Source organism: Saccopteryx bilineata, chromosome 6 (assembly GCF_036850765.1).
Source record: "Saccopteryx bilineata isolate mSacBil1 chromosome 6, mSacBil1_pri_phased_curated, whole genome shotgun sequence".
NCBI classification, from domain to species: domain Eukaryota; kingdom Metazoa; phylum Chordata; class Mammalia; order Chiroptera; family Emballonuridae; genus Saccopteryx; species Saccopteryx bilineata.
The window spans coordinates 208,132,121-208,410,511 of NC_089495.1; the positions used below are offsets into that span (position 1 = coordinate 208,132,121).

The following is a 278,391-nucleotide window of genomic DNA, read 5'->3' on the forward strand; positions in this document are numbered from 1 at the left end:
TCCCTCGGGGCAGAGCCAGACTGCGGGAGTAGAGAGGTCTGGAGGGAAAGGTGGAAAGCTCCCTGCGAAGAGAAAGCCAGAGAAGGCAGTCGCTGAAGTGGTTTGGGATCCAGGGGCTTTTTTTTCCTTCTTCTAATTTTAAAATCAAACGTGGTAGAAACCTGAGTGTGTTGATATGCGGAGGGAAGGCACCCATAGTCAGATTGGAGATCTAGGCGAGGGTGTGGGGGGGGCACCAGAGGTCAGGGTGTGGGCAGGAGCCAACCTCAGAAGTGATCATGTTCATCAAGGGAGTGATCGAGGATAACGTTCGCAAAGCTGATTTGTAAACTCAAAGGTGCAATGCCGGCATGCACTACTCCTACCTCCTGTGAAATCCAGGGAAGAAGAATCAGGTGGTTGGGGGCAAGGGAGGGTCTGGGCTGGGGCAACAGGGTGGGTGTGACACATTTAACACGACATGGGGGGAGAGTGTTTGGGGGCGGAACAGGTGCTTTGGGGAAGACCAGAGAAAGAGGTCTGGTGCATACTGGATAGGAGACAGGCATCATCAGCATTCCAGGGTAGTGTGTGTGGGTGGGGCCCAGACCATCATTCGGGGCTGGTCATTTACCACCCTGCTCCACTGTTTCCCTAGAGTGTGTGTGGTCCCCAGTCCGACGTGGATACCCAGAGTCCTGGATGGAAACGAGGTCCCAGGACTGTCTCCTAAGCCTCTTATATTTGTGCTTTACCTGGGAATCCTTTACTGCCAGCCCCAAGCAGCTCTCCCTCAAGCCTCACTCCCCCAAAAGCTTCTTGCCATAATTCTAATCTATCGTGGCTAATCCCACGCAAGCCTTCCCTGAGTCTTGCCTACTCCCAGCTTGTCTCCTCAAAACCCCAGCAGGGCAAGGAGGAGCATATGTTTCCCTGGCTAGGCAGAAAGTGAGTTGAGCTTGGTCTGTGGGTCAGGATCCTGAACTGGCCCAGGTAGCTGAGTGTGTGGCCTGCAAGGAGCAGCCTCGTGGCATCAGCTCGACAACCTGGACGACAGCCTGATGTCTGACTCTACCTCTGTCTCTGTCCCATCAACCCTCAGTGTCTGGGACACAACTTACAGCATTAGCAGTCACAGAGAGGCTAAATGGATTCTGCCTGTAGGTTACATGGGCAGGTCCCTCCAACCCATGGGCAGGTGACCGCCTGGCCCCTCCCTCCCGGTGTTCCTCCCAAAGCTTGGAATGCCCCACTTTCTCTTGGGGACTTAGAGGTCTCAAACCCAGCCTCTTCACCTCCTAAAGATTTCTTGCTGGGGGTTCCTCACTGACCTTTCTCCCCCTGCAACCCTTTCCCCTGCGAAACTGCCAGGGGACTCTTTCTTAAAGGGCAAAGCTGATCTTGTCCCTGCTCTGTCCAGATTCCTCCATGAGTGCAGTCGCCTCGTCGGAGTTCGGGAGGCCTAGGCCCCAAGGATAAACTAGGGGTGGGCTGTCTGCAGGCTCTTTCACCTCAGGTCCTTACACCTGCCTCACAGGAGAAACCTTAAGGAGCACATGTATTCTGGGTAAAATGCCCGGCATTCCTCTCAGCCCCCAGAACCAGAGCAGAGCTGGCAGCAGGGCCCCCAGAGCCTCTGGCACTGCCCATCCTGCCGCCCCTGACCGGAGCCCCTCTCCACTCCCACACACAACCTCTTCCCAGATCTCTACCCATCCTGCATCCTTCAAGGCCCAATCCAAATGCTGCCTCTCTGGACAGCAGCCCCCACAGCCCATAGCGAAGGAGGGTCTCGGAGCACTTGGCTCAGGCTCCTTCAGGGAGATTTCACCCTGAGGCTTCCCTGGCGCTGACCTGTGGGTGCCCAGGGGGCACAGATGGCAAAGTCCTGGGGATCTCTGGGCTCTGGCACTGAGGGAATGCAGAGAGTATGTAAGGGATGGCTAGTAATGGGCAATGCAAACAGGCAATGGATCCAGACAGGAAAACCAGGAAGGTCTTCCGGGAAGAAGGACTAAAAAAACCAGAGATCAGGGGGCACTGTAAATCTTTCGGGGGTGCAGAGGTCTCCAGAACTTCTTGGTTGGGATGCGTGAGGGAAGAGCCATCTTCCTTTGGCGACAGCGGGGGAAGAGGGCCCATTCCCGAGAACCTGGTTCTGATGAAGCCCATGTTTCAGGACTGTGGGGGCTGACAGCGCCCCCACCCCCCCGCCACCCGGCGCACACACGCGCGCACACACGAGTCTCTGCACGGAGGGGTGGGGGTGTTCGCCATTCACCAACAGCCCACAGCCCGCAGCGCCACAGATAGAGACCCCCCCCCCCCCGGCCACACGCCGTCCCAAGAAGGTGCCCGGGGGTCTCTGCGGCGGGGGAAATCCCGCCCTCACCTCCCCGTGCTCCCCAACGCGGGTGGCCCCGGGGGGCGGGGCGCAGAGGGAAGAGGTGACATAATCCGGGCCGCACCCCCTCCGGCCTCCATCGCTCCCCAGGCCCCACGAAGCATACATGACATCATCGGCCTCATCTCCACTCCTCTCCCCCCGACCCCGGGACCCCGGCCGCGGGACGCGCCCCCTCCCCAGCTCGGGGTCCCGCCGGACGGCTGAGCCTCGCGGTGCAGAGGGCACAGCGATAGGTCGGAGCCGGGAGGGGCGCCGCGGGGGGCCTGCCTCACTTACTCGCTGCCTCAGGGTCTGGCGGGGGGGGTGTCTTCGGAACCGACGCCACCGGCCCGGCTCACTGGCGCAGCCCGAAGCCCGCCCGGCGGGGCGCGCGGCGCGGGCCCGGCTCGGCTCCGCGCCCCTCCCGCTCCCCGCCCGGGCCCCGCCCACCCGCAGCTGCGGCAAACGCGGGCCCGCCCCGGCCACGCCCCCCGGAGCCGCCAATCCCCGGGCCGGGGCGGGGCCCCCCGTGCTTTAACACTTTGCTCGCTGCGTCCCGACCTGCGCCGGGGACCCCTCCGTGCACCTCTCCAGGGCGCCACGAGTCTTTCCTGCGCCCCCCTGTCCATCGCCTGTTACTCCCAAGACCCTTGGGCTAAGCCCCCCGTCTCTCCAACAACCCCAACGTGGCCACGCGTTCCTGAACCCCACATCGTTGGCGACTAGAAGCGGCCCTTCTGGTTTGGGGAAGGGGCTCCCGACGCCGAGCCCAGAGCCCCATTCCTCTTCGGCGCCTGCTCTTCCGCCGCGGTCTCCCAGTGGACACCACGAGACCCTCTGAAAGTCTGCAAGTGGGGGCGGGGCGAGCCGTCACGGGTGGATCCGACACCGCCGTGGGAAGGCCCGCCCCCGCGCGGGGACCGCAGGAGGGTGTGTGTGGGGAGGCTTCCAGGGGCCTTGACTGCATCTGTCAGCAAACCGAGCCCATTGGAAACTTGCTGCTCGGGAATGCTCACCGTCTGGGTGGAAAGGCGGGCGACCAGAGGAAAAAGACACCCATTACAGTCCAGCAGGGTTGCAGCACTTTCACCTTGTGCCCTGCACGTGGGAGGAGGCCCGACCCCGTCCCGCAGGCCTCATCCTGGGGTGAGAGAAGGAGGTGGGGACTTCCTCCCCAACCCGGAACAGCAGCTTCGAACGCACGTGCTGTGCTGTGTTCTATGCAGGGAGTGCTCATCCCGCCTGGGGTGGCCCTGGAGGACTGCCTGGAGGAAGAGGTCTGCCGTGGAACTAGGATCTTAGCCTTAAATAAGGCGGGAAAGCAAGTCAGGCCTCTAAGGTTCAGCATTAGCAAAAGCTTGGAGGTACAAGGGGTCTGCCCTAAGCCCCCGCGGTGCCTCCACTCTGGCTGAGATTTAACCCTTGTATCTCTGCTGTTGTAGCCGACTTGTTTGGTTCTCTGTCAGCCTATTTTTTCTTTAAAGTATTTACTTTACTATTTTCTGTTTTCTGAATTTTTTTCATATTTGCTTTTCTCTTCTATAGGGTTTGCAAGGCAGAAAGCCAGTTTTTCAATTCTCCTGATGCTTGCCTGTAAGTTTACTAAATAAAAACACAGTTTATAGTTCACAAGTTAATAGTCAATGACAAATAATTTATTTTTATATTTCTCTTGACACAATTTCAATGTGCCTTTCCACCTCCTGGCCTGCCACTCTCACACCTACTTATATTTAAGTAATCCAGGATGACAGACCCAGCTTTTGTTTACACTTTATTTTTTATTTTTTATTTTTTACAGAGACATAGAGTGAGTCAGAGAGAGGGATAGAGAGGGACAGACAGACAGGAATGGAGAGAGATGAGAAGCATCAATCATTAGTTTTTCATTGCACGCTGCAACACCTTAGTTGTTCATTGATTGCTTTCTCATATGTGCCTTGACCGTGGGCCTTCAGCAGACCGAGTAACCCCTTGCTGGAGCCAGTGATCTTGGGTTCAAGCTGGTGGGCTTTTTGCTCAAACCAGATGAGCCCGCGCTCAAGCTGGCGACCTCGGGGTCTCGAACTTGGGTTCTTCGCATCCCAGTCCGACGCTCTATCCACTGTGCCACCGCCTGGTTAGGCTACACTTTTTTATTTAATAAATAAACTTTTATTAATTTTAATAAGGTGACATCAATAAATCAGGGTACATATATTCAAAGAAAACATGTCCAGGTTATCTTGTCATTCAATTCTGTTGCATACCCATCACCCAAAGTCAGATTGTCCTCTGTCACCTTCTTTCTAGTTTTCTTTGTGTCCCTCCCCTTCCCCCCCCAACCAACACTCTCTTGTCCATGTCTCTTAGTCCCCTTTTTTATTTCCCACCAATGTATGGAATCCTGCAGTTCTTGTTTTTTTTCTGATTTACTTATTTCATTCCATATAATGTTATCAAGATCCCACCATTTTGTTGTAAGTGATCCGATGTCATCAAACTTTTTTTTTTTTAAGCCACTAAATCCTCTTTTCAGTCATTGTTTTTGGCGTTTGCCAGCCCTCTGTTATCAATGTCATTGCCGGGTTTTTTTTCATGCTCTAAGTTTTTTTTTCTTTCCTCAGACCCATGTCTCACTCCCCTGGTGATTTCAGGGAGGGCTCCTGAATAGCATGTTTTGTCTAAGCCTTGGTCTTGGGTGAGAATGTTCTCTCCTGTGCAGAAAAAAAAATGGTACCGAAATGGTGGCTTGACTTTGAGTCTCAGATTCTTCCCCTCAAGAGTCTCTTGTCCTTATCCTATTGTCTTCTGGCTTTTTAAAATGGTAGCAAGTACACCTGAAACTATACATAGTTGACCCTTGAACAACCTGGGTTTGAACTGCAGAGGTTCACTTCTATGGGAATTTATTTTCCAATTTAATATATTGGAAACAAAATTTTTGGAGAGTTGTGACAATTTGAAAAAAAACTCGCAGGTGAACCTCGTGGTCTAGAAATCTTAAAAAAAATTTTTTTAAAAGTCAGGTATGTCATAAATGCATAAAATATATGTAGATGCCAGTCTATTTTATTATTTACTACTATAAGCTCGTCACTATAGACTATAAGGTCTATTCTAGAGTTCAAGTTTATCCAAACAGGGGCACACAAACACAGACTGTACATGGTGCCATTCACAGCTGAGAGAAATATACACAGATGTAAAGATGTGGCATGTATGTATATCGTACCGAATATATACTAATCAACTGTTTATCAGGAAGGCTTCTGCTCAGCTGAAGGCTACCAGTAATTAAATTTGGGGGGGACTCAAAAGTGATATAAAGATTCCCAAAGGCACTGGCGCTGATGTCCCTAACCGAAAGTTGCCCTAGCCAAACAATCTTTTTTTTTTTTTGTATTTTTCTGAAGCTGGAGACGGGGAGAGACAGTCAGACAGACTCCCGCATGCGCCCGACCGGGATCCACCCGGCACGCCCACCAGGGGGCGATGCTCTGCCCCTCCGGGGCGTCGCTCTGTTGCGACCAGAGCCACTCCAGTGCCTGGGGCAGAGGCCAAGGAGCCATCCCCAGCACCCGGGCCATCTTTTGCTCCAACGGAGCCTTGGCTGCGGGAGGGGAGGAGAGAGACAGAGAGGAAGGAGAGGGGGAGGGGTGGAGAAGCAGATGGGCGCCTCTCCTGTGTGCCGTGGCCGGGAATCGAACCCGGGACTTCTGCACGCCAGGCCGACGCTCTACCACTGAGCCAACCGGCCAGGGCCCTAGCCAAACAATCTTGATCGAATGGACCCGGTGGCGCTCCTGCTCTGCCAGTCTATGGAGTTGTTCAAACAAGCCGATCGCAACCCTGCAGGAACCAAGGTCACCTCATCCTCTTACTGACACAAAGCCCGCCCCCCCATAGCCTCTGGCTGTTCACTCTGGTCCAAAGTGAGACACCTGTGTGGCCTCGTGTGGTTTGCGGTGTCCTCCTCCCCTCAGCTGTGGGGATATGTAACTAATGGCACTGCTGTCAAGCTCACCTGCCCAGTATCAGGTCTTGTGTCCGGCCATCCCTCTCACCCTCGGGTGGGAATCCCTCCCTCCCTCTCTCCCTCTCTCCCTCCCTCCCTCACCAGTGCGGCGGAGGGGGCGGCCGTTAGAACAAGAATCTATCCTCACAACAAAGCTAGGGAAATAAAAAAACTGAGAAGAGTCTGTTAAACTGAGAAAAATAAAAAAGTCCGGTGATCTCCCGTGTTAGTGAGGGTGCAGGGAAACAGGAACTCAAGTGTTTTTGAGCGAATCTATTGGTACCTTTGGGGAGGACAATTGGGTAAGATATGAAAATGTGAAATGTGTATGTTCTCAGACCCAGCAATTCTGTTTCTGGGAATAAATGCCATCCGAAGTCACATGACAGATACACAAAGTCGATGCATTGATTACCATAGCAAAAACAACAACAAAAAATACATCAGTCTATTAATGAAATTAATAGAAAAAAACCGACAACCATTATTTCAATTACAATTTTAATAACATCAATAACCACAAAAATAACTGGAGATCTACCCTTTTAAGTGGTATTAGCCCTAGATCGTCTTGTGGCTGAGTTCTATAAATAAATCATTCCAAATCATAGGAAAAAGATGAAAATCTCCCAGATTCACTTTTCAAAGGCAGAATAATTTTAATGCCTAAATCTGAAAAATGATATCAAAGAAGAAAGGTGTGATTGATTAATCATCTGTCTTCCTCCCTAGCTTGCAGCATCCATGTAGACAGGATCCTTATTAAAAATGTCACATCTCTGCCTGACCTGTGGTGGCGCAGTGGATAAAGCGTCCACCTGGAAATGCTGAGGTCGCCGGTTCGAAACCCTGGGCTTGCCTGGTGAAGACACATATGGGAGTTGATGCTTCCAGCTCCTCCCCCCTTCTCCCTCTCTGTCTTTCTCCTCTCTAAAAATGAATAAATAAAATTAAAAAAAAAATCACATCCCCATCTTAACTACTCTGTTAGGCAGAATAATGACCCCCCAAAGACGTCCCGGTTCTAATCCCCAGAACCCGTACCTACGTTAGGTTCCGTGGCAAAGGCGAATTAAGGTTGTCGATAGAATAAAGTTTCTAACCAGATAACCTTAAAATAGGGAGATTATCCTAGGCAAGCCCAAGGTAATCACAGGTGTAGCGGAATAACCCATTGCATGGCCTTGGATGGGAACACAGCCAACAAGAAAAGAATGTTTTGCTAAGAGAATTGTTTTGTGACTCGAAGGCGGGTCACTGAAACAGGTCTATGTGACTGAAGGTGGTTGCTGGGCTTTTTTCTCAGTAAAACATTCTCATAAGATTTCTGTTCCTTTCGGCCTGACCTGTGGTGGCGCAGTGGATAAAGCGTTGACCTGGAAACGCTGAGGTCCCCGGTTAGAAACCCTGGGCTTGCCTGGTCAAGGCACATATGGGAGCTGATACTTCCAGCTCCTCCCCTCCCTCTGTCTCTCTCTCCTCTCTAAAAAAAAAAAAAAAAAAAAAAAAAAAAAAAAAAAAAAAAAAAAAAAAAGGTATCTGTTCCTTTCAAGGCTATTTCTTGAGATAAATAGGAATGTTGTGGGAACCATAGAAGCAATAGCAATTAATGCCTTTTGATATTATATTGTTATTAAGCTATCATACAGGTGTACTCCATGTGTCTTTAAGTAAAAGTTATGCTTGATGCTATGCCAATTAAGTAAACAAGCTTTTCTTCTTCTTCTTTTTTTTTTTTTGTATTTTTCTGAAGCTGGAAACGGGGAGAGACAGTCAGACTCCCGCATGCGCCCGACCAGGATCCACCTGGCACGCCCACCAGGGGGTGATGCTCTGCCACGACCAGAGCCACTGTAGCACCTGGGGCAGAGGCCAAGGAGCCATCCCCAGCGCCTGGGCCATCTTTGCTCCAATGGAGCTTTGGCTGCGGGAGGGGAAGAGAGAGACAGAGAGGAAGGAGGGGTGGGGTGGAGAAGCAAATGGGCGCTTCTCCTATGTCCCTGGCCGGGAATCAAACCTGGGTCCCCCACACGCCAGGCCGATGTTCTACCGCTGAGCCAACCGGCCAGGGCCTAAACAAGCTTTTTGAAGTCTTGTGAATAAAAGTAGGACACAGCACAAACTCAGTGCCATTTGCCTGAGTGAGTGGTGGTCCTTTGCTAGTCCACGATGATTTTGTCTGCTGATCTCTCTCTCTGCGCCCCCGACTCCCAACAACACACAGGGTCCTTGAGAGTAGGAGAGGAAGGCAGAAGAGAGAGAGGAGGAGCTCTGACGATGGAAGACTGGTTAGAGTGAGGCAACGTCGCTGGCTTTAGAGAGGGAGGAAGGGGGCCGTGAGCCAAGGGATACGGTGGCCCCCTGAAGATGGAAAATAGCTTCCAAAAGGAACACAGCCCCACCTTGATCTTAGCCTGGGAAGCCCCATGTTGAACTTCTAACCTACAGAACTAGAAGGCAATACGTTTGTGTTGGTTTATGCCTTTGAGTTGGCGGGGCGTTGTTACAGCCGCGGTAGAAAACCAAGGTGAGCACAAACTAGACACTCTACGTTCGTTTGCCGAAGGAAACGGCAAAGTCCCCAGGCCTGCAGGTACTTGGTAAAAGAGAGAAACAGAGCATTTCTCAGAACACAAATGGCCAACAAGCTGTTAGAAACACCGTCAGCCCCGCCGATAGGGAGGAGATGCAAACCAAAATGGAGTCAGCAGGTCCTGGCTGGGCGGCTCCGTGGCTAGAGCGTCCTTCTCGTTCAATTCCCAGTCAGGGCCCATCTGAGAAGCAGCCAACAATTAAGTGGAGCAATGAGTCGATGCTTCTTCCTCTCCCTCTCCCCAGCCCTCTCAATGGAAAAATTAAAAAAAAAAATCATCAAAAAAAAAAAAAAATCAAATCAGCAGACTAGTGTGATCGCTGGGAATCGTACCCACCAAGTTATTCAGAAGGGGACTTGTGGCTTCTTTTCTGGGATGACAAGGCAATTCCAGGGACCCCCCCCCAAACACCCAGTTAGGGGGCAGACTAGGCACGCGAATCCACGCTAAAGCATTCTACAGCCGTGCTTGCTGTATACGAGGAAATAAAAACCTCCGGGATTATTAAGAAACCTTCCTGGGAATAGTCGGTCAAGGTCTTGGAGGTTATCTAAACCAATATAAAACCCTAACGGAAACATTTATGACCCAAGTATGTATGCTGGAGTCTTTCCCAGGCTGTCTTCTAAGCCAGTTAGCTGATGTTCACACACACACACACACACACACACACACACACACACACACACTCAGGGCTCACAAAACAAGCTCAAGGGAAAACACCAACAATGACTTCTCCTTCTCACCACTGTTCTTCATAACGGCACATTTAACCTGAGATAGAGGGTTTATGCTCTTATGTTCCCCAGGGTCCCTCTGTTAACATTTCATTTTTCTTTCCTGTTCTCACTTAATTGATGCTTTGTGGAAATATGAACAAAGAGGCTTATCTGGACCTACACAGCGCACACCTCATTTCAAGATATGAAGAAACAAAGTGAGAAGGAATAGAAGCCCTCACCCCACCCCTCACCCCCCATGAGCTTTCCGTAGACGCATCTCTTTGTGAAGCAATGCCGGTCCTTCCTAAAGCCCCCAGCGGAATGATAACAAAATGATGATTGCATCATGAGAATTACGGCCGTGCCCAAATCTTCAACCCATTTTATGGAAACAGCAAGCTCCAAACAGGTCACCAGATTTCATTTTTGTAAAAGCTGGGTTGAACGTGCCGGGCAGAAGGCCTCCTTGGCAAACCTTTTTACATAGTCGTTGCAGACACAGTGATGATGGCTAAGTGGACCTTCTATTACCTGCTGCCAGGGCCCAAACTTCCTGGGTGTCCTTCATGGCCCGTTTGCTCACATCTCCTCCTCTGAGTTGCTGTCACCCAGCAGGGACAGTAGCTGAGATGTGGAAAAATGAAAATTTCCCAGGGATGATGGACTGTTTGGTCAATAGTTTCTCATCCATTCGTATTTATTACGACGGAAGGAATACACACAAACTAAAAAGGCATTAAGACAACTGCCCAACAAGACATCAAGCGTATGTCTCTACAACTAACCTGGTGTGTGGACTGTGGGGTTTTAGCGCCACCACAGACTGATGTGTCTTACTTACCCTGTTGATCAGACGTAGAGTAAAACGAGAGATGTTAGATCTCCGTTCCCCACTCGGCATAGAGCTGGAGCAGTATTAGTTTTAACCCTTTGGGCAGTGAGTTTTTTTTTCATGCTTGCTGACCCCCAGGAGTGAGTTGTGTTTTTTTCAAAAAATGAAGTTAGTTCCAGTTACAGTTTTATTAACTTAAAATCATGTTTGTTTGATAACCAATTTATGGAAATAAGAACATAATTTGCCTTTTTTAAATGTTGCCATCGCACATGTACGATTGCGCTTTGGATGGTCAGGAGGCACGAGGACGTCCATGAACGTCTGTCTGCACTTCTCAGAGGATTGATTCTGGTATCGCTATTATGATGAATGTGCCCTTTGGTATCACGTCGCAAGTGGAAGGCAAATCGTAAAATCGTGTAAGAAAGTGAAAGTGGACTAAAACCGGTCAGTGAATCTAGCATATTACACGCAAAAGGTTACATTTGAGTAAGTTGGACATGCGAGTATTGGGATTTTGTACATTCTCTTATAAGGTTCCCTTAGATGTTCTGCTGTAATGAGTAATCAAATCATGTATAAACCAGCCAAAAATTACAGTATGTATGGTATCGGGATAAACCAAGTAAAACTATTTTTCAGTGTGACTACTGTCATCTCGATGGGTGCAGCTCTGTGACTACCAAGTTAGATTTGATACACAACTCTTCACCCAGACACTGACCCCTCGGCCTTGTCCTCAACAGAAAAGGAGCGGGCCCCTTAGAACCCCGTTTTTCAAACGGCAGGCTGAGCTCTGTTGGGGGGTTATAAAGTCCGTGTAGCCCCCATCCGCAGATGACAGAACAGAGAAGCAAGTGTCGACAGGCGTTTGATGACAGGAAGCGGACTGCTGTCAAGTTCTGTCCCTGCCACCTGTAGGTAGGCACACGTCTGTACCGAGTCCTTCACGTACAATGGGTTTCTTACTGAGACGCTGCCAAAAACAGTTTGAGAAACACATTGTTACCAGAACGGTTTTCGGTCTTGGGGCGGGACTTGGGACTGGAGGTGTCTGTCTGGACCGTGCACTTGTGAAGGCTGGCGGTGAGATCCACCAACAGGACTCGGGGGTGGGGGGACAAAGGGGGAAGCCGAGGGGAGTAACGCCTACTGATGGGACTCGATGATTGCAAAGGTTTGAGAAATGAGTTACTGATTCAGAGCAATCAACAGATGCCGCGCCCGTAGGTAACAGCCCAAACCTCCGGGCTCAGCACTCACCCCCTTCCCAGCCCATCTCTCTTTGGCCTGGCTTTTTAAAATTTTTTTGTGGCAGAGAAGGAGAGAGTCAGAGAACAGACAGGAAGGGAGAGATGAGAAATATCAATTCTTCATTGCGGCTCCCTTAGTTGTTCATTGATTGATTTCTCATGTGCCTTGACTGGGGGGCTCCAGCAGATCGAGTGACCCCTTGCTCCAGCCAGCGACCTTGGGTCCAAGCTGGTGAGCTCTGCTCAAACCAATGAGCCTGCGCTCAAGCTGGCGACCTCAGGGTCTCGAACCTGGGTCCTCCGCATCCCAGTCCGACGCTCTATCCACTGCACCGTCCAGCCAGGCCCCTAGGCCTAGCTCTTCCCTTCCCTCCACCCACTGCACCGTGCCGTGCCTCTCAATGAATGTCCTTTCCACTCTCTGCGCCCGCCCGTCCTCTCCTCAACCTGGAAGGCCTCGCCGCGTGATGACTACATACCGTCTTTGGCCAGGCACCTGCCGCCTGGGTGACGACTGGCGGGCTCCCCGTTAGATGACCACCACCACCCCATTCCCCCTTACGGATGGGGCTGTGTGTCACTGTGGCCACGGAGGCGGAGCCACTCAATTGGGTGAACGGAGTGATGACTGGTGGCCTCACGGAGCCAGCTTCTATGGCCCCTTTTCTGAGGCTCAGCTTGAGTCAAGGGTACGGGAGGCCGTCTGGGCTCACAGTGTTTCACGTTAGTTTCTGCTATGGGACTTGTTTGACATCTATTGGAACAGATGGCACTAACCTTCAGGTACTGTTGTTTGGCTTTCGTAAGTTTCAACTCCTGGCTGATCTAATAAATAACTATTTTTGAAAAGATGAGTAACACTATTTGGCCCTCCAACCACAGGCTGGTCGAGAGCAGGCTTCGAAGGTGCGAGATGAAGAGAAGTTCTCACAGGACCAAACCGAACAGGACGGGCCTCCCCTGGGGGCAAGCGGTGTCAGAAGAGCTTGGTTGGGCCGAGTCGTGCAGATGAGGTGCCCAGAACATGCAGAACGAGCATTGATAACGGGGGAGTTACAAACATCGAAACGGATCTGACTGGCTGGAGTCAACAACAGTCTAGACTAAGTTCCTGAGGCAGGGGGCGAATCTGACGGCCAAAGAGGGGCCACACAGCGGGCCTGGGGGTCCGACGGGATCACAGCGAAGCCGAGTCCCTGGCTCTGAGTCACCATCCTTCCGGCACCTGAGACAGTCACCCTGGTGCTCCAGGACAAGTGAAAACCGTACGTATTCTCAGGAAGAAATGAAAATAAAGCTCGTGAAGAAGCAAATATTATATAAACTCATGGCACCGAAGTGTTTACCATCAGTTTTAGCATTATACACGCACAGGTCAGCAGCGCGATCGTTTTAACACTTTGCAGGTCTGATCTTCTTTTTAAGGTATAAAAGGCATTTAAAATAACTTCAGCCTGACCTGTGGTGGCGCAATGGATAAAGCCTCGACCTGGAGTGCTGAGGTCGCTAGTTCAAAACCCTGGGTCAAGGCACTTGTGAGAAGCAACTGCCCACTATGAGCTGATGCTTCCTGCTCCTCCCTTGCTCTCCCCTCTCCTCTCTAAAAACCAATAAACGAAGATCTTTAAAATAAACAATTTCATATATTGAATTTGGGGACTTTAAATGTTTACAAGTATTTAAGTAATAATTAATGTTTAAATGCTTTAAACACTTTAAGGGGTTGAACCTGAAAGTTCCCATTATTTAGTTATGAGAGCAGTTTGTACATGTTTAGAAAAATGTTAACTTATTAGTATTTGAATCATTGCTCACTTGATAATTTTATTCATCAGTAGATCCATCACTAAATAATGCACAGAGGGTCACAGGTGTTTCCCTCCATGCCAAACCTTGGGACCTAGACTCTTCAGGGATGTGAGGAATCAATGTTCCCTGTCCCCACTCCTGGCCTGTGGACAGTGACCTGAAGCTGTGTGTGGGGCCAGGGGCTGTCGTGACCACCTTGCTACTGGCACAGCTGGCCAAGGACTGAGGATGGGTGAAGGAAGGGTGGGAGGGACCCGGAGCCGCTGCCTCGGGCTGCAGGAAGCCCCTTGCATTGGGGGTTATAATTCCTGGCAGCCCTGTGGACTACCTCTGTGCCCCACCCCGCCTGCTCCATGGCGCTGCTGGCACTCCCCGGGGGTGCCACAGAGTACTGAGCACCTGGGCAGCGAGGTGCCGCTCTAGCCACCAGCCAGCCCTCCCTCCCCCTTGGGAAGCAGGCGTCTCTATCCCAGGCTGCAGGTCCCGATGCCTGTCCCTCCGCTCTGCTGCTAGACTGCGGGCTCCCAGATGGCCCTCTGAACAGTGCCCGGCCCGTGGCTCTTCCCGGGTCCGGGTGACTCCAAGTGCCCACTGCTGATGGCAGGAGTGAGTTGCACCTGCTGCTCAGGACACCAGATGAGGCAAAATCACCCTCGACGACCCCTCAGGTGGGCTCCGCCTCGGAGCTGAGGTCCTGTCTCGCTGTCCCCACCCTCAGAGACTTTCTTCCTGGGCCAGAACAGAAAGCCGCCTCCTCCACCACCAGGCCTCACAGGAAGTAGGAGGCTTGTGTGGAGGGGCCACCTGGCAAAAGAAATACACGTTTGAAAGCACGCCTCGCCCTCGGCAGTGGGAGGCGTGTGCCACGAACAGCCCGCAGGAACCAGAGCGGCTGACCCTCTCGAGATGCACCCTCTCCCATCTCACACCCACTCCCCAGCATATGGTCCTCACATCCACTGGTGGGAGGCAGCACCCACACCGTTCAGACGTCTGTCAGAAATGTGGGGCGGGAGGCACGTGATGGGCTGCAGGCGGCCACGCCCCTTCCTGGCCCGGTTCCGTCCGCCTCAGGCAGGAACCTTCCTCCGGCCTGCCCCACCAGCAGCCGGCCAGCCTCTGGCCCTCCCTGACCTCTCTCCTCCCTCTCAAAGGCTGACCGTCCCTGGGACTCCTTCCTGGGCAGGCTCGTTACCTCTCTCCCTTGGGCTCGCAGCCTTCCTTAGGGCTCCTGAGCCCAGGGCAGACGTGGGGAGACCGCCTCCCCCCCAGTCAGCGGACACGTGGCCCACGGGGAAGGGGGAAGGCTGGAGAGAAAGATCTCCTCCAAGGGGAAGGGGGAAGGATGGAGAGAAAGATCTCTTCCAGGCCCTGGAAGCTGGGCTTGCAGGAAGGAAGGCACACAGTAAACAGTAAATTGTTATTTTCTTGTTTGCATAAACAAACACTCCATAAGAAGGGAACTTCTGTCTGCTTCGGTGAGACCCCTCCCCCCCCCATACATTCTGAGGCTTAGAGTTCACCTGGTCCTCTGGGCTCGCAAGCCAGGCCTCTGCCACAGCATGCTCAGCGGAGCTCACGGGCCTTCCGCACGCCACCACTGGCCCAGGAGGCGGACAGGGATAACGCCGTGTGGTCAGGGAGGCCGTGCCAGCTCGCAGTCCGAGAGGGCCGAGAGGGGAGGGCCGGGTCAGGCCGGGGCCTGGGCGGGGGGCTCCTGGCCCCAGGCGATGAGGGAGTTGCTGGCCTGGGCCAGCTCAGCGATGGACACCCGGCCCCGCTGCCGGATGAAGGTGGCCACGGCCGCCATCTCCTCCGGGGTGATGTAGATGAACTTGCCCCGGTCGTCAATCACTCCTGCGGGGACACACAGGTTGTGAGGCGGAGCCTTCTGGGCCCTCCCACCCCTCCACGCTGGCTCTGAGCCCTCCGGGCCTGCCCAGCCTTCCCCAGCTGCATCCAGTCCTGGGCAGATGTTGAATCAGGCCGCCCTGCCTGGCCTGGTCAGCCCGCGCCAACCCCAGGCCTCGGCATGTCCTGGTACCTGTGTCCCCCTGCCCGGTGTCCCTCCTGCACACCGCTCTCCTGACCCTCGGTCATCACCCTGCCTCTGCAACGAGTCCTCGGACCCCAGTGGCCAGGCAGCACCCAAGGCCAAGGCCTGCTGTGACGGACTCTCATCCTCTCACCTGTCAGAGTCCCGTCAGCCAGCAGGTCCTGAATGCGGTTTATGGTGTCCTGTGAGGAGAAGAAGTCTCAGAGCAGAGACGGGCGCCGCCCTCCCGAGAAAAGGCCCCTGCACCCTCCCTACCACCAGAGCCAACCTGCTCCCCCACTGATGGCTGCTCCCCCCCCCCCACCAACGTGACTCTGTGCCTCTGCTGGGGTGGGAGGGGGAAGGGCTCTGGTCCCGGGGCCTGTCCCCCCCTCAGAGAAGTGCTTTTCCACCCAGGAGAGGAGCAGCGGTGACATGTGGTCACGAGGGCTGCCACAGCCTGTCTGTGAGAGTTGTCAAGGTAACTGGCTTGCGCTGCTTCGGTTACAGGGGCTGCCGGAGTGACGGGACCTCTTTCCTGCCTTCCCTGCCTGCTCCTCCCTCGAGTGGAAAGGCAGGATTCTGGCCATGCCCAGAGAGTCCTACTCTCTACCCCTCCCGGCTGGAGGCAGAGTGGACGGGGCATTAGGACTGTCCATCATTAGGGCAGGCCCCCTCTGACGGCCACACAGGTCCCACGGCAACACTCCAGGCAGCAGGCACCTGCCAGGGCTTACCTGAGTCCGCAGGCCCACCTGGGAGGCCAGTTCTTCCAGGAGCACAACCTTGGACTGCTGCAAAGAGAGGGAGCGGTGCGGGGTCAACCCTCTCAGCACAGACGGGGGCTTGCTTTCTGCCCGCTCTGCTCTGCTCTGGGTGGCCGGGTCACACGGCAGAGATTCCCACCGGAGAGCCTCGGTCCCCTCGCACACTCACACTCACACTCTCCAGGCACCCATACACAGACGTACCCTCGGTCCCCTCACACACTCACACTCACTCACACTCTCCGGGCACCCATACACAGATGTACCCTTGGTACCCTCGTACACTCACTCACACTCTCCAGGCACCCATACACAGACGCACCCTCGGTCCCCTCACACACTCACACTCACTCACACTCTCCGGGCACCCATACACAGATGCACCCTCGGTCCCCTCGCACACTCACACTCACACTCACACTCTCCAGGCACCCATACACAGATGCACCCTGGTCACTCGCACACTCACACTCACCAGACACCCATACACAGATGCACCCTCGGTCTCCTTGCACACTCACTCTCCAGGCACCCATACACAGACGCACCCCCAGTCCCCTCGCACACTCACACTCACTCTCTGGGCACCCATATAGACGCACCCTCGGTCCCCTCGCACACTCACACTCACACTCTCCAGGCACCCATAAACAGACGCACCCCCGGTCCCCTCGCACACTCACACACTCTCTGGGCACCCATACACAGACGCACCCTCGGTCCCCTCGCATACACACTCACTCTCCAGGCACCCATACACAGACGCACCCCCGGTCCCCTCGCACACTCACACACTCTCCGGGCACCCATACACAGACGCACCCTCGGTCCCCTCGCACACTCACACTCACACTCTCCAGGCACCCATAAACAGACGCACCCCCGGTCCCCTCGCACACTCACACACTCTCCGGGCACCCATACACAGACGCACCCTCGGTCCCCTCGCACACTCACACACTCTCCGGGCACCCATACACAGACGCACCCCCGGTCCCCTCGCACACTCACACACTCTCCGGGCACCCATACACAGATGCACCCTCGGTCCCCTCGCACACTCACACACTCTCCGGGCACCCATACACAGACGCACCCTCGGTCCCCTCGCACACTCACACTCTCTGGGCACCCATACACAGACGCACCCTTGGTCCCCTTGCACACTCACACTCACACTCTCCGGGCACCCATACACAGACGCACCCTCGGTCCCCTCGCACACTCACACTCTCCGGGCACCCATACACAGACGCACCCTCGGTCCCCTCGCACATTCACACTCACACTCTCCGGGCACCCATACACAGACGCACCCTCGGTCCCCTCGCACATTCACACTCACACTCTCCGGGCACCCATACACAGATGCACCCTCGGTCCCCTCGCACACTCACACTCACACTCTCCAGGCACCCATACAGACGCACCCTCGGTCCCCTCGCACACTCACACTCTCCGGGAACCCATACACAGACGCACCCTCGGTCCCCTCGCACACTCACACTCACACTCTCCAGGCACCCATACAGACGCACCCTCGGTCCCCTCGCACACTCACACTCACACTCTCCAGGCACCCATACAGATGCACCCCCGGTCCCCTCGCACTCACACTCACACTCTCCGGGAACCCATACACAGATGCACCCTCGGTCCCCTCACACACTCACACTCTCTGGGCACCCATACACAGACGCACCCTCGGTCCCCTCGCACATTCACACTCACACTCTCCGGGAACCCATACACAGATGCACCCTCGGTCCCCTCACTCACACTCTCTGGGCACCCATACACAGACGCACCCTCAGTCCCCTCGCACACTCACTCACTCTCCAGGCACCCATACACAGACGCACCCTCTCATGAACTCTCTCCTTCCCCTGCTGGTGGGCAGGTGTCTGCCTGAGACCACCACCTGGCCCACAGGCCGCATCCTGGACTGGGGACCACGCTGAGAGAGAGAGACACACACACACACACATATACACACACGCACACGGAGATCCGAACCTTCTCCTCTGTAGTCAGGTGTGTCTTTTTAACGTCACGGACAGGTTGGAAGGGGAAGCACTCTAAGATGAAGGGAGGGGACTTCCCAAAAGCTATTTTAAAAAACTGTCACCAGGACAACGTCCTGAGAAGGCACGGAGGATGCAACGGTGACGAGAACATAGCTCCGCCCTTGAGCTCACAGCCGGACAAGGAGAGAGCAGCTTCAAGGGCCCAGCGAGCAGGGGTCTCAGGAAGGCAGCACGGCTCTTCCCACCTCGCCTCTGCCTCGTGCCCCGGCCCGGAGAACCCCCCACCCCGTTTCCACCCCGTCACCCTTAAAACAGCTGTCGCTAACACTCAGTGCTCTCCGCATGCAGTCACATTCCACGTGCTTCCCTCAAACCCCAGCAGGAGCTTGGCTTCGGCGGGCGCTGCAGGTCCGCTGCCTGGCCCTCCACACGCCCGGGCCCTCCACATGCCCCGGGCGCTGCAGGTCCGCTGCCTGGCCCTCCACACGCCCCGGCCCGCCTCCCACAGCCAGACAGCCTGTGCCTCGAGGGAAGGCGGTCTGGGGTGTGTCCGTGACTCTTTCACAGGCACGAGCTGGGGGAGGACTGACAGTGACACCTCCTGGGCTGAGATGGCATGTGACTGTTCTAAATGCCAAACCCAGCGTGTGGGCAGGGAGGTGGGTGTGCCAGCGGCAGCTGGACAAGGGAACGGGCAGGCACGGGGCGACCAGGCCAGCTGGCCTCTAGCTATGGAGCAGGGTGCAGGGGCCGGGTGCTCAGGGACCGCTCGGGGTGGGAACGTGAAGTCACTCCGGGCGGGTCCTGTGAGACCCTGTCTGAGGGGTGCCGGGCCCGGAAGTGTGCTCAGAAAAACAAACAAACCCAGCCCTGATCAGACAGGAGACTGAACTGACTGACGGGCACAAGCCCGAGCTACGCCCCCACGCTGAGCTGGGCACAGAGCTGTGCCACCAGTGCCGAACCTTCGATGAAAGGGCCGGCCCCTCGGAGGCAGGGAGGTGGGGGAATGACATTTTAAAGTCCCCCTTCTCGCCTGACCAAGTGGATAGAGCATCGGACTGGGATGCAGAAGACCCAGGTTCAAGACCCTGAGGTTGTCAGGTTGAGCGCGGGCTCATCTGGTTTGTGCAAAGCTCACCAGCTTGGACCCAAGGTCGCTGGCTTGAGCAAGGGGTCACTCGGTCTGCTGAAGGCCCGCAGTCAAGGCACATATGAGAAAGCAATCAATGACCTACTAAGGTGTCACAATGAAAAACTGGTGATTGATGCTTCTCATCTCTCTCCGTTCCTGTCTGTCCCTATCTATCCCTCTCTCTGACTCTCTGTGTCTGTTAAAAAAAAGTCCCCTTCTCCCTGCATACAGGAGCCCTGGGGAATCAGACAGGAGACAGCACAGGCTGCAAAGACCACTGAGGCCCAGAGTCTGGAGAACCACCAGACCACGGCTCTCCCAGAGCCACAGAGAGAGATGGTGGGCGCAGCTCTGGGGGCGGGCCTTTTCTCAGGCCTCTGGAGAGGACATGGGGTGCTCAAGCTGATGCCGGAGGGCTTCCTGGAGGAGACACAGGACCATGTAGCTGCCCAATGGGTGGATGGGAACAGTTGCAAACAGCCGCGGGGCAGCGTGAGAGATGCCCTGCCCAGGCTGCAGCCCTCACTCACGTGTGCCAGCGTGCAGAAGGCCCCATGGGGGGGACCGGGCATGGGTGGAGGGAGCCTTCTTCCTTTTGGGAAACCCCAGCCCCCAGGGGGTGAGCCCAGCCCCTCACTGCCCGGAGGCATCCAAACCCTGCTCTCTCTCAGGAGCTGGGGGAGGGTTATGCACACCCTGGCTGCTCAGCCCCCCAGCCCACCCCCGCCCCACTGCCTCTGCCCTGCTTCCCTCAGCCGCCTCCGCGCCCACTGCACCCACTCGGAGCTGCACTCGCATCCTCGCCTCCTCGGTGGGAGAGGGGGAGTTGCTTAGCAGCACAGCAGAGCAGGACGCAGGTGTGGTTACGCAACCCCACCCCAGTCAGCAGCCCCAGGGCGGGCGGGCTGCAGACAGGAGGGCCACCCTGCCACCACCCGAGATTCCAAAGGAAACAGCATTGTCCCCCCACCCCACCCCACCAGACCCGAGTTCCAGGTCAGGAACACGTGGCAGGGAGGCTCGTTTCAAGTGGGACAGAAGTGACGAAACACACGTGTGCAGGAACCTGAACCCACGGTGAGTCACTGCGCGTGGGGTCTGAAGAGCAGGGTGGGGGGCTGTCACACGTGTGCAGGAACCTGAACCCACGTGAGTCACTGCGCGTGGGGTCTGAAGAGCAGGGTGGGGGGCTGTCACACGTGTGCAGGAACCTGAACCCACGTGAGTCACTGCGCGTGGGGTCTGAAGAGCAGGGTGGGGGGCTGGCACGCCCCGAGGGAAAGGATCAAAGGCTCACGCCACCCACAGGCCCAGGTCCTTCTCCACCTTGGGGGTCGGAGGGGAAGAGCCTCCCCTGCCAAGACCCAGGCAGCTCGCCGCCCGCGGGCCTGCTGCACCGTCCACACCGTCCTGCGGCTGCACGCCCACCAGCGCCATCCTGCTGTGCCACGCTCGAGTGACACTCCTCCAGCCCCCACTCCCTCCAGGCCTTGATGACACACACGTGACACACACACACACACACACACACACACACACGGCAGGAAGTGGATCCCAGGCTCCACTCTCTGGCTTCTTACCTTAATGTAGTTGATGAACTCTGTCAGGAAGTTGTGGGACTGGGGGTGGGGGAGACAGAGAAACCAGAATGAGTGCCCCCCTGGCAGAGCCTGCGGGGGGGTCTGCACCTACCCTTCTGCCCACCGGAGTGCCGCCGGCGTGTGCCACCTGTCTCTGCGAGCAGCATGGCCCCCCGTGGTGAGGGTTCTGGAGGCGCCACCTCCCCTGGGGACAAGGCCCCCGTGCCACCAGAGCCTGCTAGTCTCTGTGCCCACCCTCCCCCCACCCCCCGCTGCCCGACAGGGTGTCTGGGGGTCAGGGATGCGCCGGCCAGCCTGGGCTCTGCCACAGGCCCATCTGGGGGTGCAGGGAGGGTGTCTGGGGGTCAGGGATAGGGGTGCGCTGGCCAGCCTGGGCTCTGCCACAGGCCCGCCTGGGGGTGCAGGGGGGGTGTCTGGGGGTCAGGGATGCGCGGGCCAGCCTGGGCTCTGCCACAGGCCTGCCTGGGGGTGCAGGGATAGGGATGCGCCGGCCAGCCTGGGCTCTGCCACAGGCCCGCCTGGGGGTGCAGGGATAGGGATGCGCCGGCCAGCCTGGGCTCTGCCACAGGCACCTCTGGGGGGTGCAGGGGGGGTGTCTGGGGGTCAGGGATGTGCCGGCCTGGGCTCTGCCACAGGCCCGCCTGGGGGTGCAGGGAGGGTGTCTGGGGGTCAGGGATGCGCCGGCCAGCCTGGGCTCTGCCACAGGCCCGCCTGGGGGTGCAGGGAGGGTGTCGCAGGAACGGCGGGCCCCACCTGCTCCTCAGTCATGGTCTCGCCCACGCCCTCCTCCTCCACCACGAAGGCCTCCTTCAGCTTCAGGTACTCCTCATGCTCCCGCTGGGCCTGCTCCTCCTGGGCCTTCCTCTCCTCCTCCTCCTGCGGACACCAGGGGGCGAGGGTCGGCATGTGGGCACCACCCCATCCCTGTTCTGGAGCCTGGAACCCCCGCAGGGCACCAGGTCGCACGGGCCAGCCCCTTCTCCAGGACAGAGCTCCTTCCAGTCCCCCATCCCTCTGGCTGCCACTCCGAAGAGGACGCAGGGCCCCGGCCCCCTCCCCCTCTTGTCCTCAGCTCAGCCTCCTATCCTTGAAGCTCTGCCGTGAGCCCACCCACGATGCCCTCAGTGCCCCCTCTCCCCTCCCGTTCACACACACACACTCCGGCTCCTTTTCCTCGCCCCTCTGGCCCACTCGAATCCGGCCTCTGCACACCCAGCCAGCCCCTCTGAAACCACTCTGGCTCCAGTCTCAGCCACACCCTCATCCCACCAGATCCAAGGGACAGCCATCAGACCGCACCTCCCTGTCCACCCAGTGCCACTGGGCCAAGCTGACCGTTCCCCTTCCCCAGGAGTTTCCAGACCCTGCCCCCTCTCCTGAACGTCCTCCTGCTCCTTGGAACATTCTTCCCGCCTCCTCCATCGCACAGCCCTGACCCCTCCTGGCTCCATTCTCTCTCCACGTCCACGGCATCGATGACCATTTTCCTGCCGGTGACTGCCACAGTCACAGCCCTGCCCAAATCTCCACACCCAGGCACACGGCTGCTCACACGGCACCGCCGCTGGGCCGTCACAGGGGCATCTCAGACCCAGTTCTGGTCCACAAGAACCCTGGGATCCTCTCCGCCCATGTCTGGTCCTCCCCCCGACTCCCTGAGTCACACAGCCACCTGGCCAGCTGCCCCAGTCGGAAAGGAGGTCCCATCTACCACCTCTTTCTTTAACTTCCAGAAAGCTCTCAGTCCACCCACATTACTCCATCACCATCACCACCTACTACAACCACCTCCCCTCAGCCTTGTCTAGGAGCTCTCAGAAAGGTCTCTTCATAACATGAGGCTCAGCCCGGCCAGATAGCTCGGTTGGTGAGCATATCGTCCCGACAGGCAGAGGTTGTGGCTTCAATCCCCGGTCAGGGCACGGACAGGGACAGATCAATGTTTTTCTCTCTCTCTAAAATCAGCAAGGAAAAAATAATAAAAATAGAAATAAAAAATAAAACACAAAGCTCACGCTGGGACAGGGAATGTCCCGGAAGAGCCTGGTCTAGTCTCTTGCAGTGTCGATAGTAAGAGACAGTGAGAGTGTGTCCAAGGCACGCAGGCACCAGCCGAGAGTAAGAGACAGTGAGAGTGTCCCAGGCACGCAGGCACCAGCCGAGAGTAAGAGACAGTGAGAGTGTCCCAGGCACGCAGGCACCAGCCGAGAGTAAGAGACAGTGAGAGTGTCCCAGGCACGCAGGCACCAGCCGAGAGTAAGAGACAGTGAGAGTGTGTCCGAGGCACGCAGGCACCAGCCGAGAGTAAGAGACAGTGAGAGTGTCCGAGGCACGCAGGCACCAGCCGAGAGTAAGAGACAGTGAGAGTGTCCAGGCACGCAGGCACCAGCCGAGAGTAAGAGACAGTGAGAGTGTGTCCGAGGCACGCAGGCACCAGCCGAGAGTAAGAGACAGTGAGTGTGTCCGAGGCACGCAGGCACCAGCCGAGAGTAAGAGACAGTGAGAGTGTCCAGGCACACAGGCACCAGCCGAGAGTAAGAGACAGTGAGAGTGTCCCAGGCACGCAGGCACCAGCCGAGAGTAAGAGACAGTGAGAGTGTCCGAGGCACACAGGCACCAGCCGAGAGTAAGAGACAGTGAGAGTGTCCCAGGCACGCAGGCACCAGCCGAGTAAGAGACAGTGAGAGTGTCCGAGGCACACAGGCACCAGCCGAGTAAGAGACAGTGAGAGTGTCCGAGGCACACAGGCACCAGCCGAGAGTAAGAGACAGTGAGAGTGTCCAGGCACGCAGGCACCAGCCGAGAGTAAGAGACAGTGAGAGTGTCCAGGCACGCAGGCACCAGCCGAGAGTAAGAGACAGTGAGAGTGTCCAGGCACGCAGGCACCAGCCGAGAGTAAGAGACAGTGAGAGTGTCCAGGCACGCAGGCACCAGCCGAGAGTAAGAGACAGTGAGAGTGTCCGAGGCACGCAGGCACCAGCCGAGAGTAAGTAGACAGTGAGAGTGTCCAGGCACGCAGGCACCAGCCGAGAGTAAGAGACAGTGAGAGTGTCCGAGGCACGCAGGCCACCAGACCGAGTAAGCAGACAGTGAAGAGTGTCCGCAGTCACGCAGGCACCAGCCTGAGAGTAAGAGACAGTGAGAGTGTCCCAGGCACGCAGGCACCAGCCGAGAGTAAGAGGAAGACAGTGGAGGTGTCCGAGGCACGCAGGCACCAGCCGAGAGTAAGAGACAGTTGAGAGTGTCCCAGGCACGCAGGCACCAAGCCGACAGTAAGAGACAGTGAGAGTGTCCCAGCACGCAGGCACCAGCCGAGAGTAAGAGACAGTGATGTGTCGAGGCACGCAGGCACCAGCCGAGAGTAAGAGACAGTGAGCAGTGTCTGAGGCACGCAGGCACCAGCTGAGGTAAGAGACAGTGAGAGTGTCCCAGGCACGCAGGCACCAGCCGAGAGTAAGAGACAGTGAGAGTGTCCCAGGCACGCAGGCACCAGCCGAGAGTAAGAGACAGTGAGAGTGTCCAGGCACGCAGGCACCAGCCGAGAGTAAGAGACAGTGAGAGTGTCCAGGCACGCAGGCACCAGCCGAGAGTAAGAGACAGTGAGAGTGTCCGCAGGCACGCAGGCCACCAGCCGAGAGTAAGAGACAGTGAGAGTGTGTCCGAGGCACGCAGGCACCAGCCGAGAGTAAGAGACAGTGAGAGTGTCCGAGGCACGCAGGCACCAGCCGAGAGTAAGAGACAGTGAGAGTGTCCAGGCACGCAGGCACCAGCCGAGAGTAAGAGACAGTGAGAGTGTCCAGGCACGCAGGCACCAGCCGAGAGTAAGAGACAGTGAGAGTGTCCGAGGCACGCAGGCACCAGCCGAGAGTAAGAGACAGTGAGAGTGTCCGAAGGCACGCAGGGCACCAGCCGAGAGTAAGAGACAGTGAGAGTGTCCCAGGCACGCAGGCACCAGCCGACAGTAAGAGACAGTGAGAGTGTCCCAGGCACGCAGGCACCAGCCGAGAGTAAGAGACAGTGAGAGTGTCCGAGGCACGCAGGCACCAGCCGAGAGTAAGAGACAGTGAGAGTGTCTGAGGCACGCAGGCACCAGCTGAGAGTAAGAGACAGTGAGAGTGTCCCAGGCACGCAGGCACCAGCCGAGAGTAAGAGACAGTGAGAGTGTCTGAGGCACGCAGGCACCCGCCGACAGTTAGAGACAGTGAGAGTGTCTGAGGCACGCAGGCACCAGCCGAGAGTAAGAGACAGTGAGAGTGTCCCAGGCACGCAGGCACCAGCCGAGAGTAAGAGACAGTGAGAGTGTCCGAGGCACGCAGGCACCAGCCGAGAGTAAGAGACAGTGAGAGTGTCTGAGGCACGCAGGCACCAGCCGAGTAAGAGACAGTGAGAGTGTCCAGGCACGCAGGCACCAGCCGAGAGTAAGAGACAGTGAGAGTGTCCCAGGCACGCAGGCACCAGCCGAGAGTAAGAGACAGTGAGAGAGTGTCCCAGGCACGCAGGCACCAGCCGACAGTAAGAGACAGTGAGAGTGTCCAGGTACGCAGGCACCAGCCAAGAGTAAGAGACAGTGAGAGTGTCCCAGGCACGCAGGCACCAGCCGAGAGTAAGAGACAGTGAGAGTGTCCCAGGCACGCAGGCACCAGCCGAGAGTAAGAGACAGTGAGAGTGTCTGAGGCACGCAGGCACCAGCCGAGAGTAAGAGACAGTGAGAGTGTCCGAGGCACACAGGCACCAGCCGAGAGTAAGAGACAGTGAGAGTGTCCGAGGCACGCAGGCACCAGCCGACAGTAAGAGACAGTGAGAGTGTCCCAGGCACGCAGGCACCAGCCGAGAGTAAGAGACAGTGAGAGTGTCTGAGGCACGCAGGCACCAGCCGAGAGTAAGAGACAGTGAGAGTGTCTGAGGCACGCAGGCACCAGCTGAGAGTAAGAGACAGTGAGAGTGTCCCAGGCACGCAGGCACCAGCCGAGAGTAAGAGACAGTGAGAGTGTCCCAGGCACGCAGGCACCAGCCGAGAGTAAGAGACAGTGAGAGAGTGTCCCAGGCACGCAGGCACCAGCCGAGAGTAAGAGACAGTGAGAGTGTCCAGGCACGCAGGCACCAGCCGAGAGTAAGAGACAGTGAGAGTGTCCGAGGCACGCAGGCACCAGCCGAGAGTAAGAGACAGTGAGAGTGTCCCAGGCACGCAGGCACCAGCCGAGAGTAAGAGACAGTGAGAGTGTCCCAGGCACGCAGGCACCAGCCGAGAGTAAGAGACAGTGAGAGTGTCCCAGGCACGCAGGCACCAGCCGAAAGGGCTCCCAGGGGCCAGAAGTGGAGCCGTCTCAGCAACAAAGTATGTAAGACAGGACTGGGTTAGAAGACAAAGCACAGGATAAGCAGTGGTAAGTCCATGTAGGTAAACACAAACAACTGACGGTGTAGAGAAGAAAAGTAACCCCCCTGCACAGAAGGTTCCAAACACGTTTTGCCTCGAGGAGGGGGACCACAACTCCCCATTCCCTAAGTGTGGGCGGGGCACAGCGACTTGTTTCCCAAGAAGTATGAGCAGGGGGCAGTTAACATGACCATGGAGAAGTCTGACAGACACCCTAGCCAGGTGACAGGTTCACATCACCAGGCACAGGCGAGGCCGATAACATGTCCCATCGATATGCTGTGTTGAAGACGCCACTTCACGTGGGGTCCTCCTCCCGGAAATCCATCACCCCAGTCTGACCCCGAGAAAAAAGCATCAGCCAGACACAAACTGTGTGGGCCTTCTACAAAACCGCTTCCCGGTCTTCCTCCAGACAATCAAGAGCATGGTCAAAAGCAAGGAGGGCCAGACCAGGCGGTGGCGCAGTGGATAGAGCGTCGGACTGGGACGCAGAGGACCCAGGTTCGAGACGCCGAGGTCACCAGCTTGAGCCCGGGCTCATCTGGTTTGAGCAAAGCTCACCAGCTTGGACTTAAGGTCGCTGGCTTGAGCAAGGGGTTACTCAGTCTGCTGTAGCCCCCCGGTCAAGGCACATATGAGAAAGCAGTCAATGAACTAAGAAGCCACAATGAATTGATGCTTCTCAACCTCCTTCCTGTCTGTCTGTCCCTATCTGTCCCTCTCTCTGACTCTCTTTGTCTCTGTCTCACACACACACACACACACACACACACACACACACACACAATTTTAAAAAAAAGCAAGGTGGGCCTGAGGAACTGTCACCCGGAGTGGCCTAGGAGGACGGGACAGCCAAGGGTGCTGTGGTCTCCCGGACGACGGGACCCTGGAAAAGGGAGGGGGACTCTGGGGAGAAACTAACGAGACCTGAATAACGTGTGGGTTTAGTTCATCGCACCGCATCCACACCGGTTGTGAGAAACAGCACAACAGGCTAAGACGTGAGTAACAGGAAACTGGGGAGAAGGGCCCCAGGGTCCTGGTGGTTCTTTTTTTTGTTGTTGTTTTTTTGTTTTGTATTTTTCTGAAGCTGGAAACGGGGAGAGACAGTCAGACAGACTCCCGCATGCACCCGACCAGTATCCACCTGGCACGCCCACCAGGGGCAACGCTCTGCCCACCAGGGGCGATGCTCTGCCCCTCCGGGGCATCGCTCTGCCGCGACTAGAGCCACTCCAGCACCTGGGGCAGAGGCCAAGGAGCCATCCCCAGCGCCCGGGCCATCTTTGCTCCAATGGAGCCTTGGCTGCGGGAGGGGAAGAGAGAGAGAGGAAGGGGGGGGGTGGAGAAGCAAATGGGTGCTTTACCTATGTGCCCTGGCCGGGAATTGAACCCGGGTGCCCCGCACGCCAGGCCGACGCTCTACTGCTGAGCCAACCGGCCAGGGCGGGTCCTGGTGGTTCTTTAGCAGAGTCGATATTCATAAAGGTGAATGCCCCCTCTGCCGATGCCTGCCCTCTGCTGTGTTCTGGTCCGATCGCTACAGGACCCATTCCCAGGCTTTCTGCCGTCCAAGGCCCCTGGGCAACAGGCCAGTCAGAGCCCAAAGGCTTCATCCGAACTACGGGGCCTCCCCACCTGGCTCTCGCCCTACACCCTATCACATCTTTGGGATCCTCCCTTTCTTGGGCAGCAGGTTCTCGGGAGGAAGGAAGCACCCATTAACCACGTCTTTACTGCAGTGGCCCCGTACCGGAGCACCTCCTCCATGCAAGGCCGCAGAAAGGCCCTGGTCAGGCAGGGTCCCCCATCGCTCACAATGACTGGAACAGCCCCAAGGCCTTCAGGACCCAGAGCCCCCCCACTCCTTACCCCTCCGACCCCTCTCCTGGCCTCCCTGGCTCTAGCCACCCTCGCCAGCTCCATGTTCTCCAATGCGCTCCAGGCATGCTCAACGCATCACAGGCTATAGAAGTTCCCGTCTCAGGCTCTGCTCTGCGGCAGCGGCTTTACCCAGACTGCATGGCCAGCCAGGGACCAGGTAACCCAGAGCCCATCCTCCTGGTTGGCGGGGGGTGGGGAGCTGCCTGAGAAATGCTGCCGGGTCAGGGGTCAGGGGTCAGAGGTCAGGCTCTGGGGGCGGCCTCACCTTCTTTTCCTCTTCCAGCCGCAGCCGTTCCTCCTCCTTCCTCCACTCTGCCTCCCGCTGGGACTCCAGGCGTTTCCGCTCCTCACGCTCAGCCTCCTCGGCCTGGAGAGAGGCCGTCATGGGGGCCGGTCCCCGCCCCGCAGCGTGAGCTTGTCCACCCCCCAGACAGGCCAGGCCACCCACACACCCAGGCTGCAGGAGACAGAGCCAGGCGGGTCCCCCGCACCAGCCCTGCACGGGCAGAGCCGCAAGGGGAGGGAGGGTCCGGCACAGGGCACAGGGGACAGGGGACAGGGGAGGCCAGGCCACACCACACACCCAGGCTGCAGGAGACAGAGCCGGGCGGGTCCCCCGCACCAGCCCTGCATGGGAAGAGCCGCAAGGGGCGGGAGGGTCCGGCACAGGGGACAGGGGACAGGGGAGGCCAGGTCACACCACACACCCAGGCTGCAGGAGACAGAGCCGGGCGGGTCCCCCGCACCAGCCCTGCACAGGAAGAGCCGCAAGGGGAGGGAGGGTCCGGCACAGGGCACAGGGGACAGGGGACAGGGGAGGCCCGGCGCCTTCCTGCTTCCCGGGGCTGCACCCCACCCTCCTGCTTGCCTCGCGCTGGGCTTTTCGTGCTTGTTTCTCCTCCAGCTTCCGTAGTTTCTTGGCTCCAATTTTCCCCGACGGGTGAGTTTCCGCTGGTTTCTCACAGTCTTCTTCCTCACGGGCTGAGTGTGGTCAGAGAGACACTTCAGGTCCTGAGATGTCTACCTCTACCTAACTTCTCGTTAGACCAACAGACCCACAGAGAGGACCAGTGATGATGGACCCACCGGTGCGTACCCCTTGTCTCTGTCCTCCTGGGCGGGTGGCCCCCCTTCCGCCCACCTGCAGATGTCAACAGCCCGGCTCTGGCCTTCACAGACATTCAAACTCCGGGTGTGCTTGTGTTAGAGGTGGTGGTAAGGTGAGGGGCCACGGACCAAGGGCAGCAGAGATAAGAACTTTAGAGGCTGCAGAGCCATGGAGGGAGGTGCCCGGCTCCCATATCTGCATGTCTGTGGGTCACAGGCAGGACGGTCTGGGTTCGCCCCCTGAGTTCTCTGCTTTGTGTCTCTAAGCCACATAGACTCAGGGGAGATGTGGTCAGGAACTGCTGAGGGTTCTGGGTTCAGCCCCTGGCCAGGGTGATCCCTTTGACCTACCAGATCCAAGGCAAAAAACCAGCCCAAATCCCAGGATGATTACCCCACGGTCAACAAAGCCTCTGAAAGTTAAAGCCCCGCCGATTTCTGAGCAGTAAGGATGTTCGACTCCGAGTCCGAGACAGGAGGAATGGTGTGGCCCAGAGCCTTGTTTTTTGAGCCAAAGGGGCTAATTTCCAACAGTACGAGGACAAAAGCTTCCTCCAGGCTCAAGCTAGCTGTGGAGAGGGGAGACTCCTCCCCACAATTCCAAGGGCTCTGTCCGTCTCCCGGCACCTGGGAGAGAGAGGCCCCCACTCCAGAAACTGCGGGAGCTCTTGGCCAGGACCTCTGGCCCTGGGGTAAGGCCCTCAAGGGATGAGTATCCTGGGATACAAGGAGTGGACTGAGGAATCTCGTGGTCAATCTAAAGACCCCTGCCCTCCAGCTTGGACACTGAGAACTGAGATGAAGGAAGAGGGCGTTGGCCCCGTGGAGCTGGGGCCAGGTTCCAGAACTTCTCATCCCTAGGACCCAGGGCTGGCACCCGTGTGGCTACGCGCCCTCCCACGCTCCCAGACATCCTCCCACTCTGTGGAGTCGCGTCCTCCTCTTCCACCGAGCTTCCGGCGTCCTCTCACTCCCTGACGCAGTCCCTTCCCCTCCAGGTGCTGGCGCTGCTCACCCAGGAGCTGCTCACCCAGGATGACGGCCTCCTCCTCGTTCTCATCCACTTCCAACCGGGCCGCCCGCTGGGCTTGGCGCTGGGCCTGCAGGCGGCTGCCCAGGTCCCTGCGGCGCCGCGGTCTGGCCCCAGCCCTCAGCTCCTCGGGCTCCGGGGGTGGAGGCTGGGCCACTCGGCCTGCTGTCACTGGCTCTTCCTCATTGTAGAGTGCCTCTTGACCCGCTGTAGGAAGGAGAGGAAACATTGTGCTGCCCGTCAGCCCAATCCAGCAGGTGGCAGAGGATCAACTTCCTCCCGGCTCCCGATGTCCAGAGCACCAACCCCGACTTCTCAGGCCGCTGAGGACCTGACAATGCAGACCCATTCCTTGGTCCTATGTAGCAAGATCAGCGTTACATTTCCTCTCAAGAGCCCCCCTTTCCTGCTGGCCGGTCAGGAGATGATCACCCTGGTGGAGCAAGATGGAGCTGAAGCTCCACCTCCTCCAGGAAGCCCACTCTGACCTCTCCAGACCTCACCTGAACGCCCACAGCAGGACCGCACTTATTTCTTGCCTAACACCATCTGCCATGCGTTGATCTGGCATTGCAACCAGAGAGCCCACCTGGGGGGCCGTCTCGCCTCCCAGGAAGATGTGTTGGCTACCTGCCTTGGTACAGCTTCTCTCTCCCACCCTTGGGGCATGCAGGTGCTCTGGAGTGGAGCTTGCGGGCCCAGAGACAGGGAGAGACATTATGCACCAAGCCACGCGCTGACCAGAAAAGCAGGGTGAGGGTGGGGAATGACGGGTGTTAGGTGTTCTACGCCCTGGCAGGTGGACCTCACAGTCTTCCCACCAGGGTGCAGAACAGGGAGGAGGGTGCACGGGAGTCTCCCTAAGCCGGAAGGAGAGAGCGTCAGGCAGTTCCCTGGAGTTCCAGCTCGTGGGTCGGGACGGAACCCTCAGGTGGCCCCTCCATGGCACCGGCTCTGGAGCCAGGCTGGGAGGGATGAGAAACACCTGGGCGATCGCCCCCAATGAGAGCGACGGCGGTGTGTGTTCCCCAGGGCCCGGCGCCTCTGGGTCTGGAGCGCCAGGGAGCGAGGGCAGGGCTGGGGCGAGGCTGTCTTCTGGGTGGGGGGCAGGGAGAAAGCGCAGGGGCTGTCATTCCATCCGAGGGTGCCAGGCCGGTGCCCCGTCCCGCAGGCCTGCGCACGCGCACAGGAGCTGCTGGCGCCGAGATCTTCGTCAGCCCGCCCGGCCGGGCATCCGGCGCATGCGCAGGAGCGGCGGCGCGACGGCCTACCAAAGCTCAGGGGGTCAGAGAACGCGGCCCGCGGCCCCGGCGCCGCGGCATCTCCTACCTGCTGCCGCTCGGCCCCTTCTGCGAGTCAGGAAGAGAATAAGGCCGACGAGCAGAGCCGCCGCCACTAGGTAGACCGCGGGGGCCACCATGACGACGGCTTCCAGGCGGGATCTGCGCGTCCACCCAGAGCCCCGGGATCTCGTAGGCCCCGCCCAACGCCCCCTATGGCCCCTCCCTTTCCTTTTAGGCCCCGCCCATCACGCTGGACTCCGCCCAGGCCGCGCGTTTCACAGACAGACCTTTTTTCATTTTAAAATGAATTAGGGAGTCATAAAAAACCTGGTAAGTGGAAATTATTGCAAACGGTAATGTGCAGTGTGACAACAGTAATATATATATATATATTTAAAGCACAAAATACAATATAATTCTGTAAACACACATACTGTGTGGAAACAAGTACAAAAAAAAAAGATACTTGGGAAGAATCCACCCCACCTTCAGCACAACGATTACCTTTTGGGGAAGGAAGAAGATGGATGAGATGAAGGGCAGAACTTTGCCTGTCTCTGTGACATTTGATTCCGTTAAAAGGGAAAGTGGGAGACCAACGTCGTTTAAAATGACAGACTTAGGCCCTGGCCGGTTGGCTCAGCAGTAGAGCGTCGGCCTGGCGTGCGGTGGGACCCGGGTTCGATTCCCGGCCAGGGCGCATAGGAGAGGCGCCCATTTGCTTCTCCACCCCCCCCCTTCTTCCTCTCTGTCTCTCTCTTCCCCTCCCGCAGACAAGGCTCCATTGGAGCAAAGATGGCCCAGGCGCTGGGGATGGCTCCTTGGCCTCTGCCCCAGGCGCTAGAGTGGCTCTGGTCTCGGCAGAGCGACGCCCCGGAGGGGCAGAGCATCGCCCCCTGGTGGGCAGAGCGTCGCCCCTGGTGGGCGTGCCGGGTGGATCCCGGTCGGGCGCATGCGGGAGTCTGTCTGACTGTCTCTCCCCGTTTCCAGCTTCAGAAAAATACAAAAAATAAATAAAATAATAAAATGACACTTAAAAATCTTAAAAAATAAAAAGACTAAAAGCACTAACAATATCGCATTGTTAGATTGGAATAGTAGAAACTTGAGTATCTATTTTTATTAGATTCTGTAAGTTTGGAATATCTCATAATTTACATTAAATTTTTTTTTTTTTAATCTTTCTGAAGCTGGAAACGGGGAGAGACAGACAGACTCCCGCATGCGCCCGACCGGGATCCACCCGGCACGCCCACCAGAGGCGACGCTCTGCCCACCAGGGGGCGTCGCTCTGCCGAGACCAGAGCCACTCTAGCGCCTGGGGCAGAGGCCGAGGAGCCATCCCCAGTGCCCGGGCCATCCTTGCTCCAATGGAGCCTCGCTGCAGGAGGGGAAGAGAGAGACAGAGAGGAAGGAGAGGGGGAGGGGTGGAGAAGCAGATGGGCGCTTCTCCTGTGTGTCTTGGCCGGGAATCGAACCTGGGACCCCTGCACGCCAGGCCGACGCTCTACCACTGAGCCAACCGGCCAGGGCCTACATTAATTAAAAAATAAATAAATAAAACTTATTATTGCTCGGCCCTGTGGTGGCACAGTGGGTAGGGTATTGTTGACCTGGAACGTTGTTCCAGGACATTGTTGCTGGTTCGAATCCCTGGACTTGCCCATCCGCTGCATATGAGAGGGTAAGCAGTGAACAACTAAAGTGAAGCATCTATGAGTTGATACTTATCGCTCCCTTCACCTCTCTGTAAAATTATGAAATAAAAATCTTTAAAAATGTTTTCTTTTAATTTATTGATTGATTTTAGAAGAAGGGAAAGAGAAACACTGATTTGTTGTTCCACTTATTTATGCATTCATTAGTTGATTGTTGTATATGCCTTGACCCGGGAATCCCCCCACAAAACTCTAACCAACTGAGCTAACTGGGCAAAGCAAAAATTCACACATTTTAATTCTAGCGTAGTCCGCTGCATGATGAATGAATGATGCAATCTCCTTCCTTGGGAGCCCTTGCTCAGAAAAAGGCAGTTCTCAGCAACAGGCTTGGACGTGCCCGCTCATCAACGGCCTCGGGTGGAAACGAGGGGGTTCTTTGCTTCCCTCGGCGCCCAAATCCCAGAGAGGGGCGAAAATGGCGCTGGGGCGGGCAGCTGGAACGGTCTCTTCTTCCCCGAAGCGACGCCCCTTGGTGGGAGCGACTGGTCTGGGGCGCAGGCAGCCTCCCCTCGGTAAGACCGCCGCCTTGGGACGCAGGGCCGGGCATTTCCCTCCTTTTCCCAGCGCTCGGCGTTCTAGGCTGCTCCTCTGGAAAAACGGCACTGTGCTTTCCAGGGGTCTGAGCGAGGACTCCGGGCGCCCTGCACAGCCTTGTCCCGGAAGATAGTTATCTGTCGCCGCCGTCCGATGAGCACAGCCGGGCCCGATGCGCACCTTGGAGCCCGATGCGTAGAGCGAGGTCCGATGTGCACCGCGGAGCCCGATGCGCAGAGCGAGGCCCAATGCGCACAGCCGGGCCGATGCGCACCGCGGAGCCGGATTCGCACCGCGGAGCGGGATGCGCACAGACAGCTTCCCCCGCGTTCCCGGCTGCACGCCCAGCTGCCCGGTTCCGCCGCCGGCCGGAAGTGCTCGCAGGTCGAGCACAGGGGCTTCCGGTGGGGCTACTGGGACCCGAATGTCGCCATGGCGGCCTCCTTGGCCGGGAAGAAGATCGTATTCGTCACGGGGAATGCCAAGAAGCTGGAGGAGGTGCTGGGCGGGTGTGGGAGGCCGGCCGGGAGGCGGCTTGGCGGGGGGTGGGGTGCGCGTGGCCGGGTCGGCGGGGGAGTGGGCGGAGAGGGGGCTTCCGCGCGGCGGGAGCACGTGGGGGAAGGCGCGGGGCGAGGGTGGCAAGTGGGATCGCGGGGATGGGTGGATCGCAGGGATGGGTCGGACCCGGGCGTATGGGAGGGGTTGGACCGGTGGGAGGGGCCACCGTGGGGTGGCCGGCGACACGGGACTTGTGCGCTCAGAGGTTGTGGGAGCCGATGGAGTGGCGGGGTCCTGAGCACCCGTCACGAAGGTCGCTTACTGAGCAACACCTCCAACCGGGATCCCGACCCCCTTTCTGGAGCTGATGCAGACCGCGCTGCTGGCTCCGGGGTGACAGGGGCCCGACAGGGGCCAGAGAATCCCGACTGAGCTGTCCACGTCCCACCACGGTCCGGAACTTACTCTTTAGCCTCTCCCAGCCTCATTGCGCATCTGTGACATGGGGACGTTGGGAGGAGGAGTGAAGGAAGCAGTGGATCCCAAGTTCCTGGCTACAGGCACTTTGTAGCTGGTTGTGAGGATTCTAGGGTTGATGAAACATCTTCGGATGCAAATAATAAGAGATCCCAGGGAGCTCATTTAAACCGTCTTACTCAAGTGGAAGTAAATGTCACGGTGTCCCATAGGCTCCTGAGGGGCTGTCCTGTCCTCTGTATGATCATCCGTTTTCCTGTTTGAATCTTTCTGCTTCCCCCTTTCCCAGTGGAGGAGGCAGTGGGACTTTTCTGCCAGTCACTAGCTCTGATTGGCCTTGCCAGTGGTCAAGGGTTTGCCCCTGCTGGGTCAGCCATGGCCAAAGCAGGTGGGGAATAAGGATGACCCCCACTAGGTATATCTGAGGCAGACCAGTGGAGGTGGGGGGGCTGCCGTCTTTAGGGGACTCTTCATTTGTCTACTTCTGTGCCAGGACAGAGTGGCCTTCTCAGGAGCCTGAGCCCTGTGTTGATAGAAAAGGTTTGAGGTCCTGAGGCCAGACCAGTCAAGCAGACAGATAGTGCCACCCTGAACAGAGCCCAAAGCAAGATGGTGGGTGCCGGAGTCCAAGCCCGGCTCCACCTCTAGCTGAAGAGATGGCCGTCCCACATTTAAAAGAAGGGGCTGGCGTGGCCAGATGAGGCTCACTGAAGAAGACGGACTCATCGTCCCGTGGTACCCCACTGGTGACTGATAAACCTTCTAGACCCTTTCTCAGGAAGACATATATATTTTAAAGATTTTATGCATTGACTTTGGAGAGGAGCGAGGGAGAGAAAGGGGGGAGAAACAGGAAGCATCAACTCCTCGTTGCTGGTTGCTTTGCAGTTGTTTTTCATATGTGCCTTGACCCGGCAAGCCCAGGGTTTCAAACCCGCGACCTCAGCGTGCCAGGTGGGCGCTTTACCCACTGCGCCACCGTAGGTCAGGCAAGAAAATATTTTTAAATATCAGAAATGAAATACATAGAATTACGAAGGAGATCTATTGAACTACAATTCTCAAAATATTAAAAGCATTTGTGATGGGTTACGTATGCTTTATTAATGTATTAAAGGATTCAATCTAGTAGTGTATGGATTACCGTAATTTTAGTTTTTAAAAAAGTATTTATTGATTTTTTAAATTTTTATTTTTTTACAGAGACAGAGAGAGTCAGAGAGAGGGATAGATAGGGACAGACAGACAGGAACGCAGAGAGATGAGAGGCATCAATCATCGGTTTTTCGTTGCGACACCTTAGTTCAGGGGTCCCCAAACCTTTTACACAGGGGGCCAGTTCACTGTCCCTCAGACTGTTGGAGGGCCGGACATTAAAAAAAAAACTATGAACAAATCCCTATGCACACTGCATATATCTCATTTTAAAGTAAAAAAACCAAAACAGGAACAAATACAATATTTAAAATAAAGAACAAGTAAATTTAAATCAATAAACTGACCAGTATTTCAATGGGAACTATGCTCCTCTCACTGACCACCAATGAAAGAGGTGCCCCTTCCGAAAGTGCGGCGGGGGCCAGATTAATGGCCTCAGGGGGCCGCATGCGGCCCGCGGGCCTTAGTTTGGGGACCCCTGCCTTAGTTGTTCATTGATTGCTTTCTCATAATGCCTTGACCGTGGGCCTTCAGCAGACCGAGTGACCCCTTGCTCGAGCAGCGACCTTGGGTCCAAGCTGGTGAGCTTTTGCTCAATCCAGATGAGCCTGCGCTCAAGCCGGCAACCTCAGGGTCTCCAACCTGGGTCCTCTGCATCCCAGTCCGATGCTCTATCCACTGCGCCACCACCTGGTCAGGCTTATTTATTGATTTGAGAGAGAGAGAGGTAGAGAGAGAGAGAGAGAGAAAGAGAGAAAAACATCAATCTGTTTCTATATGTGTCCTGACCAGGGACTGAATCCACAACCTCTGTGTATCAGGAGGATGCTCTAACCAATCATGCTATCCAGTCAGGACTAATTTTAAAATGAGCGTAAATGATATTTCGAGATATCTGCTATAAGTGTAAGGGGATATGGCAACATCTGTGTTTTTTTTGTTTGTTTGTTTGTTTTTTTTCTGAAGTTGGAAACGAGGAGGCAGTCAGACAGACTCCCGCATGCGCCCGACCGGGATCCACCCGGCACGCCCACCAGGGGGTGATGCTCTGCCCATCTGGGGCATCGCTTTGTCACGACCAGAGCCACTCTAGCGCCAGAGTCACTCTAGCGCCTGGGGCAGAGGCCAAGGAGCCATCCCCAGCGCCCGGGCCATCTTTTGCTCCAATGGAGCCTCGGCTGCGGGAGGGGAAGAGAGAGACAGAGAGGAAGGAGAGGGGGAGGGGTGGAGAAGCAGATGGGTGCTTCTCCTGTGTGCCCTGGTCGGGAATCGAACCCGGGACTTCTGCACGCCAGGCCGACGTTCTACCACTGAGCCAACCGGCCAGGGCCAACATCTGTGATTTTAATAGGTTTAATGGTCATAGGAATCACCAATGCCACCTTGATTTTCTATATTTACAATTGAAGGAGATTCTAAATTTCAGAGAATAAGGAGGTTTTTTTTTTTTTTTTGCTTTTTGTCGTTTTGTTTTGAGGGAGAGATGAGCAGCATCAGCTCATAGTTGCGTCACGTTAGTTGTCCACCGATTGCTGCTCATATGTGCCTTGACCCAGTGGGGCTGCAACTGAGCCAATGACCCCTTGCTCAAGCCATTGATCTTGGTACCATGTTGATGATTCCACACTGAAGCGCGTGAGCCCGTGCTCACGCTGGCGGCCTCGCAGTTTCAAACCTGGAGCCTCAGCATCCCAGGTTGACGCTCTTATCCACTGCACCACCATCGGTCAGGCAGTAAAGAGATTATTTTTAACCAATGTCACCACAGTAAATTTAATTTAAAAATCAATTAATTTTTAAAAATGGTAGTTTTTTCCCCCCTCCAAGTTCTGAGGTGTCCTGGATTCTGGGTAATGGCTGATAGAGAATTCCTAGGAAAATGGGTGGGGTTCCCGGAGCATTGGGGGGGGGGGCGTTCTGAATGGGTGGTTAGCAGGAACCGAGACCGGAAGTCGGAGAACGAGGACAGGAGGGAGCTGACTTGCGGGAGTGGACCCCCGAAGGCTGGGGGGAGGCTCATGGGCCCGACTTGGTAAGCTTGAGGGGACTGGCCGGACAGTTTGTGACCCGATGAGAAGGGTGGTTGACAGCTTGTGTAGTAATAGGGAAGTCATTAACAAATGCTGATACAATGTTCTTTTCGTTTCGGAACAGGTCATTCAGATTTTAGGAGACAAGTTTCCATGTACTTTGGTGGCACAGAAAATTGATCGTAAGTCTGTTTCGTTTTATCTTTAAAAGACGGTTTGATTTCTCTGCCGGTGACCTGACTGTGTGTCTTTTCCACCCTGAAAGTGCCCGAGTACCAGGGAGAGCCCGATGAGATTTCCATACAGAAGTGTCGGGAGGCAGCTCGCCAGGTGCCTGCTCCGCGTGGGTGCTCTGCTCCCTTCTCTTGTTGTGGGGGCTCCTGGGGCCTGTGCCCTCTGGGGAGGAGTGGAGGACCATCGGGTGGGCAGCATTTGTTAGGACCTCAGGGGCCTGCCCAGGGCGAGCTGTCCTGTGGTCAGTCTGTGTTGGCCCTGGAGTGTGTGCCTTTCTCAACCTTGACTGCACGGTGTCTCCCCAGACCGTCACACGCACACAGACTTCTCTCTCCCCGATTCTCCAATGCTTACGTGCCAGCCCCTACCGTCTGCCCGCACACATTCTCTCCTGTTCTCACCTGTCTCTGCGGAACCGCGAGAGAGCGCTTCCTGAGGGGTCAGGCTGCCGGAGTAGGAGCCCCATCTTTTCTGCTATGTGCCTGGAGCGGGCTGTACACCCTACCAAGGCTCCGGTGTCCCTGTCTCTAAAATGGATATCAGAGATTAGCCGAGGGCTAATCCCGGTAGCAGATGGACCTCTATCTGCTGCTGCTGCTGCCGATCCCAGCCGGCTGTGGGCCCGGTTGCCACAGGGCATCCAGGGTGGCAGCAGGGGGCGCTGCTGTGGCAGGTCTCAGGGCTGCGTTTCCGTCTGCTGCAGGTGCAGGGACCTGTGCTGGTGGAGGACACCTGCCTCTGCTTCAATGCCCTCGGGGGCCTGCCCGGCCCTTACATGTGAGTACGCCCCCGCCCCCTGGCAGGGCCGTGCCCACCGAGCCACCCGAACTTGGAAATGATTGGTTATACCCGATACCGCGGTCCACTCACTGCCTTGGCATCGATACCAATATTTCAGGTTGTCCTGAGGAAGGATTAGGGGTGGGGCTGGGGGGGGGGGAGGCATGCCTTTCTTTTGTAAAGTGTGGGAATGTCACTGAGTAAACGGAGATGGGCAAGGGGAATCCTCCCTCCGGAAGAGGTCCATTCTTGAGCCGATCGGTTTCGGGAAAGAGAAAATAAGGACGTCAGGATCTGAAAATGGATTTCCTTAAAAGCACCCAGCGCCCTGGTATCTCTATAAGGGTACATACACATAGCCCCTCTCTGGGGCTGGAGGGCCCAGGCCTAGCAGAGCTGTCACCGGGTCTTGGACGTGTATATCTTGAACATTCGGATTGCCAAAGTGTTTGCCAAGGGCGTAGCACCCCTACAGGCTTACAGCAGGCCTTGCTCGCATCTTGCAATGTGGGAGTGCGAAGTGTCACGTGCTGTTTGAGTTTGCTTCTCCCTGATTACCAGCCGGGTGGAGCCCTTCAGTGAATCAGTGATGCTCTTCGGCATGGTCTCTTTGTCTCTATTTCCTTCTTCCTGTTGGGGGATTTCTCTTCGTCTTGAGTTGAGACGGTCTTGGTCATGTCAGCCCCTTAGCTGTCCTGGGGCTCTAGTCCCCCAGCGGGGGAGGGGGCGCAACCCAGAGGAGAAGGCGGTCAGAAGATCCTTCCTCTGGCGTCTGACTCGCCTTTGCCTTGCAGAAAATGGTTCCTGGAGAAGCTGAAGCCCGAAGGTACTTTATTTCCCCCTTTAGGTCTGTCGGGAATCGAGAGTCCGGAGGGGGTGGGGGAGGGTGGGAGGGGGTGGGGGAGGGAGGGAGGGAGGGCCCCAAACCCAGTGGGGAATCCCAGGTTCCAGCCCTACCCTAGAGCCCTGTTCACCTCCGTCTCCCCATCCGTAAAGGGAGGCTCACACGTTCCCTGCACACCTGGCTGCCAGGGGGCACTGAGACCTGGGAGGGGTGGATGGGGAAGGGGTGGAGGGAGCTGTGAATTTGAGGGGTAGAGGGACTGCAGCTGATTTTGGCCGAGAGGACTGGCCGACTGACCACCGGCGTGGCCTGGGGTTCGCGGTCTTCCCCGCCTGGGCCCCAACCATGCACACCCTGTCACCAACAGCAGGCCAGAATGGTCCCTCTTTAGTGCTTCTAAAATCACTTTGTATCACTGAGCATTTAAACGTGTACAGTAGTAGAACAGAATAACGAACCCCACGTCCCCATGACCCAGCTCCCAGGGTGATCAGCACGAAGCCTATCTGATGACATGTACAAACCCCCCGTTTGGCGGGTGCCTCCCAATCCCGGGCCGGTGCGGGGGCCGCTGGGGGCGTGGCCGAGCCCTCGTTGCACCTACCCTCCCCGCAGGTCTCTACCAGCTCCTGGCCGGGTTCGAGGACAAGTCGGCTTACGCGCTCTGCACATTCGCCTTCAGCTCCGGGGACGCCAGGGAGCCCGTGCGCCTGTTCAGAGGCCGAACCTCGGTGGGTGCCCATGCTGGTTCCTCCGCGTGCCGCCAGGGGGCGCTGCGACTCCAGCCTGGGGTCCAGGGCGTTAGTTATGCGGGGAGGGTGCCCGGCCGGAGCTGGTTCCCTCCTTAGGGCCGGACGGTGCCTTCCAGCACTCACTCTTTCCTTTCTTCCCGCCTGCTCAGGATACTATCCAGAGCCCCACTGTAGCCCACAAGCCCTAACCCAGAGACTGCACCGGGGGCTGACCTCACGGGTGTCGTGTTGCCCTACCTGGTTAGGTGTGTGTGTGTGTGTGTGTGTGTGTGTGTGTTTGTGTGTGTGTGGTAAAAAAAAAACATAAAAATTACCAGTATCATTACATTTTTTTAAAAATCTATTGATTTTAGAGAAATTCACATGGATTTTGTTGGTCCACTTACTTATGCATTCGTTGGTTGATTCTTGTACTGGCCCCCTGATGGGTGAGCGAACCCACAATGTGGCCGTATTGGGGTGATGCTCTAACCAGCTGGGCTACCCGGCCAGGGTCATGGGTTTTCAAGGCTGCATAAGCCTTTGTACGCATACACCACATTTTCTTTATCCATTAATCAGTCGATGGATGTTGATTGCCTCCGCATTTTGACCACTGTGAATAATGCTGCTGTGAATGTGGGAATGTCCTCTCAAAGGATCAGAGGTGTGAACTGCCCCCCCCCCCCCCCCGGGCTGCTGACAGGGCCTGGTCCCTGCCGTCCCCATCGTTCCCTACCGTCTCCTCAGCCCTGGTGACTTCCCAGCCCCCACGTGACTCGAGGCGGCCCTGTTCCTTCACCCTCTGTTCTCACCTGAGCTCTCTGAACCCGATCACACCGTCCCTTGAGCAACACATCTGCCACGCCCTCCCCTGTCTCTGGGCCTTGGCCTCAGCGTCGTACCCTGCGCTGGCTGGCGCTGATGTGTTCTCGCTCCGGCCCCAGGGCCTTCCCAAGTCACTGCATCCTGGAGCCCCAGTTCCTTGTTTGTTCCCCGGAAGGTACTTTGCATTTGGTAATTTGTGGACTGGTTTGATGCCTGCTTTTGTTTAGGCTCCGTTCTGTGGGGGGCAAGGGGAAGCCCGCTGTAACCCCAGTGCCAACAGCACTTCGTCCCTGTCCCACTGCAGGTGCTCAGAAAACGTGTGTGCTGTGTGGGTGTCGTTCAGAGTAGTTCAGTGACTGGCCCGGCCACACAGCTCCCTACGAGCAGAAACCGACTTCGCCTTCGGTCGGAATGACCAGGCACGGATGTGGTTGATCCCCACCTTCTGCCACCTCTCTTCTATTTTTCAAGTTAGGTTTTTTTTGTTTGTTAGTTTTTGTGTTTGTTTTTTGTATTTTTCCAAGAAGCGGGGAGGCAGTCAGACAGACTCCCGCATGCGCCTGACCGGGATCCACCCGGCATGCCCACCAGGGGGTGATGCTCTGCCCATCTGGGGCATCACTCTGTTGAGACCAGAGCCATTCTAGTGCCTGAGGCAGAGGCCACAGAGCCATCCTCAGCGACCGGGCCAACTTTGCTCCAATGGAGCCTTGGCTGCAGGAGGGGAAGAGAGAGACAGAGAGGAAGGAGAGGGGGAGGGGTGGAGAAGCAGATGGGCGCTTCTCCTGTGTGCCCTGGCTGGGAATCGAACCCCGGACTTACACACTCCCGGCCCACGCTCTACTGCTGAGCCAACCGGCCAGGGCTGTTCATAAGTTTTTTTACTGCTTTCATGGCAACACGACATTGCATGACACTGGACTACAGTCAGTTCTCTTTGTAACGTGTTCCTGTTGGAATTCACCTGTTACAGCTCGTCTTTATTGAGCTCATTTGTATATTGAACATTGTGCTGAGTAATTTCTGTGATGTTATTTCACTGCATTGTGAGAGGCTCCCTTGCATTTTGAGGAATGCCGTCATAGGAGCAGGCATAGAGCTTGGCATAGAGCTTGTCCACAAAATTTGGGGCCCTTAACTTCCTATTAGTAGGGAATGTTTTCTGTCAGTTTTTCGCAGTTGACCCTTACTCAGGAGGTTGCAGTTTGTCAAAGCTGTAGGGGGCGGGGGGGCTGCAGGGATATCAGACACACGGCCCCTCCCTGTATGTGAGGGGGGAGCTCCCCGCTGTGCATTTCAGACGTGTGTGCAGCCAACGTTTGCAGACACCACGGGCCCCTTGAAACCGTGTTTTCAGTGACTAGGGTTTAACCCCATCAACACACTGAGCTCAGACTGGCCACTGCTTTCGTCCCAGTGTGTGTCCCACACCCCAGCGACACACCTGCCCCTGTTCCTCCGGCAGGGTCGGATCGTGGCGCCCCGAGGCAGCTGGGACTTCGGCTGGGACCCCTGCTTTCAGCCGGATGGATGCGAGCAGACGTAAGGAGCCCGGTTTCTTCTCGGGGTCAGGCTAGCTGTGGCCATCAGGTCAGCGCCCGGCCTGGCGCGCAGGCCCGCGGATGTGGGTGGATGCAGGCTCCGAGGGTGCTGTTCCGGCTGTGGGCAGCTCTGCTGGGGTGGACGCCAGGAATCCGGGCGGCCTGGTCCAGGGTCCGCAGGGGGGGAGGCAGCCAGGCGTAGCCGGGAGACCTGGGCTTGGGCTCCAGCTCCACAGAGCAGCTGTGTGGCTTCGGAGTGGCTTCCCCTCGCTGACCTTGGCTTGTCTTCTGTACCCCTGACGGATTTTTGGGGGGGTCTTCTGACTCTCCCCACCTAGTTTGGGAAACTGTGAGCACTGGTAGCTCCTGATGGACATGGAACCCCCGCTATGCTGAGGGTTCCCAGTATTGACTACTGATTCCCCTGTTTACATGGGACACGCTGGCCCTTATGGGAGTCAGGTTTTCCGGGCTGGACAGGCCCTTCAGGAGTCCGAGGCCTCATGATAGCCGGACAGGGCTGAGGGCAGCTCGAAGGAGCACTACCCAGGAATGCTCTCTGGGGACAAATGTTCTACAGCTGCGCTGTCCAATCCAGTAGCAGCCAGGCACCAGTGGCCGTGGAGTGTTTGTGGTTAGGGCGATCGGGAAACTGAGAGTCTTTTTATTCAACTGTCACTGATTTAAATGTAAGTGGCCCCACACTGGTCAGCACAGATCTGAAGCCCACCACTGGGGTGTGGGAGACTCCGCCTGCTCACCGGGGCCCTGGCCCGGAGGCCCGGCTGGCTGGCTGGCTGGCCCCCCGCTGCCCCCCGCGGTGTTCAGGAGGAGACTGCTGTGTTTGCTCTGTCAGGCACCGCTGCCTCCTGTCAACAGATGACAAAGCTGGTCAAACACGCAGCCCGTCCCTGTCCCCAGCCTCCCTTCATGGCTTCTGGACACACTGGAGCGGGTGTATAAAGGCCTGCCACACACACTCATGTGGGTTTCCTCCGATGGGGTCATTTAAAACGTCACCATTTTTGAGAAATGAACCGGCCGCCAGGAGCTGGTGGCCCCACTACCCTTTTCCTGGGGACTCGTGCTTTGGGCTCTGGAATGGGGTTGGGGGGGTAGGGGAAGTACACCCCCCCCCGATCTGGGCTCCCTCCTCGCTGAGCTGCTGCTGTCGCCCCTCAGGTTCGCGGAGATGCCCAAAGCCGAGAAGAACGCCATCTCCCATCGCTTCCGGGCCCTGCGTGAGCTGCAGGAGTACTTTGGCGGCCGGACTTGTCCTGGGGCCGGCGAGGAGCATGCTCACCGGGGATCTGGGGAGGGCTAGTCTGAACCCGCCCCCCCCCCCGCCAGGGACGCCCCCCCCAGGGAGGCACCCCTCCAATGCGTCCTTCAGGGTTACCACTCCCTGGGGGTGTTGAGACCTGACAGCCTCACCAGTCCGAGGAGCAGGTGGCTGTTTGGAGGACTTTGGGCAACGGACACCATTCTCTTGCTCTCGGGGATTCACTGGTCTCTCCTACAGCCTCCAGGCCTGGGGTCCCGAAGGGGCCTCAGGTGTTAGACTGACCTTGGCAGGATTGAGGAAGAACCACACACAGTCCTAGTGTTTTTAAAATGTGGCAAATAAACATTGTGGAAGGCACTGGATGTATCTGCTTTGAAACCTGCCCCGGGCAGGTGTCTGTTTCTTGAGTCCCCTTTGGCAGAAGCAGGAACCCTCTCAGGATGGGGGTGAGGGGTGGGGGGTGCTGGTGGGACAAGGCCAGCGCTGTACTGCACGCGCTTGCTAGCTGGAGTGTTCCATTTCCCCTCATTTGTCAAGTCTCGGACGCAGGGCTGACCTTTTCCATGCCAGATCCGTGCTGCCCGCCCACCCATCGAAGGATGCCACTGCCCAGCTGGTCCCCACGGTGTCTGCTGGGTTGGGGACGGACCACGTGGGACATCTAGTGCCTTTGCTTCGTGGGGTTGTACATCGGAGCAGCTCAAATGTTGGCTTGCGATTATGATGTCAAGTTCACTTTTCCGGCAGAGGCAGGGATAGTCCTCGACCCCAGTTGGGTTGACATGCTGTATTCAGCCAGGGTCAGCCGCCCCAGACCCTCACTGTGCCCTGGTGGAGCCATTCTCTGGGAGGGGCTCCGGGGGCCTGGGAGGGCCTCTGGGAGGGGCTCTGGGGGCCTGGGATGGCTCCCTCGCCTTTCCTGCAGGTGTTTGGGGAGGGGACGGTCCCCACCCCTGAGGACATTCAGAAAAGCCTGTCCCGTGCAGCAGGCCCGGGAGGGGGTGGCAGTGTCCTCAGTGCTGCTGGGGCACCCAGGCTTGTTTTCATGCTCACAGGCAGCTCTGGAGAGTGTCCCCGCCGGCCCGCATCCTGTAGTCCTGGCCGCATGGCCCTGGCGCGGCTTTAGCCCTGTGTCTTCCTGCCGTGCGCGTGGCCGCAGCCAAACACCCTTCTTTTGGCCCCTCTGAGTTGTCTCCTTGGTGGCAGGTGATGTCTGGCTGGGGCTGATGTCGCAGCCTCCCTGGTCCGTGGCTGGCGATCCCGGATGTGACCCCACCCTCAGGGGAGACCCAAGCTACTGGGGAGGGGTCCCAAAGGCTCACATGCCACATGAGTGGGGCAGATGCCCACAGCTTGGGGCAAGACATCCCTCTTTGTCCCTCGCTCCTTCCCCGGAGCTCTGTGCTGTGCAGGGTACACTGTCCCTCTTTCCTTAGCTTTAAGCTCCTCTCACCCCCACAAATGGCACTGCTCGGTTGCAGGGTGAGGTACCTGGCGGGTAGCCCAGCCTCCACCCGTCAGTGCACAGGAGGCCCCCATGCCCGCCTGGATCATCCAGCCAGCCTTCTGATTTTTGCCAGCCCACCAAGCGGAAGGCACCACCTCACTGTTGGGTTTCCTATTTCAGATTTCCGGGGCATTTGCACCATCTCTTGCTTCCCTGCCACCACTCAGAGCCTCTCCTGTTCACAGCCTCTGCCCCTTTTCCGCCACAGGCACTGTCTCTGTGCTGGTTTCTAAGTTGGCGTATGCAGGTCTCAGTCCTTTTGTGGTCCTCGGTCTACGGTGTATTTGTCCAGCTGGAGCCCTAAAAAGTGACGTGATGGGGCGTCTGTGAGCCCCGTGTTCTGCCTACCCCTGCTGCTGCGCCCAGGTACCGACAGGGGGCGCTCCCCTGAGCCTCAGATCTGGAGTCCTTGCTGCCTGCTGCCACTGTCATAGACCCTACCCTGTCAGCCACCAAGTGGCCGAGCCAGAAACACGGCACCTTCTCCCTTCCGTCAAACCAAACCCCACGGTCTGGCCTCTTCCACTTGGTTCACCCCACCAGCGCTGCACTGGTGCAGGGTGCAGCCCCTGTCCCAGCCCACACTGCCTACCTACAAATTCTAGACTCTCCCAATAGACTAAATAGTTCGGAACTGCCCATCTGACCCCCACACACCCGTCCTCTCTCGGGTCAGGCTGCTGAGAGTCAGGGCCCTTGGCAGTCAGCCCTGCTGACCTCTCCTCCCCAGCTATGCTCCTCAGGGTCCTCGCACATGCTGTTCCCAGACACTTCCCCTGGAGGTTCCTGGCAGCACCAAGCCCTCCCGGGTCTTCCACATTTCCCCCTTGAGCCAACATCCACTGTGTGGAGTTGGACGAGAACACAGAGGACACTCGACACACACACAAGTCCCTTTCATTCCCCTTCCCCCAGGGGCCCTTCAGAGGCTGGGGCAAGGCTACAGGGAGGGAGACGGCAGGTAGAAGCTTAGAAACAGGAGCTTTATTCTCTAAGGGGCATACAGCGAATTCCTTACACAATCAAGGAAATGGTTTCTCTTTCAGGCATCTGACTCTTTTATCAAAAGAAAATCTGTCCTGCTTAGTCGCACCCTGGGCAGTGTTTTGACCCAAAGCAAAAAGGCAGTGGGGAAGTGCAGGCACACACCCCTGAACTCCCACCCACGCCCCTATGGCCCCACGCCCCCGCGCCCGAGGCCTGCTGGGACAGCTGCGAGGCGGCCACAGCACAGAGCAGCACTCCAAGACACCCGCAACCAAGTCCCCGTGGTGGCGGCTGGCGGGGGCGGGACGTGGCCAGGGCCTGCCGGTCAGGCTTAGTGCTCGTCGTCCATGGCGTCCAAGTATTTGGCTTCAATGATTCGGGGCAGCAGCTTGTAGCTGGACAAGGTGGGGTGGGGGTTGGATGGGTGGGGACAGGCAGGAAGATGAAGACAGACACTGAATCTGGGCGAAGGCAAGGGCACCCCCTCCCCGCCCGCCCACTCTTCCACCCATCCCGCCGTACCGGATGGGGATCATGGCGATCATGATGAGGGGGAAGATCATCTTCATGTAGGGCAGGGGGCACATGCCGAAGGCACAGAGCAGCAGCAGCTGCAGGACCTGCAGGCCAGTGAAGTAGTGTATCTTCCTCTGGGGCACCCTCCGGATATAGTGGGTGGGCGGGTACGAGGCCTATGGGTGGGAGGAGCCACGTGTGGTTGGGAGGAGCCGGGGGTGGGCAGGTCCGGCGCCCACGTGTCTCCCCCGCCCCATACCTTGCCCCTTGCTCAGGGCCAGACCCCTCACCTGGTCCTTGAGCAGCAGGGCCAAACGCTCAAAGAGCTGGTTGGCGTCGATGGAGGTGAAGGCGATGTAGAGGAAGAGGCCGTAGAGCACCGGCTTGGGGATCCACTGCAGCGGGACCGGCAGCAGCAGGAGGGAGATGCCCACCAGGATGCTGGCGCCCAGGGTGGTCAGCCGCGTCTCCTTCACGTGCACGATCCTGCGTGGTCCCAGAGCACGGGGGTCACTCCAACCCCGGTCCGTGGGGGCCGTGCCCCACCTCGGGTCACGTGTGGGTTCCCAGGCTAGGGTGGCTTCAGGGCCACATCCCTTCCTCCCTAGGTCACCTGTGGCCCAGGGCTGTCCCACCTTAGGGCCTATGGGATTCCTGCCTCAGGCCTAAAGGCGTGAATCTCACACTCACGTCTCGTAAATGTGTCCGTACTCCACCCGCTCCTCCACCAGAGCCAGCGCCCGCACGTGCAGCGGGGAGTGGGGGTAGGCGGCGTGGATCCAGGGCATCCCAAACAGAGACAGCCCCGTGTTGATGATGGCGACGAGCAGGAGGTCCCAGTGGTAGGCCGTGCCCTTCACCAGCCTGCGGTGGACAGGCAGAGACACGTGGCTAGAGCCCCCTCTGCCGGCCCCTTGGAGGGCCAGGCGCCCCCCCAGCCCTCCCACTCCGCCCCCGCGCACCTGTTTTCCGGCGCGTTAGCCAAGGCGGCCACCAGGTTCTGCTCGATGAAGAAGAGCATGGACAGCAGGAAGCCGAGGCCCATGGCGCTGCCGACGGCGGCCAGGGACAGCGAATCCATCTTTGCTATCTTAAACAGGTTCTGGCTGGGGCTGTAGGGGAACTTGCTCACTGCAACGAGGTACAGACCCCTCTGCTCCAGCCTGCAGCTCCACTGCAGCACTCCAGCCCGCCCCCCATCCCCACTCCCGTCCAGTCCCAACTCACTCTTAATCTCCTGAAAGCCATAGGAGCAAATGAGGGAGAAGGTGAGCACCGAGATGGGCAGGGCACAGTCAGACAGGATCTCCCGCATGCAGGGGTGCAGGTAGGGGCTGGGGGCACAGGCGGGTGGATCAGCATGGTCCAGCAGCTGTGGCCCTTGCCCCTCCCCTCCCCTCCCCTCCCCTCCCCGCCCCTCCAGGCTGCCCTCACCTCTTCTTGAACTGGTAGAGGGTGTAGCCCAGCCAGAGCGTGCCCAGCATGATGAGGAGGCTGAGCACGGCAGTGTCCCGGCCCGGGTGCTCAGCGGGAGGGCTGCTCACGGAGATCGGCTCCGGCAGGTTGGCCAGGAGGCTGGAGTTGAGGGCAGCGTGGAAGCTGGTGTTGAGGCTGGGGCCCAGACCCAGCAGCTTCCCAGCGAAACTGTGATCTGCGTCGTGTTTCCCGTGGCCGTAGTAGTACTTCTGGAAGACTGTGGGTACAGGCCAACGGGCCTCAGCCGTCTGGGTTTCGGGAGACGGGGGGGGGGGGCCCTGGGTAGGGGGGCCCTGAAGGGAGAAGGGGCATCTTGGAGGAGTGGGGGAGGGAAGCTAGCCCTTCTCCATCACCCAGGACCCCATCGACTCGCCACCCCCCACCAGTCCTACTCCCTGCTGCTGTCCCTCTGCCCTGTCTGGGAGTGTGCATCGTGCCTGGCCCAGTGCCCTGATCCTGCCCGGGACAGCCCTGGCCCCCTCCAGCACACGAGGCTGCTGCTCCCCAGATCACCCTGGAGCACCCTGGAAACAACCTTAGCTTGCATGCTGCTCGACTGGCCCCGGCCACAGCCAGGAACATACCTACCCCCATCTTAACTCTGACCCCTCTGCAGCAAGTGGCCACTGGAGAGAGACTCACTTTTGACCGTGCCCTTGACCGCATCCAGCACGAACGTCATGGAGATGAACAAGGCAATGATCTCTTCTGTTGACCTGCCAGGGGGTGACATGCCTCGTAAGATTGGGATGAGTTATTATGGGGGGTGGGGGTAGCTGTATGCGCCCCCCTCCTACTGAAAATGAACAGTCCCAGGCTCTCCATTTGGGGTGCCCCATCCCCTCTTAGGGTGACAGGACCTCAGAGGCTGGCATGGAGGACGACCCAGATCCCGGGCGCTGGTCTCTTTCCCGCTCAGAGCCCCAGCCGTTCAGGGAAGGACCCCATCACCTCTTGAAGAGACTCATGATCAGGCTGAGGTTGAAAAGGGCGTAGACTGCGAGGAAGAAGCTGTTCCACAGGCCTGTCCACGCGTAGAAGGTGTCAAAGTCCAGCTGGTAGTCATCACAGATGCCACGGATCACTGCGGGCAGCAGGACAGAGGCTGGCGCTCAGGGCCCGGCCGGGGCCTGGGGACCGCGGGCACCATCTCCCCGCTGCCGCCGCCCGTGCCGCACCGTGGATGTACAGGGCCAGGGGTGCGGTCGTCAGCAGGACCACCAGCGGCTGCCCAGAGAAGAGGGCGTACAAGAGGCCTCCAATGCTCTGCCCGGCCATGGTCTTCTGGACACCTGAGCAAGTGGGGCGGTCAGGTGGGCGTCGCCGTCCTGGGGCCCGCCCCCTCCAGCACTCCCCGCTGACCTCCGCGGCCCCTCACCGATGGCCCCGGCAGTGTTCTCATCGTTGAGGGACCCAAAAGCAATCGTGGGCAGGAGGCAAGCGAAGTAGAGGAACAGGGTGGTGGTGATGTACTTGCCCACAGCCTTGTTCTTCCCGATGATGCCTAGGAACGGGGGCAGGATGGGGCACACGGTGTCGTTCTGTGTGGTCTGAGCCACACACAGGCTGAGCTCTCAGGGGACCGCAGGGCCACCTACCATCTGTGAAGTCCAGTGTGTACACTGGGAACCGGCGGGCGAAGTCCTCCCGGATGCCCTTTCCCACGGCGAGAAAATCTCGGGGCTGCAGGGACTGGGACTGAAGCAGGGGGCCTGTTAGCTCTGCGGCCCCGCCCCCTGGACCTTGCTCCGCCCCCTGGACCCCGGCCCGGCCCCCTCGATCTGCCCAGGTCCGCCCCGCCCCTGTACCTTTGGGGTTATCTGGCTGTAGATGGAGTTTTTGCTGTATTTCTTTCTCTTGGACGTCGGAGCCTTGCTCTCCGAGGACAGCAGGTGGCTCTGGTGCAGCAGGGCCTCCTTGAACTGCTCCTCCGTGTGGGTCCTCAGCAGTTTCTGGCGGAAGGCGATGTCCAAGAACATGGTGGCGAAGGTGCGCCCCACTTCCGTCGCCGTCTTGGTGCTTTTCTGGGGGTGGGGTGTGGGGTGGGGGGGAAGAGTCACACCTGCACATGGCTGTCAGCCAACTAGATAGAAAAGTTAGGTCGGGGCAGGCCAACGGAGAGCCCCCGTGGTTGAATGAATAATGTTTGACAAGTATCTCTTCCATCAGGCAGGACAAATGGTCTTTCGGGCGGTCCCTGTGGAAGCTAGGGCTCCAGGAAGACCTAGCAAGGGCGTGTCAGGGAAACCCCGGTGGGCCCCCAGGAAGCGACAGGGTGGGAACGAGCCACTCCCCCCTCCCTGGCTCTGGAGGCCGGGACTGTGAAATGCTCCAGCACGAGGAAGAGAGCCCCACTCCCTCCCAGGGACAGCAAGGAAGCCTGGACCCCTCGCCCAGGGGCAGGAGCCGCCCCAGACCAGCCCTTACCATCTTGGGTGGGGCCAGCACCAGGATGACAAAGCGAACCTCGCAGGAGTTCTCTCCCCAGTTCTGGGGGCGGTCCAGGCGGCTGATGCACACGTGCCGCTTCTGCAGGCACTTGGAAGTGCAGCTGGCAGGGGCAGGGGGCGCACATGGCACACAGCTGCCACTCTTGGTTGGGGGGTAACCCCACCCAGGGTACCCAACTTTGACTCTCCCCCCACCCCAGTGACTTCTGTTAGGAACAAAAGAGGATGACCGCCCTGGCCGCTTGGCTCAGCAGTAGAGCGTCGGCCTGGCGTGCAGGAGTCCCGGGTTCGATTCCCGGCCAAGGTACACAGGAGAAGCGCCCATCTGCTTCTTGACCCCTCCCCCTCTCCTTCCTCTGTGTCTCTCTCTTCCCCTCCCGCAGCCAAGGCTCCATTGGAGCAAAGTTGGCCCGGGTGCTGAGGATGGCTCTGTGGCTTCTACCTCAGGCGCTAGAGTGGCTCTGGTTGTGACAGAGCGACGCCCCAGATGGGCAGAGCATCGCCCCCTGGTGGGCGTGCTGGGTGGATCCCGGTTGGGCGCATGCGGGAGTCTGTCTGCCTGCCTCCCTGTTTCCAACTTCAGAAAAATGCAAAGAAAAAAAAAAAAAAAAAAAAAGAAGATGACCAAATGGAATGGGAATCCCCTCACCCCCTCTCTCCCTAAACTGGGTGGACAGCTTCTGCGGGGACATGGGATACCCGGCTCCGAGGTGACCTGTAGGAAGGCCACACAGTGGCCTGGCAACTCACATGATGCAGAGCCATGACTGCTGGTATTGCACCCCCGTGACAGTGGCAGTGACTCCTTGGATGGTATCCGACAGCAGATGGACTTAGGACAGGGTGGCGGAGGAGAGGAGGGTCAGCTGGCTCCCCTCTCTGGCCGGCTCAGGGGCACCAGGCCTACCTCCCCCCTCCCAGGAGGGGCGGCGGGCCTTACCTGTACCCTCCATGGGGGCCCCGGCGTCAGTGAAGAGCATGGCCATCAGCAGGTCCAGGTTGCAGCTAAGCTCCACGCAGAGGGGGTCGTGGGCGACGCGGAGCAGCATGGACCGCAGCACGTCGTCCAGCGAGGTGGCCGCCTCGTCCAGGATGATGCTGGCCCGAGCCAGGAAGCCGTCCAGGTCCCGGTGTGCGCGGATCTCTTCCTTGAAGTCTTTTAACTTCATGAACTGTGGGGGACACGACACAGGCCGGTGAGTGAGCGGGACCGTCACCACCCGGGCCTCTCCTCCTCCGCGGTGGCCCCTGGCGGCCCCTTCCCACCAGGCCCAACATCCCCTTCCGGGAGGGACGGCCCTAGCCTTGGGCTAGTGTGAGATCCCTGTGTCATGAGAGAGGGCAGCAGCGCGAGCTCTTGCAGGGGACCGGCCACCCCCACCCCTGACTAGCGGCCCAGGATCAAATGCCTCCTGTCCCACAGATGGGCCACTCACCTTGCGGGAGGTGTGGAGGAGGCCGCAGCCATCAGGCAGTTCACACTCAGCTAGAAGAAAGGCAGGAGGTTCCGGGTACCACCCCAGCTCTTCAGGTCTCTCTAGGAGAACCGGGGCCACACCTGCCCAAGCCTCAGCCCGCCCCCCACAGTCTCTCCCTGCTACAACCAGCCGCCGTACCAGTGTGGCTGGGCTGCACCTCCAGGTTGACGTTGACAAACAAGCGGATGCTCTCGCCCGACACAATGGAGGAGTTGACCGTTTCGAAGGCCTCTTCCCCCAGGCTCTCCTCGTGGGTTTCGGAAGTATCGTCTGTGTCGCTCCTGAGGTAGCCTGGTGATCCAACTACCACCAAGAGAGAGACCCCCCCAAAGAGGGCCTGGCTGTCAGCGCTGGGCCCGAGGAAGGACTTCAAGACCGAAGAGCAGGGACCCTGGGCTGTCCCACTCGGTGCCCTCTCCGTGAGTGGTCAGGGCGGCAGCCTCAGGCCCACCCAGGTAGACAACAGAGTATACAGTCTCACCGGCCCTCCCCTGCCCCCTTCAGAGTATGGCAGCCAGCTGGAGGCCCCCACCCAACAACGTTCTCCCACATTCTCCAGCTGCAGGAGTCAGCTTTGTCCTCTTCTGACCCCCACACACAGCCTTCAGCTAGAAAAACATACGTCCATTCTACAGACTCTGAGCCAGGAACACGGTGTCGGGACGCAGGACTGCCTCACCCCTGCCCAGACCTGCCTGGCTGCCCAGATGGGATCCGAGGGAAGCTGGTGCTGTGGCAGCATCCACACCCCTCCCTCCCCACCTTGCTGGCACAGGGTCTCATCCCGAGGGGGGCCTGTGGACAGAGCATCAAGGCTGAGACATGGTCCAGACAGCAGACAAGGCAAAGAAGGACAGCCAGACAGATAGAGCCAGAGACTGACAAGAGACGGGATCGGCAGAAGGAGGCCTCACCTCAACACCCCCACCCCCACCCCCAGGAGGGGCGGGGCATGCGGCAGCCCCTTGGGGCTCCCAGAGAACAGAGCCCCTGTCGGTTCTGCCCCTGCCCCACAGCCCCACAGCCCCACAGCCCCACAGTGCAGCCTCCCTCCTGTCAGAAGGCTTTCCAGGTGGGGTACAGGTGTCCCAATCATCCTCAAGCCCTGTTGGGGCTCCCGCCACTTCTGGGGGAAGCACAGTCTGAGTCATCCTTGCTACCGCGGTCCTGACTCCTGGCCCCTCAGACCCAGTCCCACTTGCCACTCGACCTCTCCCATCTCCGGCCAGTTGGCCGGCACCCCAGCCGGGCCAGCTCCTGTCCTCCGAGGGCAAAGCCCACTTCCCCTCTGGCAAGACCTCCCGCCTCCCTCTCGGCCTCGTTGACTCCTCTTCCTGACCATGGGTCCCTAATGGTGCACCACATGTGGGCGATCCCAGGAAAGGGACTCCTGCAGCCCCGACCCCTGTGCCTACCGCCTGTGCAGGGAGAGGGAAGGGTCAGTCACGCGGACACCTGCCAGGCAGGGACTCGCCCCGACTCACGTCCCCTCCCTCCGCCGGCTTCCTCTGCACATCCAAGGCCCCGTTTCCCCCGTGTCCTCCATCCTGTGCTCAGCCTGGGCCCTTTCTGGGCAGGAGACCCTAGGCCTCCGCTGTCAAGACCCCCATGGACAGGTGAACCCTCGCCCTCGGTCTGCACTGCACCCAGAGTCCAGAGCAGAGCTCCTCAGTCACAGGGTGTCCTCCTGACTTTTGTCACGGAGCTCATGTCCACCGAAAACTCCTCCTCCCTGCCCAAGCCCAGGCCAGCTTTGCTTTGACAATCTGGTTCTCTGGCCCCAGCCTGCTGCAGCCTCCCTGTCACCCAAAGCACGCAGCATCTCCCCACGCTGCTCCCTTCTCCCCAGGACTTGCCCGGGTGGCACTACCAGGTCCCTGCAAGGCTCCTGGGATGCCACGTCCCCATCTCCGTCCTAACAGCCCAGCCACATGCCTAACTCCCATGCCAGCAGCCCGGCACACGCAGTCGTTGTGCCGCAGGGACCCCGGGCAAGAGGACCACTCTGTCCAAGCCCTCTCCCACGATGACACCCGTCTGACAGTCGTGTCGGCTCCTGGGTCCGGGCACAGGAGAGGCAGCACAGAGCCAGCCCGGAGATGTGGGGAAGGGAGAGTTAGTTAAACCCTTTCCTAGCAGGGGACAGAGAAGCAGAGTCACATTTCTTCAGGGGAACAGTGGCAGCCAGCCCGTCCTTCACCGGGCTGGGCAGGGACTGAGGGATGTGAGCCTCCAAATGCCTGGCCCAAGTAAGGCTGTCCAGATAACAGAGCATTGTGAAAGTGACCATGGGAGATCACCAGAGGGTCTACACAGACCAGGAGAGGAGGCAAGCTGCCCTCCTGGGACCCTGGGACCACAGACCTGCCCGTGTCCAGGGCAGTTTCAGCCGCCTCTCTGACCACACACAACTGCCTGAGGCGTAGACTCCGAAGGCATCCCAGCACCAGCAGCGGACTGCAGACAGGCGGCCAAGGCCATGGGCACCCCGGTGGACGGCCTAGCTCCCCTGGAGAATTCTGACCAAGGATCTCTATTCACCGAGTGTGCTCACCTGCATCCTCATCGCGTCCAGGCTGTGACATGATGGAAGAACTCTCTGCAAGGGAAGCCAGAGAACCTTTAGCCCGGGCACTCCGAGGACCAGCTCTGGACAGTGTCGGGTGTCTGCCCTCCACCCCCGCACAACAACCCCGCTGATTTCTTCTTACCCGTCCCAGGGACCCCACTCAGGCCGACCTGGGAGGACAAGGAGCAGGGGATGGTATTAGGGAGGGCTCTCTTGAGCCAGAGGAAGTCAAGCCTGTTATTCGTTACTTTGCCCATCTGCTAGGGGCTACCCAGGTGAGGAGGCAGGGAGATGTTCTCAGCACCGTTTTCTCCAAGAGTAATCAACAGTACCCCCTGAGGTCAAGGTGAGTTCCCTGGTTGCCAGACTCCAACGTGGCTGGGATGGGTGGGAGGTGGCCACCTCCACCCTCCCTGGAATAGCCGGCCCCATTCTCCGCCTGTCCTGTCGTCGCCAAGCCCAGCGCTCCTGCGGGAGCGCTCCTCTCGGCACGTTTTTCTTCTCCCTCTCACGCTGGGTCCTGGCAGACATCAACACCCTTCGCACGCGCAGCCAACTTCACAAGCCCGCGGAGCCGTGCGACACGGGGCGAAGGGGCAACGGCCTCCTCCTCTCGTTGCCTTTCTCCCTCGGGCGCCACCAGCCAAGTCCAAGGCCTCCTGGGAGGCGGAGCCGTTGGTCCCCAAGGGGGGATGGGAAAGTGTGGAGCCGTGCGCGCTCCCCACGCCGGGCCCCGAATGGTCGCGGCTGTTTGTGCCGCGCTGTGCGAGGAAGGAAGCCACAGGAGGGGCCGCGCGCACAAGAGGAAAGCGGCTCTAGACTCGGAGAACCTGGGGGTCGTGGGGCAGGATGCCGACCTACGGGCGGGGCGGGAACCCGGGCTGCACCCAGAGAGGAGGAGCGGTGGGGGGGGCAGTACAGCTAGAAGACAAGGGTGGCCAGGCTCTGGAAGGGTGGCTATGGTGCACACCCTACTCCCATCCCGGGCGCCCCCACGTGCAAGTAAATGTCATACAAAGCCCGGGCTGGCCCTCCCTCGGTGGTCCAAGCCCCGTTGGAGACTGCTACAGCCGTGCAGGGGACACTCGGAGGCCCGGGGACCACTATCGGTGGGCACACTTCTGCGCAGAACGTCCAACGAGGCTTTCAGAGGCAGCAGCGTGCCGGGTTCTGAAAAGCCCGGCGCCTCACAACTGCGCCCCGCCCACTCCCAAGCCCCCCAGCCCTCCACCGGCTACCTCATTGGTTCAAAAGTTTAAGACGCTCAAGACGTCGATGCAGAACATGAAGCCAGCGCGCAGTGTCCGCGATATCGTCCCTGAGGGTCTCCCTGCACCACCCGTCCACTCACTCCCTGGAGACTGAACTCACCCCCAGACTCTCGCCCAGGCTGGGAAGCAGCCCCCCACGACCCTCTCACCCACGCGGCCCTGGTGCCCTTAAAGGGGGTGGCAGCCGCGACCCCCTAGCGCCCCAACGGCTCCGCGTCCCCGCCCAGCACGCCCCCGCTGCGCGCCCGCCGGATGGGGCATCCACCGCAAGGCTGGGAATGGAACGCGCGCCTGGTGATCGCGGTCACGGCCCTGGCGGTCGGCTGTCGGACGGCGGCACTCGCGCGCGCACCGGGATCCTCACCTCGTTCTCCCGCACCCAAAACTCGGCGTCCGGGGCGCGCCAGCGGAGGGAGCTGGCGACACCCCCCCGCGCCGCGCCTGGGTCCTAATGCCGCCCAGACGCCCAGCCCCAGCGCGGGAACCGTGCAGCCTTGGACTGAGTCCCGTCCGCCAGCCCGACCTGCTCCCTCACCGGTACTCCTTGTCAGCTCGGGGCGGCCTCCTCCCGGAAGCCCGTGGAGACTGAGCCAGAAAGTGTAGGCTTCTCCGGGCCAGCGCGCCCGCCCAGGCGTCGCCGGGTTAGGGGCTGGGCGGGGTTGGTAAGTTTCTGGGAAGAAACTCGTTGGGCTCAGGGACTCACGGAATCAAGCCACCGCGGCGGGTCGAGGAAGGGCTTCCTGAGCCTGGGCTTTAAGGGCACTGCGGGCCTCCACCCCCTCTTCTCGGCAGGGGGCCTCGGGTGGGCCTGGCCCGCCGCCGGGCTGCTCCGCCCCCTCCATTCATCCCGGTTGCTCGGGCGGCAAACCTTCCTACTCCTCCTCCAGGAAGCGCGCCTGGACTAACTAGAAGGGCTGGCGCGCCTTCCCTGGGTTACGCCCTGGCCCGCGGAGCCAGCCGCCCTCCCGACTCGGCGGCGTCGAGTGAGCTCGCTGCGCGCCTCGCGATTTCTGCCCATGGCCTCGTCACGCCCTCGGCTTTCTCTTGTGTCCGGATCTTGGGTCGCGGCTTCTTTCCTTCTCAAGATGGCCCGGCCGCTCGGTTTTCCTTTTAAGACAGGCAGGATCTCGGCCCGGGTCGCGCCTTCTCTGGCTCTTCGTCTTCTGCTAGTAAAGTGAGTGTGTGCGTGTGTGTGTGTGTACGCGCGCGTGCATGTGAGCGTGCCCGCGTCTGTGGGGGGGGCGTGCGCGCGGGCAGTGGGCACGCGCTGCGATGGGATCCGACCAATCTGACCCATGGGATGAACCCTTTACCTGCCTCCGGTGGCCTCTCAGTAAATGACTCCACAACCGTCGGGCCCTGGGTTGACCCAGCATCTCCCCCACTCCCAAGTGTTAACTCCTCCCCTCCACACTGGCTGCCGGCCCGAGGACTAGCGGTGATCCCTGCCTTCCCCTCCTGCCGCCATGGGGTCCTGAGCCCCTGCTCTCCAGGCGTGGGAGATGGCTGGCTCCGACAACGGAGGGGGAGCCCACCTCTGCGGAGTGTCTGCCCTGCGAGGCCCTAAGGGGTCCCGGAGCGTTGCGGGAGCCCTGGGCACAGACAGGGTGAGCAAGCCTGACGGGGCATAGGAGCACATTAGGAGAGAAGCCATGGAGAGCCCCGCCTGGCACATGCACAGCCTGGGGGTCGGGATGGCCTTCAGCACCCTGCTCCCTGCTACTACTGCAGTGGACGCTCAGGTTGACAGCGATTTGCCTGGGTGGACTGACTCGGGACTGGCCGCCCGCTTCTTTCCCTGTGGTGAGCAGGGCCTGGGAAGAGAAACGGGGTCATCCAGGCTAACTCCCCAGCTCACAGCACAGACTCCCGGAGTCACGGGGGTGAGGGGTGGAGGTTGAGGGGACACGGAAGAACAGACAAGCTGGCTGCCCAGGCAACAAGGCTGGTTTGGGGATGTGTGTGTGTGCAGGGGCTGGACCCTTGAAAAGCCACCCGTTTTGTCCCCAGCCCTTCCCGTGACAATGCCTAGGTTCTCCACCAGTCTTCCTGTGTCACCAGGGGCTCTCGGGAAGCTTCAACACCTGGACCTTCTGACTCAGCTGTTCTGGGAAGCCAGTCTGGGTTGGAGGGGCAGCCTCCCAACCTTACTGCAGCCTCCCCCCCCCCTCCCCCAGGAAACAGAGCCCAGGGCCCAGGCCCCTCCCAGGGGTTTTATGGTCCTGGCTCTCGGAGGGGCTGACACTGACCCTGCAGCCCCTGCAGCCCCTGCAGCCCCTGCAGCCCCCGCAGCCCCCGCTGCCGTGTGGGAGCTGCTCCCTTTCGTCCTCCCGTCCGCTGTCTGCCCTCCGTCTGTGAGTCTGAGGCCAAGGTCCCCCACCTGTGTCCCACAGGGTCCTTCCCACAGACAGGTGCTTTTAAGACTCAGACGCAAGCCCACGCATTCCTCTCATTCCCTCCCGGGGCGGCGGGGGTGGTGGTGTCTCAGAGGACACTGAGCCGTGCGTTCCAGAAGCCAGGGAGTGGGGTTCCGACTCCCTTTTCCCGGGTGCCACTGATGCCTGCAGATGTTAGAGGCCGGGGCGAGAAGGGATTCTATGGCATCTCAGTGACACACACACACACACACACACACTCCCTTTGATTCCTTGCTCCTGATACCACCCGATGCCCCAGTCATGCTTCCGAGCACATTTCTCCAGTTATCTCTGCTCTTCTGCCTCCACGTCCCTGCTGTTCTTCCCTTTGACCCAAGCACACTCATCTTTTGTCCTCACCAGGCCACTGAATCTCCTCTTGTCAAGGTCACCCTGCCTCCGCAGCTTTCAGGCCAGCCCCTCCCCCACCCCAGCAGCCCCCAGCACCACGGGGGACCTTCCTGCAACAGGTTCTTCCCTCCCTCCTCCCTCCTTCCTCCTCCCTCCGACCCGGCCCTCGGCCTTGGCTTATGCCAACCTTGCCCTGAATCCAGGCCACCGCTGACGGCCACTGAGGTCCTGACCTCAACATGCTACAGCCTGCTCCCCCCACCCCCACCCATGGCTACCAGGCTATTCAAACAAAACTCAGGCAGAAAGAGCTCTCGTGTCCACCGTCCACCCAGCCGGCTAGCTGCTCTGGTCCCCTTCCTCCGCGTCTGGTTCATGAGCAGCTTTTGTTGGGCTTTCCTTCCACATTAAGTCCGGTTCTGTACACTTGCACCTCCGGCCTGCATCATCTGGCCTTCCGACTGGCCCTTCCACCCTCCACCCCAACTCCATCATCCATTCTTCACCTCCAGTGGCTTATGGGGGCGCTCAGAGGAACCACCTCGACTCCCTGCTGGGGCCTAGGGGGTGCGGGCGAGGCTGCTGCACAGCCTGTCTCCCACCTCGTCCTGAACTTCCTGCTCCCCCGGGGTGGGCTGGGGGTGCTGCTCCGGCCGCAGCGGCTGCTGGCCGGCTCTTCCTCCCGTACAACCAGCCCACCTGTCTGGAAGGCGGGGGCACGGGTCTTACCGAGGCTCGCTCCATGCTTTGGTTCTCAGGGAGGCTCCCCTGGTCACACCATCTAGCGGGGGTGCTGCCCGTGCCCTCCGTCGCAGACCCTGGGGGCCCCTGTGAGTGGGCTGAGGCTATGAGTGCCTCGGCCTTCTTATTCTTACCCTCCTGCCTGCCTGGGCCCCCATGCCCCGGGCTGGACCGGAGCTGAGCTCCCTGAGAGTGGGGCTGTCTGTCTTTCACGAGCAGTGCAGCGCCTAGGGTCGTAGGCGCTCGATAAACCCGTGACATGTGGGCCACGCGATCGATGTCTCTGCGACGTCCCGGAGGCTTGAGAGCCGATGGATGAAGCCCCCTAGATGACCTCTGTGTCCTCCTTTCCACTGGGGTTTTCCTGGCTCCCTCCTCCTTCCTCTCACCTGGCCCCCAGGGCCGTGAGCAAGTCCTTTGATTTCCGCTTCCTGTCTGCTCCCTTTTCCCCTTTCCTCCTCTGGGTCCGTGGCAAGTGTGACTTCCTGCCTCTTGCAGCCATCAGTTTTCCCCGGAGTCACTCTGGGGCCCCCAATGCCCTGGGCAGGCAGCTCTGACCATCACCTTGGAGGAGGGATGCTCTTTCCACACTCACTGTCCCTCTGGTGGTGTTGGTGGGGGCTGGAGGGAGGGGATATATATGGCCTCCCCTCTCTCCGGGGAACACCCGCAGGCCATATGGGTGGGTGTGGGGCAGACCCTTTGGTACCCAACTGACCCAGCATTAGACTCTGTCCCAGACGCTCTCTACTCCAGTGAGCGAAAGATCCAGACTCCTATCCGAGCAGCCGGGAGGCTGAGGAGCCTTGTGGACGCCACCGCGGACCTGCTCCCCTCGGGGCCACACCCTTCTGCGGCCCCACGCCCCACCCCCGTCCGGACTCAGAGTCAGAATCCAGCACTGGACGGCCCGACCTGTGGTGGCGCATCGGATGAAGCGTCAACCTGGAATGCTGAGGTCGCCGGTTCGAAACCCCAGGCTTGCCTGGTTGAGGCTTATACAAGAAGCAACTACTATGAGTTGATGCTTCTAACTGTTTCTCCACCCAGCCCTCTCTCCCCTCTCTCTCTAAAAAAATAAATAAATAAAATAAAAATATCTAGCACTGGACAGAGGTTTAGTGGCTCTTTGCTCAATGATTCCATGTGGCCAGATTGTTGGGCAGGAAGGTTCCAGACCCCTTGACCTGGGTTCCAGTTCCACAGCCCGGCCGTCTCACCCGAGAACCTCCCAGAGTCCGAAGCCACGCAGCCCGACCTGTCCCGCCCACCCTTCTCCAGAGGCCCCCCGCTGTGTGTGTTGATGGCTTTCCCCCCAGCAGGACCCTCTGGAATCCCGCCAACCAAGAGCGTGCTGAAATCCAGATGCCCAGGCTGGACCCGGGGTGCTCACTGACAGGTCCCCTGAAGAGACCAGGGATCCGCATTACAATGAGCTCCCCAGGGCAGCAGGCTGAGGGGTGCAGAGAGCCCCCGGACAAAAGCCACCGGTTGGACTGACTCCGAGTCTCCCCACTCTCACCGACCCCCCCAGGCCTTCCTCCACTGGCACCCCATCTCCCACCACCGGAACCCTCCTGAGACTACGGCTGCTCCTCTCTGTACCTTGTCCTGTCCTGTCCTGCCCAGCCGTGGCACTCACTCTCGCTGGTGCCCGGTGTCAAGGGGTGACCTCAGCTGCTGCCTCCAGCCCGCTGTCCAGGGCGGACACTGCCTTCAGCCCCACACTCAACCACCCTTGGGGGGGGAGCCCCCCTGCAGCTCCTGGCAGGACGCTGGGGACACCGGGGTGGCAGAGCGAGCAGGAAGGTGCAGGGTAACACCCCCGGGGCCTTTCTGAGTCTCTGATCATTTTTATCTATAAAACACAAGAGGTTGAAAATGGAGTCTTTTTGGCTAGAAAATTCCATGAATTTTTGGTTATCTAACCATCTTTCCTTTTCCTGTTGTCCTTACTTTGCTATGATTTGTACATTCACCCAGGCATGAAATTTCAGAGTAAGCATGTAGTTTCTTAAGTATTTGAGGCTGTCGGAGGAAAAAAACAAAAGAAAAGAAATGTAAACGTCTGTATCGGCGTGGGAAAGGCAGGAACAACAGCCGGGTAGAACGGAAACCGGCTCACGCTTCATGCGATGCGAAGTCGTGGGTTAGTTAGTTTAACACAAGACTTTTTGACCCTGATGCTGTAAAAAAAATTTTTTTTTAAACTAAGTTATTTTGGCCGGTCGGTTTAGCCATAGAGAGGCCTGAGGGGAAAAAAACAGTAATAATGATGATAACTGAATAAACATTTATTTTTCTTCAAATTTTTGGAGGATGAAACAAAAAAGTTTCTGGAGCCGTTTCGATGTGGGGTTTTTTTCCACTCCGGCTTTTTCCACTTCCTACCTTGAGGTCATCCCCCCTGCCCTCTTGTCTTATTAGTCACTGTGTCTCGTCAATTGTTCCTTCAGAAATCTCTCTGCTGGTTCGCATCTGACCCTCACCAGTGGGGACCAGCAGTTCACACCCTCCCACCGCCGCCATCATGTGACAGTTTTTCTTTTTTCTTTTTTTTTTTTTTGGGGGGGGGAAGGATTCTTAACCAGGCTCCTGTGGCACGCTGGCGTCCCTGGGTGTGTGGAGGCACGAGAGCGCCAAGTAATGGTGGCCTCCCTCTTCTTGGTCTGCAGGAGGAAGTGATCTTAGCGGGGAGAGCATGTTTCCAATTAAAATTTTTTTTTCTTCCCTTGGTTAAAAGTCACCGCCGCCACAGTGGAATGACTGTGCTTGCTATCACTTGGGCTAGGAAGGACTAGTGGAAAGCAGTATTTTAAACAATCAAGTAGGGCTCTGATTCTAACAGAAAAGCTCAGAGGTGGGCTGCGGGGGTGTGTGCAATGCTGGTTTGGGGAACAAGCCCTCCATTGGAGGGGGGGTCTCAGCTCCCCAGGGGGCCTGGGGTTGGGGGTCCTTAGAAAGACACAGTGACCCTTGGTCAGGCCAAGCAGAATGTTTCTGACCATTGTGACTGGCTCAGGGACGGGAACGGGACCCCAGGCTCCGGGACTGGCTCTGGAGAGGGAGATGGGGGTCTTGCTTTGGAGTGCTGGGGCTGCTAGTGGCCTAGAGAGAGTTTCGGGCCAGAGAATATTGTGGCTGGAGAGGGCTCTGATGAAATCTGAGTGCCTGGGCCCGGCAGAACTGGAAGCTGGTACTTACCACCCCGGATGCCTCTTACAGGGGCCAAGCCCTTCCCTGTGGCCGGCAGGCCGGACATGGGGTCTACGGTCCTTTTCTCTGGGCGTGAGTGTGCCCTAGATTGCCCGTCAGAAACCAATACGTCGGTGTTTCTCCAAGCTCCTCGGAGAGCCCTGTGATTTTTCAGCAGCTTCCCCGGCAGCCCTCTGCTCTGAGTTACACTTTCCACAGGTCGGCCCCACCTGTGTTCCTCGATCCCGGGGCTCCTGCGGCCAGCATGCCCCCGCAATCCCCCGTGGGCTCTGGGTTGGGGACGGGCCCCCTTCCAGGTTCTTAAGCTTCTTGGCCTCTACATCATCTGGCCTTCAAGGGTCATCCAGCTCAGGGGCCCTTCCTCATTTAGGGCCAAGAACTGCAGGGGACCCCCTAGCCCTGGCGGTTTCTGAGCAGGGCAAGCACAGAAGCTCCATCAAGGTTGGGGCTTCTTCTCTTCTGAAAAACCTGGCCCTGAGGGGGTGGCGGTGGCTGGGGGAAGGGGGTTGTGGGGCGCATTTTACTGCTGCCAACCCCTCCCCCAATTCACTCGGCTCTTCTCAGGCTCATTTGCATTGGGTTGTACACAAATAATTCGCATACAAACTCCAAACCCGACACCCCCCCCCCCATCCAGGAGAGGATGTGCCTTGTCCCAAGGGCCAGCTTCCAAACATTCCCAGGGGGCCTCTTCCCTTCTCCGGAGGCTCCTGCGTGGAGGGTGGGACAGGAAGCAGGGCCTCGGGGACACCGTGGGCGTGCCGCTGCCTGCAGTGGGGCCCCTCAGGCTGGCCCTCTTCTAGAAAGGGCAGAAGCCCGCCTGGAGGGAGTGCTACCCCCACCCCCACTGGCAGCCCCACCAGATCCCCTGTGGTGGGAAGTACCCATCCTGGTGGCCTCACGCAGGGAGCCACCGGGCAGGTGAGGTCAGCACCTGCAAGGGGGAAGTTGGGCTTCTGAGTTTTGCCCCTCGAGAGCAGCAATTTCAACCTTTTTCACCTCATGGCACAGATGCACTAATGACCAAAGTTCTGCAGCACAGCAAAAAAACCTTTTTATGCCCATCTGACAAAACCAAACCCCCAAAAGGTGTAATTTTGATTCATTCATATCGATGGCTATTGTGTTGGCTGTGCTCATTTTTATTTTATTTTGCATTTTTCCGAAGCTGGAAACGGGGAGGCAGTCAGACAGACTCCCTCCCGCATGCACCCGACGGGGATCCACCCGGCATGCCCGCCAGGGGGCGATGCTCTGCCCATCTGGGACTTTGCTCTGTTACAACCAGAGCCATCCTAGCGCCTGAGGCAGAAGCCACAGAGCCATCCTCAGCGCCCGGGCCAACTTTGCTCCAATGGAGCCTTGGCTGTGGGAGGGGAAAAGAGAGACAGAGAGGAAGGAGAGGGGGAAGGGTGGAGAAGCAGATGGGCGCTTCTCCTGTGTGCCCTGGCCGGGAATCGAACCCAGGACTCCTGCACGCCAGGCCGACGCTCTACCACTGAGCCAACTGGCCAGGGCTGTGCTCATTTTTAAATGGGACACTCCAAGGGAAGAGAGGGCAGTGCCCCTGACGAAATGGTCAGGCACTGCATTTTTTATCCTTCCAGCTGTGCACCGGTTGAAAACCGCTGCTCAAGTCCCCAAGCTTCGGCACCCTCTGCCTTAAAACGTGGCCTCCAAGGCCCACTCCACCAGGAGCCCAGGGAGGGCATCTCGGATCCAAGGTGGGCCAGGACAGCGGCTCTGCCACCTGGGACAGTTCCTGTGCCCTTTGTGAGCTGGTTGCCCCCTCTCCCCACTAGAAAGTCCAGAGTGGCCAGGTTGCCTGTGTTGTGAAGATCTGACCAGGCTGAGCGAGTGGACTCGCCTGGGAAGCAAGGGCCCCTGCTGCAGCCCGAAACCCGCAGAACCCACAGGACCCACCGCCCTGCCTGCTGTCGGGGATGAGGGCGGGGCGCCGCGGATGTGGCTGCTCACGGGGACCCGTGAGGATGGAACGGCTTCTCTCTGGGGGCTCGGGAGTGCCCACACCCAGGTCAGGGTGGTCTCCGCATAGAATCTTACTCTCCGAGGGCCACTCCGGGGCCTGGGAGGGGAGCGGGAGCCCGAGCAGAGAGGTGACAAGTCCCCTAGGCCCAGACTGTGCCCGTTGTCCTCAACCCCACCCGGGGACCCCTGGGGACTGAGTCTACAGGGACAGGCAGGTCAGGGAAGCCCTGCTTGTTCAGTGATAATTTATTGGTCCTTAGCGTTAACATCTCGGTTACCAAGGTAAATTCAAATACACAGCTGCAGGTAAAAACGGGTAAAATAATATAAAAATAAATTGAAGGCTACTTTTAAATATTTACTGAATTAGGTTGTGTAATAAATACTATCATAAGCAAAAAAAAGCTTCAATCACACAATTCAGTTTCACTGAAGTTACAGTAGTGTTTGTGAGCTTTAAAATTTAAGTTACAAGTATTAAAGCACTGAAAAACGAGTACGAAAGTGAATTTTGGCACGTAAGTGAGCTCTTCTTCAGTCATTAGTATCTGACAACCTAAGACCATGAGGAAGCCGGCTCTCACCTACTTGTTGAGGTACGACTGACTGTCCACTGGGTCAGTGGCCGGAATGAATACTTAACAGTTTACAATCTTTTGAGTTCACTTTTCCCTTTTGAAAAGCCTGAAGAGCAACTCAGAGCTTATTTACTGTGCAAAAATTCTCCAAAATCCTAGCTGAATTGAGGAGGGGACCTGTGTTCTTGTGACCTGCAGGGCCCAGGGTCCAGGCCTCAGGTCCTAGAGCCCCCGCCTGGGGCCCTCGGGGACCCAACCTGACTCCTCATCAGGGTCCGCTTCTTGGGGGGAGGGGTCATCCCTTTTCTCCAATTTCTGCCTCCCTCCTTCAAATTAAAAAGAAAGAAGAAAACAAAATTCCACATCAAAACGTAAAATGACCCATAACTTCAGCGATTTCAACAGTATCACACTCACTCCGGGTGATCAAGACGGAAGCCGCTAACAGGAAAGATGGCGGAAAAACGCCGTGCGCCCCTGAAGGACGCGCGCCCGTCCCTGGGAACCCACGCCCCCATGTCTCGGCTGGGTCCTCAGCGTCCGCTGCTAATTAGGTCAAAATACAAAGCACGGCGCTGTGGCCCTTCTTCTGGGGACAGCGGAGCCGCCGCCTCCGCCTGGAGGGAACCAAGTGGACCCTGACCGTCCCAGTCAGAACCCAGAGGCCCGCGGGTTCCGGGGGAAGGGCAGTCCTTCAGGAGCGCACGCCGCGCGCGGCCGGCCAGTGCGCCCCTCCGCCCCGGCCGCAGAACGAAATGCCCTTTCACCTGTGCGCCCCTTCGCCGCCGAGGAGGCCTAAGCCAGTTGTGCCTTTTTTTTTTTTTGGCTTTTAAAACTTAACGTTTTGACTTTTTTCAATCACAGTTTCGTATTCAAGTTGAGGTAATCAGTTTTCCCCTCCTAGAAGGGAGGGATTGGGGCAGCAGGGCGTGTGTCGGTGAGAGAGCATTTCTACGGACAATGATAATGGCCAGCAGTCAAGGCCACCGCGTGAGTACAGCCCCACGCGCGTGGCGGGTCTGACCCCCCTTTAAAAACTCTTCTGTGCAGCAGCCGGGAAATGGCTCGCGCTCCGAGGAGGTCTGGAGCCTTCATTTAAAACGTCTAGCAGCCACCCACCTGGAGGAAATGGCCTGTGCCCAACCCTCCCTCCCCGCCCACCCTACCCCCCCCCTTTTCTAAGGCTGCTCAAGGTCAGAGTTTTTAAAAAGAGCTCGGTAGAGCTAAAGGAAGCTACAGTAACTCATCGCTTATTTAATCAATTGCACTTGAGATCTAGGCTACTGATTCTGGAGCAGAGGCAGGCCCATCGTGAACCCCAAGCTCTGGCCAGCCAGAGACGGTCAGGGGCGCCCGGACATGGCCTCCACACCTGCGGCCTTGGCACCAGCCGCTCCAGGAGCCGGGACCGGAGCACACGGGCCTTTGCAGAAGCTTCTTCTCACGCAAGGTACTGTGTTTTGTTTGTTAGGCTTCAAATACAAATTGTTCTTTTCTAATACAAGTACGCAAACCCGTAACGGGGGCTTTTGTTTCTTGTGTGAGGCCTCCGTGTGACCAGGCACGCCCAGCAACCTGTGCTCTGCCCTTTCTCCGACTCTCCTCTGCACCTTTCTCTAAACACCCCCACTCCGTTACTGGGAGCTTCGCTGGTTTCGCCTATGTGCTTGTTCCTAAGGCATGCAAAAACAGAAACAAATACGTGAAATTCAGAAAGCATTTACAATCCAGGCGGCCAAGGCGCTGGAGTCTTAAGTGACATCACCTAGACATCAGGGCTCGTGACCTCTGCTTCCGCACAAATTCTGGAGGTCAGGCCTGGGACACACCTGTTAAGACCTCTCTGCTTTTATGGTCCAGCTGAAAACAAAGCCACTGGGAGCTGTCCTGCTATGGATATTTTGGAATTCTTTGAAATTCCTGGTCCTCAGGAACCCTGAGTCCAAGGGCCAGGAACAATGCTTGGGGGCATGAGTTTCCTTAAGTTTGTGGCTGAAAACCAGGCCTTCCCAGGAAAGGCTGCGGGGGGTGGGGTGGGGGGAGGCTGGGTGCTGGAGAACGAACCCCCTGCGAGGACACCCCATAAGCGATCAGGGCCTAAGACTGAGCTGAGCAGTGGCTGGACGCTCCTCTCCGCAGCATCGCCTCGCCTTCCAGAGCAGGGCTGCTCTGGTCCCTGAATTCAGCCAACGGGAGTGATGCTACCATGGGTGTGGGGAGGGGGGACTCAAAACCAATCCCAACGGGGGCTGCTGGTGTCATGACCTGCCTGTTTAGCCCCTAAGGAAAACCCCCTCATTTTAGAACTACTGGTCTCAGCCCAAGCTGCCGATGCCGGGCTGGACTGGGCCGATGCCGGGCTGGACTGGACTGGGCTGGGCTGGGCCGGGCAGGCACAGGGCTTGTGCCCTCCCACCCCACCCGACTGGACCCAGCAGGGCCAGCTCCTTCAATGGACCTGGCCCGGCCAGGGAGGCGGCCACTGGGGTCAGGGCTCTTTTGGGGCAGTGTCTCGAGGTCTGAGCTCTGTGGTGGCCTGGCTGTCCCCAAGGGTGACCCCAGTTGGGGCAGCTGGGGTTCCTTCTGCATCCCAGCAGCTCCCCCACCCTCGCACGTGCCCCAACAGCCCTGAGGAGACACCGTCACCTGACCCAGGGGTCCTGGACTGCCGGCCACACGCAGTGCAGGCCCCATGGGCTCACCCCCCCCTCCCCAGTGGCCCCCCCCCCCCAGGTCAGTGGCGCGGGTGACACCCTTCAGCGCAGCAGAGAATGGAGACAACATGCACTCGAGCCAGCACACACAGGCAAGGAGAACAAAGATGGCCTCTGCAGAAGGGGCGCCCGGGGACAGGACGGAGGCTGAGACGCCCCGCCCCGCCCGTCTTGGGAGCGGACGTTCCGCAGCCCCCTCTACGGCTTCTGCTCGAAGAGGTCGTGATACTCCTGCTGGTCCAGCTCACGGTTGTACTTCTCAATTTCCCGGTTGGCCTCTTCCACGTAGTCGCTCATGAACTGGTCCATGACTGGCGTCTCGTCAAGGAAGAGAGCCCTGAGCCCGGAGGACAAGACAGCGGCCCCGGCCCAGGGGGCCCTGCGGGCAGGTGACGCGGGGGACTAAGGAACTGGGGGCCTGGCCCACCCAGAGGGGGCCTGATGGGCTTTCATTTACTGGCAGCGCCACGGCTGCAGAGACGGTGGCAGCGGCTGGCACCAGGCCCTTCACGACGTCCTGGACCTGAGCCCCCCGCACCCGTCCGCACTCAACAGCTCCCTGCCACCTTCTCAGAGTAACCCTGGCAGTCGGGCCCAGTCCTCAGCATCTAAGTGAGGACCCCGATGACCACAGAACTGAGGTGTCACCACCGCCGAGTGGAAGTACAACCCATGGTGTTACATTGGTGAACTTGCCACGAAGGAGCGGTGACTCTGAGTGGCCAGAAGGAAGCCCACCCCCGGGGTCTGCTGTGTGTCCCCAGGGCCCAGCGCCAGGGTGGGCTGCCGTGTGTCCCCAGGGCCCAGCTCCGAGTCCCCAGCAGACTCTCCCCAGACAGCCTTGCTGCCCCAGGCTCCAAGGATACGTGGGTGGAAGTCGGTCTTGTCACCAAAGAAGTTGACGAACTGGGTGCCGTTATAGAAGTAGCCGGCAGGTAGGGGGTCCAGGTGGCGTTTGACCTGTAGGAGAGAGTCCTGTTGGAAATGAGCTAACCGCTGTCTATCATTCCCTCACTCGTTAAAAACAAACCGATTACCCTCGCAAGACGGCCCGCTCAGCCCCGGAAGGCTGTGTGCCAGGGAATGAACACCCCTCTCCCCCGCATCCCTCCAGCAACGACGGGCGCAGGGTCCCCCAGCTCTGAGCGAGGAAGGCTGGGAGTCCCTGATGGAACGACGGGCACAGAGCCCCCCAGCTCTGAGCGAGGGAGGCTGGGAGTCCCTGATGGAACGACGGGCGCAGGGTCCCCCAGCTCTGAGCGAGGAAGGCTGGGAGTCCCTGATGGAACGACGGGCACAGGGCCCCCCAGCTCTGAGCGAGGAAGGCTGGGAGTCCCTGATGGAACGACTGGCGCAGGGCCCCCCAGCTCTGAGCGAGGAAGGCTGGGAGTCCCTGATGGAACGACGGGCACAGGGCCCCCCAGCTCTGAGCGAGGGAGGCTGGGAGTCCCTGATGGAACGACGGGCGCAGGGTCCCCCAGCTCTGAGCGAGGAAGGCTGGGAGTCCCTGATGGAACGACTGGCGCAGGGCCCCCCAGCTCTGAGCGAGGGAGGCTGGGAGTCCCTGATGGAACGACGGGCGCAGGGCCCCCCAGCTCTGAGCGAGGGAGGCTGGGAGTCCCTGATGGAACGACTGGCGCAGGGCCCCCCAGCTCTGAGCGAGGGAGGCTGGGAGTTCCTGATGAGTGTGAGCTCCGGCTGTCCACAGCAGCGCTGGTTTGATCACCCGCCTCTGGTGGCTGTCGCCCCTTTCTCCTCTCTCTTAACCTTCCCATATTCCATGACCAGTGTCTCCTAGAATGACTTCCAAAATAAACTTCCTGCACTCAGATCCTCGTTCAAGGTCATGCTACACGGACTGCCCTCCGAGTTGCCTGTGCTGTCTGCCCCAGGTGCACCCAGGGCCGCCCAGGTCCTAGAAGGCCTGGAATATGAAGGGGCACCCCTCAAGTTCAAAGCGGGGACTCCTGGCGTCCCTGAGTGCCCCCACCCCCACCCCCACCAGCTCATTACTGGAACTGGTGACACAGCCCATGCTGGGACTACACTGTGTTCCTTTTAGCCTTTGTCCCCAAACCTGTTGGGACAGGGCCTCTGTGGGGGGAGGGAATGGGGCGGAGGCTGGGAGTCAGCCTGGAGGTTGGGGGGCTCATCAAGGAGCCGCCCCTCTTGGCCTTAGGGTCCTGCACCCTGCCCATGAGCAGCTTCAGGGTCTAGCCCAGGGGCAGTCAACCTTTTTATACCTACCGCCCACTTCTGTATCTCTGTTAGTAGTAACATTTTCTAACCGCCCACCGGTTCCACAGTCGTGGTGATTTATAAAGTAGGTAAGTAACTTTACTTCATAAAATTTATAAAGCAGAGTTACAGCAAGTTAAAGCATATAATAATAATAATTACTTACCAAGTACTTTATATCAGATTTTCACTAAGTTTGGCAGAATAAATCTTTATAAAACAACTTACTTAACAGCAGTTAGTCAATTAGTATGTAACTGCGGCGCAGTGTGGTTGCTCCGCTGCCGCCCACCATGAATGCTGGACCGCCCACTAGTGGGCGGCAGGGACCAGGTTGACCACCACTGGTCTAGACGGTTTATGTGCGGGGAGAAAATGTCCCTTCCGTGGGCACTGTTCTCCCCGATTCTGTGCCCAGGTAACACCAGAAAACCCTGCAGGGTGGAGCCACGCCAGCCTTGGAGGCTGAGGGGGCCGAGGCCCCGAGGGCAGGGCAGGGCAGGGCACTCACGTGGATGCTCCTAATCTCCTGCTGGGTCAGCATCCCCCGGGTCTTCAGGGCTTTCCTCTGAGGCTTCTGTGTGGAGACGGAGGGAGGGTCAGATCCCGACAGAGTTGACTCAGCACCGGGCAGGTGAGGACTCAGGGGGCCCCGTTACAGGACCAGGGTCCCCGCGACGGGAAAGCAAGCGCTGTCGTGGCCAGAACACAACATCCTTCCTTCCTGCCTGCCTGCCTGTCCGTCCACCCCTCGGGAAGGCCCCTCCCCAACCACGTAAGTTTTTGTGTGTCTGGGGGACAGTGGTGGAGGAGAGGCACGTCTCTGCCCGTGCGGAGTCTCCACCCTTCGCCCACCAGTGACAGGCATGCTGAGAAAGGGACGAGGTCCCGCAGCCCAGCACCATTGAGTGGATCCAGGCACAGCTGAGCAGGACAGAGCCTACAGGCAGCCATTTCTCTGTGCACAAGACAGGTCCCCACTGGGCATCTGCAAAGGCCCCAGGCCCCTCCACCCCAGCTCCAGGGGGGGCTGACCCTCGAGGCTGTGCTGGGGGCTGAGCGCCCAAAGCTTGCAGTGCACTAAAGGATTTTAACTCCAGTCCGGTTTTCCTCTCTCTCTTTTTTTGGTGCTATTAGGCTAAAGATGCTTGTGTGCATCTCCAGGCAAACCTTCTCTCCCCCGGCACGGGTCTCCGGGGCCATGGGCTCAGTGCCGTTCACGCCCAGAGTCCTTGGTTTACAAAAGGCTCTGAGCGCATCTTTGCTGTGAATTCCTTTCCAGAGAGAAAGCTGGCGAGTAGGAGAGTCTGGGCTCAGGACCCGAGACAGCCTCGGAATTAGGTGTGGCTAAGCAAGGACATTTTGAGTTTGAAACACCAGTAGGACCCGGGGACAACATGGAGCAGCGAGGCGTCACCCTAGTAACTCGAGTCTGCCTTCGGAAGCAGAATTGGAAACAGCTTCGAGAACAAGTCTGCTTTAATTAAGTGTGCCCTGCACGGCGGCCTCCCACCCCCCGACTGTCCCTGAAAGTGCGGGCTGAGCCTGAGGGGTGTGCCAGCGGGATGGGGGTCCCCCGGGAGACCATGGAGGGGCTTCTGCCACCCTGAGGTGCGCTAGCCGCAACTGGGCCCGCTGTCCGGGCTTCGGAAACCACCTGCTTGGCAGACTGCCGCAGCCAGTCCTTGACGCTCTCTTCCTTCAGGGAGCAGCCGATGAACACCAGGTAGCTCTCCTGCTGTCCGGGGCTGTCCGGGGAGGCGCCCCTGGAGCCGGGCGGCGGCGTGGGTCCCTCCAGAACCGGCACGATGCTCAGGGAATTGGCCAGCGTGTTGTGGCAGACCTCCATGGTCTTGTCGGAGTCTGCAGAGAGAGCGCACGACCGAGCCTGAGATGGCACAGCACGGGGCGACGGCCGGAGACAGGTCCATGAGACAGGTGCAGGGGGTGGGGGGGCTGGCATGATTGCGGACGAGAAAGAAAGCAAGACCCCAGAGAGGCAGGGCGACAGACAGAATTCTAGAACGGCTGCCTCAGCCAGCAGGTGGGCACAGGGAACCAGAGGGACTCTAAGAGAAAAGCCCCCTCGACAGAGAGGGAGGGGTGGGTCTCAGCAGAGGCCTGAGAGGCCGGGGAAGAGGGGTGTCAACAGTACAAGTGCTCCCGGAGGGTCGCCTGGACGGAACGAGGAAAGATATGTCCGGGTTTACAGGCTGAGGACCTGGGCCACGCCCGACTGGAGATGTGAGAAGGTCAGCGTACCCCCTCCGCCTCCCCCCCCATAAAAGGTAGGATGAGAGAAGGACCCAGAATAGAGAGAAGTTAACCTTGAACAGGAAAGGGGCCAAAAGAAGGTGCAGAGGAAGACGAGCCAGAGCTGAAGAGGCGAGAGGGAGATGGAGGCGCTGGGCCCTCCCCTTCCGAGCGGGGTGGGGGCGGCCCGCGGGCCCTGGGGCCACGTGGGCGGGCGAGCTTGGGGGGCGATGTGGGCGGGCGAGCTTGGGGGGGGGCACGTGGGCGGGCGAGCTTGGGGGGGCGACGTGGGCGGGCGAGCTTGGGGGGGCGACGTGGGCGGGCGAGCTTGGGGGGCGACGTGGGCGGGCGAGCTTGGGGGGGGCGACGTGGGCGGGCGAGCTTGGGGGGGGCGACGTGGGCGGGAGAGCTTGCGTGGGGGGGCAGGGGCGGGCGAGCTTGGGGGGGGTGAACGAGCTTGCGTGGGGGGGGGGTGAGGAGCAGGGAGCGTTTCAGATTCAGGGCCGCCGGCGAGGCCAGTGGCACGGGTCTCGGACCTCGCGAGATGCCCTTGTCACAGGGTACTATCTGATTCTTCCGTTGGAAGGCCCAGCGGGTGCCCTGCTGGCAGCCCACGGTGGCTCCCCCAGTGGCAGACACTATGGCTGCCTGCCCAGCATCCCCCTTCCTCCAACACCAGCTCCCAAGGGGTCACAGGTCCTCGAAGACCCTGGCAACTCAATCCCGGCCAGTGAGCGGAGACCTGGCGGGAGGCACTCCGCGGTGGTCAAGAGACCCGGTGGGATCTGTGTATCTATGTCTGGATTGGACACCAAGACCCACAGCGCTACCTGGCAACCATGGGGTGGGCGGGGACACACCTGAGGACGAGCCAGCGGCAAGAACAGAAGAACACAGACACACACAGCTGAGTCCTCACGGGCCTCGCCATGCAGCCAACACCTGCTGGCTGAGCTGACCACCTTCCGGACACCACCCCGTCCCCCTGGGCCTCAGCCCCAGGAAACCCTGTACCTACCGGACACCACCCCTGTCCCCCTGGACCTCAGCCCCAGGAAACCCTGTACCTACCGGACACCACCCCTGTCCCCCTGGACCTCAGTCCCAGGAAACCCTGTACCTACCGACACCACCCCGTCCCCCTGGGCCTCACCCCCAGGAAACCCTGTCTGTTGCCGGAAGTGTGCCTTGGGTGCCTCGGGCCCCAGCACGAGCTGCGCCTTTTCTCTGGGACAGTCTCCCCCTCCTCAGTGCTGAGCTGAGCAACTCCTTCTAATCTTGAGGCCTTCCCTGCGCCTCCAGCCCCGGTTGGACAGCCCTCAGGAGGTCTAAGGCTGATCGATAGGCCTGCTGGACAGAGGGGAGGAGAAGCCATGCCACTTGGACAGAAGCAGCACATCAGGAGCCGGGGTGGCTCCTGGGGACGGGTCTGCAAAGAAGCCGGGGATGACGGTTTTAGTCTCTGGACCTGGGAGGTCAGGGAGCTGCGAGGAGAGGCCTGGGCAGGCCACCCGGGGATGAGCCGGGTCCTCCACCGTGGAGGCCCCGAAGGCAGGCGGGCCCCTGGTGGAGAGGGGTGATGGGAGAGCCTGGCGCTGTGAGGCCCATGGGGGAGGGTCTGAGAGTCTAGGGGTGTCAGTGGTCTGCAGAGCACGAGGGGAGGCTGTGAGTTCCAGCGTGCGGGGCTCCCGACTCCAATCCCCCCATTACCTGAGAACTTCACTTTGCCCAGGATGTGGTAGATGTTCCCAGAGAAGGGACTGGACTTGATGGAGGACTGGATTGCTGGTGGAGCAAGAGGACAGGATTGTCACCTGCCTGGGGGCAGAGTTGCCAAGTTCAGGGTGGCACAGCGGGGAGGGGGAGGGGCCGGGAAGGATCTGACTCCAGGGTCCAGGGTTCAAGGATTCGCACCCCCTCCGCCCCCCGTTCCTCCCCAGGGGCTCTGCCACTGTTCCCAGGGGTGGGGGGGTTCCTGCACCCTCAAACCGTCTGCCTGTCTCCGGGCCCAGATGGAGAGGGGAAGAGACAGCGCAGAGAACATGGAGACAACTAAAACGGCGCCAGGGAGCAGGGGCAGCTCTGGCCCTTTTTCGACAGGGGTGGGGACCTGTGCCGGCCAGGACTCACCTTTACATCTGGCCACGAAGCGCGTCTTCTCCAGGGGACGACAGAACCACACGCAGATCTGGACCATCAGCGGAAAGACCGAACCCGCATCAAATTTACCTTCGTACCTTCAAAGGGTTAAGAAAACTGTTACGTACAAGTCGTCGGGGCTTTGAGCCTTGCACGCTACTTCGGAACGAACTACCCATCGCTTGTCCTGTAACACGCTACTCACAAAAACGAGGGGGTCAGGGGCGTGCACACACTCGTCCTTCCAGCCTCTGGTCGGGTGTGTGCTCACCAATGAAGTAAGAGTTGGGTTTTGCATGTCATTTGCGTAACCAAACAACTTTCTCTGACTTGTCGTTTGCTTTTCTGATGTTCTTGTTTAATAGTAATTAACTAGCGTGCGGAGGACCTGGGTTCGATTCCCGGCCAGGGCACACAGGAGAACCGCCCATTTGCTTCTCCACCCCTCTGCCACACTTTCCTCTCTGTCTCTCTCTTCCCCTCCCGCAGCCAAGGCTCCATTGGAGCAAAGATGGCCCGGGCGCTGGGGATGGCTCTGTGGCCTCTGCCCCAGGCGCTAGAGTGGCTCTGGTCGCAACATGGCGACGCCCAGGATGGGCAGAGCATCGCCCCCTGGTGGGCAGAGCATCGCCCCTGGTGGGCGTGCCCGGTGGATCCCGGTCGGGCGCATGCGGGTGTCTGTCTGACTGTCTCTCCCCGTTTCCAGCTTCAGAAAAATGAAAAAAAAAAAAAAAATAGTAATTAAAAAAAAAATCAAATGCTTTTTTTTTTTTCTATCACTTCATATTCATTTTGAAATCTCCACTAGTGTTTGTGAGCAGTCTGGTTGAACTCCCTCTTCCTTGTACACAACTTTGTGGATAAGACCTTTCTGGTAAGACCTTAAATGAATATCTATGTCTCTTTCATCTTGAGATGGGAAAGAAAGGCTGGCTCACTGGAGCAGGGAGATGTCACCCCCTTTACACGGGCGGTTTCCTAAGGTCCAAGGCCCCTTCTACCTTTGGAGCCTGCCAGTGTCCCCAGCTGAGACCCGGGGTCCCCCTGGAGGCCTCCTCCTCAGGACCCTGTTCCCACACTCCTTCCAGGGCTCCAGGCCGCCCCACCATCGCAGAGGGAGCCTGACGGCCTGTGTTCTCCTTGGCTGGGTGCACTCTCTCCGCAGGGAACACGAGGGCCGGGGCCTCTGCACCATCAGCTTTGAGTTCAGCAGACGACGTGTCATGCTGGCCACAGACTCATTAAGAACATGGCCATCTTTAGAGCATTTGAAAAACTTAACTTTTAAAATTTATTTATTTATTTTTATTTTATTTCTTCATTTTAGAGTAGAGAGGGAATGAGAGAGAGAGAGAGAGAGAGAGAGAAAGGGGGGAGGAGCAGGAAGCATCAACTCCCATATGCGCCTTGACTAGACAAGTGCATGGTTTCGAACCAGCGACCTCAGCATTTCCAGGTCGACGCTTTATCCACTGTGCCACCACAGGTCAGGCAAAAAACTTAACTTCTAATGTGGGAAACTTCAAATGCACACACCAAGACAGAGGGTGGTCTAATAACCCCCCACCCCCAGGCTTCTGAAGGGATGGAGCTCTCCTTTCTTCTTTCTGGATTATTTTTTTCAGATGAACCCCATCACTGAAGTCAGCCCAGGAGAGGGGGTAACCTTCCCGTGGGTAAAAGTTTGTACCTCCCCAGCAGCAGATGAGTATCCCGGTCTCACAACGATTCTCCCAGCCATGGTTACTATTCCATATTTTTGGTTAAATGTAATAGTATCAGTCAAAGCAGTAACGAGGCATCATTGTACTTTCTGATTATTACTGACGGGGAACTGGATGCCCAGGCGAACGGTTTCCTCCAGACTAGAAACAAGCCCTTCTGCCAGGGAGGGGGCGGGGCCCGTGAGGCCCGCGGCACCGAAGAGCACGCGGCCAGCAGCTAAAGCCCACTCCCCGCGAGGTGGCGGCCCTGACCCGCGGAGGGAAGAGGGGGCTGCGGAGGGAGGCGCAGGGTCTGGTGGACGCTGACACCCTGTTAACCGACTCAACGGCCCGGATGCAGGGAAGGAACCCCTACGGGAGGGCCCGGGGGGATCTCGAGTCCCCTCAGTCTGGGCGTCCCCACAGGAACGGCCTCCTGGTATGGGGAAGGGAGCCGTCCAGTGGACCACACGCCCAGCTCTGTCCTAGGCCAGCCCGCCTCCAGGGAAGTCCACACTCTGAGCTCGGTCCACGCAGCAGCACGGACTGCAGGAGGGGGTCGCCCGGGGCACCCACCAGTGCGGACAGCGCACCTCTCAGGCCCGGGCCCACAGGTCTGGGCAGCCAAAGGGGCAGGACCTGCAGCTACCAGACAGGCGGGCTTCACCCCAAACTCCACCTGTCTTCTTGGCGAAGCTGCAGCTGCCTTGTTCAGGCGAAAGGGGCGAGTCACACCCTCACTGTTTAAGGAAGTGTGATGTGACTCAAATCGAAAGACTAAATCCTGTATTCTAATTTTTGTTCATGTATATTTACTTCTTATTTTTAGATTTTACTTATTCATTTTAGAGGGGCGGAAGAGAGAGAGAGAGAAAGAGAGAGAGAAGGGGGAGGAGCAGGAAGCATCAACTCCCATATGTACCCTGACCAGGCAAGTACAGGGTTTCGAACCAGTGACCTCAGCGTTCTAGGTCGACGTTTTATCCACTGCGCTCCCACAGGCCTGGCCAGTTCACGTACATTATTTTAAGTGGCCAGCTGTGGGCAGTGGTGACAGTAAGTGGTGACAGTACTAGGGGGCGCAGCCTCAGACCCCGGCGTGTGAGCGCCCGTCAGCTGTGGTGTTGGTGCCGGTGTGACTACGGTGCACCCAGCAGTCTCCTCTCTCCTCCCCTCTGCAGGAGAGAGGGTCAAGGCCGGGAGGCCACCAGCGGAGGAAGGACATCTCCTGGGTCCCACTGGCGGCCTCCTGGCACCACACCTGGGTTCTGTGCCAGCCACCTCCCCCTCCCTGGAGGGCGGAGGAGACATAGGACACAGCACGCCAGGTGCCCACAGCTGTCTCGCTGAGTCTCAACCACCAGCCAGGCTCCCACTCTGGAGCCCAAGGTGGGGGCCCGGGGGTCTTAGAACAGCTGGGGCTGTCGGGACACGCAGACCGTTCCGGCTGCCAGGGTCACCCTCCCACGGCACACCTGGGGTTTCCTCTTTGTCTCTCTCTCTCTTTTTTTTTTTCGGTTTGTTTCCTGTAAACAACAGTAGCTACTTCTCAAGGATGGTACTTGCCAGCCGGGGTACATGAGATATCGAGATCGGAGCATCTGAGGGCTTGAAAAACTGCTCTCTGACAGGATCAGCTCAACGTCTTCATTCCTTTGAGAACACACAGAAAAAGGAAAGATGAACTAGGACACGTTTTGCTTTCTTTCTCCACCGTCCCCCCCATAGACCTGTAAGCACTACACATCCAGGTTTCCGTTACCTCATCACCCTGAAACACTGCAGTCCCCGTCCCCTGAGAACAAGGACATTCCCTCACAGCACCGGACACTGGGGTCACACCCAGGGAACTGCATCCTGTGGACCAGCAGCACTGGGGTCACCCGGGGGCTCATCGGAAATGCGGAATCTCAGGCCCCGTTCCAGACCCACTGGCTCAGAACCCTTCTTTTAATAACACCCCTCCCCCCACTACCACCACCACCGGTCAATTTCATTTCATTTACGACTGTAAACTATATGCATTGCTCAAAAGTCTAAACTATCTATATAAAACATATACACCTTTTAGTATTCAACCAAAATTGCTATACAACCAGCTGTGTTCTCTCTCTCTCTCTCTCTCACACACACACACACACACACAGCCACTGATTCTCTGTTCTCAGTTCGTAATTTGGACCCAAGTCTATGAAGTAAAAAAAAAAAAAGATCATTTCTCTGTTTTCTATGTCAACACAGGAACTTGGAGAAATTTTTCACTTCCATCCCTTTATGAATGAAAATGTGAATGCATCCAAAAAAACAAACAAACCCCAAAACCTCAAACCAGTCCAGGACACGGACGCACAGGCCCCACCTGGTGACTGACAGGGCATCAGGACCCTCCTGTAAATAGAGGCCCAGGTCTCAGACGCAGGGACAAGGCCCGCGGTGCACGATCACCCAAGGGCATCTGCCGCGTCTGAGAAAGCGCCCGGTCCTGTGGGCGAAGCGAGCGAGACGCACTGACCTGGTGACGATCCCGTGCTCCGCCAGGATGAAGGCCGCGCTCGGGTTGGCGGCCCGGATGAGGCCCTGCAGCTGCACGAGGAGGGGGTGCCTCTGCTCCGCGGTGTGGCTGGTGAACACCACGTTGCTCACCAGGCCTGGGGGGGAGGAGGGGGGAGACCGGGAACAGCTCAGCCTGCGGAGTCCTCAGTGGCCTGAGCAAACCCCACCGCCACTGCCTAACAGGGCTCCCGTGGCTCGCTGGTGTGCACACGTTTGTGCCACAAAGTTAGTGAAGTCCAGAAAGGTACCCAGTCCAGAGTGTCTCCCTCTCCCTCCTTCTGCACCCTGAGTGAGCCCTGCCCCCCGCCCAGAGGCAAGCACGGACGACCAGTTTGGGGTGGGCGCCTTCAGACAGTCTGTGCATCTTCAACCACGCAGGAACACACGCACCACATTGTCAAAGCGTCTCTACCACACTCGAAACCTCTCTGGTCAGGGTCTCCGAGCAAGACCTGGTCTAGCTAACGACATGTAATTAGACATTCAGATGGAGGACAGGCTTAGCATTTCGTTTATTCCGTTCCAAAAGGTTCCTCTCGTGCCCTTCCTATTCAGGGGCTGTAACATGAAGACGGACCGTCCTCAGCCACAGTGTCAGGGAAGCCTCTGAGGGCAGGTGACGCTGGTGCCCCGCCTGTGCCCCGTTCCCGTTCCGGAAGGTCAGACAGGAAGGACAGCGTGGTGAGCCCCAGGCCAGCAGCCCAGGCCCTGGTGTGGCCGCAGGAAGCGCCTGGGGCCTCTGGAAACCCAGCGAGGCAAGGTGAGGAGGCCAGGCCAACTGCGGCCCGGCGGGGGAGCGGGCCGGGTTCTAGAGGGCTCAGCACATTCCGGAGATGGCAGATGCCAGAGGCCAGAGGCCCGGGAGACCCCCGGGGGGTGGAGGACAATAGCTGTGGTGGATCCTGCAGTGAGGAGCCCAGAAAGGCCAAGCAGAGACCTAGGGAGGCCCCGGGGCTCTGGTCAGTGTCCCCGTGGGCAGAGGGAACTGGAGTCAGGCTGGCGCAGACATGGCGCCCAAGCCACGTGCACCAACAGGGTCAGGGACGCAGGCCTGGCCCGTCCGGAGGAAGGTGGGCGGGCGATCCTGTGCCAGAAGGCCACTCGGCCTCCCGAGTCCCGGGCAGACAGACCCTGTGGGCTTGGGAATCTAGGTCAAGAACGGGGACACAGAAAGGGGGCTCTGCTTCACAGGGAAACAGGCAGAGGATTCGCCTCGCATTCCTCAGGCCAGCGCACCTGCCAAGAGGAAATGCCATCGCGGGGCAGGTGCAGCAGCTGTCTGGGGCACAGGGCGCGGGGGCCACGGTGGGCGCCCTCCCGCCGCCTGGGCTGGGAGCTTCCTCCTGCTCTCTGTCACGGAGTGGGTCCTAGGCTCAGGCTGGGCTCTCAGCAGCCTGGCCCACTCCCGGCGGTGGACAGCCGCCTGAGCTCTGTCCGACTGTCCTCGTCTGGGCCACGGGCTCCCCCGCAACCCGGGAGGGGCACACCTGTCCGTCCGTCTGCGCACGCTCCTAGGAGCAGGGCACGGGGGCCAACGTCTGTTCAGTGTCCCAGCCCGCACGGCACTGGAGCCACGCGAGCGTTCTGAGCCCTGAGATTATGTCCCAACCCTTGTGTTTCTGTAACAGACATCACCTCGGGCTGCCACACAGCCCTTTCCTCATTGTCCAATCTCCTCTGTGGTAACAGCCGTGAATCAGGGAGCCTGACTCGCGAGCAAGCGGGAGCAGAGGGAGGCAGAGCGCCCCCTCGGACACAGAACGGTTGGTCGGCTGGTGTCAGGCCCCACCTCCCCGGGAGCCACCGAGTCAGGGAGGGGAAGCTGCAGCTGACCCGTGGACAGACTCGGGGTCAGGGGGGGGAGATGCAGCTGACCTGTGGACAGAGTCGGGGTCAGGGAGAGGGAGCTGCAGCTGACCCGTGGACAGACTCGGGGTCAGGGAGGGGAAGCTACAGCTGACCCGTGGACAGATTCGGGGTCAGGGAGGGGGAGCTGCAGCTGACCCGTGGACAGATTCGGGGTCAGGGAGGGGGAGCTACAGCTGACCCGTGGACAGAGTCGGGGTCAGGGGGGGGAGCTACAGCTGACCTGTGGACAGACTCGGGGTCAGGGGGGGGAGCTACAGCTGACCCGTGGACAGACGGGGGAACTACAGCTGACCCGTGGACAGACTCGGGGTCAGGGGGGGGAGCTACAGCTGACCCGTGGACAGACTCGGGGTCAGGGAGGGGGAACTACAGCTGACCCGTGGACAGACTCAGGGTCAGGGAGGGAGAGCTACAGCTGACCCGTGGACAGACTCAGGGTCGGGGGGGGGGAACTACAGCTGACCCGTGGACAGACTCGGGGTCAGGGAGGGGAACTACAGCTGACCCGTGGACAGACTCAGGGTCGGGGGGGGGAGCTACAGCTGACCCGTGGACAGACTCGGGGTCAGGGAGGGGGAACTACAGCTGACCCGTGGACAGACTCGGGGTCAGGGAGGGGGAACTGCAGCTGACCCGTGGACAGACTCGGGGTCAGGGAGGGGAACTACAGCTGACCCGTGGACAGACTCGGGGTCAGGGAGGGGGAACTGCAGCTGACCCATGGACAGACTCGGGGTCACGGAGGGGGAACTACAGCTGACCCGTGGACAGACTCGGGGTCAGGGAGGGGAACTACAGCTGACCCGTGGACAGACTCGGGGTCAGGGAGGGGGAACTGCAGCTGACCCATGGACAGACTCGGGGTCACGGAGGGGGAACTACAGCTGACCCGTGGACAGACTCGGGGTCAGGGAGGGGGAACTGCAGCTGACCCATGGACAGACTCGGGGTCAGGGAGGGGGAGCTACAGCTGACCCGTGGACAGACTCAGGGTCGGGGGGGGAGGTACAGCTGACCCGTGGACAGACTTGGGGTCAGGGAGGGGAGCTACAGCTGACCCGTGGACAGACTCGGGGTCAGGGAGGGGGAGCTACAGCTGACCCGTGGACAGACTCGGGGTCAGGGAGGGGAACTACAGCTGACCCGTGGACAGACTCGGGGTCAGGGAGGGGAACTACAGCTGACCCGTGGACAGACTCGGGGTCAGGGAGGGGAACTACAGCTGACCCGTGGACAGACTCGGGGTCAGGGAGGGGGAGCTACAGCTGACCCGTGGACAGACTCGGGGTCAGGGAGGGGGAGCTGCAGCTGACCCGTGGACAGACTCGGGGTCAGGGAGGGGAACTATAGCTGACCCGTGGACAGACTCGGGGTCAGGGAGGGGGAGCTGCAGCTGACCCGTGGACAGACTCGGGGTCAGGGAGGGGGAGCTACAGCTGACCCGTGGACAGACTCAGGGTCAGGGAGGGGAACTACAGCTGACCCGTGGACAGACTCGGGGTCAGGGAGCGGGAGCTGCAGCTGACCCGTGGACAGACTCGGGGTCAGGGAGGGGAACTACAGCTGACCCGTGGACAGACTCGGGGTCAGGGAGGGGGAGCTACAGCTGACCCGTGGACAGACTCGGGGTCAGGGAGGGGGACCTGCAGCTGACCCGTGGACAGACTCGGGGTCAGGGAGGGGAACTACAGCTGACCCGTGGACAGACTCGGGGTCAGGGAGGAGGAGCTGCAGCTGACCCGTGGACAGACTCGGGGTCAGGGAGGGGGAGCTGCAGCTGACCCGTGGACAGACTCGGGGTCAGGGAGGGGGAGCTGCAGCTGACCCGTGGACAGACTCGGGGTCAGGGAGGGGGAGCTGCAGCTGACCCGTGGACAGACTCGGGGTCAGGGAGGGGGAGCTGCAGCTGACCCGTGGACAGACTCGGGGTCAGGGAGGGGGAGCTGCAGCTGACCCGTGGACAGACTCGGGGTCAGGGAGGGGAACTACAGCTGACCCGTGGACAGACTCGGGATCAGGGAGGGGAACTACAGCTGACCCGTGGACAGACTCGGGGTCAGGGAGGGGGAGCTACAGCTGACCCGTGGACAGACTCGGGGTCAGGGAGGGGGAGCTGCAGCTGACCCGTGGACAGACTCGGGGTCAGGGAGGGGAGCTACAGCTGACCCGTGGACAGACTCGGGGTCAGGGAGGGGGAGCTGCAGCTGACCCGTGGACAGACTCGGGGTCAGGGAGGGGGAGCTACAGCTGACCCGTGGACAGACTCAGGGTCAGGGAGGGGGAGCTACAGCTGACCCGTGGACAGACTCGGGGTCAGGGAGCGGGAGCTGCAGCTGACCCGTGGACAGACTCGGGGTCAGGGAGGGGAACTACAGCTGACCCGTGGACAGAATCGGGGTCAGGGAGGGGGAGCTACAGCTGACCCGTGGACAGACTCGGGGTCAGGGAGGGGGAGCTGCAGCTGACCCGTGGACAGACTCGGGGTCAGGGAGGGGAACTACAGCTGACCCGTGGACAGACTCGGGGTCAGGGAGGGGGAGCTGCAGCTGACCCGTGGACAGACTCGGGGTCAGGGAGGGGGAGCTGCAGCTGACCCGTGGACAGACTCGGGGTCAGGGAGGGGGAGCTGCAGCTGACCCGTGGACAGACTCGGGGTCAGGGAGGGGGAGCTGCAGCTGACCCGTGGACAGACTCGGGGTCAGGGAGCGGGAGCTGCAGCTGACCCGTGGACAGACTCGGGGTCAGGGAGGGGAACTACAGCTGACCCGTGGACAGACTCGGGGTCAAGGAGGGGGAGCTACAGCTGACCCGTGGACAGACTCGGGGTCAGGGAGGGGGAACTGCAGCTGACCCATGGACAGACTCGGGGTCAGGGAGGGGAACTACAGCTGACCCGTGGACAGACTCGGGGTCAGGGAGGGGGAACTGCAGCTGACCCGTGGACAGACTCGGGGTCAGGGAGGGGAACTACAGCTGACCCGTGTACAGACTCGGGGTCAGGGAGGGGGAACTGCAGCTGACCCGTGGACAGACTCGGGGTCAGGGAGGGGAACTACAGCTGACCCGTGGACAGACTCGGGGTCAGGGAGGGGGAACTGCAGCTGACCCGTGGACAGACTCGGGGTCACGGAGGGGGAACTACAGCTGAGCCGTGGACAGACTCGGGGTCAGGGAGGGGGAGCTACAGCTGACCCGTGGACAGACTCAGGGTCGGGGGGGGGAACTACAGCTGACCCTTGGACAGACTCGGGGTCAGGGAGGGGAACTACAGCTGACCCGTGGACAGACTCGTGGTCATGGAGGGGGAACTACAGCTGACCCGTGGACAGACTCGGGGTCAGGGAGGGGGAGCTACAGCTGACCCATGGACAGACTCGTGGTCATGGAGGGGGAACTACAGCTGACCCGTGGACAGACTCGGGGTCAGGGAGGGGGAACTACAGCTGACCCGTGGACAGACTCGGGGTCAGGGAGGGGAACTACAGCTGACCCGTGGACAGACTCGGGGTCAGGGAGGGTAGAGCTACAGCTGACCCGTGGACAGACTCGGGGTCAGGGAGGGGGAACTACAGCTGACCCGTGGACAGACTCGGGGTCAGGGAGGGGGAGCTGCAGCTGACCCGTGGACAGACTCGGGGTCAGGGAGGGGGAGCTGCAGCTGACCCGTGGACAGACTCGGGGTCAGGGTGGGGAACTACAGCTGACCCGTGGACAGACTCGGGGTCAGGGAGGGGGAGCTACAGCTGACCCGTGGACAGACTCGGGGTCAGGGAGGGGAACTACAGCTGACCCGTGGACAGACTCGGGGTCAGGGAGGGGGAGCTACAGCTGACCCGTGGACAGACTCGGGGTCAGGGAGGGGGAGCTGCAGCTGACCCGTGGACAGACTCGGGGTCAGGGAGGGGGAGCTGCAGCTGACCCGTGGACAGACTCGGGGTCAGGGAGGGGGAGCTACAGCTGACCCGTGGACAGACTCGGGGTCAGGGAGGGGGAGCTGCAGCTGACCCGTGGACAGACTCGGGGTCAGGGAAGGGGAGCTGCAGCTGACCCGTGGACAGACTTGGGGTCAGGGAGGGGAGCTACAGCTGACCCGTGGACAGACTCGGGGTCAGGGAGGGGAAGCTACAGCTGACCCGTGGACAGACTCGGGGTCAGGGAGGGGGAGCTGCAGCTGACCCGTGGACAGACTCGGGGTCACGGAGGGGGAACTACAGCTGACCCGTGGACAGACTCGGGGTCAGGGAGGGGGAGCTACAGCTGACCCGTGGACAGACTCGGGGTCAGGGAGGGGGAACTACAGCTGACCCGTGGACAGACTCGGGGTCAGGGAGGGGGAGCTGCAGCTGACCCGTGGACAGACTCGGGGTCAGGGAGGGGGAGCTGCAGCTGACCCGTGGACAGACTCGGGGTCAGGGAGGGGGAGCTGCAGCTGACCCGTGGACAGACTCGGGGTCAGGGAGGGGGAGCTGCAGCTGACCCGTGGACAGACTCGGGGTCAGGGAGGGGGAGCTGCAGCTGACCCGTGGACAGATTCGGGGTCAGGGAGGGGGAGCCAAAGCTGACCCGTGGACAGACTCGGGGTCAGGGAGGGGGAGCTAGGGCTGACCCGTGGACAGACTCGGGGTCAGGGAGGGGGAGCTGCAGCTGACCCGTGGACAGACTCGGGGTCAGGGAGGGGAACTACAGCTGACCTGTGGACAGACTCGGGGTCAGGGAGGGGGAGCTACGGCTGACCCGTGGACAGACTTGGGGTTAGGGAGGGGAGCTACAGCTGACCCGTGGACAGACTCGGGGTCAGGGAGGGGAAGCTACAGCTGACCTGTGGACAGATTTGGGGTTAGGGGCGTGACAGTAAAAAAAAAAATCTGCATGTAAGTTCTGACTCCCCCAAAACTTAACTGCTGAGAACCTCCTATTGCCCCCAAAAGCCTAGTTGTTAACAGTTGGTGAACACAGATGTTATATAGTATATGTGATATGTATATCGTATTACAAGTAAGCCAGAGAAAAGAGAATATTAAAAAATTGTAGAAAAAAAAATTGTAGAGGAGGAAAAAAACATTTACAGTATTTACTGGGAAAAAAAAAAAAGAACCCAAACAGCGCCCCGCACCCAGCAGAGCTGCGCAGCGCCCGCCCGCGTCCTGCCAGCCGGCCGTAGGGCTCTCCCCGCCCCGGGCAGCCCGTGCCCACGGCGAGCCAGGCTGCAGGAGTCCAGAGGGCTCCCCTGGGCCCAGGGACAGGAGGAAGATACCCCGCAGCCCCCTGGCGTCCAGAAAACGGCGTACAGACTTGGTCTCCAGGTCACCTGCCCACACCAGTCCACACCCCTGGTCACACAGGCTCAGGGTCCGGCACAGGTGACCTTCCAACACTGGGCTGGGAGGCAGTGCCGACAAGATGCTGCTGGCGAGTGCCAGGGAGAACGCGGTCTGACCCGGGACGCCGCCCGGACGGTGGACGGGGGCGCTGGGGCCCTTCCCCGCGCGCTCTGCAGTCTGACCCGGGACGCCGCCCGGGCGGTGGACGGGGGCGCTGGGGCCCTTCCCCGCGCTCTGCCCGTGCTCTATGTGCCAGGACAGCAGAGGGGCACTGCGGGAAGTGTCCAGGGGCCGGGGCACACTACGGTGGCACCGGTGCGGCGGGTGGACAGAGGCTGAGAGCAGCCTGCGGCCTTGGCTTTGGCCGTGACGACGGAACCCGTATCTGAGGGCCAGAGGGCTGTCCGTGGTCATCCCCTGGTCTGGGTGTTTTCTTCCCCCCTCACATCCCATCGCCCTAACCTCCATAAAACCTCCTCAACCTCTACGTGGGGTGGGCAGATACAGTGGGGGGACCCAGCCGGCCTCCACTCCACTCTGCTTCTGGCGTGCCGTGCCTGGAAAGCCACAGGGCCTTTGCACGCCGGGGTCGAGACTCCTGGCCTGGCAGTCCGACACCCACACTCCTCCCTCCGGGGATCCGGCCCAGCTCAGCCGTCTCCCAGACAACATCCCCGGACCCCTGGTGGGCTCGGCTGTCTCCGCTCCCTGTGGGCTGGCTGTGGGCTCAGCAGGGCCAAACTGAGCTGGGGACACCGAGTTATCTTCCTCTGTCTGATGTCTACTTGCTGGGCTGACTGGGGAAGCCCACAGCCCAGGTCCTCGGACAACAATGAGCATCTTGTTGCCACAGCAGTAAATGCGGGATTTATTCTGGGTCTCTAGGCACCAGAGCTAGTGTGACTACAACAGGCTGCTTCCAGGGTGGCCGGAGGGTGGGACACCGTGAGGTGGAGCGTCACCTACAGGGTGGGGAGCGTGTTCCCAATGTTCCCGCGGAGGTGCGGAGAACCCCGGTGTGCGGAGGGGAGGACGTTCAGGGAGGTCCTACTGGACCCCGCTCTGCCCTCATCGGGCAGGAAACACACGCGCTGGGTGACCCAGAGGTGAGGACCGGTTCTGTTTGTTTTGGATTTCTGAACGGCAGGTGGGAGCTCTGAGAAAAGCCGGCTGCACCTGACAGAACCTGACAGGCGGGTGACAGCGGGGAGAGAACGGGGCTTACCTTGTGAACACTGGTCAAGACACTTGGGGAAGAGGAACCTGGAGAGGAAAGAGAGAGAGACAGTTTAGAACTGCTCACGCCGGCGCTGTCATGGACGGTCTCCCACACACAGGCGAAGACCACGCTGTCTGAGGCGTCCCACGTGGCCGGTGGGTGGTGGCAGCACGGAGCGCGGGGCACAGCCAGGGTTCCCGAGGGCTTCCCAGCCTTGAGCCCAAACAGAGCTCCTCAGGCCGGGAACCCCGTAACAGTCCCTACGTGGCCAGCTCCTGGGGGGATGCTGAAAAGGGCCTGTCTCTGGACCACTGCAAGCAGAGAATGAGAGCTGGCCCGTCCTTTCTTTTTCGTGAGCGAGACACAGAGACAGAGGGAGAGACAGGAAGGGAGAGAGATGAAAAGCATCAACTCGTAGTTGTGGCACCTTAGTGGTTCATTAACTACATACTTCTCATATGTGCCTTGACTGGGGGTGGGAGGGGGCTCAAGCTGAGCCTGTGACCCTTTGCTCAAGCCGGCGTCCCTGGGCTTCAAGACAGTGACCCCTGGGCTCAAGCGAGTGACCCCAGGGTCATGTCGATGATCCCACGCTCAAGCCGGAGGAGCCCGTGCTCAAGCAGGTGACCTCAGGGTTTTGAACCAGGGACACTGAGGTTTGAAAGTGTTATTCACGGCCCTGGCCAGTTGGCTCGGCAGTGGTAGAGCGTTGGCCCAGCGTGTGGAAGTCCCAGGTTCGATTCCCGGTCAGGGCACACAGGAGAAGTGCCCATCTAATTTGCCACTCCCTTCCCCCTTCCCCTTCCCCTCCCGCAGCCATGGTTCGAATAGTTTGAGCAAGATGGCCCCGGGCGCTGAGGATGGCTCTGTGGCCTCGCCTCCGGTGCTGAAATAGCTCAGTTGTCAAGCAATGAAACAGTGGCCCCAGATGGGCAGGCAATCAGATCCAGCCTGAGGTTGCCGGGTGGATCCCAGTTGGGGTGCATGCAGGAGTCTGTTTGCCTCCCTGCTTCTCATTTGATTAAAAAAAAAAAGTGTTATTCACTGTACTTATGAAGGTTCCAGATTCACTCACTCTCTATCCACTGCACCACCACCGGTCAGGCCCACACATGTGATAATTACACGATTTATCCAGATGTCCTGACCAGTGTGATACAATAACGCACATATGCTAACATACATGTTTACGTGTTAACGTAAGAAGATATAAGATTATACATCCATCACAACTGTAAAATAAGCATGCACACAAGAGGATCAGAAAGGAATTCACAAACATGGTAACAGTCACACTGAGCCACGACATTACGGATGAATTACTACCCACTTTGCTTTGCTGTTGTTATATTTCTTCCCAAGTTAAAAGAAAAAAAAAAATAGTTCCTGTCAACAGTGAGAAAGAGTGTCATGAGCTGAGGTAAGATGGCCTTCAAGTGGCTTAACCACGTGGCACTCTGTGGGACACTCCCGAGTCTTGGGACACGTGCCCTCCGAGGCAGCCAAGACAAGAGAAAGGCCACCAGCGTGGCTCCTTCTGGGAGATGCTGTTGGGGATGTGTCTCCTTTCAGTGGGGGTGGGGGTGGGGGGGATAAGACAGCTCTCCGTACAGCAGACGGCGTTGCCTGCAGGCTGGGGGCGGTCCGCGTGCGTACCTATGCTCCATGTAGCAGCTCAGGGGCTCCACGCACGCCGTGACGGCGCCGATGGCGCAGGCGGACTTGACTGCTGAGTCTGGGTGGGTCTGCAGGGCCTGGACCACGTCAACGATGTCCATGTAGCTGGGGGTGGGGGTGGGGAGAGGGGATGGTTAGTGTGCAGACTGGGAGTGGCAGAGCGAGCGAGGCTGGCAGGAAAAGCGGAGGACGCGCCCGGGACCGGGGTCCTGGGGTCCCCCCACTGCGGGATTTGGGGCCGCTGGAGTCCAGTGCTTCTCGGTCCCCAGTTCCGTCAGTCCTCACAGCTGCTCAGCCGTGCGAGAGCGGGCAGACGTGCCACCCCCACCTCCGGGAAAGGTGGGCCTGCACAGGGAACTTGGGGTCCTTCGGGCCGTTCTCTGATCGAGTCAGGAGCTCCTCCGGCACTGGTCTTTTTTTTTGAAAGGAGCTCTTTCCTCTCTTCCCGCTCACAGAACACACGGGCAAGAGGGAAGTGGGTGACACCGGGTGTCTCTCTAGGTCAGCAGACCCCTGTCACACACCCCCGTGCCCACATCTCCTGCCTGGAACTCCCTCTGACTCCAGAGGTCCAGAGCCCGCTTGATATTTTCACTGAGAGAGCTCACAACCTGACTCCCCCACGCCTGCTCCTCCCACAGCCTGGGCTTCTCAGCAAAGGAGACGCCGCTCCTCCCGCTGCTGGGCCAGATCTGTCCAGCGCCGTCCCCAATGCCATTCCCCCATCTTCCCTGTACAGCCGGCACGGGCTCACTGCTCACACCGCCAGGCTGACTGGTCTTGCCTACGTCACCCCACGGCTGCTCCAACGGCCTCCCTGCTTCGGGTCTGGCCTCTCCCCAACCTGTTTTCTTTCTTTCTTTTTTCTTACAGAGACAGTGAGTCAGAGAGAGGACAGACAAGGACAGACAGACAGGAACGGAGAGAGATGAGAAGCATCAATCATTAGTTTTTCATTGCGCGTTGCAACACCTTAGTTGTTCATTGATTGCTTTCTCATATGTGCCTTGACCGTGGGCCTTCAGCAGACCGAGTAACCCCTTGCTAGAGCCAGCGACCTTGGGTTCAAGCTGGTGAGCTTTTGCTCAAACCAGATGAACCCGCGCTCAAGCTGGTGACCTCGGGGTCTCGAACCTGGGTCCTTCCGCATCCCAGTCCAATGCTTTATCCACTGCGCCACCACCTGGTCAGGCCCCAACCTGTTTTCAACGCAGAGCAGTGGCACCGTGTTAACCCCACTGGGCGAGAGGCTACCATTCCACTCAGTATAAAAGCCACAGCCCTTAAAATGGCCCGACTACACCCTCCAGGCCGCAGACAAAGCTCCATCTCCTTCCATTCCTGCCCTTACCTGAGCCAGAAACTCTGGCCTCCGGGCCTGTCCCTGAGCATTCCAGGCACGTTTCTGCAGAGGAGGCGTGCTCTGTCCCCTCCCCGTGGGGCTCTGTCCCCTCCCCAGGGGGCTCTGTCCCCTCCCCGGGGGGCTGTCCCCTCCCCGTGGGGCTCTGTCCCCTCCCCGTGGGGCCCTGTCCCCTTCCCCGTGGGGCCCTGTCCCCTCCCCGGGGGGCCCTGTCCCCTTCCCCGTGGGGCCCTGTCCCCTCCCCGGGGGGCCCTGTCCCCTCCCCGTGGGGCTCTGTCCCCTCCCCGGGGGACTCTGTCCCCTTCCTGTGGGGCCCTGTCCCCTCCCCGGGGGGCTCCGTCCCCTCCCCGTGGGGCTCTGTCCCCTCCCCGGGGGGTCCTGTCCCCTCCCCGGGGGGCTCTGCCCCTTTCCTGTGGGGCTCTTCTCCCTGATGTCTGTGAGACTCACCCTCTCACTGCCTCATGGGCTACGGCGACCCCCTCTCTGGACCAATCCCCCCTCCCCCCAAAGCGCTGGGCATCAGCTACACCTGCTGTACTTTCTCACGGATCTGTTTACGGTCTGTCTCTGCCATCAGAACGGAAGGCGGCTATACTCTACGGAGCCCAAGGTGGAGTGGACGAAGGAACTGGACATTCAACCTCAGGGACACACACACGCACACAGCTACTCTAAGAGGGGATCTGCCCTCTTCACCTCGTGGAGAATGTCCTCCTGACTGGCCCAGCCCATCACCGAAAGGTCATTTTCCATGGAGGGACGTCAAAGCCGACGCGCTGGCTTGCTGACCACGTGGGCCGGGGGCCTAGCCTGGGCCCCTGGGAGGCCCGGGTCACTCTGCAGCACCCACCTGTAAGGTGGCACCTGGCTCTGGCCCAGGGAACAATGATGTTCGCTCCTCACCCCGCCCCCAGGCCTGCCTCAGAGGGGTGCTAGGTTCCAGAGCTCCCCCGGAGACCTGGCAGCCAGAGCGCCGTCATGGCGAGCCCTCTGCTCACTGCTCCCTTCAAAGGCTGCTCCCCAAACCCGGGCAGGTGCACGGACAGCCACGTGGGGTTCCTTCCAAGGGCCCGCAATGCCAGGAGAGCCTTCCTGGGGCTCTGAGGCCCACACGGCGGGCAGGACCGAGGCTCGCACACGCCCCAGTTCTCCTCGTGGTCGCGTTTAATGGCGTTACCGTGCCCCGTTCTGTGTCCCAGCCCTGTGCAGTGTCTTTCGCTTCCCGTGTTTGGGACAAGCCTGCTAGAGGCCCTCACTCGCAGGGTGAGAAGGACTAACGAGCCAGCCCAGCCGGTCTTGGTCCTTCACGCTAACATGGCAGATTCACCCTTGGCGCGAGCAACTGTGGGACAGCCAGGTTTTGAGAGCATTCCGCTCATTTTCATCTATTTTAATGAAGAAGGTTAGAGCCGAAACAGGCCCCGGGCTCCTCGTGAGGCCAGTGGCATCTACAGGATGCATCTACTCACTGCCACAGAGAGGAGGAGGCCTGAAGTGTCACTCCCTCGACTTATGACGGGGGTCCTGCAGCCCCAGCCCCCCTCCGAGCCCTGGCCCTGTAGTGACGGCCCTGGGCGGGGCCCCTACAGGAAGGAGGCAGCCCTCAGCCCCGAGGACAGCGGCCTCTCCAGCTGCCAGACTTGATCCGGCCACTTTGGCTAAAGTGCCGGAATGCGTGGTGAAGGCAGATAACTGGAGCCTTGTGTCAGTCTCGCTCTGGTCAGTGCGCTCATTATTAGAAGTGAAAACAAAACAAAACAACAGCCCAGCAGGACCTGAACTTTCTCTCCTCTGAAACCACAGGTACTCTGCTCAAGTGTCCTCTGGCCTCTGTTTTATGTCTGCGATTCAAGCCTACTACGTGGGCACGTGTCTTTTTTTTTTTTTAAAGAGACAGAGGGATAGACAGGAACGGAGAGAGATGAGAAGCATCAGTCATCAGTTTTTTGTTGAGACACCTTAGTTGTTCATTGATTGCTTTCTCATATGTGCCTTGACCGTGGGGCTACAGCAGACCAAGTAACCCCTTGCTCGAGCCAGTGACCTTAGGTCCAAGCTGGTGAGCTTTGGTCAAACCAGATGAGCCCGCGCTCAAGCTGGCAACCTTGGGGTCTTGAACCTGGGTCCTCCGCATCCCAGTCCGACGCTCTATCCACTGCGCCACCGCCTGGTCAGATGGGCTCATGTCTTCTGTTAATTCAATTTTTGTTTGGAGAGAGATGCTCTGTTTTAAATGTAGACATCTTAAAGAATAATTTCACAACCTTGCCAAGTGTAAAACAAATTCCTCAAAATGAATTTTTTCAAGTGCAGAGTTCTCAGTGTTGCGTATTTGCTGCGTGCATTAAGCTCCACACGGAAGTTCCTGTGTTCACCGCCGCCATGAGGATAGCGCCACCACCAGGATCTGTTTTAACACCACCCGCCTCCCTCCTGCCCCTCGCTCCTGTCTCTAACCCTCGCTCCCGTCTCTAACCCTCGCTCCCGTCTCTAACCCCTGCTCCTGTTTCTACCCCCTGCTCCCGTCTCTAACCCTCACTCCCGTCTCTAACCCCTGCTCCCGTCTCTAACCCCTGCTCCTGTTTCTACCCCCTGCTCCTGTCTCTACCCCCTGCTTCCGTCTCTAACCCCTGCTCCCGTCTCTAACCCTCGCTCCTGTATCTAACCCTCGCTCCTGTATCTAACCCCTGCTCCCGTCTCTAACCCCTGCTCCTGTTTCTACCTCCTGCTCCCATCTCTAACCCCTGGAGACCAGTTCTGTTTTCCACTAAAAAATAAACCTCACCGGCCTGACCAGTGGTGGCGCAGTGGATACAGTGTCCATCTGGGACGCTGAGGTCGCCGGTTCACCACGCTGGGCTTGCCCGGTCAAGGCTCATACGAGAAGCAACTGCTATGCGTGGATGCTTCCCGCTCCGCCCCTCCCCACTTAAATCAATCAACTTAAAAAAATCTGTAGAAAAACGTCTCCATTTCAAAACACACTGATTTTTATAACCAACAACAGCTCCACTTCCCGTCAGGCTCAGCACAAGGCCCGTCCCCACCGAGGAGGACGGCAGAGGGCACCAGGCCACTCCTGGGGCAGAAGGAAACCCCGCCCTCACCACAGGCTGCCCCCCCAGCACAATCCCAAAAATGAAGACAAAGATGACATTGAAGGAATACAGCCTCAGTTTGAGAAGCCACTGGGGTCACCTCCACCAGCAGCCCCCCCAGTCCTGGGCTCACAGTCCGGCCCCCGGCAGACAGAGGAGCCTGCCCCTCACGATGATGAATGAAGCCCTCCTGGGCCCACCGCTCCAAGGACGTAGGACGCGGGACAGGGGGCTGTCTCCGCGACCCCACGGGCCACCGGCAGGAGGACTCCAGACAGAACCCCCATACCTCCACGGTGAACACAGGAACCCCCATACCTCCACGGTGAACACAGGAACCCCCATACCTCCACGGTGAACACAGGAACCCCCATACCTCCACGGTGAACACTGCGACTGTCCTGAGACTGATCGAGGGAACTTGCCCAGAAAACTCTGCCCTCACTCCCCACCTTTCAGGGGGTGTTAGGATGTTGAAACCAAACCTAAAACTTGCTGGTAAACTGCACGACCTGCCCCAGGCCACACGGCGGCCTCTGTGCGGCGCGCCCACCGCCCACACATGCGTGGAGTTTGTCCTGTGCCCCAGGCTGGCCGCACCCTTCAGCGACCGCAGCGGCAGGGCCACACACCAGCCCATCGCCCTGTGCCCGGGAGACGCCCAGCGCTCACCCTTGCAGCACCACCAGCAGCCTGGTCTTCTTGCGGAGGTAGGCCGACTGGCGGGCAGAGCAGCTGCGCTGGGCCTCCAGGGCGCTGGAGAGGTACCTCTGGAAGTGCGCGGCGTGGAAGCACTCGGAGCCGTCCATGACCTGGCGGTACACCATCCACCTGCAAACGGCACGCCAGCTCAGAGAAGGCGCCGCCCGAGGCCGGCCAGGCCACTCTGCCGGGGGTGGGTGGGTGCGGATGTGACCAGTCACTCCAGCGGGGGAGTCTGTGTGGGAGAGGGCCAACGTGGCGCAGAAACGGGCAGAGGCCCCGGCGGGGTGAGGAACCCTGCCCGAGCTCTGGGCAGAGAACTGCTCATCCCTGGGGAAAGGGCAGGAGACGTCAGAGTCTGACCACGCCCGACCAGGCAGTCGGGGCCTGGGGGGCCCTTCCGCACGTGGCTGCAATCTGGTGCACAGTAACGCGCTTCTAGCAATAAACGGGCAGAGTGAAGACTCCAGACTGTTCACGGAACAGAAGCAAGGGGCCCTGGGGGGGCCTGTGAGCTGCTCAGTGCTTCTGGAGGAGGGCCCCCATCGCCCCCACCTGTGCACGTTCCTTCTCCCCGGCCTCCACCACCTCCCGCCCTGAACCCCCAGCCTCTGGGCAGCCGCCGTCTTCGCCAGCCCTCCACGGCCCCTGCGGGCGCCTTCCTGCAAGGCGGGCTGACGCGACTGAACACCCAGTTCAGCCCGGCGCGAGTGATGGGTGGGCGAGTCCCCCACGTCCACCCCGGCCGACGTGTCCCAGCTGTGTCCCGACAAGCACAGTGCTCCTGTGGTCAGGGCAGGGTCCCAACCAAGCGCTAAGCATCCCCGACCTGCGTCACCCCGCCAAGCAGGCGCACTCCCGGGGCCTCCGCCTGCGCCGCCCACATGTCCTGCCGCCCCCGTGCCCCGCCCACATGTCCTGCTGCCCCCGTGCTCCGCCCACATGTCCTGCCGCCCCAGTGCCCCGCCCACATGTCCTGCTGCCCCCTGCCCCACCCACATGTCCTGCTGCCCCCTGCCCCGCCCACATGTCCTGCCGCCCCAGTGCCCCGCCCACATGTCCTGCCGCCCCAGTGCCCCGCCCACATGTCCTGCCGCCCCCGTGCCCCGCCCACATGTCCTGCTGCCCCAGTGCTCCGCCCACATGTCCATGGCCCCTCCCCTCACGTCCTCAGGCCCCTGCTCAGCGGTCTGCTTCCCAGCGGGGTCTGCCCCCAGCACCCACCCCACACCCCCTATGGCCTTCTCCACTTCAGGCCCTCCACGGTGCCCCTCGCCAGCTGACACACCAGTGTCCAGATATGGGTACCTGTGCCCCGAGAACATGGCCTGGCATTCCAGAAGTGCTCAGGGCAAACATGCCCGATGGACGAATGGACAGAGGACAGCCACTGTGCTGACCAGTGCCAAGGCCAGCAACGCTCGGTCCACGTCTGAGGCTTCCCAGTGCCTGGGCAGGCCCCGGTCCAGAGTCCCCTTCCCCCGAACCAAAGGCGGTGGCCGTACTCACCGGCCGTACTCCTTGTGCAGAGTGACCAGGAAAGCGCAGAGATCGCTGGCGTGACACCCCGGGAGGCCAGTCACAATGCTGATGACGATCTAGGGGAAAGGGACGCCGTGTGGGTTCGTGGGTCCCACCACAGGGAGGCAGCGCGGCGTGAGTGCGCGAGAGCACGGTCTTCCGGAGCCTGACCCTCAGCGGCTGCGCTCACAACCTTCTGTGACCTCGGGCCAAAGACAGAGCTTCCCTTGTGAGACACACAGGTGGATGCGGAGTCGAACTAATGGGCGTCCAGCGCTCAGAACGCCGTCCGGCACGGTGCAGACACCGCTGATGTCTCACATTGTGATTGTAATTCCCAGGGAGTCGACGGGGACCAGGTCAGCTGAGGTACAGCAGAGAGGAGGTCCGGGGCAGAAACACTGCGGGCTCCCCTGGCACAGTCACCCCCCGTGAAGAGGGCGAGCGGCCCTGGACACGCACTGTCTGCTGCCCCTGCCCAGCCGCACTGCCGGGGCTACGCACACCCTGGTGTGGGAGCGTGCGAGTCACTCTGGCTGAGGCGCTGGGTTTCGGTGTATTCTGCTCTGATAAGCAGGACTGGGGGAGGGGGTCCCGGGTGCTGCTAGGAGGACGCCTCGGGGGACAGCGTGTGTGTCACACGCCGGGTGGGGTCCCGGGTGCTGCTAGGAGGACGCCTCGGGGGACAGCGTGTGTGTCACACGCCGGGTGGGGACGTGGGTGTCGGCTAGGAGGACGCCTCGGGGGGACAGCGTGTGTGTCACACGCCGGGTGGGGACGTGGGTGTCGGCTAGGAGGACGCCTCGGGGGACAGCGTGTGTGTCAAACGCCAGTGGGGACGTGGGTGTCAGCTAGGAGGACGCCTCGGGGGAGAGCGTGTGTGTCAAACACCGGGTGGGGTCCCAGGTACTGCTAGGAGGACGCCTCGGGGGACAGCGTGTGTGTCACACGCCGGGTGGGGACGTGGGTGTCGGCCTCCCGCAGCTCAGCACAGAGCAGGCTCCCCTCTCTCTGCTGTGTCCAGGCTGAGCTCCGGAGAGCCGGCCGGCATCTGCACGTGGGCGCCGTGAGACGCTCACGCCCTGCCGTGGCCCAGCGTGAGGAGGAGCTGCGCTCCCCGAGACAGAGGCTGGACTGCCCTAACCCCAGGACACAACCCAGGGCCCTCTGCGGGCAGGAGAGGGACCCTGCTAGGCTGAAGGACATGGATAACGACCTGGGACGGCAAGGGAGGGCCTCCTTAGGGGCGTGTTTTATCACAACGCACAGGACTCGCCGGGGCAGGTCTGGTCACAAACTACCTAGACTCAAGCTCAGCGCTTGTGGCACTCGTCACCTAAGCTGGAGATGGCCATGGAGAACCAGAAGATGTCCCTCGTCCCCTCTGACTGGGCCCCTGAGCCTCTGCCCCTCTGGGGAGTACCCCACGCTGGTGCCCAGTCCTCCGTGCCGGGCCTCAGCCTCCAAGTCACAGCACGTGAGCTCCTACCGGCTGGACACCTTCTCACTTTAAGGTCAGTCCTGCGGGGCCTAACAAAACACAATGAGGGGGGTGTTTTCATTTCTAAACTCTTGCCTCAGGGGAGAGAACGAGGCTTCTGACAGCTTGGTGCTTCTACACTGCTCCCAAAAACTAAGGGATGTTTCAAGACGAACAGGAAGTGGTAAAATACCCCCTGACTTCTGTGAGAAGAATATTTCCTTTTGTAGCTGAGTGTGTCCTAGATCAGCACAGAAGTGAACCACCTCTTCAAGCCTACGAAGACACAGGGTTGAACGGCGGGGGTGGGGGGTGGGGGGTGCGGGCTTGCGAGGGGGGGAGGGTGTGGTGGGCGCAGGCCAGGCTGAAATGCACGCCCGGGATGGTGTTTATAAAGCGTCACCTTACCCCGGTGAGACCCGCAAGGCCCAGCCCCTCATTAAGCTCCATTTGTCAACCACTGCCAGGTAAATCCTTGTCACAACCAGAAAGAGGTGACAGCATGAGAGCCCCAAGCTGGAGTCTGAGGGGCCCAGGGAAGGAGAAGGAGGAGGAAGGGGAGGAGGAGGAAGGGGAGGGTACGGCCAGCCAGAGTGCCAGTGCTGCCCCAGGGCACGGCCAGGGGGGGGGATGTGGACGCCTGCACACATCGCTGCAGAGTGGGTCCCCTGGGCCATGGCAGCAGCACCCAAGGACGTGGCGAGCGTCTTACAAAGGGGACCCGGCCCGGGCCACCTGTGCGGAGCCGACAGAGAGCCCGGCCTGCAGGTGGACACGGTGCGCGGCCTCACCTTGTCGTTCTCTACGCGGGGAGCGGGGCTGGCATCGGCTTGCCGGAGCAGGACGGGGAGGTGGGTCCTCATCACGGGCTCCCGACTGACACTGCCCAGGGCGAAGTGCTGGAGAAACCTGGGTGGGGGGCAGAGACGGCGCTCCGATGTCACCGCGCTGGCCCGATGTCACCGCGCCGGCCCCGCCTGAGCCTGCCCGCCCGCACGAGGAACGCCTCACTGGACGGGTGAAGACGGGGACCTCAGAGAGAGTCTCCCCAGAGTACGCAACGACCCGGCGTGCACGCTCCTGACCCTCACACGACCTAAGGAGCTACGAGGGAAAGAGGAGAGGCCGACACCGCGGTTCCGGACGGGTCAGAAGCCAGGCGCCAGGCGTCTGCAGCGCGCGAGCGGAGGGAGCGCACCTGTCCAGCCCCGGGAGTCGGGTCGCGAGCAGCTGCCGGGGACCGCGCTTCTCCGTGGCGGCGTGGCTCAGGACGCCAAAGAGCTTCTGCGCGCAGCCGTGCCTGCAACAGCAGACGCCCACGGGTCAGTGCCCAGGTCCCGAGGGCGCGCACTCCACACGCCTCACTCGGACGCTCCCCAGCCGGGGCCTGTGACAGTCAGAACTCTCCAGTGGAGCACGCCACCGACTCAGATAACAGGTGGTGCGTGTGCGTGATGACCAGTGTGCCCACATCGGAGGCCCGGCCTGACGCCCCTGGAGACACTACGGGATGCTGGTTCTCGGTGGATCTCATCTTTCTTGACCTCTGTGTCCCCGGGGGCTCTCGCTACCTGCAGGCTGGCAGCAAGGAAATGACCCTTTCAGAAGCCAAGATCCTCCGTGTTACATGTTATGTAACATGAGCCGCCCCGCAAAGAAGAAGCGGGCAGGCGCGGCCCAGGGCAGCAGGCGTAAACACCGAGGGCGGCCACTCACAGTCTCCTTTGTTCCGCTGACAACCCGTCCTCCTGGATCACTTTTAAGGACAGCCCTGAGTTAGCCCGTGGCCGCTGCCAGACGGAGAAGACCTAGACAAAACAGAATGTGAGCAGAGGACACTTTAGCCACAGGAGACGGGACCCACAGGGGAAGCTGACCGTTGCTGGGACTGCGGAGGCTGGTGCAGAGACCAATCATCATAACAAAACAAGTCTGTTTCAAAAACAGAGGCCCGAAGCAATTCTGTTCTGTATTTTTCAAAACTAGGATTTCTCTCCCAGGGATTCTGCTCCTTCGGGGCCCTCACGGGAGACGGTGTTGGGTAACGCGTTCTGGCAGAAGGGGGGCGATGGGGCCAGACGGAAGGAGTGGTCAAGCCAACTCCCGTCTGGAGGCAGAGGGATGGCTGAGGGGCCCCGGAAGGGCTGCCTCCGTGTTCCTGGTCCAGAGGACGAGCTCACAGAGGCAGAGGACCAGCCGGCGGAAAAGGGACACGGACCGGCCCGAGACGCCGCCGGCAGCTGAGGCCAGCTCTGGCCTCTTGCACGCCCTGCGCGTCTGTCCCACGGGAAAGACACTGTCCTCTCCCCGGCTGCTGCTGTCCCACCTTGCCCAGCATTGCCACCTGTCACAAGGCTGGGCACCTGTCTGACTTCGCCTACCGCTGGGTACCAAGTGGGTAGCACAATCCCCAGGGAGCTCCCTCGCTCACACCGCCTGTGCCGAGTGCCTGGACCACGCAGCCCGCCAGGGGGAACCCTTCACGAGGGCAGGGGCCGCGGACCGGGGTGCAGTGGGGAGCTCTGACCCAGGAGGCAGGGCCCAACAGCGCCACCCCGCAGCCAGAGGGAGAGTGAGTCTAATCCAGGTGTAAAGGGACAGAGAAGGTTTTGTTTTTTAGAAGTTCCCTCAGGTTCTCACCTCTCCACGGCGACAGCGACGTCACCCTGGGACCCAAAGGGATCAGCGGCAGCCCCCCCCATCACCTCACCGTCACCCTGAGACGCTGCTGCCTCGGCGCCTACACCACCGGGGAGAGACAGGAGTGGTTTTGCCGAGGGATGACTGGTTACCTCCGAGTAAAACGCCTGGTAGATCTTGGATTTGGGGAAAAGGGCAATCATCAGGAAATTGCTGGAGCCATGGCAATGGACCGGCAGGTGCGGAAGCAGGGAACTCCTGAAGTTGACCACCAGGGCGGCGACAACACTGGTGGAGTCCTAGGAGAACGGGAGGAAGCGTCAGCGAGCAGAGCCGCCCGTGTGGCGCCCGCCATGGACTGCCGTGCCGTGCCGGGCCTCAGCGCAACCATCTCCACAGGACGTGTTTACTGGGCTCCGATCGCAGGCGTGCTTTCCGGTACCGAGCCACACACGGCACGGGGAGCACGAGGGCTTTTCCTAAACATGTCATCTTACAGTTCTTTCTAGCGTATTAATCCTCCATCAGATTTACACTTTCTCCCAGTCGGTGGGTGGGCTTCACTTTCTTGATAGCGACCCTCGAGGCACAGTTTTTAGCTTTTTTTTTCTTTCCTTTCTTACGTGAGAAGCGGGGAGGCAGAGAGACAGACTCCTGCATGCACCCAGCTGGGATCCACCCAGAATGCCCACTAGGGGTGATGCTCTACCCGTATTGGGCCATTGCTCAGCAACCAAGCTATTTTAGAGCCTGGGGCAGAGGCCATGGAACCATCCTCAGTGCCCGGGCCAACTTGCTCCAACCGAGCCATGGCTGCAGGAGGGAAAGAGAGAGATAGAGAGAGGGAGAGAGAGAAGAGAGGGAGGAGTAGAGAAGCAGATGGGCGTTTCTCCTGTACATGCTGACTAGGAATTGAACCCGGGACTTCTACACCGCAGGCTGAAGTAGTAGTTCTCTACTGCTGAGCCCACAGGCCAGGGCCAGTTTTTAGTTTGATGAAGTCTAATTTATGTATTTTTTCTTTTGTTGTCTGTGCTTTTTGGCATTGTGCCCAAGAAATCACTGCTTAATCCAAGGTCACAAGGACTTTACTCCTGACTTTTCTTCTGAGCGTTTAATCGTTGTCGTCTTATGTTCAGACCCGTGTTCCATTTTGAGTTAATTTTTTGTATATAGCATCAGGTAAGGGTCCAATTTCAATGTCCTGCATGTCCAGGGTACAGAATGTATAACATCCATTTACACAAGACTTCAGAAAATGCAAACTAATCTACAGTGACAGCGCCGTGGCGATGGACCATGGCGATGGACCGTGGCGATGGACAGAGCTGACCAGCGGCTGCCCGGGGCCAGAAGCAGAGGAAGGGATGAACTGCGAAAGGGCGTTAGGAACCTTTTGGGGGATGATGAAAGTCTTTTGTGTCTTTTCTTTAAAATTTCTAATTTATGGATTTTAGAGAGAGAAAGAGAGAGAAAAAAAGAAAGAGAGAGATCGATTTCTTGTTCCACTTATTTATGCATTCATTGCCTGATTCTTGCATGTGCCCCGACCAGGCATCAAACCTGCAATGTTGGCAAATCAGGATGGCGTTCTAATCAACTGAGCTACCCGGCCAAAACCTGAAAGTCTTCTGTACCTTAATTTTGACGGCGGTGTCACGAGTGACAGCTCTGTGAAAACTTTAAATAGATACAGTGAATTGTATTTAAGGTATACTTCAATAAACTTAGCAGCAAAAATTTTAAAAAATCCGTTAGGTGGCTACATTTGACAGACTTTTCCTTTAGAGTTTCCTGTATCTAAAAAAGTTTCTAAGCTAGAAAAGTCTTCCTCTCCCCAGAAGTTTAATCAAGATTCATTTTTATGTTCTTGTTTCTATTTGCAAAATTTAAAGATATTTACATTTTCATGTATTGGAAGGTTGTTTTGATTTTGATATGGAGACTCTATTTTCTCCCCAAATCAGCCAATATGTCACCCCAGCGCCTGAAGGACCAGCCTTCCCCTCTGACGTTGGGGGACCCCTTCCTGACATCAGAGCTTTCGTCTGGGCTGCCACTCACTCAGTGTCATTGGTCCGCCTGCCTTTATGAATAGCCTTCGAGGCTCTACGCGGGGGGGAAAGGATTCTTTCAAGAACTGCTCACAGCCTTCATTTTCTGACCATCTGACGAAACCGCCTCACCCAGCCTCCCTGTCCTGGCTCCCAAACAGGCTGGGTTTGATGTTGAGGCTGAGCGTCACATTGAGAGAGACACTGTGCTCTGGCCAGGGGGTACCGGCTGGAGGAAACTCGTGACTGCCTCTGTCCCCGAAGGCCGAGGGGGAGTGTGGATGCAGACCGGTGAAGGTCAAGGATAGCCCTGGGGTGGAACTTCCTCCACGCAGCTGGGGGTTAAGTCTGAGCGCATCAGGGGTAGGCTAAGTCCTTGTGGGGACGGTAGCCCCGTGTCTTCCTCTCTGCCTCAGCTGTAACTCTTTCCCAGGCGAGTGGGTGAGTGAAGCCCCCTCAGTGTCACAGGAAGCCGCTTCTCTGCAGGTTTTAAGTGGGCGAGCTCTGTGTGCCTGGGCAGGAGGCCGTCTGTTCGGGCCGTTAGAGACCTTCCTCAGCCTACTTTCTCTATTATTATTATTATTATTTGTGACAGAGACACAGAAAGAGACAGGGAGAGGGACAGACAGGCAGGAAGGGAGAGAGAGATGAGAAGCGTCAGGTCTTCATTGCAGCACCTTAGTTGTTCATTGATTGCTCTCACTTGTGCCTTGATGGGGGGTGGGGTGGGGGGGCTACAGCAGAGTGAGTGACCCCTTGATCCAGCCAGTGACCTTGGGCTCAAGCCAGTGGCCATGGGGTCCTGTCTATGATCCCACGCTCAAGCTGGTGAGCCTGTGCTCAAGCTGGCGACCTCGGGGTCTCAAACCTGGGTCCTCTGCATCCCAGTCTGACACTCTAGCCACTGCGCCACCGCCCGGTCAGGCTTCTCCAACCTACTTTCTGATGCTCTTTGAGAGAGCTAATTGCCCACAGGTGGCTGCTGGCCCTCCTGACCCGAAGCCCTTTCTGGCTAAGCTCTTTCTGGAGCAGCAAGACAACACTCAGAGCCCCGAGAGAGGGTAGGCCCCGCCATGCTCGCCTTGCCCGCCCGCCTGGAAGGCAGGGCTGAACCCTGACGTCCTGTGCCGCGGGGGAGGGGCGAGAGGACAGGGAAGGTTACTTGGTTTCTCCGTCAGAGGGGCCTCTTTCAGAACACCACGGCCGTGGACCAGGAGGTGAAACACCTACCCCGTCGTAGAACGAGACGGAGGTCACATGGTCCTTGGCAACGAGGATGTTCCCGTGACGGCAGTGGGAAAACAGCAGGCCGGCGGAGAAGAAACACACTTTCCCTGGAAGAAACGAAGCTGGTCAGAGCTGGGGGGCCGGGCCCTGCTGGCCAGCGTCCAGTGTCCGCCCTCCTCACGGTGCCAGGGCACGTCGGGGCAGGAACCGCCTATGGTCCGGGGCAGCGCTCAGAGGGAGGCGGGGGTCAGACCCCATCTGTGCGTGAGACTCAGGAAGAACGAGCGAGTGGCCGTGGATGGGGCGGGGCGGGGCCACCCCCACGGCCGGCGTCTCCCGGGGGGACACACGGGAAAGGCTCGGACGTCCGCTGCGCCACAGGTTCCCAGGCGCCCTGCCTCCCGCTTCGGCAGAAGCTGGCCCCGCCCACACGTCGTGACCACACGCTGGCCCCGCCCACACGTCGTGACCACATCCCTCGGGTCAGGCCCACGACGACGAGGAAGAATTCTCCTTCCAGGACTGATGGGGAAACTTAAGTTCAGGCGGATTTACCCCCCAAAGTCGCAGAACTGCTTGGCGGGGGAGTCCGGTACCCTAGGCGGGTTTGCCCGACGCCGAGCCTCTGTCCCGGGCCCCTCGGTTCTCCCGGCCCCGCTTCCCTTCCCTCCCGCGCTCTCCGAAGCCCTCGTGTGGCTCGTCTGCCCGCGGGCCTGCTCTGCTTCCTCGGCCTCAACGCGCCCACAGGGCCGCCCAGCGGTCTGTCCGCTTTCTCCCAACCCGCCCACCGGCTCCCCGGGGGCCCCGCCGAGGCCTGCGGCACTCTCTGAACACCACGGCCTCACCGATGCCGCCGCAAGGGGACTGCATCTGCTGTTCACAGAGAAAAGAACGGCAACCGGTGTCGGGGGACAGAAACGCCCCCCCCCCCCCCCGCCTCCTGCCGGGGTCGGCACCCCTCCAGACCCCGGGCCCCCCGCCCGCCGCCTGGCGCCTCCAACCCGAAGTCTGTCAGAAGTGAGCCCAGGGCCACTCGCTGCTGGACAAACCCGCTGTCCTTCCTTAACTCAGCCGCCGACCGCGACAAACCTCAGGCCCCACGCCGCCGCCCTGAACCTCAGCATGGTGACATGCTTAACACACGGAGCCCGTCTACGCGCTCCGCTCCTGCCGAGTTCTCCTCCTCAGGGAACCACCTCCTCATCTAAACCGCATTCCCGTCAGGAACGGAGCGAGTCAGAAAACTCGACGCTCTTGAAAGCGGGACGAGCCAGGCTCCGGAAGTCCCTGGCTGTGCCCTTGACTCGCAGGGGGACCCGGGGACACACTGGACCTTGCTGGACAACACAACACGACGTAAGGTTATCTGTGTCGCACGGCACTTTGCTGAGAAGGCAAACATCCTCGCTAAATATTCTAATTGGCTCGTCTCGGGCAAAGTGCAAACACCTCTGTGCCATGCCTGCCACCTGCCGCCAGGACACCCCACGTCCGGCCCCGAGGGCGGTGGCGCTGCCCACGCTCCCTGCCGCCCACAGGGGCGCCGGGCTCGGGCGGAGGAGTGCAGGCGCGCCGGGCTCGGGCGGAGGGGTGCAGGCGCGCGGGGCTCGGGCGGAGGGGTGCAGGCGCGCGGGGCTCGGGCGGAGGGGTGCAGGCGCGCGGGGCTCGGGCGGAGGGGTGCAGGCGCGCCGGGCTCGGGCGGAGGGGTGCAGGCGCGCCGGGCTCGGGCGGAGGGGTGCAGGCGCGCCGGGCTCGGGCGGAGGGGTGCAGGCGCGCGGGGCTCGGGCGGAGGGGTGCAGGCGCGCCGGGCTCGGGCGGAGGGGTGCAGGGGGCTCGGGCGGAGGGGTGCAGGCGCGCGGGGCTCGGGCGGAGGGGTGCAGGCGCGCGGGGCTCGGGCGGAGGGGTGCAGGCGCGCCGGGCTCGGGCGGAGGGGTGCAGGCGCGCCGGGCTCGGGCGGAGGGGTGCAGGCGCGCCGGGCTCGGGCGGAGGGGTGCAGGCGCGCGGGGCTCGGGCGGAGGGGTGCAGGCGCGCGGGGCTCGGGCGGAGGGGTGCAGGCGCGCCGGGCTCGGGCGGAGGGGTGCAGGCGCGCCGGGCTCGGGCGGAGGGGTGCAGGCGCGCCGGGCTCGGGCGGAGGGGTGCAGGCGCGCGGGGCTCGGGCGGAGGGGTGCAGGCGCGCCGGGCTCGGGCGGAGGGGTGCAGGCGCGCCGGGCTCGGGCGGAGGGGTGCAGGCGCGCGGGGCTCGGGCGGAGGGGTGCAGGCGCGCCGGGCTCGGGCGGAGGGGTGCAGGCGCGCCGGGCTCGGGCGGAGGGGTGCAGGCGCGCCGGGCTCGGGCGGAGGGGTGCAGGCACAGGGACAAACGCAGCTCCTTACCCCCCGCCCAGCACCAGGTGGGCACCAGAGCTCCTACGCTCTGTCGTCTATGTGAACAGGGGAGTGGACCCAGCCCCAGCGATCTGAGAACCAGGGGGAAACGGCCACCGGACAGAATTACTACTCTCAAGAACAAATTTCACAGAAAGGGGTTTGCGTAGTGGAGGCCGAAAACTTGTGGAAGAAGACACAACTCTTCCTCCACAAAATGGCTATACCTGACAGGGAAAGAACAGAACTCACTAAGAAATGTTATTCTGGCCCTGCCCGGTTGGCTCAGCAGTCAAGCGTCGGCATGGCATGTGGATGTCCCTGGTTCGATTCCCGGTCAGGGCACACAGGAGAAGCGCCCATCTGCTTCTCCACCCTTCCCCCTCTTGCTTCTCTCTCTCTCTCTTTCTCCCCCTCCTGCAGTCATGACTCAAATAGTTTAAGCAGGTTAGCCCTGGGCTCTGAGGATGGCTCCATGGCCTTGCTTCAGGCACTGAAATAGCTCAGTTGCCAAGCAACAGGGCAGCGGCCCCAGACGGGCAGAACATCACCCAGGAGAGGGCATGCCGGGTGGATCCCGGTCGGGGCACATGTGGGAGTCTGTCTCTACCTCCCCGCCTCCCTGCTTCTCAGTTACTTAAAAAAAAAAATGTTATGCTGAGGAAACCAAACAGGAGCACTTTGGTTTCCCCAGGAACTCCGTGCCAGACCGACGCGGCTCTCGAGCGTTTCATACGAGCAGAAACACTGCTGACTTGGGCTGGAAGGAACGGAGAGAGTGTGAAGTGAGACAGTCAGACCCCGGCATTCTCCTAGCTCCTGCTCAGCTACAAAGTGCAGCCTCTGTGGGAAAGGCAGGATGACAGACATCCAGCCACTAGGCCAGAGGGCAAAACTAGAGTTTAGAGGGCGGAACCAGGAGCCCCGAGGGCTGTTCCCGGGCCCTGGAATTAACCAAGGAACGGGAGTCTGCCAGAGTGATCTCAAAGCTGCCCTGAGCCAGTGACCCCGTTTTATCTTCAACCCTCCCCCTTCGTGAACGGGAACGTCTGTAACTGTTCTACGCTGGGGCATGAACTTGTCTCTCGTAAATTTTCCCACTGATTTGAGAGAGAGAGAGAGGGTGAAGGAGGAAGGGAGAAAGAGAGGGAGAGGAGCATCAACTCGCTGTGCCACTTAGTTGTTGCACTCAGTGTTTGCTTCTCACACATGCCCCGACTGGGGTCAAACCCGTGACCTCGGCACCCGGGACGATGCCCTGCCCACTGAGCCACTCGGCCAGGACAGTGACTTGTCGCCTCAGTTTCGCAAGTCCACAGGTGGGGAGGCATTGTGGGCAGGAGAGGTTCTCAGTGAATCACACGCTACAGAGTGTCATCTATAGCTGAGTTAGATGACCTCGATGGTGAGATTTTTAGACTTTTGAGCTGAAGAGGGTTAGAGCTTTGAATTGTCACCATGACCGATGAGGCCTTAGAAAGGGTGATTGTGTTTTGCACGTGGCAGAGGCACGAATCGTGGCGGGTCAGAGGGTAGACTGCGGTAAAGGAGGAATCTGAGACGGCTCCCACAACCTTCGCTCCTGACGTTACTCCTGGGCACAAGGGAGATGACCTGAGCGAGCCTCCTCTGGTCACGGGAGCCCCTTGTACGGAGAGTTGTCTCCGCCTGGCAGCGGGGGGGGGAATTCAGAGAGCTGAAAGTCTGAGAGAGATTGGACAACACAAGGGAGGTTCTCTGCTGCTCAGACGCAGGGCGTCAGAGGGCGAGGACCACAGGGAGGAGGAGCCACGAGGGGTCCTGGCTCACAGCCAACAGCAGAGCGGAACCTCAGTCCTACAACCCAAAGGAACTGGGCTCCACCAGTTACCTGGTTCTTCCCCAGAGCCTCTGGGTATGGGCCCAGTCTGGCCGACGCCTTATGAGACCCTAAACGTGAACCCAGCCCAGTGTGCTCCCGCTCCTGACCTTTAGAACTGTGACATCATACACGTGTGTTGTTTCAAGCTGTTAAATTTGCGGTGATGTGTTAACACAACAATAGAAAACCCACCCAGGTTTTGTTTCCGCCCACAGATCCTATTTCTGGACGTGCTGCTGCCCCAGCTCGTTCTGAGCGCAATCCTCAGCCCGCACACATCGAGAGGACAGGGGCAGGTCTGGGGCCAGCCCTTCCCAGCGCAAGTTTCCTCATCCCCACATGGGTGGGTCAAAGGAGAAACGCCGTAAGAAAACACTTCTACCCCGACAAGTCTTTTCAAATATCACGTGGATTATTCATCACACCTGCCACAGAGGGACCCGGAAGAGCTCACCTTCTTCGGGCCAGGACTGCAGACCGCCGGAATAGAGGTAGGCCCCTTCTCCTCCGGTGAGGAAAGCTCCCAGGACGCCCTCATCCCCCTTTAAAACAAACACACACACACACAGAGCAGGTGAGTCACAGTATCAACATCCAGAGTCAAACTCATGCGCGAGTCTTGTCCACAAAGGCTTCTGAGTCAGCCCCAGCTTCTCACACAGTCCCAACTTCTTCCACCAGCTTTGTGGCACTGCCTGGATCTCTGTCACGTCCCTGGGGGTCCTGTCACTTGTGCTGGGGAGGACCCTGGCAGGGTCCTCCTTGCATTCAGGCACCGAGGCCGGCAACGCTGCTTGGCCCAAGGCTTTGCTGACCTCTGGGCTCTGTCCGTCTGGGCCAGCCTGAGAGCTGCTTTTAATAGTACCGGGGGGATGGGGTGGTGGGAAATCCTTCTAACCGCGTGTCCCCAAAACGGAGCTTTCTAGAGCTCTGCTGGGGCGGGGAGAATGCAAACAGGAACTGAGACCAAGTGGTACATACAGATCCTTGGGATTCGCCCTAAAAGGAGACTTTTTAAATTGTCCTCTGTAAACCATTCGCACTTCCTGCTGATTCGATGCTGACAGCAAGAATGAGAAGGCTACCTACCTTCACGGCGTGCTGGGCTTTCTCAGACAGTTTCACTTCGCTGTCCTCCACCTGCGACCAAAGGAGCAGACTTCTGGTTGCCACCCTCCCACCCCCCCACCCTCCCAGGGCGACCCCCACCCTCCCACCCTCCCAGGGCGACCCCCACCCTCCCAGGGCGAGCTCTGCCGGGCGACCCCCACCCCCCCACCCTCCCAAGGCGACCCCCACCCCCCCACCCTCCCAGGGCGACCCCCACCCTCCCAGGGCGAGCTCTGCCGGGCGACCCCCACCCTCCCACCCTCCCAGGGCGACCCCCATCCTCCCACCCTCCCACCCTCCCAGGGCGAGCTCTGCCGGGCGACCCCCACCCTCCCACCCTCCCACCCTCCCACCCTCCCAGGGCGAGCTCTGCCGGGCGACCCCCACCCTCCCACCCTCCCAGGGCGAGCTCTGCCGGGCGACCCCCACCCTCCCAGGGCAAGCTCTGCCGGGCGACCCCCACCCTCCCACCCTCCCACCCTCCCAGGGCGAGCTCTGCCGGGCGACCCCCACCCTCCCACCCTCCCAGGGCGAGCTCTGCCGGGCGACCCCCACCCTCCCACCCTCCCAGGGCGAGCTCTGCCGGGCGACCCCCACCCTCCCACCCTCCCAGGGCGAGCTCTGCCGGGCGACCCCCACCCTCCCACCCTCCCACCCTCCCAGGGCGAGCTCTGCCGGGCGACCCCCACCCTCCCACCCTCCCAGGGCGAGCTCTGCCGGGCGACCCCAACCCTCCCACCCTCCCAGGGCGAGCTCTGCCGGGCGACCCCCACCCTCCCACGCCACCCCCGGGTTTGGATATTTCCAGGAGACTGGCTGGGCAGTCCTTCCACCAAATCCCGTCTCTTGGGCCTCGACAGCTGGCGGAACCGGCTGCTGGTCACCACGGCTCAGAGCCCAAGGCCACGGGGCTCCCTCGCTGGGACCCGAGGTTCAAGCTAAACGAGCCTGTGAGGGCCTGACCCGGCGGTGGTGCGGAGAGAAAGCGTTGGATTGGGATGCAGAGGACCCAGGTTAGAAACCCTGAGGTTGCTGGCTTGAGCACAGGCTCACCAGCTTGAGTGTGGGGTCACTGGCTTGAGTGTGGGATTAGAGACGTGACACCATGGTCACTGGCTTGAGCCCAAAGGTCGCTGGCTTGAGCAAGGGGTCACTCGCTCTGCTGTAGCTCATGGGTCAAGGCACAGATGAGAAAGCAATTTATGCCACAACAAAGAATTGATGCTTCTCATCTCTCTCCCTTCCTGTCTGTCTGTCCCTTCTCTCTGCCTCTGTCTGTCACACACACTACCCCCCCCTAAAAAAAAAACGAGCCTGTGACGTGTGGAGAGGACATGTCACCTCCACTTACACTTCAATTTGGGGCAAAGTGAGTATTACTAGGGATGAAGGACAGAGAACATGTTAAGATACGCTGAGTGCGTCCTCCTTTAAACCCGGGCCGGCTGAGGGCAGCTCCTGCCCTTCCCTCCCGGCGTCAGCACTGCGGAGACAGAGCAGGAGGAGCTTCTGAGACGGGGACTCAGGTCACGGCCAGGCTCACTGCTGTCCTCCGTCCTGTGTGCCAGGGCCCCCGAGGGTCAGACCGAGTCCCGCCGATGAGAACGGGACCGTCCCACAGGCAGACGCCACTGTACAAACGCAGCACGACCGCTCCGACCACAGGAGGAGGCCACGTCAGCCACCCCTCACTATCTGCGTGTGACCCTGGGCAGGCGGGTCTGTTTCTAAGCCTCAGTCCCCTTATCTGTAACATGGGGGCGTTCATTTCTTTCTTTCCCAAATTTAACAGATAACTCAGTTCCTCCCCTCCCCTCCTCGCCCCTCCCCTCCCTCCCTCCCTTTTTTAAGATCTTATTTATTGATTTTAGAGAGAGAGAAAGGGGGGAGGAGGGGCAGCATCAATCTGTAGTGGCTGCTTCTCATATGTGCTTTGACGGGGCAAGCCTGGGGTTTCAAACCGGCAACCTCAGCTTTCCAGGCCGACGCTTGACCCACAGCGCCACCACAGGTCAGGCCACTCAGTTCCTTTCTTTTTTTCTTTTTTTTTTTTTTTTTACAGAGGCAGAGATAGACAGGGACAGACAGACAGGAATGGAGAGAGATGAGAAGCATCAATCATCAGTTTCTCTTTGCGCGTTGCGACTTCTTAGTTGTTCATTGATTGCTTTCTCACATGTGCCTTGACCATGGGCCTTCAGCAGACCAAGTAACCCCCTGCTGGAGCCAGCGACCTTGGGTCCAAGCTGGTGAGCTCTTTGCTCATGCCAGATGAGCCCGCACTCAAGCTGGCGACCTCGGGGTCTCGAACCTGGGTCCTTCCGCATCCCAGTCCGATGCTCTATCCACTGCGCCACCACCTGGTCAGGCACTCAGTTCCTTTCTTTCAAACCTTTTCCAAGATTCTGAGAGTTAAACGAGCTAGGTGCAGTTTGTACAAAGAAACAGCTGGGGGCCCTGGCCGGTTGGCTCAGTGGTGGAGCGTCAGCCTGGCGTGCAGGAGTCCCGGGTTCGATTCCCGGCCAGGGCACACAGGAGAGGCGCCCATCTGCTTCTCCACCCCTCCCCCTCTCTTTCCTCTCTGTCTCTCTCTTCCCCTCACGCAGCTGAGGCTCCATTGGAGCAAAGTTGGCCTGGGCACTGAGGATGGCTCCGTGGCCTCTGCCTCAGGTGCTAGAATGGCCCTGGTTGCCACAGAGCGGTGTCCCAGATGGGCAGAGCATCGCCCCCTGGTGGGCATGCCGGGTGGATCCCGTTGGGGTGCATGCGGGAGTCTGTCTGAATGCCTCCATGTTTCCAATTTCAGAAAAATACAAAAAAAAAAAAAAAGAAACAGCTGGGATAAAAACTTCCATTCCTGGGTGGCGGGCTGGTTCAGGATCTGAAAACCCAGCAGGGACCAGGGAGAAGGCTCTTTCTCAAGTGCCCTGCCTGCTCTGTCCCCACTGACACACCCCCCTTCACCTGACAAGTGACACTAACCAGCCAGGAGCAGAATCTGGGGACTCCGGCTGTCAGCACGATGGAGCTGGTGTCCGTGTTCACAGTGCCATCTGCAGGAGGAGCACAGACGTGCAGGTTACTGCCGGCCACCTGAGCCCCCCAGGCAGGTCCTAGCCCCCCCCTTCTCAGGATGGGGGGTGGGTGGGACCTTCTCTTATTAGCATAGAACCTGACGCCCTCAGGAAATGGGAACTTCCTCATCAGGGGACATGGAGCCTACAGCACGGTTCCTCCAGGTGATTTTAACTCTGTTATGTTTTACAACAGATTGTAAAACACGTTTAAGTAAAGAACTCTGGGAATTAGTCCTTTTTACCTCTATTTTTAATTTTTTTTTATCAAGGCAGTATCGCTGTGTACCTATTAGAAACCCAACAAAGACATCAGCAGGCTCATCCCACCAGCAGCAGACACTATCATGCTGCAGAATTTTTTGTCAACATAACGGGGTAAGAAAGTTAACCTAATCATTGCCTCAAATCGTTTGTTCTTGACTGCCGGTACGGCTGTACGTGTTCCTACGTGTATGTCCGTGTGGAGATAATACAGTATCCTACTCACAGAAACGGGGGGCTATTTCAAAGACGAGTATGAAGCGATGAAATATCCCCTACTTTCTGTGAGCGGAATACATACGCTCCGTATTATTGAACTGTTTTGTTTTCCACGTTTGTGAACTTCCCTGTTCCTCCTCTCCGCCCGTCAACCGCTGGGTAGGTTGTCTTTTTCCTCTTAATTCATAAGAGCGTTTTATAAATCAGGATAGATGCCCTTTTGTTTACCATAAATATTCTAGTATTTTCACCAGTTTATGGCTGGTCTTTACGGTTTATTTGGCAAAACTAACAAAATAAAATAAAAGAAGGCTCAAGCTCGGCTTCCCAGAGGTCACACGCACTTACCCTTTTCTTTCACCAGGATCTGTGAGGTCAGGAACGACTCTGAGAAGACCACAGATCCTAAGCACCCGCTTCCCCCCAGCAGGTCAGGAATGTCGTAGACGGCCATGCAAGCCTGGATCAGGTCAGAAGACAGGGCGAGACCAGCCGTGAGTCTGGACCGCCGGAGAGAGGAGACCCACAGGAGACGAACCACAGACTACTGCTTTCGGGTACACTTCAAAAGAAAACTGGAGAGATTCTAGGGAAACCTCAAGTGATCCTGAGGTGACTTCGGGATAACACAGGCTTCCCTGCAGTCATTTTAATTTTTTTATTGGATTGTTACTTTTATTTTATTTTTTATTTTTATTTATTTATTCATTTTTAGAGGAGAGAGAGAGAGAGAAGGGGTTGGAACAGGAAGCATCAACTCCCATATGTGCCTTGACCGAGCAAGCCCAGGGCCTTGAACCGGCAACCTCAGCATTCCAGATCAATGCCCGATCCACTGCGCCACCACCGATCAGGTGATTGTTACTTTTAATAATTACTCTTGTAATAAACTGATTTTAGAGAGAACAGGAGTGTGTGTGTCCCTGGTCAGGGCACACACAAGAACAGATCGATGTTCCTGTCTCTCTCTCTCTCTAAAACGAATAAATAAAAATTAAAAAAAAAAGAATCAAGCAATGAATGCATAAATAAGTGAAACAACAAATCCATCTTTCTTGGTGACATCGTGAAAAAGTCTCAGTTCTACAAGAACGTCGACACAAGGGGTTGACTGACAGACACAGGGCGTGGGCACGCTGTACAAACGGGCACCACTGCCTTTGCACCGGTGATGGGGGCGGGCTGCGTGTACATCACGCCATCCACAGCAGCCCACCTCGCTCCCAGTGACCAAGAGCTCACGGCGATTAAGGCTCAGGCAGGGGCCGCAAAACAGACGCAAAGTATAACTTCTGCTCACAGATCCTGCGACCAGGATCGTGGCCGGACGGCCACCATGCTCACGGCCATCGCTGGCCACTCTTCTTCACGCCAGATGCCCTGGGGTAAGTGGAGGACTCAGCCTGTGGCTGGGAGCAGCCGGTCTAGACCCTCGGGCCCCCCCAGGCCACGGTGGCCTCCCGTGCACACCCGCTCCCTCTGCCAGCCAGTGTGCCCCAGCTCGGTTCCGACTGCCCCCTTCCCTGGAGGGTCAGTCTTGCTCACTGGCACAGACCCCTGCTCGGGGCACCAGCACAGGCCTCGGCACACTTAGACTCCCGAGAGCTCGCTGGTCTGTGCTGAGCCGGGCTCGTCCTCAGCTCACAATTCCCTGGGAGGTCAGAGCAGCCTCGGCCAGCTGGAGGAAGCCTTCCTAACCCTAGGAGGAGGGGGGTCTCTCTCTAGCCCCCTGCCACGGCTCTGGGCCCAAGGGAATCGAGGCATGGGAGTGCAGACGTGGTGGGAGGACTGGCACAGCCCGTCCGGGCACCTGCAGAAGGCACCCCCTCACCCCTGTGGCAGCGGGCGCCGTGCGGAGGACTGGCCACCGTCCCCGGGGAAGGGCTGGGCGGCCCATCCTGCCTCACCCCGTGCGTGCGGGCACCCCTCCACGGGCTGCGCCCCGCCTGCCCGCCTGGGAGAGCCCTGCTTACCGTCTTCACAAAGCACAGGCCACCTTCGCTGTCCAGGGGCACGACTCTAGGAGAGGGGAGAGGGGAGAGAGGGGAGGGGGGAGGGGGAGGGGGGAGGCGGGAGGGGGGAGGGGGGAGGCGGCCGTTACACTTCCAACGCTCTTTCCTCCCAGCTGGGCAGTGGCCCCCAGACCTGGGTTCCTCCCTGACTTTCAAAACGCTGGGCTACACAGACAGATGCAGTCGGAACGTGGGCCACCCGCAGGGCGCTGGGCCTGCCCCACCTCCGCCCCCCAGGGTTCCGGCAGGGAGCACTCGGGGCGCAGGTCTCAGCTGACCACGCCGGCCCCAGGCCCGAGGGTGGAGCCGGGAGGAGACCCATCTCAGCAGCTGCCAGGCGGCCTCCTCCTCTCTTTCTGCTTCAGAGACCTGCCCGACGAGGACACGCACGGAATGTACACTCACCTTCCCTGATTATTCACGGCGTGGATGTGAAAAGCCACCTTGGAGCTGCAGACACAGAACAAAGGACAGCAAAGTCAGCCGGCTCCTGCTGACCCCACACTGGCGCCCGGCCCACACACCTGCCGGTGCCACCGCTGTGCGCCTGTGCAGGCCCTCGCGGCACACCTGCCAAGTGCGGGGCCAGAACCCCGCTCCGGTCGGTCGTGGCCCGGCCTCTGGGCAGGTTCTCAGGGCCGTCCTGGCCAGAGCAGGCGGGGACTAAGTGACAGACCGGGAGAGTGACCCTCTACGGGCCTGGCCCCCCGCCCCACAGCCGGACGAACTGTCTCCATCCTGTTCCCTCACCACTTTTGGGTCGAGCGCCGTCCCTGCTTGGGGTCTGAGCAGAGGCCAGGTCCCCTGCTCTTCTTGGGAGATGATTTGCTAACCTAATGCAGTTCGAGAGTGGACTCAGTGATGTGACCTTGTGGAGGGAGGGGTGGGCTGTGGGGGGAGGGGCGGCCCTGGAGGGCCCCTCCCACTGCCTGGAATGACCGTCAGCCTCGTGGGTGGGAACAGAGATGACCCTGCGGGGACAGCAGCTGACATCACATGTCTGAGAACCCTACAAGGTGGGAAGGCGAGGAAACAGAGGCCCAGGGAGCTCTCTCTCGTCCAGGGTCACACAGCTGAGAAGCAAAGGAGCTTCCTCAAGCTCAGGTCACCGGGAAGACAGTCCAGGCCAGTGCAAGGCTGTAAGGGAGCCGGCTTCCTCTCTGCCCTCCCTCTCAGGGCCGGAGTCCCAAGACCCAGAGGACCCCGAGGAAAGCGGACCAGAAGCAAGCCTAAAGCCCTGCTCCAAAGAGCCTGGGCCCTTTCCTGCGGTCCTAGAGATGCAGAGCAGTTCTTCTCGTCGGACCCCTGACTGACTTCTCTCTAAACGCTGCTTCTCACCGCCCAGGGCCGCAGACGTGAGACCCTGTGGGGCACGGAGCAGAGGCCCGCAGGGCACGGAGCAGAGGCCCGCGGGGCACGGAGCAGAGACCCTGTGGGGCACGGAGCAGAGGCCCGCGGGGCACGGAGCAGAGACCCGCGGGGCACGGAGCAGAGGCCCGCGGGGCACGGAGCAGAGGCCCTGTGGGGCACGGAGCAGAGGCCCGCGGGGCACGGAGCAGAGGCCCGCGGGGCACAGAACAGAACTGCCCTTCAAGAAACCCCCCGACACGCACAGGGACTCCCGACTCCTCTGTTAGGAGTGCACCCGGGCGGTCCTCCTGTGGGACGGCGGGCGAAGTGGGCCGGACCCCAGGGAGGTCCACGGTGCCGTGCCCCGGAGGAGCACGCCAAGTCCCAGCGCCGGGACCCCGAGACCCAGCCAGGCACTGGGCTCCCCCATCCCCATCCGAGAGGCCGATCAAGCCCAGGGCACGCCCCTCTGAAGCAGCGACTGTCGTCAGGTGCCCAGGGCCCCCCGACCAAACACACCTCGCCGCTCAGGTCCCTGGCTGCACCTTTCTGACCCCTGAGCTAGGTGTGTCATGGGTCCAGTGGCTCCAGAATCGACCTGCCCCCCCCCGCACCCCTCCCCCCCCCCCCCCCCCCCCCCCCCCCCCGGCCCGGTGTCAGGACACGGCTTTCCCACATAGCTCCTCCCCGCCTGGCTCCCTGGCCTCTCAGGGCCCTGATCACGAATGATTCTCCTCCTTGCGTTTCGATTCATTTTATTGGATCGTTTCTCACGGGGGACGTGGGCTATCGACTATAAAGGGACCAAAGAGTCTTTTACAAAACAGACATTAACCCCCATCCCCCCCAAACTCCTCACAGAAAATACCAGCCATCGATCGCTTACCATAGGGCTGCCTTAAACTGCGCCAAGTCAAAGGAGTCCAGCTCGGAGCCCACGGTCTGCTCGGCGACCTCCTTGGCCTAAATAAAACCAACAACAAACCGGGGACCATGAGCTTTCACAGCAGGGCGGTGCGCACACCGGGAGCACACCGCGCCCTCCCCTGCGGGACCTCTTTGCATGCAGGTCAGTAGATTGCGGAGGAAACGCCTTCACGCTCAGGGGAGCCGGTGCCCGCTCTGCTCAGCAGGGTGCACGGGAAGCATGTCACTCAGGCGCGTGGGCCCTGGAACCTGACCTCGCCGTGAGCGGTACCCCGCGGGGGACGGGGCCATGGCGGCGAGGTCTGGAAATGTGCTTTTCTTGCTCCCCGTTTCCCTGGCCCTGGGGGAGGGACTGCTGCCCTCACAGATTATGCCCGGTGCTCAGAATCTCATTCAAGCACCTGGAGTGAGTTAGTTACCAAGGACCAGGTAAGAGCCAAAGGTGTGAGGACCAGGGTCCGCTGGCACCGGGGACTCAGGCTGAGGAGGGGACACGGCGAGGAGCTGGTGACTACGCTACGGTGTCTCTGCTAGCCAGCTAGCTACGTCATACACAACCTTTCCAAGGTCAAATGGCTTCCTTCGGGAAAGGTCCTACTGGCATTGCTGATTCTTCTCCTCTCCTTACTGGGTCAGATAGAGGGATCCAACTCAGCGGGGCAGGTTGACCGCAAAACAGAAGGAGGGCGATCGGTCAGAGGGCGAGAACACAGGGGCGTGTCAGAGGCACTCAGGTTCTTCTCCTCATCTGTGGTTTTTGTTTTTTTCTAAACACTGAACTACAGGAAATCAAACTAACGTGGCTCAAAACAAACTTCCCAACTTTTGATTCGATTCCCAGTAGAAACAGTTTAACTATATAGGTTTCGACTTTTACCAGCCTTAAAAAAAAAAAAAAACCATTAAGGAAGATGATAGGCTATAGAATGACTTTCTGCACACAGCCAGGGTATCCACAGGGAAGTGCTGGCTGGCTGGCACTCACGAGGGAGGGCGGCCTGGTCGCAAGGCTTGGCACAAGCTCAGCGCTTTGGAAGCGTCTATGCCGGCACCAGCTCCACGGAGGACGGAGGCCCAGGCGCACACAAAACTGGGTGTTACACAAAGTGTCCGGGCGCAGGACAGAAAAACCACCACCCCACCCAGACGGACCGGGAGCTTCACATTCCAACAACGTCTCAGGAGAGGAAAACGCAGCATCGAAATTACCTTCGTTAGACTGGAGGTTTTAGCGTAACATGCAATGCCAGCCAGGACAGCTTTAACAGCAGCAGCATAGACCTGGGCCAAGAGCCTACTTTTAAAAACAAACAAACAAACAAAAAATACGGGTTAACTACAGCATTACAAGGCTTCGTCGAAAGCTGCGTGCACCAAAAATGTCATTCCCGGAGGGGCTGGGTTTTCAACCCGGGTGGAAGGGGGGAAAAACGGAACCCGCTGACTTCTAAACCTTTTTTTAAAAGCCATGTGGCTCCATCGAATTCACATTTTTCTCTGTGAAATCATGGTAAGGAAAGCCAGCTCTTTCCTAACACCGCTCGAAAGACCGGCCTTCCCCGTCTAATCCGGCAGAGGAAACCGACACGGCGTCCCCCCGCCCCCCCCAGCCCTGCCCGTGCGGAGGCAGCGAGTCACCCCAGGTCCCTGAACCGTCTGCGGAGTGATACGGCCGTGCTGCGTCTCCAGGGACCACCCGCCCCACGCCTTCCCGCCCTCTCCCCAGGACTGCTCGGGGCAGGCTGCTACGGGACCCTCGGGGTTGGGGACCTCAGGGGGCAAAAGCGATGACTCTCGGGAGGGAGAAGACGGGACCCACTTCGATCCCAATGCACAGCCGCAGACCGCTGGCTACGCCGCTCCCTGAGCTGGAGACTAGAGAATGCTTCGGGGGGGGGGGGACACTGGGGGAAGCACTCCCCTCCCGAGCACCCTCTCCCCAGCCCGGCTCTTGTTCTCAGACTTCTCACTTCCCCAAAGTCATTAAAAGAAGGTTTTCTTCTCTGCCAGGCTGGGACTGCCACCAGGGTCCCTAGAAAATTGAAGTCTGGCTGCCTTTTTCGGGTTGGTTTGTCCGTTCTCAGCATTTTGGGGCGGATCCTTCTCCAGACACAGCTCAAGGGCGGCAGGGTGGGGGTGGGGGGCTGGGGAGAGCGGATGGGACACCTGCCCTCGGCTGAGGGACACCGCGTTAGGGGAGGGAGACCCAGAATGTCATCGGGAGGACGAGAGAGGGAAGAGGCCCATCCACGAGGCCCCGAGGGAAAGGGAGGTGGCTGGCAGAGACGCCTCACCTGTGGCTGTCTAATTTTTGTTGTTTTTTTCACATTTTATTCATTAAATTTTTAAAAAAACCTGATTTTAGAGAGCAAGGAAGGGAGGGGGGGAGAGAGGGGGAGAGAGAGAGAGAGATCAATTTGTTGTTCCACCCGTTTATGCACTGACAGGTGGATTCTAGAGCGTGCCCTGAGCGGGGATGGAACCTGCAACCCTGGTGTATGGGGACGACGCTCGAACCGGCTGAGCGGCCCAGCCAGGGCTCAAGGGCGCGCCTGCTCTGACGCCCGAGTCCTGAAACAGGTCCACGAGGGCACAGGAGTCGGAGAGAAGGCATGAACGCAGAGATGAGCTGTCCAACCCTCTCACCTCACAGAAGAGGCGAGCAGGGCCTTACGAGGCGGAACGGGTTGTCCAAGGCCACAGAGGCCACCGGCGGACTCAGCCTCAGGCCTGCACTTAACCTGGGGCCACCTCGACCCCACATGGCCCGTCTCCTCTGGGGCTCCCCCCCCCCCCACGCTGCGGGGAAGGGGTCCGAGTTGCGTAGAAGAAAAACGGACGGAAAAAGCACACAGAACAAAGTGACAGCTGTTCCAAGGGCCAACATATCCTGAAGACCGCTGGCCAGGAGATGGCAGAGGGTCATATCCTGGCTGGAAGGGGTCCGGCAGGGACGCTGCCCATGGGCCTGGCCGCTTCCAGGTCAAACCAGAACCCTCCACGCTTCGACGCCAAGGACGAGGCTTGATGGAGGCCAACCCCATAGCTATATATGGACGGCTTTCCTCCCTCCCCACCCGAACTTGACTCAAACACCACCCAGTACCAACCCTGGTCAGGCCTCCCCGGGTCTGGCCTTCTCCTGTACAGGCCCTCGGACAAGAGAGAGCTCAAGACAAAGCCACCTGGCCACTGGCTGGTTACACAGCCAGAACGGGAGGTCTGGGACCCATGACAAGGGAAGGGCCCAAGCAGCCTCAATACCAGCCCCTGAGGCTGGCCACCGATGGACTCGGGTTAGTGGACATGTCTCAGGGTCCAGGACGAGGGCCCAGGGCTGAGTGTGGCTCCGTGCAGCTGGCACAGAAGCAGATACACAAAGCAGGGCCGCACAGACCCACCCACCCAGCTGAACGTGGGGGCTGGCGGACCCGGTGAGAAAACACACAAAAACCGCACACGCGCTAGAACTACAGCTACGCAGCCTCTATGTGCGATTAAAAAACAAAAGGCCCAGAGGGCTACGCGCCAAGAGACTCCTAGGATACTATCGTGTCCTGCCAGAGGGAAAGGATTCTGGAAGAGCTTATTTTCTGTTCTCCACCTTCCAGATTTTCTTGTAGTGTGTGACCACACTACCTTCCGAGAGGAAGAGACGGCAGAGACCTGGTTCTCGGTACGAGCAGAGGGGACAGGCTATGGAACGACAGAGGGGGAAGGTCGTGGTCCGCAACTCGGGGAGACCAGCCTCGTCGGAAACCAGCCCCGCTGGCTGGCCCCTTGACCTTGGACCTCCAGCCTCCGGAACTGGGACAACATCAAGTCTGGCTGCTCAGGCCACCCACTCTGTGGTCCTTCGCTACGGCGGCCCAAGCAGATGGACACAAGAACACAGGAGTCCACTTCCTGCTTTTGATTTCCTGCTCTCCGTGGGGGGGGGGCAGAAGTCAACACGAGGAGGACCCTCCTGAGGCTGCTCCGCCCGAGTGCAGACCCCAGGTCTGTTCCGTTAAGTCCGAGCGTCAGAACCACGGTAAACGCGTCTCGGACCAGAGGGGCTTCATTCACAGATTCTCCCCAGTGGGTTTCAGGATGCTTTCTTTTAGGCGAGCCCCCCCCCCCACCAAAAAAAAAGGAAGAATGCGCGATGCAGGGGACGCGTGAAGAGGAGTCACGCCACGTCAACGCAGGGACGTTTCCGAGTTCTGCAGGGAGGGGCAGGTGACCACGTGGCCAGGGTCTCCAGCCCAGACGGACGGAGGCCCGGCTGACAGGCACAGGCCGGCTGGAGCCTCCTGGGATGACACTGCCCAGCGCCCCCCCCCCCCCGCCCTCATGAAGCACAGGCCCTCCCCGCCGCCGATCTCTGACGGAGGTCGGAGGTCGGAGGTCGACCGGACGGCTCAACCTCTCAGGAGCTCAGCTTTTGAGAAAGGGAACAGAAAGCAGAAATGAGGACTTACATTTGCCCGGTCTTCTTGGGCAGCCTGTCTTCGCCTGGGGAGAGAGGACCGAGTAAGAATGGGGGGTGTGTGGGAGACCCCGGGGGCTGTGCCCACCTCGCGGGGGGAGCGGGGGAGTCAAGGGCTGACTGCGTTTCCCCCCCCTTTAAGTGAAATATCGTACGAGCACCGACGACAGCGGACCCGAGCTTTGCCGTCTCCTCGGGGCCTCCCCCCGTGACGCTGACGCTGACGCGCTCCGCACGGCCACCACACCCCGGGAGCACAGAACCTCGCGCTCAGGAACGTTTTTGCCTTTATTTTAATGTTTACACCCGGTGGTATAAGGAAGCGGCTGTTCTGCCTCTCTCAAGCTTCCTTAGTGATCCGGCTGAAAGCGACGCCTCTTTCAGCGTTTTCCTGGCTCAGGTTAACAGCGTCCAGGAGAAAACCTGGTCTCTGACGCCCCGTGGTGCAGAGCTGGGAGCCTCACTCGTTCTACAGGTTCTCTCTCTCTCTCTCTCTTTTTGTATTTTTCTGAAGTGAGAAGCGAGGAGGCAGAGACAGACCCGGCATGCCCACCAGGGGGCGATGCTCTGCCCATCTGGGGCGTTGCTCTGTTGTAACCAGAGCCATTCTAGTGCCTGGGGCAGAGGCCATGGAGCCATCCTCAGCGCTCGGGCCAACTTTGCTCCAATGGAGCCTTGGCTGCGGGAGGGGAAGAGAGAGACAGAGAGGAAGGAGAGGGGGAGGGGTGGAGAAGCAGATGGGCGCCTCTCCTATGTGCCCTGGCCGGAAATTGAACCCGGGACTTCCACATGCCGGGCCAATGCTCTACCACTGAGCCAACCAGCCAGGGCCTCTAGAGGTTCTTTTTAGTGTCTCCCAGGGTGCCTGCAGCTTCCGGCAGCCCCAGCAAGATGGGCAGCCCCAGGCAGCCTCGCTGCAGGCCCACAGCAAGGAGCCCTTGCTCCTGGGAACCCTTCCAGCGTGGCCCCTCCTCACTTCCCCCACAAGGAGAGCTGGCGGGCGCCTGGCCGAGTCACCCAGACTCCCGATGCACCCAGACCGCCTGCTACCTCCAACTGGGACGTACGCGTCCCCGCCTCCCCGGTGACGCTGAGCACGCAGTCTCACACCTGGTGAGACAGGATACGTGCTGAGCCCGTGGTTTCTGCTCCTGAAACGCATTCTGTGAGAGAGGCGGGGAGCACACCAGCCTCCCAGCGGCGGCCGGGGAGTTTGGAGGCCCACAGCCTGGGCACCGTGAGCTCTTCCGGCAAAACAGGTAGTCATGAACCCGCTTCCAGATCAGGGAGGAGCGAACTGTGCATTAGGTTGGTGAGAAGATGGTGTGCAGGGACTTACCCAGGTAAGGAACGTGAGTAGCTCCAAAGAAGTAAGTTCTGGAACAAGCAAGGGGTCCCTTCGGTGAGACGCACTGGACCACCTGGGTGTCAGCAAAGAGCAACAGTGAAGAGGGAGAAGGGACCTGGGGGGACATGACACTAGAGAAACACGACGCGTGTCAGTGAACGGAAATCAGTTTTACTTTCACAGCTGATTTTATTATTTTTTTTAAAGGCACAGGGGTTAGGTGGGACGGGGGGGGGGGGCAGACCACCTTTAATAGCTGTTCCTCCGATGGTTAACGTGTGCGCACGCGGGTTTATTTTTAACCCCGGCTGTGTTGTGAGGTTGCGGCTGGGCACTCAGCCCGCGAGGCTGATGAACTCACAACAGAGCCGGACAAGAAGAGAAAAAAGGGCTGGGGTTTCTGACTGCGTTAAGAGTCAGTCCAAGCCCTGGCTGGTTGGCTCAGTGGTAGAGCGTCGGCCTGGTGTGCAGGAGTCCCGGGTTTGATTCTTGGCCAGGGCACACAGGAGAAGCGCCCATCTGCTTCTCCACCCCTCCCCCTCTCCTTCCTCTCTGTCTCTCTCTTCCCCTCCCCCAGCCAAGGCTCCATTGGAGCAAAGTTGGCCCGGGTGCTGAGGACGGCTCTGTGGCCTCTGCCTCAGGCTCTGATTGCGGCAGAGCCATGCCCCAGATGGGCAGAGAATCGCCCCCTGGTGGGCATGCCAGGTCGATCCCGGTTGGGCGCATGTGGGAGTCTGTCTGACTGCCTCCCCGTTTACAACTTCGGAAAAATACAAAAAAAAAAAAAAGAGTCAGTCCAGAACCTTCACAGCGAGGCGCTTGGCCAACAGAGAAGGCGGAGGTTTGAGGTAAGAGCTGGTTCTGATGCACACCCCGTTCGCCACGGCGAGCGGGCGCAGCACGGCCAGTTCTCGACGGGCCTGTCCAGAGCGGTCTTCCGCCCGGTCACCGGTCACCGGTCACCGTGCGTCTGGTCTCTGGCACTTCCTCCCGCTCTTCCTCAGCCTCTCCCACCTCCCTGCTCCCCTGACCGTCTGTTCTCAACCCGCTGTCTCCTTTTTCCACTAGGACTCGTAACGTTACTCAAAATTCCAAAACACTGTATCTGTGTCTGGCTCTGACGGTTGCAGCCCTAACCCTTCGGACTGTGTTTTTTTTCTTGCCTTTTAGCAGGACGTGTAATTTTTTGTTGAAAGCCAGGGATGTGGTCAGAGAGACAGAGGTAAACAGGCTTTAATGTCAGGTTGTACGACGACCAGAGAGGGAGCTGGGCTGCATTCAGTGTTTTCTGCAGCCGCCGTTGCCGGGGGTTACCCATTCCTCTGGTGCCCCGTATTCGTCTCTCTGGGTTTCCGTAAGAGCTCCTCCTTAGACGGACAGTCTGCACGCTCCCCCCCCCCCCCCCAAGCAGCAAGATCCTGACCCACACATCCATTCACGGAGCCCCACCCCACTCCACCACTGGGTTGGAGACAGCTACAGTCTTGGTACAAGAGAATCGGGTCTCACGTTCTCCAAATCCAGATTTAAATATAATCGTGCCTACTTCCCAGCTTTCTTGATTGTCAGAAACATTCTGAGAATACTTAAAATCGCAGAGACTTGTAATCATTCGAGTCTCTCACTTGCAGGCATCCCCAAACTACAGCCTGTGAGCTGCAAGTAGGCCCGAGGCCATTTATCCGGCCCCCGCCGCACTTCCGGAAGGGGCACCTCTTTCACTGGTGGTCAGTGAGAGGAGCACTGTATGTGGCGGCCCTCCAACGGTCTGAGGAACAGTGAACTGGCCCCCTGTGGTGTAAAAAGTTTGGGGACCCCTGGTAATGTTTTCTTTAAAAGAACGTAGTGGACAATGTACCAACGAATGCAAAAAAATCTTCTCCCCGGCACCCTCAGTAAAAGGACAGGGATCCCCAAGGTTTCTGTCTTGAAATGGAACAAACTTAGGCTTGGAATGACTGTCTCTTTCCACGTCAGCTCAAGATTCTTATTCCACTTGATGATACTGTTCTTACAACTGCAAGAGTTTGGTTTGCAAAAGTCTTTTTTTTTTTTTTTAAACCCTTTTCCTGCAAATATTTAGCAATCAGATACGATGCTTTCAAAGAACAGCTAGCATTCGTGCAGAAAAAGCAGTTCCTCGTCACATCTTTCCACCGCAACACAGCTTCCCGGCCAGGCTGGGATCAGCACACGGACTGGAGGAGGCTCCTCTGGGCTGGCTCCCCGCCTCCCTACCGGACGAGGAAACCTGGGAGCACCGGGCCGCCCAGCCACTCACCGCATGCTTGGCGAAGCTCCCGCTGGGCCCCGTGTTGCGGACCAGGTGCCCCTCCGAGGGGAAGTTGAAGCTGCTGGCGTTCAGGTTTTCTCGCGTGGAATGGCTCCCAAAGAGGACGAAGGGCTGCCTGTGAGGGCTGGGGCGGAGGGGAAACACCTGCGATCAGGGACAGAGGTTCCCGGCCGGCCAGGGCCGCCTCCCCGGGGGCGGGTCCTCGGGCTCTTCCTGGCGGCCTGCCGCAGTCCAAGCAGAGTGGTCAGTACCGTCCGTCCATCTGTCCTGTCCACCTGCCTAATGCTCCTTTGCCAGCTGGGGCGGGGTGCCGGGTGTCCCTGACTCCTTCTGCCCATTCGCACGCATCGGTCACTTAGAGACACGACTAAACCCGGGCCAGGTGTTTTATGGTCAGCCTGGCCGACTTCTCAATGACGGAGCTCCGAGAGTTTGTGGCGAGGTGGAGCAAAACCCTCGTTTTATAAAACAGGCTTTCAGTTAAGAAATATAAGGAGTCCTGGCCGATTGGCTCAGTGGTAGAGCGTTGGCCTGGCGTGTGGGAGTCCAGGGTTCGATTCTCGGCCAAGGCACACAGGAGAGGCGCCCATCTGCTTCTCCACCCCTCCCCGTCTCCTTCCTCTCTGTCTCTCTCTTCCCCTCCCGCAGCCAAGGCTCCACTGGAGCAAGGATGGCCCAGGCGCTGGGGATGGCTCTTTGGCCTCTGCCCCAGGCGCTAGAGTGGCTCTGGTCGCAACAGAGCGATGCCCCAGAGGAGCAGAGCATAGCCCCCTGGTGGGCAGAGCTTCGCCCCCTGGTGGGCGTGCTGGGTGGATCCTGGTCGGGCGCATGCGGGAGACTGTCTGACTGTCTCTCCCCGTTTCCAGCTTCAGAAAAATACAAAACGAAAAAAAAAAAAAAGAATAAAGAAGTATAAGGAATGGGGGCAGCTGGGGTCCTCAGGCTGCAGACAGACCGCCACAGGGCCGCCAGCAGCTCCTGAGGGAGGGTCCCGGGCGGGGGAAGGAGGGTGGGCTGCGCTGTCCTCACCACACCCACCGCCCCTGCGCCTGATCCCTTCCGCCCTCTTCTCCTGGCTGGACCTCTGTTTGCTCTCTCTTCCCCAGCCCGCTCTAGTCACCATCCCTCGATCAACCCACGCAAACTGCTCTGGCAGAGTCACCAGTGCCTTTGAGGAAGCACACAGCCAGCCCAAGGGCTGGTCACCCGCCTGCCCTTCCTAATACCTGTGCCCCGCCCCTGCAAAAGGGGGTGCTTCTGTCTCCCTTGTCGCCTTGTCGGACGTACCCCTAGTTTTACCTCTGGCGGGTCTACCCCCTCTCCTCCTCTCCCGTGACCCACCCCTTCCGGTTCTTGCAGCAAATAAACGGCATCACCGTCCGTCCAGGGACTGGGCCGGCTGCCCCGAAAGGCCTCTCTGACGTCCCCTGCTCCCTCAACTCTGAAGCCCACCCGACCCGAAACGCAGATTCACACCTGCTTCCGCTTCTCTGCACCCACGCGGCCGCCAGCCCGCCCCACCCCGCCGCCCTCTCTGTCTTCCCCGGGCGGCTGCGATGCTTCCACGCCGCCCTCCCCGGCCGGCCAAGTCTCCACGCCGCAGGGAGGGTGAGCCTCTTCTAAACGTGCAAAGCCTTGCAAGCCTCTGTGCTATTTTCAGAAGACAGGCTGACACCTGTCCATGTAGCCAGCGAGGGCTTGCATGGTCGGGCCCAGCCAGCCGCTCGAGGTCCGTGAAGGCCACCCCGCAACTCCCACCCTGCAGCCAAGCTCCTCCCTTATGGTCCCACCTCAGGCTCCCGGCTTCTCTCCTCCCCCTCCAGTATCTCTACGCGTTATTCAGACCTTCCCCCGAAGGGGTCCCTCTCCCCAGTCCTCCCTCCCTCCCTTCAGGGCAGCAATCAGAGTTGGTGACTATCCCTCTCCCTGCGAAGCTGCGTGAGTCACGTCTCGTTTCTCCACCACACCACACACTCCACGAAGACCACGACCAAGGCTGAGTTTGCTTTTTTTTTTCCAGCCGGGTTATCACTTGCTTATTATGTCCTACGTTCTCAGTAAAACGTTCACATTTTAAAGACACGGTTCTGCTATGGACCAAATGTTTGTGTGTCCTCCCCCCCCCCCCCTGTGAATTCACACGTTCAAAATCCTCACCCCACCGAAGCGATGGGTGTCAGGGGGCAGGGCCTCTGGGGGGTGATTAGGTCAATAAGAGGGAGCCCTCCTTCATGGGATTATAGAAGCAGCTGTCAGAAAAGAGGCTTCAGAGAGACCAGTGGCCCTGGCTGCCACATGAGGTTACAGAGAGGTGGCAGCCGGCAGGCCCTCGCCTGACACGGGACCTACCAGCACCGCGACCTTGATTTCCCAGCCTCCGGAACTGTGAGGAATCAATGGTGCGTGCGCGCGTGCGTGCGCGTGCGTGCGCGTGCGTGCGCGCCCCACCCGGCTCCCCGTATTCTGTCACGGCAGCGAGAACAGACAGAGCGCTCCCTTGACCCCCACCCTTTCTCTAAATTGCTCTGTGGGGGCATCATGCGGAAAAGTCTGTGCATTTCTTTTCATTCCTCTTGAAAAAATATTCCTTAAGCCTCAAACGGGGGGCCTTCAAAGTAATCATGACGGATTCTTCTAATGAAGCTTCATTCTAACTAAGGGGCACTTTTGAGCAGAAAAAAAGACGACTGAGTCCCAGCCAGGGTCACCTGCGTCACTGTCAGAATGGAGGACAAGAGGCACAACCCACTCTCACCTACCCATCAGGGGAACCGCCCCTGATCACCGTGACAACACAGGTGCCCAAGGAAACCGATCAAGAACACAGACACGCAGGTCCCCTCACTCCTCCCATGTCCTCCTGGGCCTGGGCCTTTACGAATGGATGGTCCCTGCAATTCCCCACAGGCCACCGCTGACCCCAGTCCAGGCCACAGACATTCTGCCCCCTCCCACTCTCCTGGACCGCGAGTGGGATAACAAGCTCCTTTCTTTAGATTTCTGCCAGCTACCATGCTTCGGAAGCTCCCTTACTATAAAAATATGTTTTAAAGGCCCTGGCTGGCTGGCTCAGCGGTAGAGCATCGGCCTGGCGTGCAGGAGTCCCGGGTTCGATTCCCGGCCAGGGCACACAGGAGAAGCGCCCATCTGCTTTTCCACCCCTCCCTCTCTCCTTCCTCTCTGTCTCTCTCTTCCCCTCCCACAGCTGAGGCTCCATTGGAGCAAAGTTGGCCCAAATGCTGAGGATGGCTCCATGGCCTCTGCCTCAGCAGTTATAATGGCTCCCACCACAACAGAGTGACGCCCCAGATGGGCAGAGCATCACCCTCTGGTGGGCATGCCGAGTGGATCCGGGTCAGGCACAAGTGAAGTCTGTCTCTCTGCCTCCCTGCTTCTCCAGAAAAAAAAAAAAACAAAAAAAAGTTAACCCCCCCCCCAAAAAAAAACACACAAAAGCAGTGACACGGACAATTTTACAGAGTGTGGAGTCCTACCCTGTGATGACTAAAGTGGACCTGTATTTCCAATTCTGGTTTCTAGACCTAGATACTCCCTGGCCCCACCCCCTCTGTGAACCCCATTCTCTCTGTTAGGGTTCACCTTCCTTCTCCGGGAACCTCACCTGTTTTCAGTTATATGGCTGGAGATCATTCCGTGGCTGAAGTAACTTCTGAATGGCTGAAAAACAAGCCAACATTGTACATGTTAAGATCAAAGTTTGATAAAACGATCACAGAACCTCTCATGTACACTTGTATGTATATATAAATATACACACACATATAGTGGAGGGGTGGAGAGAGATGTATATTTGCAGATTAAGAACATGGAAGGATGCATGTGGTGAATAGTGACATGAGTTTTGGGGACAAGTAGCAAAAAAACCCCAAAAACAAAACAGCAAAGAAAAAAAGATAAAAGGCTGTAAAACAGAAGGAAAAGAAAGGTAAAGAAGAGAAATTCTTGGCCAATTTTATCATTTTTTATCTACTGAGAGGAAATTAGAACCACCATCTATGGCCCAAGTTACTAACCATGTGGGAACTGTCTCTTCTATTAAAACTACCCCCCCCTACATTTTCAAAGAATGACTATACACAAATTCTAAGGAAGTAACTTAAAATCGGTGATGAGGGAGAGTCCAAGGAGCTTCGAAGTACAGGGCACCAGAGCGAGTGTCTCAGCTCTGCCGAGCATAGAGCGGGCTACCCCAACCAAAATCTGATATGCAGGATCCATGTCAAAAGGGTTCAAAATTTTAATCTCCTTCACTAACATCTACTGGGTTCCCGCCCCCCCCCCCCCGTGATATAACTAACATGTTTATTTTAGAAATACAACAAACCCCCCTTACAATCTCTAAGAACAGCTAACATTTTGTACATTTCCTTCACATCTTTTTTCTATGGCACCTCCACATAATATACACATGACTGTACCAAAGTTTTATTCAATAGCCCTCTATTCTTGGAAACTGCCACTGCCACTAACTCTCGTATAAGAAAGCAACACCCTAAGGAACTTTCCATAAACTGTATCCGCAGCTCTGATTATCTCCTTAACGCCGACCTCTCTCATCGGCAACGAGGCAGGGAAGGAAGACGGCGAACACCTCCCAGGAACCGGAAAGAAAAACGCCGTCCACCTAGAAGGCTGATCCGTGACAAAACTGTCTTTCAAAGATGAAAGTGAAATTTTTTTTTTTTGCTCCAGACACACGGAGGCTGAAAGGATTACTCTTCAGAAGATGCGCACCACAGAAGGCATTCAGGGACAACGTCGGGGAGAAGGACGTCACACCAGGTGGAGCCCCCATGAAGGGGTGCAGGGCGCCAGGAAGAGCAGCTCTGTGAGCAAACAGGGAGGGTTTTTAAATCATTTAAATCCTTATTTATTTTTTTTTTTAAAGATTAATTTTTATTTTATTTTTTATTTTATTTATTCATTTTTAGAGAGGAGAGAGAGAGGGAGAGAGACAGAGAGAGAGAGAGAGAGAGAAGGGGGGAGGAGCTGGAAGCATCAACTCCCATATGTGCCTTGACCAGGCAAGCCCAGGGTTTCGAACCGGCGACCTCAGCATTTCCAGGTCGACGCTTTATCCACTGCGCCACCACAGGTCAGGCTTAAATCCTTATTTTTAAAAAGTTTTGTATTTTTCCGGAATGAGAAGCGGGGAGGCAGAGAGACAGACTCCCGCATGCGCCCGACTGGGATCCACCCGGCATGCCCACCAGGGGGCGATGCTCTGCCCATCTGGGGAGCTGCTCCATTGCAACCACAGCTATTCTAGCACCTGAGGCAGAGGCTATGGAGCCATCCTCAGCGCCCGGGCAAACCTTGCTCCACTGGAGCCTTGGCTGCGGGAGGGGAAGAGAGAGACAGAGAGGAAGGAGAGGGGAGGGGTGGAGAAGCAGATGGGCACTTCTCCTGTGTGTCCTGGCCGGGAATTGAACCTGGGACTTCCACATGCCTGGCCGACGCTCTACTGCTGAGCCAACCGGCCAGGGCGAAATCATTTAAATCTTTTAAATAATGTCCTAAAAGATGAAAAAGAAAGCTCTTTAAACAAAAATGATGGTAACATGCTGTGGGGTTTAACCACACGGCATAGAAATAAAACACCTAAGAACACAGACGGATGCCAGTTCCCGGGAGCAGAGCCCGTTCCGGGCCGCGGAGGACAAAGCACAGGAAAAGCGAGGCTGGCAGGGGAAGTCCATGCTCGGAACCCGGGGGGCTCTTCTGAGCTTTCCTAGTCCCTGGTTTGGGGGACACAGCCCTGTGGCACGGTTCCTCATTGCGACCTCAGCTTTACTCACTAAGTGGGTCTTAGCCGGACCTAGTAACTTCACTCCTGTTTGCCGAGAGAGAGCTCGGTGTGACCTGGAGGCTCACGTGACAACGGGGTTCTACTCCCCGGTGGACAATTAGTCCCAGGCTTATTAATTAGACTCAGATAGAATTCCTGCCTGACAGAGGCACCATCACACTAAAAAAAAAATGAGTAGGATCCTTGTAGACAAGCACAGGAAAAAAAAAACAAAACCCACAAGTTTTTATACAGGAGTCGGCATGGGGTTACACACTTCTGTACAGCTCGTAACCAAGCTTAAGGAAATGATAACCAAAACAGATTAGGGTCAGGAGTGCTGTCTTCTGAAAAAGAAGTGAGAACACAGATAAAAACAACAAGTAAATCAACCCATTTTTCTTTTTTCCCTTCCACCCTTCTCATACACACCTCACCCGCCTGAGACTCAGAAAGTTCCAGCAGGAAAGGAATCTCTGTGTCAAAATTAGCGAAGAAGCTCGTCCACTGACGTTCGAAAGCCACCAAATCCTGGGAGGAAAAGGAGAAGGGCAACGGCGTTGAGTCATTTGAAGGACGCACTTTAGAAGGTCAGCATCACGGAGCCGCGTCGGATCCCGAAATACCAGACCATTTAAATATGCTGCTTTTTGTTTCTTTTTGTGTGTGTGACAGAGACAGAGAGAGGGACAGATAGGGACACAGACAGGAAGGGAGAGAGATGAGAGCATCAAGTCTTCGTTGTGGCACCTTAGTTGTTCATTGATTGCTTTCTCATATGTGCCTTGACCGGGGGTGGGGTTGGGGGGGTGGTGGCTACAGCAGACCAAGTGACCCCTTGCTCAAGCCTTGGGTCCAAGATGGTGAGCTCTGCTCAAACCAGATGAGCCTGTGCTCAAGCCAGCAACCTCGGGGTCTTGAACCTGGGTCCTCTGCATCCCAGTCTGATGCTCTATCCACTACACCGCCGCCTGGCCAGGCTAAATATGCTGTTTTAAAAGGTGGTAGCAAACTGCTGCTCTCGCTGGGCAGCTCAGGTGGCCGGAGCATCATCCCGATATGCCAAGGTTGTGGGTTCAATCCCCAGTCAGGGCACATAGACACCTGATAACCAAAAGGCGCACACGAGAATCAACCAATGAATGCATAAATGGGCGGGACAAGTCAATGTTTCTCTCTCTTTCTCTTTCTAAAATCCTTTCTTGACCACGGCTCAAATTTTCTTGCCTCTTCATGTTTTACAATTAAAAAACAAAACAAAACAATAACACATGCCACACACCTGGTGTGAAAGAACATTAAAAACCGAGGTAACACTATTGACCTGTAGGAGAGGGCACACACCCTTTCTTTTCGTCGACCTGGGTCTTGGGTTTTATTGCACTTGGGGTTTGATTTTCTTCACCGCTACATTAAAACACCACGAGGGTGGGTAGGAACTTCAGTAGAGATGGCGCTCAGGGCACCGACGAGGTTCTGGAAATCTCTGTGTTTCACAGCTGAGCCGCCGCACGCTGTCTGAATCATGGCCCCTCCCCCTGCTTTACCAGCTGGCCACCACGTTTTCTGGAACGCTAGGGTTGCCTCTCAGCTCTCCTGTCCCCTCAGCGCCGTGTAAAGCCCCTTCTCTGTCCTGCTGCTTCACCCCCAGCTTTGAGAGGGCAGCGACTCCAACTCCGAAACACCAGGGATGCCTCCAAAGGGCTGCTCTCCGGCTCCTGCTCTGACCCAGGCGACAGCTGAGTCGAGTGCCCCAGGGGGATGGTTCTCAGCGTTCCTGCCTGGCCCCAAGCCTCTGGTCACACTGCCCTGAGCACCTGTACAGACCCTAGGGGACAGAGGTGACGTAGGTGCTGACTCACCCGACACAGCCATTAACAGCTCTTAAAAAAATTGATTGGGCCCTGGCCGGTTGGCTCAGTGGTAGAGCGTCAGCCTGGCGTGTGGAAGTCCCGGGTTCGATTCCCGGCCAGGGCACACAGGAGAGGCGCCCATCTGCTTCTCCACCCCTCCCCCTCTCCTTTCTCTCTGTCTCTCTCTTCCCTTCCCGCAGCCAAGGCTCCATTGGAGCAAAAGATGGCCCGGGCGCTGGGGATGGCTCCTTGGCCTTGCCTCAGGCGCTAGAGTGGCTCTGGTCGCAACAGAGCGACGCCCCAGATGGGCAGAGCATCACCCCCTGGTGGGCGTGCCGGGTGGATCCCGGTCGGGCGCATGCGGGAGTCTGTCTGACTGCCTCCCTGTTTCCAACCTCAGAAAAATACAAAAAATAAATAAATAAAAATTGATTGATTTTAGAGAGAGAGGAAAGGGGGGAGAGAGAGAGAGAGATTCAGAAAAATCAATCTGTCCCTGTATGTGCCCTGACCGAGGATCAAACCCACAATCTTTGTGTGTCAGGACGATGCTCTAACCAGTCAAGCTGCCCAGCCAGGGCCGTTGATAGCTCTCTTCAAGGTCAGCCGATTGCGACCTGGCCCTGTCTGCGACAAGCTCCTCTTCCTTCTGCGGCTCCACCAGAAATTAGGACAGGAAGGGGCCTCCGTTTTCCAGAGCTGAGTTCTTTTACCTTCCTTCACATCTTCAGCTCACTAACCGTTTCTTTTTTAAACTACTATTTTGTTGCTTATTCGGACTGTTTTGGTTGTCAGGGCGACAGCAATGTTTTCTTTCGACTTCCTATCCCCCTGATTGGGAGCGGACAACCACGGCCATTTTTATTTCTTACTTTGTGACCGGCCAGTCCCTGCTGTCCTGCATTCCTCGCTGTCGTCTTTTTCTGACCGGTTCGTATGAGCTCTCTCTCTATAAGGCAGCGGCTGTCAGTGCGCTTGGCCACATTCCGGCACGGGACACGGCGTCTTCCTTTATTACTTTTAATAAAATGAGGTCTGGCTCCGAGCCCTCGCTCCTCCAGACAGAGAGGAGGGCCACCACGAGACACGGACAGGGCTTCTCCCTTCCGCTTCTTCGTGATCTCCCCCAAGAACACCAAGCTCAGGGGACGTCAGGGCCAGGGGAGGGCTGAACACGGAGTCCGTGGTGGTCACCGCCCCGTTGCAGGTCCCCATGGCAACCGAAGGTGTTGCCACTGAAGATGTTCTCCCACGGAGTCCCCTGCACGGACCCCCGAGATGCGTGCCACATTCCCGGGATGACGATGCCACGTCCAGCCTCCACGTGTGACCTACAGCTTCCCCATATCGAGAGTACTGCATGCTGGGGGGGGGGGGGGTCGCAGTCACTTCCAGAAACTCCTACACTACTCTCTCTCTTCTTTATCTGCGGTTCAACTTCGTCACTCTTAATTATCCTGTTTCCTGCATTCTCCTTTTTGCCATGATTTAGGCTGGCCACGTGGTTGAGGATGATGACAACTAGGTCTTCACAAAACCCAAAAAGGTCAGGATTTATTTTCCTTTTATATTCCCATTTCAATTTGATATGTTTCAGTAGACATGAATGTTCAATTTTATCAAATGCCATTGTTGGCCTCCGTGGGGCCGTAAACGGCTCCAACAAGAAAAAAATCAGTCGAGTGATGACGTCCACAGGCTTCCTCAACTTAAACACTGAACCCTCGATAAACCTTACTTCGTTAAAGGACATGCTTCTAACACGATACAGGGTTCTGTTTGCTCACGTTTGACTTAAAATACAGGCACGGCCGTTTGTAAGTAAGGCTGATGTGTGGTTTTCGTTCTGGGGAAGGACCCTGACAATCTGATAGCTAATGTCACTCAGAGGCCACAAGCTGTTCCTTCCCCGCGTGCACCCACCCACCCACGGCCACCGAGAGAGAGACCCGGCTGAGCTCACTGGGGGACCTAGGCTTCGTTCAGTTCTGTTCGGGGCTCCTCTCACCCGGAATTCTCCCTTCGAAGTTCAGACCAGAAATTGGCGCCTGACTCTCTAGTCTAGGGGCTGGCAAATCACGGCCTGCGGGCAAGCCGCCTATTTTCGTACAGTGAGTGTCCTTGTGACACAGACACGCCACCTGGTGCAGCCGCCCTGAGGGCTCCGAGTCTGAGTGCTGCTATCTGGTCTTTTCACAGAACAGGCTTCTGACCTGTGCTTTCATTTATCCTCGGTCCCCTTAAAGTCAGCTTTTCTCACCTTCTCACGCCAAAGAAAGAGCGCAGAAGGAAGGACACCCCGACAGTGTTTCTCCCGAAGTCCTCAGAAGAAAACCTAAACCCTGGGCCAGGCCGGCGGCCTTGGTGGCACTCGGTGGCACTCAGGTGAGGCGTTCCCGCGTCCCCTCTGTCCCTCAGGGTGCTCAAGACAACAATCGTAGAGGAAAAGGCTCCTTCTTTCGACTCAAGTACCCTAAGATATATACTGCGTTTCCTCAAGTGACACGCACTCGGCAGGTAAGTGACCTGGCTGTGGTGTTTGCACGTAAGACGCACTGGGTTCCTTACTTCTGAAAGCAAGCTCTCCAGAGACACGGGGTCCATCTTGCTGTAGACGGTCCAGAGGTCCACACTCACGTCCTGCAGCTGCCAGGCAGGGGCAAAGACGGAAATGACAGGGTCAGTGCCGCCGGACAATCCGGATCACTCCCTGACATTCAGAAATGACTATCTTGGTGCAAGCTCAGCGATTAGAACAATGAATGAAATTTTTATCAATTACATTAGCACCTATACATATTAATAAATGCTGTCCCATTCAAAGACACCATGTTTTCAAAAACTAGAGGGCATTTCTTAAAATATCGTCAATCATGGACACGTGTATATTTATATATACATATGTTTATGTATAATACGTGCATATATATATATACACACACACTTTTTACTTTTGTTTAAAATAAAAGTTTAATTAAAATAACACATGCCCATTGTTTTAAAAAATCAAGTATAAAAAAATTTGTATTCTCTACTCCAACCTTTCACAAACTCTACTAGTCTCACACTCCTCAGGGGGCAACCACTTAAAAGTCTTTTAACAGTTTCTCCTGGAACTTACCTCTGTATTTTGTTCTAATGTGCTTATCATATCACGAGTTCTTGATGTATCAGCTAAGAAACTAAATACTGACTTATGGCAGAGATGCAGCTCTGCTACAACCAGCCCCATTCCCACACTTTGTTTACACACACACACACACACTTCCATCATCTGATACCATAACATCATTTTTGGTTATGTCAGTAATTACTGGTTAGAGCAGTGGTTCTCAACCTTTCTAATGCCGTGACCCCGCAATACAGTTCCTCATGTTGCGGTGACCCCAAACCAAAAAATAATTTTGGTGGCTACTTCATAACTATAATTTTGCTACAGTTATGATTCGGAATGTAAATACCTGATATGCATTATGTATTTTCCGATGGCTTTAGGCGACCCCGACCCACAGGTTGAGAACCGCTGGGTTAGAGTGTCAAGACCATAGATACCTCATTTACAGCAGGCCAACCATATACTACTACACACCCATTTTCTTTTTTAAAGAAATTTTGTTCTCACTAGAGCTACCAACAGCTTCACTTTTTCACTTGCATAATTAAAAAAAAATCCATTCTAAAGTTTTTTTTCTAACTGCCCGTCTCCCAGTTTGCGAGTATGCTCACACTAGGGTTTCCCAACAGCAGCCCTATTGTCACTCTGGGCCACATCTTTCCTTGTGAGGGGGCTGCCCGTGCACTGTCGGGGGCTTAGCAGCTGCACCACCACCCCTAACTTTGCCCAAACAAACCAAAAGTCTTTTCAAACATTGCTAAATGTCTCTGGGGGGGGGGGGAGGGTGTGGGGAGGGGCGGCAAAAACATCCTGATTGAGAAACCAGGCTTACACATATCAAATAATCCGCCTTCCTCTTCCTCCTGCCTCCTCGGATCTGTTCTGTACACTTGCTGCACAACCATCGCTCCCACTGGGGGGCTCCTCTCCTGGAGGTCTCGGGTGATGGAGCACGGCTCCCTCGTCGCCTCTTTCTTAGCTCACGCCCTTGTTTGCTGGAGCACACCCCGCAACAGCTCTCTCAGACAAGGTTAATGAGAGGCAGAGCTTTCTGAGTTCTAAAATGTCCTTATTCCGCTCCCCCTTTCTGATTTATCAGTCATGGACGCACTCTGCGTTCTTCTGGATTCTTTGTTCTGTTTATGCTTCTGCTTGGATAGCTTCTACTGCTGAGGTTTCCAAAGTACCGACCTTTTCTTCTGCGGTGTCTAATCTGTTAATCCCACTCAGCGTCATTTTCACTTTGGACACTGCGGTTTTCATCATCAGACGTTCAGTTTGGGTCCTTTCCCTATCTTTTTGTTTCTGTTTCACATGTTCAGTCTCTTCTACAGCCTCTTGAGCTCCTGGAACACAGCTGGAATTCCTGTCCCGATGTCTCCGTCTGTCACTTCAAATGTGTCTGTCACCTCTAGGTTGGTCTTGACCGACTGATTACCTCATTGCCGGTCATGTTTTCCTGCTTCTTGGTAAACCCGATCGTATTCGGATGCCAGGCCTCGGGAACGGCACCTGGTTGGGTGCAAGTTTGTATTCCTATCAACAGCCTTGAGCTTTCTTCTGGGGTGCAGTTCAGTTACTTGCAAACAGTTTGATCCTTTCCGGTTCTGGCTTTTGTGATTTCTTCAGAGGGTCTAGAGCTGATTAGTTTCCATTACCAAGGCAAGACCCTCTAGAGCAGCGGTTCTCAACCTGTGGGTTGCGACCCCAGCGGGGTCGCCTAAAGCCATTGGAAAATACATAATGCATATCAGGTATTTACATTCCGAATCATAACTGTAGCAAAATGACAGTTATGAAGTAGCCACCAAAATTATTTTTTGGTTTGGGGTCACCGCAACATGAGGAACTGTATTGCGGGGTCATGGCATTAGAAAGGTTGAGAACCACTGCTCTAGAGGGCTCTGCCCGGTGCCCCGTGAATTATGGTGGTTTTGTTCCAGTCTAACCGGTGGGACGAGGCACTCCCCGCTCTCAGCACGCACCAGGCACTGTTCTCGGTGACTTTCACACGTTTTCTTTGTCTCCACCCATCTCCCCACCTTTGGTGCAGATGCAGAGACCAATACCCCGCTGAACATCGGGCACGGGCCGGCAGCAGGGGACACCTGGTAGATCTGGGCAGTATTTCTTCTTCGTCACCCTAGCTGCTTGGTCTCAGCAGACTCTCGACCCAGGAAGTACCCCGGGATCCACCTATGCTGAGGGCCCTTCGGAAAACCAGGCATAAGTCTTGCTGTTGTTGTTTGTTTTTCATACATACCTCATATTTCATGGTAAAAAATCCATCCCCTCCAATGCCCTCGAGTGCAAAGGCCTGTACAATCGGCCATTTCTCCACTACAAACATATCAAAGATCTGCAAGTGACCTAGAGGAATCAAATGCAACATGTATCAAATACCGTCCTGGACCTAACAGCAGCCCACACCTGATCTAAGGTGACCAGACAGGCCTTCCTCCTCCCAAGTTCACCGCGGCCTCATCCAGCAAAATAAAATAAAAACAGATGGATCAGGTGAGACATCAGCGCTAGAAACACAAAGGGAAAGCCGAGGAAAGTTTAAACCACAAACAAGTGACATCAATTCTCATTTCTCCGTGGTATATTTTTACATTCTATTTTTGTAAGCAAGCAAACAAAGGAAGTAAACACACACACACACTCACACACACTCTCTCACACACACACTCACACACACACACTTACACACACACACACACACAGGCCCATCACCTCTGAGGCATCAGCCAGTGGATATCATTATTAATGGACCCAGCTCGGCCCCTCCCCGTTAGCCTATTCAAACAACTTCCTTAAGGGAAAATTACCGAATAAAAAATTTCCTTTTCTTACAGCAGTATCTTCACTGTGCAAGATTTTTTTTTTAATAAGATACAAGCACTGTTAGACTTGATTTTTTCCCTCTCATTCCACCCATCGCTTCTGAGCCTCACGGTCAGCCCGTCGTGACCAGCTACCTGACTTCGACTCCTCAGCACCAAGAGGCCGCACGCCGACACGACATGCAACCAGGGTACAGACGAGGGGGGCAGCTCTGGCGGGGAGCCGTCAGTCCGTCCACCTGACTGCAGGGAGCCCACTGTGTTGCTGCAGAAACTGCACTTCTGAATACAAGCTTGCCCAGGAAAAGTTCCCAAATTCCTTACGTTCCTTTCCGCGTCGGCCTCTGACTTCAGTGACAATAGCTCGCCGGGTTTCCCAGCCGACCGCCCCCCGAGGAGAGGAGAAGCAGGAACAGGCGACTCCCCCGCCCGCCGCCCGGCACTCACCTTGGGAGCTGTACGGAACGCCGATCCGACTGCAGTCTCGAACCATGTCCACAAAGCTGGCAATTTTAAATTCCTCTGCGGCCTCTTCATCCTCATACTGAAGACGAGGGGAATCGGAAGGGAACGGGGCCCCGTGAGACGTCACGCAAAGCCCCCCCTTTCCTCCGTGCTTTCATCAGAGTGTTGCCCCCCAACAACACTTCACAGACGGCCATACCCAGAGGGCGTGTCCAAAGCCAACGCTGTATTTGCTGGTCAGGAACGCGGCCCGTCCCTGATCTCACGCCCCACGCACACACATCAACTCAAAATAGACCAGAGACCCTACAGGTGAAACCTGTCCTCAAAAACCCCCCAGACGCTCACAGGGAAAGAAGGATTCCTGACCCCCTCTCCGGTCACAATTTCCATGTGGTCCTGAATCTCAAATCCCCAGCTGATCCCTCAGCCAAACCCTTGAAACGGGCCCAGAGGGAAAGAGACACAGACACCCCAGAAATCCAAACACGGAAATGTCACGAAGCCGGTCCCCTTCCCCGCCCGGAGCAGGACGTGGGCGCTTAGCCCCGGGACAGTGTGTGTGGGGCTGGTGACAAGCCTGTGCCAGGTCCCACCCTGCAGGGTCCCTCCCGTCTCCTCGCCCCGTACGGTGGCCAGCCGCACGGTGAAGTGGGAAACGCCCCCCCGAGACGAAGAACCTTTTCTGGGTAACCACTCTCTGCACCTGGTCTCTTCAGGGGACTCCCCTTGCGGACCTACACGTCCCCGGGAGACTCTTCCCGGCGGGCGCTCGCCGCGCGCCCCGCCCTCACCTCGCTCTCGGTCAGGCAGTGGCAGTGCAGGTTCCTCCAGTGCGCCACGCAGGGGAGCAGGTGGCGGTAGTTCACGGGGTTGCAGTACAGGTGCACGCTGTCCGGTTTAATCAGCACGATCACATCTGCGAGGAAAGCAAAAGGTAACACCCGGATTGTCAAAGGCCATCTTTCTCTCCTTTTTTTTTTTTTTTTGCCCACAGAGTTGTCTTTTTTTTTTTACAGAGACAGAGAGAGAGAGTCAGAGAGAGGGATAGGGACAGACAGACAGGAACAGACAGAAATGAGAAGCATCAATCATTAGTTTTTTGTAGCGACACTTTAGTTGTTCAATGATCGCTTTCTCGCATGTGCCTTGACCGTGGGGCTACAGCAGACTGAGTAACCCCTTGCTCAAGCCAGCGACCTTGGGTCCAAGCTGGTGAGCTTTGCTTACACCAGATGAGCCCACGCTCAAGTTGGCAACCTCGGGGTCTCGAACCTGGGTCCTCCACATCCCAGTCCAATGCTCTATCCACTGCGCCACCGCCTGGTCAGGCAACCCACAGAGTTTTATTAAAACGACTTCAGAGGCCCTGGCCGGTTGGCTCAGTGGTAGAGCATCGGCCTGGCATGCAGAAGTCCCGGGTTCGATTCCCGGCCAGGGCACACAGGAGAAGCGCCCATCTGCTTCTCCACACCCCCCCTCTCCTTCCTCTCTGTCTCTCTCTTCCCCTCCCGCAGCCGAGGCTCCATTGGAGCAAAGATGGCCCGGGCGCTGGGGATGGCTCCTTGGCCTCTGCCCCAGGCGCTAGAGTGGCTCTGGTCGCGGCAGAGCGACGCCCCGGAGGGGCAGAGCATCGCCCCCTGGTGGGCAGAGCGTCGCCCCCTGGTGGGCGTGCCGGGTGGATCCCGGTCGGGCGCATGCGGGAGTCTGTCTGGCTGTCTCTCCTCGTTTCCAGCTTCAGAAAAATACAAAAAACAAACAAACAAAAAAAACACAAAAAAACGACTTCAGAGACGACGCAACAGAACTCCACCCTGAAAACTCCTTTATTTCGGCAACGTCCTTCCAAAGGACGCAAGAGCATGCAGTGTGGACAGCAGGGACTTCCTCGCTCCCCGTGTGGATGCTCCCACCGCGGGGGCCCCCCTCTCGTGACGGCCGGGCAGGCCCAGGGTAAGTATGAGGAACGGCCTTCGGGGTGCTCTGCAAAGCGCAATGCAGTCGGACTTCGGTACCGGACCCAGCTGCGCTCTGCACCACATACGACCGTGACCCGTCCCCCCGAAAGACGTCAGCGCCGACAGCTCTTGGCTGCCGGCTCCTCTGGCTCCAGGGACAAGGCCCGTTCGCTCTGGGAAGGGTCACCGTGTACAAGGGTGAAGGCTGCACGCAGGAAAGGCCGGGAGGAAGGAAGCAGAGGCAGGTGGACGGGGCTTCTATAAATAGACCAGCAGCTCGCAGATTTAAGGGCTGTGCATCCGTGGGTGGGCCAAATAAACAAAGCAGTCCCCAGAATGCCAATAAACTCAGAAAAACTGGGAGAGCCACAGGACGGGGCAGGGCTACGGAGCTGTCAGGCTCCCAGGAGAAGGGCGGAGAGGCTCCGTTCCACAGCCCCGCAGAGAGCAGAGCCGTCGGCAGGAGGGCAGGAGGGAGGCTGGGGCGGCAGGGGCGGCAGGGGCAGGGCGGTGCCAACGCTGTCACACCGCAACGGACCGTAAAGCTACCGCAGCGCAAGCCCACTGCCCACTGACTGCAGCTGCCCGCACAGCTGGGTGGCCTCTTGAAACAAAGCTCCATGTTAGTGGCCTTTTCAGCCACTCTGAGCGACACATGTGGTCAGACCCACGTTGCTCTAGGGGGCGCCGTCTGAAGCGGCTTTTTCCGCGACTGACTCTCGGGCACGCCCTGGAGTCAGAAGGTGGTAAGCGGTGGGGACGGGGTCCCGTCTCACCCGCCGGGTTTCACCCTCTAGAGGAGCCCGGCCCTGAGTCACAGGCAGACCCCCCCCCCCCCCCCCCCCAGCCGAGGACTGGAAAGGCTGACGTCACGTGCAGGGCCTGGGCCTTCCTGCCTGACGTGCCACATACTGCGAAGAATTCAGTAAAGGAAATACTGGGGCCCTGGCCGCTTTGCTCAGTGGGTAGAGCACTGGCCCAGCGTGTGGGAGTCCCGGGTTTGATTCCCGGCCAGGGCACATAGGAGAAGCGCCCATCTCCTTCTCCACTCCTCCCCTCTCCTTCCTCTCTGTCTCTCTCTTCCCTTCCCTCAGCCAAGGCTCCATTGGAGCAAAGATGGCCCAGGTGCTGGGGATGGCTCTATGCCTCCGCCTCAGGCGCTAGAATGGCTCTGATTGCAGCAGAGCAACGCCCCAGATGGGCAGAGCATCGCCCCCTGGTGGGCGTGCCGGGTGGATCCTGGTCAGGTGCATGTGGGAGTCTGTCTGACTGCCTCCCCGTTTCCAGCTTCAGAAAAATACCGCCCCCCCCCAAAAGAAAGAAACCATTAATCCACCCGTTGGGATAGACACCCTGAAGGACTGCACTCCAGAACTCTTTCACAGACACGGGACCAGGGTTTCCCGACCTGGGCACTACTGCCGTCTGGGCCGGATTGCTCTTTGTGGAGGTGGTGGTGGGGGCTGTCTGGAGCCTGTACGGAGGATTTGTGGCATCCCCGGCCTCTGCCAACTCTGCCTAGTTATGGCAATCAAAAATGCCTTCAAAATATTGACAAATGAAAAAAAAAAAACTTGACGAGTGCATGGCCCCTGGGGAGAGAACCAACCCCCGGTGAGAACCACACAGTGCTGGGTCCACACAGCGAGATTGTATCGACACCAGATGTTGGCTCTTGTGCGTGCCCTGACTGCCTCACAAGGGCTGTCTGTCTCTCGGCCAGCTGGACCGGGTCTCTCTCTGTCTCCTGACCCGCCTGGCGGACAAGCTGCGAGGCTGAGTCTGAGGCGGCCGAGAGCGGCCCTGGGCACCGGCTGCAGGGGGCCATCGACACAGGGCGGGTGTCTCCCGGCTCAGGAGGGAGGCGATGGAGGCAGAAAGCCCTCATTGTTGTCACGGGCAGCGTCATGAATTAAAGTCACGCAGGAAGCAATCCCCAAAGACGGGGCAGGACAAAGAGCCTCTGTCCGATGCCGGAGAGCCGCACCGAGTCTTCCTTGTGGGAGAGCCCAGCCCTGACGGGGCTCCCGCTCTGAGCCTCCCCGGCGTGGACGGACGGGCAGCCGGCCACTCAGCGGGGGACGGAGAGCCCAGCACTGGGGTTTGACTTCTCTCTCTGAGGCTGATCTGCCTGGTCAGCATATCCTGGAAACGGCTTGTTGCTCATCTAGTCGCTTACTGTCCAGCGGGTGACTCCCAAGAGGGTGACACCACTTAAAATATCAGCAAATATTTTTTTGGAAATATTTTTTTGGAAAGGAAGAGAAATAAATGCTGCTTTCTATTAATAAAAAAGTAAAAACGTCCTGGGGCTTCAGGCTATTTTAAATCTGATCATATATATATATATATATTTTTTTTTTTTTACCATAAAAAGACAAAGCAGTAAAGGACCCAAAGAGAGAAGTCACCTATGGCTCTTTCACAAGAGTTTACCGACGTAACACTTACCGTCTAGGACTTCTTCGGAAAACCCCGTTTTCTCAAAATCGCTGGTATTCTGATTGTACAGACCAAACAGAAGGTAGTTTGCCAGCTCCCGGCAGCCTTCGTTGTACCTGCTGTCGATCCCTGCAAGGCAAGAAGCTCTGGTCAGCTGCCCGGCGCTCCTGCCGGGGGCTCAGCGGAACCCCGACGGCTTGGGGCGAGGCGCCAGTGTGGCCCAGGCTTCCTCCTCCAGGAAGCAAACCACGCAACCCTCCCAGGAAGAAGCCGGCCTCAGCCCCGAGCGGCGTCCCTGGATTCAGGAGACAGTCAAACAGCACAGGTTATCGAAACTGTTCATTGCCAAAAAAAAGCAGTTCTCCAGGACGGACGGAACCAGAAAATGTCATCTTAAGTCCTGTCGCGGCTGGTTAAGGATTTTCAGCTGGAGCAGGAAGAGGCTGTCAGGAAAAGATTCACTTTTCCAAAGGACCTCTACACCCAACATGTGGGATCCGATCAAGGAGGTTTAAGGTGGTTTGAGACAAACTCAAAGAAGTGAAGAAGGGAGGACAGGTGACCAGGACCACACCCCTGCCATCATTTCACAAGCATCTGTCGGGGCGCAAGGCATTGGGCTGGGTGCCGGAGCGTGCGCTGGGCCCACCGACGGCCCTCGCGAAGTTTCCGGTCCCGTGGGGCTGGGTCAGAGGTAACAGGGACGTGACATCATCCTGCCTTGCAATGCCACAGACACACATACCACCTGGTCCCGAGCATCCGGAAGGTGCAGCTGGGGGTGCAGGCGGCAGCGGCTGTCTACGGGAGGCTCAGAGGAAGGAGATGGGGCTGTAGGAGCCCCAAGAATGGAGCTGTGGCTGGAGCCACCGGTCATTCAGACCAGAAAGGGCGAGGCACTGCCTGGGCCAGGGGGGCTCCTAATGTGGGAGACACACCCCTTCCTGGGCATACACACTTCCTGCCACTGTCAGCTGTGTGGCCGGGAAGAGTGACGCCTGGGCAGCAATGAGCATGCTCAGGGCCCAGGTCCTGGGCTTCTAATACCCTTCCCCAGGGCTTCTAGTACCCTTCCCCGGGGCTTCTAGTACCCTTCTCCAGTGCTTCTAATACCCTTCTCCAGGGCTTCTAATACCCTTCTCCTGGGCTTCTAATACCCTTCCCCAGGGCTTCTAGTACCCTTCTCCAGGGCTTCTAATACCCTTCTCCTGGGCTTCTAATACCCTTCCCCAGGGCTTCTAGTACCCTTCTCCAGGGCTTCTAATACCCTTCTCCTGGGCTTCTAATACCCTTCCCCAGGGCTTCTAGTACCCTTCTCCAGGGCTTCTAACACCCTTCTCCAGGGCTTCTGATACCCTTCTCCTGGGCTTCTAATACCCTTCTCCTGGGCTTCTAACACCCTTCTCCTGGGCTTCTAATACCCTTCCCCAGGGCTTCTAGTACCCTTCTCCAGGGTTTCTGATACCCTTCTCCAGGGCTTCTGATACCCTTCTCCTGGGCTTCTGATACCCTTCTCCTGGGCTTCTGACACCCTTCTCCTGGGCTTCTGACACCCTTCTCCTGGGCTTCTAACACCCTTCTCCTGGGCTTCTAACACCCTTCTCCTGGGCTTCTAGTACCCTTCCCCGGGGCTTCTAGTACCCTTCTCCGGGGCTTCTAGTACCCTTCTCCGGGGCTTCTAACACCCTTCTCCGGGGCTTCTAGTACCCTTCTCCGGGGCTTCTAGTACCCTTCCCCGGGGCTTCTAGTACCCTTCCCCTGGGCTTCTAACACCCTTCCCCTGGGCTTCTAATACCCTTCTCCAGGGGCTTCTAGTACCCTTCTCCAGGGCTTCTAATACACTTCTCCAGGGCTTCTAATACCCTTCTCCTGGGCTTCTAGTACCCTTCCCCTGGGCTTCTAACACCTTTCTCCAGGGCTTCTAACACCCTTCTCCAGGGCTTCTAATACCCTTCTCCTGGGCTTCTAGTATCCTTCCCCTGGGCTTCTAATACCTTTCTCCAGGGCTTCTAATATCCTTCTCCAGGGCTTCTAGTACCCTTCTCCGGGGCTTCTAACACCCTTCTCCGGGGCTTCTAACACCCTTCTCTGGGGCTTCTAACACCCTTCTCCGGGGCTTCTAGTACCCTTCTCCAGGGCTTCTAACACCCTTCTCCTGGGCTTCTAATACCCTTCTCCTGGGCTTCTAGTACCCTTCTCCAGGGCTTCTAATACCCTTCTCCAGGGTTTCTAATACCCTTCTCCTGGGCTTCTAGTACCCTTCCCCAGGACGAGAAACCAGGGCGCCTTGGAGAACCGGCTGATTTTGGGACCGACGCAGGCAACAGGGGCAGGAACCCTGGAGCATCTTACAGTGCCCGGAAGTACAAAGGGCTAGACAGACAGATGAACACAGAACTCTTTGAAGGGCATATGTAGAGGAAGGGACGTAGACAACAGGACCCGACTGTAAGAGCTCCAACCGGCCCACGCCAGAACAAGATGAAGTAGCAGCAGATCATAACTCAAAAAAAAAAAAAAAACCAGCCTGACCTGTGGTGGCGCAGTGGATAAAGCATCGACCTGGAAATGCTGAGGTCGCCGGTTCGAAACCCTGGGCTTGCCTGGTCAAGGCACATATGGGAGTTGATGCTTCCTGCTTCTCCCCCCCTTCTTTCTCTCCCTTTCTCTCTCCTCTCTAAAATGAATTTAAAAAATTAAAAAACAAAAAAACAAACAAACAACAAAAAAAACCAAACCCCCCCCCCAAAAAAGCCTGACCAGGCGGTTGCGCAGTGGATGGAGTGTTGGACTGGGATGCGGAAGGACCCAGGTTCGAGGCCCCAAGGTCACCAGCTTGAGTGCGGGCTCATCTGGTTTGAGCAAAAGCTCACCAGCTTGGACCCAAGGTCGCTTGCTCCAGCAGGGGGTTACTCAGTCTGCTGAAGGCCCATGGTCAAGGCACATATGAGAAAGCAATCAATGAACAACTAAGGTGTCGCAATGTGCAACGAAAAACTCTCCATTCCTGTCTGTCCCTGTCTATCCCTCTCTCTGACTCTCTCTGTCTCTGTAAAAACAAATAATAAATAAATAAAAAGTAAAAAAAAACAACCAAAAAACCCCCAAAAAGCAAGGCTGACCGTGCCAAGGGGTGATGAGGCAGTACGAGAAAGGGAACACTCTCGTGAACTGCGGGTGAGAGGATGAAACGGCACAACCGCCTGGTCTAACAGTGTCTGTGGCAGCTTTGTGTCTAACGGGCCAACGGCAGACACTCAACGCCCACCCACAGCTGACCGGGTCAGCAAACTGGCGCAGACGTGCCCCGAAATCCTCATCGCCGACAGAAAGGGACGACCTGCAGACACACACCACAACGTGGGTGGACCTCGGAACAACTACGCTCCGTGAGGAGAGGGCGGGTGAGAAGACCGATCCCGGCTGCGTAACTGCAGGAAACGCCGGGAGGGGCAGCGCGACAGGAGAGCGTCCCAGCGGCTGCCTGGGACTGGGGGGGTGGGGGGGCAGAATGCAGAGCTCACAGAGGGAGCAGGGACTCGTGGTGGGCGATGGTGGAGCTCACGGACCTGCGTGTGCTCTGCCCAGACGGGCGGTGGTCATTTTCACACGCCTGTCAAAACTTGCCACATTGTAACTTTACATGTGCGCAGTTCACCCTATGTTCATTATGGTGCCAGCAAGCCATTGTAACAAAAAAGTCAGCAGAAAAATCAGAGCATTTCCTACAGCATAGCAACGAACTGACCAGTGCCCGCGTGGAGGTGAGTGTGGCCGGAGCTGCCCTGAGGGACAGAGAGTCCAGGGGTCAGAAAGCTGGACGCAGCCCACCGACCAACCAGCAGTAGATAATCTGCCACAGCAATTCTCGTGACCCAGAAAGGCAGAATCCGCGGCCCCTCAGAACCCGGCTCAGAACGTGCCCGCCCCCACGCTGATTCCCTGTGTCCCCTGCCCATCAGTTCTGTCCCGAAGGCTGACGACCTTTTTTTTTATTACCTCCATCTTCACACCCCACCCCAAACACCTGCATCTCTGCAGCACTGTCAGCCTATATTCAAGCAGTCAATCTGATATTTTAAAGAGCTCCAGGACAGTCTATGGTCAAGTGAGAATTTTAAAAATTAGGTCAACGACAACATGCAAAAAAAATGTTCCTATCTGTGTTAAAAAAAAAAAAAGAAAAAAGGATACAGTTGACAATGTTATCTCTGGAGAGCGGGGAAACTCGGGTCATCTGGGATGGTTCGGAAACTCTATTCATTACTTACTCACGGATGGTCTTAACTTTTAAAATGACATGATATATTTTCATAATAAAACATTTTAAATCACAAATAAATGCCCAGCCCTGCCGCTCCAGGGCCCCGAGCAAGCCTGTTGAATCTCCCAGCATCTGTTTCCTCTTCTGCGATGAAGGGGCCACACTGCCCCCCGAGAGGGAGTGCCTGCTCTGTGGTGGGGGCTCCCGGGAACGAGAACGAGTGCGGGGGGGCGCGGGGGGCACACTGACCCCCCCCCCATCTCGCCGCGACGCTACCACCCGTATCTTCCCGCGAACAGAAGCCCGGCTGCGCCGGCCCTGGGCGCCCACCGGGGAGAAGCACTGACCGAGGATGCAGAGGATGCCGTCCGGCCGAGACTTGCTGCTCTGGGTCAGGATGCTCTGGACCTGGCGGAGTCGGCTGCAGCTGCAACGAGAACACAGACGGCCCCCTGAGTGCCAGCGGAGGGGAGGGACCTGACATTGGGGACGGGGACAGGGACGTCCTTGTCTGGCTCTGGTCCCCACAGACAGCTCCCTGAGGGCCAGCGGAGGGGAAGGACCTGACCGTCGGGGACGGGGACGTCCTTGTCTGGCTCTGGTCCCCACAGACGGCTCCCTGAGGGCCAGCGGAGGGGAAGGACCTGACCGTCGGGGACGGGGACGTCCTTGTCTGGCTCTGGTCCCCACAGACGGCTCCCTGAGGGCCAGCGGAGGGGAAGGACCTGACCATCGGGGACGGGGACGTCCTTGTCTGGCTCTGGTCCCCACAGACGGCCCCCTGAGTGCCAGCGGAGGGGGAAGACCTGACCGTAGGGGACGGGGACAGGGACGTCCTTGTCTGGCTCTGGTCCCCACAGACGGCTCCCTGAGGGCCAGTGGAGGGGAAAGACCTGACCGTCGGGGACGGGGACGGGGACATCCTTGTCTGGCTCTGGTCCCCACAGACGGCTCCCTGAGTGCCAGTGGAGGGAAAGGACCTGACCGTCGGGGACGGGGACGGGGACATCCTTGTCTGGCTCTGGTCCCCACAGACGGCTCCCTGAGGGCCAGCGGAGGGGAAGGACCTGACCCTCGGGGACAGGGACATCCTTGTCTGGCTCTGGTCCCCGAACCACAGGGCGAGCTGGGAAGTGTTCCCTTCTCTCCCGTCTTCCAGAAGTGATACGGCCTAGAATCGGCCAGAACACTTGAGTGTGAACGGCGGACCACCCGCTGGATGGTCAGCGATTCTCCGGGTCCGCACAGGACGAAGCCGGAGGCCCTCGCACGGGCAGCGCCAGGCCACACAGGGGCCGGCGGCTCAGCACAGAGACGGCGTCTCATTTTGGGGGGATGATCGAAGAGTTTCCAGACTGCTCTGTCCTGGGGAGACAGTACGATCATCGCCAGTCTATCAAAAACCGATAAAAGAACCCCAAACTAGTGTGAGGACCCAAACCAAGCTCCGATTTGCCACGTGAGCGTCCGTCAGCACAGGGCACGGGGCTCCCGTTCCGGTGCAGATCTACCCTTCCCTGGGCCGCAGGAATATCCCCCCCTCCCTCACAAGGCCCAGGAGAGGCACGCCCAGACGCTGGTATCGCTTCTGAAGCCCCCGCTCTCCACCCCAAGCCTCCCCTTCCTGGCAATCCCAGAGGGGAGGTGCTCCACTTCCCGATGCTCCTGCAGGCCCAGGACCTCCCTCCGCTCTCCGGCCCTGGCACTGCTGGAATTATTCACATTTCTCCGACAGGCACTGCTAGAATTATTCACATTTCCCCGACCGGCACTGCTGGAATTATTCACATTTCCCCGACCGTCAGTGGATTTCCAGGCCTGACACCTTGTTATCAACCAAGATTCTCCACACGCCGACGACACGAACTGTCCCATCCACGACCTTCGGACTGGGCCCCACCCCCACCCCTCTCTGAAACGGCTCTGGTGACACCGCCCTCCCCTCACCCCAGCCACCCCCGTTTCTGGCCGACGACACTATTCCCCTTCTCAGATCCCTTCTGATGTCCCCACGCCCCAAGTCACCCACTCCACGACCTAGTAGTGCCCGTTACCCATTATCACTGTCTTCCCTCAAGAGCTTCGCCATCTCGCCCCGGGCCGGGTGGCTCCGTCAGGCAGAGCGCTGTCTAGATAGATGTACCAAGGTGGCGGGTTCGATCCCCAGCCAGGGCACGTACAAGAATCAACCAGTGAATGCATAAATAAGCGGAACACCAAACTGACGTTCCTCTCTCTAAAATCAATCAGTAAATAAAAGATTAAAAAAAAAACTTCACAATCTTCCATCAAATACCAAACCCAAAGATAGTTCCAAAAAACAAAAACAAAAACAAAAAACCCAAAGCAAAACAAGAATACTATCTACCATGAATATAGATATAAAACCCCTTAATAAAATAGCAAATAAAACTCAAATACATGCTGGCCTGACCTGTGGTGGCACAGTGGATAAAGCATCAACCTGGAAACGCTGAGGTTGCTGGTTCAAAACCCTGGGCTTGCCTAGTCGAGGCACATATGGGAGTTGATGCTTCCTGCTCCTCCCCCCTTCTCTCTCTCTCTCTCCCCCTCCCCTCTCTATAATGAATAAATAAAATCTAAAAAAAAAAAAAAGTTACAAATCTAAAAAAAAAAAAATTAAAAAAAAACAAAAAACTCAAATACACGCTAAAAGAATTACCGCAGGTCCTCATAACATTGTTATAACGTTGATGAGGGAAAAAAAAAACCCATTCCCAGCCAGGGCCACTGTCTGTGTGGAGTTCGCCGTCCCCACCAGCCAGGGCCACTGTCTGTGTGGAGTTCGCCGTCCCCACCAGCCAGGGACCCTGTCTGTGTGCAGTTCGCCGTCCCCACCAGCCAGGGCCCCTGTCTGTGTGGAGTTCGCCGTCCCCACCAGCCAGGGCCACTGTCTGTGTGGAGTTCACCGTCCCCACCAGCCAGGGCCCCTGTCTGTGTGGAGTTCGCCGTCCCCACCAGCCAGGGCCGCTGTCTGTGTGGAATTCGCCGTCCCCACCAGCCAGGGACCCTGTCTGTGTGGAGTTCGCCGTCCCCACCAGCCAGGGCCGCTGTCTGTGTGGAGTTCACCGTCCCCACTCACGTGTGTGCAGGTTTCTCTGGGGACTCTGTCTGGCTTCCTCCCACAGCCCAAAGACGTAACAGGACGTGAACCGGGTGTCTGAACCGTCCCAGTCTGAGGGAGTGTGAATGTGGGGGGGGGGGTGTGAGTGCACCCTGCAATGGGAGGGGTCCTGTCCGGGGCTGGTCCCTGCCTTGCACCCTGAGCTGCCAGGAGAGGACCCAGCCACCCGAGACCCTGGACGGCGTCACGTGGGTTGGACAAGAATGACCCAACTTGTTTGTATTTATCTTTCTTAAGTGGGTGCACAGCTCACATTTTACTTCAATGTTTAAATATTAGAAGTGTTTTGGGTCTGTACTTACAAGTTTGTTGATAATATATATATACCAAAGGAACGTAACTCTTGTTTCTGTCAATTAGCCTTCGGTAATATTATATAGTTTTGCTATGCGCTGTTTACCATCAAGTCGCGGTTTCCAAGAACCTATCCTCTGCCCAAGAGGGGCTTTATCTCAGGGGTGCAAGGCTGGTTCACAGGAGTAAGTCGATCAGTGGAATCCATCATACTGACAGGCTAAAGAAGAATAAGAAACCTCCCACAACTGAGAGAGAGGGGCCATGATGTCTGCAAATCACTCGAAGAAGGTTTTGAGAAAAGATGAACGAGGAAAAGAAAAGAAATAAAAATAACACACATATGACAAAACGTTAAAAACTGTTGAATCTAGGTGGTGGATGTAACGAGCATGCATTGTACTATTATTCATTTACCTTTTTTTCTTGGACACTCCGGACGTTCTCGTAATGAAAACGCGGGGGCAGGAGTGGCGTAACTTAGGGTTTTAGAGGCAGCAGGAAACTCTGAGAGGACCGAGATGGGAACCAGCAAACGTGCTTTCCCTGGGAAATGGCTGTCTGTCCTGTCCCACCCACGAATGGCTGTCTGCCCCCCCCCCCCCCACTGCACATAAGGCTGACCCCTGCGATCACTCTCCACGCTGGAAATGATATTTCATTGAGTTGCTCCTTTGGCCTATGTCCCAACCCATCTGGACAGCCAGCTGACCGCCGGCCAAGGTTAACCAAGAACCCTCTGGTTTTCAGGCTTAATAAGAAGCCAGGTGACAAAGGCGTAAACAGATCATGTGACCAGGAAACAAATGGCCCCCCCACGGCCACCGTGGAAAGCCAAGGTGATCCCGAGCGAGCGCAGACACAAAGGGAGTTTCTTTCCTACGAGGACCCTGGCCACCCACAGGGGAGCCACGGGAAGGGCAGAGCGTGACCCCAAGTGCCGTCTCTCACTTCCCCGTCCCCTGCGTACAGCTCGAGTCAGTTCTCCTCGGCTCCCCAAACTTAATCTTTAACCAGACACAGGCTGTTACTTGTCACTGAACCATTAAACTCGGCACTTACCGAAATACTTGCCTATCTGAGAACAGCAGCAGGGACGGCCTGGTAAGAGCGTGTGCAGAAAACCCCCGTCGCCCACGATCCAGTGCCCGGACCGCACGCTCTGCACGCCTTCACTAATCCACATCAGCGCCTTTTTTGGACCACGCGCCTAAGATACTAACCTGTTACACCTTTTTATGAAAGAGAGAAATGTTACCTAGAAAACTACAGTCTCTGTTGTGCCTAACCCCTAGAGGTCACCTTTATGAGCTTGTTGTAGTCACTTTTTTTTGCCTTTTAGATATTTTTTATTTATTCATTTTTATTAGAGAAACAGAGAGGAAGGGGGGGGGGGAGATAGAACAGGGGGAGGAGCAGGAAGCATCAACTTTCATATGTGCCCTGACCAGGCAAGCCTGGGGTTTTGAACCGGTAACCTCAGCGTTCCAGGCCGATGCTCTATCCACTGCTCCACCACAGGTCAGGTGAGTCATTTTTGTTTGTTTGTTTTGGGTTAGAGAGAGAGAGAGAAAGAGAGACAGACAGAGACAGAGAGACAGGAAAGGAGAGAGATGAGAAGCATCAATTCTTTTTTTTTTTTAATTTTTTTTATTTATTCATTTTAGAGAGGAGAGGGAGAGACAGAAAGAGAGAGAAGGGGGGAGGAGCTGGAAGCATCAACTCCCATATGGGCCTTGACCAGGCAAGCCCAGGGTTTTGAACCGGCGACCTCAGCATTTCCAGGTCGACACTTTATCCACTGCGCCACCACAGGTCAGGCAGAAGCATCAATTCTTCATTGCAGCACCTTAGTTGTTCATTGATTGCTTTCTCATATGTGCCTTGACCTGGGGGCTACAGCAGACTGAGGGACCTCTTGCTCAAGCCGGCGACCTTGGGCTCAAGCCAACGACCTTGATCTATCCAGCAATTTTTGGGCTCAAGCCAGTGACCATGGGGTCATGTCTATGATCTCATGTTCAATCCAGCAATCCCACCCTCAAGCTGGATGAGCCCACTGTCAAGCCAGCGACTTCGGGGTTTCGAACCTGGGTCCTCCTCGTCCCAGTCCGACGCTCTATCCACTGCGCCACCGCCTGGTCAGGCAGTCTCTCTCTCTCTCTCTCTCTCTCTCTCTTTTTTATAATAGGAACTTTCCCATGTCCACCAGGACCCTAGCTTCCAGCTCTACCTGAGCCCAGTCACCCACGACCTGTCAAAGACCCCCCTTGAGGACGCCTGCAGTTCACGTTCAATACGCTGTTCGCAGACTGCACCTCATCTCTCTTTCTCCTCGGACTCTGCCCCAGAATGCAGACCGACGACAGGATGGAGAAACGCAAGCCCACTCAGAAGCGGTTTGCCCAAGATCACGAGACTGAGCACAGACTCGCTGCACCAGAAGCCGGGGGACCAGACACCCCAACTCCGAACCCCTTCTCTCTGATACCCCTCACCGCCCCGACTCCCTGACAGTGAAGTGAGCCACAGAGATCATGCTTTTAAGTTCCAAACAGTCCTCTCTGTTCTTCCCACCTTCCGACTTTCGCGTGACCGTTAATTCACTGACCGCCGCTTCTAGCACAGTTACGGTATCCACTGCCAAGTTTATTTTCTTGTCTGTCTGTTCTACATTTTCCTGGCTCCTTACAAATGAAGAACAAACACGGAAAACTTTATTTTTTGCCTGTTTTCCCTCCATACTTGATGCCAACCTTTTGCTTTTCGTAACTGTACCGTTAAAACACACATACACCTTCTCCTCATCCGTATGCTCTTGTGTTCTGAATGTTTTACAAAGCGAAGTCTCACACCAACCTGATTCACCTTATCATAACAATCTGGTGTGACTCTTTCAGCAGAAGATATAATTAGGGTGAGTTTTTTCGTGGGGAGGGTGGGAGTTTGTTCTTACATAAAATCGTAATTATGAGGTATGCGACTCGGGCCCCTATTGCAATTCATGCCTACACCTATTTCATGGATCTGGGTCCACAAGACACTCTCACCAAGTAACTACACTCAAGAGCGTCTGGAGAGGCTCCCCACCGCAAACGGCAAACCATCTCCCAGAGGTCTCCGCTCACTACCCGCCCGGGTTATAGCCTCTGATTTCCCGTCTTCTCCCTTCTCTCCACCGTCCTCTGGGCCTCGCCTCACACGGCCCGCAATTTGTGACCTCGGTCTCACCAGTCTTCTTTCAGCAAGTGTCCACGATGACTTTCCCTCACTGCTCTGGACTATTTGTTAAAAGCATGCTCAATCTAAAGGCGACGCAGAACCCTGGACCCGATCTTGAACGGACCAAAAAAAAAAAAAAAAAAAGGTATTGGTGGGAAGAGCCAAATAAAGTCCTGGAGCACCGAACTCCCAAGTCGACAGAAGCGTCGAGTCAACCGAAGGCCTGGGCCGCTAGGAACTTCCCGGGGTTGATGAACGCGCCACGGTTACGGCGCAGACGTGAGCACCAGGGAGAGGAGGCTGGGTCGAGGCGCTGTAGGCATGCTCGGTGCCATGGCGGCAGCTCATCTGTGAACCTAAAATTACTCTAAAGAAAAAAGTCGAAAACACAAAGCATGCCACCTGAGCTGGCGTCCCTAAACTAAGGCTCCAAGTCGCAGCGAACAGTTTCAAATAACCAAGAGGCAGACTCTCTTCTGTTCTTTTTTTTTTTTTTTTTTAAATGTCAATGAAAAAAAAAAATCAATAATTTAGGCTGTGTTCACCTGGAGGGCTTCTGCATCTCATTCACTCCTCCTCTGAAAAAGAACCAGGACATTAGAGCAGAGCCCACAAGCTAGGAAACACTGTCAGCGTGCTGTGCACTATTAATGCCACAATGCCGGGTCCTCAGCGAAAAGGCACAAGAGAGAAGCCAGACACTTAAGACCCCTGGGCCAGAAATATGGCCATAAAAGCTTAACTCAGCTATCAGCGTCTCCTTCTGTGGGCTCCACACCAAGGCTCCCTGGCCGGCACCCAAGCCCAGTACACTGGGGGTGAAACGTCACATTTCCAGACATACAAGGTCAGCCAGGAGAGCCTGGCTCTGCATTTTGAGTTTCCTCAAGGCAGCGATCCCCTGTGTCACATCCACAGCGATGCTTTCTGGAGACCTGTGCACCCAAGAGCACCGTGGGCACGGGCACCCGGCCAACATGAGCATGGCCCCGAGAGAGAGCCCGCCTCTGTGCGACCTGACCTCCGAGGCCTCTGTGGAGCGCCGGCCCCAGGACCTGCCTTCTCCCCGCCTGGCAGACAACCACGACTCTTCATCCTCTGAACATCCGTGAACGTCACCTTCGTCCGCAGCTTCGCCTGCGACGCTTCTCCACTCGCTCCATAAATAACCACCCCAAGCCGTGTTTCATAATCGCTAACGACCGCCGTGCGCATTCCATGAGTGCCGACCGTAGGCAACACCGATCTTAGCGCCAGGGCCAGCGCTGGGGGACACGGCAGTAAAATACCGTCCCATCCCTTTGGTAACTTCCAGGGTAAAGAAGAAGGTCCTTCCTGACGGGTCCCCTTTAACAGGGAAGACATCCGACCTTGTACATGGCCGTGTTTTCCAAACGCCGGTCCATGGGCTGGTCCGCGAAGGAGCGTGTGGAGATTCTAGACCAGGGGTCCCCAAACTCTTTACACAGGGGGCCAGTTCACTGTCCCTCAGACCGTTGGAGGGCCGGACTATAAAAAAAACTATGAACAAATCCCTATGCACACTGCACATATCTTATTTTAAAGTAAAAACAAAAAACAAAACGGGAACAAATACAATATTTAAAATAAAGAACAAGTAAATTTAAATCAACAAACTGACCAGTATTTCAATGGGAACTATGCTCCTCTCACTGACCACCAATGAAAGAGGTGCCCCTTCCGGAAGTGCGGCGGGGGCCGGATAAGTGGCCTCAGGGGGCTGCAGTTTGGGGACCCCTGTTCTAGACCCAAGGGTCTTAGTCGAATTCCTTTATGCTCTGTGTGATTTCTGCGTTAGTGGTCCCTGAAGGAATTCTCCTATGCTCAGTGTCCCCCCCGGGTAAACAGGTAGAAAGCCACTGGACCAGAGGGGCCCCGCACAGGAACCCCCTCCTCAGACAGTTTTGCTGGAGCTTGACACCCCTCAGGGATTCTCCAGGCTGTGCGGAAGGTCAAACTCGGAGAGCCTGAATGTGTGACCAGCCTCTGTTCTAACCTCGCTCCTTCCTGGGACTGTGGCTGGACCCAGAATTCTGGGTGGGGACCCACTTTCCTTCAGAAGGCACTGCCTGCTCCATTCTCCCCTACCCCCCAGGTTTCCGATGCTGTAGTTCCTGACCCTGTGTCTACGTGGGTGAGTTGTGGACATTCTTTCGTCTTGACTGTGCTCGAAATTCTCGGGACCATGTGCCCTGGCACGGCTGTTTCTAAATGAATTGTGCTGGATTCTCGGAGAGTCCTTTTACTCTGGACACTCACGTCCTTGGGCTTTGAGAAATCTCACTTTATTTGTCATGATTTCTGCACGCCATCCATCACCCCCCCCCCTTCTCTCTCCTTGTTACAGACAGCTTCAGACCTCTGGGTCGTCCTACCCTCCACATTCCCTACGGATTTTGGATTCTGGACCACTGTCTTGTTTTGCTATTACTGCTCCCACCTTAACTCACGGTAACCTCGGCATGCACAGAGACGCCTTCCGCTGTCCTCGCCCCTCAGTTCCTGTACCTGCGCCTTCCAGCGATGTCCTCTGTCCCACCTCAGCGTTTCCTGCCCACAGGGCCCACAGCCAGGCGGCTCAACACGGCTGAAGGGTAAGCACCCACGCGCCTGGTCCCCACCCTCCTGGCGGGACACTGTGCCTCACAGACTTCCAACACCTCCCGACTCTGTGTTTCTGGCCGAGGGGCGGGCTTCCTTCTCACTGAGCTGAACACACAGAATTAATCAGAAGGGGACTTCCTCTCTCTCCCATCTCCAGGCCGCCACCCACCAGCACCAGCTCTGTATCCCTGTAATGGCCACAGATGAACTGTCACCGCACTCACCTAGCCTGAGGCTAGCATATCCATTGATGGCCTTAGATCCCGTTCTCTCTCACCTATTCAAGGGCTTTGTCCTCCCCAGCCACTGTCCTTTCCCTCTCTTCAATCACTGTGTGGCTCTCAGGGGCAGGAGACCACTTTTCCTCAGGAGCTGGAAGACACTCCTGTGTTTCCTCCATGGGCCACCCCGGGGGCCTGGATGTGGGTCCTCTCCTCCATCCGCACTGGCTCTGGATGTCTGTCCTCTCCTCCATCCGCACTGACCCTGGATGTGTGTCCTCTCCTCCATCCACACTGACCCTGGATGTGTGTCCTCTCCTCCACCCACACCGACCCTGGATGTGTGTCCTCTCCTCCACCCACACCGACCCTGGATGTCTGTCCTCTCCTCCACCCACACCGACTCTGGATGTCTGTCCTCTCCTCCGTCCGCACTGACCCTGGATGTCTGTCCTCTCCTCCACCCACACCGACTCTGGATGTCTGTCCTCTCCTCCGTCCGCACTGACCCTGGATGTCTGTCCTCTCCTCCGTCCACACTGACTCTGGATGTCTGTCCTCTCCTCCGTCCGCACTGACCCTGGATGTCTGTCCTCTCCTCCGTCCGCACTGACTCTGGATGTCTGTCCTCTCCTCCGTCCGCACTGACCCTGGATGTCCTCTCCTCCGTCCACACTGACCCTGGATGTCTGTCCTCTCCTCCGTCCACACTGACCCTGGATGTCTGTCCTCTCCTCCGTCCACACTGACCCTGGATGTCTGTCCTCTCCTCCGTCCACACTGACCCTGGATGTCTGTCCTCTCCTCCGTCCACACTGACCCTGGATGTCTGTCCTCTCCTCCGTCCACACTGACCCTGGATGTCTGTCCTCTCCTCCACCCACACTGACCCTGGATGTCTGTCCTCTCCTCCGTCCACACTGACCCTGGATGTCTGTCCTCTCCTCCGTCCACACTGACCCTGGATGTCTGTCCTCTCCTCCACCCACACTGACCCTGGATGTCTGTCCTCTCCTCCACCCACACTGACCCTGGATGTCTGTCCTCTCCTCCGTCCACACTGACCCTGGATGTCTGTCCTCTCCTCCGTCCACACTGACCCTGGATGTCTGTCCTCTCCTCCGTCCACACTGACCCTGGATGCCTGTCCTCTCCTCCGTCCGCACTGACTCTGGATGTCTGTCCTCTCCTCCGTCCGCACTGACTCTGGATGTCTGTCCTCTCCTCCACCCGCACTGACCCTGGATGTCTGTCCTCTCCTCCACCCGCACTGACCCTGGATGTCTGTCCTCTCCTCCGTCCACACTGACTCTGGATGTCTGTCCTCTCCTCCACCCACACTGACCCTGGATGTCTGTCCTCTCCTCCATCCACACTGACCCTGGATGTCTGTCCTCTCCTCCGTCCACACTGACCCTGGATGTCTGTCCTCTCCTCCGTCTGCACTGACCCTGCATCGCTGTCTAGTCTCCCAGCTGTCCATAAAGATCTGGGAGTCAGCAGCCCATGGGGGCGGTGTCTCCGGTCCCGGTCTCTCTCCTGAACTCCAGACTTAGACACCTAACTGCCTACCCAGTATCTCTGCGTGGGTATCTATCGATCAGCAACTCAACACGAACAAGGCCAAAACCGAACTCTTTTCTTTTCTCCTTCCTCCACAGGTGGGCTCTTTCTCCCGTGTTCCCAAATCAGTAAATGGCAACCCCGTTCTTCCAACAGCTGAGCCCAACATTGACCGGCGGGCCCTTTTACATGATCGCACCTTCAGCCCCCCTTCTTTCTCAGTATTCACTTATCACCACTCTGCAGTACAATTTGTATTTTTTTTTTTTTTTTGTATTTTTCTGAAGCTGGAAACGGGGAGAGACAGTCAGACAGACTCCCGCATGTGCCCGACTGGGATCCACCCGGCACGCCCACCAGGGGCGACGCTCTGCCCCTCCGGGGGTTGCTCTGTTGAGACCAGAGCCACTCTAGCGCCTGGGGCAGAGGCCAAGGAGCCATCCCCAGCGCCCGGGCCATCTTTGCTCCAATGGAGCCTTGGTTGCGGGAGGGGAAGAGAGAGACAGAGAGGAAGGAGAGGGGGAGGGGTGGAGAAGCAGATGGGCGCTTCTGTGTGCCCTGGCCGGAAATCGAACCCGGGTCCCCCGCACGGCAGGTCGACGCTCTACCGCTGAGCCAACCGGCCAGGGCCAATTTGTATTTTTTTTTTGGTCCCTTTCCACTTACCAGGGGCCCGCCTTATTTGCTTGGAGCCACAACACCTAGCACAGAGTATGTTGGATTACTTGTATCAGGAGGCAGGGAGATCAAACACATCCTGAGCAGGATCTGAGGGCCTCGCAGAGAAAGATTTTTGAAGCAGGCAAGGACAGCCGGCTATCTCCACTGGTTCCTGAGCGCCGGTCACGAGAGCTGCTTGGTGAATAAACAACTGCACAAGCTCAGCGGCTTGACTCGACAAAAGTTTACTTCTTGCTCACTCTACGTGCCGAACATGAAATCACCGGGAAGCTTGCTTGCTTGCTCTGGGCCCCAAACTGATGGCCACCGACAGTCTCCATAACAAAAGGGAAGAGTATGGTAAACTGCATACCAGGAGGCCCAGGCCATCATTCCTGAGTCCGTGACACTGAGCTGAAGCAACTGGCAAGGCCGTACCCAAACCCAACTTCAAGGGACACACAGGCACAATGGTACCACACACCCGGGAGACAGAAACCAACATTATCTGATGGACAGCACGCGCTAATGACTACCAGACCCTTAAGAAGAGGCTTCTTGTGCTAAAGCGACAAGATGTTTAACTCCTGATCTCTCTCTCCCTCATCTGAGAAAACAAACACCACTGCCCAGACACACACTTGCAAAGTACTATCCACGGGTCTCCAGGAATGTCACCTCACCAGTTAGGCCTGCCTCGTTCATCACTCAGGAGTCCAGAGCGCAGCAAAGAAGCCCGTGCAGGGAAGAGCTGAGCCCACACCGGCTAGAAACGCTCAATGTCAAAAGCCAGGGAAAAGCTTGAAAGGGGCTAAGAAAAAGCACGTTCGGTTTCTTTTACCAGAGGCATCAAACAGCCGGGTCTCGGGGTTCCTCACGCTAACAAGTCTCACTCAAGCCACTCGGTGGGAGAGTCCTAGTTTGATTAGTCAAGTTAAGCAACATTTATCTTTTTAACATAAAAACACGACTTAAAAGAAAAAAAAAATGGTGTACCCCTGCCAGGCTTCTGGAAACGGGGAAGACAGTCGTTCTTTTTCGAGGGTGGATTTTACTGGGGAGTTCTTCCCCCCCCCTCCGCCCCTAAAAGTCTCAAAGACTCAAGATTCCTAAGCTCCAGATGACCTGGGATGAACCCCAAGTCTACACAGAGCCTAGATTTAATAGATGGCCGCTCCAAGTTCTAAAGTATGCTGCGCAGTTTCATTCCACATCAAGTTCAATAGTTTCTAACAGTGGCTGGCTGCCCGAAATGTTAGGACGTTAGAGGGTGGACTGGAGAGATGGTTATCCTACGAAACTGGCCCTGGCCCTGGCTGGATGGCGCGGTCGGTTAGAGCATCAGCCCAAAGCACAGAGGCTGTGGGTTCGATCCCCAGTTGGGGCACATACGAGAACAGATCCATGTTCCTGTCTCTCTCTGTCTCTCCATTCCTCTCTCGCTGAAAGCAATAAATAAAAATTTTTTTAAAAAATCAGTTAAACACTTGGAACTGTAAAGGTCACAAAGAATTCCACTGAAAGGCCGGAGCAGGAATTCAAACAAGGTCACCTGACAAATGAAAAGCAAACGACTCCTACGGTGCCACCACAGGAATCTAGCCTCACCTCTCCCATCCTTTATTCATTCAACAAACATGCATTAGTTGCTGGGGTCCCGGAACGAATGCCAGAAAGAGAGGAACAGGATTCTAAGATTTAGTTTCTTGCTCTCCATGAATTTGGTTTAGTTAAAACAAAACAAAACAACAACAACAAAAGACAGATCGGTGAGCAAATAGTTACAAAAAACAAAACCAACCATGCCTTCATCACCCTAGCAAAGATGAAGGAAAAGCCGTTCTAACCTCTAAGTTCACAGTCTCCATTAAGGGAACAATAACATACTTGCTTTCCTAAGTGGCTAAAATGGAGAAAAAAGTGAACCAAAACAAAAACAAAACCCAGCAACCTTCCTCTGGGTTAACAGCAATGTAGCAGTCAGTCCTGAAGCCCATTTCTCCCTCCCTCCCTCCCTCCCTCCCACTCAATGGTCTCTGCAGCAACACTTCCATCATTCCAGCCTCCACACTCCGCGCAGCTCCTTCACAAACAATGCCCAGACTATCAAGGTCAGCCCCCAAAGCGCAAGAAGCAAAAACAGGATCCTCTTTATATTGAAAGGGTGCGTGGAACCCTTCCCCAATATCCCCTTCCCCATCCTGAGAGGCCCCCAGCAGTTCTTTCTGTCTCTGGGCTCAGGGGCCTGGGGTCCACCGCTTTCGGGGTTCCCGGGCCTCTGTTGCCTAGGCATCCGGTTAGTTTCCCTTCCTGCGCCCCGAATGACCTTCCAGCTCCCTGCGACCTGAGCTCCCCCATTGTGGAGCGAGAGAGCGTCGCGCTGCAGGTTGGGCAGGGGGAGGTGAGGCAATGCGCCAGCGGGTGGATGCTGTTTGTCCGTGTGGAGGGTCGGAAGGAGGGTACCCCCTGGGGAAGAACCTCTGTCCAGCGGAGAGGCTCTAGAGGAGCCCTACGATAGGCAAGCCGGTTCTAGGGCAACCCATTTGGGGGTTTTATACAGGGGCGCTCTTATGGGGGCAGGGGTCTCTAGCGGTTTCTGAGGGCAATGACCTATAAGGCAGGCCAGTGACCTAGCCATGAAGAAGGCACTATGGAGAATCTCTATAGGGACATCCTCGCTGGGGGAGACCTTCTCTGGGGGTAGGGGTGTCCCAGTCGGGGGTCCTTCCCAGGGAGCCGTTGTGGGAGGTTCCACACAGGCCGCCGTTCCTGGGGAAACGTTCCTCAAGGAGCCGTTTAAGCAAAAATCATCCGCAAGGAAGCCATGCCCGGCCACGCCCTACGCCGGGAGGCGTCGCCGGACCCCAACAACCCGCAATCCCTGGCCTGGCCACCCCTCTGCAGCCTCGGTCCCGCGTACCTGACAGAGGGCGACCCGCGGCCGGGGCCGCCGGGGGACCGTGCGCGGGGCAAGCCCAGCCGGCGCGGGGGGTACACGTCCATGGCGACGGGCGGCGGGCAGCGGAGGCGAATGGGCCGCGGGGAGGGTCGCGCAGGCCCGCGGGGCGGCTCCGGGGCTTCTGCGGCCGGGCGGGGCGACCGGGCGTGCCGGGTGGGTGGGCGGGCGGGGGGCGCGGCACGCGGGGGCACGTCGGGGGCGGGGGCGGAGTCGGGGGCCAGCGCCGACCGGGCGGGGGCGTGGGGGCGGGAGCGCGGGCGCAGGGCGCACGGGGCGCAGGGCTGCGCCCTCCTCCGGCTGCGCGATGTCCCCTCGCGGGAAGCTGGGCTCGTGGGTGCCCGGAGCTAGGGCTCCCGCGCCGCGGAGGGGCACTCTGCGCCGCGCCCGCAGCCACGCACGCGGACGCGCCCGGGGGTGGGGCCTCGCCTCGCCCCGCCCCGTGGAACCGGCTTCGGCCTGGAGCAAAGCCTCGCTCGCTCTGCGGCAGCCGGGTTCCCGGACCGCACCGGGTCCTGAGCACCTCCTTAGGTCCCTGCTCGCTTTCCGTGGCCTCCTGGACCGGCCGGACCGGGCCGGTACCTCGCTACCGTGTCCTAACTCGCGGCTAATCGATGGCACACGCTCCCTTTAAACACCTAGCCGACCTCGGGTTAGTAGTGCGCGTCCGGCGGTGCGCAGGGTATCGGCATTAGAGGATCCGGAGGTCCCAGAGGACCCCGGCCCTTTCTCTGTTCACCTCTTCGCTTGACCCATTTCCAACTGCAGGGCCATAATCAAGGCCTAATCCACCGAGCCCCGGTGCTTTCGTGTGTAAAGTGGGGGAAAGACCCCGTTGACAGGGGATGCCGGGAGTCCCATGTAGACAGGACGTAGTGAGTGATTTTGTCTTGCGTCATGTACTGACACTGTAAGGATGCCTTAAGTGTCCTGTATTCATCTCTTTGCGGTCAGTGACACCTATGTTAAGAGCTACTTTTCCGCCGAGGGAATTGGCGCTGAAGTCGCTTAAATGGAATACTAGCTGAAAATCCTGCCTGCACAAGTAAGACGTCTTGGACAATGGATGTGGTGTCTCCAGCGGGTTTAACTGAAGGAAGACCAAAAGAAGGGAGTGAAAATAAAAAAAAAAAGGTAATTATATATATTTATATTTTAATATTCAAGGGAGAAAAGGCTTCTGGCTCAAGTTCAAAGTCGTGAACAAGATATTTAGAGATAACCTGACGTCAGTACACAGACTCTGAAAACAGCCAATCAGCGACGGCCTCACTCCCAGTGGCTGCGCTTGAAAATCAGCCAGTCAACAACGGCTTCACTCCGGTCACCAGGCTTCTGAAAGTTAGTAAATCAATTACGGCCCCAAGCTTCTGAAAGCCGGCCAATCATGGACAGCTCCACGTCCCAGACCACAGCCAATCAGCCAGCGCCTCACTCCAGGGACCAAGCTTCCGAGAGTTAGCCGGTCCTCCGTTGCCTTGCAACGGTGACCACATAACGGAGCTGCAAGTCCGTCCATCGCTGGACGCTCCCGCTTCTGAAACGGCCAATGCCTGAACGCCAGGCTTCCCCAAACCTATAAAATCAGCCCTCGCTGGGTTTAAGGAGACTGTGCCTGCCTGGGCCGGACGCTCGGTGGTTAGAGCATCTTTTCCAAGTGCTTGGGTGGCCCGTTCGATCCCCTGTCGGGGCACATACAGGAACAGATCAATGTTCCTGTCTCTCCCTTCCTCTCTCTCTAAAGTCAATAAAATAAACATTATTTTTTTAAACAAAAGGAGACTGTACCTTACAAGTATAGCTTTCCTTTGGTGACCTATGAGAAATTCATTTTTTTTTTCTATCAGATACTGAGTTCAACATTTCTCCACCCCCCCCCACCCCCCGCAAGTCTGAAGTTCGTAATCCTTTCAAGATTCAATTCTTGCCGTTGTTTATGAGGTTGGACTTGTGACAAATGCAATGTCGCAGCCATGAGACTTATCAAAGACAACCTTTTCAGGTCTTATGATGGTTGCCATTATTATTATTATTATTATTATTATTATTATTATTTTACAACTTCTATGGCTATGTTCATAACGTGGTGCATTCACCACCACAACCAGTTTTAGAACATTTCCGTTACCCCAACCAGAAACCCTATGCCTTTTAGCAGTCATGACCCCGTTTCTCCCCAACATCCCAGGCTTGGGCGACCACTAATCTTTCTCTCTACATATGGATCTGCCTATTCTGAACATTTCTTAAAAACAGAATCATACAATATGTGATCCTTTGTGACTGACCTATTTCATTCAGCATAATTTTTCCAAGTCTCATATATGTTGTTCACATGTACCAGAATTTTATTTTTATGGTCGAATAATATTCCAATGCATGGATATATCACATCTTTCTTATCCATTTATCAGTTGGCAAACATTGGGGTTCTTTCCACCTTTTCTATGTTTTTTAGCTAAGGCTGCTATGAACATTCTTATAGAAGTTTTTGTATGGATGTGTTTTCAATTCTCTTGGGTATATAACCTAGGAGTGGGATTACCGGGTCATATGGTAACTGTTGAATCTTTTTTGTTGTTGTTTTGTATTTTTCTGAAGTTAGAAGCCGGGAGGCAGTCAGACTCCTGCATGTGCCGGACCAGGATCCACCCAGCATCCCACCAGGGGGCGATGCTTTGCCCATCTGGGGCGTTGCTCTCTTGCAACCAGGGCCATTCTAGCGCCTGAGGCAGAGGCCACAGAGCCATCCTCAGTGCCTGGGCCAACTTTGCTCCAATGGAGCCTTGGCTGAGGGAGGGGAAGAGAGAGACAGAGAGGAAGGAGAGGGGGAGGAGTGGAGAAGCAGATGGGTGCTTCTCCTGTGTGCCCTGGCCGGGAATCGAACCTGGGACTTGCACATGCTGGGCCGATGCTCTACCACTGAGCCAACCGGCCAGGGCCTCTGTGTAATCTTTTGAGGAACTTCCAAACTGTTTCCCAAAGTGGCTGCACCGCTTTACATTCCCAGCAGCAACAGATGCAAGTTCCAATTTCTCCACATTCTCACCAATGTGATTACCCATCTTTTTTATTATAACCATCCTAATGGGTGTGAGTGGTATCTCATATACATATACATATACATATACATATACATATACATATATATAGTGGTTCATTTACATTTTATTTTTTATTGAGGTAACGTTGGTTTATAACACTTACATAAGTTTCAGGGACACATCATGGTTTGACACCGTGCTCTCCCCACCGTCACTGTGGTTTGGGTTTGCGTTTCCTTGCTAGCCAACGATGTCGGACATATTTTCATGTACTTGTTATTGGCCATTTGTATATCCTTTTGGAAAGTGTCTTTTCAGAGCTATTGCCCATTTTTATTGGGTTGTCTTTTTATTACATTGTAATTGTTCTAGATCAGGGGTCGGGAACCTATGGCTCACGAGCCAGATGTGGCTCTTTTGATGGCTGCATCTGGCTCACAGACAAATCTTTAATAAAAAAATAATAATGTGGCCCTGGCCGGTTGGCTCAGTGGTAGAGCATCAGCCTGGCGTGCGGGGGACCCGGGTTCAATTCCCGGCCAGGGCACATAGGAGAAGCACCCATTTGCTTCTCCACCCCCCCCTCCTTCCTCTCTTGTCTCTCTCTTCCCCTCCCGCAGCCAAGGCTCCATTGGAGCAAAGATGGCCTGGGTGCTGGGGATGGCTCCTTGGCCTCTGCCCCAGGCGCTAGAGTGGCTCTGGTCGCGGCAGAGCGACGCCCCGGAGAGGCAGAGCATCGTCCCTGGTGGGCGTGCCGGGTGGATCCCGGTCGGGCGCATGCGGGAGTCTGTCTGACTGTCTCTCCCCGTTTCCAGCTTCAGAAAAATACAAAAAAAAAAAAAAAAAAAGAAAAAAAAAAGGAAAAAAAATAACGTTAAAAATATAAAACATTCTCATGTATTACAATCCATTCATTTCCTACCGCTCATGTTCATGGTTGCGGGTGGCTGGAGCCAATCACAGCTGTCCTCCAGGACAACACTAAATTTTTATTGGATAATGTGTAAGGTGCACAGGTCGTTGTATGGCTCTCACGGAATTACATTTTAAAATATGTGGCGTTCATGGCTCTCTCAGCCAAAAGGTTCCCGACCCCTGTTCTAGATACAAGGCCCTTATCAGATATATGATTTGCAAAAAATTTTCTTCCATTCAGTGGGTTGTCTTTTTACATTCTTGTGTCCTTTGAAGCACAACTTTAAAAAAAAAATTTCGATGATACCCATTATTCTATTATTTTCTTTAATTGTTTGTGCTTTAGTGTATAATTTAAGAAAGCATTGCCTAATCCAAGGTCATGAGGACTTACCCTCACATTTTTTTTATTTTTATTTTTATTTTTTATTTTTTTTATTTATTTATTTTATATTTTTTTATGTGCCTTGACCGTGGGCCTTCAGCAGACCAAGTAACCCCTTGCTTGAGCCAGCAACGTTGGGCTAAAGCTGGTGAGCTTTTTGCTCAAACCAGATGAGCCCTCGCTCAAGCTGGCAACCTCGGGGTCTCGAACCTGGGTCTTCCGCATCCCAGTCCGACGCTCTATCCACTGCGTCACCGCCTGGTCAGGCTTTTTTTTAAAGACTTTAATAGTTTTGGCTCTTACATTTGGGTATTTGATCCATTTTCAGTTAAACTTTATATTTAACGGTGTCGGTAAAAGTCCAACTTCACTCTTTTGCGTGTGGCTATACAGCTGTCTCAACACCATTTCTTTGAACAGACTATTTTCGCCCCATTGAATTGTTTTGGAAATTCTATTTGAATTTCCACAGATTACAAGATTCTCTACATGCCTTTATACAACGATACATTTGGCACTCTAACTTCCTTACGTGAATACTCTGGACAATTGTCTTGCACTCTGGGTTGGGGCCAAGGACATAGTGGCCAGGGCCCTCACAAGCTTGCTGACCTAATTGGACAGTTTTGTTATAACAACAGGAAATGAAACCAGGCCTCTCTCTCTCTTGCATGTCAATGGAAGTGCTAACAGCCAAAGGTTGTTTAGTTTAATCGCAATGTTTTAGACCAAAATTCAGTGTTCTTAAATGAGAAGCTACTCCCTCTAGATCAGAAAGCCTCCTTCTCCTTGGAATTTTAAAAACACAAAAGCTGCCATTATGTAATAGACAAATTGCTTGAAAGGCAAAATGCATCCTTTCCATTATTGACTTAACAAATGCAAGCAAGCATTTAAAAATTTAGAGTTAATTAACCAGTGACAGCTTTCACAAACTGACCACACTGGATTCACGCGTACCATAATGAAACTTCACAAGTTGCAGGCCTTGTCTGATGAAGCTGGGTTTTCACACGTCAGTGACAGCACCTGGTGTCAGCGAAGCCATCACTCAGCACCAAAAGACATCACCAGTCACTGTGACACTCTGCAGGGGACAATGGCCTTGACTTCTTAGTTGGAGATCTTTCTTTTCTTTCTTTTTTTTTTTTTACAAAAGAAAAGCATTTAACATTTTCAAACTGGGAAACAAGTCCAGACAATATTAGAAACACTCTGATCTGAAGGCACAAGGAATAAAGTTGGCAGGTAGCAGATAAAACCGGGCATAGATAGATAGATAGATAGATAGATACAGTCGAACACAAAAAGGTATAAATATTTGTGAATTATTTTTCCTCCAGGGCTCTGGCCATTGCTGAAAACACCTTGTAATTCCACGCGGTGTCTTGACCGCTGCAAGATGACTGCTGGGGTCCTCTGACGCTTAAGAAGACATAAAAAGAGTCATCACCCCCAAAAAGGTAATCTAAAAGGGCTTTGTTGCCTGAAAAAAATTCAACGCCTTGAGGCAGAGCTTCTTATCACATTTAGGTTGTTTCCAAACTAAACAGAATGGCCCAATAACATGCAGACGCATAATTATCAAACAGGCACCAGGGAAATGCACAGAGGGGAGAGGAGAGGCTGCCTAGAACGGGCTGTTTCGCTCTTTTACAAATGTCAAGCTCTCCCCTCTCTCTCGGCTGTGATGTGGGAGACACGCAGCCCGGCGGGGGCGGCCTGGACGCCTAAGAATGGTTGTGTGGTGACTAAGGAGGCACAAATTCCTTGCCTATTAATAGTTTCCCGCTGCAAGAATCCCTCAGACATTGGCAAGCACACCTGGTTTCAGGTTTTCCTTGTCCCAGGACAGGAATGCCTCAAAGGACCATGATGTGGAGGGGGGTGGTGTCACACTGCAGCACAAATACACAAGACTGGTTTTTTGTTTGTTTGTTTGTTTTGCTTAGTAAATCCAGAATGTTCCTGAGAAGGCATCCATTAAGGGTAAAAGGTCCCAGCATCGCAATGATAATAAATAACACCTAGGTCCACAGAGACCCCATCACAACACAGGTGAAAGCACCAGGCCCTCCCAGCAGGAGGACACAGGCCTTCCCCCGCAAACCGCGCCAGAGCCCTGTCCAGAGGTCCAACACTTCCATGTACCTACCCACCAGCACCGGGCCGCAGCCTGTGACAACACTGAGCCTTCTGTCTGCCCGAAGCTACTTTTTACAGCAAGTGACACACACATTTCATGTAGCTGTTAGGATGGCCCCTGCCAGGGGACCTTGCAGCAGGATGTGAGATCAGACGTAGGTTTGGGGACGGAGTGTAAGGAAAGGCAATCACCTCTTCCGTGAGAGCCCAGCTAGGAAGTGACTGCCAGGGTGGCCTGGGTGCCGAGGCGCCGGGTCCCTGACCCCCGTGGCTCAGATAAAGTGGATCCAGCTCTCTTCGCACTCCCCGCGGGGCATGCGCAGCTCGTGCTTGCCGCACGTGAGGCTATAGTCGCGGCCATCGTTGTTGTCCCAGTACTCGGCGCCGGCCACGCGGTAGCGCAGGGCGAAGTGCACCTGGGAGCCTAGAGCCAGCAGGAAGGGCGGCACTGGGAAGCCAAAGGCGAAGACGTCCTCGGTGCCCTCCGAGTCCGCGGGTCCCCGCCACCTGGCTACGGCCTCGTGCGCACTGCGCCAGCCGGTAAAGGTGTATCGCACAGCCACCTGCTTCTCGAAGGCCAAATTGCGCACGCGCACCGTGCCACTGATGCCCAGGTCCGAGCAGGTGACGCGCTCCAGGCACACAAGCTGCCGCCCCAGGCGCTCGTTGAAGTCGGAGGCTTCGATGGGAGGCTGGAAGTCGGGCACCAGGCACTGCAGGGTGAATTCCAGGTCTTGTCTGCTACAGCATAGGTCCGAGTTGATGGCCAGACGCGACAGCACGTGCAGTGGCACCGACGGGTCGTCGCCCTCGTTGAACACCTTGACCTGCGTCAGCTCCAGGCCCAGTGCATCGGCGAAGCGCACACGGTGCTGCCTGCTGCAGCCCGGCCGGCACGCGGCTCCCGAGGCGCCCGTGGCCTTCTGGCGGCGCTCAGGCGAGCTGGGCAGCGAGACTGCCCGGCGCGTGATGATGGGTCTCAGGCTGGGGTCGCAGCCGGACGGTGCGGACCGCTGCTGCAGCCGCGGCGCGCTGCCCGGACTCCCGGGGGGCCGCACAGGCCGCCGCTCAGGGGCCGCGCTGCCGTCCAAGTCCGACAGGCAGCCGAAGCTCCGCAGGACTAGCTTCCGGGACCCCAGGGCGCGGGGCAGGACCGCGGAGCTGGAGCTTCTGGACATGGCCCAGCCGGCCCCCGGGGCAATGGGGGTACGAACCGGAGAGGGCAGACTCCCGACCCCGCCTCCGCTACCTCGGCAGTGTTCCCAGTCGTATTCAGGAGTCCCCTAGTGTCGGGAAAACCGCAGCTTGGTTAGAAACCCTGGGGCCCGGGGCGCGCCTCCCTCCTCTGCCACCTCGTATCCTTGAGTCCTCTCTCAGGTCTTCCCGTTTCTTGCTGCGAAAACAGAGCTTGTTTCCCAAGAGATGAGGGCTATCTCCGGGGCAAGGTCTTCGAGGCCACCCGGGGAGCGCAGGGTGGCACCTCTTCTCGCCTCCTTTTAGGTTCTTCTGGGAAGGTGGTGTTGGTAGAGCGGCCCCTCCCACCTTCCTCCGGTCCGCGACGTGACTTACATGGCTGCAACTTGTCCGGGTGCAACTTCCCGGCGAGCCTCCGCCCCGCCCCCCGTGACGCCGCCCGCGCGCGCTGGCTCCTGGCTCCTGCCCGCGGGAGCGCCGCCGGGGAGCCCGGGCCGAGCTGCGCGCCGCCGCGGCCGGGCCGCCCTCGTGCCGCGCCCCTGCCGCAGGGCGCCGCCGAACGGCCTCCCCGCCCCCCCCCCTCCTGCCCCCTTCCGTCACCCCCCTCCCCCGGGCCCGGGGAAGGAAGGCTGGCGGCCGCGTCACGTGTCATCGGCGATCGGGAAACAGGTCTGATCAATTTTATGTGCGTCTGCCTGGCCCGCGCGCCTGTCGATCGTAGATCTGTGTCGGCACCAACGAAAGATGAGGAAAATGCATGCTGCAGGGTCCTGGGATTTCTGGGTTACTGGGGGGCAGAGAGGGTGGGGGTGTGCGCAAAAACTGGCCTTTCCAGGGGTTGGTTCCCAGGCGCATTTTAAGCCTCTAGGCTGGCCAGCTCTTTGGACATAGGCACTGTCTCCCGGACCCTCGGCAGGACCCAGGGAGCCTCCCTGCGTAGATAAGCTTCTTGTCCACGCATCACCCACAATGCTTTGCCACCCAGGACGGCCAGCCAATTCCCGGGGGTGTGGAGGGGCAGTGCTGCTTCTGTCCATCTCCAGGCGCCAAGCCGGAGAAGAAGATGTGGGGACAGCAGTTAATACTCTGTGATGAAGTATGTAGCTGCCCTTAATCGGCCTTTCAGCGCTTGGGAAACATCTTTGTAGCCAGAATTTCGGACTTTTTAGCATTGTGCCTAGGCAAGGCCGAACCGTTAGGAAAACAGAACATGACTGAGCTCCTTTTCACCATCCTTGGGGCCCTGCAGGCATGTCCCTCGGTCACTTTGGGCAGAAAACGCAGAAGCCTAAGGGGGCAGTTTGGGGCCAGGAATTCCAGAGGGTTCCTTTTTACTACCCAGAGCAGACAGAAAAGGAAACTAATGAAAGAGGGTTGGTAAAGGAACATTCCGTGTATCTACAACCCATCAAGTCTGTTGATTATGGCATCATTCATTGATTGTGAGAGCCCAGGTGGGATGTTTGTCACCATCCTGTGTACACTGACAAAAAGGCGTGCACGCTTATGGTGACCAGAACTACAGCGAAGTTTCAGGAAGAAAATAAACACCTTCTATAATCCCACCTCTCTCTCCTGTTATGGAGGCAGGCCTACTACTGAGTAAAGTATTCACTTTTCACCTGACCAGGCGGTGGCGCTGTGGATAGAGCATCGGACTGGGATGTGGAAAGACCCGGGTTCCAGACCCCGAGGTCGCCAGCTTGAGCGCGGGCTCATCTGGTTTGAGCAAAGGTCACCAGCTTGGACCCAAGGTCGCTGGCTCCAGCAAGGGGTTACTCGGTCTGCTGAAGGCCCGCGGTCAAGGCACATATGAGAAAGCAATCAATGAGCAACTAAGGTGTCACAACTGATGATTGATGCTCTCATTTCTCTCCGTTCCTGTCTATCTGACTCTCTCTCTCTCTGTCCCTGTAGAAAAAAAAAAGTATTCACTTTTTAAATCAAGGCGCTTTGGGGACACTCAGGGCAGTGTCGTGCGACCTGAGTCAACAGAATTTCATAAAGAGACAGGACGATCTGATGGGTGTTAATATATATTGATAATCTTTTAATGGATTGGTGTGATAGCATGGAAAGCGAGCTTCCCCAACAGAGTGGAAGCTCCCTGAGAGCTGGGATATGGCGGTAATCCTGTCACTTTCTAGATGCTTCTGTAATTATTATGAATGAGGGAATGATTGGCTATAGGAACTTTGGAGTAGCACCCGACCTCGCCTCATGTATTTCCTCAATGTGTTAATTCCAAGGAGACCGTGTGTGTGTGTGTGTGTGTGTGTGTGTGTGTGTGACTCCACTCACAGCATTTATAGTGGTGCGATCTCTTATCCAATACCCACTGTGGAAAACAAAGCAGAAAAAAATTAAACTGTAAACGTAAGGCCTATCCCCCACTGATACTTTATTATTATTATTTTATTTTTTATTTTAGTGAGACGAGGGGAGGCAGAGACAGACTCACACATACACCTGACCGGGATCCACCGGGCAAGCCCACGAGGGGGCGATGCTCTGCCCATTTGGGGCGTTGCTCTGCTGCAACCAGAGCCATTTTTTAGCACCTCAGGCGGAGGCCATGGAGCCGTCCTCAGCACCCGGAGCCAACTCACTCCAGTGGGGCCATGGCTTCAGGACGGGAGGAGAAGAAAGAGAGAGAAGAGAGAGGGGGGAGGGGTGGAGAATCAGATGGACTCCTCTCCTGTGTGCCCTGACCAGGAATTGAACTGGGACATCTGTACACTGGGTTGACCCTTTGTCACTGAGCCCACTAGCCAGGGCCCCACCGGTATTTTAATACTTTGCACATATTTAAAAACAAGCAACTGAAAACCAGCCCGGTACTGGACACCGGCCCACGTACAGTCAACACTCACTGATTTTGCTCCATCCTGGCATTGGAATGTTCCAGAGAAGGTCCGCATGGGCCCTGGGCAAGGATCACAGGCAGATTCCAAAATCTGTGAAGCGTTCCTTATTTTTAGAAACAAACTTTGAGATACAGAGAACAACCTGATGGTTGCCAGGTGGGAGGGGAGTGGGGGGCATGGGTGAGAAGGGGGGAGAGATGAAGAGGTGCAGACCACCAGTTACAACATTAGTCCTGGAGAGACGTTCAGGTACAGCACAGGGACTATACTCCCCAACATCCTCATAACCGTGGACGGTGTCAGACGGGTACTGGACCCTCCTTGACGTTACATAAATGTCTCCTCGCCGCATTGTACATCTGAAACGAATACACTCCTGTATGCCAACTGTACTTGAAAGGTGAATTAAGAAAGCAACCCCAACTTACTGACACAGAGTTCTGTTGCTTCTAGTTCCGGTGGTGAGGAGTCCTTTCCAAATATAAGAGGAATAAAGAAGTCACTTCCGCAGGTGTCATCATCTTCCCGCAGTTTGAGCAAGAATATTTCAAGCGCTACAGAGAAGGTGATGTAACCTTGGGAGGAGGACCGTACTTAGATTGGTTCTGTTTTTCATTTGTTTGTTTCCCGTGCGCGTTCGTGGTATTTATTGCTGCATGTCTGATTTGGGTTTTTTTTTTGTTGTTGTTGTTTTTTAGACCGTCCATCCAACCCTAGAGGATGACCAGCCATGTGATTTTTTCAAGAAAGGGAGTAGGGTGAAGGAATCTCATCAGAAAAGCGGGTAAATGGATTTCATAGAACTGCTTTTAAACAGTATTTCATAGAACTGCTTTATCTTGTAACATCGTGTTCTCTCAGTCCTCTGGATCGACTCTGTGTGTTTGGAAAAAGAAGTGGCATGCCTCTGGATGAGACACATACACACACACACATATCTATATCTATAGATGTAGATAGATCTATGGACACCTATATCTATAGATCTATCTCTACCTCTATCTATATGTATCTTGTTGACACTTCATTTACAACAGGCGTGTAAAAGAAAGCCTATGGGTTTTACTTGTGAATATTGATCCTCACTAACAGCACAGGTTGAGCATTCTCTGACAGGTTCTTTCCAAACGAGTAGTTTTCAGAGTACACATGAGGGGCCTAGACTGGTAACATAAGCACTTCAAGCAGCGTTCCTGTCTTCCTTAAATGCTAATATTTGATGTAAGCTAGAACCCACCCATGCACTGCCAGCCCTGGGCTGGGGAGTGTTTCTGAGATGGAGTATTCCGGGAAGAACGGTGCTGGGCCCGGTCTGTAAGAACTGCCCACTCTGGGGGGCAGCTGAGAGGTCCTCCCTGTCCCAATGCCTCCTGGCAGCTAGAGCATTTGTTCATGATCGGTGGCAGGCAGGTGAGTTTTTGTCATGGCACTAAGCGTTGCGGTTTTATTTTTCGCAGCAGTATGGATGCTGGCCCGTCCTGGACTCAAGTGCAACGGTCGAAGAGCTCTTCAGGAAGAAGGCAGAGTAAGCTCCAAGCCCCCCGTGTTCCTTCCCGGCTGGACAGCAGCCTGTTAGGGGTCTCCCAGGCGGCGAGGGAGGAGCTTGGAGGAAGCACCTCCCCCCAAGGCAAAGCCGAAAGGAGTCCCCTGGGGTTGCCCCGCTGCCAGGGGGCCTCGGGGAGCCAGCTGTTCCTGGACTTCCAGTCCCTGAGGATCCTGAAGGAAGACTCCGACGAGGACAGTGCCAGCGACCTCTCGGACTCCGAGCGGGTTCCCATCCCTCCTTCTCCGCGCCCGCCTCCCGATCTCCGGCTGCGAGCAGAGGAAATCGACCCGGTCTGCTTCGATCGGGACCTGCACGCCGGGCAGGGCCACGCCGGGCCAGAGTACGGTTACCCTGACTTCCTGCCGCCGCCTTGTAACTGCTGGGACCTGCGGGACATGGCTGTGCTGGTGCACGCGGAGCACAGGCCCGGGGCCGTGCCGCGCGTGGGGGGGGCCCTGGGGAGGTACGTGGACAGGCTCGTTCAGCTCGAGTGGCTGCAAATCCAGACTGTCCAGGGCGAGAGAGGAAAGGGGGCCAAGGCCAGGCCAGCCGCCGGGGGGCCCGCGGGGCCTCTGAAAAGCCCGGGGAGGAGCAGGCTCGTGGCCAGTGGTGCCGTGGCCAGGGTCCACCAGGACGGGCCTCCCAAGACCGGCCCTTCGCGAAAGAAGGGCTTCTTTCCCCACGAAGAAGACCATCCGTCCTGCCACTGCTGTGAGACGTCCCTCAAGCCCCTGGACGTGCTGGGCGGTAGCAGGCTGTGTGCTCAGAAGCAAACCCTGGACGTGAGAACCGAGGACAAGAAGAAGAAACGCAGCCAGAGCCCCCGGCCGCTGCGCTGGGAGCCGGCGGGCAGCGACAGCGGCCCTCGGATGGAGAGCAGTGGGAACATCCGCGTCCCCAAGCAGCCCGTGCTGATCCTGGACCCCGCGGACGCCCACAAGGCCTCCAGGACGCCAGCGCGCGCCAACCTGAAGAAGAAGGGCACTGCCGACAGCTGCGGCCACGCCTCCCTCTCCGGGGAGAAGAAACTCCGGACCAATGGGGGCAAGCAGAACGCGCGTACGTCCCAATAGCGTCCTGAGCGGCGATCCACGGGGCACCTAAGGGTTAGAGCTCCTCCCCGCGGGGGGCCTAAGGGTTAGAGCTCCTCCCCGCGGGGGACCTAAGGGGTAGAGCTCCTCCCGAGGTGACCATACCGTGACATTTTGTGATTACTGCCATTTCAGGGGCTGCCTGGATCGTTCGTCGCCTCCCCCCATCTCCACTGCCCCGCCCCCGCCCCCCCCCCCCCGGTTATTTTCAAAGGAAGGTTTCTTGCAGGAAGCCTTTCTCCCTATGGACCACCTTAAGTGAATGACAGCCCTTTGAAAACCAATGAACCCAGCGCGGTCTGTCACGTGAAGGAACAGAGTGACAGCTCTGCGAGGAGGGGTCAGCGCCACCGAACCAGCAGGCGGGTGGCCGTGGAGAACAGCGTCCGTCCGTCATGCGTGGCTCCCAGTTTCCCTGCCTGTAAGGACAGGAAGCGGTGCCGACAGCGTCGGATGCTGAGCGTCTGAGAAGAGGGTCAGGGCTCGCAGTGTCCCCATCACGAGCGGTCCCCCACCCCCAGGCAGAGAAGCCTGGGACACTCTGGCCCCTCTTCCAGTTGGGGAGCTTGTCTTTTGAGCAAAGTCATGTATCAGAAGCCGCCTGCTGGACGGAGACCACAGAATCGAGTGTCTTCCTGCCTTTTCCCTGACATGGGTGAAAAACAAGAAAAAGTCATTTTAAATTTAGAACCGGCGATAAAAAAGTGTGCGGCCCATCCCCGGTGGGGACGTCAGTGGGTGAACGTGACATTCCTGTGTGTGCCGGGGGCGGCGTGAGCTACACGGCACCCCAGACCTTCTGGAGGGGGGACGCGGGGAAAATCACGGTGGATGTGGGGTTTGTACACAGAGGACCCGCCTGTCAGAGAGAAAAACATGCAGCCACTCGGACTGTCACGGTTATTACGTTTCTGTTTTGGGACGTGCTCTAAATCAAAATGATGATTTTTTTTTTTTTAGGTTGCAAGAGCAGGATTTCGTCATCTTGCTGGGTGGGTGGGGGACAGAGTGGACAGGGGACATGGATGAAGTTCCTGAATGTCTTCTTAGCGGCCTCAGCTGGCCCCGCAGCCTCTGGGCTCTCCAACTGGTTTCCTGCTTCACTGCAGTGGAGTGACTTCTCAATGTCCCCACTGCCGTGGGGCTGTGCCGTGAGATTCTTGCCGATATTATTGGGAGCGGCTCTAGAGACTTCCTCACTGTACAGTGTGTTTTCATGACAGCCGCGGGTTTTATCCCTTTAAATGATTGTTCTACTTATTTTTTACATACATGTTTGTACTCTTTCACCTTTGGGGGCAAATGCGAAACGTGGCCCTTCTCCTTTGAAGACATACAATACAGCTTGCAGACTTTGCACTCAGCGGTCAATGTCATCCAAGGCGCTTTTATGCCAACAGTGTCAGGACAAGATACATGATAATTAAAATAAAGGCTCGGTGTGAAATACTAAGATCCTGTTTTGAAATCAGACTTCAGTCATACTAAAGAACATGTAACATTTTTTTTTTTTTTCTGACGTGAGGAGCTGGGAGGCAGACAGACAGACTCCCGCATGCGGCCGACCGGGATCCACCCGGCATGCCCACCAGGGGCGATGCTCTGCCCATCTGGGGCATTGCTCTGTTACAAGCAGAGCCACTCTAGCGCCTGAGGCAGAGGCCATGGAGCCATCCTCAGCGCCCGGGCCAACTTTGCTCCAATGGGGCCTCGGCTGCGGGAGGGGAAGAGAGAGACAGAGAGGAAGGAGAGGGGGAGGGGTGGAGAAGCAGATGGGCGCTTCTCCTGTGTGCCCTGGCCGGGAATCGAACCCGGGACATCCACACGCCAGGCTGACGCTCTACCACTGAGCCAACCGGCCAGGGCCACATGTAACATTTTTTACGGTCGTCTTTTTCTTCCCCGACTTGACTTGCAGATACCTCCAGGTCCTCTCACATCTTCACCTCCTGCCCTGTCCCCAGGGAGCACCCGTGCTGGTACCCTGAGGACTCTCGCCTTTGTGAACAATCAGAGCTGGACGTCTGTAGGCGTTACTTCCCCATCCCCCGTCTAGCGCCCTGTTGTTCTCAGTGTATGGACTGTGTTGTGAGAGCCCACAGACCTGCTCTGACTCTTCTCTCTCTGCTTCCTGAGTGGAACCCCCGTGCCCGGGCCACCCCGCTCCCTGTGAGTGCAGGCGGGTCAGCCCTTTATAAACGCCAGCGGCCCTCTGCGGGTCCTTCCCTGCCAGGTTTCTCCACGGCTCTCCCGGAGTTTCAGGGCCAACAGTGCTCAGTAAGCCCATCAGAGACCCACGTGTTCTCCTGATATTTACACGGGAGGGTTGACGCTCCGCTCCGTTGCTGCCTGCCCGCTGATGTGTCCGCCTGTGTGGGTGCTCCCGGGGACCTGGCGGGGTGAGGCCGGCAGGGTTTAGTTGGCTGGCCTCGCGTGTGAAGACGGTCACACTTCAGAGATTTAGAGGGACTGCCTCCGATGTTACTTTTGTCCCTTGCTTTTTTTTATTTATTTTTTATTTTTCTGAAGCTAGAAACGGGGAGAGACAGTCAGACAGACTCCCGCATGCGCCCGACCGGGATCTACCCGGCACGCCCACCAGGGGGCGACGCTCTGCCCACCAGGGGGCGATGCTCTGCCCCTCCGGGGCGTCGCTCTGCCGCGACCAGAGCCACTCTAGCGCCTGGGGCAGAGGCCAAGAAGCCATCCCCAGCGCCCGGGCCATCTTTGCTCTAATGGAGCCTTGGCTGCGGGAGGGGAAGAGAGAGACAGAGAGGAAGGAGGGGTGGAGGGGTGGAGAAGCAGATGGGAGCTTCTCCTGTGTGCCCTGGCCGGGAATCGAACCCGGGACTTCTACACGCCAGGCCGATACTCTACCACTGAGCCAACCGGCCAGGGCCATCTCTTGCTCTTTGAATCGAAGGCGGTCGCTTCATTTGGGGAACAGTCGTGACATCACAGGGCAGGACACTTATTAAAGGGCCTGAAGAGGTGATTTTGCTGGCTTACTTTTGGCCTCCGGTGGGTGGTTTATTTTAACTGGTGTTCTTGGGATGGGTTCGGAGCTCCTAACGGATGTTACAGGTCCGTTAGTGAACATAAGCACAGTTTTGGTTTTATAGTTTCTGAGACGCATATCCAACACATCTGAGCGCACTCAGCGCCGCAGATAAAAACCCCGCTGTTCTCACGGGGGCAGCGCCGGAGTGCTGAGTCATGGGCTCACCCAGCTCGAGTCTGAGCCGCTGAGTTCCTTGCCAATGTAGCGACGGAAGTCACTGTGTTTTTAAGAAGTGCCTCTTGTTTCTGGGGAGCTGTTTACGTACAAGTAGTTTCAAACAACCCAAAGAGAAAGAAAGAAAGAAAGAAAGAAAGAAAGGAAGGAAGAAAGGGAGGGAGGGAGGGAGGGAGGGAGGAAGGAACCCCCAAAAGTGTTGTGTGTAAAAAGAATGACTTCGGACTTAGAATCAGTTAGTGGGGAAAAATTTTTTTAAAAATGTACAATGAGCCCTGGCCGGTTGGCTCAGCGGTAGAGCGTCGGCCTAGCGTGCGGAGGACCCGGGTTCGATTCCCGGCCAGGGCACATAGGAGAAGCGCCCATTTGCTTCTCCACCCCTCCGCCGCGCCTTCTTCTCTGTCTCTCTCTTCCCCTCCCGCAGCCGAGGCTCCATTGGAGCAAAGATGGCCCGGGCCCTGGGGATGGCTCTGTGGCCTCTGCCCCAGGCACTAGAGTGGCTCTGGTCGCAACATGGCGACGCCCAGGATGGGCAGAGCATCGCCCCCTGGTGGGCAGAGCGTCGCCCCCTGGTGGGCATGCCGGATGGATCCCGGTCAGGCGCATGCGGGAGTCTGTCTGACTGTCTCTCCCTGTTTCTAGCTTCAGAAAAATGCAAAAAAAAAAAAAAAAAAAATGTACAATGAACCACAAAAAATATACCAGTATTATCTACAGTTGTCTAGGTTTAGGCTGTTTCTCAAAACCCGACCGATGAAACCGGCTGAAGATTTGCAAAGTAACGTGGCTGGTACGAGAGCAGTGGCCCAAGACAACAGGCGGGGGTCTTAGGACAGCTCACAGATAACAGGGGGTGGTCTTTCCCGGCTCTCAGGCCTGTCGGGTCAGTTTCTAAAAAGAGGTAAGAATTTCTGTCTTCCGCGATGTAAATATCGCCTGTTTCTGCTTTCCTTTCTGCTCCCTCCATCAGTTACACACACGCGTCAAGCTGCTGGTGGCTCCATGTTTCCAGGTTAACAGCAGAGCGGTATCTGTTATTTATTCACAGACATACGCAGGGACTCCTTCAGAAAAGCCCGGCACGTGTGTGACATTCGGCACGTGTGTGACTCGCCGCGCGAGGCCTTCTCGTACGCAGGCTTCGTTTTGTAGACAATAAAGCGGGTCCACCCCGATCTTGGAGACTCTGCATTTTTCCTTCCTGGAGATCGACTCAGATGGCAGAGGGACAGGGCCTGGGCTTGCTTCGCTTTTGAGACGCGGTTCTCCTGCCGGGTCTGTCCTCTCTCTCCCTGGGAGCCACGGCCCCATGGCTGGAGCCGACCCTTCCCTGGGCTTCTTCCGCTCTGTTTGTTTCTTGGCTTTTACTCGAGGTTATCCTGAGAAATTAGACTTTTCTTGTGACCATGAAGCAATGGGACCTTGACCTCAGAATCCTTTGGAAAATATATCTCGAATCGACCTACACGCAGAGGTCTCGACCCCTGGGGAGGTCTGGCCACGGACCCTTTGATTTCCCTGTTCTGTGCTGCCCACCAAGCTCCCTCCACCGCATGGCCCCATCGGAGGCGACCCCCAGGCCTTGGTGAAGCCAGCCCAGTTTAAACAACCGATGTCCATCCTGGTTTATGTAGAGACTCCGTGCCTTTCCCAGGACCGACCATCCTCCGGGTCAGGGTGTGAGGGCTCGGCCAGCCCTCTGCTGTCCTCTCCACTGGGACAGGGGGGAGGCGTGGCTGGTCTTCGCCACGGGGGCACCTCCAGTCCTCCCTCTGCTCTGCCCTGCTCTGCTTCCTCCAGGGCCGGGACAAAGAAAAGAAATAAAGAACTTCCCCACTCCCCGCACCCGCGCTCCTCTCTAACAGGCTACTCTGCCGGGTTCTCACTGCGGTTGGGCTTGCCCGGGTAAGCCGGCCTCCAGGTGTCCCAACGCTGGACGTCCCACCAGGCACGTGCTCTGCCCTCCACCTTTGCAGGTGGCCGCATCCCGCCCCCTCTCAGGGCGGGAGGAGGGTGCCACCCCCCCACCTCCCCGGTTTTCTTCTTTGACGCTTCCTTGAGATGTGAGAAGTGGTGTCTCCTTACCCCGCCCGAGTGGAGGACGCTGGACACTTCTGTTGTCCTGCTCGAAACCCTGCTGTCTGCCCTGGACGCCTCCTCAGCTGGACACGGGCCTGGTTGGCCAGGGCGTCGTCGGAGCAGATGAGATCCGGACCCGGCCAGGTGCTCAGTCTTGCAGGAGCCCTGGTTACTACCAGGGACTCTCTTGATGCTCCTCCCCCTTCCAGTCTCTGGGAAAACCCAATCCACCGATATCCCCGAAGTGGAAGGGAGATACCATCCTTCCCAGGCACAGAGTGTGAGACCAGCCCTTATGCCCATTATAAAAAAAAATACCGAGGCCCTGGCCGGTTGGCTCAGCGGTAGAGCGTCGGCCTGGCGTGCGGAGGACCCGGGTTCGATTCCCGGCCAGGGCACATAGGGGAAGCGCCCATTTGCTTCTCCACCCCTCTCCCTCTCCTTCCTTTCTGTTTCTCTCTTCCCCTCCCGCAGCCAAGGCTCCATTGGAGCAAGGATGGCCCGGGCGCTGGGGATGGCTCCTTGGCCTCTGCCCCAGGCACTAGAGTGGCTCTGGTCGCGGCAGAGCGACGCCCCGGAGGGGCAGAGCATCGCCCCCTGGTGGGCAGAGCGTCGCCCCTGGTGGGCGTGCCGGGTAGATCCCGGTCGGGCGCATGCGAGAGTCTGTCTGACTGTCTCTCCCCGTTTCCAGCTTCAGAAAAAAAAAAATACAAAAAAAAAATACCGAGAACTTGCAGTCGCCTGGGAACCCCTCAACACCCAAGGTGACAGCGTTGCGTCTAGATAATGAATTGCAGCTCAGACCCCCCTTTTCATCACTCAGTTGCTTTGATCTCACAAGCAATCCTCTGTATTTTTTTTTTCATTGATCAGTTTACACGGAGCTGGGAGCTGCCACCTTGTGGCCGTCATGCATTCCTGCACCTCTAAGGACGGGAACCCGCTGCTCTTTTCCTGGTTGGAATTGTGGGTACCGTGAACAGAACAGGAAGCTGGACCTCCTCGAGGTCCGTCTCGCCTGGGACACCAGGCAGGTGACGCCCAGAGTCACCAGCGGGAGGGAGTCACAGCCTAACGGAGAAAGGGTTGCCTTTTGGGAAACGAGCTTCTTGCTTGGTTATTTTTAAACGTTTGAGGATGTTGAAAATTCGGTTGTTAACAGACCAATTTCTTCCCACTGACAGCAAATGTGAGCGGTGGAGCCCTTCCCTAGCGTTCCCGACCTCTGGACATTCAACACGGCTTAGCTTTCTGGATCGATAAATTCTAAACCAGTGGTTCTGGCCAGGTTAGCTCAGTGGGTTAGAGCAGTGGTCCTCAATCCCCAGGCCGCGGACCGGTACTGGTCCACAGAGAAAGAATAAATAACTTACATTATTTCCATTTTATTTATATTTAAGTCTGAACAATGTTTTATTTTTAAAAAATGACCAGATTCCCTCTGTTACATCCGTCTAAGACTCATTCTTGCCCTGGCCTGTTGGCTCAGTGGTAGAGCATCGGCCTGGCATGCAGGAGTCCCAGGTTCGATTCCCGGCCAGGGCACACAGGAGAAGCGCCCATCTGCTTCTCCACCCCTCCCCCTCTCCTTCCTCTCTGTCTCTCTCTTCCCCTCCCACAGCCAAGGCTCCATTGAAGCAAAGATGGCCCGGGCACTGGCTATGGCTCCTTGGCCTCTGCTCCAGGCGCTAGAGTGGCTCTGGTCGCAACAGAGCGACGCCCCGGAGGGGCAGAGCATCAATCACCCCCTGGTGAGCATGTCGGGTGGATCCCGGTCGGGCGCATGCGGGAGTCTGTCTGACTGTCTCTCCCCGTTTCCAGCTTCAGAAAAATACAAAATAAAATAAAATAAAAAGACTCATTCTTGATGCTTGTCTCGGTCACGTGATACATTTATTCGTCCCACCCTAAAGGCCGGTCCGTGAAAATATTTTCTGACATTAAACCGGTCCGTGGTCCAAAAAAGGTTGGGGACCACTGGGTTAGAGCGTCATCCTGACATGCTGAGGTTGTTGTAGGTTCAATCCTTGGTCAGGACACACACACACACACACACACACACACACACACACAGATAGATCAAGGATTCTAGCTTAAGGTTTCTGATAGAGTACCACAGAATAAAGATATCCACTTTAAAAATAAGCACAAAGTTGTAAATCCACTAGTGATGACTGTTTCTCTTTACACACAGGCAATATTTGTAGACTTTACAATCGCATCGTTTACTCTTTTTAATCGTAAGCTGTTCATTTGGACTTAGGTAATGAACTATCCCCACGACAGCGTTTGGAGCATCTCCCAGAGCTAAGGATGTGCAGCGAGCAAGTCTACTTCCTCTTTCGCCTAGTAAAGAGCGGTTTACAGTTTTAAACAAGGCTGTGTGATAACACGGTGATATGCTGAGGTAATCAGGGTTAATGGGTCAGATTTCACTTTAAACTTGATTGTTGCAATCTTCAGTACTGGCTGAGTAGAATTCCCAACTTCTCCCCTTTTCCCCAGAATTCTAATGCAAGGTGCAAGACCCCCGGTTGGTACAGAGACCCTCCCCCAGGGAGGCTCTTTCTCGTGTCTCCTTCCTCCTTCTTTAATCCACAAATCTGAAAGGCAGATTCATCTCAGCTTAAAGGAGATGTCGGTAGAAAAAACATCTGGAAACCCCAGAGCCCTGAGACGGGGTCGGTGTGAAGATGGTTAGTGCTTTAGAAAGAAAGAGGTAATTCTCCTTCCTTCCTCCTTTCCCTTCCCTTCCCTTCCCTTCCCTTCCCTTCCCTTCCCTTCCCTTCCCTCCTTCTCTTTTTTTTTTTTTTTTTTTTTTTTTACAGAGGCAGAGATAGACAGGGACAGACAGACAGGAACAGAGAGAGATGAGAAGCATCAATCATCAGTTTCTCGTTGCGCGTTGCGACTTCTTAGTTGTTCATTGATTGCTTTCTCACATGTGCCTTGACCGTGGGCCTTCAGCAGACCGAGTAACCCCTTGCTGGAGCCAGCGACCTTGGGTCCAAGCTGGCGAGCTCTTTGCTCAAGCCAGATGAGCCCGCGCGCGACCTCGGAGTCTCGAACCTGGGTACTTCCGCATCCCAGTCCGACGCTCTATCCACTGCGCCACCGCCTGGTCAGGCCCCTCCTTCTCTTTATCCTTAATAAAATTATTCTTCCTTGGAGTTCTTTTCCAGTTCTTTCGTTACAAAGGCGAGGGGTCATAGGAAATAGTCCTTACAACATCCTGCTACAGCAGGAGGTCAGTCGTGGGACCTTTGACTTGAACACTGAACACCCACAGACAGAGAAGCCCCACTCCCCAGACGGGCTGGCTTCAGCTCCTCCGCGGGCGGTGCCCTCACCCCCGGGTCAGGCTCCCTGGCATCTGCCAGCGAGCATGAGAGCTGTGTGTGTCTGCGGCAGCAGCACCGCCCTCCACTCCCTTCCTAGGAACTCCACTGCTTGATTAGAGGGTAAAGCTTAGGGTTCGGCCGGCCCCACCCTGATACACCCAGGGCCAGCCAGGGAGGGCTGAGAGTGTCTGGGACAAAGTGACTGCAGACGGGGGAGAAGGCCCTGCTGGGAGGGTCGTTGCCTTATCTACGGGTGAGACCACAGCCCGGGAGAACCTGTCACCACTGCCGGCTGGGAGCTCGGGGTGTCTCAGGCATCGCCAGCTGACACGATGAGCTCCAGGGTCCCCACCTCCTTGCTGCTCCTCCTCTTCCTGCTGCTGCTGCTGCTGCAGGTGAGCGTGGGTGGGGGGCTGGGACCCCCCACTGGGCACCTGTCATCTATCTACCCGCTGGGACAGGGACAAGGATGGGTATGACCCGGCTGAGACGGGGGGAGGCGGCAGAGCCCCTGCCTGCTGTGGGCAGTGGGGCGCCAGGATTCACAGAGAGGGAGGGGCCCAGGCCACCCTCTGTTTGGGGGAGCAGCGGACCAGGCTGAGGGGACTCAGTTCAGAAGGGGCTTATACAGCGCGCACCCCGTTATTCCGATGTATATCAACACGCGGGCGAGTTGCCCCGACGATTCTCCTGTTCACACTTGACCTGAGACTGGGAGAACCTCGGCTGTGTCAGGTGTTCGAGAACCACACTCCAAGGGGCCCACTGTAAAGGTTCCGCTGGCTTTACGGAGCGAGGATCGGGCAGCCTCCCCCGTCACAGAGTCACAGATGGGAGCTCCGAGGAGCTCTGCAGAAGGAGAGACCGTGACGTGATGGGGGGCGGCGGAACGGGGAGGTCACACCGGCGAAGTTTACCGGTCCAGCCGCCTTTCTCTCCAGGCGGTGGGCGGGGGTCTGCCAGGCACCTGACCTCGCTGGTGCTGACCAGGTCATGCCAGGTGGATCGGTTCAAGTGTCCCCTCCTGGGGGAGGACCACAGGGCAGGAAGTCAAGCCTCACTCTGGCGACCGCCAGGGCGTGGGCCTGTTGTCTCGTTTCGAACAGTTCCCGCTTTTGGTCTAATAATCTAGTGACCTCGGTGGTTATTGTAAGGTCAAGTCCAAAAATTTGGGGGGAAAAAGTCAAAGAAAGAAACAGCTAAAAGCCCACCTGCGTCCAGCAGCACCTGTCCTGGGGTGCTGTCTCCCACGGGCACGTAGAAATGTGTTTGCCCCCGTCTTTCTCAGACGGTGTGACCTCCCCCCCCGCCACGTTGTTGATTTTATGGCTTTCTGTGCCCCCACCCTGGTAACGGTAGATCAGCAGCCTCGGGCCACTTCCCTTGTATTTACACAAGAGGAGTGGTCATCATGGCCTGGGACATTTATCAAACTAAATGTTGACGTTCTCCCTCCCCATCCCCCCACCCCAATTCTACATGATTTATACTTCCACTTGATTCTGCTAAGTTTATTTCTTACTAATGAACATCATTTTTGTTTATTTTTTATTGATTTATTTTTAAGTGAGATGAGGGGAGATAGTGAGACAGCCTCCCTACGTGTGCCCCGACAGGGATCCACCCAAGAGCCCCTCTATCCAGGGCTGATGCTTGAATCAACCAAGCTATCCTCAGTGCCTGGGGGCTGATGCTCAAACCAACCGAGCCACTGGCTGCAGGAGGGGAGGGAGAGAGAGAAGAGGGAGAGGGAGGGGGAGAGACTCAGATGGGCACTGCTTATGTGTGCCCTGACCAGGGGATTGTACATAGGACGTCCGCACGTAGGGCTGATGCTCTATCCACTGAGCCAACCGGCCAGGGCCATCGATTTTTATTTTTTAAGGTCGCCCTCATCCACAGCTTCCAACCAGAAAGCGATGATCTTACCAATGAGACAAAGGTGGGGTGTGGAACTCAGTGTCTGTGTCCGCTGAGTGAGGCTCCACTTCTCCTGGGAGACTGGATGGCAGCTTTGTGCTTCCAGTGGGGCCTTGGCGCTGTTCGGTTGGCAGAGACGGATTAGGGACGAGACGTGGGTTTGCGGAAGCTGAGGGGCTGCCAGGGAGCTGCAGGTGGCGCTTTGATGTCTAATTAGACTGTGAGCTGTCCGAGAGCGTCAGAGGCCAGCTGGCGGCTCACCCACGCCGTGTCCCTCCTGGTGGAGTCGAGGCAGAGTGGACTGAAGGTTCCCCTGCAGGCGAGCGTGGGCACACAGGGCCGCGGTCAGGTGCCCGTCCCCACGCTCGGCCACCACAGGCCGTCTCCTTCCTCCTGTTCTTGGGATCAACTCACTTTCTAATTAAGTCATTTTTTGAAAAAAACAAACAAACATTTTTCTGGATTAAAATTTTTTTGTGCCTGTGTTTGTATGTGACAGAGAGAGAGAGAGACAGAGACAGATAGAGGGACAGATAAGGACAGACAGACAGGAAGGCAGAGAGATGAGAAGCATCAATTCTTCGTTGCAGCTCCTTAGTTGTTCATTGATTGCTTTTTCATATGTGCCTTGACCAGGGGGCTACAGCAGAGCGAGTGACCCCTTGCTCGAGCCAGAGACTATAGAGTTACAGCTGACCATGGGAGGAGCAGAATGAGCCTGCGCTCAAGCTGGCGACCACGGGATTTCAAATCTGGTCCTCCGCGTCCTAGTCCGATGATCTCTCCACTGTGCACCGCCTGGTCAGGCTAGATTAAAATTTATCTAAAACATTTTTCTTTCTTTTTTTTTTTTTTTTTTTTTTTTTTTTTTAAGACTTCATTCACTTTAGTCTGACCAGGCGGTGGTGCAGTGGATAGAGCGTCAGACTGGGATGTAGAGGACCCAGATTCGAAACCCTGAGGTCGCCAGCTTGAGCATGGGCTCATCTGCTTTGAGCAAGGCTCACCAGCTTGGACTCAAGGTTGCTGGCCTTGAACAAGGGGTTACTCTATCTGCTGTAGCCCCACAGTCAAAGGGCATATGAAAAAGCAATCAGGCCCTGGCCGGTTGGCTCAGCGGTAGAGCGTCGGCCTAGTGTGTGGAGGACTCGGGTTCGATTCCTGGCCAGGGCACACAGGAGAAGTGCCCATTTGCTTCTCCACCCCTCCGCCGCGCCTTCCTATCTGTCTCTCTCTTCCCCTCCCGCAGCCAAGGCTCCATTGGAGCAAAGATGGCCCAGGCGCTGGGGATGGCTCTGTGGCCTCTGCCTCAGGTGCTAGAGTGGCTCTGGTCACAACATGGCGACGCCCAGGATGGGCAGAGCATCGCCCCATAGTGGGCGTGCCAGGTGGATCCCGGTCGGGCACATGCGGGAGTCTGTCTGACTGTCTCTCCCTGTTTCCAGCTTCAGAAAAATGCAAAAAAAAAAAAAAAAAGCAATCAATGAGCAACTGAGGTGTGGGAATGAAGAATTGATGCTTCTTCTCATCTCTCTGCCTTCCTGTCTGTCCCTATCTGTCCCTCTCTCTGTCTCACACACACACACAAAGACTTTATTCATTTTAGACGAGAGAGAGAGAGAGGGGCGGGGGGGAGAAACAGAAAGCATCAATTCCCATATGTGATTTGACCGGGCAAGGCCATGGTTTCACACTGGTGACCTCAGCGTCCCAGGTCGGTGCTTTGTCTGCTGGGCCAGCCTAGGTCAGGCTGGATTAAAAATTAATGTGGCAATAAACTCGGTTCACTTATATAAATAATAAGCAGATGGTGGCTGTAAAATATATTGTAGGTGACGCAAAGACAACTGTGTTGTTATTTCTGTTCCCTTGCCCCACAAACCTCTGACCCCAGTGTCAGAGTCTGTCACTCCCTTTGCGTGTCCCTGTCACAAGGGAGAGCAGGACACAAAAGGGCATTCAAAACCCCTCCGCACTGAATGGAGACTTCCTTATTCCTTATCAATGATGTCAGAAAGATAGCTAGAGACAGAGAGAGAGAGAGAGAGAGAGGGAGAGGGAGAGAGAGAGAGAGAGAGAGAGAGAGAAAGAGAGGGAGAGGGAGAGAGAGAGAGAGGGAGGGAGCGGCTTCCTCATCCCCCTGACGACTACCTGCATGTCTACCACAGGACAGGGGTGAGCCCGTCACGGGCAGTGGCCTTTCCTGCTATGTCCCCACAGCCCCTAAAATCATCATCTCACGAATCGTGAGAGATCGTCAGGCGGCACGCGCCTCGCGGTCTAGAAAGGACCCTGCCGTGAAGAGCACAGGCGCGTTTCATTTCTGAGTGTGGGGAGGTCGTGGGGGGGAGGCCGAGAAAGAAAACGCATGCCACAGCCCAGCCCAGGGGCCGCTGGCATCACCGCCCTCCTCACCGTCACCATCACTGTCACCATCACCATCACTGTCACCATCACCATCACCATCACCATCACCATCACCGCCCTCCTCACCGTCACCATCACCATCACTGTCACCATCACCATCACCATCACCATCACCGTCACCATCACTGTCACCATCACCATCACTGTCACCATCACCATCACCATCACCATCACCGTCACCGTCACCATCACCATCACGGTCACCGTCACCGTCACCGTCACCATCATCCCCTTTCCAGGGAGACAGCCATGGGCCTCTCCGGAGATCCAGGAGAAGGTGGATTCTCAGCACGTTGGAATTGGCGGAGGAAGACCCCGGCCCCTTCCCCAAGTTTGTCGGTCAGGTAAGGCCGCAACTCCTCCTCTGGGAAAGGCCCCCCGGGATCCCCTCTGAGAAAGCACGGCCCCTGCCTCCCTGCCCGCAGGGGGATGAGGCCCTGGAAGGCCGGGCACTGAGTGAGGTCGGGGGTGGAGGGCAGGGAGGGACCGTGGGCTGAGCCCCAGGTGCCCCCTGTGCCCGCGCGTCGGGCTCCTCGGCGTGAATGCCCCCCAGACGGTCAGGATCACACGGGGCAACAGGCAGGCTGAGTCCAGCTGACGGATCTGATGAATTTGGCCCACGCAGTCTTTTCTTTTATTTAAAAAATTATTTAAAAACAACAACAAAAAAAGGAGATTGTGGTTACCAGAAGCTGGGGGGTGGGGTGGGGGCACAAGGGACATTAAAATTAAAAAATGAAAATAGAGCAGTGGGTGCCAGGGAGGCTGGGAGGGTGTCTGAGGAGGGTGCGTGTTTAGTGGGGACGAGTTTCCCTTTTACAGGATGGAAGACACTGGAGGTGATGCCATGATGGTGGCCAAACAATATCAACGTAGTTCCCACCTCAGAACTGCGCACCCAAAAACCACTGAGACGGTGCATTTTATGTTGTGCTATTTTTACCACAATAAAATATTAGATAAAAGGCCCTGGCCGGTTGGCTCAGTGGTAGAGCGTCGGCCTGGCGTGCAGGAGTCCCGGGTTCGATTCCCGGCCAGGGCACACAGGAGAAGTGCCCATCTGCTTCTCCACCCCTCCCCCTCTCCTTCCTCTCTGTCTCTCTCTCCCCCTCCCGCAGCCAAGGCTCCATTGGAGCAAAGTTGGCCCAGGCACTGAAGATGGCTCTGTGGCCTCTGCCCCAGGCACTAGAATGGCTCCAATTGCAACAGAGCAACGCCCCAGATGGGCAGAACATTGCCCCCTGGTGGGCGTGCCGGGTGGATCCCGGTCGGGCACTTGTGGGAGTCTGTCTCTCTACCTCCCTGCTTCTCAATTCAGAAAAATACAACTCCTCCAAAACAAAACAAATTAGAAAAAAAATTAAGGGAGACTGTATTCAAAAGTCCGGCACGTCTAGAGGCTTTTTAAGAATCGGAAGATCCGACCACGGGGAGCCCCATTCCCACACAGCAACCACCGAGAGGGGCTCGAGTTGTGCCAGAACACCGCAGTCCCCACCACCCCCTACTGTCTCCCTCACTGAGGTTGAGGTTCGGCTGAGGCACCAAGGAAGACACGGGGTGAGGTTGGAACGCCAGGCTCTTTACACGTGGCCCACGTTATTTCCACTTCCTTCCCAACCTTGAGTTACGGCCTGAGTGATGAAGTCCCCCGGACCTCTGACATTCTATGATTCCTAGAAGAGAGTTAAGCATAACTCATATTTTTGCAATGTTTATAAAGTAGTATATGTCAGCGGTCGGCAAACTTACTAGTCAACAGAGCCAAATATCAACAGTACGACGATTGAAATTTTTTTTGAGCGCCAAGTTTTTTAAACTTAAACTATATAGGCAGGTACATTCCTTATCGAGGTAGCGCCTGCACATGGTATTTTGTGGAAGAGCCACACTCAAGGGGCCAAAAAGCCACATGGGGCTCATGAGCTACAGTTTGCCAGTCATATATACAAGAAGTATGTGATATACATTTATATAATATATATCTCTATCTATCTATCTATATCTCTATCTATCTATCTATCTATCTATATCTATATAGCTCACCTACAGGAAGTTTTCAAGGGTTGGTGGTTAAATGTGTAAACTCCCAAGGGTCGGGGAGCTCCTATTCCAGACGTACCACATCCTTAGTCTCTGAGAGACCCTGGCTACTTCTTCGTGGGTGACAGTGTCTCCATTAGGGGGCTGTCCTCCAGGTTAAATAGCTTAGGATGAGGACGGCTCACTGTGAGCTCCTCCGAAACAGGAGCTGTGTGACCTTGTCTTTCCTTGGCCGGACAACCAGGACCAACAAGTCAGTCCGTGTTCTTTTGGACTCCTCTGCCCAGATTCTGCACGTGAGTCTGCGTTAGGAGAACGAGGTCACGCTTTTGCACGTCCCGCTGGCCGCGTCCCCAGCCTGACCGGGTGTCACGCCCGTTTCTGTGGCCGTGCGTGGAAACCCGGGTCCCGCGCTGTGTGACGGGCATTGTCGCAGGATCCCGGGCACACGGATGCACACGGATGCACACGGATGTCATTTCCGACGTCCACTTGTTCCTTTCCCTGTGTCTTTGCTCACCCGTTTATTTCTGCAGGATAAACCGCCCGACGCACAACTGCTGGGCACGGCTCCTTACAGATGCCTCTGCATCTCAGCCTTGATAAATGACACCCCGAGTGGTGTGTGCTCATTCTCTCTCTCCCTTCGTTTATTTCTCCTTCCAGCTGTTCAATAACATGTCTCATAACATGCCATTAACGTATTTAATCAATGGACCCGGTGTGGACAGAGAGCCAGAGATCGGTTTGTTTTCTATAGAAGATCACGAGAACGGAAAAATATACGTTCACCGCCCTGTCGACCGGGAGACAACGCCATCTTTCACGGTACCTAAAATTCAATACCGTAAAGCTCTTGCGGGCGTAATGCATTCGGTGAGGCTTGTCTGAGCTGGGTGCCAGGCTCTGGGAGGTTGATGTATTCTAATACTCCGTGGAGAGCTGTGGAAGTGTGCCTGGGGCACGGAGGTTGATTTCGTCATCTTCCTTCAGTGTGGACTTTGGCTTTGTAACGATTTCTGCGACCCGTGTGAACGGCTACACCCCTGCCTCCCACGGACCTGTATCGGGTTCTCGGGGGGCAGGTGGGGGGTAGAGCTACAGATTGTTTGTAAAATGGGTGAGTTGACCCTTTGACGGGGAGAGGCTCCGCCCGACCCCTTGGGTTGCGTAGTAACTGATGAGTGACGAGCTGCTCCCCTGGTGACGACAGGGTCTCAGTGTGTCTCCAGGTGTTCTTTATGCTGCTGTCATCCCCACACCACGGTCCACTTACTGTGAAGTGGAGATTCAGGTTCTCAGCCGGCAGAGGCAACGGGGTGGGGGTAGGGGGTAGGGGGGGACGCATGAACCCGCCCTGGGCTTCGCCGACTTCATTGTTTCTCTGTTTCCAACTTTATCGCTATGCGTCCTTATTTTTAACACTTCCTTCTTCCTGTTTGCATTTCATTCACCTGCTTTTCATTTCTTCTTTAGCTTCTTAAGCAACTCAAGATAGACGCTTCAAGCACTGATCTGAGATCTTTGAAGGAAAAAGACCTGTCACGGGCATGCGCGAGAGGAACTGACCCTCTCGCAGAAGAGCGGTGACCGTTTCGGAACCCACCACGGGTCCGCAGCCAGCCGGGCTCATTACCTTAAAACGTTCACTTTACCCCGAGCTTTTAAGCGTCCGCTGTCTGGGACGTGCCGGCAATATCCATTAACGTCTTCATTTCACGTGACGACAGTCAGGCCATGCACGCCGAGGCTCGTCACGGGGGGGGGGGGGGGGGGGGGGAGACTGAGGTCGAACCTGGTAACAGCTAGTGATGTCTTTTCTCGAGTTGGTGCACTGATGTGCTGATCTATTGTACAAGCGTTTGTCGAGCACCGGGCCTGGTCCCTGGGCCGCCTGCTGAACGAGCCGTCAGCGGCACCTGGCTTTGGAAACTGCCAGTCTCGTGGAGGAGACAGAGGCAAAGACGGCGACGCTGGTGGCTATTCGATCAGCGTCACCAGGTCCACGGTTCTGCCGCGTGAGCCCAGATCTCTGCCCCCCCAGGTGTACTTTGACGCTGTGAATCGCTTGACGGGAAAGACCGTGGATAACTCCTTGATCTTCAACATCAGGATCCGAGATGTGAACGATCACGCCCCCCAGTTCCCCAAGAAGGAATTTAACGTCAGCGTGAGAGAGGACCACGGGGCAGGTGCGTCCCGGGGGGCCTCAGCTGCCCCTCCCAGTCTGGCTCCCTGAAGCCTCTCCTCCCCGAGGTCATGTGGGGCACTTGCTCCAGGGGATCTTCAGGGAGCTCCCCCGCCCCCCACACTGTCCATGTCCCGAAGGGCCCATGCCCTGGGTTAGAGCAAAAACGCTTGAGGTCTGCAGCAGCCTCGTTCTGTGTTGGGGACACAGTGACGTGGGATTGAGTCCAGCAGAAGGGCGGGTACGTAACTACTGATCTAGAATAAAGCCCGCAGCCAGGAGGGGAGGAAAAGGCGGAGCTGGGAGGTGAGTTCCTGAGTGTCCCAGTGGACTTCTCACCTGGAAGACGGTGAGACGCCTCGCCTGTCAGACCTGCAGGCGCTGGGAGTCTCTCACACCAAACCACGCGCACTAGAACGCGCGTCTGTTTAAAGAACAAAGCATTCTTTACTTTTGCAAAAAACGGTCTTTAGAAGACTGGGAAAATTCCAGGCCACAGAAGGTAGAAACAGTAAGCCTGTAGCACTCCCAGTTAGAGAGAGACCTGGGCCGCTGCTGTTCGCTTTACCTTCCGTCTGTGTGCTTCTTTGCATTTTTGGTGCATGCACACGCTGTGTATTTATGCGTGCATATCCGGATGATCCAGATTCGACAGAGATAAGATATCATTTCAAACGCTTACTTGTATATATCTACATCCATTTAAAAATCATTATGGTAAAAATGCATATGTGTGTGTGGGTGTATTATTTACAAATATACGGGCACGCTTTTTTATTTGTGTATATTGGTGGGTTGATTTTTTTTTCGAAAAATGCCATTTTTTTCTCTTAGTAATCGAGCAGTATCCTACGACATCGGGAGTGAAATATTTTATTTTACGCATATGCTTTTAGGTATTTAATTAGTCTCCTGTTGCTGGAATTTATGCTCTCTTGCCACTTTTTGTTGTTTTCATGAAAAACGTTCCAATGAATTTATCGCAGCTAAATCAGCGTTACTTACTCAGGACGGGGTTCAGATGGGAGCTGCTGGTTCAAACAGCGCCCACAGGTTACGTGCCCACTCGCGGCTCCTGCAGCGGTCCTGGGAGCCGAGGGCGCACCTGTGACGGCCGAGCCTGTGTGTTCTCACCGGCTTCTCTTCTTGGCTATTTCTTCTTTCCACTGGCTTGTTCCTTTCTCTGTCCATTTCCATGAGCGTGCTTGTCATTTTTCTTCCTGGTTTTAACCTCCTCATCCTATATCAGGAATGCCTGTCTGCCATATGCATTTTTTTTTTTAATTCAGTGAGAGGAAGGAAGGCAGAGAGACAGACTCTCTCATGCATCCTGACTGGGATCCACCCTGCAAGCCCACTAGGGGGCGATGTTCTGCTCATCTGGGGCGTTGCTCCATTGCTCAGCAACCAAGCTCTTCTTAGTGCCTGAGATGAAGGCCATGGAGCCATCCTCAGTGCCCAGGGCCAACTTGCTTTAATTGAGCCATGGCTGCAGGAGAGGAAGAGAAAGAGAGAGAGAGAGAGAGAGAGAGAGAAAGAGAGAAGGGGCAGGGAGGGTGGAGAAGCAGATGGGCGCTTCTCCTGTGTGTCCTGACCAGGAATCGCCCCTGAGGCCATTCACATGCCAGGCCAGTGCTCTACCACTGAGCATTTCAAATGATCTTCTGGTTTACTACTTCCTTTTCACTTTCGCCTGCAGGTTTTTTTTGGGGGGGGGTAGGGGGGTGGGGAGCACATTTAAAAATCTATCCATCAGTTCTGTCTTTAAAAGTCTTCTTCTTCTTTTTTTTTTTCATTTTTCTGAAGCTGGAAACAGGGAGAGACAGTCAGACAGACTCCCGCATGCGCCCGACCGGGATCCACCCGGCACGCCCACCAGGGGCGACGTTCTGCCCATCAGGGGGCGATGCTCTGCCCATCCTGGGCGTCGCCATGTTGCGACCAGAGCCACTCTAGCGCCTGAGGCAGAGGCCACAGAGCCATCCCCAGCGCCCGGGCCATCTTTGCTCCAATGGAGCCTTGGCTGCAGGAGGGGAAGAGAGAGACAGAGAGGAAAGCGTGGCGGAGGGGTGGAGAAGCAAATGGGCGCTTCTCCTGTGTGCCCTGGCCGGGAATCGAACCCGGGTCCTCCGCACGCTAGGCCGACGCTCTACCGCTGAGCCAACCAGCCAGGGCTTAAAAAGTCTTCTGCATTTGCAATCATGACCTGACGGATTTGTAACTAGTCCTCTTGCTCTGCCTGGGATAGCTACAGTGTGTACTGAAACGTTTCAGCTACTCGGCTGAGTGCCCCAGGACCGTTTAGTGAAGCACCTGCCTTCCCACTGCTCTGACAAGCTACCTTTGGCCAAGAGTCACGATGGAAACAATTTTTTCCAGGCCCTATTTTTCAGATGTTAACGGTCGATTTGGATCAAGAGAATACTCCAAATTCTCAGGTCCTTTACTCCCTGGTTTCTCAAACGCCGTCACTGGACGAGAGCGTCTTCGAGATTGACCGGGACAGTGGAGAAATACGCCTCTCGGGATGCTTAGATTATGAGGTGGGCTGGATCTTCCTGTTTCAAAACACAATGCAGTGTGTTTGTTCTCTATCTCTGAGCCCCGGACACAGGATTTATATTCGTGAGGGGAAACCCTCTGTGGCCGGACTTGGCTGTTAAAATTGCTACAATGGGGAACTATCTCCTTATTAACCTTTTTCCTTTTCTGTATTTGGAGGCCTTGACTTCCTCTTTCCTCCCCACACAGAGCGCTCCCCAGTTTACACTACTCATCAGGGCGAGGGACTGCGGGGAACCCCCACTGTCGTCCACAGCCACGGTCCACGTCAGCGTGCGAGAAGGCAACAACCACAGGCCCACGTTCGCCCAGGAGCATGTAAGCACCTGCTGACTCCCAGTCTGAGCTCTACCGCGATGGCCCCGAGTCCTGGCTCGGTCTCACTGAGGGACGGATGCTCCCCTCCCATCACCCTGTAACCCTGCCGTTCTCCCAAGTAACGTTGACCCTGGAATCCAAAAGGGGCCAGGCGGGCACGGAATCATCTCATTGAGTCCAACGAGCTTGCGATGTTTCACTACTCTGTGCCGGAAACGGTGCTCTGGCCCCCGGTTGCCTGGGGGTGGGACTTGTTCCTACAGCACCTAACACAGACTCGGGTACCTAAGTCATTGTTTTTAAAAAAAACACAGCTGTATAAAGTAAAGCTGAAATGTTTCCAACGAGAGTCCCCTCAGCACACAGCACGGAGTCGCTGCAAAATGACGCCTACCACGTGTGAGCCTAGCTTCCAAAGTCTCCCCGCTGGGGCCTGGGTCACACTGGGCTCTGCCGCCCGGCTGGAAAAAATGAGCCCTGGTACCGGGACGCGCTTGTCTGGAGAAATTATCTTGTCACCCCGCCTGCTGAGCAGCCATCTATTGTAAAGATCTGTGTGTGTTAGAGACTCGACCTAAGTAGCCATCAGGGCTCCATTTTAGGACGGGAGGATGCTCCGGCAGCCCAGACTCGGATGTGTGTTATTATTATTATTATTTTTTTCAAGTCTTCGAAAAATGGTGCCGGGCGTTGGATGGATGAGCCGTTTTAAAGTTGTTCAGCCGCGGGCGCCCAGGCAGAGGGTGGGCGGGGGAGGCGAGGGATGTGTTACTGATGCTCGTTCTGCTGTGTCAGGCAGTTTCAAATCCCCCGGGGTCAACAAGCTCAGCAGCGAGGGAAAGATCCAGGCCATGGTGGAAGGTTCGGCTGACTTTCCGTCTCCTGCTTTCTTTCTTTCTCCACTGCGTCTCTCTGTCTCCGCGACCCTGGGAACGATGGCGGCCCCTCTCGCAGTATGAGATCGAGGTTCCCGAAGGCCAGGTCAGCCCCGGCGTCCTCCGTCTCCTCGTCCAAGACCGGGACTCGCCGTTCACCTCAGCGTGGAGGGCGAGATTTAACATATCCACGGGCAACGAAGGGGGACATTTTGACATTCGGACTGACCCTGAGACCAACGCCGGGATCGTCGATGTTATCAAGGTAAAGCCACGTGGACGGCACACCGGCGGGTGGCATGGGGGCCGACACGCCCGTGCTGGGGGGAGTCCTGAGAGCGAGGCGGGAGCCGACCCCGGGGACCCCGCGGAGTCTGGGGAGGGGCGGGGCTGGCGGCGACTTCCGCTGTGGCCTCCCTGGCTCCTCCCACCAAACTAACATCAATAGTAAAAAGGATCTCTGATGAGCCTTCAAGTACTTCGACACTCAATAATTTTGGACAAAGTTTAATAGACTTGCATAGGCCCTAAAATGTTATTTTTCCCTCCCCTCCTGATGTGATAAAAGGACATTTTCCCTAATCCTATGAGTTCATTTATTTCCTTCTGAGTCTAAGAGAAATAAGGACGTTCACGAGCCCCCGAGAGTGCCGTGGGCCGCCGGCGCTTGGCCTGCTGTGGCCAGTGGTGCTGTGGGCCGCCGGCGCTTGGCCTGCTGTGGCCAGTGGAGAGCTGACCCCACAGCAAAGTATTATCTCTACTGATAAGGACCCCGAAGCCCAGAGAGGGTGGTTTTTTTTCGTGAGGTCACACAGCTAGACCAGGTTCTGACCGGGGCAGCCTGAGTCACGGTGCCTTTGGTCTTAATGGCTCTCGGCTAGACCCCGAGGGTGGTGGCCAGTGCCTTTGGGGCAGTGCAGGTGAGTCAACCTGGAGGTCAGGTTCAAAGGTGGACCTGAGTGGACTACGTCTGGGGCGGGGCCCGGCTTTCTGCCTGTCCGTGCTGCAGGTCCCCAGGCGATGACCAGGCTTGTGTCTGCACATTCCCCGGGGGCAGAAATGCCCAGAGGCCCCTGGCCTTCCCATCCTTCCCGGTGGGTCCCTGCTGACCGCTTTGCACCCGGAGTGACTGAGCTCGTTGATGTGCACGTTTCCTTCAGGTCCCCGGCTTTCTCTCCCCTGCAGCAGGGTTGTCCCATGAATGTTTTATTAGGTTACGGTTTTTGTTGCATTTTTCATTACGCTCTGACGGCTGGTGGCTCTTTCCAACCAGGATGGGGGTGGGGGGTGAAGGGACTGCATAAATGATTTGACTGATGGGGGCGGGGGACTGCCTGCCCTCTCTTGATCGTTATCAAAGCTGAGGTAAATAACAAGGGAGCTGCAGGCGGGAAGCGCCAGGCGCTAATGAAATCTCTCCGCGGGGCTCTCGCAGGCTCTGGATTATGAAGCCCACCCAGCGGCCAGGAGCCTGGTGGTGGCCGTGGAAAACGAGGAGCCCCTCTTCTCCTGCGAGGGGGGCGAGGTTCGGAGGCCCAGGGCGGCGGCGGCCAGCGCCACGGTGAGCGTGCGGGTGACCGACCACAACGATCCGCCAGCCTTTCACCCCAGGACCTTCATCGTCAGCGAGGTCGAGGGCGCCGGGCCGGGAACGCAGTTGGGAGTTTTCAATGCCACGGATCCAGACGGAACTGACGGCCGGATAAGGTGAGAGGTCAGGAAGGAGACAGGAGGCGGTTGAAGCAGACGGCTACACCCCCCTCCCTCCACGATGTCCCTTGGCTGGAAAGCCAGCTCCCTGGGTGTGCTGGGGAGGCCGGCTCTGTCTCAGTTATGGAAATTTCAGAATGCCCCCAGAATGCCCTCTGGCTGGCCCAGGTCCATGCCCTGGTCCTGGCACAGTGTCCTCTGACCCCACCAGGTGGAGCTCCCTCGCTCATGTCCCTTTGCACTAGAATACACTCCTTCACAGTCTTTTCTTGTCTTAGAATAATTTATGTGGTACTATTTCCCTCTTCAACAAAGGCTGTAAACTGGCCACCCTCTGGCTTCTGGGCTACAGAAGTGTTGCTTTTTAAAAAAAAATTGTGGGAGGGCCCTCGCCGGTTGGCTCAGCGGAAGAGCATCAGCCTGGCGTGTGGAAATCCTGGGTTCAATTCCTGGCCAGGGCACACAGGAGAAGCGCCCATCTGCTTCTCCACCCCTCCCCCTCTCCTTCCTCTCTGTTTCTCTCTTCCCCTCCTGCAGCCAAGGCTCCATTGGAGCAAAGGTGGCCCGGGTGCTGAGGATGGTTCTGTGGCCTCTGCCTCAGGCGCTAGAGTGGCTCTAGTCGCAACAGAGAGACTTCCCAGATGGGCAGAGCATCGCCCTCTGGTGGGCATGCCGGGTGGATCCCGGTCGGGCGCATGCGGGAGTCTGTCTGACTGCCTCCCTGTTTCCAACTTCAGAAAAAAAAAATCAAGAGATTAAGTATAATAGCCTGAGATATCTGGACGTCTTGAAAAAAAAAAAAAAGACGAAAGATTTGGCATCACTGGCTCTGTGTTCTGAAGCCACTAGGGGCCGAGTGGGGTCAGGTCCTTTAAGGGACTCAGCTTAACGCTTGGCCCCTGCTGGCTGGCTTCCTCGTTTCTGGGTGCCTGCTGGGCCTGTGGGCACCTGAGTGTGAGATTTTTCTTTAGAGTGGCGATATTTTTTGCTGATCTGACAAAGACATAGGTATAATTTTCATTCATTCACAGTTGTGTTGGCGGTTGTCATTTTCTTTCTTTATTGGACATTTTCTAAATCAGTGGTCCCCAACCCCCAGGCCGTGGACCAGTACCGGTCCGCAGAGAAAGAATAAATAACTTACATTATTTCCATTGTATTTAAGTCTGAACGATGTTTTATTTTTTAAAAATGACCAGATTCTCTCTGTTACATCCGTCTAAGACTCACTCTTGACGCTTGTCTCGGTCACGTGATGCATTGATCCGTCCCACCCTAAAGGCCGGTCCGTGAAAATATTTTCTGACATTAAACCGGTCCGTGGCCCAAAAAAGGTTGGGGACCACTGCTCTAAAGGGAGAAGGGACCTGCACCCCCTGACTAAACACTCCGGTACTGCATGGTTTAAACACGCTTGTTGCACGCTGGTTGAAACCCCCCCCGCCCCCCCTTCCGCTTTTCAAGAATGCTGCTCAGCTCCTATTTTGAGAAGGGCCCAGATTTTAATCTTCAGTTCCCTGTGGAGTGCTGAGTCACTAGGGACATGGCTCCATGCCGGGGTCAGGGTGACGCTGTGACCGTGAGAACTTGCCCTCCACGTTGGTGGCTATCGCGCGGCAGGCACTGATGGCGGGCCGGCCCGGCCCACGCAGCCTGGCGCTCTGCACGTCTAACCGGCTCCCCGGGGGCACGCCGACGCCGCTGGCCCGTGGGCCTCGCTCTGAGGACCCCGAGGCACAGCCTGTCCGTCCTCGGTCCCCGCTGCGCCCCCGTCCCTGGCGCGTGCTGGCTCACAAGCCGGTCTCCGGAAGCGTTGGCGTTGTGCCGGAGTCAAACACCGGACAGCCTGCTCGCCTGAGCCTCCAATGTTGCCTTTGCCAACGTGTCCGCCCAGGGCTCCCGGGACAGCGGGGCCGTGACCCCACGGGCGGGCGGGCCTGCTTCACTGGTGTCGACAGCGTCTCCATTTTCTTTTTTTTTGGTGGGGGGGGGCGTCCCTTTCACGCATGAACTTGTGGGAGGCGCCTTCCGCCTGAGATGATCCATGAACAAACTCTGAGCTCCCACCCTCGATTGGTTTGTGAACGCTACAAACGATGCCCTTCCGAGGAGCCCCTGGGGCCTCCCGAGTGCAGATCCGTGGGAGGAAAAACCTCAGTCCCTTTAAAAACCGTGCTATGTGGACTATGGGGGCGGGGGGGGGGGTGGTGGTTAGCTGCCGACCCTTTCCCAGTGGGGAATAGCAAGCGGGGCACTTCCCTCCTCCGGCCCTTGTGGGGGACCCGCTGCTTGTCTAGCGCTGGCCTCTAGGTCCAGGAGGCTCCCTGCGGGCCCCCCAGCAGGCAGGCAGCAGTGCCTGGGTCTGTCCGTTCACTGGGTGTCCTCTGATTCTGACCGGTTTCGGGGGGGATTCCAGACCGCTGGGCATGCTCACTCGTTCAAGGGGCACCGGTGTGCACAGCGAGGGGCCGTGGAGAACATGCAGGGGGCTGCAGACTCCCAAGTGGGGGAACAGCGTCCGAGCATCCGCTGCAGGGGAAGGCTGGTTTTTACACTAAGCTACCAACCAGCACCTACCGGCCTCCGAAGACCGGTTCCCGCCCGGGGTGCCGTGCTCTCCCCGAGGTGGACAGAGCTACATTCAGTCCAGCACCTGACACGAAATTCGCCGGGGATCCCGACCTGATGTTCGAAGCGCCGTGGTCTTCGGGGCTGCTGCCGCCTGGGCGCCCTCGTCAGACTCAGGAGCGCTCCAAACGTCACCTTTCCCAGAACTTCCCGCGTGACCTGCGGCCGGAATGGTGTCCGCTGCGATGTTTTCCCATTTGACTTCTGAGTTAACTTGGTCGTTTTTAACACGGCCTGTCTTTGTTTTGTTTTTTTCCTCCTTGCAGGTATAAACTGCTTCACGACCCCGCGCACTGGGTCTCCGTGGACGAACACTCGGGAGTGGTGGTCACCAGGGGGCAGCTGGACCGGGAGTCCCCTTACGTGAACGACAGCTTTTACAGGATCACCGCGCAGGCCGTGGACGACGGTAAGTGTTTTATCCAGACGTGGGGGGTGGGGTGGGAAAGTGTTTCCTCACTCCTGAGGGAAAACAACAGAGCCTCTCAGCACAAATGGGAAAAATACAAACCTTTTCATCACCACCGTGCACGCACGCACGCGGTGATTATTTTTGGCGACAATCCTGGAAACAGCATGGGGGTGGGGTGGGGGGGGGACTGATGCCTGAGAAGGATTAAGGGAGCGTTCGCTCAGAAGGGGCCGTTAAACACGCGAGGAGGCGCCATCAAAACCGACGTCTCTTCATCAGCTCACAGGACAGACTCTTCAGCTCTTTGTCAAAGCCCAGGGCGTGTGATAAAACATCTAGCCGGTTTCCCCTTGCTTGGAACGGCTTAGGAGCTGAGCTCAATGTGACCGCATAGAACAAATCTGTTCGACACCCGGGGGCGGGGGCGAAGGAGAAGGGGGGGGGGTTTGCTGAGCGTGTTTCAACACTTCTCTCTGCCATCCCCCGAGGGGGATGTTTTAAACCTGCCAGAACAGGAAACCAAAGAGATAAACAAAAAAACACAAAAAACGTTCAGATCCCCTCAGTGATTGTAGATAAGGAAATCTGTGCATTGGAACCCAGGTCCCGAGGGATGGGGGTGGGTGGTTGGCGCTCCTGTCTGTAATAAAGAACCAGCAGAGCGAGGGTTGGGGAGACAGCACACCTGTGTTCCTCATCAGGCTTGAGTGAGAAGGAGGAAAGTGAGGTCCATCTTTCGGGGGGGGGGGCGTAAAGAAATAATAGAGCGGGACCCCGAGGACCCCTTTGCCCAGGGTCTCCAACAGCGACGCCTTGCAGAACTACAGGCATGCACCTCACAGCCGGGTCCCTGACGTGGACACAGGCCAGAAACAGAGTATGTCCGTCCTCACAGCCCACCCGTGTTCCTCCTGTCCCATCCCTCTCTTCTTCATCACACCTGGCGAAACTGACGTTTTAAAGCGTCTGAGGATTCTACGTTCTATCCGGTTCTGCAAAGGATTTGAGAGGGTGATTTGTTAACTGACCCTAACGAGAGGCTCGGGGGACTTGGGGGGAAAAAAGCAGGCAGGCAGACCAAGCGCCCACTGTACAGCGCGCGCGCGCACGCACACACGCACGCACGCACGCACATATGCGCACGCACGCACGCATGCACGCACGCACGCACGCACGCACGTACGCACGCACATACGCACGCACGCACGCACGCACGCACGCACCGCACACTCGCCTTTGAAAGGGAAAGGAGCCCCGGCCGGGCAGCTCGTTCTGTAGAGCGTTGTCCTGATACACAGAGGTTGCAGGTTCGAGCCCTGGTCAAGGCATGTACAGGAACAGATCGATGTTTCTGTCTTTCTCTCTCTTTCTCTCAAATCAATCAATCAGTCATTCAGTTGCTCTAAAAAGAAGACAAAAGAAAGGGAAACGGTGTCCGTGGTTCAGTGGGACGGCTCTGTCCCTCGAGGCTGCGTGCTCCTCCTCCAGCAGGGGTTTTGTGCACGGATTGGGCTGGTTAGCTGATAAGCAACCCTTCCCGGTGTCCCCCAAGGCCACCCGCCGCAGACGGGGACGGGGACCCTGCTGCTCTTCCTGTCCGACGTCAATGACAACGCCCCGACTCTCCATCCCCGCTCTCAGTACCTGGAGGTCTGCGAGTCCTCGGTGAGCGAGCCCCTCCTCATCGAGGCCGAGGACCGGGACCTGGAGCCCTACGCGGACCCCTTCACGTTCGAACTGGACGCGGCCGACGCCGGGGGAAGTGCGGGAGACATGTGGAGACTCGGGGAGAGGCAAGGTGAGTGCTGGGACTGGCCAGGGGTCGAGGACTGAAACGGCGGAGACGGGACTCGAACTTAGGCAGAAAAAGGAGCCGAGGGGTTAATGTGAGGGAGAGAGACAGCGGGGGGAGCCTGGGTTCCGGCCCAGCGGTGTCCCGGTCCTCGGAGGACAGCCCCGGACACTGCCTGTCCACAGCACGGCCCAGCCCTTCTGGGGTTCCTTCATTTCCAGCTGGTTTGCCTTGGGGGAGGGGTCAAAGGGTGGCTGCACAGAGTCCCCGAGACTCACCCTCATACCTGGCAAGAACCCTGATATCATCGAGAGGCGTGGGTCACCCGCCCTGCCCACTGTGGTGGGTGGTTGGTACTGAATCCACATTTGGACCGGCTGAGATCGGGGCGTAGCTCTCTGGACTTACAGGGGCTGAGAGTTCAGGAATGTGGGTTCCTCCAAAGGGGAACGGGGGGGCTGTTCCCAGGAGGAACCCGCGGCCTCTGCATCCACCCTGGTGCTTCCCTTGACGGGTCTGTAGAGGGGAGCGTGTCTTTGCAGCTGAGTTCCTGTGTGCCGTTCCCAGGCCCAGCCTGTGGGGTAAAAGCACTGACTGTCCCCCCAAAACGAGGTCTGACCTTTGCCTTGGCTTCTGGGAGCGGATCTCCAAGCCCTTGGAATGTCCTGCCTGATAAAAGTGTTTCCTGGGGGTGGGCAGGGGGAGTCTCGTGCCCGTTCACAGGAACATGTGGGCGGCCAGTCAGGCTGAGGGGGCTGGGTGTCCGCAGGCTCTGGACACCAGGCTCGGGCTGGGGTTTCCCGGTTGGCCATGTGCCACGCGTCTGGTCACTCTCGGTGCAGGGCTGTCCTGACTCCACGGGACAGGAGGGGACTGGAAGCTTCGTTTGGTGTGTCCCTGGACTCCGCCCGGTGTGCTTCCTCCCTTGGCCGATTGGCCTGGGGAGCCCCTGGACTTGCAGCTACTGTCAGAAGCGTGGGGGGGGATCCCGGGGGCTCCCCTCTAACTCTGCCGTCGGCCGGCTTCTTCCGTAAGGAGCCTCGGCACAGGGGAGGTCACTGGCTGCTGCATCAAGACCCCTGTCCCTCCTCAGGACGGTCGGTTGAACTCTGGATGCGGACAAGCCTCCCCTGTGGGAATCACTCCGTGCCGCTTCTCATCGCAGACAGGCAGGGCCTCTCCCGGAGGCAGGCCGCGCTCGTGGGGGTCTGTTCCTGCCCCGGAGGAGCCACGGGCACCGCGGAGTCCACAGCCGCACGGCCGGAGCTCCTCGTGGGGGTCCTGGCTCCTCTCTGTGCCGGGTTCGTGGCGCTGGCAGGTCAGTGGTCTGCAGGGCTGTGTGGGCCCTAAGCCAGGGGCGTGGGGCCCCGTGGGGGTGGGGAGCGGATGGTGACAGAGAGCAGAGGGAGGCCTGGAGGATGACTTGGAGGGTCATGGAGATCAAAGGTCGCAGACCTGGTCAGACAGGCTGCACGTCTGGCGAGAGCAGCTTCTAGGCCAGGGGTCGGGAACCTATGGCTCGCGAGCCAGACGTGGCTCTTTGGATGGCTGCATCTGGCTCGCAGACAAATCTTTAATAATAAAAAAATAATAACGTTAAAAATATAAAACATTCTCATGTATTACAATCCATTCATTTCCTACTGCTCATGTTCATGGTTGCGGGTGGCTGGAGCCAATCACAGCTGTCCTCCGGGACAACACCAAATTTTTATTGGATAATGCGTAATGTACACGGGTCGTTGTATGGCTCTCACGGAATTACATTTTTAAAAATATTTTATTTATTCATTTTTAGAGAAGAGAGAGAGAGAAGGGAGGAGGAGCAGGAAGCATCAACTCCCATATGTGCCTTGACCAGGCAAGCCCAGGGTTTCGAACTGGTGACCTCAGTGTTTCCAGGTCGACGTTTTATCCACTGCGCCACCACAGGTCACGCCGGAATTACATTTTAGAATATGTGGCGTTCATGGCTCTCTCAGCCATAACGTTTTCCGACCCCTGTTCTAGGCAGTGGGTGCGGCTCCCTGCCAGGGCACTGACCCCATCGAAGGGTGACCCTGACGTGTGTAATAACGGTGGGGGCTGCAAGAAGCAGATTCCCCTGCGAGCGCCCATCGTGGGGAGGCGGATAGAGAAGCCAGATTTCCAATAAGCACGCTGCTCCTGGCCGACGTGGCATTAGTCCATCCGGTCGACAAGCCGTGCCCACTGGAGGTCCGCAGCTGCAAAGATGGTTAAGGTGCAGTCTGAGTGTGTCACTCACGGCTGAGCTATGAGGTAACAGATGAGCCTGACCAGGCGGTGGTGCAGGGGATCAAGTGTCGGCCTGGGACGCTGAGAAACTAGGTTTGAAACCCCAAGGTCTCTGGCCTGAGCACACGGTCACTCACTCTGCTGGAGCCCCCGGTCAAGGCACACACGAGAAAGCAATGAGTGAACAACGAAGGTGCAGCAACTATGAGATGATGGTTCTCCTCTCTCTCCCTTCCTGTCTGTCTGTCCCTCTTTCCCGCTCTCCTTCTTGCAAAAACAAAAACACAAACACAATCAAACACAGAAAACCTGAGTTAGCAGACGTGACCCCGCGGTGGCCGTGGGGGCCGACGGCCCGTGGGGCTCACTGCTCGCCCTGTCTGTCTCATCGCAGTCGCTCTGCTGCTCCTGCTGCGATTCCGTGTCCTGCCCGAAGCCAAGAGGCCGCCTCGGGGCCCCCTCGCGCCCGACGGGGGCCAGCAGACCCTGATTGCGTACAACGACGAGAGCAGGGGAGCAGAACGCGGCGCTCCGTGTCGTGACAGTGATGTGGATGGTGCGACCTTCCCCCTCTCAGGGAGCCCACCTCGCCCGTCTCGCCCACGATCCCTGGTATGTGAGTAGCAAACGGGGGAAGACACCCCCGGCAGAGTCGTCCCACTTAACGACGACACTGATCTTTTGTTTCAGGTCAGCGTTTCTCCACGGGGTGGGGGCTGATCTTACCCCCCACCCCCCACCCCCAGGGGACATTGGGCAGTGTCTGGAGACAATTTTCATTGTCATAATTCGGCTGGGGTGGGAGAGGGTGCCTTTGGTGCCCAGCGGGTGGAGCCCAGGGATACTGCCCAACACCGTCCGGTGCCCGGGAGGGCCCCACAACAGAGTCACGTGGGGCCCCAAGTGTCAGCAGAGGCTGAGAAATCTTGTTCAGGGGAGAAACAGTTTCTTTTACCAGACACAGTTTCTCTCAGGGGACCACGTGTTGGGCTCGCTAATGGAATGAGTCCACGCCGGCTTCCCGGCCGTGGTCCGGGGCGCAGGGAGGCGGAACCTTCCCCCATCCTCACTGGCAGAGGTTGAGCAGAGAGCTCACTGGCCTTAAAGGGAACAAGCCCCAGACTTCGTGTCATACCAGCTTTGTCGTGCGGAGGGCATCATTGAACCCTACACCCTCCTGGTGAGGGGTCGAAGAAGACACTGCTTGTGGGAGCCCCCACGGTGCCCCCGACGCAAGGTCATCGGCCAGCTCCTGGTCTCTGGCCTGAGCACACGGTCACTCACTCTGCTGGAGCCCCCGGTCAAGGCACTATGAGAAAGCAATGAGTGAACAACGGCTTTCCAAGCCGGCGGCCTCTGTGCTTCTGACACCGGCCCTGCGGTGTCTCCGTGGCCTTCGCAGCAACGCCGGGCTGAGGTTGGCGGGGCCACCAGCTGAAAGCGCTGTGGACTCCTCGTCTGTTGGTCTATCTTCACCAGGAACTAAGGGCGGTTGACCTAAAAAAACCACAAAAAACAAAAAACAAAAAAACCCAAAGAAAGGTCAAAAGGCAACACCTTTTGGTCCCAGAGGATTGAGGCTGCTGCTGTCTGCCGTCTCAGACTCTGCAGACAGTTTTCTCCAGGGAGGACGGACGGACGGGGTTTGCTGGGCTACGTGAGAGGCTTTCGGGGACAAGAATGTCCGATTCACACTGGCTTTACGCTCGAGTAAATGGGGAGATACTCTGCTGGACTCCTCAGGTCCTTCCCCACTTTCTCTTCCTTACGAGTGTGAGGTCAGGGGAAGTAACTGCTCGGGGTCACGCTCCCGAGGTGCACGCCTGTATGTCCACGCAGACCGGCTCCGCACCCTTCACACCTGTACGTCCACGCAGACCGGCTCCACGCCCTTCACGCCTGTACGTCCACGCAGACCTGCTCCACGCCCTTCACACCTGTACGTCCACACAGACCTGCTCCACGACCTTCACGCCTGTACGTCCACGCAGACCGGCTCCACGCCCTTCACGCCTGTACGTCCACGCAGACCTGCTCCGCACCCTTCACGCCTGTACGTCCACGCAGACCTGCTCCGCACCCTTCACGCCTGTACGTCCACGCAGACCTGCTCCGCACCCTTCACGCCTGTACGTCCACGCAGACCTGCTCCACGCCCTTCACGCCTGTACGTCCACGCAGACCGGCTCCGCACCCTTCACGCCTGTACGTCCACGCAGACCGGCTCCGCACCCTTCACGCCTGTACGTCCACGCAGACCTGCTCCACGCCCTTCACGCCTGTACGTCCACGCAGACCTGCTCCACGCCCTTCACGCCTGTACGTCCACGCAGACCGGCTCCGCACCCTTCACGCCTGTATGTCCACACAGACCTGCTCCGCACCCTTCACGCCTGTACGTCCACGCAGACCGGCTCCACGCCCTTCACGCCTGTACGTCCACGCAGACCTGCTCCACGCCCTTCACGCCTGTACGTCCACGCAGACCGGCTCCGCGCCCTTCACACCTGTACGTCCACACAGACCGGCTCCACGCCCTTCACGCCTGTACGTCCACGCAGACCTGCTCCACGCCCTTCACGCCTGTACGTCCACGCAGACCGGCTCCACGCCCTTCACGCCTGTACGTCCACGCAGACCGGCTCTGTGCCCTTCACGCCTGTACGTCCACACAGACCGGCTCTGTGCCCTTCACGCCTGTACGTCCACGCAGACCAGCTCTGCGCCCTTCACGCCTGTACGTCCACGCAGACTGGCTCCGCGCCCTTCACGCCTGTACGTCCACGCAGACCTGCTCCACGCCCTTCACGCCTGTACGTCCACGCAGACCGGCTCTGCGCCCTTCACGCCTGTACGTCCACGCAGACCGGCTCTGCGCCCTTCACGCCTGTACGTCCACGCAGACCGGCTCTGTGCCCTTCACACCTGTACGTCCACGCAGACCGGCTTCGCGCCCTTCCCGGGGTGGGGACGAGAAAGCAGGAGGCACGGTCCTAGCTATCCGGATAGCTGGGTCCCCCCCACCCCCTACCCCAACAATGAGAGCCGCAGTCTGTGACCTTTTAGGAAGGGGGTCATTTTGACCACCAGCAGTGCTTTGTGGAACCGATACACCACCTTGCCTGGGGCAGTTCTCTGCTCCGTAGCTCAGCGAACCAGGACATGGGACTGGCTTCCCAGACAGGGTCAGCGCTTAGCCTCCTGCTCGGTGGGGCAGAGCGAGGCAGCTGAGTTTAGAGGCGAGGGGTGAGAGCGTCACCTCCCCAAGGACTGGCTGCTGCTGTCCCAGCCAAGACGGGACAGGTGTGCGGTGATGCCCGGGTGCGATTCCTGCTGGCCGGCAGCTTCGTGTGGCCTCCCGGGAAGGAGGCGGCAGCTACAGAAGGCAGAGCGAGTGCGAGGGAAGCTCAGTCATCGTGGAGGCACTGAAGCCAGGCAGGTTGGGGATGGGGGTGACTGGTGGGCAATGTCACCGGCCAAGGGCCAGCTGTCAGAGGGTCGAGAGCTCCACGCAGGACAAGAGGCTCTCGTTCCCTCCTCGTACCTACTTATCCTTCCCCTCGTCCTCCACTCGGAGCTCAGGACGCGCCCCCACTTCTGCCTGCCCAGGTGCCGTTGGGGCCCTGAGAACGGGGGACGCAGCACACCTGGGTTGGGATGACGAAGTTGCGGCTGAGGTGCGTGAGCCAGCTGCCCCGCGGCTTTGATGGAGTACGGTGGACAGTGTTCTCTCTCTGACTTACGTGGATTTTAACAATTCAGTCAAATAACAAAACACACAGCTGAAGTCTTCAGCGCCGGCCAGGGCGTCTGCAGGCGCACGATACACAGTGGCCGCCAGGATCGGTATGACCGACGGGAACGTCTGATTGTGTCTCTAACCGTGGGTCAGCAAGGCCATCCCCCAGGGTCCACGCTTCTCTCCATCATCCATCTCACACGCGTGCGCCCGCCTACATCTGCACACGTTTGCCTGGGACCTTCTGTGCCCCTGGGAGGACTCGCCTCATCCGAGACGTCACTGTTGACGCAGTCCACCCACGGTCCACCTACTGTCAACCACAGACAAAAGCTGGCTGTACGTTCCATCAGCAGAAAAGGCCAAAGAGCCCTGGCCAGTGGGGCAGTGGACAGAGCATCGTCCTGGTGACGGGCCGCGGGTTAGAGCCCCCGGGGTCGCCGGCTGGAGCCCGGTCTGGCTCTCCAATTTTCCTTTCCCTCCCGGTCATCATCACGCTAATTTTTATTTGCCTGTGAGTGTGTGAGCTGCTTCGCTTTCAGCCGGAGGAAAACGCGCGATCTCGTCACTAAATGGTCCTATTTCCCCCACCCCCTAGGATCTAAACGGGAGGCTGCCACCTGCACCCTGTGCGCCGGAGCACGCGCGCCTTGTCTTGGGGGCTCCGGTGAGTTACAGACGTTCACTCCCCACTGTGGGCATCTCACTAACGATGGGGCTGTTGGTTCCCTTAGGGACGACCTTCCTTCTAGAAGTTTCTGTGATACTGGTGAAAACAGGCAGTCAGTGAAAAACCTTCTCACCTGTCTTAACGAGCTATTGTTATCCTTGGTTGTAGTTAAGAATTATTATTATTTGACCGTCCCGGTCAAAAAGGACACCTTTCAGAACATCCAGGAGTCGACATTTTCTTGTGTCGGTCTAAAGACACCGGGGATCGTTCTGTGCGATTCAGAGCACGTGACAATTCCAGCCCCCTGATCTCGCACCTCCTGCTCCAACCGAACCCTGACAGCCCCCTCACATCCTGACTCTGAGAAGTCTGTGTACAAATTCTCGAACTATGGCTCTGCTTTTCTAAATGATTTTCCCGAGATAATTTTAGGCTCACGAGAAGTTGTCAACGCCGTTCAGAGAGTTCCTAGGCACCCAAGCCCCAGGCAGAGCATCTCACATAAACGTAGCACGTGATCAAAACCAGAGCGTCGACGTTGGTACGACGCTCTTCACGTAGGTCTCAAATACAGACCTTACCTCGACTTTGCCTAACTCGCTATTAACAACAACAGCAGCAGCAACAACAACAACAGCGAAAATGTTCTTTTCTGACAAAAAAAAAAAACTAAAAGAGGTATTCAGGGTCCAAAGAGCCATGATTTCTATGATGGAAAGCTTCTAAAGAAAAGAATTCAAGACCTCTGTAATTTCACGGTCCTCTCTCAGCTGCGGACAGAAACGCACGCTCTGTTCTGCACAAGGAGGAGGCCACAGCCCCCCCCCCCCCCCCCCCGCGAGGGCTGTGCGTCGATCGGCAGGTCCCTCTCTGGTCCCCGTGGGGCCAGCGTCCTGGGCAGGGAACCCGGTCCTTCGCACCAGGCCCTGGGCTCGAAAGGGTCTCATGCCGTTCACGCTCTGCACGGCCGTCCTGAAGTTCTTCCGTGTTTGGACGATGGGCCCGCGTCCTCATCTGGCACTCGGTCCTGCACGCCACGCAGCTGGCCTTGGGCCCCAGGGTGGAGGCGGCTCCTTCGCAAGTGTCCCGAGCTCTTCTGCCTGGGAATCTCCGTTCCCGCGCGCCCTCCCCGCACGGCGACCGTGAAGCTTGCCCACGGGTCTCTGCTGGGAATACGTACCTTGCTGTCGTGACAGTTTTTTTACTTTTAGTGCAGAAAGGAAAGGCGATATGGCTGCTAGAATTTCTGGTTATGGGCTCACGGGGTCTCCTCCCTTCTCTGCCACCACACAGAGGGGATGCGTGACCAGACTGCCCTTGACCCGACTTTCCCTGACCGCCCTCTGCCTGGACGCTGTCCCTCCCCACCCGCCCCGGCCCCGTCTCCTAGCCAGCAGGGCCACGGATGCGGGAGCTTCATGGGGGGGCCCCCGTGGGGTGTTAAAGCTCTGCCCGTGGCTTCGCAGGTTTACCTGGGAACTGCGGTGCCCAGACGACCCCTGGACGTGAGCGCAGCAGTGATGGCGGAGGTCCTGCGGCAGGTAGGACGCTTCCTCACCCGGGGACACTTCCTGTAAATCACTGTCCCCATCAGCTGGGGCAGCAGCAACAACAAGAACAAGAACACCCCACAGGTGGGCGGCTTAACCACCAGGCTTACCTCAGAGCTCTGGAGCTGGAGAGCTGGGGTTGGGGGTGCTGGGAGCCTCCTCCTGGTGCACAGACGGTCGCTTTCCTGCCGTGTTTTCACGTGGGAGAGAGAGAGAGAGAGAAAGAAAGAGAGAGGGAGAGAGAGAGGGAGGGGGGGAGAGAGAGGGAGAGAAAGAGAAAGAGGGAGAGAGAAAGAGAGAGAAAGAGAGAGGGAGAGAGAGAGGGAGAAAGAGAGAGAGAAAGAAAGAGAGAGAGAGGGAGAGAGAGAAAGAGAGAGGGAGAAAGAGAGAGAGGGAAAGAGGGATAAAGAGAGAGAAAGAGAGAGGGAGAAAGGGAGAGAAAGAGAAGGAGAGAGAGGAAGAGAGAGAGAGAGGAAGAGAGAGAGGGAGAGAGAGAGAGAGGGAGAGAAAGAGAGAGATAAAGAGAGAAAGAGAGAGAGAAAGAGAGAGAGAGGGAGAGAGAGAGAAAGAGAGGGAGAAAGAGAAAGAGAGGGAGAAAAAGAGGGAGAGAGAGAGGGAGAGAGAGAAAGAGAGGGAGGGAGAAAAAGAAAGAGAGAGGGAGAGGGAGAGAGAAAGAGAGAGAGGGAGAGAAAGAGAGAGGGAGAGAGAGAGAGAGAGAGGGAGAGAGAGAGAGAGAGGGAGAAAGAGAGGGAGAGAGAGAGAGAAAGAGAGAGGGAGAGAGAGAGAGAGGGAAAGAGAAAGAGGGAGAGAGAGAGAGAGAGGGAGAGAGAGAGCGCTGTCTCTTGTTACCAGGGCACAGATCCTGTCACGAAGACCCACCCCTCCCTTGTGACCTCACCTACCCCTTATGTCCTCAAAGTCCCACCTCCGAATGCCAGCACATTGGAGGGAGGGTCGGGCTTCACCGTAGGAGTGTGGGGGGCACAATTCAGTCTAGAGCCAGCCGTTTCCTGGGGGTCCACATCCCAGGGGCTGTTTCCACTGAACACGACTGAAGACAAGGAAAGAGCGAACGGTCTCTCTCTGGGAAATTGTGAGCCACGTGGGGTGGCTTGGCTGAAGCAGATTGTTGGGGCCACGACCAGCTGTCTCCCAGGAAGGTTCCAGAACACAGCGCGGCCTGTGCTGGAGCGAATCTGAAAGGGCCTGTGAGTCGGGCCGATTCGAGCTGGTGCCGGGGGCAGGAGCCGGGGCAGAGCCGCGTGGCGAAGGACGAGCCCCACGTGGGGACGGAGGGGAGCACTCAGTAGCCGCGATTTCTGATCCCCCTCGGCCCCTCCCTCAGGGGCTCTACGTGCTGCAGAAAGAGCTGGGGCGCAGACCCGGGCAATGACAGGGGCCAAGGGGCACGACAGCGTGAGGGGGGCCCCTCACTCACCTTGCTTGGCAAACACGCCCGGGAGAACCACTGCGCACCAGACGCGGCCCTCAGGGAGCGAGAGAAATTCACTTACTCAGTCTTCTCGTCCACTGCCGGGTGGGAGACCTCATTCCTCATATCCACAATGGGAAACCCAGGGACAGAAACATCAGGTGGCTTGTCCAAGGCCACAGCCGTAGACAGTGGTAGGATTGGGGATCACAGGTGTTTGGGCTCAGGGTGTGGACAGCCGGGGAGCTTGTTCGAGAGCATTGATGCCCAGGGCCCCGGCTCTGCAGGCCCCGCACGAGTGGGTCTGGGTGCTCAGGGGGCCTCTCACCTGAGGTCTGGGGACCTTGTTTTGTGAAATCGAATGACTGCCCCACACCCCGGCTGTCAGAGTGGACGACAGACAGGGCCGCAGGGGTCCTGAGGAAGAGATCTGGATTGCGGCAGCGTCTAGAGTTGCTGCTGGGGCCTCCCAGTGCCACCTCCCTCCTGTGCCTGTCCCAGTGCCCAGGGTGGGGGCTCCATGCCTCAGTGACGGCCCCGAGGTCGGCGCGGACCTGGTCCTCCCTCCCACCTGCTCCCAAGTCCTGCAAAATGGACGGTGCCTGGTGGCCGCTGAAAACCAAACCACTGATACTGTCTCCAAGTCTGGAAGCAACCCTGAACCAGACAGTCCGGGCCCCTGTGGGGGGGCCGTGCATCCTGCTGGGGCCGCCTCATTAGGCCTGCCCCCCCCCCCACTGCCCCGCGGGTGGGCCGCACGGAGGAAGCGTCTGCCCTTCGCTCAGCGAGCAGACTGTAGCCTCCGGGAGTTCAGGACGCGTGGTGGCTGACAAGGGAATGAGTGGACAGGCCGTGCCCCAGGCAGACAAGGCCGACAGAGCAGGGAGGGGGCTCGGGGAAGCTGCTCGAAGCGATGAAGCGACCAGGACGCAGAGCCGGGCTGGACTGAGGTCAGCTCGCTGCAGACCCGCCTGCCCAGTCCTGAGCAGAGTCAGGGAAGTCCCTCCTCCCGGGGCCTCCCATCTGTGAAGGCGCTTGGGGACAGCCCACCGTCCTGTCGGGGGTGATTCTGTGCACACAGCAACGAGGTCCCTGTCACACAGCACCTGGCTTGCCCCTGCACATGTGTGAGCACCCCATACAGCTGTGCCTAGCGGGCCGTGGAGCCCGCTCAGCTGCAGGTCAGCGCAGGGCCACGTCCTCGTGCCCGGGGCCAGCAGGCAGTGGCAGGTGCGCGGCCCTGCGCTTTCTGGGTCAGAGGAGGACAGAGGAGAGGCCTGGTTCTTCCCCTTGGGGAGCGTTCTCACTGCGTTGGTGGTTTGTGATGAATTATTGATCTCCCGGGGACTCTGAAACTGCTGACTCAGGGGCAGAGAGCAACTCTGTCATCAGCCTCAGGATTCTGCTCTGCACAGCCCGCTGCGGGGTGTGGTTGGCTCTGCACCCCGAGTCTGTCATCGAGGACCTGGTCCGCTGCACCTGCAGGGACGTGGCAGCACAGGCTTGGGCGCTCGCTGGTGAGCTGGCCAGAGCTCCCTTTCCTGCCCACCCCGACCCCTCTGGTGTGCAGCCTCCCGGTGACCTCAGTCCCTGAACGCGTGGACGCAGGCACCAGGCAGACGTGTGGGTGAGGGCTCCCAGAGTCACTCGGGGGCGCCAGTCCGCAGAGGGCCAGGAGATGGTGTTCCTAGTTAGCCAGAAAGTCTCAGAGGGGCTCCCGCAAGCCGGCGGAAGTTGGGGGGACAGCCGAGTGCCGGAATGGCATGGCGGGGCGGGCCTGGCCGAGAGCCTGGTGGTCTCCGGGCATCCCGGCTTCCTCCTTCCAGGCCTCGCCCGCACCTCCTGCCCCTTGCGGCTCTGAGATGTTTGTTTTGATTCTGAATGTCACGCCCTGGGCCACCTCACCCTCGCAGGGACCACTGTCAGCTAGCGATGGGTTAGATTTAGAAGGTTCTTGCTAAGACCATTCCCACCGAAGTTGAGGGAACTGGCTCAGATTGGCCACAACGCCCTCCTAGAGAGGCATTTGAAGGTAAATAGGGGAGAGCCCTTAACCTCATCCATCTGTCCATCTATCCATCTCTCTGTCCATCCATCCATCCATCCATTTATTGACTCAGTCCAGAAAAAAACCAAACCAAACCCGAGAAGTCTTCACAGGGAGATGACTTGAGCCCTGAAGTATGAACTGGAGGTTGGCAGGTGGGGACAGTCATTCAGGAAGGGGACAGCAGGTATCAGGACACAGGTGGTGGGAGGGTTACCCACCCCCCAAAGTAAACCCGTAAGAGGGCGAGGGGGACAGTCCTGTGAGACCACCTAGGACCCTTGCCTCCGCCGTCACACTTCTCTGCCAGAAATGAGCTGGAAAGTGTGAAAGGTGTCGATCCCCTCAGCCGGCTGTCACGTCCGAGTCTGTAGACCTTTGGGGACAGAGGGGACCGTCCGCCATTCATGATGTATCGAGGCGTTCCTCAGAGAAACCAGAAGGAAGTGAGCCATGCGGGAAGCACCTGGCGTTGACCCCCCCTTTCCCTGGCTCTGCCCCCAGAAGCTCCTCCGCCTCGCTGCGCTGGCCGCCGCCGAGGACGCTGCCTGCCTGCCGCGTGTCTACGCCGTGGAGGGAGAGTGTGACAGAGGCGAGACCCTGAGCTCACCGTCCTGCTCGGAGCGGACTCCTCCGCTGGATGTGCGGGCCTGGCTGGGGCCCGAGGCTTGAAGAGACCCATTCCCAGGAGAGGTTTCCTCCACAGAAATGCTTCCTATGGAGAACTGGGATAATTTTTTCTTCCTTTCTTTCCTCCTGGTCCTAAGCTCAGGATACACAATGAGTTTAGATGAGATGCTTTGAGAGCCTCAGACCAGACATCTTGAACCAGAAATGAAACAGCAGGTTATGCTTTTTTTTTTTTTTCTTTTTAAAAAAGAAATGTGATCCATCAGACAGATTTTTCAGAGCAATTTGAATTTAATTTTGGAATTCTTTGCTTCCATTAGCGGCCCAGCTCGGAGGGTAAATGAAATATAACCCACAGGTTCACCAGCTATTGGACAAGAACAGGTAACACTGCTGTTACCTGTGTGTGTGTGTGTGGGGGCGATTGAATATAGATTTTTTTATTATTTATATTTTTGTAATTATAATTCTGTTTTTGTTTGAGTGAAAAAATATGTAAATAGGGAAATGTTTTTTAGAAGATTTGTGATCAGTATTTTTTAGTCATTAAAAAAATATTGTGATCCCACTTTTTGCATACATAAATTGTGGTATGAGAGAAATGATTGTGCTTAAAACTTTATAAGCAGAGTCATATGCTTATATATGCTTATTTAGGAAATAGTTAATTTGAAAAAAACAACAACTTTACAAGCAGTAGTACTTGTAAAATGAGCAGGCCCTGGCCGGTTGGTTCAGCCAGTTAGAGCGCCATCCTGAAATACCAAGGTTCAAGCGGCTTCAAACACCAGGGTTGCAGGTTCAATCCCCAGTCAGGGCACATACGGGAAGCAACCAATTGGAACAAGAGATGAACGGGCACGCTCTCTCTCGCTCTCTCTCTCCCTTTCTTCTCTCTGTCTCTCTAAAGTCCATCAATAAAAATAAAATAAAATAAAAAGAACAGTCTAACTTGCATGTGTTACATAAGTAAAAGAATTTAGTAGCCTTTAATGAATAAATATTAGATTGTATCTTTCAATGGAACACAAGCTTTGATTTTCTTTACTTGTCCACTTACTGCTAGTTTAAGTGTAGGGGAGACAATAGTTTTTTTTAAAAAAAAAAACATTTATGTCCAATGCACCTTTTAACGTGATGGACGCAATGCATTGCATAGCTATAGTTTTCTGGAAATGCCAATCTTTCAGGAATTATTTTTCAGGTCTTCAATCCATTTCTTCTTTTAATTTCAAAAAAGAAAATTTAAATACGTAGTAGGGACATCCTCCGTAAACAGTTCTCTCTGTAGATAAGGGCTTGGCTCAGCAAAATTTTGGACGCTGTCAAGGCACTTTAATGCAGATATATTGTAGCTCTAAAAGGCTACGGCTGAATCTGAAAACTTTATATGATTAATGAGCATAATCTTTCGTGAGTGCCCTCTGGCACCCTGGGATAAATCAGCAAAGTATTATATTAAAAGACGTTTTAGCTGACTCGGGGTTAAAATTTCCCCTTTGTTTATGGAGCAGCGGTGAACATAGTTACTGTGTAGAGATCGCTAGTGTTTGTGCGCGGCAGACTCACTCACCACCTCCCACGTTGGGCCACGGAAAACGACGGACCATCTCCAAAGCGCTGGGGTGTCGATCTAACCCCCTGGACAGCAGAACAGCTCTGTGCTAATAATACAGGCTTGAGCCAGAGGAGAGTCTCAGACATCGCCTGGGTCATCCACAGTAAAAGTAATTTTTCAGTGGTAGAGTGTCGGCCTGGCGTGCAGGGGTCCCGGGTTCGATTTCCGGCCAGGGCACACAGGAGAGGCACCCGTCTGCTTCTCCACCCCCCCCCTTCCTCTCTGTCTCTCTCTTCTCCTCCTGCAGCCGAGGCTCCATTGGAGCAAAGATGGCCTGGGCGCTGGGGATGGCTCCTTGGCTTTTGCCCCAGGTGCTAGAGTGGCTCTGGTCATGACAGAGCGACGCCCTGGAGGGGCAGAGCATTGCCCCCTGGTGGGCAGAGCGTTGCCCCCTGGTGGGCGTGCCGGTGGATCCCTGTCGGGCGCATGCGGGAGTCTGTCTGACTGTCTCTCCGCGTTTCTAGCTTCAGAAAAATACAAAAAAAAAATAATAATAATAAAAAAATAAAAGTAATTTTTTTTTCAACAGAAAGTGTTAGAATCTGACATGTTGGTGAGGATCAGCGGGTGGTCTTGAGACCTTCCTGGATCGGATAGGCAAAGGACAGGAAACGATGGCCGTGGGGCAGATCCGGCCCACTGCTGTCTGTTTTGTGAATAAAGTTTTATTGGCACGCTGCCGTGCTCATGTCATGTTTACGTGTTGTCTAGGATGGCTCTGTGCCCTCACAGAGGAGCCATAGTATAAGTCACGACAGATGCCTTATGTTCCCGCAATGCCAAACTGGTTTACTTGCTGGCTCTTGACAGAAAAGAAGTGTGCCAATCCGTTGTCTAAGGCAGGCATCCCATCCAGGAAGTTCACATTGTAGCCAGCATGTGAAGATGTATCCACAGCCCAGCCTCAGAAGCAGATCTGCCACTGTACAGCTTTGGAAAGGTTTGAAGGAAGTTTGCAGTGTCTGCGGGTAGCTTGTGGGGCCCCCCACCCCGACTCTCACCCCTGGGTGGGCGGACAGATCTTGGCAGATGTGCAGGTTTGTGAACTCCTGCATTTGTGAGTCTCTCTCCAGCTAATTGTTTCCAAAAGCAATGAAACACTCATGGAAAAGTCATGAATGCCCAACTTCATCATTTCTGGGGAGAACAAAATGTTACGTTTTGTAGATACAGAATGAGACATGTATCAGTTTTTATTTTGCCATGGCCTTGGTGTATTTTGGAGCTAATACCTGAACCTATTTCAGATCCTGAAATTTTCACAGGTCACCGGGAGGGCCTTGGGGGAAGGATAGTGCTGTCCAGTGGATAAAATGGCCCGGTTGGCATGTTTACAAAGCTTCTCCTCCACCTGGACACCAGTCTGTTATTACCGGTCATCACCTTTCCCGACTGGTGAAGGCTCTGAACATTCATGGATGCAGCTGGTTCTTCCCACCAGTTCATCCTCAAGTCCATCTGCAGGCTGAGAAGGTTTACGTTAGAAACGTCAGCGTCCGGAAGGGCCGGTGAAAGTCTAAGCCTCCAGCGGAATTTGCTCATCAGGAACCAAACCGGGTCCTCTGACCGCAACGGAAAAGGCCATGTGACCGAAACCGTAAATAGTTTCAAGGAAAATGTGATCGTAAGAAGACCATCAGTCTCCACATTACTCTGCAGCCCCAAAATAGCCACCGTCTCTTAAGTTAAATATGTATTTATTGTGTTTCATCAATTATGGTTTTCCATTTCCTTCGCCAATCTCCTCTGGTTTTGTGCAGCTTTTTTTATTCCCCCCCATTGGAGGTGTTTGTTATGCTGACTTCTTTTGCTGATCACAGAAGCCCTATGGACACAGTTAACTCCCAGGCCAAGCATTCCCCCGGGGAAACTTCCTCCTACGTCCCTGTGAGGTAGGTGTGGCAGCAGTCCCCTCAACGGAGTGTGGACAGGAGACGGCACCCCTTGTCTAGTCATTGATGCCTCTGAAACGTGTGTCAGAGGCCAAATGTATCTGCCATAAATAAGGAGAAGAATAAAGGAATTCTGGGGCTATGAAAACAGGAAAGACACTACCCTTTAACTCTTTCGGCACAAGGACTCTGGTACTGAAATCTGACACAAACACGAGGCTGCAGCAGCGACTGCAAGTTGTCTGGAGATCTGTTACCTCTCCTTTCTCAGTAAAAGAACCCTGTGTTGTCCGCCATCCAGAACGTGAGTGACACGTCCCATCCTCCCTTGCACCCAGGTAGGGCCATGTGACTAAGTTCTGGCCAATGGGAGACAACTTCCAGGAAGCGTCCTTGAAGGGTGGAGATGTGTCTGTCTCTTCCCTCTCCTCCGGTTCTGCTGGCGGGGATGAGGATCTGAGGGCGGGTGCAGCAGCTGCCATCCTAGATGTTGGTGCGCCAACAGGACAGAAAAGGGGTGTCGGTCTCTGACCCCAAGGGGTCCCCCAGGACCGTCCCTGGACCACCTCACTTGAGTCTCTCAGAATGAAGGAGAATGAAATACGCCGTATTTAAGTCACTGCTATTTTGGATTTTCTGTCACTTGCGGCCCAAATCCAACGTTAACTGAAACAACCTATAGGAAGGACCCGGAGAAATGAACCTCAAGTGGCAGAGCTGACATGCGGTGGGGGCTTTAACTGCTGTGGGCAGATAGTGTGGGCTCGCAGACCGGTGACCCTTGTCATGCAGAAACAAGGCGCTTGATCAAAAGGGCCCCTGTTGTTGTTGGGTTTTTTTTTTTTTTTTGAAAAGCAGCTCATGCTCTGAACAAGGATTGAGGTGGATGAAACTCATACTGCAGAAATGCACGATGCTTCCTGCTGCTTTTAGCAAAGCCGAGAGAGAGAGAGAGAGAGAGAGAGAGAGAGAGAGAGAGATGGACCGGGGGACTGATTGGGAGCACAGCTGTGCTAATGCAGGCGCCCCCTGCCTGCGGCCAGCCACCCACTGGGTAATTTGGAACCTGGGCACTGGGTAATTTGGAACCTTACAAGTTTGAAAAAAGCAGCTGCTGTGTCCCTCTAACGACATGGGTCCTCGGAACGGTTTTGTGCAGAGCAGAGCACTCGCAGTGAATAAAACTAGTGGCCCGCCCTCGCGGTTTCTGAACGCGGTGGCAAAAGGCACAGGAAGGTGTTGCCCGTGGCTCAGATGGCGCGAGGTGGGTGGGCACCCCCACGGGCAGGGATAGGAGGCATGGAGACCAAGGGAGGGCCCGGTGCCTCAGGGTCTGGAACCAGGTCTTGACAGATAGAACGAGTGAACACAGATCAATCAGAAGTCTTCACGTTTTGGAAGAAATTGTTCTGCCCGGGAAACCACCGCCTGGTCCGAGAAAGCCTGCGGTTGGTTGTCCAACCCCAAAGCCGTCCCTGGAAAACAGGAAGCATGAGTGGACGTAGGGAGCCCAGGAAGGTCACAGCCTCTGAATCCCACGTCCCATCAGGGGTGGCGGGGAGGTCAAGGCCCTAGGTAGGTCCCCGGAGGGCCATGCTGCAGAAGGCGTCTTCTCTGGTCCTGCTCACATGTGCCGGTCCGTGCTGACGTCTTCGTGCAAACGGGAGTTTTCATAGCGGGCTTGTGGTTCTCACTCGTCTCCCTTCTGATGGGTGAACTGGAACCCGGGAACTTAATTTTTCAGCTTGCAGGTTGTCATTACCCTGGAGTGGTGCCAGGCTCGACTTGGTCTGAGTGCACAGGGGTCTCGGGGACATCTTTAGAACCCTGCCACCCTCAGGGAAACAGATGAGAAAGCCCCAGGACGATGACAAGCTTCTGGCCTTCCTCCAGACTCTGTGTCCGAGGGGACTCTTTCGGCCCACCTGACCTGACCCGTCGTGGGCCTGCGGACGGACCCCGTGGAGGTTCCCCGCTGCCCACAGCTCTCAGCACTGCGGGTCCACTCTGCAGGCTTCCGCCGGCTCCAGGTCCACCTCGATCAAGGGGGACCAGCTGCTGCCTAATTATCTTTATTCTGCGTTCAGCTCCCTGCAAGCAGTGGCTTCCGAGGGCTTGGATAAAAGGACAGCGTCTCAATGGTTGGCAGGCCGGGCACTCGGGAGAGCAGAACCCGGGGCCGGAGCGGGCACTCCACAGACGCACGTGACCCCACTGTTTTAGATGACTTCCCCCCGCCCATCGGAGAGAGCATGCTTTTTTTTTTTTTTTTCTTCCCAAAAAAAGCAGAGGTCGCGAGGCTCTTGGCATCTGAGCAGTGTTCCGAGCAGGTCCGAGTGGGTCTGTGGCGGGTTCTCTCTCCCTCAGGCTCTAGAGTGAGCCATTCCCCGTGCTGGGGACCCTCCTGTGCCCTGTGGCATGTCCCTGGCCTCCACCCACTCATGCCAGGACCACCCTCCTCCGAGTTGTAACAACCAAAAAGTGTCTGCTGATGTTGCTCAGACGTTGCGCACGATTACCCTGGTAGAAACCATCGGTCTAGACCAGTGGTTCTCAAACGTTTTGAAGTCGAGGCTCATTTAAAATCCTACAAATAACTGTAGGCGCACTATATACAGATTTCTGAGAAGTATGTTAGAGTAATTAAGTCAAATATTAAAGAAAAAAATATATAAAGTCCAAGCGTGCTTTTATGATATTTAAATAAAATAAATACGACAAAATTAAATTTATTCTGACATTAAAAAACATTTTTATGTTACAGTGTTAAAGCTATACTTTTTAGAATTCATAAAAAAAGGGTTAAAAATTTTTTAAAAAGGACAAAAAAGTTATTTTTTATATATATAGATACATTCTTAGTAAGATTTAGTAAATTCGGCAGGTCCCGGCACAAATGCGTTAAGTTTTTTCATTTTTGTGTTTATGAGAAACATGAGCCTGATGTGAAAGCAATTTCTTCAATGTTTGGGCATATATTTGAAAGGCAAACTCTCATTTCCTTGTCAATACATTGAAGAATTTCTCTCTTTTTACTCTTAATTGTGTTGAGTGCAGAAAACCCCCACCATACATATCATCTTAACTTGACACCAAACAAAGGATAGAAGAAACTTGGCTCCAGTCTTTCCGGGGAACATGGGGGGTAGTGTAAACAATCCAGCACCACAGCTTAACAGCCTTTTGCAACCTAATCAGGCAAGTGAGGTGGGGGGTTGGGCAGACTGTCAGCTTACAGCCAATTCCCCACACCTCTGTCCCCCCAAAATCTAAACTCCAAAAACCCTGTTGGTCTTTTGGTCCCCAACAGGCACATATTTCTCTGGGATACCATAGGGTGCACCTGGAAATCTTCTAGGGCGCACCAGTGTGCCCTGGCGCACACTTTGAGAACCACTGGCCTATGGCCTGAGCCTTCTAAAAACAGCCTGGCAGAGTCTCAGCGGCCACCGACTCCAAGTCCATTAAACGGGGCCCGGAAGAGCTCTGTGCTCTGGAGGAACGCTCACAAGGGAAGCCGTGCAAGTTCTAAATTAGCTGTGGGCACTGGCCGGGCCCTGAGCGGGGACATTCTCTGGCCTGACCTGTGAAGGCTCAGCTCACAGCCCCAGAGCCCTGGCCACCACGGAGAGGAGCTAAAAATACCCTGGTCGTGGGCCCCGGGCTCACACGGAGGAAACTGCTTCTCGGAGGCACCCTGGGGATTGCCGATGGGAATGTGGGCGCCAGGCCGGCTGCCCGGCTGCAAAGGTCAGCGGCCTGGACACTTAGAGAGCTGAGCTTCTGCCAGGACATCCCCGGCATGCAGGCACGAGAAGTGCCGCTTTCGGCCTCTTTCCTTTTTTTTTTTTTTTTTGTATTTTTCTGAAGTTGGAAACGGAGAGGCAGTCAGACAGACTCCCGCATGCGCCCGACTGGGATCCACTCGGCATGCCCACCAGGGGCCAATGCTCTGCCCATCTGGGGCGTTGCTCTGTTGCATCCAGAGCCACTCTAGCGCCTGAGGCAGAGGCCAAGGAGCCATCCCCAGCGCCCAGGCCAACTTTGCTCCAATGGAGCCTCGGCTGCGGGAGGGGAAGAGAGAGACAGAGAGGAAGGAGAGGGGGAGGGGTGGAGAAGCAGATGGGTGCTTCTCCTGTGTGCCCTGACCGGGAATCGAACCCAGGACTCCCGCACGCCAGGCCGATGCTCTACCACTGAGCCAACCAGCCAGGGCCTCGGCCTCTTTCCTTAAGAGACCTTCAGAGCAGCGCAGCTGAGGCCCTGACTCTGTTTCACCGACTCCACGGCAAGGCTGTGCTGGTCAGTGGGCGGCTGCACACCAGGACTGGCAGGGCGGGGCTCTAACTTCAGGAGCTTCCTCAGCACTCCGGCCCCCGTGGCACTGTCTCTGGGCTGGCTCTGTTCTATAGTACTGTGTCTCCGTAAAGTCATGGTGCACTTTTGACCGGTCACAGGGAAGCAACAAAAGATGATAGAAATGTGAAATCTGCACCAAATTAAAGGAAAGCTCTCCCAGTTTCATACCTATTTAGTGCAGTTCGATGTGGGCTCACACACAGATTTTTTAGGGTTCCTTAGGTAGCTATCCCGTATAGCCTCTACAGACTCGTCACTGACTGATGTCCTACCAGAACGGGGTTTCTCCACCAAACTGCCTGTTTCCTTCAACTGCTTATCCCACCGAGTAATGTTATTCCTATGTGGTGGCGCTTCATTATAAATGCGCCGACATTCACGTTGCACTTTGGTCACGGATTCGAATTTAGCGAGCCACAGAGCACACTGAACTTTCCTCTGTACCGTCCACATCTCGACTGGCATGGCCGTGGGCTGCTCCGCTGTATACACGGGGTTACGTCATCATCTGTGCATGCGCACATGCTGCCACATCATCCTACAGAAACTGGGAGGGTAGATCACTGCGAGTCACAAGTACAGGACATGTCCCTGCTTCTGAGGAGGGACCGATGGGAGTAGGGAATGAACCAATTCTTTTGGGGAGGGGGCTGAGGGCAGAAATCCAGCCCAACGTTTCCTTCTGGCCCGCCTGGTGGAGGGGACCGATCAACGCCAAGATGACAATGAGCTGTGTGTGCACTTTGGGAAGTCACACAGATGTGCAGGCTGTTGTGTGACTCTCGTGCATGCCCAAGTCCCGTCTCTTCCAGAGGACGGCCAGTGCTGGGGACAGAAATGGATCCAGCAGCCCTTTCGTGCTGGTATTCGCGGGGCAGCCACTTCCCTGGGCGGCAGCGTGGCGGGGCCCTGCGTGCGCACAGAGCCTCTCCATGCACCGTCGCGGTCAGTCCTCGTGGCGGGAGCACCGGGCAGGACCGTGGCTGCCTCTGTCTGCCCACTGACCCTGGAGCTCAGGTAGAGGGGGCTGATGACTCACACAGCTGGTCAGGAGAGTGGGGACCGGGCTCCGGGCTCCTGACGCTCTGCTGACCGGCCTGGGCTGTGCAGGACACAGCTGCGTGCAGTGGACTGAGTGACCTCAGGGCATCGGCTCTCTGGGCCGTGACTCAAAGGCCAGGTCGTGACCCTGCGATCGGTTATTTTCAGGGTAGGACTTGGCCGGGGTCCTGAGGCTGACACAGAAGCAGCAGCTGTGGGTCCCGTGGACGTGATCCAGGCTCCCGGTGCCCTTTGCCCCAGATCCGAAACCTCTGGCTCACCGACTGGAGCAGAGGTTCTTAGAGTGGGGTGCCCTGGTCCGGCAGCATCAGCATTCCGGGAGGCACTGTGCTCAAGTTCTCAGGCCCCACCCCAGATCTGCAGACTCAGGAGCTGTGGGGTGGTACCCAGCCAGCCCTCCCGAGGGCTCCGGTGCTCCAGGAAGGCCGAGGACCACAGCCCGGACAGGTGACGGTCCATCTCACTGCCTTTCCCACGGCTCCTGAGAGCACGTGTACCGACAGCCGGGGTGGAGGGTGTCCCGGCGAGGGGCTCCAGATGCTGACTTGTGGATCGTGGGAAGGGCCAGGCTGGGGGCCCATCTCATGAGGGTCCCTCGTATGCGTGGCCAAGTTCAGCACTGTGACCCTGTCCTTGAGAAAGCTGGTCAACTCCTTCTGACCGCCACTTACTGCGTTTTGAGTGACGGGGAAGTCCTCCATTCCCCGGAGCTGGCTGACTTTTTAGGACCCCCCAGCAGTGTGGATAGGTGTGTTCTCCTCACACTCTCAACACCTGCCCGGCTGTCCCGCCTCTTGGGAGAGCGAGGCAGGTGGACCCCCCAGAGTGAGATCTGAGCACTGTAGACAGCGTCCCTCTGTCCCCGGCCACCTCTCTCTGGCCTGATACTGGCGCCTGAAATGCTGCCATTCTGCTCTGTCCTTGGGAGAGTCGTTCATACTTTAGTGTGAAATAGACTTTTTTTTTCCTCCCAAAAATGATTTCTAAGTCCTGGACAGTGAGAGTGTATTTTGATGAGGAGGGAAAGTTGGTTGAGCCCCTAAAGCGCCATGGTGGAGACGCAGGACAGCAGGGTGATAACACGATGAGAACTCGGACAGTTCAAAGGGACCATCGGTACCAAGTGGCTTTCCTTCCCATCCAAGACCCCAGCTCCTGAGTCCTCCTTCCCGGGGCGGGGGGGGGGGCGGGGGGAGCACGGTCCATGCTATCTTCTAGCTGGGTATGGATATCACTTTTTAAATTTTAATAAAAACGGCCAAACCCTACCACACTCTGACTGGTCCACCTCAGGTACTGTATCCTCACGACACAGGGACCCTTAGCTGGTTTTTTTAGAGGGTGCCTACTAGGCTTTTTGTACGATTCTGTTATAGTTTCCTGAAACAGTTCCCTGCCAAGAACATTCAGGGGATTTCCGGTCCTTCCAGTGTTTATTTCTACAGAACACAATACCGCTGAGAACATTCTTCTCGTTTCTTTGTACAAACATACCGTTCAGGTAGAATTTCTAAGTGAAGTTTCTAGACCAACAGGAACATACATTAAAAAATATATATGTTTATTTATTTTTAGAAACTTATTGGCAAATTATCCTCCAACACTCCACCACGAGTGGTTATTACCAGTATTTTAATCTCTGTCACTCTAAGCAAATGTTTTAAAAAAGGGTTTGTGATTTTGCGGTGTTCATTTCCGCATCTGGCATAAATCAAGCAACAGGGAGACACGTTTCTAAGCCATCTGTTTCCCGGTGAATGGCCTGGTTTTGTTCTTTGCCCGTTTTCGATTTATTTGTGAGAGCTCTTTCTATCTGAGGGTATTACCTCTGCCAGCCGTACGTGGGGGCAGTGCTGTTCATCTGTTTCCTGTTACCCTTTCCCACGTGCTGTCTGAAATACCACGTAGCCTCCTGTATCAGTCTTTTCCTTTATGGCTTTCAGAGGACACTGATTCATGCGGGGGCAGGGGAGGAGTGGGGGTGCGATGACAAGAAAGGGGGTGTGACCGCGTCTGGGGGTGGGGCAGCTCCAGGGAGGAGTGACGGAGCTGAGAGTGGGTACAACGCGTCACTGAGAGGGAGGCGGCTCCCCGGGCAGGTGCGGCAAGCCGGCAGAGCGGGAGCGAGCACCGTGCCTCCCATGAGCCTGAGCAGCCGGGGAACCAGCCGACCACATCCATCCACAGCATTCCTGCTCCCCCCCAGGCTGACCACATCCTTCCACAGCATTCCTGCTCCCCCCACAGGCTGACCACATCCATCCACAGCATTCCTGCTCCCCCCCAGGCCGACCACATCCATCCACAGCATTCCTGCTCCCCCCCAGGCTGACCACATCCATCCACAGCATTCCTGCTCCCCCCCAGGCCGACCACATCCATCCACAGCATTCCTGCTCCCCCCCAGGCCGACCACATCCATCCACAGCATTCCTGCTCCCCCCCAGGCTGACCACATCCATCCACAGAATTCCTGCTCCCCCCACAGGCTGACCACATCCATCCACAGCATTCCTGCTCCCCCCCCAGGCCGACCACATCCATCCACAGCATTCCTGCTCCCCCCCAGGCTGACCACACCCATCCACAGCATTCCTGCTCCCCCCCCAGGCTGACCACATCCATCCACAGCATTCCTGCTCCCCCCCAGGCTGACCACATCCATCCACAGCATTCCTGCTCCCCCCCCAGGCTGACCACATCCATCCACAGCATTCCTGCTCCCCCCCCAGGCTGACCACATCCATCCACAACATTCCTGCTCTCCCCCAGGCCGACCACATCCATCCACAGCATTCCTGCTCCCCCCCCAGGCTGACCACATCCATCCACAGAATTCCTGCTCCCCCCCCCAGGCTGACCACATCCATCCACAGCATTCCTGCTCCCCCCCAGGCTGACCACATCCATCCGCAGAATTCCTGCTCCCCCCCCAGGCTGACCACATCCATCCACAGAATTCCTGCTCCCCTGCTGACCACATCCATCCACAGCATTCCTGCTCCCCCCTAGGCTGACCACATCCATCCACAGCATTCCTGCTCCCCCCCCAGGCTGACCACACCCATCAACAGCATTCCTGCTCCCCCCCAGGCTGACCACATCCATCCACAGAATTCCTGCTCCCCCCCAGGCTGACCACATCCATCCACAGAATTCCTGCTCCCCCCCCAGGCTGACCACATCCATCCACAGCATTCCTGCTCCCCCCCAGGCTGACCACATCCATCCACAGAATTCCTGCTCCCCCGCTGACCACATCCATCCACAGCATTCCTGCTCCCCCCCCAGGCTGACCACATCCATCCACAGCATTCCTGCTCCCCCCAGGCCGACCACATCCATCCACAGCATTCCTGCTCCCCCCCAGGCCGACCACATCCATCCACAGCATTCCTGCTCCCCCCCCAGGCCGACCACATCCATCCACAGCATTCCTGCTCCCCCCCCCAGGCTGACCACATCCATCCACAGCATTCCTGCTCCCCCCCCAGGCTGACCACATCCATCCACAGCATTCCTGCTCCCCCCCAGGCTGACCACATCCATCTACAGCATTCCTGCTCCCCCCCCCCCCAACGTGTCCTGGCTGAACCAGGGCCCCCTATGAGGGAAGAAGGGAGGCTGAGTCCCTCCCCTGGGGCATGTCACAAAACCAGCACATCCCCCTCCCCCCCACTTTGAAACCAACACAATTTGCTCTCAAGCAAATGAATGGAGAGGGTAGCCAGCTGGGGACCCCGGGGCAGTGAGTGGTGTGGGCCTCGCATCTGCGTCAGGATAGGGCTCTCGTGAGGGGGGACTGATTTATGACTGATGGCTGCTGAAGCACGTGCCTCTCCTCCCCATGGGGGTCCACACCGACCGCGGAGGCTGCTCCAAGGCAGGGAGGCCAGCTACGGGGGGGGGGCAGCCTAGCAGGAGCTATCCAGGGCAAAGGCCAGCTATGGGGGGCGGCCTGGCAGGAGCTATCCAGGGCAAAGGCCAGCTATGGGGGAGGGTGGCCTGGCAGGAGCTATCCAGGGCAGAGGCCAGCTATGGGGGGCGGCCTGGCAGGAGCTATCCAGGGTGCAGGGGAACTTGGAAATGGGGGCCACGCTCCCGAGCTCCCGCTTCTGTCTTCTTAACGTCTCAAACGCACAGAGAGCTGAGATCAAGGCTAAACGTCAGCCCCTGCTCTGGGCTCAGCTTCCACGGGGAAGACAGATAGTCGAAATAATGCGCGTTCCAGCTCGGGATGAAACACCCGGCAATTCGGGCTCTGCGTTCGTTTGCAAAGTCTGCCGGCCCCATAAATCATTCCTTTGCAGAGATGCCATTAGCTAATAATTCAAGGCTGCTAATCTTCCATCAGCCATGATTAAAGAAGTTTTGCCGGATGGCAGGGGGACGCCCCGTTTCCCTGGAAGGCAGCAGCGAAATCTGCTTACACCATCCATCTTTACTTTGAAAAACTCCCCTTTAACTAATAATTCCAGATGGAAGGATTTTAAATCAAGCCTGGGCTTGGCAGGATCAGGGCAAACTCTCAATAACTGTGAAGACTGTTTTATTGCAAACTGCCTTCAGAGGGACAATATTCATCCAGGTTCTAAAGATCGGGTGACATTCCAATGCTTCCCAGGGACGGCTTATGCCCCTGTATGTACAGCATGTGGGTGACTCACACCCACTGCCTAAGTAAGTAGTTCTGCACTGAGGTACAGATTCCCACGTGTCCTCGTCAGAGGACCAGGTTTCGGGAGGGTCCCTCCAGCCTGTCCCGTGTTCTGCTTAGAATCCTCTGTCTCAGTCAGGCTGAGGTTTCCTGGGCTCCCTCCTTCTGGAACTGCAGGGGCCAGCTGGGGCGACCTCGGTCAGCATCCAGGTCCCCGTCAGTGTTCTCCTCTGACCCCCAGAGTGCCTCCCACGGCCCCCGTGGGCAGCACTGGGGAAAGTATACCTCCTCTTGGGCCGTCTGCTTTGCCCACCAGCTGTAGGTGAGCCCTTTGGGGACAAATGCCGGGTCTTAAATCTCTTCTCGTCCTTTGCTGTGGCCTCCGCACTCACACAGCAGCGGGCACGAGGTCGACGCTTCATCAGTGTGTTAAAGTGACAGACGAGGGAACACAAACCCCTCGCTGGTCCTCAGGACAGGGTAGTCTGTGCAGGGTCAGAGCCTGGAGTGCAGCGGGAACTTTGCGTCCCTGAGGTTTAATGTCTGGTGGCCACACAGAGCAGGACTGTGGGGGTGGAGACGGGAACACGACCTCCACTCCAGGAAACCCGTGCTCTTCCCGCTCAGGCGCGGCTGGGCTCGCTGTGTTGAGTCTTGCCGCAGTGCTGTCTCAGAGCTCTCTCTTCCTGGGGTGGTGATCTCGTTAATTGTGAGGTTGTGACACGCGTGAGGACAAGGACCACACGGCTCACCCAGGTGCCCAGCCGCACCGCGCCGGGTCAGAAGCCTAACAGGCTCACTCAGGGTTTCATCTCTGCTTTGGGGGACAGATTTCAAAGTCGTGTTTGGATGGCAGGAAACACACCGCCTCACCTCCTGGGGGGGTCTGAAGCAGCCTCGCACACCCACGGGGTACTGGACACCACAGGGGGAAAAGCGGCTTTAAAGTTGAGCGCGGTTTGAATATCCGCCAAGAAGGGTCACCGCAGAGAGGATGGATTTTGTGACCAGGATCAAGGGGATTAGCAGCCTCTCAGGCCGGCTCCCAGAAGAAGGCCAGCCAGAGGTCACCGGATCTGCTCCCGGGGACGTGGAAGGCTGGAGCGGCCCGCTGTGAACAGCGGCGGTGTGGCAGGAGCGGGGCCAGGGCCCGTGTGCGCCCGCACAGAGCGCTCGCTGCTTGCAGGGAAGCGGGAGGGAAGTCGTCGCCTGGTCCAGAACGACCGACTTGTCTACGGAAACATTTCGCTGGGCCTCCGTGTCGTCAGAGGCAAAGCACAGAGTGTGGCCTGGAATGGGGACTTTTTGGCAAAGAAAGCCGCATACTTCCTCACGATAAGGTGAACGCGAGCCCGCCATGTTCCCCGTGAAATGGATTTCTCTCTCTGGGATACAAATGTTCCCCGTTGGCAGTTCACACTTCCCAGTAGTTCTCGGGCCAGTGGCTCCTGAACAGTTTGTTTTTTGGGGGTGGGGTGGGGGGAAGGATCCAGAAGTACAAGGTTTAAGGCAGGGCACAGGGCCCCAGGGAAGCAAGGATGCTGCCCGACTGGCCGGCCAGCAGCCCAGGTAGGCTCATGGACAGGACTGTTCCTAGATACGTAGTGGAGGGTGGGGGCTTCACGAATCCGTCCATCACTGTCCCATTCTAGTACCTGGCATTAAGGTGACCGGACCGATCGCCCTCCTTTAGGAAGGACAGTCCTTCTTTTGTAAAGTTCCATCCTCCCTTGAAAAGTGTCCTCCTACATGTCCTCCTTTTTGATACTGGAAGACTCATCTGTAAAGGTCCATATTTGATCGATGCAGAGTCATTCCATTGCATGCGATGTGACGTATTTGTATCTAAATGAGTACTAGTACTTTTTTCTTATAATTATTATTAAAAATTAATAGGCATGTAAGCATCATGACAATATAAAATGCTACAAATGTTTTTATTATGCATTTATCATATGATAGTGTATTCTTGTTTCAATGAATACAATGTTTCAATTTATTTTTGTCCTCCTCTTCATTGTAAAAAAGTTGGTCACCTTATTGGCATGTCTGCAAAACAGGGTTGAATTGCTTTAATGTTCACATCCATAGAACGAGGGTAGAAACCCCCACTCGGTGGAATGGTAAGGATTAAATTGGAGGGGAGAAGTATTTCAAGGCACTTAGAGTTCATTTCTGGGAACTTCCCTGCTCTTCTCTCCATGTTTCTGGTGGGCTGTTCATCTGATTGATCCAACCTGGCCAATCAGAGCATCCCATTTTTTTTCAGGACCCAATGATTGGTCCAGGGGTGAGCACGTGACCCAAGCCAGCCAATCATTCCTTTTGAGAGGGTTGATAGGGATGCTCGGTTTCTCTCCTTCCCTGGCCCCTGGGCGGTGGGCAATGGGACCATGGAGTGGATGGTGTCAGCCTTGCCCCAGCGGTGCCCACGGGAGATGCAGAACCCAGCAGAGTGGAGAGAAAAGGAGAGATTCATGCCTCAGGCTCAGCCCAAAACCTAATGCACCTTGGGTTTCTCCATGTCATGAGTCGATGTGCCTCTACTTCTCGTTAATCAGGTTTAATTTTTTTGTGTCACCTCCAATCAAAAGGATCCTTCTTTCCTTCTTTCTTCCTTCCTGCCTCCTCTTTCTGCACCCTTCCTTCTCCGCCTCCAGAGCTTCCTTCTCTCTCGCCTGGAGAACCCGTTTTTCTGAGCTCTCAGCCTTGACCCCAGTTTGTCTTTATACTTTTGTCCATTCACTCATTGCTTCAGCAACACCCTCATCTCATCGAGATCCTGACTCCTGGACCTGTCAGGACTCCCAGGTGTGCAACCCTCTTAGGAGCATGGTGCTGTCGACATTTTGGATGGGGGATGAGTATCCTTTAGCCCAGTCCAAGCCACACGTCACGTTGGCGGCTTCTGCCTCGCTCGTTTGTTTTCACAGACAAAACCGTTTGTGTTTCCATGTGTCATGAGAAACAGCCCCGTGGACCCCTTGTCCAGGTGTGTTTCTGAATATTGTCTCTTGCTTGCGGCTGACTTGGCTGGGGGCTGCAGGGTTCAATGCGCTGGCACTGAGCCTGTCGGGTGAGAAGTGCCACTCTGGAGATGGAGCTGAGAATCGGTTCCGCCTGCTGTCCCGTCTCGTCTCGGGGCTCTGGCACCCCAGGGTTCCACTGAACAATCACAGGCAAAGGATGACATTGGCTTCCTGGGGTCTCTTGAGCAGTGGGAGGTCTTCTCTGCCAGTGGGGAGTTTGTGGTTATTGATAGGGTTGGGATACTGTTCTCCAGAAGGGCGAGATGAATTAAGCCATTAATCCCCCATGGTTTAAAACCCAACGGGCATCATGTGCACCAAAAGGGGCACTTTGTGTGGCTGGAGGGGTAACCCCTGGTTGAGGGGTTTGATTACAACCCTCAGCAGGGGTTGTTTGGAAGCTTCTGGAGAACAGGCAGCGAATCACCAGGCACAACAGCAAGGGTCCCTGTGTCATTATCCCCGCTGCCATCAAGCCGGTCTCTCTTCCGGAGTGTGGCGGTGGGAAGTCGGTTAGTACACACCGGCCCTTTGCTCGGCATGGCGGCGCCGCTAACTAGGGCGACTGAGGATGAATGGCAGGGGCTCTGAGTTACAGCGCACTCTGCCTTTGCCTCATGACGATGGCCACCGTCTCCAGCTCCCCGGCTCCTGTCGCTCAGAACCACCTTCAAGGTCTTTGCCGTGTTTGTGTGATGCTGGTCCTCTTGATTACTTCATCATTGTTTTCCCTTAACATAAATGTATTTAAAAAGGAAACCCCCAAACTCTTTTCTCATTTGAAAACTAGTAACACTTGCTACAAATGGGAGGAAACTACAAAAAAAAAAAAATCTAACTCGAGACTTCTGGCTGTTGGCCAGGCACGGATGAAGCTGGAAGATGCGACTTGATCTTAGATCTATCAGAGAAGTGAGGTCACAGGGCAAACCACGGCCCCCCGACCCCCGGAATCGGAGAGCCCAACAGGCAAAAGGGCAGAGCACGACCACTTACCGGAGCAAAACTTCCGTGGGAGCTGGAGCCTGTGCAGAGAGAGACCTGGGGGCGCTCGTGAGCTGCTGGGGCTCAGTGTGGAGGAGCCCGGGAGATGAAACTCCAGGAGGCCCCGGTTAGCCAGGCCTTGACACTTCTGTGAATTTTCCCTATAGGAGCTTGACCAGGTTTTCCAAGTAAATATCAGAAAAAAGCAAAACATTCCAGTAGGTGGAAGAGAAAGGAACCATTCTGAAACACCCAGAGCACTCTGGTCTTTTTTGTATTTTTCTGAAGTGAGAAGCAGGGAGGCAGACAGACAGACTCCTGCATGCGCCGGACCGGGATCCACCCGGCATGCCCACTAGAGGGTGATGCTCTGCCCATCCGGGGCGTCACTCTGTTGCGACCAGAGCCATTCTAGTGCCTGAGGCAGAGGCCATGGAGCCGTCTTCAGTGTCCGGGCCAACTTTGTTCCAATGGAGCCTTGGCTGCGGGAGGGGAAGAGAGAGACAGAGAGGAAGGAGAGGGGGAGGGGTGGAGAAGCAGATGGGCGCCTCTCCTATGTGCCCTGGCCGGGAATCAAACCCGGGACTTCTGCACGCCAGGCCGACGCTCTACCACTGAGCCAGGGTAAGGCTCTTTTTTTTTTTTTCAGGTGAATTTTATTGAGGTGACACTGGTTAACATACTTTTACAGAGGGCAGGTGCCCAGTTCTCCAGCACATCTCTGTGCACCGTATTCTCTGTTCACCCCCCACGTCAAGTTGTCCATCACCACTTACCCCCTACAGTCTCCACCTCCCCTTCCCAGCAATCATCACACTGCTCTGTGTGTCTAGGAGGATTTTTTTTTGTTCTTTTTTTGTTGTTGTTGTTCTATCCCTCTACCTCTCTCACCCAACTGACAAGGCATGCCCTCGGGGGACACTAGTCATCCTGAGCCTGACTGGTTATCGGGTTATCAGAGAGTCACTGACCCCTGGGAAGGGAAACACCCAACTCCAGCCCCTCTAGCCACCCTGTCCCACCTGAGCGGGGAGAAAAAGACTGAGAAGCACAGTGGGGACGTCAGAGTCCAGAGGCACAGGCTCCCTGAGCCCTCTGTCCGGGAGGCCCTGCAGCCGCTGCCACCTGCACACCGCACTCCGCCTGCCCGGACCCCCAGGCGTGCTGCGGCCTCAAACTGCCCTCCTCGGCGGCCCCCTCCTCTCGGAGTCTCCACTCGCTAGCGCCCCCCCCCCCCCCACGTGCAGGCCGGCCCATCCCAGCTTCAAACAGCACTGCGGTTGCTGCCGTCCTCTCATCGTTTCTGGAATCGATTATCCGGCTGCCTCTTTTCCAATAAAAGGTTTCACTAAATTAAACCCAAGGCACTTAACATCCCTGGCAACACCAGGCTCATTAAATAGGGCTGGAAAGTGTTGAAGTTTCTTCAGACGTCGTCAGCACGCTGACTTCTGAGGACTAAGCTGGATGGAGCTCGAGAGCGTCCAGGCTGCCGGGCGGCCATCCGGGCGCGGTAGCCTTGACCGGGTCCACGCCGCCTCGCTGGGTCTCAGCGCCCCCGTGTGCCGAAGAGGGACAAGAACGATCCGGACCTCCCGGGCGTGTCCTGAGAACTCAACCAGGTCACGTGAGGCCCGAGGCCTGAGAACTCAACCAGGTCACGTGAGGCCCGAGGCCTGAGAACTCAGCCAGGTCACGTGAGGCCCGAGGCCTGAGAACTCAACCAGGTCACGTGAGGCCCGAGGCCTGAGAACTCAACCAGGTCACGTGAGGCCCGAGGCCTGAGAACTCAACCAGGTCACGTGAGGCCCGAGGCCTGAGAACTCAGCCAGGTCACGTGAGGCCCGAGGCCTGAGAACTCAGCCAGGTCACGTGAGGCCCGAGGCCTGAGAACTCAACCAGGTCACGTGAGGCCCGAGGCCTGAGAACTCAGCCAGGTCACGTGAGGCCCGAGGCCTGAGAACTCAACCAGGTCACGTGAGGCCCGAGGCCTGAGAACTCAGCCAGGTCACGTGAGGCCCGAGGCCTGAGAACTCAGCCAGGTCACGTGAGGCCCGAGGCCTGAGAACTCAACCAGGTCACGTGAGGCCCGAGGCCTGAGAACTCAGCCAGGTCACGTGAGGCTCGATGCCCTCGGCCGCAGACGCACCAGGGACGTGGCCCCGCGCTCCAGGACGCCAGACCGGGTCCTGTGTGCGGAGGAGGATAAGATTGGAGAGAGGAGGCGGCAGCGGAGAGGAGAACTGGCCGCCTGAAGACAGAGCAGCAGTCAGGGGCCCGGGCGGGTCCCTCCGCCACTTCCCGCTCTCTCCGCTCGGTTTTGCTGCCAGAGGCGCTGCCCCCCTCCTCTTTGTTAATGAGTCAACTCCGGGATCCTCAGTGCAAACACGCCCCGCGCCAGCACAGAGGGGCCCTTGTTTTCCGCACAGCCTGCTTCTGAAGTCACTGGACGGGTGACGGGAGGGCTGGCGGCGACATCGACAGGGCCTCACGCGGCAGCTGCGGGGTCGGCCCCGCCAGGCCGGCTGCTCCTCCTTCGCCAGAGTGTTCACGCCTTCACCCATCCGTTCCCCGTTCCCGTGATCGTCCGGTCATTTATTCACTGCTCGTTCCTCAATTCACTGATTTATCTAAATGCTTGGTTTCCTCTCCCACGGGCGTCTTTCTCCCCCAGATTTTGACTCCTCAGAAAAGCTCTGGTTTCCAGTGTCCCAGAACTCCAAAACCCTAAGAAAAGGAAGTCTGTGTCCCCCACCCCCCACAGCAGCCTCTCGGGCCTGCCCCCCCCCCCCCCAGCATGCCTTTCCCACGGGGCTGTCCTTACAAGACACCGCCTCCCACACTGACTCCCTTCCCACCTCTCAGCTCCGCCCGTTGTCCAAGAGGCTGGTCGCCGAGTTTCCCCATCGGTGTTCGCGGACGTTGACCCTGCAGGAAAGCCTGGTTTCCGGTTCACTTCCTGCGGGGCCCCAGCCAGGCCGAGTCACCCTGCCCTGCCTGGGCCTTGTGACATCCCGGTGGACAGTAATTCCCAGCAACCCGGACTGCACCCGGAAGTTCTCAGTGACACAAGACACCTGTGCTGGGGGGGAAACACTCAGAGAAACAACAGCAGAGTGGGCCCCAGGGGGTCTCGGGCCCAACCCCCTTGTTATCAACACCCAGGGTCTGGAAACCACGGAAGCCTGTTTTGCAGCTGCTGGGCTGACGGGGAAATGTTCACAACACAGTGCCAAGCCATTTAGCACCTTTAAAAGAAACTGGAAATGGGTTTTTCATGGGTGGTGGGGTTGAAAATTGAGAATAATGACAGAATTATTAAAAACAGCCTTCCCGGTCTTGGACTCTTAATTGCCTCTGGTCTGTAGAGCTGACAAATTAGTGCCGTGGAATCCACATGTGAAGCAGTCAGTCCTGGGAGCTCAGGGAAGGGGTTCCTAGTGCTTTCTGTTTACTGGTGGTGAGAGCTGGTTTCTTGGGTGGAGGGAGGTTGTGGAAGCAAGAACAGAGAGCCGGGGCCCAGGAGGCCTGGGCTGGCACCCCGCTGCCGCCCTCGGTGGGGGCCCGAGGCTCTGGTCCCTCTGTGAACTGAGGAGGGCCGACGGGTTCTGTGGCACGGTGGCTCTTCCGGGCCCCGAGGTGGCTGTGCCCCCGCTGGGCTGGAGAAAGGTTGAGCTAAAAGTCCAGCAGGTTTCTTTCCCACGGGACTTCTCAGAGCCTTTGGGGTGGTCGAAGCTAGGGGTAAGCACTCGCTCTGAGCCGCCACAGTGCTAAAAGCTTCGCCTTTGACCCCTTCTCCCCACCTCTCTCACTCTCTGGTGCTCCTGCAGAGATGGGGGGGCCCCTTCGAGTGGGGCGTGCAGAGCGGAGGGGGCCCCTGGCCCATTCCGCAGGGCTGTAGGTAGACCACCTCTCTCACCTCCGGTGCTCCTGCGGAGACGGGGGGGGGGACCCTTGGAGTGGGGGCGTGCAGAGCGGAGGGGGCCCCTGGCCCATTCCGCAGGGCTGTAGGTAGACCACCTCTCTCACTCTCCGGTGCTCCTGCGGAGATGGGGGGGCCCTTGGAGTGGGGCGTGCAGAGCGGAGGGGGCCCCTGGCCCATTCCACAGGGCTGTAGGTAGAAGTGCTCTCCAGTGCCTTCCAACTTGGGTTCCAGTGTCCGCTCCACCACGTGGGCAGTGCTGCGTTGTGCAACTCACTTCCCCTTCCCGGGCCTCAGTAGACACTGAAGGGTGACGATAATTGTCCTCTGTGAAGAGTGACGATAATTGTCCCTTAGTCACGTTTGAGATGGAGTGTTGATGATAAATATATGGAAAGTGCAGAAATGTCCTATAAGATGCAGGGCCGGGTGCCCCCCACCCCGCGCGCCCTCCCCGGCCCTCTTGGGGTCTGGAGTCTGCCCTCCTGAAGGGTGGGGTCAGCCAGGCAGCTCTGGGCAGGAGATGGATAAAGACAGCAACGGAGGCTTTTTCTCAGAAGGACACAAACGCGTGGGCCAGGCTGGAAAAGAAACCCCTCTCCTCCGATGCGTTTTAACGAGTGACCAGCAGATGGCAGGAGTCAGCCAGGAACGGGAGCCTGGGCCCCGGCGGTGGGCGGTGGCGGCGCCTTGGAAAATCCCCGGGTGTTTGCTGGTGGTTCTATCAGGAGACCTGCAGTCCTTCATTCCAGGCAGGACGCTGAACAAACTCAGCACTGGCGCTGTGGCCGGCACGGAGGGGCCCCCCAGGGCTCCCGCCTCGGCCCAGGGGGCCCTGTTGCCCACCTGTTCCCACACGTCGGCCCCCCGTGGAGAGACTGCCGCCTCTCTGCTCAGTGGCTGCAGGGCCCAGGGGCCCAGGGATGGCAGTGGTGCCGGCATATGTCCCTGTCACCTAATGGGGGAATCTTGACAATAAGTCCACAGGGCCGGTTCTGGTGGGCGTGGTCCATCATTCAGCCTTTGGGCGAGGACCGAGGAGCTTCGGATGTCCGCCCGGGCCGCGTCTGCGCTCCGGGTGCCGCGTGAACAGCGCACACTAGGACCACGGCCGCGGGGGAGCTCCCGTCCCAGTGGGAGAGGAAGGAAGGACTAGGGAACAGAGAGAGTGAAGGGGACTGTGCCGGGGGCAGGAAAGAAAGCCGGAGAGGGTCATGGGGAGAGGTGACCGCGGGGACTCGAGGGACACTCAGTGGAGGGTGAGCAGGAAGGCTGCGACCTGACTGGCCGGAAGGAGTGACCCGCACGCACGGGGAGGTGGGAAGGGCGTTCAGGCAGAGGGAGTGGTGGGCAGCTTGTATTTAAGAACTGGGAGGGAGGCCAGGTGGCTGAGCAGAATACACCAGGGAGGGAGGGGCCCCGGGATGCCAGGGGCCCGGCCACTATCAACAGGGCCAGCCTTTGGGGTTCCACTTGGTAGAGAATGTCAAATTACCCACATGCCCCAACGCCGCCATTTGGCGTGGTTCAACCTGACCGCTCAGGTGCGCGCCCCCAGGGTGTGGTTCATGAGCTCTGCAGAGCCTCTGAAGCTGCCCCACCCCCACCCCGTGGACCAGGTGGCTCTCGGCAGCGTCATCAAGCCGACTCTGGAGGTGCCCCTCGCTGACACCAGGTCCCCTGCAAGCTCCATCTCCTGTGGGCAGCTGCCCAGCTCTGGCCTACACACCTGGCTGTCCCACCAGGCCCAGCCCAGGTCTAGGGAGGCCCGGTGCTGGTTCTGGGGACCCTCCGAGGAAAACAGCGAGACTGACGGCTCCTTGCAGCCTCTGTTCAAATCCTTTCCGGGATGATCTCCCCTCGGGGGTCAGCCCTCGTGGGCAGGGCCGCTCCCTCCTGCCGGGCGCCGGCCACACTCCCAGCCTGGACCTCACTCTGGCCCTGCCTGGAACCTGTGTCTTCACGGGCGTGGTTCCTTTGCGTGCACGTCGGGTCAGTGCAGTTTTAACACTGCACCTAGGTCTTCCCGTCCGTGAGCTCGTCCAGACTGACTGTGCAGAGGTCCAGAGGGACAGCCGGAGGCGGACTGACTGTGCAAAGGTCCAGAGGGACAGCCCGAGGCGGACTGACTGTGCAGAGGTCCAGAGGGACAGCCGGAGGCGGACTGACTGTGCAAAGGTCCAGAGGGACAGCCCGAGGCGGACTGACTGTGCAAAGGTCCAGAAGGGACAGCTGGAGGCGTAGAGATCCGTGGAGATTGGCTGGGAAAGGGGGTGGGGTCTGGACAGTCTGGGAAGGTGCTATCATTTTCTGCCATTTCACATAATGGGATATGAGCTTCTGACGTCTGAAATATTGCTCTCCAAAGCGTTTCCAGGAATTGATGAAATGTAGATACTGCGGGTGCCTGCGTCTTTATAATATAAACAGCCGGGGGTGTGTGTGTGTGGGGGTGTTTCTCGTATAACTGGTCAAGGTCAAACAGACTGAGAACCCAGGAGAGCACAGGGGTCGACATGATGCCTCTGCCTCTGTGTTGTCGTTAACAAGAGAAATCACCAATGCTCCAAAAACCCCGCCCAGGGATTGGCTGACAGAAGCCCTCTCTGAGCGTCCCACGCCCCCCAGGGATGTCCGCAGCAGCCCCCATGGCTGTGGGAGGGCACCTTGCAGCCAGGCTGCAGCTGGACGCTGGTCACGACCGACCGAGGCCTGTGCCCAGCCGGCATGGTGAGCTCTGCCTCTCGGGGTGCCAGTCGCCGCCGGGCGAGCGGAGCTTGTAATTAATTAGAGCCGCAGTTGATTGATTTTTCTCCAGCCTGGCACTCAAGCCGGGCATCCCGGAGGAAGCCCGGTGTGTCTGTCGTGCCGAAGTGCTGCTTGGCCCGCCCCGGGGGGGCCTCTGCAGCCGGAGTTTCGCTGCAGCTTCCTCTTCAGACGCTGGCGGCTGCCTGGGCCCCGCCGTGCTCCGTGGCGTGGACCGGTGTCCACCGGCCTCCGCTCGTGGACTGGAAGGAAGCTCGCTTTGCCCGAGAAGCAGGCTCTGCGCTGGCAGAGGGCTCAGGCGGGCAGAGAGCGCTTGGCTGCTTCCGCCTCGACCTCCTCGGGCCTCCAACACCACCGCCTGCTGGGGAGAGGCCCTGGTTGGTGCTGTCAATTAAACCGTGGCGCTCGGGGATAGCCAAGGAGCTGAACACGCGCTCGCAGTCGCTTCCCCTGATAGAAATCTTAGTTTGGAGGCGCTCGTGGAGGCTTAGTTCTGTCAGGCCGGCCAGGGAAACCCGCGAACCCGACAGAACTCAGACAGGTCGATGTCCTGCACTCAAGAGCGGTGCCCGGAGGCAGAGCTGGGAGAGGGGCCCAGCGTTCAGCCGTGGATGGGGGGCCCCCTCTCCCCGCCCTTCCCACAGCCCCCGAGTCCGTCTTGGGACTGGGAGATGGGAGGAGACAGCCAGACTTTCTGGGAAGAAGCAGGAGGAGTTGCTGAGTGGAAGCTTTGGAACCTGCTGACCGGGCATCCGTGCAGGCAGCCATCCACGGCCCAACAGCTGCTGTCCACGGGAAACGCACGGGGAGGCGGCGGCAGGGACTGGGAGTGGCGGCGTCTGGACTCCCATGAATCACCCAGAGAATTCCCTGCGTCCCTGTTTCCTGGCCCAAGTCGCTGCTCTTGAACGCTGACAGCTGATGGGAGCTGGCACCGTCTCAGGCCGGCCCGAGCCCCAGCCGGCTGCTTGGAGAAGGAAAGTTAGGGTGATCTGAAAAGGCTCCACCCCAGGGGAGAGCTCTGAATTGGGGACAGCAGAAAGCAGGTTACACGTGAGCCCCGGCTCTACTGCGGTGGAGGGCGTTGGCTCCAGAGTGGGGAGCTCCCTCAGCTGTGGAAACCACTCGTCCTACACACAGGCCGGGGAGAGAACGCCTTCAACAGGGGCGCTGTAATTCCTGGTTCCTGGTCCTGCACAATGAAACACCACATCTTTTTAAAAATTTATTTATTTATTTATTTATTGCATTTTTCTGAAGCCAGAAACAGGGAGGCAGTCAGACAGACTCCCACATGCGCCCAACCGGGATCCACCCGGCACGCCCACCAGGGGGCTTCGCTCTGCTGCAACCAGAGCCATTCTAGTGCCTGAGGCAGAGGCCACGGAGCCATCCTCAGTGCCCGGGCCATCTCCACTCCAATGGAGCCCTGGCTGCGGGAGGGGAAGAGAGAGACAGAGAGGAAAGAGAGGGGTGGGGTGGAGAAGCAGATGGGCGCTTCTCCTGTGTGCCCTGGCCGGGAACCGAACCCGGGACTCCTGCACGCCAGGCCAACGCTCTACCACTGAGCCAACTGGCCAGGGCTAAAACACCACATTTTATCCACTCTCCTTCCTCTGACCGAAAAGCCACAGGCTGGGGTGGTCAAGGGCTTGGAGTTGCTATGGAAACGCCTCCTGGAAGTGGACACACAGGCCTGAGCTTTGTAGGGTCTCTTTTATAAAGGCACTGATCCAATTCGTGGGGGGCTCCACCCTCCTGACCGTATTTCTTCCCAAAGGCTTGCCTCCTAACACCATCCCAATGGTGCTATACAGTCCCCCAAGGGCTGCCTGAAAATGCCTGTTTTCCCACATTCTTGCTATGAGGGGTTTTCATCTATAATTACTGTCCAATATGATAGGCAGAAAGTGATATATATTTTAAATTTTATTTGATTGATAATGGGCTAGAATGTGCCCATTAGCCTTTTATACTTCCTCTTTTCTGAAATGCCTGTTCAAATCCTTTGCCAGTTTTTCTACTGACATAGTGATTTGTTTTCTTATTGATTTATAAGCGCTCTTTGTATATGGGGGACACAGTCCTCTGTGACAAGAATAATGGAACTGCTGTCTTTTGGTTTTGTTTATGGCATTTTAAGCAATTTAGGTGTTGCAAATGTTTATATTGTTAAAGTTCTACATGTCTTATTTGGTGTTTTTGATGCTCCTAATACGTTTAAAATGGCCAATCCCACTTCATGAATGTATTGTCCTATATTTCCTGCTAGCATTTTTTGGCTTCTTTTATTATTTTCTTTTAATGTAAACCCTTTTCCTTTTTAAGAATTCACTTTGTGGTAAGGAATGCGTTTGAAGTCCAGTTTCATATTTTCCAAGTGGTTATTTAGCTGTTCCAGTTCTACCTTCTTGCTATGAGAAGTGACCTCTGTAAGCTCCACATATTTGGGACTAGTCCTGTGATCTTGATTTCTGTTCCTTTGAGCCTTTTTTTTTTTTTTTTTTTTTTTTTTTTTTTAGTGAGAGGAGGGAAGTTACAGAGACAGACTCCTGCATGCACCTGGACTGGGATATACCCAGTGACCCCTGTCTGGGGCAGGTGCTCAGAACTGAGCTATTTTTAGTGCCTGAGGAGGAGACATGAAGCCATCCTCAGTGCCCAGGGCTGACATGCTCAAATCAATCAAGCATGGCTGAGGGAGGGGAAGAGAGAGAGAAGGGGGTGGGGGAGGGTAGAGAAGGAAATGATTGCCTCTCCTGTGTGCCCTGACAGGGAATCAAACCTGGCACTTATACATGCCAGGTTGACACTCTATGACTGAGCCAACCTGCCAGGGACTGAGCCATCTTTTGATTCTTTTTGTCAAACCACACTGCTTTATTTATTTGTCACCATATAATACATTTTTAATACCTGGCAGGACAGTTTCCTCAAGACTACTTTTAAAGAATTTTTCTGGTTATTTTAAGATACATATCTTATAAAACATCTTATAGTTCTTTCAGATAAATTTTAGAATTACTTTTTTCTCCCAAGTTAAAATATATCCCACATTGTGATCATATTGAGCTTTAATGACTGATTTAAGGATATTATATCTTTATTGTAATGAGTCTTCTTGTCCAATAAAAAAGACATGAATCTCCAGGTATTAAAACTTTTTAAATGCTCTTCATTAGAAACAATTTTTTTTGCTTTATATGTGTCTTGCACGTTTCATGTTAAATTCATTTCCAAGGTGTTTTAGGGCTGGGATTCTATCGCAAATGATTCTAACTTCTTATACTTTACCTATGAGATGGAAAATTGTATTGATCATTGCATATTATAACTTGTTGCACTACAGTACTTTATTATTTTAATAATAAAAGTTTTTTGAGACTCTGATGGAATTCTTCTTGATCAATCACTTTAACAATTAGTGACGGTAGTAATTTTTGGATGGAAGTAAGTGCATTGCTAAAAATCTTTATAAGGTGGGAGCCACCACTGCCATTTCAAAGATCAGAAGTGTATGTTCCTTTTTTTGGTATTTTTTAGAAGTGAGGAGAAGCAGGGAGGCAGAGAGACAGACTCCTGCATGCGCCCAACCGGGATCCACCCGGCATGCCCACCAGGGGACGATGCTCTGCCCATCTGGGGTGACCAGAGCCATTTGAGTGCCTGAGGGGGAGGCCATGGAGCCATTCTCAGCGCCTGGGGAGACTTTGCTCCACTGGAACCTTGGCTGCGGGAGGGGAAGAGAGAAACAGAGGAAGGAGAGGAGGAAGGGTGGAGAAGCAGATGGGCGCTTCTCCTGTGTGCCTTGGCTGGGAATCGAACCTGGGACTTTCACACGCCAGGCCGATGCTCTACCACTAAGCCAATCGGCCAGGGCCTATGTTAAATTTTTATAAAATATCTTTAGGGTTTATAAGACAAGATTATATGCTTCTTCTTCTTCTTTTTTTTTTTTTTTGGTCTTATTACTATGATAAAGGTATTTTTTAAAGTTTCCCAAACCGAACAGTTCCTGGATTTTGCAAATCAGTCACTCATTGTCCCGGCGTTACTTGCTCCTACTTGCTGATACTGGAAGCTTTTTGCACAAAACCCCCCCCTAACTGCCTTCACGGCGGTGTTCTCTTTCAGGCCCTGGCGTCCAACCCTGTGCCGGCTTCATAACTGTAGCCAGGGGACTTCTGTCTTCTCATGTCCTGGAACTGTTTAAACCGTGTAGGAATAATCAGTTCCTTGAAGATTTGAGATAATAAGACTCTGGCAGTCCATATCCCTCTACTGGGAACGTGAAACTGTTTCAGCCACTTTGAAAAGTAATTTGTTAATATCTAGTTAAGTCGAGAACATTTACGCCCTGTAGTCCCACAACCCCACTCCCGCACCTGTCCCCTCGAGACACCTGCCTCTGCGTGCCAAGGGGGCGCCTGCCAGACTTCTCACGGCGGCGCCGTGTTTGGTTAACACATTGGAAATGACCCGAGTGCTCTTCCGTCAGGCACTGGGGAGGCCATTTATGCAGTCGACTCCCCTGTGGCATTTGAAGTGATGGCATTAGCTCTCCCTAGATTGGCCTGGAAAATTTCTCAAAACCAAAATATCACGGGGAGGAAGAAGAAAATGAAAAAGAACATTTTGATACACTTTGTCCAGCAAACAAGGCAGGAAACAACACTATCTAGGATGTTGAGATGCGTCTACGTTGTCCAAAGTACAAAAGAGAGGGATGTCCGCCACCTTTCAGAACTGGTTTCCCCCCAGTTCTGGGGGGGGGGGGAGGGAGGGAGGGAGGGGCTGCAAATGTCTCAGTAGCATTTTATTCACTAAACCCAAAGCTGGTTGCAGATACAGAAAAGCATGACATCTTATAAAGCTGAGTGACAGGAGTGGTTACAGGAATCACACTTCATTGACAGCCCTATCACATCTTCGGTGGCCTTGATTAATTTTTACCTGGGTTCTCCATTAAGGATGGAGAGCTCTTTCAAAGGCTCCTGCGGAGTTTCGACTCACCTCCACGGTTCATCCTCCTCTCGGATTCGGTCGGGGACGGAGGCTGGAGAGGGACAGGGTGACACAGTGCTCGGCCCCTAGCAGGAGCTCAGTAAATGCTGGAGGATGTCATCGTCGTCATCATCATCGCCATTTTGGCTCTATAATCAGCCCCCCTCCCCAATTCTCTGCACCCACCTGGCTTGGTATGAAGCCCGTGCCATTGGGTACGCATGCCCCTCTGGGCTGGTGGCCGTTTCCAGGCTTGGATGGGACGGGCCCCTGTGAAGAATTGGCGCACGGACCCCTGTGCTCTCCGGGACTGCTATGTCCTCACACCACCGCCAGGGTGGGCGACGGCTCTGCCCAACGTCAGCCTCTCGCGGATGAGTTAACTAAGTTTTCCTGAGCCAGGGGGCTGGAAGCTTGATCGAGCGTCAGAGTCATGGGGAGGACCCGACAGGTTCCCGGGGTTGTTCTGGCTCCTGGCTGCTCCCCCTTCAACCCTCCCACCCCGGCTCACTCTTGCGCGCAGTCTCCTCCTGGTGGCTCCACCCCCAGGGTCCCCCCTTCCCCCCTTCTCTCCTCCTATGACGTATGTATTAACTGTTGGCATCTTCCCTCCGGCTCCACACGGGTGTTCGTGTTGCAGCCAAGGACAGGGCCTTGCCTCCCTTCCCCGGCAGCTGGCACACGCCCCCCCCCCCCCCCCGCAGCTGGACCAGCCCCTCCGCAGCTGGACCACGCCCCCCGGCCCCTGGACCACGCCCCGGGCAGCTGGCACACGCCTCCGCGACAGGGATGGCGCTTGGGGATGGGGGCCGCGTGGGTGAGGGAATGAGAGTCACACCCAGTCTCCCTCTTCTGATGGGCCCGCCAGCACCGCCCTCCGCGGGCTTGGGCTTCGTGGGCTCTGAACCTCAGACGGCCTGGGTGCCCCCTGGTGGCTCAGACACGCGACCCTGTGACCGCCCTTGAACCTCTCCGGGCCTGAGTCCCCTCATGGGCGACTGGGCATCACACTACTTCCCCTAATCCTAGGAGTGTCGGCCGTGACAGGAGCCTGTGCAGTGTGCCCCTTGCACTGACCAGTGTGCACCGTGGTTGATACCGGTGAGGCTGCACGTGGTCGGCCCAGAGCTCTGGTGCCACCCGCTGGGGGCGAGGCTGCACGTGGTCAGCCCAGAGCTCTGGCGCGGCCCGCAGGGGGCGAGGCTGCGGTCTAACCCCTGGGGGGGGGGGGCAAGGCTGCGGTCTAACCCCGGGGGGGGGGGCAAGGCTGCGGTCTAATCCCCCCGGGGGGGGGGGAGGGGTGCGGGGCCGGGAGTCTGCGAGCACCCCGACGAGCCTGGTGTGCTGACCCGGAGCCCGGTGTCCCCCACAGCGAGGAGTTTCCGCTCTGGAGAAGGAGTGAGGCGCATGCAATCCCGTTTCCGAGCGGAATAGAAATAAACGCTCGTCATTGTAAAGGTGAGACGCTGAGGTTTGAACGGGCTTCTCGGGCCTGGGCCGCACCCCTGCGGGAGCTCGGCCCCTGGCTGCCCCTGCCCGGTGCCCTGCAGAGAGCCAGTGGGCAGGCGGGTGGGCGGGCTGGTGGGCTTGTGAGCCGTGGGTGGCTGGGCGAACAAGCCCCTCTTCCATCGCCTCTACTTGCTCACACAAATGCTTTTGCAACCCCTGTGCCCTGAAGCCGTGTTTCAAACCTGCGTGGGCCCTGGTGACACGAGCCGAAGACGCCGGGTCGCTGCACCTCGGAGGCTGGGAGGCTTCAGCCTTCGCCTCCCTGGCCTTCCGTGCTGGAAGGAGGCCTGTGGGCGCCGGCGCCGCTGGCTTGGTTTCATCCAACGATTCCGTGTCTGGGGGCGCCCCCCCCATGACACACGTCTCAGCCCTGCCCCGCCGTGTCGCAATCCACCCACTTTGGTGAGACCCGCGGATGAGCACTGCGGAGGGAGAGCTGACGTGACGCAGCCCCCGCGGTCCCCGCGGCCCCGCAGCCCCCCCGGCCCCCGCGGCCCCGCAGCCCTCCCAGCCCCCGTGGCCCCCCACAGCCCCCCGCAGCCCCCGCAGCCCGAGGCCCCTGCAGCCCCGTAGCCCCCGCAGCCCCCCGCGGTCCCCGCAGCCCCGAAGCATGGGACCATGCAGAGCGCCTCGTCCCAACTTGGGGGTCCCAGTGGCGGCAACAGGAGGGCCCGGCTGCCTCCCTCTCTCTGCTCAGGGCTCTGTCCGGTCACGGCTGGTGCCGGTCACTGCAGGGAGCCCGGGAAGGGGGTGACTTCCCAGGCTCCAGGTCAAGGTTTCTCAGCCCTATTGACCATGGGGTTGGGCAGTCCTCTGTCACGGGCCGCCGCCACCCCCTGGATGCCGGCAGCACTCCCTCCCTAGCGACAGCCCCAAATGCCCCCAGACTAAAGCCAAATGTGCCCTGGTTGAGACCTGTGCAGGCCAGGACCAGGCCGCTCAGCACATAATCCAAGACTCAGTGGTTCGCCCAAGAGGAGACCTAAGAACTGAGGCAGAGAAGGGGTCTTTTTGAGGCCCTGAGTACCCCAACCACAGATGCGGCCCTGGGCTGGGCGGGGAGGGGCAGCTGGCAGGACAGGCCCCCTTGGCTTCTGAGTCGGGCCCTGAGAACCCCTGAGTTCTTTCTGAGCACGGCCCTCCGGTGCAGGCCGTCCTGAGTGTGGGGACGGGTCACCTGTCTTTCATCCTAACTGCCTGTCCCAACGTCCAGCCCTCCTCTGGGAGCCCCGAGGCCCTCGGCTCAGGGGTCAAAGGGCTCCCTGAAAAGTGGGTGTTGGACTTTGGCAAAGTGTTTCTCTCTCCTACTGACTGGAAACTCCAATGTCACCATCCTCCCTTTCCTGGTTATTTTGTGAAATAACGAGATCAAAACCACTGGAAGGTCTGGGTCGCGTCCTCTGCAGTCAGGGGACTCAGTGTCCAGGGGAGGGGCTTTTGATTAGGAAAGCTGTAATGACCAGACTTTGTTCTAGAATTACCATGGACAGATCAATTTAACTAACCTGTATATGAACGTCCCATTTACAAAAGCAGGGACAAAAAAAAAAAAAATAAAGGCTGACCCTGACGATCTGGGACAGTGTGGCCCAGAGGGTCGCCTGTCAAGTGGCCCATTCATTATGAGTTATGCACAGGTGTAATTGGCACATTTGACTATACAATGCCCGGTCCTTTAAATATCTCTTCTGATGTGTTAAAATTAGCCTCTTCTTAAGCCACAAGGGGGAAAAAAAAAACAGAGAGAGAAAAGAGTGTCCTTTTTAAGCAAATGTGTAGAGAAAGCCCATTTGTCTGGCTCAGTTAAAAGTGATCCTTTCCTCAAGTCAAGGGTGGACACCAGGTGACCTTTTAAGACGTAAGATGTTAGAATGCTCTCCTTTTGATTGGGAAAAAGAAAAGACCCGTTTGACACTTCAGAGCGACAGCAGCTCCGTGGGAATTGGGGGGGTGGGAGGGGCCGCGGGGGGGGGGGCGGGGAGAGGACCGAGCCGGACGGCCACTGGGTCTAGGTTTTGAGTTGGGTGCCAGCCATGGGCGGGTGAGAAGTGGGTTACTGTGCCACCAGGCAGAGGCTGTTTGATTTCATACCGAGGGTCCCGGGCGCTGGCTTCCGTCCGGGGGGGCCCCACGGAGGAGGCCGTTCCTGCCCCGGAACAAGCACCCTGCCCCATCTGCACCCCACTGTGGAGGGTACCCGGAACGCGGAGGGCGCGCCGCGGCCCACGGCCCCTCAAGGCGCGAGGGAAGGAGCAGGGATGTATTTGCACACGTGTCTGTCCGACTCCGAGGGCCAAGCTCATTTCCCACGTTGTCCGGGTGCTGAGGTCCAGGGAAGCACCCGCATCTCGGCTTTCCTTCCCGAATCAAATGAAAGTCTTCCGGAACCGAGAGAACTCGTTGGGGAGGTAAAAATAAATGACACGGAAGCCCTCTGGCGAGGCTCCCGGTCCGGAACCTGCCCCAGCTGGAGGCGGAGGTGCCCACAGCTCCTGGCGGCCGACAGCGGGTCACCCCGGCAGGCTGCAGCCCTGGTGGGCTGTGACGGAGAGGTTGCAGGCAGCCGTGGCCCCCAGAGCACCCCCGTGCAGGCAGAGGTGTGGGCTGCTGCCCCCCTGGGTGTCTGGGTGGGAGGACGCTGAGGGCTGCAGAGAGCAGGTGCAGGGGGACGCAGGACCCCCCACGAGATAGGATAACTGGGGTTGGGCTTTCTCCCTGCCAGACCCTTCCGCTCCCACTGGAGATGACCTTGCTCTTACTGGCTCCAAATCCTCCCACCTTCCCCACGGCTCAGGAGACCGGGCTGAGAAGTCGGGACTCAGTGGAGGGACAGCGAAGGGAGTCCGGCTGGCTGGACAGCCCCGGGCTCTCTTCTGCTGTGCAGACCCCAGGCTGTGGGTAGCACAGCCAGAGCCACGGTGGCCGGAGGGTGGACGTGATGATGGTGAGGCTTACTCTGGGGCGCCCAGAGGTTTATTTCGGGGTTGGCAGGCCAGAAATAAATACGGGGGGGGGGATGCCGTCACTGGGGAGGGAGGGAAATTTGGGGAAGGGATGCCTTTTAGTGATAGACTCCTCATTAAATGTTTGTGCAGAGAAGAAAAGGGGGCAGCCCCTTTGTAATCATTTTTGTTTTTTGCTGTTGGGCTGTGTGTCTCTGAGTGTGGTTCCCTGCAGAGACTTGGCCACATGAGCAGTGAGTGGCGTGGGGAACAGAACTGGCGCCCCCTCCTCTTCTACTGTGCTTTTCTTGTTTGTCTCGGAGACCATTTGGCCCCCCTCTGTGAGTGGCACTGGGGGCAAGATAGACCCCCTTACTCCGCCCCCCCCCACGCCACTGCACATGGGGCTCTGCTGTGTGGGAGGACCTCTTGCAAAGGTGATTTGGAGCATGGGGGGGAGGGCTGGGGGGCGGAGCAGCTGCTCTGCCAGGGGGCAGGCAGTGCCCCCCAGCGAGAGTGCTTTCGCAAGCCTGTTCTCCTTTGAGTCTCTCCCGCGCCTGGAGAAAGAGGCTGGGGTGAAGTTTCCTGCGGGCGGGTCCTTAGGGCTGTGTGCCTCCCACAGCTGCCATCTGAGTAGGGTTCTGGGAGCCCTGTGGTGGACGTGCAGCTCTGGCCATCCAATGACTGTCAAGTTTTATGATTGCATCAATCATTTCGTGTATTCATTCGTTCATTCATTCAGGGGGTGTCCGTCTATGCCCCCAGCAGCAGCAGACCCTGTGAGGCCCGAGCACGGGGGCAAGCATGGCTGCTGCAGGAGGCAGTCCTGAGGAGGACCCCCGCAGGAGGGAGCAGGAGGGAGTCACAGGAACAGCCGGGAGGTGGGGAAGGGAAGGACATGAGGTGGGAAGTCTTCCTGTGATGGAGACCGGCTCCTGTAGCCTCGCTCCCGCTTGATGTTGCTCTATGGCTCGTGTCTGAGACAGGATGTCGACGGCCCCAGGTCCGAACTATCGATCTGCAACCAACTGCAAATAATTACACTTCATAACTAAAACGGGCCAAAGGCAACAACAGGTCATTCTTCAGTTTTTAGCCATTGAAACCTCAGCTCCCCGCGCGGGTCACTGACGTTTGAATTTTTAAAAGCAGTTTATCCAGAGTCCGTGTTAGGAGGGACCAAAGAGACCGGCGATGCTGTGTTGCTCTGTTTTTCTAAAGATCGGTTATTTTTTTCAAATAGACAACTGATCACGACATGTTAATATGGAGATAAGTCAATAAAAAATATTTTAACTATCTCCTTATTAAGTGTATTCTTTCAACAAGAACAGGATAGGACATCCAATATCTGGATCCTGTCAGAACCTACCAGAGTGACCTCCACTTTATTTTTTTTTATTTTTATTTTTAATTTTTTTTTTTTTTTTTTTACTTTTCTGAAGCTGTAAACGGGGAGAGACAGTCAGACAGACTCCCGCATGCGCCCGACCGGGATCCACCCGGCACGCCCACTGGGGGGCGATGCTCTGTCCCTCCGGGGCGTCGCTTTGCCGCGACCAGAGCCACTCTAGCGCCTGGGGCAGAGGCCAAGGAGCCATCCCCAGCGCCCGGGCCATCTTTGCTCCAATGGAGCCTCGCTGCGGGAGGGGAAGAGAGAGACAGAGAGGAAGGAGGGGGGAGGGTTGGAGAAGCAAATGGGCGCTTCTCCTATGTGCCCTGGCCGGGAATCGAACCCGGGTCCCCCACACGCCAGGCCGACGCTCTACCGCTAAGCCAACCGGCCAGGGCCGTGACCTCCACTTTAAAGCAGAAAAACACGAGGCCCAGGACGGTTAAGTGATTTCTTTGTGGTCCTCCGGCCGGAAGGGCTCAAGTGCTCTGAGAAGCCGATTTCTCTGAAGGAAAGTCACAGGCAGGTGCCCTGGAGAGGGGCTCTCGCATCCCACAGCCCGAGGGCCTTTCCTCTCCCCTCGGACGCCCGCCTGTCCCCCACCCCCCCTACCCCACACGTGGATGCTGGCCAGGGTGTTTGTGCAGAGAAGCCCTGGGAGACCTGCTGCATTATGCAGACTTGATGATCCTGTCTGACATTATTGATGTCAGCGGCCGTTGTGAAGTGAAGCTGGGGAGACGGAGCGTGGAGGGCAGCCCTTGTAATTTTTAATGATCGTCTTCTTCCTGGGAGAGGCAGGGTGGGGGGAGGAGCAGCAGGCCTTCGGGGCTGGAGTTCCTTGGACTGGACTCTGTCGGTCAGGAGGGAGGCAGGGGGACTCTCCCGGGGCTCTTCGGGCAAGCTTGGGGCTTGCAGCCTGGGGAACAAGTTCGTCAAGCTGTTCTGCCCGGTAAGAGCAGACCCAGGCCAACCGTGCGGCCGGCGAGATGAGATTCCTGATGTTCTTCCATCCTGGAGCCCTGGAGTCCTTTGCAGGGGTTTGGGATCTAGCAGGTGCGGGCACAGTGATGGCCAAGGCTGTGGACATCTGTGTGCTGGCCCTTCTCCAAGTTCCAAATCTCCCTATCCAACCACCTGACCCCTTTTCCCCTTAGGGTCGTTGCCACACGACCAGGACAGGACAGACACTGTCCCCACAGGGACGCTTCCTCTCGGGGGTGGCTGACGAGTGGCATCCCCTCTGCCCAGGCTACAGCAGGGTGACGCTTTACCATCCATACTGATTTCCGTGTTCCTTCGAGGGGCGTGGTGGTGGTGAGGGTGGGGGGCCCAGGACCAGCGCACTCACGGGTCCTTTGCAGGGTCATCTTGTTTGTGACCATGGTCGGAGTGTTTATTCAGTTGTGCCGGCTTTCCTTCCCGCACTCCCGGGGGATGCCCTGTCGTGGGTGACGTTTTTTAAAGGGGATATGTCCTCAGGGACACATGGGCCTGACCAGAAGGAAGGGTGGCTGGGGGTGGCGGGTGGGGGAGGGTCAGCTGCTCTCTCTACTGCGGGGTCCTCTGTGTAGGGGGGGTGGGTGCTGCTGTGACCAGGCTCCGGGAGGTCCTGGGGACGCCAGGCTCAGACTTCGAGGCTGGCGGGTGTTGCCACACTGGCCGCAGAGGGTTAATTTTGGAGCGTTGTGCTATTTCATCAACGAGATACATTACCGACCTGAAAACCTCTTTGCTGTCACAATTTCACTGATCTCGGGCAACGAGACAGGAGGAGGAGGAGGAGGAGGAGGAGGAGGAGGAGGAGGCAGCGCAGGACCCTAATGACGATTGGTTCACGGAAGGAGACGTGACTTCAAGAAGTCACTCGGAAGCAATGAGACCCAATTCTGTCTTTTACTGAATCCGGGGGAGGCTGCTTCTCTTCCTCACGAGGTGCTGTGACCATGGGACTGGGAGCTATGCCCAGCAGTGTCCCAACATCATCTGAGCCCAGCCGGTCCTCAAGACACAGCCCCGAAACCTCACGGAATGCAAGCCAGTAACTTCCTCTTTGGAACTCAAGCCAGTTTGGGTTGGAGTGTCTCACTCACAACAGAAGGAGTCTTCACAACAGATAGGACCCCCCAGGGGGAGTCACCCCGGCGACAGGGAAGGACCTGAGATGGCACCACTTCACATCCGTCCTGTGCCTACGTCTTCCATCCCTTGGTTCACTGACCTTGAGCAAGCCGCTTCCTCCTGGGGACCTCAGCTCTCCCTTCTGTCAAGGGAGAGGTGGGCTGTCCTTCCAGCCCAGGGGCCCACTGCCCCGCAGACAAGGACCGTATGGAGCAGAGGTCGTCAAACTTTTTATAAAAACCGCCCACTTTTGCAGTGCTGGTCAACCTGGTCCCTCCCGCCCACTAGTGGGCGGTCCAGCTTTCATGGTGGGCCAATCGCAGCGCTGTTTGGTTGCGCGGTAGGGACCAGATTGACCAGCACTGCAAAAGTGGGCGGTTTTTATAAAAAGTTAGGCTCCCACAATCCCCGGGCTCTGGGTCCACACTGCGGTTCTCAGTCTCCCCTTCGAATGAAACAGTTCAGGAAGCGGCAGCCTCCGGTTGTGCGCACCTTACGACGAACTAATTCATCCGGGGCTGCCGTCCTTTACGGGCAAGACAACTCGCCAGCTAGGGGTGTATCACAAGTCTGGGATTTGAGGAGAGGGGAAGTGCGCACGTGTGTGCGTGTGCACGCACACACCCACACACACACACGTGTGCACACAGGGCCCAAACAGAGAGGCGGTGCCCGCTGCCTGCTAACAGGTACGGAGCTGTTATGAATAAAAATAAATTTGCCTGTCGCTAATATGTCCTACACGGTTTTTCCTGTTTACTGTGCTGAACGGTTCGTGCACACTCCTCTTTTCACTCACTCCTCACACACCCACCGAGCTGCAGGGGTGGCTTCCGTCTCCCTCACTCGCAGAGGACGACCCAGCGTCTCAGCCCAGGCGAGCCCCTCCAGGGACAGAGGGCAAGGTGGGGGCAGGCAGGGCGCAGACTCCAGCCCGCGTCTTCACTCACGGCGCCGCGCTAGGCGTTTTCACCGACTTCAAAGAATTCTCCCCTGCGTCTGGTTGCCACATGAGATTTATTCGAGTCTGTCCATACTGACAAATCCATTAACATTCCTCGAGTCTTAGTCTCGGATATCAATGTGTGTTCGGATATCAATGTGTGCTCACCACCCGACATGCACCCGCCGCAGCTACCCCCCCCCCCTCCCCCCGGCCTCTGGAGTCCCCACCTCCCCACGTCTGCTCCGAGGTCACTCTGGGTGTGACTTCCTTGGCCACACTTGAGGGGAGAACTCGAGGGGAGAGCCCTCGGGCCCCGGCCGGCAGGAGCAGTGGAAAGACCTTGGGGTGCGGTGGTGGCTTCTGGGTCCCGGTCCTGCTGAGGACCGGAGGCCAAAGGCAGGCTGACGAAGAGCAGGAACTGGGCCGTACACGTTTTTAAGAAGGGAGCGCAGAGTGGCTCTCTGGCCCTTGCGGGCTCTGAGAGCAGGAACAGAGCAGTTTAAAGCATAAGCTTTGGAGTCAGACGCAGCCAAACTCCTCTCCTGACTCCCTGCCTTCATCAGCCGAGACCCCACTGGACCTCACCCGGATCCTTCCACTGCAAATTGGTCTCACAGGACAGACGGAGTCGTGGACTGTGGCCCCCAGCACAGAGCCCGCTCGGGACAGACACGTGTCCCTGAACGGCAGTGTGGTGTGGCCGCTGCCGTGGTGAATGTCGTTATGGCACGTTCGCCATTCTGCAGATGGTTTTCTCCCATTGCTGGAACACCAGGAGCCCTGGGCCCACCAGCTGCCCTTCCGCAAGCGCGGCTAAGGGTCCCAAAGTTGCAGGCAGCCCTCATTCTCCTCGGGTCACTTTCAATTGCCTTTTAATGGGAGAGAGATAAAGTGGAATCACAGCCTTGGGCAGTCGCTTGCTTGGGAGGTCAGGAACAGCCCAGCCCTCTGCATCTTATGGTCCCAAGAGCAAAGGGGGAGATTGCAAATCAGATCATTTACTGCTGCTGCTGGCTCAGCGAGGAGACAGTGCCCCAGGGGAGGCAGGCAGAGGCTCGGGCTGTGAGCGTAGCACTTTGGTCCCAGGGCTGTGGAGGACCAGACTGGCCACGCCAGCAATATCAGCTTATGAGAGCAATAAATGAGAGCCAGCACACAGTGTGTGTGTGTGTGTGTGTGTGTGTGTGTGTGTGTGTCTGTGTGGTATTATAGATATTCTGCTCATCAGTCAATCTGAGATTCTGTGTGGGAGACAGGAAAGGCTCTCTAACCAGAAATCTGCCGAGCTAAAACAAAGTTGGCTACATAAATGAAACGATTGGCCCTGGCCGGTTGGCTCAGTGGTAGAGCGTCGGCCTGGCATGCGGGGGACCCTGGTTCGATTCCCGGCCAGGGCACATAGGAGAAGCGCCCATTTGCTTCTCCACCCCCCCTCCTTCCTCTCTGTCTCTCTCTTCCCATCCCGCAGCCAAGGCTCCATTGGAGCAAAGATGGCCCGGGCGCTGGGGATGGCTCCTTGGCCTCTGCCCCAGGTGCTAGAGTGGCTCTGGTTGCGGCAGAGCGACGCCCCCTGGTGGGCAGAGCTTCGCCCCTGGTGGGCGTGCCTGGTGGATCCCAGTCGGGCGCATGCAGGAGTCTGACTGTCTCTCCCGTTTCCAGCTTCGGAAAAATACAAAAATAAATAAATAAATAAATGAAACAATTGCTCCCCGTCTTCCCTGTGACCTTCCAGGACTCTCTGCTAGCTAGCTCGCTTTTAGGGGAAGATGCTTAAGAGAAGCTGAGAAGCAAAACCTGTCCCTCTCTTAACCCCAGGATTTCCAAATTAGGACGCGCCTGGCTTTATGCCCTCAGGTGGGATGTGGGCCAGGGTGACACGTGAATCTCTGAGCCTTCAGAGACCAGCCTGCTGCAGGTCATCGGTGACCCTGTCTCCCAGCACGGGGCTTGGGTTGATGCATAGTGTGCTCGCAGCAGGGCGCGTTTGCAACATAATTTGGTGAGCCATTGTCGGACAGGTGACGGGCTCAGAATTCAGAAGACTGACTAGGTCCCTTGGCCCCTCCCCTTTATGTTACTGTTGCTTTCTATATTATATCTAAAGGCACTGAAAACCCATTGGAACTTGTTATTGCTGTCTTCTGACCTCGAAGGTATATATAATATATATAATATATATTATATAATATATATAATATAATATATAATATATATATTAATTTAAGAGAAGAATCATCTGTTGCATTTACTCAGAGAGTAACCATTTCTGTGGCTTTCCCCTCATTCCCACGTGTCCACTTCCCTTCTGTTGGTAGAACTTCTTGGAGCACGTCTTTAAGTAAAGATCTGCTCACGGTCAATGTTCTTGGTTTCCACCTGCGAACGTCTGTATTTTGCCTTCACTCCTGGGGGCTGTTTTCTCTGGATACCGAATTCTGGGTTGACAGGTTCTTTCAGCTCTTTAAAGAGGGGGTGCCCCTTCCTTCCGGCCTCCGGTGGCTGCTGACCGTTGTTCCTTGTAGGCAACAACAGGCTTTTTCTTTGGCTGTTCAAGATGTTTTGCTTTGACATTTACTTTTTCAGCAGCTTGGTTACAATGTGTCTGGGTGTGGATTTCTTTGGGTTCGTCCCTTTTGGAATTTGCTCAGCTGCTCAAATCTGTACTTGGGTAAGTTTCGCCCAAGTTGGGGGGGGGCAGTTTTCAGCTACAATCATTTTTCAGCCCCTGCACGCTCTCTTCTCTCCTGGGATTGTGGTGAGGTCAGTGTTAGCACCCAGCAGACATCTGCTGTCTTATTCCCTTTTTTTTCTAGAAGGCCAATCTCTGCTTCATCTTGGGGGAACACCCCTTTTCCACTGTGGTGCACATCGTCCTGGAAAATTGGTATACTCTAAACTCTTGGCCTCAGTGATTGGTTCAAGGCTGCGTTTGTCACTCAGGATAGTCCAATCAGGATGAATCCAGAGGCTGGCTTCCTGCGAGGTTGCTAATCTCAGGGGGGGATAGGCAAGGAGTTTCCTGTGAAGAGAGGGGTCCTGAGACTGAAACCACCACCCAGGAAACGGGAGCCCAGAGGAAGAAGACCAAGTGACCCCATTTGAACATCCATGTGCATCCGACTGGGACCGGACTTCTCATTTTTATAAGCCAATAAGTCCCTCTTTTTCTGTTTTAGTCTCTGAAACTTATCAGAGATGGATTTTTGTTCTGAGCCACTCGGGGATTTCCTAATACACCTCTTTACTTCCTGGGGAAATTCTTCTCTGATTGCTATCATAGCCAAGTAGTCATGGAAACAGGCCTTGGAGATGGGACCTGGGCTTCCTACATGCCAATCGAGCCACAAACCAGGCTTCGCGCTTTCCAACAAGTCCTTTCCCCGGGTTGATGTGAAGGCAAGAGCGAGAATCCAGGCAGAGAGCGTCAGTGAGACAGCGGCAGAAGGGTTCTCAGTCAACGTGAGCTGCTGCTGTCAAGGCCGGCGATGGAAACAGAACCTGAATTAGAGCACAATGTCTGTCAGTGCCATGGTGAGTGCCGTCTCCCCCCACACACACACCCGGGTGAAAGGCGTGTGTGCTCATGAGCGGGAGGGGGTGGGATTGCAAAAATGGCTTTCAGCAACTCCAGGGTGAGCGTTACTAAGCGCGAGGCTGAGCCGACTGTTGGGGGTGGGGGGAAGGTGCGCCCCTAGTCGATCCTGGGTGAGCGAGGCAGGGCTGTGGTGTGCCATTGGGAAGATGGGCCGTGTCTCCCTCCGGGGGGGGGGGGTGCTGTGTTCAGGCGGGCCTGGGCCCCACCGCCACTCTCGTCCCTCACAGAGGCCAGCCCCTGCCTAGGCAGGCCCACCGCACCGGGCGGGGGAGGAGAGCACGTGCCCCGGTGACGCCCAGGCCCACCGCACGGGGGGGGGGGGCACGTGCCCCGACGCCCAGGCGGAGCTTCTCCCACGCTGCTTGATGTTTCAGCCAATCACAGCGCTGGGAAGAATTCTCGCTTCACCTGTTCTTCTCACTCAAGGGTCCCCCGCCCCTTTGGCCGGCAGCCTCGCTGGACAATGTCTGTGTGATATCCCATTTGTAGGACACACAACTCTGAGGTCACGCTCGCCGGACTGCTCGTGGACAGTAAGTTCAGCTGGATGAGAACGGAAGCAGAGAGAGGGCCACTAATCCAAGGTCCGGTGCTGTCACCAGGCGGAGAGCCCCTCGGCAGGCAGCGTGCCCACAGGGCTCCCCACGCAGGGCTCTCCTGTCTTGCTCTGAGGACTCCGGGAAAAACATCACCACCTCAATCTCTGGCTCCAGGGTCCCTGGCGCTCTGATCCCTCACTGAGTCTGCGGTCCTGTGCACCTTCAGTGCCAGGACCTGGGCTCAGAGCAGGTTACTGGGCGGCTGTCATTGAAAAGCAGATGGGTGCATCTGATCACACGGACGGTTAGCTTCTGCCAGAAACATAAATTATCTACGTGTCGCCACGCAGAGACGGCATCGTAAAGCATTGGTTGGCACCACCCATGTTCACCTTGGAGAGGGCGCAGGGTGAAGTGTGGACCGTGGCACCTGCCGGGCCACCTGTTACCCGGCTTGAGAGCCCAGCCCAAGTGCTACGGCGTTCGGAGAAGACCGGGTAGGGGCTGCAGTGCCCGAGGGCAACTTGACCTCTGGGAAGAGAAGAGGGAAGATTCTGGCCGCGACTGGCCGCTTGAACTTCCTCGAGCTTTGTTGACCCGGTGACCTTGCCTCAGAGGCCTCGGCAGGTACTGGGCGTTTTCAGCAGTGCACGCACTCACAACCCTGTCTTTCTGACAGGCAGAGTGGGCCCCAGGGCGCAGCGCCTGGACCAACGAGCTAACACCAGTTTAGTTGTGCTTTGTGTACTATTTTTTTTTTTTTTTTGTATTTTTCTGAAGTTAGAAGTGAGGAGGCAGAGAGACAGACTCCCGCATGCGCTCGACCAGGATCCACCCGGCATGCCCACCAGGGGGCGATGCTCTGCCCATCTAGGGGCGTCGCACTGTTGCAACCAGAGCCACTCTAGCGCCTGAGGCAGACAGAGGCCATGGAGCCATCCTCAGCACCCGGGCAAACTTTGCTCCAATGGAGCCTTGGCTGTGGGAGGGGAAGAGAGAGACAGAGAGGAAGGAGAGGAAGAAGGGTGGAAAAGCAGATGGGCGCTTCTCCTGTGTGCCCTGGCTGGGAATCGAACCCGGGACTTCCACATGCTGGGCTGACGCTCTACCACTGAGCCAACCGGGCAGGGCCGCTCTGTTTACTTTTAAGGTTCTGTCTGGGGGAGGCAGAAGTGCTGCTCTTCCATCCAGCCTGCACCCTTTCTGCACAATGCCAGGGGCGTCCTGGGCATCTTCCTCGCTCTCCGTTCTGCTCACAGAATTCCATCACGTGGAGTGTCACGGGCCACCCAGCTGCGCCCTGCTGACGGACAGGTGTGCTGCTTCTGACCTTCCGATCTCTGACACAGAGCAAGGGGGACGAGCCCATCCTCACAGCAGCCCGTCTGCGCACGAGCGCACCTGGGCAGTGGGGCTCGCTGCTGGGTCAAAGGGAACCCCAGCGCATCCTTGTGACGGACATTGCCACATTGCCTTCCCAAAGGGGTTAGAGTTCTTTTCTTTCTTTCTTAAAATTGTCTTATTGATGACAGGTTTACAGAGCAGAGACAAAGAGGTCGAGCCCGTGCGCGTGGTGGGCACCGGCTGAGAGGCTGGCACGCGGCGTCTGGAAGGACTAACAGAGTCACGCAGCTGAGGGGAGATGGGGGAGGGGGGCTGCATCCTGCTCTACTCAGTGGGGCCCTGGCCGGGTGGGTAGCGTCCGAGGCGTCCGGGCAATGGTGCCAAGTCCCAGGGGTCTCCTGTTTCCTGCCTGACCTGTTGGAGGCTGGCCAGCTTGTTTTCTTGGATTCCGTGAGATCCCACCTAACAAACTCCTTTTTGGGCCAGTCTGAGTGTCTGCTTCTTCTAGATCAGCCCACCCAGAGACACTCGATGCACCTGCCCAGGTGAGCCACCTGCTCAGGTGATGCTGGCAGTTCCTGGCACGTCCGCTCCTTCTGCTCACATTTTACGTATTAAAACCCAAGGTTTGGGCCCTGGCCGGTTGGCTCAGTGGTAGAGCGTCGGCCTGGCGTGCAGAAGTCCCGGGTTCAATTCCCGGCCAGGGCACACAGGAGAAGGGCCCATCTGCTTCTCCACCCCTCCCCCTCTCCTTCCTCTCTGTCTCTCTCTTCCCCTCCCGCAGCCGAGGCTCCATTGGAGCAAGAATGGCCCAGGCGCTGGGGATGGCTCCTTGGCCTCTGCCCCAGGCGCTAGAGTGGCTCTGGTCGCGGCAGAGCGACACCCCGGAGGGGCAGAGCATCGCCCCCTGGTGGGCAGAGCGTCGCCCCTGGTGGGTGTGCTGGGTGGATCCCGGTCGGGCGCATGCGGGAGTCTGTCTGACTGTCTCTCCCCGTTTCCAGCTTCAGAAAAATACAAAAAAACCCCAAAAAAACAAAAACCCCGAGGTTTGGCTTTGTCCCAAAAGGAACAAAGAAATCAGCTTGGCCAAGTTTACACTTTTATTTTATTTATTTATTTTTGTGACAGGCCCCTCACGGTGGGGATTAAGAATTTCGTCTTCCAGTCAGAGGGGGTGACAGGGACCCTTTCATTCAAAAGTCACAAAACAGAATTATGCTGAAAATAATGAGAGCCTCGTCGGTGCCCCGGCGAGCCCCGTGAGAAGCGGTGAGCGCGACCTCTTTCTTGACCAGACGTAGGGGCCGGCGCAGTGTCTCACGGGGAAGGAGAAGGCCTTTTCTTCTCTTCACATCGCCTGCTTGTTTTCCCCAGAAGTGTCCAGCATGCCTTTTTCTTTCTTTTAATAAAGGAAGGATCTAGTCGGCTGACCAGGGATTAGCTAGGATTAGGGGCCGGTTGACTCCGCAATATTTCTACCTGCCTGCTGTGCATATGCTGGCGCTAATCAAGGGTAAATAATCAAAAGGGTATTAGGATGCCAGTTGGATCCCAGAGGGACAGCCCGGCAGTCTGTCTTTCTGTTGTATCACCGAGTGCTGGGCCTCGCCTCGCTGGAATTCTCCGTGGTTTTGAATTTACGAGGTTAAGTTTGCTCCGGGCACATATTCAAATAGCTGTGATTTGGGGTAATTTTCTCCCCCCCCCGAAGTGAGAGGCAGGAAGGCAGTCAGACAGACTCCCACATGCACCCGAACAGGATCCACCCGGCATGGCACGCCCACCAGGGGGTGATGCTCTGCCCATCTGGGGTGTCACTCTGTTGCGACCAGAGCCATTCTAGCACCTGAGGCAGAGGCCACAGAGCCATCCTCAGCGACCGGGCCAACTTTGCTCCAATGGAACCTTGGCTGCAGGAGGGGAAGAGAGAGAGATAGAAAGGAGAGGGGGAAGGGTGGAGAAGCAGATGGGTGCTTCTCCTGTGTGCCCTGGCCGGGAATTGAACCCAGGACTTCCATATGCCGGGCCGATGCTCTACCACTGAGCCAGTCAGCCAAAGCTGGGGTAATTTTCTTTAATGACAAAGTTTGATTAAGGGTCCAAGTTCGATTTAATTGTGAGGCTTGTTTATGGGCCAGCCGTACTGAGGCGCTGTCACACCACAGAGGGGCAAGAGGGTGGGGCCAGGACAGTGGCCAGCGTCTGACCGTGACCCTCAGGACCCCTTCACAAGAGATGGAGCCCACAGGGGTCAACACCAACCCCAGCCCAGGGCCGCGTGCTTTTCCCCTGCGCTTAGTTAAATTTAACTCAAAAAGGCTGGGGATGACGATGTGCTTAATTCCATATCTCAGCAGAAATCGGAGCGCCGTAGAAGATCAAGGCTGCGCAACTCTCCCGGGAAAGACAGGAGCCGCCAGGCACAAAGGAACCCTCCCTTCCCGTCTGTCAGAGGAAGACATAATTGTGCCGCACCCCCCCCCCCTTGAAGAAGTTTACAAACATTTGCGATATGTCAGAGATAATTAGTCTAAAACTGTTGCCTAAAATCCTGGAAGGAGGCAGCATGGGCCTTGTTGAGATCAAAGGGCCTCTCTTACCTCCTTGTAAATCCGAAGGAAATTCTCTGGAAAGTAAACCCTGGGAGAGAAGACGGCTTCTGTGGAGTGCTGATGGCGGAGGGGAGGGGAAGAGAGGAGTTAGACAGCCGACAGTCAGACTGGAGGTTGGGAACAGTGAAGAAGCCACGTCCGTCCGTCCGTCCGTCCATCGGAGGAACCGGGATGGGGCCCAAACGGCCACAACCTTGTCCACTGAGCTCCAGTGCTGTGTTGCCTCCCGGGCTGCGGCTGGCCTTGTCTCTGTCATCTTGACCTTGCACGGTGGCCACGTGCACACCTGGACTTCTCTACACGGGGAGAGAGAGAGCCAGGGCTGGTACTGTGAGCAGGTGGCGTTCCTATCCACGCACGGCCGGCCCTCTCTGGACCACCACTTCCTGTCTAAGCTGCGGGCAGAGCTGTCTCCCTCCCCGGGGGTCTCAGTAGAGGGCGTGGCTTGGTGCCTGGCCCCAGCACAAGCTCTGGGTCATGGCGGCTCTAATGTTCGGTGTTGCCCCCCCTAGTTGCCCTCCGTGGTCAGCCCTCACGGAGGGCTTCATCCCTGCGGGGAGCTGGAGAGGCCCAGCAATGGATGCACGATGGGGAGGCGGAGGCGGGCCCCTGGTGGAAAGGGGAGGTCAGAAGGGCCAGCACCCCTGCAGGGCTGCCCTCTGTGAACAGTGCCCCCTGCAGGCGACCCACACACAGGGCAGCCTGATAAATGACGTCATGGTGGGCCGGGAGGGGCTCACAGGAACGGCCGTGGGGGGACAGGGACGGGGAGGGGGGGAGACGGGGAGGGCTGCAGCGGAGCCCTGTTTGTAGGATCCGTCGGCAGAAGGGGGATGAGATGATGAAGATTTGATGGTGGAGAAGAAGCAGATACTGTATAATGGATCCAAACAGAGCTCTCTCTCTCCCAACACACACGCACACTCAGAAATAACATCTGTTTCTGGCGATGGCTGTTTGCTGCTATGTGGGCGGCAGGTCTGACACCTGAAGACCCTGAGCCCCGCTCTCATCTTGGAGTCGCGCCTCCCTCCATCTCGCCCTCTCCCACCCGCCCCGTCTGGATCCCCCCAGGTGCTGTCCCCAAAGCAGCGACAAGGATGCTCTGCAACGCGGCCGCCCTCCAGCCTCTCTCACCCGTGCCTGTCCCCTCGCGTCCCCTTGCAGGAGGGGCAGGCAGCCCCGTGACGCAGGGACAGCCGCCCGGCCCGCCCTGTGGCCCGACAGGCAGCCACAGGAGCAGGGGGCCGAGACCCCAGCTCTCTCCTGTACAGACGGGGCGGGGGGGGCGACGACAGGGAGTGTGGATGTTGTCTGACCCCTCTGAGGGGCCACCCCAAAATCCAGACAGAGATGTCTCCTCCGCTATCAAGTTACACCTGCAGTCCTGGGACGCCTTGTGCTGCGGGAAATCAGGGACCGGCCAGTAAAACAGAACGAAACAGCAATTCAAAATAAAAACAGGGCTGTGGGGTCAAAGGGCGTCGGAGCAGGGGGCGCAGAACCTCCCCACCTCTCAGCAGGACCCTCGCTATCAAAGCCCGAACCCCGCTCAACCCTGCGGCCTCACGGCCAGAGGCTCCTCCGGGCTTTGAGCTCCCAGCGTGCGCTTCCCTCTGCGAGGCATGGGTCCTGCAGGGTGTCTGTGAACAGAGGCGATCGCTCTGTTCCACTTTGAACAAAGGCGATCGCTCCATTGTGAGGAGTGACGAGAAGCCCAGGCAGAGAGCAGGTTCCCACCCTACACCCCGCTGTGTGAAAGTGGGGGACGCGGCAGCAGCTTCCTGTGCACGCGTGTGTGCGCGCTCTCCAGGTAGCTTGAGGAGCAGGTGGGGAGCCCCTCGCGCTGCTCAAGCCCCCGCTCCCTGCACGGAAGGGAGGCCTGGCGGTGAACTTTAAGCACTTTTCACACTGATTAGGCTCACCGTTCAAGTGGGAGAAAGCTTGCCCCCGACTGCTTGAAACCGTTCCTTTGCTCGCTAAACCCACGTGCTGTGAACCGCATGGCTGCAACGTGACACCCTCTTCATTTTCCCACGTGTCATAATCAGGGCAAACGAGCGGGTTCTCGCCTGGCCGCCCACGTGGCTGCGGAGTCCCGCCTGCTGGTTCGCCCACGCTGTGTGGGCGGGCGCTGCGGGTGTTTGCGGCGTGGGGTCGTGCAGGCAGCCGCTCGGGTGTCCCGGGTGGGGAGTCTCAGTGCCTTTGGAACAAGACCCACGTGTTCGTTTGTGCACCGGGCATGGCAAGTCCTGTCGCGGACCCTGTGTCCGGTCTGGCCTTGCCTGCCCCTCGCTGGTGGGGTCCCTTGGCACAGTGTCTGGTCTCCCACCGAGTATGGAGCAGGAGGCCCTGGGGTCCTGGTGCATCTCCCTTCATCCAGAGGTCGACAGCATGTAAGGAAGTGTTGGGGCATCACAAAGAATTGTCCCCCTTCGAGGAGGCAGCGCCAGGGGGAAGCTGGGCAGGACACGTTCCTCTTGGCCGGCACCCTGTCTGCCCCAGCGGGTCCTCTGCTGGGCCAGGTGGATTCTACCCCTGACTCCAGCTGAGTGACAGCTTGCCCCGGCTCCTCCTCCAGAACCCCACTCTCAGCCTCTCTCCTCTCTGCCAGACCGCTTCGAAGGGGTGACTGGGGACAGCCGGACATACTCAGCCTCTCTGCCGCGCACTAGCACCACGCAGCCCCAGGCCCCTTGCTGGTGCAACGATGATCCCCCCAACCTCTCCCCGTGGTGTTGCACTTTCCTCCAGAGAAAGGACCACACGTCCCCTGCTCTGCGAGGTCCTGCCCTGCCCTGCTTCTACCCACCCGGGTAGTGTCTCCGCCTCGCGGGTCTCCACACTCAGACGCCTGGGTCCCAGTGGCCTCTCCAGTCCCAATGCTGTCACTGCTCAGGGCCTCCACACGAGACAGCCCCTCTGCAGGGCGCACACGCCCCCTAGCCTCTCAGCCCCTCTGCAGGGTGCACACGCCCCCCCTAGCCCCTCAGCCCCTCTGCAGGGTGCACACGCCCCCTAGCCTCTCAGCCCCTCTGCAGGGTGCACACCCCCCCCCTAGCCCCTCAGCCCCTCTGTAGGGTGCACACGCCCCCCCTAGCCCCTCAGCCCCTCTGCAGGGCGCACACGCCCCCTAGCCTCTCAGCCCCTCTGCAGGGTGCACATGCCCCCCTAGCCCCTCAGCCCCTCTGCAGGGTGCACACGCCCCCTCGGTGACTCCTATCCTGTCTCAGGCCTCACCTGAACCCCCCACCCTTTCAGCCCCTTGAGGCCTCTGTCACCTCACATCACCCTGGCAGACAAGGCCACAACGCTCAGCATCGCTCCGGACACTCCTGATGTCTCTCTTCCCCGCTGGGCTCCGGGAGAACAGACCATGGCCGATACATTCAGCCTGCCTCCTTCAGTCCTTGGACCACCGTGGCCGCCCAGGAAATATCTACTCCTCCACTGAGAAAAGAGGGCTCGAGAGAGCTCTGTGAGGGGCAGGCACCCTCCACGTCTTAATAAACAGTACATCCAATGTTCACATAAGAGGCACATTCAAAACAGCCTGCGGTGACCACGAGAAAACTGGCAAGAAAGGAGGCATCTTGACTCACCAGTGGGTCCCGAGACAGGAAGTCAGCCTCTCCCCTCGGGGTCTGTTAACACCTGCCGCGGGGAACCCTGGCTGCCCCGGTGGTGGCCGTGGCATGAGCTCTGGAACTTTCTGGAACCGGTCCTCACCCTGCAGAGAACCTGCTGGAGAAGCTGCTGGTCAGGAGGTGGGGGTGGGGTTGAGTGTTTATTTAACGCCTCTGTCACAGAGTTAGTAATGGCTAAGTAGCTGAAGACAAATGGCGCACTTTGGGATTGAAAGAGCTTCTTCCTCGGTTCTCAGTGTGAGAGCAGCGTGTCCTCATTAGATTTCTGCAGCATTTGCATTTTTATGTATTCTGCAAAAGACAGAGCCCCTCCATTGAATCCCCCCCCACCCCCGTCCCCAAATCTCCAGCAATGTTTCCCCCGATAGCTAGATGCTGGCATCTCAGCGTTAACTTATTTTACAAAAGAGAGAGCGAACTGAAACCTCATCCCGCTGCTCAACAACAAACTGCGGAAGACGCTCCCGGGGAAGGGGCCCCCGCGACCTCGCTCTCTGCTTCTCTCTGTTGTTTGAAACGATGAAATGGCCGTTGTTTACTTCACCAGTCCTGTGTGTCGACGGAGATAGGGTGGTCTCCAATTTCTCGCTCCTACAAACCATGCTGCGAAGACCATTAAAACATAGAATCTCTATGTCCTGGCATAATTGGGCGAGGGTTTCCGCAGGATAAATTCCTTCCCAGAAATAGAATTCGTGGGACACACGGCACGAATGTTTTAAATATTAATTGGTACTGCCGGATTGTCACCTACGGAAAAAAAAAAAAAAAAAAAAAAAAGGTTGTGAGAAATGTGCACTCTTCATGATCTGTGAGAACGTCCACCAGAGAGGGTGCTTTTGGGTGGGAGTGGCAGGAAACGCAACTCCTAATGCTGGAAACTGAAAAACATATCGGACCGCGTCAGGGGGAAGTGGGCGGCGAGTGCTTAACGGACAGTATCGGAGCTGGTTGTCTTTGCTCCTAGCTGAGCCCTGCTGTCTGCTGGGTGTCTGCCTCGTTGTCAGACAGGTGCTCTCCTCCTGGTCACAGAGAGGCTGCCAGTGGCAACGGGGCTACGTGTTCCAAGGTCCACGTGAGGGGAGGAGAGCCTCCCAGCACCAGCCCTGAGAATTACTCTGATGGGGGTGCCCCGTCTGATCTGGGTCACACGCTCACCCCTGCACCAGTCAGTGTGGGCAGGCAGGGCAATGTGATGTTGGGTGTAAGCGCGAGGAAGGTCACGTACTATATATAGTCTTAAGGCTGGAGGTGGGCTCTGCTCACACCCCAGGGTGGGGGAGACTGGGAGTCCGCCGGCCCCCCGCCATGCTCAGAAGGGTCCCACATTCAGGGTTTCATGTTCTGCCGTTGCCATATCTTGAAATTCTTCATACTTGTTGAACAAGGGGTCCCCACACGTCTATTGTACACCGGGACCGATACATCCCGCAGCCAGTCACAGATGAAAGTCTGGGGCCGTTTCTAGGAAAATGGGGAAAGAGAAAGCTGAGTTGTCAGAACACGCTGCTCCATGACAATGGTCTGTGTTAACTGATAGGATTCGGACGGAATTTCTCCTGGAATGGTTTTCTCCTCCGCTGACCCGAATCCTCCCCCACCCCTACCCCCACCCCCCATGGAAAACGCTCCGATGGTGCTGAGTGCGGCGGCCTCCGGCCCTGGCTCTGCTGCCTTCATTCCCCGAGCGATGATGTCTGCCTCCTCTTAGGCTCTGGAAATTAATCCGCACCTTGCACCGAGGTTACCGATATGGTGCTGTTCTTTGGTGTTAAGTTGCTTCATTGTAGTGGTATTAAAAGGTGACTGCGAATTAAAAGGAAAAATATTAAAACAGAAAACAAAAAAAACCTCCTTCAGTTAAACAAGAAATGAGGAAACTGAATGGATGGGCCCCAGCTCTAGCCGGCTCTTAGCAACCAGCCCTGTGGTGGAGAATTCTCGGGGAGAAACCCCTCAGGTTTTGGGGCACTGCTTTCTGAAGGTCGTTCTAAATGGATAACAGCTCGGTGTGGTGGCTGGTACCCATCTTCCTCATCGGCTTCCTTTTCACAAGCGAACCCAATTACCTCGCTCTGGCTGAGGAGCAGGGCGGGCACTTAAGTGACATCTGAGTATTTCTGGGGTGCTCTCTTCCTCTGCACTCTCATACATGGCCCCCGTCCATACGTTTCAGGGAAAATGATATGATAATGGCCCATCTTCCAAGAGAGTGGTTAATAGTTCATTTCGCTATCAATACAGGAATATGTGATAAGGAAAAAAGAAAAAGAAGATCCCAGATGAGGGTGACATTCTTTCCGACCTCCCTTTTCCTGTCTCACTCGTTCTCAGCCCTCGCCCTCCTCGGAGGTGGTCACGTTGGCATCTTCTTCTAGAATGTTCTGTGCATTCAGACATCTATCTACACTTGGATACACAGACAGGCCCAGAAACTCGCAAAGGTTTTTGTCATCGTTTTATTTCGACATGAAAGGCATCATTGTGGATGTCTATTCTTTTTTCATTGATTGATTTTGGAGAGAAAGGAAAGGAGAGAGGGAGAGGGAGAGAAAGTGACATGATTTGTTGTTCCACTTATTTCTGCATTCAATGGTTGATTCTTGTATGTGCCCTGACCGGGAATCGAACCTAAAACCTCATCACATCAGGACGATGTTCTAATTAATTCAGCCCCCCACCAGGGCTATTGTTTTTTGTTTGTTTGTTTCTTCAAACTCAACCTTGTGTGGTGAGTCTTCCGTGTAGCCACATGCAGATACACCTTGTCCCTTCCAGGTGCGGGAGAATCTGTGGAAATAGTCCACCTTTCATACAGCCTCTGTGGGCCTTCGCGTTGACAGATTTGTCGTTTTGCAAACAAGGCTGCAATGACCACCCCTGTGTATGCCACCGAGGGCAATGGATCTCTCTGTCCAGCATGGATGCTGAGAGGTGTTTAGGAGGCCACAGCGTGTGGCAGTGTGGGGGTCCCTGAGAACTAGACTCTGAGATTGCTGACTGGGGGTTGGTTGTTCTCAGGATCCACACATCTGGGGAAGTGGAGGCAGTGAGTTGGGGCCGGAGGGGGGGCTTAGGCTGTGATGAAGCTGCCCTGAGGTTGGGAGGGGTCACTCTGGAGCAGGGATGGTTCTTCAGAGATCTTGGGAGCTGAGGCCTTGGGGCCTGGTGTCTGCACCCCACTTCAATCCCTCATTGGATGGGGGCTGCCCCAGGGAGGGGGCATGAGCTTGCGTTCTTCAGCAACCCCAGGGATGGGGAAGGCAGGGGTATGGTGGGGGCTCAGGTGTGGCCCTCAGCCCTTGACACCTGGGGCAGTCTGGGGACGGGTCATGAGGGCGGGGGCGTGGGCAGAGCCCCACAGGCCCTTGGGTCCTCACATTTGAAGAACAATGTAGATGGCCTTTAATGGGCCTGGACTTGCAGGCAGGGTGCAGTCAGGAGAGGATGGGTCACCCCATTTCAGAGGAAGAAGACACGTCAAGATAACGCCAAGCAAACTGCATGTACCCCGGACAGGTGTCACCAACCGGCGTCTTGGTAGCCATTTCCCCAGACAGCCTCATTTGCGGCTGCTCAGAGGATTTCATTCCAGAACCCAGACAAACGTCACTGAAACATGTCTTCCCCACCCCCCTCCCCAGTGTCTGTGGTGCTCACGGGGACCGTGCCGGGTTCAGACACTCCTCCCGGTGCCTTACCCAGAGTCAGTCAGGCTCCGTGGAAACTGTCACCCCTTAACGCGTGCTGCTCTCAGACTGTGAACAGATAGGGGCTTGATATCTTAGATTTTTACGCTATAAATTCTGTTCAGCATAAATGGGAATCATTAGCTGAAACACTTAATTAGAGCCATGGCCAAATTAGATAAATGCTAAGGCACGTTCTCTCAATTTATTGCCCAATGATCTATAGGCTTGCCCGGGAATACACTCCCGGAAACCTCCTTAATGAAGCTATTAAGTGCATAAATATCATATGTACCAAATGGTGAAATTTAGTGATGATCGAACCCAGTTTACTTGCCGAGTAAATAAACCCTGTTTGTTGAAAGAAGCCACTAACTTATTATGCGGATGACAAGCCACAGGATGAAACAGGACGAAACCCTTCACCTGCCTGAGAACAGACCCTTTAAAAAAGAAGCAATTTATTGCAGCCGGAGGCTAGGAAGTGAAAAAGCTTCTCACCGGCCGTACACCCGTGGGGCCTGGACGTTCCTTCTTGCGGATGCAGGGCATGGGTCCCGGCCGCGGACGTGTCCAGCCCTTAATTGGCTGAGCCGATGGACGTGGAGTCTGGCAGAAGCACCTTCTCTGCTGGCAGAGCGGGGTATGTGCTTGGCCGCCCGCCGCCCACCAGGACCCGGGTGGGGGTGCGGTGGGGGCGTCGTTGGGGAGGGCTGCAGGTGAGCGCCCTCTGGAGGCGTGGCCTTGGAGGACCCCGCCCCCCATCTGCTCTCTTTCTCCCCCTTCGAGCCTTGTGATTGGAGCTGCTGCCAAGCGGTCTTTGCCAACAGGGGGCACGCACGCTGCTCCTGTTCTTCCTTCAGGAGATGGGAGTGGTTGACTTAAAAAAAAAAAAAAAAAAAAAAAAGACAGCCGGCCAGTTAGTTTGCCAGCAAAATGGGTTTCTGTGGGAACAGCAGAGAATTGCAATTGGAGGACTCATTAATAATGAAGAAAGATGGTGAGCGTTGGATATTCCTTAAATTTCTTTCTTGAGATATATATATATATTTATATATGCAGGACGAATCCTTTGGAAGGCGTATGGTGAAAACACAGGATTCTGACCCAAACCACGGAGTCTTCACGGTATCGTGCATAGTTCAACGTAAAAAAAAAGAGAACATGACTGACATTTGCACACACACACACACACACACACAAATGGTTTTTGTTGATCTATATTTTTATTTCCAAACGATCTGATGAAATCGAGGGGTGGGACAGGTGGCCTGGGTTGGAACGATGACCCTTCTGAATATATCTTTGTCTTCTTCTCCTTTATAGCCCTCCAGGCATAAGAGCATATTTTCATGAAACCAACCCTTCTCTCTGAAGGCAGATGTATCATTCAGATCCATCATTAATTTCCCAGTGACATTCTCCTGGGCCGTAAAAAAGACTTAGGGCTCTTTATGAAAATTTTATTCCAGAGAGAACGGTCTTGGAACACGGTTTGCACCGGCCCCTTTTAACCTTTGGCTCCCTGTGTTATTATTATTAAGTAATAATGTCGCTTCCTGCCAACATCTCCACCCCCCCACCCCCCACCCACTCTGCACTTGGGAAGCCAAGCTGTGCCTTTTGGAGTGGAGGACAAGCCAGCTCTCGGCCTCCTGCTGCCGGCCGGTCCCCGCAGGGGCCGTGCGGACCGCGGGTCTTACATCATCTTTTACGAGTACATCAACTTATCCGCAATTAAGTTGAGATTGTGTAATAAAAGCTGGTGACATTTCAGCTTACACTTTACACCCTAGTAAAAGGCTCCAAATGTTCTTGCCACAAGAAGCCACGTGACCGCCCAACATAAACCTTTTATTTCGGGCTGGACAGCTGACCGTTTGGAAGTGGAAGGGCGGGGAGGTGGGGGGACCAGGGGTCCCGACGGCTGAGGGTTCCTGAGGGCTTGGTTTCCATTGCTGGAACTCAGAAACACTCGGCTTGCCCTCCCTCCCTTCCTCCCTCCCTCCCTCCCTCCCTCATTCCTTCACATTTACTAGTGTGAGCTCTAGTTTCCAGTGCACAGAACTGCGTGTGAACCACAGGCGCTGTGTGGCACAGCGGCCCTCACTTGTCGTCGCTGAAGCTTCGTGGCCGCCACGTGGAACAGCAACGCCCCTTCCCGCCCCTTCCCCACCCCTCCCCCGCCCCCGGGCACCCGCCCTTCCGTTCTCTGTTCTCTATCTCTGAATCGGACGCCCCTAGGCCCCTCCTAGAAAGGAAACCACGCAGCATTTGTCCTTCCGCGACTGGTTACTTCCGCTGAGCATAATGTCCTCCAGGTTCATCCACGCGGTTGCACGGGGTGGGGGGGGCAGGGGTTTTTTTCTTCTCAGTGGCTGAACCGTGTTCCGTGGTATCCCATACCACGTTGGCTTCACCCAGGCGTCCGTCGAGACGGACGACACACACCTGGGTTGCTTCCACGTCTCGCCGGCTGTGGACAGCGCCGTGCTGAACACGGGGTGGGGTGGGGGGGTGCGGGCACCTGTTTATACCTTGCTTTCAGTTTGTTGGGATGAACACCCAGGACTGGTACGGCTGGGTAGGAATGGGTTGACATGCCTCTGGTCGTGGGCTCTGAGTTTGGGCGACAGACACGAGAGCGGGAGGGGCCTCAGAGGGAGCCGGGCTTGCGGGCCGGAGTGTTTCTGGTCCTTAGAGAATTAGACTCGGAACACAGCTCTGGAAAGGTTGCTTTCATTACAGGCCCCAAGTGAACACCTAGCTCGGAGGTTCTCTCCGACCAGGGCCTTCCCCCTCAGGGGACATCTGCAATGTCAGAAGTCATTATGGCTGTCACACCTTGCAGGGGGGAGTGGTGTGCCCCAGGCATTTGGGCTGGGGGGGGGCAGGGATGCTGACAAACATCGCAGGGAGCACAGGCCAGCCCCCAGCACAGCGAGGGATCTGGTCCAGATGTCAACAGTTTCCACTGGTCTGAGTGAACCTGCAGCTAACAGCACAGCCTGGCTTTCCACGGTGGCTGTCAGCGGTCCTCGGGGCTCCTCTGTGAAGCGTGACTTTCTCTCTGCTCTGGACGTGCCGGGCCTGCCCTGGATGCAGACCGGGGGTGGGGGGGGGATGCGGGGCCGGCCAGCGCCACCCTGCCTGGTGCCGGGCGGAGGGGGTGCAGGGGGGAGCAGCCGGGGAAGCATGTGGTGCTCGGGGAGACAGGAGGTACAGGAACAGCGCGTGACGCAGCCAGAGCGCGGGGACGCAGGGCATGGCCCTCCACCACCCGCTCCGGTGTTCTCTGGAGAGAGGTGCGACTGGGAAGCAGAGACCTCGGAGGAGAGTAAAAAAAGAAAGAAGAAAAAGCAAACGAAACCCTTGTGCATTGGGAAGCAGCCTTCCAGACGCCTTCAGGGTGTGTGTATGACCTTGAACGGCCGGAACGGTACTCCCAGGAAGTGACCCGGGTCTGAAGTGTGGACTAATCCACGATGCGTCCATCTTGCAAGCTTCACAGATCTCAGAAACGGAACCAGTTCATGCATAAAATATTCATGCTTATGCGTGTGTGCCGCTGGGTGGGGACCTGGGTCATCAAGTATTGTGGCCGGACTGGGAAGGCTTATCCCCCGCCCCACCTCTTCCTAGCCCTCCTCACGGGGACTTACAGCTGGCCAGCGCCTTCATCTCCCCGTGGGGACTTACAGCTGGCCAGCGCCTTCATCTCCCCGTGGGGACTTACAGCTGGCCAGCGCCTTCATCTCCCCGTGAGTCCCGAGCCCCTCCGCCACCCGAGGAGACACACTAAACCCCCCCCCCCGCCCCGGGCGCTGGAGGGGTGCTCTTCCAGCCGGAACAGAAGAGATGCCAGAGAAGGGGCGTTTCCACCGAGTCTGCAGTTTCCTCACCATGAAGAGACGGAACAGCTTTCAGTTAGTTAGGAACGCGGGTCAGAGAGGAGGCCCGAAACCGAACATTTGAGCTGACGCGGGAGAGAAAAACGGGGAGGGGCTCGGGGAGGCCCTGCCGCAGCCCTGAGCTTCCTGAGACCCGCGATTAGGAGTGGATGGAGGTCGGAGGGTGGGCCTGTTTGAATTGACGGAAAAGCCCAGCTGCCCCGAGCTCTGGATTCTGTACCACGTATCCCACTGCTGGGGTTTGGGGGGGCCGGGGGGGGGCTGGAGATGCTTTTGTGGGGGTGGAGGGGGACTCCGCCCCTTCCTCCCGTTCCCATCTGATCGTCTGATCGCTTGAGATTCCAGATAAGATTTCTGTGGAGAGAAAGCCCAGAAATGGCTCTGCTATTAACTCCAAGGGGGAGGAGCTAGCTGTTCATGGAGATACTGCAGTCAACTGTTTAAGAAGGAGAATACCGCGTGCTCACTCTCAAACGCCCAGGAGGCTTGGAGTGCGGATGTCAAAGGACCTTGTTGTCAAACAATCCCAGTCGACATCGGAGTGCCTGTGACCTCACCCTGTGACCTCACCCTGTGACCTCACCCCTCCCGCCCCCGAGATCCTAGCTGCTCATCTTGACCGTGGGTCTTGAGAGCGGTTTGTGCCTCTGACGGGCACCGTGAGGGTCCCAGACAGTTCTCTCCAGAGCTCACCTGGGCTGCCGCAGAGGGGCGGGTGACAGGCTGGACAAGATGCCCGAGGGAGGTGGGGTCCCGGATGCCGTGAGTGGTTCCCCGCGACCTTTCTGGGGTTCTCTGGCAACAAACACCAGAAGCCGGCTCTGGCAACGTTAAGCAGCAAAGGTGTTTATGGGAAGGCTGTCGGGGGCTGGTACTTAGCGGGGACGGGAAGCTCCGGACCACAGGGAAGCCCCTTCCAGGATCAGAGCTCAGCTAGGGGTGCTGTTGGGCACCACCGCTGGACTCCAGCACGCGGCCTTTGTGTTCCCCTGATTTCTTGGCCCCCGCAGTCTGAGTCGCCAGCCTGCTCCTGAGGGAGGGCAGAACATGGAGATGCCCTGCAGCCGGGCACGGGAGAGGGGGCTGGTGGTGGCGGCAGCGTTCCCCAAGTCAGTCCAGATGCCGGAGCCGCAATGTTCCACGCCCACGGCGGGCCTCGGGTGACCCGAGCTTCCCGCGCGCCCTGCACACCCCATGTCGTCCTGCCTCAGGTGGTCTGACGGGAGCCTCTGCCCTCCACCCTCTAGCCAGCCAGGTCAGCAGTTACTGCCGGTCCCGAGGCAGCTGCCCCGGGTTGCTGATCTACAGAGTCCGGGTTCTGCAGAAGCATCCACAGCTGCTGCAAAGATCCCTGACGCCAGACGGGCTGCAAGCCGCACGTGGTCCTCCCGTCTGAGCGAGTTGGACCTTCTTTCTCAGGATGCATTGCCACATGCTTGCTCTCCGATGGCCAACGTTCCCACGCTGACTAATTACCAGAGTCCCCGGAGACCACGGGAGCAAACACCTGCCCGCGGCGCCGTTCACAAGGCGGGCCCTCCACGCCTGGGTTGGGAGGAACACCGCACACACACCATCTGCACGTGTTACCTCGAGCAAATGCCTGCCTGACTCCTCCGCACCCCCCCCACCCCCAGCCCCACCCCCACCCCCGTGCAAGGACATCTTTAGTATTCTGTGGGGGGGGGGGATCCTCAGTTATGTTTTGAAAGTATGTTATTCTGTGCAATGATAGGAAGAAATCTAGAGGGGAAAAAAATAAAAAAGAATAGCACAAGCATCCTGGCTAATTACAATGAATAAATAAATAAATAAAAAGGCTTAGAAAAAAACTGAAGAGAAAAAACCCCACAGCCTCCGAATTATTCCAGGCTTTTAAAATATATATATCCAGTGGCAAAGAAGACACGGAAGTCAGAGAAGGAACTTGGCGAGAGGAATGGCTTCTGGTGCCAGCAGAAGGCCTTCCAAAGCCTCTGGGTAAACACGGTGTGTGTTTGATAGGCACCCGGCGGTTTCCATCAAGCGACATTCACCCTCTTAAAGGGAACAAGGAGTGAATCAAAGCATGCAGAGCTTGTCCCAGGGCCCCCCGGGGAGTCTTCCCCTGCGGAATTGTCTAGACGAAGCTCCCCGGAGGGCAGGGCGGAGGGGTGAACGGGGGCGATCGGTGGGGAATGCAGGAAAGCCACAGGGACCTTGCGAGGCCGGAGAGGGGTCTCCTCCTCTCCTCCTTCCGAAAGGGACCTTGCACGGTTCCCCGGGCATGTAAAAATAAGTGTGCGTGCCACGGGTTCGGAGGAGGATCTTTAAGAGGACAGAAACATGGAAACACTCTTCAAATGGGGCATCTCCTGGGAAAATGTCACCGGCTGTGGTGCATTTGCTTTCTGCTTTGTTCCGGGGCTCTCGTGGAAAACGGCTTGGCCGTCAATACTCCTCCTGGCGGGGGCGAGGGGGAGGGGAGGAGGGTGTTGCGGGGAGGGGAGTGGGAGCCTGTTCTGGGTGTGAAATGAATTCTCTGGGGACGGTCTGGTGCGTGTGAGACACAGCAGCTCCTCCCCGGACGGAGCCCGCCTGGCTTGGGTGCTGTTTCCGGGGCCGTGGTGTTGGCCTCCACTCTTTTATCCCCGGATTCTCAGCCATGGTCAGAGCGAGGAGGGGCCCGTCCCCAAGCTTAAGTGCTAGGCAGTCACACCGCCGACCAAAGAACCCGTAAAACATGACCCGGGCTCTGCGTTCACCAGGTGACTCGTGCCATGCGAGGAGAAGCAGAATTTGCCGCACCCTGCCCACCAACAAACCTGCCTTTTGTGGGATATTGATTATTTCAAGCTGGTTATTTTTAAGAAGCAAACAAACAAACAAAAAAAGACTCGGGGAGAGACTCTGACCTTCCCCCTAACTGCCAAAAAAGGGTTTAGACAGAGACCCTGCCCCAGGAAAGGGCGCCAGCAGCACAGGTGACCACACTTCAGTATGAACTAGGTGTGGCGGACAAGGGAACCTGCCCCACGCCCTCTTGATCAAAGCCCCCTCTGCCTCCTGTTGTGAAAGATGGCCCCGCGGACGTTCCTTTGCCGACATCTGCTCTCCGTCTCCGCGTGAGATGCCTTCCTGCCCCTGGAACCCCCAAACCCACAGTCTCCCCCTCCCCCCCTCACCCCATGCCCTATCCCAGAATGGCACACAGGCCTCACTTTCCCGGTCCTGACCTCAGGTCCCACACTCTGACGGGTCCCCTGTATGCATGCAGGTAACCCCTTTAGTCCTTTTCTTCTGTTAATTCGTCTCCTGTTAATTTTGTTTGTTTGTTTTTAGAAGTACGAAGCGGGAAGGCAGAGAGACAGACTCCCACATGCGCCCGACCAGGATCCACCCGGCATGCCCACCAGGGGGTGATGCTCTGCCCATCTGGGGCGTAGCTCTGTTGTGGTGGAAGCCATTCTAGCACCTGAGGCGGAGGCCATGGAGCCATCCTCAGGGCCCGGGCCAACTTTGCTCCAATGGAGCCTTGGCTGTGGGAGGGGAACAGAGAGAGAGAGAGAGAGGAAGGAGAGGGGGAGGGGTGGAGAAGCAGATGGGCGCTTTTCCTGTGTGCCCTGGCCGGGAATCGAACCCAGGACTTCCACATGCAGGGCTGATGCTCTACTGCTGAGCCAACTGGCCAGGGCCCTGTTAATTTGATTATTAGTCTGGTCAGAATATACATTTTTATTATTATTTTCCTTGAACCCCCAAAGAAAAATCCAGTGAGAAGATGATTGTTTTTTCTTAAATTTAGAAGAATTCACCCGAAGGCTGGAAGAGTGGATTTTCCGTTCTTGCCCTCTGTTCCCTCATCGAGCGAACGATTGTGTTAAATCAGCTAACCTCTAAAAGTCCTTGCTGCAGTGACTCATTTGTAAAAAAAAATTTTATTGGGGTGACACTGGTCAACATAATTATACGGGTGTGAGATGCCCAATTCTGTAACGCCTCTCTGTACACCACCTTGTGTGTTCACCACCCCCCCCAAGTCCAGGCTTCCTCCATCACCACATACCCCCCACCCCCTCCTCCGCCTCCTTGCCCCCCAGGCAATCTCCACTCTGCTGTCCACATTCATGAGTCAGAAGAATGTCGAAAGGTAGTAGGAACATCATTTTTCTCTTTCCCCACACCCACAAGGCTTGGTTTCCCTGAGTCCACACGGACCCAGCTGGACTTGACCTGGTAACAAGAGGAGATGAATAGCTTGTCCTAAAGCTATAATCGTTTAGGTGTAAGAGACCCCTCCCCATTTCTCCCACCCCCCCTTTAGGAAGGAAGATACACCTGTAGCATTTCACTCCCCGCGGAAATCAGTGTCAGGGCTGGTGGACACAGGCTCCCTTCTTTGGGAGCTGTCATGAGAAGAGAATTTTTTTTTTTTTAAAGAGAAAGAAAAACTAGAACCTGTCTCTTTGCTTCCAGAAAAATCCGACAACAGTTTCTTATAACCCAGATGTCATTTCGAAACACGGTTCCCGAAACCCTCCGGTTGAAGTCTTGGGATTCGCTTTGCCGAGAAACAAAAACCTCCCTCCCCATCCTTAGCTCCGAAGGAGAAGCACAATTTCAACCTTTTTGAAAGGAAATCCTGGAGTTGGTCTGTCTTTGCAGCTGCTGGATTACAGGGGGGCGGGGGAGGTGAGCAAGGGTTCAGAATAATAATAAAGGCCAGACCTTCTTCCGGCGAGGACTCACACTTCTCTCGGCCTGTGTGTAACTGGGAGGCCACTGTGGACTCGGAGGGCGCGCTTCCGAAGATTGGGAAAACCAGCCGCGAAGTTGCCTGGGGGTTATCCACTGGGGCCCACCCTCACTGCCCGGAGGTGCAAGGGGCAGTCCCTGGGGTTAATTCAGGGGTGCAGCCAATGCTCCTTGAGTGACAAGGCAGAGACTCTGGGGGCGGGCTTTGTGCACAGGTGAGTTTAGGAAGCATTCCCAGGAGCGTCTGGTGAGGTGAGGAAGGGGGACCACAGGGCAGAAAAGGCAGAGAACAGGCCAGGCAAGGGTCCCACAGAGGGGGCTTTCGCAGGACCCTGGAGGGGGATGGTGGGGGGGTTTCTCAGACCGGGCCCCACAGAGGGGGCTTTCGCAGGACCCTGGAGGGGGACGGTGGGGGGGGGTTCTCAGACCGGGCCCCACAGAGGGGGCTTTCGCAGGACCCTGGAGGGGGACGGTGGGGGGGGTTCTCAGACCGGGGTTCACACTTGCCCACAGTGTCAGTCATCGGCTAAGGGCTGCCCCGGTGA

General features: G+C 57.1%; 7 protein-coding genes and 2 long non-coding RNA genes across 23 annotated transcripts; 5 read left to right on the forward strand and 4 right to left on the reverse strand.

Annotated features, from left to right (window-relative positions):
- Nucleotides 1–14,990: 14,990 nt before the first annotated feature.
- On the reverse strand, nt 14,991–32,029 carry DDRGK1 (DDRGK domain containing 1). Of its 2 annotated transcripts, none has more exons than XM_066237109.1 (9): nt 31,871–32,029; nt 30,542–30,748; nt 29,273–29,385; nt 28,670–28,771; nt 21,894–22,016; nt 21,120–21,158; nt 16,348–16,404; nt 15,765–15,813; nt 14,991–15,432 (listed from the first exon to the last, which is right to left on the reverse strand). In XM_066237109.1, exons 1-9 carry the CDS (start codon nt 31,959–31,961, stop codon nt 15,266–15,268), a joined length of 948 nt encoding a protein of 315 aa, XP_066093206.1. In that variant the 5' UTR covers nt 31,962–32,029; the 3' UTR covers nt 14,991–15,265. The 2 variants fall into 2 exon arrangements, with proteins under 2 accessions (XP_066093206.1, XP_066093205.1); XM_066237108.1 differs by having other exon boundaries at nt 30,527–30,748.
- Nucleotides 32,030–33,628: 1,599 nt separating this feature from the next.
- ITPA (inosine triphosphatase) lies at nt 33,629–44,847 on the forward strand. 3 transcript variants are annotated; one of them, XM_066237112.1, is made up of 9 exons: nt 33,629–34,577; nt 38,367–38,424; nt 38,508–38,572; nt 39,180–39,253; nt 40,051–40,082; nt 40,716–40,847; nt 42,759–42,789; nt 43,125–43,201; nt 44,383–44,847. In XM_066237112.1, the coding sequence occupies exons 1-9, from the start codon at nt 34,233–34,235 to the stop codon at nt 44,616–44,618; spliced, it is 1,050 nt and encodes a 349-aa protein (XP_066093209.1). In that variant the 5' UTR covers nt 33,629–34,232; the 3' UTR covers nt 44,619–44,847. The 3 variants fall into 3 exon arrangements, with proteins under 3 accessions (XP_066093209.1, XP_066093208.1, XP_066093207.1); XM_066237110.1 differs by lacking the exon at nt 42,759–42,789 and having other exon boundaries at nt 33,638–34,577; nt 40,716–40,831; XM_066237111.1 differs by lacking the exons at nt 38,508–38,572; nt 42,759–42,789 and having other exon boundaries at nt 33,633–34,577; nt 40,716–40,831; nt 44,383–44,588.
- Nucleotides 44,848–46,954: 2,107 nt separating this feature from the next.
- Nucleotides 46,955–57,475, reverse strand: SLC4A11 (solute carrier family 4 member 11). Of its 5 annotated transcripts, none has more exons than XM_066237082.1 (21): nt 57,275–57,475; nt 55,611–55,638; nt 55,454–55,498; nt 53,038–53,202; nt 52,858–52,907; nt 52,362–52,593; nt 52,172–52,253; nt 51,399–51,522; nt 50,780–50,995; nt 50,570–50,669; nt 50,350–50,475; nt 50,150–50,263; nt 49,923–50,055; nt 49,614–49,687; nt 48,930–49,188; nt 48,723–48,829; nt 48,458–48,626; nt 48,186–48,359; nt 47,786–47,981; nt 47,502–47,671; nt 46,955–47,374 (listed from the first exon to the last, which is right to left on the reverse strand). In XM_066237082.1, the coding sequence occupies exons 3-21, from the start codon at nt 55,482–55,484 to the stop codon at nt 47,311–47,313; spliced, it is 2,586 nt and encodes an 861-aa protein (XP_066093179.1). In that variant the 5' UTR covers nt 55,485–55,498; nt 55,611–55,638; nt 57,275–57,475; the 3' UTR covers nt 46,955–47,310. The 5 variants fall into 5 exon arrangements, with proteins under 5 accessions (XP_066093179.1, XP_066093180.1, XP_066093177.1 ...); XM_066237083.1 differs by lacking the exon at nt 57,275–57,475 and adding an exon at nt 57,104–57,260; XM_066237080.1 differs by lacking the exon at nt 55,611–55,638.
- Nucleotides 57,476–67,207: 9,732 nt separating this feature from the next.
- DNAAF9 (dynein axonemal assembly factor 9) lies at nt 67,208–162,671 on the reverse strand. Of its 2 annotated transcripts, none has more exons than XM_066237076.1 (37): nt 162,492–162,671; nt 148,189–148,268; nt 143,587–143,706; nt 139,972–140,096; nt 139,160–139,256; nt 138,130–138,236; nt 135,320–135,397; nt 131,331–131,429; nt 128,712–128,767; nt 125,078–125,213; nt 122,788–122,869; nt 121,441–121,474; nt 118,187–118,271; nt 116,937–117,013; nt 115,106–115,150; nt 114,662–114,707; nt 113,037–113,148; nt 112,114–112,184; nt 109,111–109,161; nt 108,476–108,563; nt 103,803–103,906; nt 100,671–100,817; nt 99,595–99,686; nt 99,077–99,178; nt 98,670–98,787; nt 96,387–96,475; nt 94,848–95,006; nt 89,697–89,822; nt 88,047–88,084; nt 79,591–79,726; nt 78,645–78,731; nt 75,367–75,473; nt 74,947–75,021; nt 72,641–72,846; nt 71,495–71,560; nt 69,612–69,705; nt 67,208–69,056 (listed from the first exon to the last, which is right to left on the reverse strand). In XM_066237076.1, the coding sequence occupies exons 1-37, from the start codon at nt 162,572–162,574 to the stop codon at nt 68,944–68,946; spliced, it is 3,531 nt and encodes a 1,176-aa protein (XP_066093173.1). In that variant the 5' UTR covers nt 162,575–162,671; the 3' UTR covers nt 67,208–68,943. The 2 variants fall into 2 exon arrangements, with proteins under 2 accessions (XP_066093173.1, XP_066093171.1); XM_066237074.1 differs by having other exon boundaries at nt 118,187–118,274.
- LOC136309073 (uncharacterized) lies at nt 112,199–113,830 on the forward strand. The gene is made up of 4 exons (XR_010726218.1): nt 112,199–112,370; nt 112,478–112,583; nt 113,119–113,245; nt 113,404–113,830. It is a non-coding gene; the product is annotated as an uncharacterized lncRNA (long non-coding RNA).
- LOC136309074 (uncharacterized) lies at nt 152,356–159,146 on the forward strand. Its single transcript, XR_010726219.1, has 3 exons — nt 152,356–152,806; nt 156,871–157,117; nt 159,010–159,146. It is a non-coding gene; the product is annotated as an uncharacterized lncRNA (long non-coding RNA).
- Nucleotides 161,651–175,900, forward strand: FAM217B (family with sequence similarity 217 member B). 6 transcript variants are annotated; one of them, XM_066237100.1, is made up of 6 exons: nt 161,698–161,735; nt 163,482–163,661; nt 168,215–168,334; nt 173,531–173,642; nt 173,776–173,861; nt 174,535–175,900. In XM_066237100.1, the coding sequence occupies exon 6, from the start codon at nt 174,539–174,541 to the stop codon at nt 175,694–175,696; it is 1,158 nt and encodes a 385-aa protein (XP_066093197.1). In that variant the 5' UTR covers nt 161,698–161,735; nt 163,482–163,661; nt 168,215–168,334; nt 173,531–173,642; nt 173,776–173,861; nt 174,535–174,538; the 3' UTR covers nt 175,697–175,900. The 6 variants fall into 6 exon arrangements, with proteins under 6 accessions (XP_066093199.1, XP_066093197.1, XP_066093198.1 ...); XM_066237101.1 differs by lacking the exon at nt 161,698–161,735 and adding an exon at nt 162,961–163,179; XM_066237102.1 differs by lacking the exon at nt 163,482–163,661 and having other exon boundaries at nt 161,651–161,735.
- PPP1R3D (protein phosphatase 1 regulatory subunit 3D) lies at nt 168,328–170,700 on the reverse strand. The gene has a single exon (XM_066237113.1). It carries the CDS (start codon nt 170,192–170,194, stop codon nt 169,289–169,291), a length of 906 nt encoding a protein of 301 aa, XP_066093210.1. The 5' UTR covers nt 170,195–170,700; the 3' UTR covers nt 168,328–169,288.
- Nucleotides 175,901–184,446: 8,546 nt separating the features above from the next.
- Nucleotides 184,447–216,508, forward strand: CDH26 (cadherin 26). Of its 2 annotated transcripts, XM_066237092.1 has the most exons (15): nt 184,447–184,764; nt 188,956–189,060; nt 191,426–191,587; nt 192,804–192,951; nt 195,327–195,490; nt 195,699–195,827; nt 196,782–196,967; nt 198,138–198,409; nt 201,307–201,449; nt 203,005–203,250; nt 204,338–204,562; nt 205,895–206,112; nt 209,838–209,906; nt 211,379–211,453; nt 215,446–216,508. In XM_066237092.1, the coding sequence occupies exons 1-15, from the start codon at nt 184,702–184,704 to the stop codon at nt 215,611–215,613; spliced, it is 2,373 nt and encodes a 790-aa protein (XP_066093189.1). In that variant the 5' UTR covers nt 184,447–184,701; the 3' UTR covers nt 215,614–216,508. The 2 variants fall into 2 exon arrangements, with proteins under 2 accessions (XP_066093189.1, XP_066093190.1); XM_066237093.1 differs by lacking the exon at nt 209,838–209,906 and having other exon boundaries at nt 184,448–184,764.
- Nucleotides 216,509–278,391: the final 61,883 nt, after the last annotated feature.

Bases quoted from the DNA above. Each gene is read 5' to 3' on its own strand.
- DDRGK1 (XM_066237108.1), bottom strand. From the start codon at position 31,961: ATGGTGGCCCCCGCGGTCTACCTAGTGGCGGCGGCTCTGCTCGTCGGC. The intron at 22,017-28,669 runs GTGAGGCCGCCC...TGGTGTCCGCAG, and splicing joins GGCTGGAAGAGGAAAAGAAG to GAGGAGGAGGAGAGGAAGGC. The intron at 15,814-16,347 runs GTAAGCCCTGGC...TTCTCCTCACAG, and splicing joins AGGTGGGCCTGCGGACTCAG to GACACCATAAACCGCATTCA.
- ITPA (XM_066237112.1), top strand. From the start codon at position 34,233: ATGAGCACAGCCGGGCCCGATGCGCACCTTGGAGCCCGATGCGTAGAG. The intron at 34,578-38,366 runs GTGCTGGGCGGG...GTTTCGGAACAG, and splicing joins ATGCCAAGAAGCTGGAGGAG to GTCATTCAGATTTTAGGAGA. The intron at 42,790-43,124 runs GCCCTTAACTTC...TTCCTCCGGCAG, and splicing joins GCTTGTCCACAAAATTTGGG to GGTCGGATCGTGGCGCCCCG.
- SLC4A11 (XM_066237079.1), bottom strand. From the start codon at position 55,900: ATGGGGCCGGCTATTCCAGGGAGGGTGGAGGTGGCCACCTCCCACCCA. The intron at 52,908-53,037 runs GTACGGCGGCTG...CCTTTCTTCTAG, and splicing joins GGTGCAGCCCAGCCACACTG to CTGAGTGTGAACTGCCTGAT. The intron at 50,476-50,569 runs GTAGGTGGCCCT...CCCCGTTCCTAG, and splicing joins CACACTGGACTTCACAGATG to GCATCATCGGGAAGAACAAG.
- DNAAF9 (XM_066237074.1), bottom strand. From the start codon at position 162,574: ATGGACGTGTACCCCCCGCGCCGGCTGGGCTTGCCCCGCGCACGGTCC. The intron at 138,237-139,159 runs GTGAGTGCCGGG...TGATTCCTCTAG, and splicing joins CGTTCCGTACAGCTCCCAAG to GTCACTTGCAGATCTTTGAT. The intron at 117,014-118,186 runs GTAATTTCGATG...GGTTTTATTTAG, and splicing joins AAACCTCCAGTCTAACGAAG to GCCAAGGAGGTCGCCGAGCA.
- PPP1R3D (XM_066237113.1), bottom strand. From the start codon at position 170,194: ATGTCCAGAAGCTCCAGCTCCGCGGTCCTGCCCCGCGCCCTGGGGTCC.
- FAM217B (XM_066237098.1), top strand. The intron at 173,643-173,775 runs GTGATGTAACCT...GTTGTTTTTTAG, and splicing joins TTTCAAGCGCTACAGAGAAG to ACCGTCCATCCAACCCTAGA. The intron at 173,862-174,534 runs GTAAATGGATTT...TATTTTTCGCAG, and splicing joins GAATCTCATCAGAAAAGCGG to CAGTATGGATGCTGGCCCGT.
- CDH26 (XM_066237092.1), top strand. From the start codon at position 184,702: ATGAGCTCCAGGGTCCCCACCTCCTTGCTGCTCCTCCTCTTCCTGCTG. The intron at 203,251-204,337 runs GTGAGTGCTGGG...GTCCCTCCTCAG, and splicing joins GAGACTCGGGGAGAGGCAAG to GACGGTCGGTTGAACTCTGG. The intron at 211,454-215,445 runs GTAGGACGCTTC...CTCTGCCCCCAG, and splicing joins TGGCGGAGGTCCTGCGGCAG to AAGCTCCTCCGCCTCGCTGC.